Source organism: Rhinopithecus roxellana, chromosome 5 (genome assembly GCF_007565055.1).
Source record: "Rhinopithecus roxellana isolate Shanxi Qingling chromosome 5, ASM756505v1, whole genome shotgun sequence".
NCBI lineage: Eukaryota > Metazoa > Chordata > Mammalia > Primates > Cercopithecidae > Rhinopithecus > Rhinopithecus roxellana.
This window is the reverse complement of record NC_044553.1, coordinates 120824421-121112778: the sequence shown is the minus strand read 5'-3', so window position 1 is coordinate 121112778 and position 288358 is coordinate 120824421. Positions and strand designations below refer to the sequence as shown.

Here is a 288358-nt window from a genome sequence, read left to right as displayed (position 1 = left end):
AGGCACGCAGTAAACTTTTTTTTTTTTTTTCCGAGACGGAGCCTTGCTCTGTCGCCCAGGTTGGAGCGCAGTGGCGAGATCTCGGCTCACTGCAAGCTCCGCCTCCCAGGTTCACGCCATTTTCCTGCCTCAGCCTCCCGAGTGGCTGAGAGTACAGGCGCCCCCCACGATGCCCAGCTAATTTTTTTCTTTTTTTTTTTTTTCTTTCTTTTTTTTTTTTTTGAGACGGAGTCTCGCTCTGTCGCCCAGGCTGGAGTGCAGTGGCCGGATCTCAGCTCACTGCAAGCTCCGCCTCCCGGGTTCACGCCATTCTCCTGCCTCAGCCTCCCGAGTAGCTGGGACTACCGGTGCCCGCCACCTCGCCCGGCTAGTTTTTTGTATTTTTTTTAGTAGAGACAGGGTTTCACCGTGTTAGCCAGGATGGTCTCGATCTCCTGACCTCGTGATCCGCCCGTCTCGGCCTCCCAAAGTGCTGGGATTACAGGCCTGAGCCACCGCACCCGGCCTGCACTCAACAAACTTTTATCCAAGCACCTGGATAAACGATATCCTGAATTTTTTCTTTTCTTTCTAATTTCTTTTTTTTTTTTTTTTTTTGAGACGGAGTCTCACTCTTGTTGCCCAGGCTGGAGTGCAGTGGCACTACCTCGGCTCACTGTAACCTCCACCTCCTGGGTTCAAGCGATTCTCCTGCCTCAGCCTCCCAAGTAGCTGAGATTACAGGTGCCTGCCACCACACCCAGCTAATTTTTTATATTTTTAGTAGAGACCGGGGGTTTCACCATGTTGGCCAGGCTGGTCTCAATCTCCTGACCTCCTGATCCACCCACATCAGCCTCCCAAAGTTCTGGGATTACAGGCATGAGCCACTGTGCCCGGCCTCTTGAATTTTCACATTAAATCTGCAAAAGGAAAAGCAGATTTAACGTGAAGATGACAGGAATTTTCTTGGCACTTTCAAGGTCCTAAGGTTGATAACCCTAGTTTTTTCACTTCAGACCTTAGCTTTTACCTGAAGGAAAACACCGGAAACAGAGGATACTTTTAGGGATTGGAATGGGGTTAGAGGGTGTGAGTCTTCCTTTTTGCTTAATACTGTACTATATATTTAAAATGCTTTTTACAGTGATAATTTTATAATGAAGGAAAAGAAGGGATTAAGTAAAAGGAAAAACTGTATAAAATTTTTAGATCTAATCACAAATTCAGATTTTTTTTTTTTTTTTTTTTTTTGAGACGGAGTCTCACTCTTGTCGCCCAGGCTGGAGTGCAGTGGCCGGATCTCAGCTCACTGCAAGCTCCGCCTCCTGGGTTTACGCCATTCTCTCGCCTCAGCCTCCCCAGTAGCTGGGACTACAGGCGCCCGCCATCTCGCCCGGCTAATTTTTTGTATTTTTTTTAGTAGAGACAGGGTTTCACCATGTTAGCCAGGATGGTCTCGATCTCCCGACCTCGTGATCCGCCCGTCTCGGCCTCCCAAAGTGCTGGGATTACAGGCTTGAGCCACCGCGCCCGGCCACAAATTCAGATTTTTAAGTTACTACACAGATGTTCCTTGATTTATGAAGGGATTATATCCCAATAAACCCATTGAAAGTTGAAAATATTGTAAGTCAGAATGCATTTAATACACCTAACCTACTGAATATCATAGCCCAGCCCACCTTAATTGTGCTGAGAATACTGATGTTAGCTTACACTTGGGCAAAATTATATAGCACAAAGCCTATATTACAATAAAGTATTGAGTATCTTGGCTGGGCGCGATGGCTCACACCTGTAATCTCAGCACTTTGGGAGGCCAAGGCAGACGCATCACTTGATGCCAGGAGTTCGAGACTAGCCTGGCCAACATGGTGAAATCCCATCTGTACTAAAAATACAAAAAACATTAGCTGGGTATGGTGGCATGTGCTTGTAATCCCAGCTACTCTGGAAGCTGAGGCACAAGAATCACGAACTGGGAGGTGGAGGTTGCAGTGAGCTGAGATCACACCACTGTACTGCAGCCTGGGTGATAGAACCAGACATTGTCTCAAAAAAAAAAAGTGGATATAGGAAATTTTCCTTGAAAGAACAAAGATACTCCTACCTCAGCTTCTCAGGTACCTGGGACTATAGACCCACTCCACCTCACCTAATTAAAAAAATATTTTTTTTTGTAGAGATGGTGATTCTCTGTGTTGCCAGGCTGGTCTCCATTTCCTGGGGCTCAAGCCGTCCTTCTGCTAAAGTGCAGAAGGATACAGGCGTGAGCAGCCACACCCGGCCTGTATTGTCTTGATTTACTATTTTCAGTGGCCATCTAATGTTCATAATTTTTTTAGGTTTATTCCTGTTTAAAGTTTTATTGCTTTGATTGCTGAGAGGTTAAACATTTTCTTACATATTTGTTTATCAGTATTATTTTCTTATGCAAATTTTCTATTTTTGTTATGTGCTTGGCTTCTAGGATCATGATGTTAACTTTTGTGAGCTCTTTTATAACATGGACATTGACTTTCTCTCGTATTTGCTACAAACATTTTCCCTTGGCCGGGCGCGGTGGCTCAAGCCTGTAATCCCAGCACTTTGGGAGGCCGAGACGGGCGGATCACGAGGTCGGGAGATCGAGACCATCCTGGCTAACATGGTGAAACCCCGTCTCTACTAAAAAATACAAAAAAACTAGCTGGGCGAGGTGGCGGGCGCCTATAGTCCCAGCTACTGGGGAGGCTGAGGCAGGAGAATGGCGTGAACCCGGGAGGCGGAGCTTGCAGTGAGCTGAGATCCGGCCACTGCACTCCAGCCTGGGCGACAGAGCGAGACTCCGTCTCAAAAAAAAAAAAAAAAAAAAAAACATTTTCCCTTGATGTTTCATTGTATTTGTTTTCTTCATTGTAGTTTTAAATTTTTTTTGAGTTTAAATGTCAGTCTTTTGATTTGTGATTTATTCTATCAACTCAAAGTCTAGATAGTTTAATTTCTTTAAAACCTTACCAAAATTTTCAGTTTAATAATCTGTTGGCTTAATTTTTATGTATTTGTAGAGATGGGGTCTTGTTATGTTGATTGTAAGGGGAACTTATCTCGAACTTCTGGCCTTAAGTGATCCTCCTGCCTCAGCCTCCCAAAGTGGTGGAATTACAGGCCTCTAATAGCGTTTAAAAACCAGCTGTTTATTATTAGCAATTGATGTCTATTTTGTCAAATATTATATATATATTTCTAGTTCTGGACTTTTACATTCTATTATGGTGAACCATATTTCATTTTTTTGAGAAAAATATATATGACTTTGTTTACTTATACCTCTTATTGAGAAACAACATCTGAAGCTAGCTTAATTTTAACTCTATGACAAGTAACTTGATTTTTTTTTTTCCTTTTTTTGTGACTTGAAATTTGTAGAATTGTTGTTCCTTGAGGTATAAACATTTCCCCAGTTAGCATATTAGGGTTGATATTGGCTTAGCAATTTTGCCTGTAATGTGGAGACTCTTCTTGGTTTATAATGTCTCTTGTTTGTTTATTTTAGCTCTAGGAAATTGTCCATTATACCTGTATTGATTAGTTCTGATCATTAGTTAGATCTATGTAGTCTATTTTATGACTCTTCTTCATTTTGTTTATGTTAAATAAGCATTCTAGGTATGTGTCTCACATACATCTTTTGTTGCACTGACTTGATTTTCTACAGTCTTGATATTTTTTCCTTGGTTCTGTTAACGGTAGTTGCTTTGTCCTATTGTAGTTTTTATTTTTAATTAAGTCCTTTTCCATCTCCATTCTTGTTAATAACTTAAATGATCTCTTTTTAGTTCATGAAGAATAGTGTGACACAAAAGACTCTTTCAAGGTGAAAAAAAAGGAGCAGGTAGCCAAGAGAGTTGGGTTACATAGTTTACCACTTCCCCTTATAATCAATAGGTGTTGAAATAGATGTGACTATGAAAAACCAGTGTTAATTGGGCAGCTGAGTGAATGGATTGTCCACCAGTCAAGGCTGGGGAAAAAATCTGGCTGGGCTAAGTGTGGCCCATTAGTTTGACTTCATTTGGCATGTATTTCTTCTGGTCTTAAGGTCAGAGCAACTGTTTTTATATATTTTAATGTCCCTAATGACAAAATAGTAAAAATACATGTGAGGACCCAAGTTGGCATGTTCTGGGAATTTCATTTTCCAGCTTAGTGTGGTGACCTGCCTCTGATTGCTGTACAATTCCTTCTGCTTCACAGTGTCACATCTGGGAATATCAGTTGGTAGTGGAACCTGTTTTGAACATTTTTAAGCCTTGTGGTATCTGATGGACACTTGATTGTTTCTAGCTGGTGCTAAATAAACCCCTTGACAAGTATTTGTGTAAGAAAGCGCCGGTAGGCAAAGTGAGAACATCCGGAAGTGATTCATATTACTGTGGTTGTTTGCTTAATTCAGGACTTGGTTGCCTAGAGACCATATCTTTGAGCTAGCTGAGTGAAGCGCCAGTGGAACCTGGAGGGCCTGTGGCCTACCGGATCAAATCAGGGCTCTGCTCCTTCTTTTTTTTTCTAGAAGTCTCCTAGTAATCTGATTGATCTCCGTGGTTTGACAGTGTGTGAATTTAAAAAATCTTAAACATATAAATGTTTAAGAAAGATCTGGTTAATGGTTTATTTTGAAAAGTAAGAGTTTACTTGCTTAAGTTTGAATGTTGGGTTAAAATTTTTTTTAAAATAGTTGTGCCGGGCGCGGTGGCTCAAGCCTGTAATCCCAGCACTTTGGGAGGCCGAGACGGGCGGATCACGAGGTCAGGAGATCGAGACCATCCTGGCTAACACGGTGAAACCTTGTCTCTACTAAAAAAATACAAAAAACTAGCCGGGCGAGGTGGCGGCGCCTGTAGTCCCAGCTACTGGGGAGGCTGAGGCAGGAGAATGGCCTGAACCCAGGAGGCGGAGCTTGCAGTGAGCTGAGATCCGGCCACTGCACTCCAGCCTGGGCGACAGAGCGAGACTCCGTCTCAAGAAATAAATAAATAAAATAAAATAAAATAAAATAAAATAAAATAAAATGGTTGTATGTTGGGAAGAATTAATTATTTCAATAAGGCATTTTATTCTAGAAACCTCAGTACTTTACTTTTAAGGCAGCTAAAGCCAAAATAATCCCTCAAAACAAAAAACAAAAAACCTGCAGTTTGCGAGACAATCATAATCTAAAATACTTTTTGTCTGTCCCAAAGTCAGTGTATTCCCCTTGCCTCTCCCCCTTTTCCTCATTGTCATGATCAGTACCGTTTATTGCATACTTTCTGCGTGCAAGGCACTGTGCTAAGCACGTTACATGCTTTATCTAATTAGCTATTCTTGAAGCCCTGTGAGGTGCTTATTATCTGCATTTAACAGATAAGAAAGCAAAGCTCAGAGAGGTTAACCCATTCATCTAGTAAGTGGTTGATCCAGATTTTAGGTTTGGCAAGGACTCTGAAGTCCTTTCTCTTAGCTGCCATATTAGTCTGCCACTGCTGTACTTCTGCTTCTAAAAATAATGACAACAGTAGTAACTACTGTTAATTAAGCGGAATGATGATGGAGTTTACATATAACATTATTGTGAGATAGGCGTCATTTTTATTTTAAAGAGGGAAAAAAATAGAGTTGATAACACTTTTCCCAAGATCATATATTGGAATTCAAGCCCAGGTTTGTGACACCAAAGCTGGTGCTCTTAACTTCTGCAGGCGCTGAAGTAGCAACATTTAAGTCCACCCTCTTTAACTGGTGCCCAGAGGCATTAAGTAACTTGTGTAGTTTTCAAGTCAGTGAGGGAACTCCATCAGTTTCCTGCCACTTATTTTGGAGTCTCTTCCACCAGCCACCTGAGGGAAAGTCTCCAGTTGTCTTATGTATTTTTGTGTCTAACTAGCTTGTTGGACCCTTCCTAATTGCTTCTCTTCTTCATAACCTGGTATCTGCTTTGGATTTAGCTTAGAAAGGTGTTCCTTCCTGCCACTTTCTTTCTTTTTTTTTTTTTTTTTTTTGAGACGGAGTCTCGCTCTGTCGCCCAGGCTAGAGTGCAGTGGCCGGATCTTGGCTCACTGCAAGCTCTGCCTCCCGGGTTCACGCCATTCTCCTGCCTCAGCCTCCCCAGTAGCTGGGACTACAGGCACCCGCCACCTCGCCCGGCTAGTTTTTTTGTATTTCTTAGTAGAGACGGGGTTTCACCGGGTTAGCCAGGATGGTCTCGATCTCCTGACCTCGTGATCCGCCGGTCTCGGCCTCCCAAAGTGCTGGGATTACAGGCTTGAGCCACCGCGCCCGGCCCCTGCCACTTTCTTGTTTGTTAAAGAGTTACCTCATACAGACAGGAGTGGCAAATTGGATTGGAAATTGCCTTGGCTCATTTGGTAAGAACTGTATTTTTGGGGTTGTGGGAGGTGGAAAGTCCTGTCTAAAAGCCTCTATTTCTTCTTTACTCGGAATACCTTCCTGTTGACTCATTGGAAATCATAACAGAAAGCAGAAGGAACACTGGAGAGGCAGCTGCCAGCCCAGGGCTTGGCTTCTGTTGGGGCAGCTGTTTGGGGATTGAGACACACGGGGCTCTAAGAACTGTGAGGTTTCTGTAGCAGAAGGAAATTGTATTACTCTGATAGGTATTTATTCATAAAGTTAAAAAGTGTCAAGACTGTTGCTTGGGATCATTGATGAACAACATAAGAAATTAAAAATATTTTCTCGAATAGAATTAACTAGTGATCCTAAAAATGGAATGAACTGAGGAATACAACAGGGAATGGGGCAAAATTAGAAAAGGAAAAGTTGAAAAGAAGAGAAAAAAAAGTATGATCATTAAAAATAGGAAAATGATAACATTTAAATAGAAAAAGTCTCACAGATACGCAGTGCGCCTTAATCAGCAGGTCATTTTACTATAAATAACATACATCTCAGATGACCTTTAAAACAGCTAAAAGTAAACAAAGTTTATCTTTTACTTAAATGACTATTATAACAAAATGTTTTTTGGAGCTGGGCATTGTGGCTCACACCAGTAATCCCAACACTTATGGAGGCCAAGGAGGGAGGGTAGCATCAGGCCAGGAGTTCATGACCAGCCTAGGCAACATATTCAGACCCTGTGTCTACAAAATATAAGAAATAAAAAAAAGCCAGGTGTGGTGGCACACACCTGTAGTTCCAACTACTCGGGAGGCTGAGGTGGGAGGATCACTTGAGCCTAACAAAGAATTCCAGGCTGCAGTAAGCTATGATCACGCCGCTGCACAAAAATGTGTTTCTTCCCTGAAGACATACTATGTCATTAGTTTGGGCAATGCCTTTTCATAATTGATAGTTTGAAAAGGTAGTGTTTGACAGTGGCTTGACTTTTGGGGTTTTCCTTAATTTGAGAATCCCCATAGAAATGTTTTTTTAGATAGATTTGGTCTTGATTTAAAAGTTTTAAATTTAAAACATTTTTTTCTTAGTAACAGGTAATACACAGACATGATACATAATTCAGAGACTATGCAAGTATGTAACACTGAAAAAAAGTCTATATCCTTAGTCTTCTTTCTCTAGCTATTCAGTTATTTTCCCCACATGGAACTGCTATCATGATTGTGTCTCTTTCCAGAAATATTCTGTGCATATAAATACACATCACTTTGATTTGTTTAGAAGTGGTAGCACACTGTACATTTTGCGTTGCATCTTTTTGTTGTTGTTTTTTGAGATGGAGTCTTGCTCTGTTGCCCAGGCTGGAGTGCAGTGGTATAATCTCGGCTCACTATAACCTCCACCTCCCAGGTTCAAGCAGTTCTCCTGCCTCAGCCTCCCAAGTAGCTGGGACTACAGTCATCCGCCATCACGCCTGGCTAATTTTTGTATTTTTAGTAGAGACAGATTTCACCATGTTGGCCAGGCTGGTCTTGAACTCCTGACCTCAGGTTATCTGCCCACCTTGGCCTCCCTAAGTGTTGGGATTACAGGCATGAACCACTGTTTTGCTTTGCATCTGAAGATTCATTCCACATGAGTGAATGTGGAATGAAGTGCCTCTTTTTTTCCCTCACAGTTCCTTAGTTTTCAGTTTTGGAGTTAACCTGTTAATGGACATTTTCTCTCCAGCTTTTTCTGTTATAAAAAGTGCTGTGGTTAGTCACTTTGTAGGTATGCCATTGTGCATGTATGAGTATTCTTGCAGGACAAATTTCTAAAAGTGTAATTTCTGGGTCAAAGGGAATATGCATATTTAGTTCTCATAAATATTGTCAATTTGCTCTCCTAAGAGGTCGTACCAGTTTACACATCTGCCTGTCAATAATGTACACATAAGAAGGCTGTTTCCCCTTTAATTTTACCAATCCAGAGTATTACAGATTTTTTACATTTGCCAGTTTCATAGGTGAAAATGGTATTTCATTGTAGCTACATTTTTGGATTATCTAATTATGAGTGAAGATGAGCATCTTTACATGTGTTTGAAAGCCATTTGTATGTTCTTTTCTGTGAACTGTTTCGGCAGAATCCTTTGCTCATTTTTCTATTGGATTATTGTTCTTTTTCTTATTGGTAAGAGTTCTTTATATATTGAGGAAATTGTTATAAATATTCATTCCACCTTGTCCTTTAATTTTTTTTTTTTTTTTTTTTTTTTTTTGAGAAAGTCTCATTCTGTTGCCCAGGCTGGAGTGCAGTGGTGTGATCTCGGCCAGGTTCAAGCGATTCTTGTGCCTCATCCTCCCGAGGAACTGGGATTACAGGCGCTTACCACCACACTGGGCTAATTTTTGTGTTTTTTAGTAGAGACAGGGTTTTGCCATATTGGCCAGGCTGGTCTCGAACTCCGTATCTCGGGTGATCCGCCCGCCTTGACCTCCCAAAGTGCTGGGATTACAGGCATGAGCCACTTCACCCGGCCGTTGTCCTTTAAATTTTGACTTTGTATTTCAAATAAAGTTTTAAAATGTATTTGAACTTACTAATATTTTACTTTTAGCTTTTGAATTTTTTGCATGATTTTTAAAGAGTCCTTATCTATACTGAGATTATATAAAAATATTCTCCCTTGTTTTCCTCTAGTATGTTTAGGATGTAAAGTGTTTTAATATTTAACTCTTTTATCCATTTGGAATTTATTTTGGTGTGAAGAGTAGGAAAGAGATCCTGCTTTTTTGAGTTTTGGATTGTATCTTACATTTCGAGTCTTAGCAGTGTCTTAGGAAATGTGCTCTGGAGGGTGTCTTGTGCTCTAGTTTATGAACTGATACCTTAATTTTTTTCAGAACAAGGCAGCTTCAGCTGTTGAGCTTTTTGAAACATATGGCTTAACTATCCTTTTAGGGAATTTGGTTAGGATTTTCCAAAGTGCTTTCAAGCAAGTTATATTGTAATGCTAAACAGATTAATTGTGTGTAGTAAAGTTGGCATTGAGAAAACAGGTTTTGGATTAACAGCTTTGACATAAAGACTGTGAAGAGATGACTAGACTTGCCAAACTAACAATTTTCATTCTTTGTGTTAAAGAAGAGTGCAAATTTGGAGTTTGAAAAACTGTGTGGCTGACTTTCTAGATCAGTATTTTTTGAGGTATATTGTGCTGTGATATTAAAGAAATAAGTTTCAGAAATACTGAAATAAATATTACAAAAACTTATTGTGGTGAAATAAGTTTCAGAAATACTGAGTTAAAACCAAGCCAAATATTATTTAAGTGGCAAATTACTTGGAATCTTTATCATAGACTTGTAAATTCTGTCTCCAAGGCCGAGGATAGTGTATGCAATATTCTTCAAACCTACTTTATCAGTAGTGTTCCAGGTTTTTGTTTTTGTTTTTGTTTTTGTTTTTTTTTTGGTTTGCGAACACTTTTTCTATCAGAGTTATGGATTTAAGGGGCTATTTTTTCTTTCTTTTACTTTATTTTTTATTTTTGAACTCTAAGACTTTCTTAAACAGAGACTATTTCAAATAAGAATTTGGGAGATGTTCATGGTCAATTCTCAGCTATTTTGTGTTTTATGATAGTTCGTTTACATTCTCCATTGAGTTATCCAGTTCTTGGCTTATAGAGCTTAAATTAAAGCCATAATTGTACTAATTGGATAAGTATAATTGCTCAGTGATCTTTAAAGCATTGCAAAGACGGGAGTGTGGTTTTTAAAAATGAGGGTTGCAGATGTACTAATTATTAAAAAGGAAAAGATAAATATCACAAATTCTGGTCTAGTAAACTAGTTTCTGGCAAAACATTGGACCAGAAAAATTCCAGAGCACGTTGTCAGATGGGTAACTTATGAACACTTATCGAGAAAAATGATGCTTGGGAGCCAACATGAGCTCCCTAAGAAAAGCCCTGTCACATTAACATCATTTCCTTTTGGACAGGGTCACCAGATTGGTGAATCAGAGAAAAACACACACCTGGCAATTTTTTGTATTTTTAGTAGAGACGGGATTTCACCGTGTTAGCCAGGATAGTCTCGATCTCCTGACCTGGTGATCCCCCGCCCGCCTCAGCCTCCCAAAGTGTTGGGATTATAGACGTGAGCCACCGCACCCGGCCGGGGTTTGTTTTTGGGTGGTGAAAGTGTTCTGGAATTAGATAGTGATGATGGTTGCACAACATTGTGAATATTCTAAAAGCAACTGAATTGTATATTTAAAATGAGTTTACGTTACGAATCGTATCTCAGCAAAAAGCTGCAGATTTTTAGTTCAGAGAAAGCACTTTTAGGGCATGTTATTTGTAAACATTTTGATTGGGACTTACTAGGGCGTCAGTGAGGTGTCAATGAAATTTGGGTTTTACTTGTTTCTGGAGAGATAGTTAATATATTGTAAGACACATTTTGCTTTCAATATACCGTGAATCTAATAATGAAATTCATTAGTAATAAGTATGATGTCCTACATTGGAGTTCAAAAAGTGTACAGGATAAGGGAGAGAAGTAGCATTAGTGGGAATAGCATTAGTGGGAAACAAAAACAAAATGAAAGAAACCTGAGAAGTTCATTACCTCGTTAGTAGATATATGGTATATGCAGCCAAGGAAAAGATGATTCCACTGTCCTCTGGACTAATTAGAGGCTTCCTGAAATTGGTATTTAGTTCTGGAGGCCATACTTTAAGATGGATCTTGTAGTCTAGAGCAGGGATGTTAGATTTGTGGTAGGTTATTTCACACCCTCAGCAAGCACTGCTGATAGATCAGAATCCATTTCAACATAGAAGCTGAAGAACCACTCCCCATCAGTGGGTGCTGGGCGTCCATTAGTTGAGACTTGGTTATTGCTCTGGGACGAGAGGATGTTTGATGAGCATGACCAGGATGATAAAGGGTCTACTAATTATGATGTATGAAGAATAATTGAGAATACTGAGGCTATATAACATGGAAACAAGATTTAGAAGGAATATAAAATCAGAATCTCAGAAGCTCAACCATTCATCCAGTTTAGGAATTCAGTCAACTGTTATATTAACATTTTACTACTTTACTAAAAAATTCCTGAGAGATGGGAGATAGGTTCATTTTGTCATGTGTGGTGCCAGGGGAACAGAACTAGACAATGGAAATCTGCTTAATAGGAGGATAATTTCTTATATAACAATAAAGAAATTTCCAAACAGTGTCTGAGCTGCTTTGGGAAAACCCATGTTGCAGATTTTCAGGCTTAGACTGTGTAACAGTTTAATGGAAGCTTGTTGTGTTCTAACCTAAGTATTTTCTCAAGTTATTTAAAAACAGTTTTTATTTTCATTTCCTGTGTTATTAAAAACCATTTTTATTTTGAATGACTTGATTCTATTCCATTGCTCATTTTTTTCTAACATGGCTAAGAAGTTGGGAAAATTCCTCCAATAAAATAGTTACTTTAAAGCAAGTAAGACGCATTTTTAGCTCCTCCATTGTTGAGGACACTCTGGGAGCACTGAAGAAGATGCGAAAGTATAAAACAGTCCTGCCCTTAGGAGGTTAAGGATCAATTGAACAGACAGGGCATAAACATTTGAAAAGTTACCCAACATCAGAGAACGCGAAGTCTCAGTGTCAGAAGGCAATATGTAATTGCTGAAGAAATGATGCAAATAGTTAATGTGTGAGAGTTTAGATGAGGGAAAGATTATTTTATGGCTGGGTTTTGCAAGATAAGCTGGCATTGTATGGTCAGGCTTTTCCCTTTCAAGGGAAAACATAGCACTATGTGTATTTGTCTTTTTCTCTGTGCTCCTTTAGAGTTGAAGCTCTTTCCACTTCCTGGTACCCAATGGCACCTGTCACTGCAGTGCTTTTCACGAAGTAGGTGCTTGAGGATATTAAGTTGAAGGATTCCACCCTTATGTACATAAATAACTATTAGGCGATAAAGAGATATAAAGTGCCATAAGAAAATTTAGAAGAAGTTTGGAACGAGAAGAGATTATTTCTGATGGTAGGTCATGAAAGGTTCGTGGAGGAGAGGTGACTTTTGAAGGTAACATTTGAATTGGCAGAGATGGGTGGGGCTGATCACCTAAAAGTTACACTAAACCTTTTATTCTTTGTTGGCATCCCTGTCTCTACCTTCCTGCATCATGGCTTGATGACATCTGTTTTCTCTCAAAACTTCTTCACGTTTTGGCCCTAACAAATTTACCCCATCTCATTTAACATGGTCTCTTAAAAAAATCAATTAATTATTTTTTAGAGAAAGGATCTTGCTCTCTTGCCCAGTTTGGAATGCAGTGGCGCAATCATATCTCATGGCAGCCTGGAACTCTTGGGCTGCAGCCATCCTCAGACCTCAGCCTTGTGAGTAGCTGGGACTGCAGGTGCATGCCACCACATTGGCTTAATATGCCATCTTGACCTCTTTCCCTGTAGCAGTGGGAAAAACATATTTTTTCTCCTAACACTTAACCTTCTATCTGTGATCTAGATCTAGATCCTATCCTACCTTCTTGTCTTCTAGGGTTCTTATTCCAATATGATTTTCCCAACTATAACTTGCACTTTTTTTCCTGCTGGTTCTTTCTCTTTAGCACATGAACATCCTCACCCGTTCAAGATACACTTCCTTAATCCTAGACACTCTGATTGTTGTCCCCTCTTTGTTCTTTCAAGGAAAATTTCCTATATTCACTTTTTTTTTTTTTTTTTTTGAGATAAGGTCTGGCTCTGTCACTCAGGCTGGAGTGCAGTGAGTGGCACAATCTTGGCTCACTGTATTTTTTTTTTTTTTTTTTTTTTTTTTTTTTTTTTTTTTGAGGCGAAGTCTCGCTCTGTCGCCCGGACTGGAGTGCAGTGGCCGGATCTCAGCTCACTGCAAGCTCCGCCTCCCGGGTTTGCGCCATTCTCCCGCCTCAGCCTCCCGAGTAGCTGGGACTACAGGCGCCCGCCACCTCGCCCGGCTAGTTTTTTTTTTTTTGTATTTTTAGTAGAGACGGGGTTTCACTGTGTTAGTCAGGATGGTCTCGATCTCCTGACCTCGTGATCCGCCCGTCTCGGCCTCCCAAAGTGCTGGGATTACAGGCTTGAGCCACCGCGCCCGGCCGGCTCACTGTATTTTTAGTAGAGATGGGGGTCTTACCATGTTGGCCAGGTTGATCTCAAACTCCTGACCTCAAATGATCCACCCGCCTTGGCCTCCCAAAGTGCTGGGATTACAGACGTGAGCCACTGTGCCAGGCCTTAATGTTTACATTTTTTGTAGAAACGGGTTTCACCAGGTTGCCCAGCCTGGCCTCGACCTCATGAGCTCAAGTGATCACTCACCTTGGTTTACCAAAGTTCTGGGATTACAAGTGTGAGCCACCGTGCCCTGCCCCTATATTCACTTCCTTATCTTAACTCATTTGGATGTAATTCCTGTGCCTTCCTTTTCCGCACTGAAATTTCTCTTGCTCATAGCACCAATGGCCTAATTGCTGTGTCCCATGGCAATTTTTCTAGTACTCAGTCTCTGCAGCATATGTCACTCTTGCCTGTCCACGTCATGGAGTTTTCTTCCTTTTAATTGGGTATCTTTTTTATACTTTTTGAATTTTGAACTGTGTATTGAAGTATTGACCTGTGTAAAAAATATATTGCCTATCTAAGAAAATCAGTTAGCGTTCCTCTGGGAAACTCACTTGGCCATCCATCCTTACCCCAGGTCTAAGTTAGATGTTCCTCTCTCATGTATCTTTATTATAACTTTTCTCTTCCCTAATGCAGTATTAGCCTTAGAAGGCAAGTACCCCCTCCCCTTCCCTCCCCTCCCCTCCCCTTCCCTCCCCTCCCCTTCTTCTCACAGGTTTCACTCTGTTACCCAGGCTGGAATGCAGTGGTGTGATCTCGGCTCACTGCAGCCTGTTCTTAATGTGTATCATAGTTAACCCCCCATTTTTTTTTTCTTACTAAATAATGGGTGTGAAAATTAAATTTTTGACATAATATGGCTCTAGCAGAGGATTGCTTTTACAAAGAAATAGGTATCTGTCTTCTACTTTGTAGAGGACTCTTACCTGTTTTTTTCTTCTCAAGAGCTGCTCACGGGTTAGTAATGATTAGGCTGTAGCTTCTGAGACTTAGCTATCTTCTAGATTTAACTCAGTTTTGGAATTTCATTTCATTTAAGATTAAAAAGTCTTTCATGCTCCATGATAGGTGGTAAACTAGGGATGGATGGATAGATAGACAGCTGACCATGGTAATGTTTCACCAGACTCTGGATCTGAAGACTTGATCAAGGAGTAGGTAGTTAATCTGTTAGCCCAGACTTAAACAAACAAACAAAAAACTTTATTGGAGTTTAATACATATCCCACAAAATCCACCTGTTTTTAATGTACAATTCAATAATACTTAGTAAATTTACTGAGTTGTGCAACCCATCACTATGATCTAGTTTCCATTGCTCCAATAAGACTGGGGACCCTATTGAAATAAAACAATTAGACATGTAATTTTGACAAGTCGACTTGACCTACTCTGTCTGATTATGCTAAGAATGAAGTGATTTGCTCAGGGGTCTGTATTAGATATAAATACACACAGAAGTTAAATATGTAACTTGAAGCAAAAACATTTCCCTGTTTTTCACTTATTCCTGTAGCTTTTCAGATTGGCCTAATTTATACTCAAGTTTCCTTTAAAACAGATACTACCAAGATTTCTCATTTTCCTTTATGGTTTGAAAATAAGCCTTTTTTGTTTCTTGGCTGGATTACTGCAATACTTTCTTTAGTGTCTCCTCACTTCTCTCTAGCCCCTTCTCCTAATCTACAACTGCTCAGAATGGTCTTTTGAATTAAATCTTATTATTTAATTCCTGTGTAAATCCTTCCAAGGGTCTGCATATTCTCTGCCCTTGGCCTGATGTATTCTCCCTTATCAGCACACACCGCAAGTCTTTCAAGACCTATAAAATCAATACCATTTTCTCTGGGAAGTCATCCTGATTCCCTTCTCTCTGCGTATGGTGAAGAATGCTTTATGGAATACTCTGCATTCCTTTCTCTCAAGACTTAGATTTACCATTACCATATGGAAATTTCTAGGCTGTTTCCAGTGCCTAGGTGGTGCTCAGAAGTGTTAGTGGTTTAGTAGAATCCTAATTGTAGAGAAAGCCAAATTTGGGAGGTTTTTAGCATAGAGTAACCCTGGCATTTGGTGATGTTTGCTGTGCAAGATGGGTGTGGTACCAGAGGAGCTGTTCCTGGAGGAACTGAATCTCAATGGCTTGAAGTAGTCAGTTCCTGCATTGGTATGTTCCCCTTCTGTATTGCACAGAGCTGGGAAACCACTGAAGTCATGTGCTCTGCAGAACTTGTTCAACTGGTTTCCTCTCCACAGACCCCTAATTCAGATTTCCACCCGTATTCTTTTCTACATATGCTTTTAGTCTGGGCTTGTTTTAAGGTTTACCACAGTAGAGTTCTCAGTATAGTTATTTCTTTGTCTTGCTGAGTGTAGAGTGGGTAGGGCCAAGTATATACTCCGTTTGAAAAGTGTTATCAGTAAGACAAGTTAGGTATTACATAAATCATGAAGTGTCAGACTCCATTAGTAGGTTTATTTCTGTGGATCTAACCGTTTCACCCCCCACACTCATGTATACATACACATATACATAGTTATAGAGCCTACTACTAGTTGCTGGGTGAGGTATCAGAGCCCTGGCACTGGAAAGTAGTCAACTTGCAGGTTGATAGGAAGAATTTACTGATAACAGTATAGGTTTGAAAAGGAAAGTTTTATTAGAAAGAAGGAACTCTGCAGAAGAATGCCTCAGCAAGAGAGAACTGAGCTCAGGGTGGATTTTTCCTTAGGGTATTTATGGAACTTAAAGCAGGAGCTTAAGGGTAATTTGGACCATATTAGCCACATTAGGTCATGACAAATGATTACATTTTTAGACGTAATGTCAGCAAGGGTTGCACAGTGAGTTTCGGCATGGCATTCCAGAGATGTATAGAAATTCTAGTTACTTACACATTTTAAGTTGTAAGAGGGCTAGAACCAGGTGCTGATTTTAGATAATAGGGAAGTCTGATTACTTCTAAATTCCTCAGATAAGAAGTTTTGCCTCTGGATGGTCTCCTTAGTGGACTCCAGGTGATCTTTGCTCCCCTCACTAGTATTTGATATGTATCATTTCATTTAATCCTCACAACAACCTTATGAAGTTTGGTGTGTTGCTAGTCCTGCTTTATATATGGAAAATGGAAGCTCAGAGAAGTTGGCTGGATAACATGTCATTCTTGGTTGTTCTTATTTCCTTCCCTCTTTTCTCAGGGAAGAAGTGGGGTATATTCCTTTCTGTAGCTGGCTGCCACCTCTGCTCTTCAGAACCTTACTTTCTTTTGTTCTTATTCGTATATCTTTAGCCCCTCCTTCACGTGTTCTTTTCTTGCAGACTATAAATATATATGCTTTTTCCACGATCATTTTAAAAAAAAGACACTTTCCCAGGACATGTCACCATCTCAGACTAACTCCTTCTCCATTCCCCCTAGTTTTTCCTCTTCCCTTCTTATACTTCTAGAAAAAGAAGTTGGCTGGGTGCAGTGACTCATGCCTGTAATCCCAGTACTTTGGGAGGTGGAGAAGGGGGCGGGGAGGGAGTTGGGGGTTGGAAGGCAAGAATCTCTTGAGTTTAGGAGTTCCATACCAGCCTGGACAACATAGTGAAACTTTGTCTCCGCTATTAAAAACAAAAATTAAAAATTAGAAAAAGAAGCCTACATCTGCTATCTCTCCTTCCTACATTTAGTTACTTTTCTGGTTATTTTAATTGGTCTCCTGTGTCACCACTCCACTGAGACTTCCCTTACGGGAGCCAAAGATGACCTTCTTGCTTGTGTGCCGCATCCTTTTCTCTTTACCACTTGCCTCTTTGCAGCATTGAAAGCTGGTGACCTCTACTAGTTTGCTGATTTTTTCCTTCCTTGATTGCCATTGTGTGATTCTCTCCTGGTCCTGAACTTGATCACAGACACTGTCTTTGTCTCTTTCAATTCTTAAATGTTGGTGTTCTCTGAGACACAGTGCTTCAGCTTTTAAATTTTTCTCCACAACCTCTTTCTCTGTGAGCTTATCTACTCTTGTGGTGCCATTTTCCAGATTTAGGTCTTCAGCAACAGGTCTCCCTCCAGAGACCTGTGTTTCCAACTACCTGCAAGATGCCCCTCTCTGGATGTCCCATTGACATTTCAAGCCGAACATGTTTCAACTATGAATTGATCATCCTCTCTGGCTTTTGTGGGTGTCCCCAGTCTTGTTTAATGGCATCATCTTTTATGCAGTCATCCATGCCACAACTCACCAAATCATCTTTTAAAAATAAGAAAAAGCCTTGTCTTTTTTCCTTTTATAGAAGTGTTTGTCAGTTTGCTATGGATGGTATATGGTGCCAGATTTTCTCCTAGAATTGTGTGTCAGAATGTGGGGTTTCCCCACACACTGGACAACAATAAGTTATTTTTAAAAATCTTTGCCAGTCTGATAACTGAAGATGGTGATATTGTTACTTTAATTCGCATTTCTTGGGTTAGTAGTAAGATTGAGAAATTTTCGTATAAATTACTGGCTATATGTATATTTTATGAATTTTTTTATTTGTATTTCTAGCATATTTTTCTAGGGAAATGTTTGTCATTTTATTTCAAGTGTTTAAAATGTATATACGTATAAAGATTATAGAATATTATTAGCTCTTTGTTATATGTTGTGATTTTTTTCCTCCAGTAACCTTTCCTGTTAAAGTTTTTTTTTTTTTTTTTTTTGAGACGGAGTCTCGCTCTGTCGCCCAGGCTGGAGTGCAGTGGCCGGATCTCAGCTCACTGCAAGCTCCGCCTCCTGGGCTTACGCCATTCTCCTGCCTCAGCCTCCCCAGTAGCTGGGACTACAGGCGCCCGCCACCTCGCCTGGCTAAATTTTTTGTATTTTTAGTAGAGATGGGATTTCACTGTGTTAGCCAGGATGGTCTCGATCTCCTGACCTCGTGATCCGCCCACCTCGGCCTCCCAAAGGTTATATATTGTGGTGTGAGATACTTCAGGAAGCCCAATTTCAGAACTTGAGCATTTGTAAGGGAATGTTCAGTAGGTGGTAGCTGTTACTATTGTTGAAGGAGGAAGTATCCTGTAGCAATTAAGAGTATCAACTTCAATGCTGGGTTGGTGGATCACACCTGTAATCCCAGCACTTTGGGAAGGTAAGGCAGGCGGATGGCTTGAGCCCAGGAATTTGGACCACCCTGGGTAACATGGTAAAACCCTATCTCTACAAAAAAATTGCAAAAATTGGCCGGGTGTTGTGGCATGTGCTTGTGACCCCAGCTTCTTGAGAGGCTAGGTAGAAGGATCCAGAGGATTGCTTGAAATCTGAAGTCAAGGCTGCAGTGAGCCATGATCACACCACTGCACAGACCCTGTCTCAAAAAAGAACAAAAAAACCAGAGTATAGGCTTCAGAATCACACCAACTTGGGTTCAAGTGAGAACTTACTTGCCAGACAATCTTGGGATATACTTTTTGGAACCCACAGTTTATCTGTAAAATAATTACAGTAATACTTCAGAGTTTGTTGCAAAGGTTGAGATAATCTTGTAAAGTATTTGGCTTCATGTCTGCCACATGGTGTGAAGATTATTTTTTAAGTGTCATTTATATTGAAAATGAGTCTTTTTATGTTACTTCTTTCCTGTTTAGTAATTGTGTTTCAGATCTGACATCACCTTTTAAAAAATTTTGCATTTGAGTGAGATTTGCTAATGCAGTTCTGGGGTTAAACTTGAAGAGAAAATATTGAATATTTATATTTAATATCCCATGTGAGAGGAGAGATTAAGAACCCTGCTGTCTCCTTGTTACACCTCTTGTGAAAAATATAAAAAATATAAGAGTGTTGTTGCTGAACTCTACTTGTGGTTTTGGTCGAGTTCTGATCACATGTACACCTGCTGATGTCACACCACTTGGTATGATATTCTCCAAACTTTGTCTAAAAAGTTGCTTATTTGTTAAAGTATTTGTACTTGTTTGCTATTGAAGAAAATTTAAACAACCCCACATTGTTGCCAAAGTGATTTTCTGAAACAGATCTGATCAGGCCACCCTTAAGTGTCCCCCAAGGATGCAGTAAAGGTTTCTAAGTGTGACAAATAAGGCCTTGTATGATCCAGCCTGCTGACTTTGTCATCGTCTCCTCCAGTTGTCCCCTTGCTTTTACCTTCCAGTAGTGCTGGTGCTGAGCTACTCTGTGACACATGTTGTTTTCTTGTGCCTCCCTGCCTTTGTACATGGTGTTTCTACTATTTGGAGGCCTTCTCTGCCTTGGCTATTTGGTAAACTGTTCATTCTTTAAAGCCCATTAGTATTTGTGGATGATGTGATGTGAAGCTGGAAGAGAATATTTTGGGTGGTGGAATTAGGATCTAAAAGATTCTGACACTAGGGACAGTTGGCTTACTCTTATCATGAAGATATGTCATGGATATAAGTGCAAATAATGATTTAAATATGGAATTGTAGAGATAAAGTTTAGCAGCTCTGTATTTGGGGGAGAAACGAGTCTCTGTTGATTGAAAAAGCATAATAAAATAATTTAATCTGAGGCTTTGTGGTTATGGAGTGTCAGAATGAAGAAGATGGTAGTCCTGTTCCATTTCAGGCTGGTCATACCATACCTGGAACACAGAATTCAGTTGGAGAACGTTCAGAGATGCGCAAAAGACGTGAGGGGGCAGAGATGATGTCTAATACTGCTAATATAATACCTGGTAACGTTTTCAGTACTTACTCTGTGCCAGGCACTGTTCTTAGTATTTTATATGTACTATCATCTCTTTAATCCTCATAAACATTCTGTGGGTAGGTGCTATTATTATTCTGTTTTTATGATTAGTGCTTGAAGGAGCTGGAATCATTTTACTTATGGAATTGTCAGCATGTGACTCATCATGAGGGGATAGGAGGAAAGACACAAATATTTTTTTCAATACCCAGCCAAGCACTGTGCTAGCTCTATATTTCACTTGCAATCTTATTTAATCCTCAATGACAAACCTTGGAAGATACTGTTAGCCTTTTTTAACAAATGAAAGAACTGGTTAAGTGGCTTTCTTGGTAAGTGCCAGAGACAGGACATAGAACCAGATCTTTCCAAGTCCATGGCCAGTGCTACTCACATTATGCTTTTATTTTTACATTTTCTTGCTCCAGGGGGCAGCTTAGGGTGCCAGTAGAGAATTGATGCTGGCTTAACAAAAACTTTCTGACTACTGGAATCCAGAAATGAACCAGGTTACCTTGAATGTTCGATTCTCGATCAGTGTTCAGGTTCAGCCTGCTTCCTGATTTGGCTGAAATGTTTTGGGAACATTAAGGTATCAAATTGGGGATGGAGTAGAACATGTGAGGGGAGTGGAGGAATTGAGATGGCCTAAAAAATCTTTAATGAGGCTTCCAGCCTTGAGATTCTATGGTTATTGCCAGGACAGAGTTAAACATGAGAATTGGTAAAAAGTTGTGTTGGCCAGTAATTTTCTTTTGTGCATAGATTGATAGATTTTGAGACAAGAGTTTCACTCTGTCGCCCAGACTGGGAATGCAGTGGTATGATCACTGCTCACTGCATCCTCAAACTCAAAGGCTCAGGCAACCCTCTCACCTCAGCCATAGTTTTATTTTTAAATGTATTTATAGGCCAGGCGTGTCTCACGCCTATAATCCCAGCACTTGGGCGGATCACTTGAGGTCAGGAGCTCAAGGCCAGCCTGGCTAACATGGTGAAACCCCGTCTCTACTAAGAATACAAAAACTAGTTGGGCATGCTTGTGGGCGCTTGTAATCCCAGCTACCCTGGAGACAGGAGAATTGCTTGAACCCGGGAGGCGGAGGTTGCAGTGAGCTGAGATCATGCCATTGCACACTAGCCTGGGCAACAAAGTGAGACTCTGTCTCAAAAAATAAAAAAAAATTTTAAAAGTCTTCATAAAGCTAAATTTATAAAAGAGCTAGAGGCTGGGCGTGGTGGCTCATGCCTGTAATCCCAGCACTTTGGGAGGCCAAGGCGGGTGGATCACCTGAGGTCAGGAGTTCAGGACCAACCTGGCCAACATGGTGAAACCCCGTCTCTACTAAAAATATAAAAATTAGCCAAGTGTGGTGGCACAGGCCTGTATTCCCAGCCTTGGGAGGCTGAGGCAGGAGAATTGCTTGAACCTGGGAGACGGAGGTTGCAGTGAGCTGAGAACATGCCACTGCACTTCAGCCTGGGTGACAGAGCCAGACTCCATTTAAAAAAAAAAAAAAAAAAAGCTGGAGATGTGGTTTAGCAGCTCTATATTTGGGATAAAAAGGAGTTTCTGTTTATTGAAAAAGTGTAATAAAATAATTTAAGCAGAGGCTTTGTGGTTAGGAGTGTCATAATGAAGAAGGTGATAGTCCTGTTTCATTTCAGGCTGGTCAGACCATACTTGGAACATAGTATTCAGTAGGAGAATGAATTCAGCCAGGTTGGTTTGTTTGTTTTTTTAAGACAAGAGACTTGCTCTGCTGTTGCCCAGGCTGGAGTGCAGTAATGCGATCTCAGCTCATGCCTCAGCTTTCCAAGTAGTAGCTGGATTTACAGGCATACTCCACCATACCTGGTTTATTTTTGTATTTTTTGTAGAGATGGGGTTTCACCATGTTGGCCAGGTTGTTCTCCAACTCCTGACTTCAAGTGATCCACCCATGTTGGCCTCCCAAAGTGCTAGGATTACAGGTGAGAACCACTGCACCCTGCCAAACTTAACCAGTTCTAAATGTTTAAGTTTTTTTTTTTTTTTTTTTTTTTTTTGAGACAGAGTCTGGCTCTGTCACCCAGGCTGGAGTGCGGTGGCCGGATCTCAGCTCACTGCAAGCTCCGCCTCCCAGGTTCACGCCATTCTCCTGCCTCCGCCTCCCAAGTAGCTGGGACTACAGGTGCCCGCCTTGTCGCCCAGCTAGTTTTTTGTATTCTTTGGTAGAGACGGGGTTTCACCGTATTAGCCAGGATGGTCTCGATCTCCTGACCTTGTGATCCGCCCGTCTCGGCCTCCCAAAGTGCTGGGATTACAGGCTTGAGCCACCGCGCCCGGCCAATGTTTAAGTTTAATAAGAAAAGTTTTGTGTCTAAGTTGAGAATCGGTGGATTTAGTTAAACTAAAATACCTTTAATTATTAAGTAGGCAGAATGTGGAGATAAACCAGTCTTTTTCCTTCATGGTAGTTCTGAGGTTTTTCCCTATTTGGACAGCCTGTGAGCTCGGACCCTTTTGGTTTTTCAGGTGGTATAGTGAAAGCAACAGTGATATTGTGAGGAGGATTCTAAATTTAGCAGTTAGTCTTGTTATTCCGTCTTTGTCACTAGCTATTGGATGACCTTGGATCAGCCTCATTCTTATTTGTAAATGGGGGGAAGTGCAAATACATTGTTAGCCTCTGAGCAGGCTTATGGGCAGTTAGATTCTTTTTCAATGTTTGTATTTTTAATTTTGGAGTTGTACTTCTAAGGACCTTTCCTGAGTAATTAATTCTAAATAAAGAAGAACACTGTGCACAAAGATATTCCTTGCACTATTATTTAATGGTTAAAAACATTTAGAGGCCGGGCGCGGTGGCTGAAGCCTGTAATCCCAGCACTTTGGGAGGCCGAGACGGGCGGATCACGAGGTCAGGAGATCGAGACCATTCTGGCGAACACGGTGAAACCCCATCTCTACTAAAAAAATACAAAAAACTAGCCGGGCAAGGTGGCGGGCACCTGTAGTCCCAGCTACTCGGGAGGCTGAGGCAGGAGAATGGCATAAACCCGGGAGACGGAGTTTGCAGTGAGCGGAGATCGCGCCACTGCACTCCAGCCTGGGTGACAGAGCGAGACTCTGTCTCAAAAAAAAAAAAAAAATTTAGAAATGACATAAATGTCTAACAGGTGACTGATTAAGGACTTGGTTAAATTTTTATGTAAACTTAAAGTCTTCAGAAACTATATAATATGGAAAATATTCATAAAATTTTCAGAAATGTTTAATTGTCTCATATATATATATATATTATTTTTGAGACAGAGTTTTGTTCTGTTGCCCAGGTTGGAGTACGGTGGTACGATCATAACTCACTGCAGCCTTGACTTCCTGGGCTCAAACAGTCCTCCTGCCTCAGCCTCTCAAGTAGCTGGGACTACAGTACAGGCATTTGCCACCACGCCTGGCTAATTTTAAAATTTTTTGTAGAGACAGGGTCTGGCTGTGTTGCCAGGCTGGTCCTGAACTCTTGGGCTCAAGCAGTCCTCCTGCCTTGGCCTCCCAAAGTGCTGGGATTACAGGCGTGAGCTACTGTGCCTGGCCATTTTTAGATATATATTACATTGAAAACAAAGGGATTTTCCTTAGAAGTGCATTTACTTCCTGGCTTTCACATTTTCTGATTCTGTGATTTAGTGGAAGAAGGGGAAATCTCATGTGAGCTATAGAGAAAGACTGAAAGAAGTGTTTGTTGCGTCATCTTGGATTTGAGTAGAATCTAAACTTCTGCCAACATTAAAAATTATAGTAACATGGCACTTTACTGTTCAAAGTAGTTTGGTCCTAATTTGTTCATTTGTTTGTGACAGGATTTCACTTTGTCACCCCAGCTAGAGTGCAGTGCCACCATCTCAACTCACTGCAGCTTCTACCTCCCAGGTTAAAGTGATCCTCCTGTCTTAGCCTCCCAAGTATCTGAGACTATAGGTGCACACCACCACGCTGGCTAATTTTTGTGTTTTTAGTAGAGATGGGGTTTCGCCATGTTGTCCAGGTTGGTCTTGAACTCCTGACCTCAAGTGATCGGCCTGCCTTGGCCTCCCAAAGTGCTGGGATTACAGGTGTGAGCCACTGTGTCCTACCTAGTCCTGATTTATTTTGTAAACAAACCAGGTGATACTCCATTGTGAAATAGCTCAGATTGCCGGGCAAGCCACACGTGTGGTGACTTGGAGGGCAGCTTCAGGTTTGAGCAGTTGTTTAGAAACACTGTATTTTGCCTCCCTATTTATTCCAGCTCATTCTTTCTACTTAATTGCTTTCACCAAATCACAGTTGGCCTTTCTTCTGTGACCTGCCTCCTGTGTTATACAAAGAGTATTCTACCCAGCTATAGGAAACATCTAAGTCAGGACTGTTTTATAGCAGTTGGACTAGGGAAAGGAAATATAAAGAATGTTGGGAGATGTTACCATGGGCTCTCCTTTTATTTTTATTTTAGTCTAGAAATCTCAGAAAAGAGGAAAACCTAAATACCTCTGGTAACTGGCTCTGATTCAAGCCAAAAGTATCTACTGTGCTCTTTATCCATAGTTTCCCTGTGTGTTTATTTTAAAAATAAAAATAAGTAACTTTTTTTTTTTTTTTTTTGGTACTGTTACCTGCTTGAGGGCCATTTTTGGCTTAGGCTGAGGTTGTTAGGTTTTCCCTGTTAATGAGAACCCAAGTTAGATTGTCCCCTGAGAGCTGGAGTTGCCAGTAGTTGTTTGCCAGAATGATTTTATCAGCATCTTTTTTAGAGGTAAAAAGATGAGATGAGTCCTTGAACTACACTATTTCCATACCAACAACTGCCATTCTTTTCCACATTGCCCTTTGGGTCTTTAGGCTCAATAGAGGTATAGTTTAGATTTTTGTAGCCATTTCAAATTGGTATCTAATTTAATTATTATGACAACTCTTCTGGAAAACTCATTTGTTTCATTTTTCCCCTTTCTGACAATTTAAGTTCTACTATTTGAAAGAAAGAAAAGACAGCAGAGGCTGGGCGCGGTGGCTCACGCCTGTAATCCCAGCACTTTGGGAGGCCGAGGTGGGCGAATCACAAGGTCAGGAGATCGAGACCACGGTGAAACCCCGTCTCTATTAAAAATACAAAAAATTAGCTGGGCGAAGTGGCGGGCGCCTGTAGTCCCAGCTACTCAGGAGGCTGAGGCAGGAGAATGGCGTGAACCCGGGAGGCGGAGCTTGCAGTGAGCTGAGATTGCGTCACTGCACTCCAGCCTGGGCGACAGAGCGAGACTCCGCCTTAAAAAAAAAAAAAAAAAGACAGCAGAGAAGCTTATCAAGTATAGGAAACAACCAGAAAATTATCTGGCCCATTCATATACCCATCAGGTTTCATAAGTTAGAGAGTACGCTGGCTGATTTAAAGGTAGAGTAGATTTAAAAGCAAGACTGAGCTTGGAACTGTGGCTTACACCTGTAATCCCAGCACTTTAGGAGGCCGAGGCGGGTGGATCACCTGAGGTCAGGAGTTCAAGACCAGCCTGACCAATATGGTGAAACTCCATCTCTACTAAAAATACCAAAAAATTAGCCGGGTATGGTGGCACAGGCCTGTAATCCCAGCTACTCGGGAGTCTGAGGCAGGAGAATTGCTTGAACCCGGGAGGCAAAGGTTGCAGTGAGCTGAGATTGTGCCATTGCACTCCAGCCTGGGCAACAGAGCAAGACTCCATCTAAAAAAAAAAACAAACTGAGTGGAATAATTTTATTTTATTTTATTTTATTATTTTTTTGAGACGGAGTCTCACTCTGTCGCCCAGGCTGGAGTGCAGTGGCCGGATCTCAGCTCACTGCAAGTTCTGCCTCCTGGGTTTACGCCATTCTCCTGCCTCAGCCTCCCCAGTAGCTGGGACTACAGGCGCCCGCCACTTTGCCCGGCTAGTTTTTTGTATTTTTTTAGTAGAGACGGGGTTTCACCATGTTCGCCAGGATGGTCTCGATCTCCTGACCTCATGATCCACCCGTCTCGGCCTCCCAAAGTGCTGGGATTACAGGCTTGAGCCACCATGCCAGGCCGAGTGGAATAATTTTAAATTAGGAGTTTTAAATCTGGGGTTCCTAGAGTCAATGAAGTCTCTGAAATTATATGTAAAATTTAAGTATATGTATATTTTTCTGCAGGAAGGGTCTGTAGCTTTCCTTAGATATTCGCAGGATTCTGTGGCTCAGTGGTTGAAAACTGTTGCCATGGTCCGGGTCCAGTGGCTCACGCCTGTAATCCCAGCACTTTGGGAGGCTAAGATGGGCAGATCATTTGAAGTCAGGAGTCTGAGCGAATGTGATGAAACCCCGTCTCTACTAAAAATACAAAAATTAGCTGGGCATGGTGGTACACGCCTGGAGTCCCAGCTACCCAGGAGGCTGAGGCAGGAGAATTGCTTGAACCCGGGAGGTGGAGGTTGCAGTGAACTGAGATCACGCCACTGCACTCCAGCCTGGGCAATAGAGTGAGACTTTGTCTCAAAAGAAAAAAGAAGAAAGAAAACCATTGCCATAAATGATTTTTAGTTACCTATGTTTCTGTTGGTAGAAAATACATGTAACTAAACTTTGTTTTATCTTAGGCTTTCCTGAAATTTCCTGAGGTATTTGAAGGGGAAAATACAGTTTTCTTTTTTTCTTTGTTTTATTCTTTTTCTTTTTGGAAAATAGTTTTCTTTTCCTATCCTTTTTACAATCTCCTCCCTGACTCCAAAAATCTAAGAATTCATTATTTACTGCTTCTATAGGAGTTTCTTTTAATATTTTAGCTGAAATAATTGATTCTGTTTTGATAACCCCCAAACAACCTTAAAACTTGGATCTAGAAATTCACTGTGGATTCTGAGTTCTGAAACTGGAAGAGAATGTCAGCAACAAATGTAAGCTTCTGAACAGTTGAAATGGTGGCTTCAGTTACAAATGGCTTTTCTTAAGATTTGTTAAAGAGCAACCTAAGGACTGAGGGAAAGGGTCTGAAGTTTCATGGAGCAGTCAGGATCTGGGGAGCCCAGCTGGCTGTGTTGCTGCAGCAGAGGAAAGCAGGGTAGAGAAGAAAGTGGCATTCATGCTCAGGAATTTCCTAAGTTCTCTGCTTCTGAGATCTGACTGGGCCAAGCTGGGTAAGGATGTGTGTGGAACTGATTGTAGAAGAGTGCTATTATGTTCAGTTTAAGCTTCTCCAGGGAGTATGGAAATTAAGCTTAAAATCTCTAAGGAAAAGTTCTGACCTTCCCTTTCCTTTTTTGCATACTCTCTCCTTTTGTGCAGGTGGATGGAAGCATGCCTAGGGGAAGATCTGCCTCCCACCACAGAACTGGAGGAGGGGCTTAGGAATGGGGTCTACCTTGCCAAACTGGGGAACTTCTTCTCTCCCAGAGTAGTGTCCCTGAAAAAAATCTATGATCGAGAACAGACCAGATACAAGGTGAGTCCTTCGTTGTTTAGTGCTTAGATTTCTGTCAACTTGGGAAAGTTAGCATGTTTTATTTTGTGTAAGAGTTATTGAGAAGTATGTGTAAGGTGTGTTTGTTTCAACAAAATATAGCCTTTAAAATGCCTGGCAGAATGGAGAAATTTGTGCAAAGACAATATGTACTAGGAAAATAGTATTACATCTCTTTTAGAATTTATCTGGAAAACCTGCCTTCCCCCACCCCGTCCCCCCACAAAAAATATATGTACTAGGAAAATAACTTTAGCTGTCTGTGTTTCTGGTAGAATTCTTATGATGTTATATATCTAGAAATTTTCCTAGTTGTAGATGAATTTTTTAATTCTTTAGAAGGTAGAAGAAGTAGCTAGGGGAATTACTACGTTAAATCTAGTTTTGGGGCCGGGTGCGGTGGCTCACACCTGTAATCCCAGCACTTTGGGAGGCCGAGGTGGGCGGATCACAAGGTCAGGAGTTTCAGACCAGCCTGACCAACATGGTGAAACCCCGTCTCTACTAAAAATACAAAAATTAGCGAGGCGTGGTGGTGCATGCCTGTAATCCCAGCTACTCAGGAGGCTGAGGCAAGAGAATCGCTTGAACCCGGGAAGCGGAGGTTGCAGTGAGCCAAGATCATGCCACTGCACTCCAGCCTGGGCAACAAAGCGAGACTCCGTCTAAAAAAAAAAAAAAAACTAATTTTAGGCTGGGCACGCCGATTCTCACCTGTAATCCCAGTACTTGGAAGGCCAGGGTGGTAGGATCTCTGAAGACCAGGAATTTGAGACTACCCTGGGCAATATAATGAGACCCTGTCTTACAAAAAAATAAAATTAGCCAGACATGGTGGCACATGCTGTAGTCCTGTCTACTTGGGAGACTGAGGCAAGAGGATTGCTTGAGCCTAGGAGGTTGAGGCTGTAGGGAGTTAATATTGCGCCACTGTACTCCCACCTGTCTCCTTAAAAAAAAAAAAGATGAGTTTTAAGCACCGAGATGTGTTGGCAAATTGAATGCAAAAGTAACTTCTTGAAAAAACATCACCCTGTAATACTGGAGTTCAAAGTACAATGGGAAAGTGATTCAATTTCAGAAAATTGAGATAAGTGAGAGGGTTTGATTCCTGTGTCTCAAGGTGCTATAAAAAAGAAGACTGCTTAATTAACTTGGGATGTTGGGCCGGGCCCAGTGGTTCATGCCTGTAATCCCAGCACTTTGGAAGGCTGGGGCAGGCTGAACACTTGAGGTCAGGAGTTCAAGATAAACCCGGCCAACTTGGTGAAACCCCATCTCTACTAAAAATATAAAAATTAGCTGGGCTTGGTGGCGCACATCTGCAATCCCAGCCACTCAGGAGGCTGAGGCAGGAGAATCACTTGAACTCAGGAGGCAGAGGTTACGGTGAGCTGAGATCATGCCACTGCACTCCAGCCTGGGTGACAGAGCAAGACTCTGTCTCCCCTACTGCCCCCCCCAAAAAAATGGGGATGTTGACAAGGACCAAATTTTACTGTCTACGGAGCCTCTATAGGGAGCTTACCTGTGGACTCTTATTTGAAAAAGGATGACTATGAAAGATAGTGGAGAATTGCATTACCAAGACCAAATGTAAGGGTGGGCAGCTGTGATAATTGGGCCCAAACTCAGAATGAGTAAGGCTGCAATGTCAAAGAGATTTTTTTTTATTTTTTTATTTTTATTTTTATTTTTATTTATTTTTTTTTTTTGAGGTGGAGTCTCGCTCTGTCGCCCAGGCTGGAGTGCAGTGGCTGGATCTCAGCTCACTGCAAGCTCCGGCTCCCGGGTTTACGCTGTTCTCCTGCCTCAGCCTCCCGAGTAGCTGGGACTACAGGCGCCCGCCACCACGCCTGGCTAATTTTTTGTATTTTTTAGTAGAGACTGGGTTTCACCGTGTTAGCTAGGATGGTCTCGATCTCCTGACCTCGTGATCCACCCATCTCGGCCTCCCAAAGTGCTGGGTTTACAGGCTTGGGCCACCGCGCCCAGCCGTCCAAGAGATTTTTAATGCTTTATGTTTAAATTCAAGGGAAAACAAGGGAAAGTATAGGTACTCAGCCAAAATTAACATCATAAACAGAAACTTTCCTTAGTCAAAAAGACTTATATGTTCAGTGGGTTTTTCTGTTGTTGGTTGATTGGTTTTTGTTTTGAGACAGGGTCTTGCTGTGTCACCCAGGCTAGAGTGCAGTAATGCCGTCATGGCTCACTGCAGCCTTGACCTCCCTTGGGCTCAAGCAATCCTCCCACCTCAGCCTCCCTAGTAGTTGGGACTATGGGAGCATGCTACTACACCAGGCTAATTTACACAAATTTTAGTGTAGAGATGGGGGTCTCACTATGTTGCCCAGGCTGGTCTCCAACTCCTGGGCTTAAATTATCCTCCCACCTTGGCCTCTCAAAGTGCTAGGATTACAGGTATGAGCCACTGTGCCCAGCCCTATGCTCAGTTTTGAATACATAGTTATTCTGAAGACAACTCTGGAGCTATTCTATAGGCAGAATGGGAAGATAGTGTAAAAGGAGAGTGGAGACTTTGCATATAGTGTAAAAGGAGAGTGGAGACTTTGCAGCAACAATTTAAGAAAAAATGGCTGGGTGCAGCGGCTTGTGCCTGTAATCCCAGCACTTTGGGAGGCTGAGGTGGGAGCCCTCACTTGAGTCTAGCAGTTTGAGATCAGCCTGGGCAACAAAATGAGACCTTTGCTCTACAAAAAATAGAAAAAAAATTAGATAGGCATGGTGACATGCACCTATAGTCCCAGCTACTCAGGAGGCACAGGTGAGAAGATCACTTGAGCCCAGGAGGTAAGGCTGCAGTGAACCGATTGTGCCACCACACTGCAAACTGGGCAACAGAGTGGAGCCGTGTTTCAAAAAAAAGCAGACATTGAAGTTTAGAGAGGATATCTATGTATAGGGAGAGAATGAAAGCCCTGATTGATTTTTTTTGAGATGGAGTCTCATTCTGTTGCCGATGTTGGAGTGCAGTGGCGCCGTCTTGGCTCTCACTGCAACCTCTGCCTCCCAGGTTCAAGTGATTCTCCTGCCTCAGCCTCCCAAGTAGCTGGGATTACAGGCGTGCGCCACCACACCCAGCTAATTTTTGTATTTTTAGTAGAGATGGGGTTTCACCATGTTGGCCAGGCTGATCTCAAACTCCTGACCTGAGGTGATCCGTCCACCTTGGCCTCCCAAAGTGCTGGGATTACAGGAATGAGCCACTGTCCCAGCGTGGTATTTTTATACGGCATTTTGTGAATATCTTCTGTGTGTTCAGATACCATACTAATGTAATTGGTTTATGTGCATTGTCTCACTTAGTCTTTATACATACAAAGCAGCTGTTCTAGATGGTAAAACTCTGTCCCTAAAGGATGAAGTGGCTTGTCCAGTGTCACCAGTAGATTACTAAGCCAGTAATTGAATCCAAGATAATTTAACTCCAAAGACCACATGTTCTGTTGAGCACCCTATACACAGGAAGGCTCTCCAGGTGGTTCCTAAGTGAGAGGAACTGAGATGTGGATTTGGCTTTTGGTATTGGAATGTGAGCCTAATGACCTCAAAATTAAGGAGAATTTGTCAAATCTCATGAGGAAACTTTTGTGAAGAGAGGTTTTATTTAATATTTGCTTTAATACAGCCAAGATAACCTAATTTTTTTCTTCTTCTAGGCGACTGGCCTCCACTTTAGACACACTGATAATGTGATTCAGTGGTTGAATGCCATGGATGAGATTGGATTGCCTAAGGTAACTTACCTGAGATAATAGTTTAGGCTTTGTTCCAGCTGTTTTGGCCTAACCCCCAAACAACCTGTTCTCATTCTACCTGTAAAATTATTTGCAGAATCTTTAGTGTTTTTTTAAATACTGAAAGATGTCTTTCTTTTTGACTTAGGAAATAGTTTTTGTTCTTTTTCTTTTATAATCCTCATACCTGTTTCACCTTACCCTAGAGAAATTCCCTGTGATGACATCTGCTTTTACTACATCAAATTGTAGACATACATTTTACTATTTTTCCTTGGATAGAATTCACATGCTGTGAGATTCACCATTTTAAAGCATCAGTGGTTTTTATTTATTCACAAAGTTGTTAGCATTAAAATTTGACCTTTGGAAATATAAGGAAACGTTTTAGAAATCTGTAGGGAGTATGAAGGGTCGTTTTATATTTTAAATTGTAGAGGTGATAGAATGATGTTACTTCCTGTGTCTGTTTTTGGTCATGGCTGCAGTTTTGATTGGAGTGTACATCTTCTGGGTGTTTTGCTCAGGAGTTTATTTAGTGTTGCTTTCAGTGAAATTGTCATCCCACTCCTGCCTGAATCTATAATTGCCACACTGTATTGTCACTCTTAGAGACATGAATGGATTGATTGACTTCATTTTTTTTTTTTTTTTGAGATGGAGTCTGGCTCTGTCACCCAAGCTGGGGTGCAGTGGCCAGATCTCAGCTCACTGCAAGCTCCGCCTCCTGGGTTTACGCCATTCTCCTGCCTCAGCCTCTCGAGTAGCTGGAACTACAGGCGCCTGCCACCTCGCCCGGCTAGTTTTTTGTATTTTTTAGTAGAGACGGAGTTTCACCGTGTTAGCCAGGATGGTCTTGATCTCCTGACCTTGTGATCCGCCCGTCTTGGCCTCCCAAAGTGCTGGGATTACAGGCTTGAGCCACCATGCCCGGCCGATTGATTTCATTCTTTCTTTTGTTCTCTGTTTTTTTCTTTCTATTTATATCCTTTGACCTAAGAATTCTGCTTCTCGGAAGTTATCCCAAATAAATAATCAGAAAGCACCAAAAAAATGTATATATAAGGATTTTTTAGCATTGATTATGATAGAAAAAATTGATAGCAAAGTACATGTTTCTTCACAAGGGATATTAATTGTGTTACAGCCAAATGCTACTGCCATTAAAAAGGATATCAACCCAAATAAAGGGCCTTTGATGTATTAAGTAGGGAAAAACAGTTGAAGGTTATAAGAGTTTGTGTTCTAGCTAAGATCAGATCACTATTTTTGTGTGAAAATAAAGTGAGTGTTCTTGGGAAAAATTTGTAAGGAGATAAAACGGTTTTCATTTCTGTGTGATGGGATTAAGGGTGGTTTTTATTTTCCTTATACTTTCCTGTAGAGTTCAAATTTTTGTAACCAAAGGAAAATTTATTTTAAAAAAGTGAGGTGGCCAGGCGCGGTGGCTCAAGCCTGTAATCCCAGCACTTTGGGAGGCCGAGACGGGCGGATCACGAGGTCAGGAGATCGAGACCATCCTGGCTAACGTGGTGAAACCCCGTCTCTACTAAAAAATACAAAAAACTAGCTGGGCGAGGTGGCAGGCGCCTGTAGTCCCAGCTACTCGGGAGGCTGAGGCAGGAGAATGGCATAAACCCGGGAGGCAGAGCTTGCAGTGAGCTGAGATCCGGCCACTGCACTCCAGCCTGGGTGACAGAGCGAGACTCCGTCTCAAAAATAAATAAATAAATAAAAAATAAAAATAAAAAAGTGAGATGTGGAGTATCAGAAGGTGGCTAAAACCATTTTATATTTTGTATTTTGTGCAATATATAAATATTGTATACACATATGTATATTGTATAAATATACATTACATGTACAATATATAATATACAATTATATATTATATATAGTATATTTTAATAATGTATATTAATATATATTATTACAATATATAATTATATGTTGTGTATATATAGTATATGGCTATGTATATAATATACTACAGGTATGTATTATTGCATCCATACCTGTCGAATTGAGTTAAATCAGAGCCGAATCTTTGCAGAAGACTAGCTTTTTTCCAGTGAAAGTGCTGAAGTTCTCTTCCTTGCCACTGGTATGTTTGAGAATTAGGCCCCACAAGTGTTAGGAAATGCAATACGTCAAGTTCTTGTAGCTATGTGGCCTGTCTGTCTGTGCACCTGTAACTTCCTTTCCCTGTTTTTTTTTTATTTGTTTTTTTTGTTTTGTTTTGTTTTTTGTTTTTTGTTTTTTGTTTTTTTTTGAGATGGAGTCTTGCTCTGTCGCCGGGGCTGGAGTGCAGTGGCCGGATCTCAGCTCACTGCAAGCTCCGCTTCCCGGGTTCACGCCATTCTCCGGCCTCAGCCTCCTGAGTAGCTGGGACTACAGGCGCCCGCCACCTCGCCCAGCTAGTTTTTTGTATTTTTTAGTGGAGACGGGGTTTCACCGTGTTAGCCAGGATGGTCTTGATCTCCTGACCTCGTGATCCGCCTGTCTCGGCCTCCCAAAGTGCTGGGATTACAGGCTTGACCCCACCGCGCCCAGCCTTTTTTTTAAAAATATAGCATAAAGTACTGTACTATATATAGTGTAAAATATTAAACTGTGGACCTGTTTTTTATATAGTATATTGCCAGTGGGCAATGACAATTTAACCTCATTTGAATGGTACTAAGAGCTTTGTTAATATTTTCTATTGCTAGTAGTGTTGTTACTATGAGATGCTTTTTTAATGTTGTAATTTTATTACCTTTTTTGGTTTACTAACAGTAATATACTGTCCTGGACTACAATTGGAACAAACATAGAATGTATTAAAGGCTTTCAGGGACAACTTGATAATCATGGCTGTAAACCTTGAATTGTCCACCCTACATTTAGGCCCAGAAGACTTCTGAGTAATAAGAAATAATGATAACCTAAAAATGTATTGTTGTCCTTAATATAATGTGTAATACGTAATTGACAGTACATATATGGTGTTTATCGGGATGTCTTTTCTAATCTCTTTATGTGGTACATGCTGGCCTGTTATAGAAACTGAAGGCAGTAATTTTTTGGTTCTTATCCTTTTTGACTCTTTATTATAATTGGTACTGTTGGCTGCCTTTTCCCTGAGATATTTCTTAGTTTGATTTTTAAAATTGTTTTTAATCTGCTCAACTCGTCCTGTTTTCTTTAATTAGTCCACCTTCCGTGTCCTAGTGATGGACATTCTTTAAGATGCAATCCTTGTTAGATACATTTTCCCATTTTCATAGTTTCCTTTATTCTCAAGACTTGCTGACATAAGATAAACATAGTATCTTCAGTTAGCTGCTGGATAGTTCTCCTTGGATAGCTTCCTGTCACCTATAATTTTTCATATCTAAAACTAAATCTACCTTTCCCCCAACTGAACTTCCCTTCCTCTATAATAAATGGTACCATGTCATCATTTTCCCAGTCATCCAGTCTCAAAACCTTGGAGATACTTTGAACTTCTAAATGTGGTCATTCCCGCTTCTCCATTTATTTGAAATCTCTCTTTTATCCATCCACTGTTAACAACAGCCTCCCAGCCTACCTCCCCAGCCCCAGTCTCCAGTCAACATATGCTATGTCCTGTCTCCAGTCAGATCTCCCTAGGGCTCTGTTTTTATCCTTAGCTCCAAAGCTAGGCTGCCACTTTATGTCCTGCTTATCAAGTTCAGACTTGTCTGACTTTCAGGTTGCTCATAATCATCTGATTTTATCCTACCTATCCAACCTTATTTTTCTGTTATTTTCTAGAATGTATTCTGTAGATTTTAAAAAACAGTAGGGTATATTGCTTTACTGTCTCACAAACACATCATGATTATTTCTGCTTTATTTATTCTGGCTATTTCTCTTGTTTGGAAGGCCTTTTGCTGTCTATCATGATTCAATCATTTCTTTAGTTTATGATTTTAGTCTTAATATAGGCCTTTATTGCTTATCCAAATTCTTCTCACCCCATTATTCAGTCTTTTGCTTATCCAAACCACTGTCATCCCTTATTTCCCTAAATTACAGATTGAATTGTATGGTGCCACATGACTGTGACAATAAGTCTTGAAATTCAAGGCTATTCCCAGTCTAAATCTACTCTGTTCCTATCCTATGTCATTCACTAACTTTAGAGTTTCCCTGACCCTGGCTCTGGGCTTGATATCAAAGATATGGCAGTGAATACATAACATAGATCTAGCCCTGCCTTCATGTGGCTTATAATCTGTTGGAGTAGCCAAACAGATAAACACAAATGATTGATTTTGGTAAGTGCTACCACGGAAAAGTACTTGTCTTCCAAATTCCCTTATACATGCTGTATTCTAGCTACTTCATCTGTGTAGCTTCCCATTTCTCCCAAGCATTAAACACATTTTAATATTTTATAGTTTTTTCAGTGTCTAAATGTAGCAGGTTGCACAAACTAAAGCACTTAGTAAATGTTCATTGTTGAGTTGTTTCTCCATCTAGGCATGGTAGATAGTAACTAGGAATATTGTGGTTCTGAAAGCCTCACACTCAGATCAGTCCAGTGATTTAAACTGGACTAGAACTTGGTCTTCATATGCCTGTGTCTGGGTCTGAAATAAGTAAATCACCTTCTCACACCTAATGAAATTCAGTGGGTTGACCAAATAGAGATTTTCCAAGTAGTACTTTTTATTCTGTATTACAGCATTTCATTCCTTGCAGTTCTGATGATGAAATGTCTAGTCACCCTAATGAAATTTATTTACTGAATGCCACTGATGTTTTCTAACCGTCCATAGTTTGATTTGTATTATTGATGATTGGTAAATGTCAAATGAACACAGTGAATAGATACCTTACTCTATTTCTTTTATTTCTGCCTAGATTTTTTACCCAGAAACTACGGATATCTACGATCGAAAGAACATGCCAAGATGTATCTACTGTATCCATGCACTCAGGTAATCAAATTTTCTTGGCAAAATAAGGAAATTGTGAATAACATCTGAATTGAGTGTGTAGTTTTTTATCCTTGAGGTAAGAATGAAAAAGTTTTTTCATTAGTTTCAAAAGTTCCAAATAGGATAAAATACTGTTATCTGAACAAAATGGTGAGAAACAGCTGTGTTTTTCTAGGGAGTACCGAGCAGGGATTTATTTATTTAATAGCAGATAATTTTGTTCTAAAAACATGGTATCTTTCATAATTGATCTAGTGTTTCTGTGAACTATACCTTCACTTAGAATGCAGTCTCTTAGTTATCTAGGTCCTTGCCATCATTAAGCCATTTGTTAAATTTTTACAAGCCAGGTGCGGTGGCTCACGCCTGTAATCCCAACACTTTGGGAGTCCGAGGCGGGTGGATGGCCTGAGGTCAGGAGTTCGAGACCAGCCTGGCCAACATAGCAAAACCCCGTCTCTACTAAAAATACAAAAAATTAGCTGGGCATGGTGGCGAGTGCCTGTAATCCCGCTACTCGGGAGGCAGAGGCAGGAGAATTGCTTGAACCCGGGAGGCAGAGGTTGCAGTGAGCCAAGATTGCACCATTGCACTCCAGCCTGGGCAACAAGAGCGAAACTCCATCTCAAATAATAATAATAATAATAATAATACTTTTTATACCAACACAAACATGATAATAGGAAATGATACAATATATATTTTTTTCCCATAATGTCATCGTAAGTTTGGAATGTGGCTTAATTTTGAGGTCCCCAGAATCCTAAATTAAATTGGAAGGAAAAGATACAAGTCTGGAAGGATAGTGGGATGGCATATTAGTAGATGCTTATACAGGTTGAATACAGAACAGGTCCCTTATCTGAAATGCTTGGGACCAGAAGTGTTTTTGATTTGGAAGTATTTGCATTATACTTACCAGTTGAGCATGCCAAATCTGAAGTGCAGAATGCTCCAATTATAGCATTTCCTTTGAGGGTCATGTTGGTGCTCAAAAATTTTTAGGTTTTGGAGCATTTTGGATTTTGGATTTTCAGATTTGGTGTACTCAACCTATGGTACAGTAGTGTAGTATTTTAGCAGATTTACTTGGTGGCCACAGGACTAAAGGAGATGGTGGCAGAGCAAGTGGGACATGAGTGAGATTTTTGCTTGGGCTGCACTTACATAGCATCATCTATGTGTGCTTGCTAAGTGTTAATTACTTTGGAGTAGGTATATAATACTGATCTATAAGAAGACTATTGTCTCCAGTTTCTTGATCAAACATGTACTAAATCTGTGGTGTCATTGGTATCAGTGTGAAACATACAAAAGAATGAATATAGCTGAGAACTAGTGGATCTCGTGTTGAGAATGTAGCAATTTCAAATATGTGTCTGAGGCTGGGTAGGTACAGTGGCTCACACCTGTAATCCCAGTGCTTTGGGAGACCAAAGCGAGAGGTTTGTTTGAAGCCAGGGGTTAAAGACCATCCTGAGCAACGTAGCAAGACCCCATTTTCTACAAGAAATAAAAAATTAGCTGGGCATGGTGGCATGCGCCTGCAGTCCTAGCTACCCTGGAGGCTGAGGTGGGAGGATCACTTAAGCCCAGGAGTTTGAGGCTGCAGTGAGCTATGATTGTGCTACTGCACTCCAGGCTGGGCAACAGAGCAAGACTCTGTCTCTAAAAAACAAAACAAAACATTACCAAATATGTGTGTCTGAGTCCAGATCACATTAATTCTGAGTATTGTGTTTGACTTAGTGTTGCATGAGATTTGTCTATGTTGATAATCTTGTGAAGGCTGTACCTGCGATGGATATCTGAACATGGAAGCAGAATTCCTCCCTGCTAGTTGTGTAGCCACTACTCTTGCAGTGTAACCTGGGTTCCAGGCCCTCAAATTCTGTGTAGTAGAGGCTAAAGAATTAACTATGCCTTCCTACTGGTAGAGTCAGAAAGAGAAAGAAAGGAAGTCCGCTATTGTTTTCCATTTCTCTTGAATATGCAGTCTGTGCTTAGAAAGTATATATAGAGTGGTGTGTTTTGTGATTTATGATTTTTTTAATGGTGTTTTTCCTGAAGGGTGGATTGGCAACATTTGATAATATGTAGGAAGTGTTTATAATTGCTGAGAGTTTCTTCTTTTACCACAAAACACAACCTGTTCAAAGCAGATTCCTCACCTCACTGTATTGGATAAGGCTCCATCTTCTTTAGATCAACAGTGACAGAAAAGTACTAACTGTCTGTTTCCTCCCTGCTTGCCTTTTTTTTTTTCCCCCCTCTGAAGTCTTGATGGGCATTATTCCAGAGATAGTCACTGTGCTTTAATCATACTATATTACTTTTGTAGATAACATTGCACTCTCAGATAAGACCCCAGTTTTCCATTCTCAAAATATTTGTATACTTTCTTCCTGTTTCCCCTGTTTTGTTATTCTAATAACTGATTTTGGGGTTAAACAGGTCCATAATCTCTTATCCTAAATTAAAACCCTAAACTATCTGAAAATTGATTTTAAGTTTGGTGTAAGCTCATTTGTCTCCTTAGTATGATTATGTTTGTGTGTTTCTCTGCAGAAAGTAATGTATTGGATTGAGGATGCTGCCCCAGGGCTTGCTGGGGATACTTTATAATACCATATACACTGTAAATAGAAATACACTTTCTAATATCTGAGAAATTCAACATTCAAATATATCTAGCTCCAAGAATTTGGGTAAGGGACTGTGGGCCTATAGTAGATTCTGTTTCCTAATCACCTGCTGTGTTTCAGGGTCTTTATTAATAATCTTTGAGATTGACATAGTGACTTGTAGGTTACTCACCGTGATTCACAGAAAAGATAGTTAGAATCCAGATAGGTTAACACAGCTTCCTTCTCCCCATTGCTACAAAGTTCAGCTTAAGTAGGAAATAAGAAAAATAAATCTTAAGCACAGTTACAGTCTGACCCATTATAGGTGCCTAACAGTGTATTTGTGGAAGTAGGCATGGGAGAGCAGGAGCAAAGATGGGAGGGTTTATAAGTTTCAGTGTGAAGCTAAGTACTTTTGATTGTGGGTGAGAGGACTTACCTGGCCATTTTGAATCCATTCATAGCTCTAGTATCTCCATAAAATACTTGTAATAATTAAAGAGAGTTAAGTGGCCGGGCGCAGTGGCTCAAGCCTGTAATCCCAACACTTTGGGAGGCCGAGACGGGCGGATCACGAGGTCAGGAGATCGAGACCATCCTGGCTAACCTGGTGAAACCCCGTCTCTACTAAAAAATACAAAAAACTAGCCGGGCAAGGTGGTGGGCGCCTGTAGTCCCAGCTACTCGGGAGGCTGAGGCAGGAGAATGGCATAAACCCGGGAGGCAGAGCTTGCAGTGAGCTGAGATCCAGCCACTGCACTCCAGCCTGGGCGACAGAGCGAGACACCGTCTCAAAAAAAAAAAAAAAAAAAAAGAGTTAAAAGAAAGATGGTGCCCATGTCTACTTTTTATGTCAGCTGGTGATACGGTTGTGGCACCTTTAATTTACCATTGAAAGACATTAAAAGCTAATTCGGTGTTCTTGGTACTGTGAAAGCAACTGTATTAGTCCGTTCTTGTACTGCTATAAAGAAATACCCGAGACTGGGTAATTCATAAAGAAAAGGGTTTAATTGGCTTAAGGTTCCACAGCTTCTACAGGAAGCATGGCTGGAGAGACCTCAGGAAACTTACAATCATGGCAGAAAACAAAGAGGAAACAGTCACATCTCACATGGCATTAACAAGAGGAAGAGAGAGGTGGGGAGGTGCTTACATACTTTTAAACAACCAAATCTAGCGATAACTCACTCACTGTTAGGAGCAGCAGCAAGGGGGAAATCTGCCCCCATTGATCCAATCACCTCTCACCAGGCCCCCACCTGGGGATTACAATTTGACATGAGATTTGGACAGGGGCACAGACCCAAACCATATCTGCAACATTCTTGAACTTTCTTAAAATTTCTTGTTCCCTATTTCCAAATAGGAATAAATGAGAAAGAAATTCTTGGAGAAAAATATTCTCGCAATTAAGAATGCAGGTGTGATCCCAGCACTTTGGGAGGCCGAGACGGGCGGATCACGAGGTCAGGAGATCGAGACCATCCTAGCTAACACGGTGAAACCCCGTCTCTACTAAAAATACAAAAAAAACTAGCCAGGCGAGGTGGCGGGCGCCTGTAGTCCCAGCTACTCGGGAGGCTGAGGCAGGAGAATGGCGTAAACCCGGGAGGCGGAGCTTGCAGTGAGCTGAGATCTGGCCACTGCACTCCAGTCCGGGCGACAGAGCGAGACTCCGCCTCAAAAAAAAAAAAAAAAAAAAAAAAAAAAAAGAATGCAGGTGTGATCCCAGCACTTTGGGAGGCCGAGACGGGCGGATCACGAGGTCAGGAGATCGAGACCATCCTGGCTAACACGGTGAAACCCCGTCTCTACTAAAAAATACAAAAAACTAGCCGGGCAAGGTGGCGGGCGCCTGTAGTCCCAGCTACTCGGGAGGCTGAGACAGGAGAATGGCGTAAACCCGGGGGGGCGGAGCTTGCAGTGAGCTGAGATCTGGCCACTGCACTCCAGCCTGGGTGACAGAGCAAGACTCCGTCTCAAAAAAAAAAAAAAAGAATGCAGGTGTGATGTATTAGTGAGAAAAATATATAAGGGAACATATTACATGTATAGAAATTTATTAGTTATTTTGCTTTGGAATTTCTTTTTTAAAGAGGCAGGGTCTTACTCTTTTGCTTAGGCTGGAACACAGAGGTGTGATCTTGACTCATTGTAACAACCTCCGAGGCACAAGCTATCCTCCTGCCTTAGCCTCCCAAATAGCTAGGGCTACAGGCATGCACCACCATACCTGGCAAATTAAAAAAAAATTTTTTTGTAGAGACAGGGTCTTGCTATGTTACTCATGCTGTTTTGAATAACTGACCTCAAGCGATCCTCCTGCCTCTCCTCAAAGTACTGGAATTACAGGCGTGAGCCACTACACCCAGTCTGGAGAATTTTTTGAATACATTTAAAATCTTCTGAGAGAGGAGCTTTATATATCCATCTTGAGTGTTTTACCTGAAAGAAAAGCATTTAATCGTATACATATGTCTTATACTTGCACTTCTCTGAGAAAATGATTAGCTTCTGTGGATGCATAAAGTCTAGTGTGTTTTGAGAATACTTGATTTTTTTTTGTTTTTCTCTTATACATTTGGGTTTATTATATACAATTTAAATTTTGATCAGTTCTGTGATTGCAGTGTACATGATGCATGTTTGTATTTAGATGATACTGAGTTTATAGATTATTTACAAAAACTGTATACCGCTTTAAGTTTCTATGATTTATTTCTTATATATTTCTTATTTCCCTGCTTGCTTTAAACTGTCAATTTCTTGCTTTTGTCAGTATCTGTGAAGTACCCTTCTGATCTCTTCTAATTTATTGGTTCCAATCAGCTAGGGCTTTAGAATCCACTTAACACAGGCTTATGGACATTGATTTATCTGTCCATTCATCTGTCAAATATTGATTAACATTTATTAATATATGCTAGGCTCTGGGTAGACATTAGTGAATGAGCCCTGTATTGTCCCTGCTTGCATGAAGCTTAGAGTCTAAGTGATTTTTTTTTTTAAGTTTATTTTATTTTATTTTATTTTTTTTTTGAGACGGAGTCTCGCTCTGCCACCCAGGCTGGAGTGCAGTGGCCGGGTCTCAGCTCACTGCAAGCTCCGCCTCCTGGGTTTACGCCATTCTCCTGCCTCAGCCTCCCAAGCAGCTGGGACTACAGGCGCCCGCCACGTCGCCCGGCTAGTTTTTTGTATTTTTTAGTAGAGACGGGGTTTCATCATGTTAGCCAGGATGGTCTCGATCTCCTGACCTCGTGATCCGCCCGTCTCGGCCTCCCAAAGTTCTGGGATTACAGGCTTGAGCCACCGCGCCCGGCCGCTTTTTTTTAAGTTTAAAAAGTAAAAATAATTTTTACCAACCTGATACTTAGAAAGTAAAAATATATGAAATATTATTTATCTAAAGCTGTTAAATTACCTGGATTAAGCTTTTCCATCAGTAATATGAATTCAGTTTAAGTAAGATTTGCCATCTGAATCATTTTTATGAAGCTTTTCTAAGATGTCTTGTTATTTAAAACTTATTGATTACGGGAAAGCAAACAAATGAAGAAACACTTCACTATTAATTATATTAACATTAATGTTAACATATTTTTTTCTTTTTTGAGATGGAGTCTCGCACTGTTGCCCAGGCTGGAGTACAGTGGTGCGATCTCAGCTCACCGCAGCCTTTGCCTCCCAGGTTCAAGCGATTCTCCTGCCTCAGTCTCCTGAATAGCTGGGATTACAGGCACATGCCACCACGCCTGGCTAATTTTTGTATTTTTGGTAGAGACGGAGTTTTGCCATGTTGGCCAGGCTGGTCTCAAGCTCCTGACTTCAGGTGATCTGCCCACCTCAGCCTCCCAAAGTGCTGGGATTACAGGCATGAGCCATCGTGCCTGGCCATTAACATCTAATTATACATTGACTTTGTGCCAGAACCGGGACTTGAATTTGTGCCTACTGATCTCCCCAGTCCAGGGCTCTTTGCATTGTGTTATGTGACTTTTTAGGACAATGCTGTCATTTAAACTAAAAAAAAAAAACACTCTGAGGTAAATAGAGTGTTGTAACTACAAAGGAGACTGTTGTAGGTACTGGGAGTCTCAGTGTTCAGAATGCTTCTATTTTATTCTTCATGCTGATTTTCCCCTTTTAAGGGTGGCATCTAGGCACTGCTGGGAGGCCTAACCTTTTGCATATTGTATCTTCTAGTTTGTACCTGTTCAAGCTAGGCCTGGCCCCTCAGATTCAAGACCTATATGGAAAGGTTGACTTCACAGGTAAGGAGTTACAGACTTGGCAGGAAATGCTTGAATTATGTGGAAATAGCCTGGAGAGCCAGCAGTTCCAATTTTAAAGACCTAAGGCTTTAAAAATACTCTGGCAGTGGAGGTGAAAGAAATATTGATAACTTGCTTCTCTAATGTGGGGTAAAGAACACTAAACTTGGAATTTCAAGCTCTGTTCTCTCACTTATAATGTGAGCATGATTAGTGAGTCTCAGTTCTTATATATAAATTGGGGATAACATTAACATATATAAAAATATAATAATGTTAACACATAACATTAAATGTTCGGGTATGTTGAAAAAAGCTTTATAACTATCTTTCCCTTTCCATTCCAGCAAGCATCTGTTGTAGGCAAAGCAAGAAGGGAGAGTGGGAAGTGAGATGACACAGAGATGCCAATTTAGTAATTTTAAAGTTTAAGCTTATTTGGATGCGTGTTTCTATGTGTATTTGCTATAGCCAGATGCTTGAAGAGATGAGGGATTAGGGAGAAAAAGGACAGTGGTAATATTGTTTAAGGGTAAGATAGATTCAAGTCTTTCAAAGTGGTGATTATTTTGTTGGCTTGAAAGTTTAAAACTTGGTAAGAAATTTTTTGTCCATGATATTTTTTCCTTCCAGGGAAGTTATTCACCAGACCTGGGGAAAGGACCAGACCTTACATGTTTTATCATTTGGCTTTCTGCCTTAGAAATGAAATTGTTGAATAGCAGCTAATGTTTTGGATTGTAAAGACTGAGATAACTGACTTAGTTTGTGATTCACTTATTGTTGAGCTCACATTAAAGCTGTTCCATTTATAAGTTCGTTGTAGGAAATGCCACAAGTAGCAATTCTGAACAACTATTTCCTGTAGGACCTGCTGACTTTATAGTTATTTTTGATGCCTTTGATAATAATAATGTTTGACTGCATTTTATATGCCAGTTACTGTGTTAAGTGCTTTCCATACATTTTATCTTTATATCGTTATAACACCCTAAAAGGTAAATGCCATTTAATCCCATTGTATAGTTGAGGAATATGTTTCCTTCTCTTGGTTATGGAAAGGTGCCTAGCTTGATTGACTGAGTATTAATTCCCTCCTGTAGAAGAAGAAATCAACAACATGAAGACTGAGTTGGAGAAGTATGGCATCCAAATGCCTGCATTTAGCAAGATTGGGGGCATCCTGGCTAATGAACTGTCAGTGGATGAAGCCGCATGTAAGAAGAGAGAAATCTCATGGGTTCAACTGAGATTTTTGCCACCATTTCCAGTAATTAATTCTATAGTGATGATCTAGGACATTGTGAATCTTGCTAGCAAGTTTAAGTCCATAGATGTAGTTGTAAACACATAGCCTTCCATGCCGTTGTTATTTGGAAATACATGATTAATTCTGATTAAAGTGAAAGCATTTAGAAAGGAAGTCCTGACTGGACGTGGTGGCTCACGCCTTGTAATCCTAGCAGTTTGGAGGCCGAGGCGGGTGGATCACCTGAGGTCAGGAGTTCAAGACCAGCCTGGCCATGGTGAAACCCCATCTCTACTAAAAAAACAAAAATTTAGCCGGGCGTGGTGGCGCGGGCCTGTAATCCCAGCTACTCGGGAGGCTGAGGCAACAGAATCACTTGAACCCAAGAGGTGGAGGTGGCAGTGAGCCGAGATAGCGCCATTGCACTCCAGACTGGGCAACAAGAGTGAAACTCTGTCTCAAAAAAAAAAAAAAGAAAAAAGAAAAAAAGAAAGGAAGTCCTACATTTCCGTGGCTCATTGAGTTTCTTATTGTTTTATGGTGTTTACTCGGTAATTAAGGCAAATATCTCCAGAGCAAGTGCTCTTTGCAAGGCTCTCTTATGAGTATTTCTCTGAGATTCCAAATTCATCATCCCAAACATGGATCACAGATGGAGCTGTGGCTTTGTATACCATAAGGAAGAGGGTAGGCTCATAGGGCCCAGGGAGCCAGTCTTTGAACCCCAGTTGTTATTTCTCTGTGAAAAGGAGCCTCTGTCTCTAATGGGGGGTGCAGTGTTGCTTTCTATTGTGGTATACATCCTTTAATCTGTATAATCTCAGTGTTTTTGTTTTTGTTTTTTTAGTACATGCTGCTGTTATTGCTATTAATGAAGCTATTGACCATAGAATTCCAGCCGACACATTTGCAGCTTTGAAAAATCCCAATGCCATGCTTGTAAATCTTGAAGAGCCCTTGGCATCCACTTACCAGGATGTACTTTACCAGGCTAAGCAGGACAAAATGACAAATGCTAAAAACAGGGTAAAAATGCAACATCTGTTCTTTCTAATTAATTTATGTTATTCCAACATTTGATATGGCTCCAGTTTAAACATCAATTTTATTGAGATGCAATTTACACACAACAAAATTCACCGAATTTTAAATGTACAGTTTGAGTTTTGACAAATATATGTGATCATTTAACCATCATCCCAAAAAGTTACTTAGTGTACTTTTGCAGTCAGTTTTTACCTCACCCACACCCCTGAGCCCAGGCAACTACCAGTCTGTTTTCTATTGCTGCCATTTACCTTTTTTAGAAATGGAATGATGCAGTGTCTAATCTTTTGGTGTGAGACTCCATATTGACCTCTACTTCTTGAATTTTATATAAATAAAATTCTGGAGTGTAGCCATTAAAATTAATAGTGCCCTTTGGAAAGATTATCTCTAAATATTAACATAGTCTTTCCTCTTTCCCAGATTCTTTGGGGTAAAATGTTTGTGTACAATTGTTAGGGGTATGTGGAAGTTAGTTAAATGATTCTGACTTGAAAAAACTGAATCTAGGGATCCCATTCAAGACTTCACACAGGCTGGTCATGGTGGCTAATGCCTGTACTCCCAGCACTTTGGGACGCCAAGGCAGGCGGAACACCTGAGGTCAGGAGTTTGAGACCAGCCTGGCCAATATGGCGAAATCCCATCTGTACTGAAAGTCCAAAAATTGGCCCGGCGTTGTGGTGGGCTCCTGTAATCCCAGCTACTTGGGAGGCTGAGTCAGGAGAATTGCTTGAACCTGGGAGGTGGAGGCTGCAGTAAGCCAAGATCACATCAGCTGGGAAACAGAGCGAGAGTCTGTCTCAAAAAAAAAAAAAGCTTCACACAAATTTATCCACCTCTTGTTAAAATTAGTGGTTGATGACAAAATGAAAACAACCCTTCTCTCAGAACAGTCTTTGTATCTCTTATCGTAGAGCAGGGATTTCAGTTTCCCAGTTAGGTGCCAAACTAGCCTGCAGGCAAGTAGCTGCTGCCATGCCCCTGCCTATGTCACCAGTGAGACTCCAGGATTGTGGATCTGTATGTGCCCATTCTGCTCAGATCTGAGGCAAGGATGTGCTGCCTCTAATCCCAGCACTTTGGGAGGCCAAGGCGGGCCGATCACTTGAGGTTAGGAATTCGAGACCAGCCTGGCCAACATGGTGAAACCCCTTCTCTACTAAAAATACCAAAAAAATTAGCTGGGCCTGATGGTGTACGCCTGTAGTCTCAGCTACTTGGGAGGCTGAAGTAAGAGAATCACATGAACCCAGGAGGTGGAGTTTGTAGTGAGCCAAGATCATGCCATTGCACTGCAGACTAGGTGACAGAGCGAGACTCTGTCTCAGAAAAAAAAGTCTCGCTCTGTCGCCCAGACTGGAATGCAGTGGTGCAGTCATAACTCACTGCGGCCTTAAACTTCTGGGCAGAGCAATCTTCCTGTCACAGCCTCCTGAGTAGCTGGGACTACAGGTGTGTGCCACTACATTGGGCTAATTAAAAAAAAAAAATTTGTAGAGATGGGGTCTCGCTATATTGCCCAGGCTGATCTCAAACTCTTGGCCTCAAGCCATCTTCCCACCTTGGCCTTCCAAAGGACTGGGATTACAGGCATGAGTTACTGTGCCTGCTTTGTTCTTTATAAAGGATCTTAAGCTACACCCATATTCTTGGTAGTGTTATGGTGCAGGAGGAGCACAGGTGTATTTATGTGGTCTTCTTAGACACCTTAGGCTAACTTAATTACGCTTTTTACTCATCCTCAGACAGAAAACTCAGAGAGAGAAAGAGATGTTTATGAGGAGCTGCTCACGCAAGCTGAAATTCAAGGCAATGTAAACAAAGTCAATAGTAAGTATGTTCCTGAGTCAGGCATTTAAAGGGATATTATAATGTGAATGTTGATCTTTTCTGGGACTTACAACATGATTTAATTTACTTACTTTAGTGGATTTGTTTAGCAACAATTGCTTATTAACAATCTTTTGTGTTTCTATTCCTCCGTTTTAAATCTTCAGTCAGCCCCTTGTTCCTACACTGACAGTAGTGTCATAGTAGTCTTTTTGGCTATAGTTTCACTCTTTCACCCTATTACATGCTTTTAAAAATTATTTTCCTGGCCAGGTGCAGTGACTGATTAATCCCAGCACTTTGGGAGGCCAAGGTGGGTGGATCACCTGAGGTCAGGAGTTTGAGACCAGCCTAGCAATATGGTGAAACCCCATCTCTACTGAAAATACAAAAAGTAGCTGGGCATGGTGGCGTGCACCTGTAGTCCCAGCTACTCGGGAGGCTGAGGCAGGAGAATTGTTTGAACCTGGGAGGCACAGGTTGCAGGGAGCTGAGATGGTGTCACTGTACTCCAGACTGGACAACACTGAGACTCTGTCTCAAAAAAAAAAATTATTTTTCTATTTTTTTTAAGTAACATTAAAGTTTTGTTTTTCCTTTAAAGAATAATGCAAACTGTCTAGATATTAAACAATAAACCACAAAAATTAGACTCCATCACTTAGAAATAATCATTACTGGCATTTTTTTGTATGTTCTTCAAAATGTGTCTGCGTGTGTGTGTGTGTATGTATGTGTGTGTGTGTATGTATGTGTGTGTGTGTGTGTATATATATAATTTTCTTTTTTCTTTAAGAGACAGAGTTACACTCTGTTGCTTAGGCTGCAGTTGCGATTATGGTTTACTGCAGCCTCAGACTCCTGGGCCCAAGCCATCCTTCTGCTTCACATTCCCTAGTAACTAGGACTACAGTCATGCGCCACCACACCCAGCTGCTTTTTACAATTTTTTTGAAGAGACAGAGTCTCGCTCTTTTGCCCAGGTTGGTCTCAAACTCCTGATTCAAGTGATCCTGCTACCTTGGCCACCCAAAGTGCTGGGATTACAGGCGTGAGCTGCCTTGCCCAGCCTCCAAAACATATTTAAACAAAATTGAGATTATACTTTTAATGCTGACTTTTATATGTGTGTTACTTTGGGGAAGTTAATTTATTGAAATTATCATTTTGTTGCTACTCTGCTAAAGAACTCAGCATGACTTCTTCATACTTGCCTGACAAAATGCAGATCCCTAGCCTAGTGAAGTTCTTAATGCAATATTTCATGCGTACAGCTCTCAGTAGAAGCTCATTTGCCTAATTACCTCCCATACTCATTCTGTACATTTTATGACTTAAAAAGAATCAGGGCCGGGCAATTCCGGCATTTTGGAAGGCCAAGGCAGGTGGATTTCCTGAGCTTAGGAGTTTGAGACCATCCTGGGCAATGTGGCAAAACCCCGTCTCTAAAAAAAATACAAAAACTAACCAGACGTGGTGACATGCGCCTGTAGTCCCAGCTACTTGGGGGCTGAAGCAGGAGGATCGCTTGAGCCCAGGAGGTTGAGGCTGCAGTGAGCTGTGTTCACACCACTGCATTGTAGGCTGGGCAACAGAGTGAGACCCTGTCTCAAAAAATTAATTAATTAAAATTTTTTTTTAAAAAAATCTGGCTGTGAAGTGGTACTGACCTGATATTTGATCTCTTGTTCCTCTGTTAAAAGCTGTGTAACATTGGGCACCTGCAGTAGAGTTGTTATGCAGATAATATGAGATAGTGTATGTAAATGGCCAGCTATTTAGTAAATACTCAGTGAACATTAGTATTATCACTTTGTTAGTCATGTAATCTCTCTACTGTAATGCCCTCATGCCTCATCTCTTCCTAATCCAAATTGTACCCATCATTCAAGATCCAGTTCAATTTTCACTTCAGTGCCTATCACAGTTCAATATGCTTGGCTTTCAAATCTGTGTCATACACAGGCTCATCCCTATACATTTGTACTTAATTATGTATTGTCTTGTATTGCTTGTTCTTCTGACATCTTTGTAAACTCCTTAAAGTAGAGATTATATATTCTGCTTCTTTTGAAGTCCTCCTAATTCCTAGCATAGGTTTAGACTCACTAAAAAAACTAAAAAGTTTTATTTCAACCAGCTAGGCCAGGCCTAATCTTGTTTTGCTCAAGATACTCATAATAATAATAATAGTAATTGTTCATTTGGAGGACTAAATTTCTCATTTGAACTAATACTAATAAGTAGAGATTTAGAAGATTTTACCAATTCCATAGGATTGGAGTTCTAAGTCCTGACCAGCATTCTTGTTTTTTGGGTTATTTTTTATTTTTTATTTTTTGAAACAGAGTCCAGGCTGGAGTGCAGTGGCGCAATCTCGGCTCACTGCAATCTCTGCCTCCCGGGTTCAAGAGATTCTCCTGCCTCAGCCTCCCAAGTAGATGACCAGCATTGTTTGTATTCTGCTGCCTTCTGGTTCATTTAGGATAATGACCTTCCGAGCAGAGTAATCCATTCAAATGTGGATGGTATCTTGTGCTGAATCTGTATTAATTCTTAAGTCAGCAAATATAAACTGGAGTGTCCTTATGGTTGGTTCTCTGTGAGAAGAAAGTCCAGCATGTTTCCTGTTGCATAGAGTACATAAAATATTTTTTGTTTTACTAAGGGATTTTTCTCTACCTTACTATTTGGTATTTTATAACCTTTGTAATTTTACCTTGCTAATTATATAAGAATCAGTTGTGAGCACATGTAAGGAAATAACAATATGTATATGTTCTTAAAATGTCCTATTCATATTATTATTATGTAGTCAGAGGAGCAAAATAATAAAAATTCCCTCAAATACCTTTCAGTATAGTGGGGAGGATAGACATGCAAATGAGTACTTTTAGGGCAGCTTGATTAGAGCAAGGTGCCAAGAGTGCAGGTGGTATAGTCATAGAATAAAGAAGGGAATGATGATTTCTGTCTAGAAGTTTGAGTAGGTTTTCAGTGTACATGGATCTTCACAGGGATCCTTAGGATAGATAAGAGGATGAGGATAAGGCAGAATTCCCTGTGAAAGGACAGTCTTTTCCTAATTGTAGACAAAGTCTGAGGCAAAGGAAAGTTAGATGCCAGGAGGGTATAGGGACTTCAGGTTCCAGGAATTAATGTAATTATAGATAAGATTCTTTGCCTAGAGCATTCGAAGCAGCAATGAGGCCATTGACACTGCCCCGGGAAAAAGCTACAGGCCAAACAGTTAAAAATTAGAAAAAGTTTTTATTTTTTTGTTAAGTAGAATATGGAAAAATTAGAGTTATATAACTAAAGTTCAGTGAGAGGAAGTATTTAAGTAATGTTCCACACTTTATTATCTTTGCAATATAAATGTTTATAGATATTCATTTAATATTTACATGTTTAAGTAGTATGTATACACTTCTAGAAAAAGCAAAATTTACTAGATGCTTTTGTAGATAGATACTGTAAGATTCTATGCTGTATACCTAGAGAAAGTCGTTTGTTATCTACATTGATTATATTTTCTGTCCCTAGCTATTATGAAAGCTCCATTAGGATAAGGATATTTGGTTTTTTCCCTATTATGTTTGCAGCATGTAGCAGATCCTCAGTAAATATCATTGAAGGAATGGATGATTAGTTGGCTAACAGCCACATAGACCTACAGACATGACTTGAGAAGCCACCGCCTTGGTTTGGTGCTCAGTTCAATGGCGGGTATAAATACTAGGAAGAAATAAACAGTATCTTAGGAGCCTACAGTGAGACCTCACATCCATACCGATGTTTTAACCTTTTCTTCCCCCCCCCCCTTTTTTTTTAATAGTTCTAGTCTCCTCATTGCCCCTGCTTCCCATTTTCTAGTTTGAGACTTTATTTTCCCTTGGGCTGTTTTGCTTTTCTTTATAACAGCTTATTAATTTTACTTTGTTTTTTACTAATGAAAACATTTGCAATTGATAAGTACTACTATTCCCTAGATATTTTTATTTTTGGTATTTATTGATTTCTTTTTGCTACTTAGATAAAATCAGATGTTTATCTGTAAGTGGTGGTAGGGACAGGCATTTTCTCTTCAAAAAATAAGGAAATGGAAAGTAATAAAGTAATTATGATTCCTTAGTGGCTATCGTTTCTGAAATCAGAAAGTATCTTATTCTGTCTTTCAGGCTAAGAAGACCTTTTTTGTTTTGTTTTTTTACAGTATATGAAGTGCTTTTATGTATGTGATTTTACTTAATCTTAAATCTATTCCTATGAGGGAAGTCATCTTCATTATCATTTTCAGATGAAGGAACATCTGGGTTTTCATTGTCATGTATTGTATTATAGAGCTTGTGTTAACTCAGTTTCTATGCTTAGAAGAGAGAATGTAGAGAGGGAGAAGATGGCTTTCACGCTGCACAGGTTGGACCACCCTTGATATCTGGGCACTGACTTGTGGGTGGAGTGTGTGCAGGAAGTATCAGGGTAATGAGAGGATTCAAAATGATGGTATGTAAGACATAAAGGAAATAAGGCTGCTCGTAAGGCATTTGCTGTCATAGGGAGGGGCAGTGGAATGTATTCAGTGTGAACTTTAGGGCTGGAGCTTTAAAAATATTTTTGAAACAAAATTGTTCAAAGGTGTAGTAAATGGCCATGGGAGATACTTTCTCCTGTTTGGTAGTCTATAAGTATAATCTGGACAACTACTTGGCATTTTAAGGGAATTTAAGCGTCATGTTGGTCTGGATTGTTGGCTCCATGTTGGTGCTGAGCTGTCTACATTTGGAAGTTTTTAAGTGGGCTGGGAGTGTGGCCCAGGAATCTGTATGAAATCCGATGAACAACTTGTTGGGAACCCCTGGACTTGATGACTCTAAGGTTCTTTTCCAATCCCGAGATCTTATGCTTCTGAGAACCACAGAGTAAAGGCTCTCTGAGTTATATTTCCGTATCTGGAACTGAGATTGGTTTTGGGGAAGGAAAACTATTCTAGGCTGTTCTGTTCACATAGTCCTTTCATAAGCTTTTGCCTTTTTTCCTCAGCATTTTCTGCATTAGCAAACATCGACCTGGCTTTAGAACAAGGAGATGCACTGGCCTTGTTCAAGGCTCTACAGTCACCAGCCCTGGGTCTTCGAGGACTGCAGCAACAGAATAGTGACTGGTACTTGAAGCAGCTCCTGAGTGATAAGCAGCAGAAGAGACAGGTAAACAGTCTGGATTGAAGCTGTAAGAGTTTGTATATATCCATTTGAATCCCATGCTGTCATTTAAAGATATATATGCTGCCTTTTTTTTCCCGCAATACAACTTTTTCCTCTGTGTATAAATTAGTTTGAAAAAATCCTCAGGTAAAATACACATTGTCTTCAACTCACTTTTGCTTGTAGAGCTATGAATCCTCTTTTAAAATAAACAGACAACACCCACCCATCCCCAGTCTAACCACTCCTTCACTTCAGCTGTCTCTCTCTTTAACTAAAAGACATTGGGGAAAACCTGAATATTTTTGCATTCTTACATCAGAATTTGCACTTAAAAAAAAACTGCACCTCATTAGTTTGCTCTGGTCAACACTGGAAAAGTACTTACTGTGCAATCAGGGTAGATGGTGTGGTATTGTATTTTGTGGGGGTTTTTTTTTTAGAACAAACATGAGGGACTTTCTTTTTTGTCTAAATAAGGGCAAGTATACATTTTACCAATACCCAGCGTACATTGGTCAAAGTAAGTAGCATTAACGTGCTTAAGATTCTACAAACGCTTTCCCCTTAGAATATTTTGAGGCTTTTCATGTAATATGTTTAAGAATGTACTGGTATCTGTAAAGTCACTCTACCCCAGCTTTGGCAAAGGCATTTGGCTCTAGCTGGGGCTGCCACCTTGGCTGCATGTAGCCTGAGCTGTCACTTATGACTATGGCTCTCTGTCCCTAGTGACTGCTTTTGAGAGATGAGAACCTTAAGGCCTGCAATCATAGGAATGAGTAATCTTTACATAATTTTCTTTGCTTTTATCAGAGTGGTCAGACTGACCCCCTGCAGAAGGAGGAGCTGCAGTCTGGAGTGGATGCTGCAAACAGTGCTGCCCAGCAATATCAGAGAAGTAAGAGTCCATTGAAACAGTATGGGAGGAAAGTTGTGGCTTTGTGTTACTGAAGGGTCTGAGGTTAGCTTCTGTCACTCTCATCCCCCACCTGAGCCTACCAGCTGTAACCAACTGCCAGGTACTTTTGGTGGCAGGAGGGTTCCTCCAGTTTGTTGTTGTTGTTGTGGTTTTAATTGCTGTGTAATAGTTGTACATATTTTGAGGGTACATGTGTTTTGTTTTGTTTTTCAAACCAACCAAGAAGCACTGACATAATGATGTTTTGATACATGCATACAATGTGTAATGATCAAATCAGGGTAATTGGAATATCTGTCACCTAACACATTTATCTTTTGTTGATGTTGGGAACATTCCAATTCTTCTGTCTATTTTGAACTATACATTATTGTTAACTGTCGTCATCCTACTGTGGTATCTAACACTAGACCTATTCCTTGTATCTAATGGTAATTTTGTACCCATTAGCCAACCTCTCTATCTCCTCCTCCCCACTACCCTTCCCAGCTTCTGGGAACCACCAGTCAACTCTACCTCCATGAGATCCACTTTTTTAGCTCCCATATATGAGTGAGATCAGGAGGTATTTGCCTTTCTGTGTCTGGTTTATTTCACTTAACATAATGATCTTCAGTTTTTATGACTGAATAATATTCCATCATGTGTATATACTACTTTTTTTTTTTTTAACCATTTATTCATTGATGGACACTTAGGTTGGTTTCATATTTTGGCTATTGTGAATACAGCTGCAATAAACATGGGAGTGCTGATTTCCTTTCTTTTGGCCATATACCTAGCAGTGGGATTGCTGAATTATATGTAGTTTTATTTTAATTCTTTGAGGACTCTCCATACTGTTTTCCATAGTGGCTATAGTAATTTACATTCCCTTCAACAGTGTATGAGCCCTTTCTCTGCGGCCTTGCCAGCATTTGTTATTTTTTTGTCTTTGATAAAAGCCATTTTAATTGGAGTGAGAAGGTGTCTCATTGTGGGTTTGATGTGTATTTCCCTGATGATTATGATGTTGAGCATTTTTTCATATATCTTTTGGCCATTTGTGTGTCTTCTTTGAATAAAAGTCTATTCAGCTTATTTGCCCATGTAAAAATTGGATTATTTGTGGGTTTTGTTTTTGTTTTTGTTTTTGCTGCTGTTGGAATTCCTTATGTGCTCTGGTTATTGTTGTCTTTTCAGATGGATCATTTGCAAATATTTTCCCCCATTCTGTATGTTGTCTCTTCCCTTTGTTGTTGGTTTCCTTTGCTTTGCAGAAGCTTTTTAGCTTGACGTAGTCCCATTTGTCTATTTTTGCTTTCATGCTTATGCTCTTAAGGTCTTAGCTAAAAGACTTTGCTCAGATCAGTGTCCTGAAGCATTGCCCCAATGTTTTCTTCCAGTTGTTTCATAGTTTCAGGTCTTAGATTTAAGTCTTTAATCTATTTTGATTTATTTTTGTATATGATGAGAGATAGGGATCTAGCTTTATTCTTCTGCATATGGTTATCCAGTTTTCTCAACACCATTTATTGAAGAGACTGTCTGTCTCAGCTCATTTTATGTTGCTATAAAGGAATACTTGAGGCAGGGTAATTTGTTAGCTCACAGCTCTGCAGGCTGTACAAGAAGCAAGGCACCAGGATCTGCTCGGTTTCTGGTGAGGGCTTTTGTGTTGCATCAAAACATGAAGGAGAAGATCAAAGGGCAAGTGGACTCATGTGAAGAGGGACCGATCAGCCCGGGTAGTGAGTAGGGGTCCTGGCTTTATAACAACCCATTCTCATGAGAACTAATCCATTCTCCCCAAGAACCAATCCAGTCTTGCAAGAGCTTACTACCACGAGAATGGCACGAAGCCATTGATGAGACATTTGCTCCCATGACCCACACAGCTCCCACTAGGCACTGCCTCCCAACACCACCACACTAGGGATCAAATTTCTTCTTCTTCTTTTTTTTTTTTTTCTATTTTATACCCTCAGGGTGATGTCAGGGATCAAATTTCAACATGAGATTTGGTAGGGACAAACAAACCAAATCCAAACCATAACACTGTCTTTTCCCTAATGTGTGTTCTTGGTGCCTTTGTCAAAAAATGTTCTCCTCATGACTGTAAATGTGTGACTTTATTTCTGAGTTCTCTATAGTGTTCCATTGGTCTGTGTGCCTTTTTTATTTTGTTATTGTTGTTGTTGAGACAGAGTCTCACTCTGTTGCCAGGCTGGAGTGCAGTGGCGCGATTTCAGCTCACTGCAACCTCCGACTCCCTGGTTCAAGCGATTCTCCTGCCTCAGCCTCCCGAGGAGCTGGGATTACAGTCACGTGCCACCATACCCACCTAATTTTTGTATTTTTAGTAGAGATGGGGTTTCACCATGTTGACTAGGATGGTCTCGATCTCCTGACCTCGTGATCCACCTGCCTTGGCCTCCCAAAGTGCCGGGATTACAAGCGTGAGCCACCACTCCTGGCCAAGTTACTCCAGTTTTAGAAGTAGAACTGGAGTCAATATAGGCTCACTTTGGCTCTCACACACTTCATGGTTTGTTAGGGAAATATCTGGAGAAGGTGAGACTTAAGGGGTTGCTGAGATTTGGATGGTGAAAGAGGAGAGAAAACGTTCCTAGTTCAGGACAATGAGGGAAAAAGGAGGCGGGAGCCAAAGTACAGTTGTTGAAAGATGTCTTTAAGGAATGGTGGTTAGAATACAAATTTTGTAAATGTTTTGGGCTGAGTTGTGTAAGATCAAAGGGTGGAAAGATCGTAGAAAGCTTTGAACGGTAGCTTAAGAAGCCAGGCAGTAAGTAGGAGAAGGAAGAGATGGTTTAGGTGGGAAGTAGTGGTAGCATATAGGATGAATTGAATAGGAAGAAAATAGGGATGAGGAGAACAGGTAGGAGACTGCTTTTTGAAGAAAACATCTTTATTGAGATATGGTTCACATAACGTACAGTTCACCCTTCTTCCTACAAAGGAGGCTGCTTTTTTAAAGATGAAAGTTCCACTTCAAACTTCATGGCTGATAGCCATAGAATGTAATTTTTTTCCGTGAAGATTGGCACCTTCTTCCCCTGAGGGCTCTCTAAGCCCACTGCATTTCTGACTCCTGTTTTCTACACAGGATTGGCAGCGGTAGCAGTGATTAATGCTGCAATCCAGAAGGGTGTTGCTGAGAAGACTGTTTTGGAACTGATGAATCCCGAAGCCCAGCTGCCTCAGGTGTATCCATTCGCTGCCGATCTCTATCAGAAGGAGCTGGCTACCCTGCAGCGACAGAGTCCTGAAGTGAGTTCACTAAACCTGTCCTGTTTGTGAGCAAAGTTGGGTGGAAGTGAATGTAATACCCACTTCTTCCTGTGGTTAGGTAGAACTTTTTTGCATGAACTTGGTTTTCTTATGGTTTTGTTAAACTTACAACTCCCTGGGTCTTGGAGAATGTCTTTCCTCACTGTTTTCCCTTCTGTCCCTTTCTGTACAGCATAATCTCACCCACCCAGAGCTCTCTGTTGCAGTGGAGATGTTGTCATCGGTGGCCCTGATCAACAGGGCATTGGAATCAGGAGATGTGAATACAGTGTGGAAGCAGTTGAGCAGTTCAGTTACTGGCCTTACCAATATTGAGGAAGAAAACTGTCAGAGGTGGGTGTCCAGAGTGAAGGGAGTGAATCCATTACGTAGCTGTTAACTCTGTCTTTTGTATGTCAGTGCTCCGATTTTCTTTGCAGGCATTATTACTTTATCATGGCCATACTTTTGTTTGGTTCTACTTTGATTCATTTAATTCTTTGCTATGCTGAAAAATATGACATTCCGTTCCTAAATATGTAAGTAGGCTTATTGAAGTATGATACATAGTCAAAATAACACTATCTCAGACAAAGTTAAATAATACTTTTTTTTTTTTTTTTTGGAGACGATTGGGGTGCAGTGGCCGGATCTCAGCTCACTGCAAGCTCCGCCTCCCCGGGTTCACAACATTCTCCTGCCTCAGCCTCCTGAGTAGCTGGGACTACAGGCGCCCGCCACCTCGCCCGGCTAGTTTTTTGTGTTTTTTAGTAGAGACGGGGTTTCACCGGGTTAGCCAGGATGATCTTGATCTCCTGACCTTGTGATCCACCCGTCTCGGCCTCCCAAAGTGCTGGGATTACAGGCTTGAGCCACCGCACCTGGCCAATACTTTTTAAATATCATCTAACCCTAGCTAGTTCATTTTCATTCTTCAGTTGTTCTCAAACTGTCCTTTATAACTGTTTTGTTGAAAACAGGATCCAGCCTAGGAACATGTATTATATCTGGCTGTTGTGTCCCTTGGGTATCTTTTAATCTAGAATTGTCCCTTTCTTCATGACACTGACTTGTTAAAAGGATGGGACCAATTGCCATGTAAGATGTCCTATTTTATGGATAGTTCTAGTTGCTTTCCCATATTTGCCTTATTCCTGTAAATTGGAAATTAAATCTATATGTTTGTCATGATTCAGTTCAACATTTTTGGTAATGTGTATTTCATATTGCCTCATATCAATAGGCATATAAAACCCACGTTTTCCACCATTAGAGATACTAAGATTGATCCCTGGATTAGGGAGACCACTTACATTTCCGTTGCATATTTATGTTTTTCCCTCATCACTAGAACATCATCTCTTTTGCACCATCAAAATACCCAGTTTTCCCTTAAGCATTCCCGTGATATTTTTTTAACCCAATTGATAATCTTTCCTAAATCAGTACCTTCAGTAAAAGTTGCTGAATGATGATTTGTTGCTCTGTCATTCCTTCTGCATTTATTAGCTCATGTGTAGCCTTTTTTTTCTTGTCTATGGAGGAATTGCTTGAACTGCTGCCTTTGATTCTAGAGTTAGTCTTTTTTTTTTTTTTTTTTGAGACGGAGTCTTGCTCTGTCGCCCAGGCTGGAGTGCAGTGGCCGGATCTCAGCTCACTGCAAGCTCCGCCTCCCGGGTTCACGCTATTCTCCTGCCTCAGCCTCCGGCGTAGCTGGGACTACAGGCGCCCGCCACCTCACCCGGCTAGTTTTTTTGTCTTTTTTAGTAGAGACGGGGTTTCACCGTGTTAGCCAGGATGGTCTCGATCTCCTGACCTCGTGATCCACCCGTCTCGGCCTCCCAAAGTGCTGGGATTACAGGCTTGAGCCACCGCACCCGGCCCTAGAGTTAGTCTTAATGTGGAATTTAGAATATGTGACAGGATATTGAGAATAAGTGATTTCTATTGCATTTTTGCACTTTGTTTAAAGCAACTACACAGTTCTAAAACTGGCCTTGAGAATATATCAAATGGTTGGGATACCCTAGCAATCTTTGTTCCTTGAATATTTAAAAATGCTGTGCTTAATGCTCTTTTTACTTGGGGGTCTGGGGCAGGTATCTCGATGAGTTGATGAAACTGAAGGCTCAGGCACATGCAGAGAATAATGAATTCATTACATGGAATGATATCCAAGCTTGCGTGGACCATGTGAACCTGGTGGTGCAAGAGGAACATGAGAGTGAGTTATCTTCCTGTCCTCCCCAAATAATGTCACCAGTAATGATGATGTGATTCCATGAAGTGGTTCAAAATACTATTCCTAGAAGGATTTTTGGGTGAGAGATTAAAAATATCTATATAACACAAAAAGCTAGAGTTGGATACTGTTTTGAGAACACCAGGCAATTGCTATAATTAGGTATATGTCCAATAAGAACTAAATTTTGGGGGAGGTGAATTGAACATGATCTGTTATTTTTAAATGCTGTTATAACAAGTAGTTCTGACACTACATGGAATTGGGTCAAATTGCACAGGTTGTAGGCATGTTCCTCCACAAGACTCCTCTCACTTCAGACACCAGCTGAAAGCTGCAGAGTTCCCAGGCCACTGTACTTCGGGAACAACTGGCTGCAAATTTGGAGGAGCCGTCTATCCCCTTAGTTTAATAATTTGCTAGAATGACACAGAACTCAAGAAAATGCTAGACTTATGATTACAATTTTATTAGAAAATATATAAATCAGGATCAGCTGAAAGAAGAGAATTATCAGGCACTATCTGTGAGAGTCCTCAATCTGAAGCTTCTGTGTTCTCAGGATGTGTCACTCTCCTGGCACATTGATATGTATCACCAACTAGGGAAACTCACCTGAACTTTGGGCGTCCAGAGTTTTTATTTGGGCTTCATTACATGTGCGTGATTGATAGTATTGGCTTCGTGATTAAACTCAATTTTCATTTGGCCCCTGCTCCCTGGAGATTGGGAGGCCAGGCTGGTATCACATGACTCTAAACCACAAAGTCAATGGCTAGTCTCCATCCTTAAACTCTCAAGAGGCCAACCAGGAGTCATTGGTTGGCATAAATTCAGGTGTGGGCAGAGGGGCCCACTATGAATAACAGAAACATACCTATCACTCACGATATCCCAAGGGTCTTAGAGGCTCCTCCAGAGACAAAGACCAGCCAGACTTTTTATTATACAGCAGAGTCCTTACAAAAGCAGTAAGGCTGCCTAAGATACCTGGGGAGTGAACATTTCTAATTTTAATTTGTATTTTCTGTGAGAAACATTTAACTGACTTAGTGGGAAGAGCCTTGCCTTGCATTAGGGAGCCCTGGGCTTGGATCTTTCTTCTGCCATTTGTTTGCTGTGTAATGTTGGAGAAGAGATTGCTAAGCCTTGTTATTTCTTCTATAAAAGTGTTGCCGGGCGCGGTGGCTCAAGCCTGTAATCCCAGCACTTTGGGAGGCTGAGACGGGTGGATCACGAGGTCAGGAGATCGAGACCATCCTGGCTAACACGGTGAAACCCCGTCTCTACTAAAAATACAAAAAAACTAGCCGGGCGAGGTGGCGGGCGCCTGTAGTCCCAGCTACTCGGGAGGCTGAGGCAGGAGAATGGCGTAAACCCGGGAGGCGGAGCTTGCAGTGAGCTGAGATCCGGCCACTGCACTCTAGCCCGGGCAACAGAGCAAGACTCCGTCTCAAAAAAATAAATACATAAATAAAAGTGTTAAATTAGGTGACTTTTTAAGGACACTTGAACCTTTTTAAGACTCTGTGTGACTTTAAGACTCTGTGTGATTTTAAGAATCCTTTGTGACTCAAGAATGTTTTTGATTACACATTCCAGTGTACCTGAAAGCTATACAGTAAGGCCAGTTTCATAAAAATCCTCATCACTTTTAAGTTAGAGCAGTTAAAAATGAAACAAAATGACTTGAGCATTCAATAGGAATATGAATACAAGCAAGTTTAGATGAAACAAACACTAATATTTAAAAAATTAAAACAGGGCCGGGCGCGGTGGCTCAAGCCTGTAATCCCAGCACTTTGGGAGGCCGAGACGGGCGGATCACAAGGTCAGGAGATCGAGACCATCCTGGCTCACACGGTGAAACCCCGTTTCTACTAAAAATACAAAAAACTAGCCGGGCGAGGTGGCGGGCGCCTGTAGTCCCAGCTACTCGGGAGGCTGAGGCAGGAGAATGGCGTGAACCCGGGAGGCGGAGCTTGCAGTGAGCTGAGATCCGGCCACTGCACTCCAGTCTGGGCGACAGAGCGAGACTCCGCCTCAAAAAAAAAAAAAAAAAAAAAAAAATTAAAACAGTGCTGCTTAATGGATGGTAAGTTGCAATTTGAATCATGGTTACTCTTAGGTGGATTTATGATTAGTTAGTATGTTTCATGATTGATTTGTTTATGTACTTCCTTAATTTGAAAAAAAAACTTTCTGTCTCTTTATATTTAGGGATTTTAGCCATTGGTTTAATTAATGAAGCCCTGGATGAAGGTGATGCCCAAAAGACTCTGCAGGCCCTACAGATTCCTGCAGCTAAACTTGAGGGAGTCCTTGCAGAAGTGGCCCAGCATTACCAAGACACACTGATTAGAGCGAAGAGAGAGAAAGCCCAGGTGAGTGGCATCGGAATTGTTCTTTCTGTTCAGAGCACCTCAGCCCTCCTAGAACATAGAGGTAGGAATATCTTCCTTGATTCATTCCGTGAATGCTTTCTGGGCACCCTTAGAATGAAAGCACTGGAGGGACACAAAAATGTGAGAGACATACCTTCCAGGAGCTCATGCTGTTTTACACATTTGGGTTTTTGTTCTTTTGTTTGTTGTTGACAGTCTTTTTTGTGTCTCTTCAGTAAATTCTTTATTGAAATTTAAGATCCAGGGCTGGGCAAGGTGTCTCACGCCTTGTAATCCCACAGCACTATGAGAGGCCAAGGCGGGCAGATCACTTGAGGCCAGGAGTTCAACAGCCTGGCCAACATGGTGAAACCTCATCTCTACTAAAAAAAAAAAATTGCAAAAAATTAGCTGGGCATGGTGGTGCATGCCTGTAATTCCAGTTGCTTGGTAGGCTGAGGCACAGGAATTACTTGAGCCTGAGAGGTAGAGGTTGCAGTGAGCCAAGATTTTGCCACTGCACTCCAGTCTGGGGGACAGAGTAAGACTCTGTCTCAAAAAAAAAAAAAAAATATATATATATATATATATATATATGTATATGATCCAGAAAAATGAACAAGGTAGATGGGTATGCAATTGCATAAATTTTCAAAAGGAGACACACCTGTGTAATTGGCATTCAGATTGTAGAACCCATTACCAGCTCCACAGAGACCTTTCTCATATCTCCTTCCACCGTTAACCACCCTCCATTTGGTGGTAACCACTATTCTGATTTCTATTAATAACACCACAGTTCATTTCTATCCACTTTTGAGCTGTTTTAAGTGGGATCATATCTTATGTGCTCTTTTGTGTCTGGTTTCTGTTACCCTACATAATGTTCGTGATATGCATCCATGTGGTTGCATGGAGCCATCCTTTGTTCATTCTCATTATTGTGTACTATTTCATTATGTGATTATAAATTATTGGTGAAGTTTCTTGTTGTTGTTTTGTTTGTGTTTTTCAGACTGTTGTAAATAGGGCTTCTTTTTCTTTTTTTTTTTTGGAGATAGAGTCTTGCTGTGTCACCCAGGCTAGAGTACAGTGGCGCAATCTCAGCTCACTGCACCTTCTGCCTCCCAGGTTCACATGATTCTCCTGCCTCAGCCTCCCAGTACCTAGGATTACAGGCAAGAGCCACCACGCCCGCCTAAATTTGTGTGTGTGTTTGTGTATTTTTAGTAGAGATGGGGTTTCACGATGTTGGCCAGTTTGGTCTCGAACTCCTGACCTCAAGTGATCTGCTTGCCTCAGTCTCCCAAAATGGGAATTACAGGCATGAGCCACCGCCCATGGCCTGTAAATACTGCTTCTATGAATATTTTAATTTTGGTTAATATATATATGTATACACACACACACACACACACATGCATTTCTGTTAGGTATACATTTCGGAGAGGAGTTATGGCCATAGGGAATACATATATGAAGCTTTAATAGATAATGTCATGAAGTTTTTTTATGACGACTTAATTGAAACATAATTCACGTATCATACAATTCAGTGTGAGTGGACTTTAGTATGTTGATAGAATTGTGCAGTCATCACCACAGTCAATTTTTGAACATTTTATCACCCCAAGAGAAACTCTGTACCCATTAGTAGTCACTCATTTTCCCTTAATCTCCCCCAGCCCTGGGCAACCATCAGACTCCTGCTTTGTCTGTGGGTTTGTCTATTCTGAACATTTCATATAAATGGTATTATGCAATGTATAGTCCTTTGTGATTGGCTTCTTTTAGCTTAGTTTATCCAAGTTGTAGCAGCAGCACTTCATTTCTTTTTGTTGCTGAATAATATTCCATTGTATGGCTATAGCACATTCTATTTACTCATGAATTGATGACATATGCATTATTTCCACTTTACCACATTTATCCATTCATGAGTTGATGACATATGGATTATTTCCACTTTACCACATTTATCCATTCATGAGTTGATGACATATGGATTATTTCCACTTTACCACATTTATCCATTCATGAGTTGATGACACACGAATTATTTGTGCTTTATTCATGATTTGATAGACAGCATGCGTGACAGCTATACAAAGTATATCTTCAATCTACTTCCCTTTTTAGACATGGAAGCCGACCTAGCTTATTCTCCAAAACCCCACTCCTCTGACAGTCAGATATAAGGCTCCTTTTGGAATTTCCTAGCAGCAAAAACAAACATTACTACCACTGGCATACATAGAATCATTGCAGCCTGACACATTAGAGATTCTGAATCAGTAGAATTAGACTTTAAGCTTAGGAATCTGTATTTTAAAAATGACCTTTTCATTGTTCTGATGACCAGCCAAGTTTGGGAGACACTAATCCAATAAAATGATCAAAGACAGAGACTTCCATTTCTAGCTTCCCTAGAGCCAACTGCTTCTTACCCGTGTAAGTAAAATCAGTTGATCTCAATTTTCTGGCTATGAAATAGCAGTTGTGATTCAACCCTCTCCACAGCATCAAGTGACATTCTGCATAATAATGTCTCTTAAATGAAACCTGGTGGTATCTATCAGATACTACATTTACATGATTAGGACATGGTAATGTCAACTACTGCCAGAGCAATGTAATCAAAGGAGATCGGTCAACATCATAATATTACCAACATATAAAATTACCCACTCTTCTACCCTTCACCCAAACTTACAGAGCCCACACGAGTGTCGTGTGCAAAAAGCTCCAGTACACTAAAACCTTGGTCTGTTTTTATACCTCTGGCTACTCAGAATTAAAAATTTCTTTTAGCCCTTCCACTTGCTGCCTCACTTCAAGAATCTTCTGAAGGCTATGGTTCTATCCAGTTGTTGTTACTTAGTAAGCACTGAAAAGGAGATCAATCACAGTTAGAAAACAGATGTTAATTATGCTCTAATCAACAATTATTTGAGGGCCTACTACATACAAGGCAACTTCCTAGACAGCAACAGCATAAAAAGAGCCATAAACCTTGTCATTGTGTTCAGCAAACTAGGTAGCAGGTAAGACAAACATTTTAAAAGATGAGTTTGTATTACAATTACTTTGAACAACTTTATCTTCATAGTAGCATTATTCCTGATAGCCACAGTGGAAAAAAACCGTATGTTTATCAAGTCACAAATAGATAAAGTGTAAATAATTGAAAAGGCTGTGAATGCGTTTTGTTTGGGTCATTGGAGATAAACTTTTCGAGGATGTGATTATAGAGTTTGAAGCATTTCCTTTGCTGTGGAGTAACTTTTCAGACAGAGGAAGTCAGGCAGAGGAAGTCAGGGGAGTTAAAGGAAAAATTGCTTAACATTGCCAGGCCCATCTGGATGAACTACACATTGGGTGGAATTGTTTTTTGTTTGTTTGTTTGTTTTTGGTTTGGGGTTGTTTTTTTTTTGTTTTTGTTTTTGTTTTTTTTTAATTTGTTTTTTGTTTTTGGCATCACCTGAGCATCTTGAGTCTCCATCAGCCATTTGGGAGTGCTTTTAAAAATACTTATCACTGAGTTACAAATTTAACAAGCAAAAGATTTTAATTTAAATTTGGTCTGTAGTTTTCTTTTCTTTTCTTTTTTTTTTTTTTTTGAGATGGAGTCTTGCTCTGTCACCCAGGCTGGAGTGCAGTGGCATGATCTCGGCTCACTGCAAACTCCGCCTCCCGGGTTTACGCCATTCTCCTGCCTCAGCCTCCTGAGTTGCTGGGACTACAGGCGCCCGCCACCTCGCCCAGCTAGTTTTTTTGTATTTTTAGTAGAGACGGGGTTTCACCGTGTTAGCCAGGATGGTCTCGATCTTCTGACCTCGTGATTCGCCCGTCTCGGCCTCCCAAAGTGCTGGGATTACAGGCTTGAGCCACCGCGCCCGGCCTATAGTTTTATTTTCTTCTGGTATCTTTGTGTTTGGTTTTGGTATCAGGGTAATACTGGCCTCGTGACTTGAAGTTTTCCTTTTATATTTTGAAAGAGTTTGTAAAGGATTAACTAGTTCTTTAAACATTTGGTACAAGTCACCAGTGAAGCCACATGGTCGGGAATTTTCTGTGTGGGGGTATTTTTTGTTTTGTTTTGAGCTGCAATACTATACGGGAAAGGGGTCCTGATCCAGACCCCAAGAGATGGTTCTTGGATCTCACACAAGAAAGAATTCAGGGAGAGTCCATAGAGTAAAGTGGAAGCAAGTTTATTAAGAAAGTGAAGGAATAAAAGAATGGCTACTCCATAGAGCAACCCTGAGGGCCGCTGGTTGTGCATTTTATATTAATTGACGATATGCTAAATAAGAGCTTTATCAGATCTTTTCTGAGCATGTGCACAGCCCACACATGCACTGTGGCCTCCTAGATCCCATCCAGGAATATGTCAAGTTGTCAGAGTTCTCCACAAACATCTCATTCTCCAGCTCTTCCTTATAAGGTTTTCAGTTAGTCTCTTGTTTGCCTAAACTGTTATCCTTAAAGTTTTGACAATTGCTTCTGGAGAAAGGCTGTTTGCACTGGATGAGCTCTTGGTCAGGTCAAATAAAGACAGCCTTGCGAGTGTGACATCTGAACAGGTCAGCTAATGACAGTTCTGTGGGAATGAGGCTTTGAGGGGGTGGTAGGAGGGGCAGATTGGAATAGGGGAGTTTAAAGCACCACAGAACTCACTGTTCTGAGTTTCAGCTGTTTTTCTTGAATACACTCTCCAGTTTTTGCAAGCCTTTGGTTAATTTCTGTCGTATTGAAAAAACTGCCGGGTGCAATGCTTATGCTTGTAATCTCAGCACGTTGGGATGCCAAGGCAGGTGGATAGCTTGAACCCAGGAATTTGAGACCAGGCTGGGCAAGATGGTAAAACCCTGTCTTTACAAAAAATAAAAATATTTGCTGGACGTGGTGGTGTGCGCCTGTGGTCCCAGGCACTTGGGAGGATGAGATGGAAGGATCACTTGGGCCTGGGGGGCTGAGGTTGCAGTGAGCCAAGATTGCACCACTGCGACAAAGCAAGACCCTGTGTTTAAAAAAAGGCTGGGTGCAGTGCCTTATGCCTGTAATCCCAGCACCTTGGGAGTCCCAGGCTGGCAGATCACCTGAGGTCAGGAGTTCGAGACCAGCCTGGCCAACATGGTGAAACCCCATCTGCACTAAAAATACAAAAAATTAGTCGGGTATGGTGGCGGGCACCTGTAATCCCAGCTACTCAGGAGGCTGAGGCAGGAGAATCACTTGAACCCAGGAGGCGGAGGTTGCAGTGAGCGCCACTGCACTCCAGCCCGGGTGACAAGAGCAAAACTCCATCTCAAAAAAAAAAAAAAGAAAAAAACTGATTCTGGTGATTGTTTGCCAGTGTGCCAATGTTTTTTGTTTGTTTGTTTTTCATGGTGGAGAGGATTTTCAGAAGTCTTTACCATTTTCACTGATGTCATGTCTCTCTTCATTTAAATTTAGCTTTTGTGGGACTCTTGATAAAAGTGGATTACTAATCATGAGTAGTAAAGTCTGAATGCAAGACATGAATATCAGGGCTCCTCAGGATCTCATTTTATAATTAAGAATATGAATGACTTGGGCCATATGTGGTGGCTTACACCTATAATCCCAGCACTTTGGGAGGCCAAGGCAGGTGGATCACTTGAGGTCAGGAGTTTGAGACCAGCCTGGCTGACATGGCGAAACCCCGTCTCTACTAAAAATACAAAAATTTTCCAGGTGTGGTAGTACACCCCTGTAGTCCCAGCTACTCAGGAGGCTGAGGCAGGAGGATTTTTTGAACCTGGGAATAGGAGGTTGCAGTAAACTGAGATCTCACCACTACACTCCAGCCTGGGTGACAGCAAGGCTCCACCTCAAAAAAAATAAAATAAATAAAATAAAAGAAGAAAGAATAAGAATGACTTAAATCGTCCGGGCACGGTGGCTTATGCCTGTAATCTTTGTACCTTGGGAGGCTGAGGTGGGTGGATCATGAGGTCAGGAGATCGAGACCATCCTGGCTAACAGGGTGAAACCCCGTCTCTACTAAAAATACAGAAAAAAAAAAAAATTAGCCCGGCATGGTGGCGGGCGCCTGTAGTCCCAGTTACTGGGGGGCTGAGGCAAGAGAATGGCGTGAACCCAGGAGGCGGAGCTTGCAGTGAACCGAGATCGGGTGACTGCACTCCAGCCTGGGCGACAGAGCGAGACTCTGTCTCAAAAAAAGGAATGAGGCTGGGCGCGGTGGCTCAAGCCTGTAATCCCAGCACTTTGGGAGGCTGAGACAGGTGGATCACGAGGTCAGGAGATCGAGACCATCCTGGCTAACACGGTGAAACCCCGTCTCTACTAAAAAATACAAAAAAGTAGCCGGGCGAGGTGGCGGGCGCCTGTAGTCCCAGCTACTCGAGAGGCTGAGGCAGGAGAATGGCGTGAACCCGGGAGGCGGAGCTTGCAGTGAGCTGAGATCCAGCCACTGCACTCCAGCCTGGGCGACAAAGTGAGACTCCGTCTCAAAAAAAAAAAAAAGAATGACTTAAATCTCTCTCTGACCTCCTTGTGTGTATATGCACTTGTGCACACATGCTTATATGCATGTAGCTAGTAATCAGCTAGTTCACACCAGCACAACTGTACCAGTTTTTAGAACATTGAAATACTTCTATTTTGTTTGGTACATTGTTACTGTCCCAACCCTCCCATATGTGTGCCATCACTCCCCAACTCTAATTGAAATCCCACTATATGGCAACTAAACCAGCAATGGCCATAAGGACTCTGCTCCATCCTGATTGGTCAGTGCTTATGTTGTATAGTTGATAAATGTGTTGTACAGATTTGTGTATGTGTGTTTGTGTATGTGGTATATATGTGGTTATGTATTTATATATGTAATATTGTGTCTATCATCAAACATGCAAACCATGCCACATAGTAAAGGCTTTTTAAAAAGTTTTGAGTGGTGAGAAGTGCCCTTTAGAGGGATGTGTGAGTGTGTGCTTTCCATATACACATGTACATGACATAGTCATTCTTTTGTCTCTTCTCCCTTGCCCTGTGTTTTGTGTCGTCTTCACTTCTTCTACCTCCAATCATTGCCCTCTCTTTTTAAATTCTGACTTCTGGTCCTTATCTCTTTACCTCTTCTGAAATGTAATGAGTGTTTCTAAGTGTCAGAGTTGTTAGGGAGCTGTACTTTAACATATCTTATATAGCATTTTTACAGCAAATCTGTTTTCTCTCCGTAATATCTAACCTGGGTTTTAACACTCTGCTCAGTGATTTGAGTTAATCTTAGGTGATCTCTTTAAAATAAATTTTACCAGAAGGATTTAGGTTTTGTCATTTTATTAAGTCTAATCGGAGCAGAAAGAACCTGGGATGAGGTAGTATATGCTGTCTCTCTTTCCTTTTTCATTCTGGTGAGGGGCTTTTCTCTATTATGTTTCCCTGAAACACCTGAGACACCCATCCATTCACTTTTTCTTGCCTTTCGTACTATTGCTCTACTGCTTATTTCTTAAGGAGTATGTATGAAAGGTTTTACTTTAATCTGCATGGGGCAAGGAAGAAAGAATTCTGAATGCTCAGAAAGGCTCTGCCTTTCTCTCTGAATGCAAGGGAGGTTGTGGTAAGTCTCACAACTTTGCTTACAGCAGATTCTGCTCAGATATCTGTTGTATGATTATCCCAGAAGTGAACCAAAAATGGCTTGATTCTGTGGAAATGCTTCTGTTTTTATGATGCAAGGATTTTTATACTGCTTCTCTTGGAGACTGGACCATCAGCCCTCTTGCTTATGACTTGTCAATTTAAGTTGTTACAAGCCTGCAGCTGACTCATTGTATTGTCTCACGTTGGAAATATTGCCTAGTATTTCCAGTAGTTATTCTTAGGACTCTAGGGGATTGTGTGTGGTCAGTTTCTATTTTCAGTAATAGAAAGCGGCTAGTGGTAGGAAGGTACTAGGTTCTGCAGCTTTTAAGCGATTTATTTGTTCTTGCATTCTATTTATCTGTTTACTCTCTTCCTATCCCAACACTGTGAGCTTCTTAAAATTGGGACAGTGCCTCTTAGAATTGTAAGGCCAGAACCTACCACAATTAGGTTAAATGATCTTTCTAAAAGACTCCATTTAAGAGAAATCACTGCTTTCAATTTCAGATGCTTTCCCTTGGCCTTATTCTGTCACCTGCACTCTTTATAAATTGCAGGAATTGGCCGGGCGCGGTGGCTCAAGCCTGTAATCCCAGCACTTTGGGAGGCCGAGACGGGCGGATCACGAGGTCAGGAGATCGAGACCATCCTGGCTAACACGGTGAAACCCCGTCTCTACTAAAAAATACAAAAAACTAGCCGGGCGAGGTGGTGGGCGCCTGTAGTCCCAGCTACCCGGGAGGCTGAGGCAGGAGAATGGCGTGAACCCGGGAGGCGGAGCTTGCAGTGAGCTGAGATCCGGCCACTGCACTCCAGCCCCGGCGACAGAGCGAGACTCCGTCTCAAAAAAATAAATAAATAAATAAATAAATAAATTGCAGGAATTGTGGCTGCCTCACCATATGGAATGAAATGTTGTGTCTTTCTCTGATAAAACAGGAGGAAAGCCAAGCCTTCCCTAAGGTTTTGTGACTTCAACTGTTGGGCAGTCAAACGTTTCACTTTGCCTCACAGCTCAGACCCTCATTTGGACACATAGTTATGGTGATTTATTGAGTTCTTTATTCTGCCTCATTCGTGCCTTGGCAAATTATATTCACATCAGGCAATCTAAATGAATTTTTGAGCTGCTGTTTATACCAATTGCTGTTAGCTCAAGCCTCATGAGTATGTTAATTTTGTTGGGTCTGCCCAGATCACCACAAACATGACTCCCACAACCTGGCCACTTTAAAACCTGAAGTGTCTTGTCTTTTCTAGAGAAGAGTGCCCCAGTAATCTGCTGAATTGATGCTTTCTGTAAAGACCTTACAGGCATCTTAACAAAGGACCCCCACTCTTTGAGATCGTTGAAGCTTGCATAACCTCAGTGTGACCACGGAAATCTAACAGGGTTATCAGCAGTGGTTTCTGATTCTGACTCTCACACTGCGAGTAGGTAGAAGTAGAATCCTGTTGTGTTAACTCTCAGTAACAGTAGTGACTCCCTGGGGCTAATCCTTAAGCTACTTCCCCAAATTGGAATATGGCAGCCACATTCTTGAAAATTGGAAGATATGGCTGGGCGTGGTGCTTCACGCCTGTAATCCCAGCACTCTGGGAGGCCGAGACGGGCGGATCACAAGGTCAGGAGATTGAGACCATCCTGGCGGCTAACACAGTGAAACCCTGTCTCTACTAAAAAAAAAAAATACAAAAAATTAGCCGGGTGTGGTGGCGGGTGCATGTAGTCCCAGCTACTCGGGAGTCTGAGGCAGGAGAAGGGCATGAACCCGGGAAGCTGAGCTTGAATGAACAGAAATTGCGCCACCACACTCCGGCCTGGGCCACAGAGCGAGACTCCATCTCAAAAAAAAAAAAATGGAAAATACTAGAGGAAGATATTTCTACTAATCTATTTCTGTTTAAAATGCCGTTCAGAGCAAATGGTCACCAACAAGCTCTTTTAAAAAAGAAAATTGTCTTAACGAATTTAGAAAGAGGAACGTAAGTCACCTCCACTACATCATACATCTTCTCTGTCCGCAATAGTCAACTCAGACTATGTTGTGAGGTTTGTTAGCTGTACTAAGGAAAGTAATCACAACATTCGTTATGTTTCTCTGTGAAAATTTGCTTTTAAGTTCCCAGCAACTGATTTAACATTCAAGTTTTAGGATATCAGCTGGTAAGAAATGTAGACTGCCTGTAGTGACTCCTGGCTTTAAATATGATACTTCAAAGGTTCTGCTTAAAGTAAGACTTGGCAGTCTTAAAAACATTAGTAGTCATAGAGAACATTAACTTCCTCTGAATATTGTTGGCAAAGGAGGCTTTCAAATAAGTACTGCATATTCATATATATATACCCTGGCCCTTGTCACCCTGTTAAAGTCTTTGGACCCCTTCCCAGTCTATCTGGGCCTCTTGCCCCTTCTAGCTGAACTACTCCTCCTGCATCACTTAAATTCATCTTTATATAATCTTCACCTACATGTGAGCCATTTCCCTTATCTTATGACCTTTACCAGTTTGTTCGTTTTTGGAGACAGGGTCTTACTCTGTTGCCCAGGCTGGAGTGCAGTGGTAAGAACACGGCTCACTGCAGCCTAACCTCCTGGGCTCAAGCAATCCTTCTGCCTCAGCCTCCCTAGTAGCTAGGACTATAGGCATGCACCACCATGCCTGGCTAATTTTTTTAGAGAGAGATGGGGTCTCGCTATGTTGCCCAGGCTGGTCTGGAACTCCTGGGCTCAAGCATTCCTCCTGCCTCAGCCCCCCAAAGTGTTGGATTACAAGTGTGAGTCACTGCACCCAATCTTTTACCAGTTTTTTGATGCCTACTTCTTCCATTTGACTAACCCACGTGTCTCATATTTTTTAAGCCTGTTCTTCCATATTGAATTGTGTCTGGGAAGCCCCCCTCATCACATGTATGTTACAGGTACCCCAATTTCATGACTTTAATAATTTGGTTTCAATGACATGTAGGAAATCCAGGATGAGTCAGCTGTGTTATGGTTGGATGAAATTCAAGGTGGAATCTGGCAGTCCAACAAAGACACCCAAGAAGCACGGAAGTGTATGTATCACCTGTTTTATTTCTGTTTTGGTGGAGGCTGGGGGTGACAAGGTGCTCCATACAGCTTGACCAAGATAGGTATGGGGGAACAATTTGCCAGTAGATATAGTTAGGTGAACCAGTATGTGAGTTTAGATACTCTCTAAACTATTCTAGTAACAATTCTTTCCTGGAATAGTTGCTTTAGGAATCTTTGCCATTAATGAGGCGGTAGAAAGTGGTGATGTTGGCAAAACACTGAGTGCCCTTCGTTCCCCTGATGTTGGCTTATATGGAGTCATCCCTGAATGTGGTGAAACTTACCAGAGTGACCTTGCTGAAGCCAAGAAGAAAAAACTGGCAGTAGGTGAGTTCTGGGGTAATACATATGTGCCCTGAAGCTAATCCTTGAGTATACGAGGGGACAGATGTAGAGGAAAGGGATAAGCTATAGGGAAAGATCTTTTAGCGTAGATGTACGGTACTTAGGCTCATTTTAAAGGAGATAAAAATCTCTGTTTTTGAAAATAGCCTCCCCCCCCCCCCCCGCTTTGTGGACAGCTGTGTTAACAAGACCAATTTTCTGAGAATGTGGGAAAGATTAAAATATTTAACTGCTTATCTTTCACAGAGTAGCAGTAGTTCTGATTAAGCCTATAGGCAATTAAAAGTAGTTTGAGTGTAAAAACCAGGAAAAACTTAAGATTTCTTATCACATTTTATGGACTTTTAAAAATCGAAAAACTGGGCCGGGTGCGGTGGCTCACGCCTGTAATCCCAGCAGTTTGGGAGGCCAAGGCGAGTGAATTGCCTGAGATCAGGAGTTCAAGACCAGCTTGGCCAACATGGTAAAACCCTGTCTCTACTAAAAATACAAAAATTAGCTGGGCGTGGTGGCGTGCGCCTGTACTCCCAGCTACCCAGGAGGCTGAGGCAGGAAAATTGCCTAAACCCAGGAGGCAGAGGCTGCAGTGAGCCAAGATCGTGCCACTGCACTCTAGCCTGGGCGACAAAGCAAGACTGTCTCAAAAAATAAATAAATAAATAAATTGAAAAACTGGAGAGGCTGAATGGTTGCAAATTTTTTAAGACAGGCCTTAAACATAGGCTTTGGAATAAACAAAGTTAATCATGGTTAATTCCATAATTGGACATCATAGGTATTTTCTTCTTACAGACATAAATGAGCTAAGTTAGTCATTACAAAGCCATAATTTAATGGGGGCTTAGGATCCCCCCTTTACTCTCACAGATCCAAGGAACAGCTTTTGGAGTGGTCTTCATTTAGACTGTGAGAACTGACTGTAATAATCCTGCAGTTCTGGACGTGTACAGCTGGGGAGTGTGGCTCTGGGTGTCTTCTATCTTTCCTTTATTTTCTGCCAGGAGATAATAACAGCAAGTGGGTGAAGCACTGGGTAAAAGGTGGATATTATTATTACCACAATCTGGAGACTCAGGAAGGAGGATGGGACGAACCCCCAAATTTTGTGCAAAATTCTATGCAGCTTTCACGGGAGGAGATCCAGGTAAGTCACCTTTCTTCACATATGAAGAAGCTGAGAGAAAGTGTTTTCAAGCTGTGATATTAACTAAGAGGAAAAGGGCATGTGGTCAGAAACCCTAGACTAAAACTGAGGTTATGTAATGAGCTGTTTTGGGCTAATATTTTGTAGTAGTTGGGGTAGTGACTAAGGCCTGAATTTGTAAAACATCTGAATTATAGAATTAAGTGATATAAACCATGTGCTAAGAAAAGTTAGATGATCTATAAAAGAAAAATGGAAGGTTGCTGACTCCATTAAATGCAACTTCTTTAATCTTTCCCAGTTTGTATTTTCAGTCTCTTTTCTGACTGTTCACGAATTATATTAGCTACAACCTGCACTTTCAAATAAAGGTAGCATTTTCATAGAGCTTTTAAAGTACTTTTTCATCTTCTATGTCTTTGTGTCTTTGCTTATGCTGTCCAACAGTTTTTTTTTTTTTGTTTTTTTGTTTTGTTTTGTTTTGTTTTTTTGAGACAGAGTCTTACTGTGTCACCTAGGCTAGAGTACAGTGGTGCAGTCTTGGCTCATCGCAACCTCCACCTCCCTAGGTTCAAGCGATTCTCCTGCCTCAGCCTCCCGAGTAGCTGGGATTACAGGCGTGTACCATACCTGGCTAATTTTGTAATTTTAGTAGAGACGAAGTTTTGCCCTGTTGGCCAGGCTGGTCCCGAACTCCTGGCCTCAAGTGATCCACCTGCCTCAGCCTCCCAAAGTACTGGGATTACAGGTGTGAGTGAGTCAGCGCACCCAGCCCATTCAACAGTTATTTGTCAGATACCTCAAATGTAGCAGGTACTCTTCTAAGGAATGGGGATATAGTCATGAACCAAAGTCTCTGCTGTCATGAGATATCTCTCCCCTGCCATCCATATCTGTCAAAATTCTATCCTTCCCTTTGTACTGATTCTTGATACAAAAAAAGAAAAAAATTCAGGCTGGGCGTGGTGGCTCACACCTGTCATCCCAGCACTTTGAGAGGCCAAGGCAAAAAGACTGCTTGAGCCCAGGAGTTCAAGACCAGCCTGGGCAACATGGTGAAACCTCATCTCTACAAAAAATACAAAAATTAGCTGGGCGTAATGGTGTGTGTCTGGGATTCTAACTACTTGGGAGGATGAGGTGGAAGGATCAGTTGAGCCCAGGAGGTCAAGGCTATAATGAGCCATGATCCCGGCACTGTATTCCAGCCTGGGCAACAGAGCAAGACCCTGTCTCAAAAAAATAAAATTTAATTTAAAAATTCAGTCCTCCTTAAAAATTCAGTCCTCCAAACACACGCATCTCTAGTCACCTCCTCTAAGAATCTTTTTAAAATTTCCTTTCCTTACCCCCTTCATCTTCCTTTGAAGCTCTCAAAGAACTTTGTATTCATTTGGAATTTAATGTACTTGGATTCGAATTTTAGTCACATTTGTGCTTGTCTATGCCCCCTAGTAGTTTTTAAGGTGAGCTGCTAAGTTTGCAGTACTTTCTCTAAGTGGGAGTTACATTGTCATTGATGGACTGTTGAGGACTTTTAAGGCTTAACTTGGTGCTGCACTCCTGTCAGTTAAACCAGAGTTGTTTAATGAATGTTAAAGGGGAAGAATATATACTGAGGGAAGATGTTCAGTAAGCTCCTGTAGGTCATGATTAGACACATTACTAATAGACATTCAAGATTCCTAGAGAAAAAGGACAATAAAATATTTTCAAAAGGTCACTGACTTCCCTTTGTCAATATTTCCCAAATCCTGTGTGGAACAAGTCAAAAATACACCTGTGGAAAAAGTGAAATAGTTCCTTTATTCAGGAGTTACCATCAGATGGATGATTTCTACCTTGTGGTTAAAGTTCTCTTTATATGGTGGGTTACAGTGTCTTACCTTTCCAGTGTTTCATTTTCATTGCTAATGATTTCACAGGTGATAAAATTTGAATTCACTGAACTCTGTTCTGGGCATTGAGAAGATAGAAATAGGTATCAGAGAGTCTCTACCTCCCAGTATTTCACAGTGTTGTGAGAACAGCAGACACAAAACCGAGTACTGTAATGTAAGGCAGAGAGAAGTTGTGCTCTAATAATAGCACAATAAGGGAAGTCTTAAGGGAAATTTTAATTTTGTCCTGGAGTAACATAGCATAGATAATATTTTAGCAGCTGAGAAAAAAGAAAAGGCTGTTCTAGACAGAAAGGGAAAGTTAAGGATGAGCTTGCTGAAATTATAAAAAGAAAGTAGGAAAGAAAATAGAAAAGGAAAAAGCACAGAATACTGAAAGGATATGGACCCCTGAGGGAGAGATGAATGGTGTATTACCTGGCACGTGGTAGATGTGGCAGGACAAGAGGCCCAGATTGAAGCTTGAGGGCCTAATGTGCTGTGCTAAGGAATTCAGGGTACAACTTCTAGCAGAGTGATTTTTAACTCTTGTTAGGTCAGGGACACCTTTGAGAATCTTATTAACCTCCACAGAAACACTCATGTTTGAATAGTGTTTTGCATATATGGACCTAAGAATTTAAACGGGAAGGGATGCTACCTCATTTTCAGCATGTGACCTGACCTTTTACCTCCCCTGCCAACAATAGTGGCCATCACATATAGATCCTCCTACTCTGTACTCCCCACTCTCTGTACTTTCAGCTTATTTGGATTTTCACTGATTCCTTCTTCGTTTTCTCTCCAGAGGAAACAGCTATCCTTTCTAAAGCTCATTATTTATCTTACTGCTTGATTTCATCCTCTCCCAGTTCCTTGCAGACCTTATACTTTTCGTGCTCTTCCTCCAGTGTTTGTCAGGATTTAATGTCTGTCTGAATCACCTGGGATCTTGTTAAAATGAAGGCTCTGATTCTAGTGTGAGTTCTGAGAAAATCTACATTTCTGACAAGCTTCCAGGTGATGTTGATGCTGCTGGCCCAAGGACTGTATTTTAAGTAGCAACCTACATACGTAGGCATCTTTATTTCCCACATCTTTGAACAAATAATAATACAAACATTTTTTAAAGCCCATGGAATTTCCCCGATCTGGACTCACCTACATTCATACTCTTGCTAAGGGCCTTGATCTGGCCTCACCTGCATTCATACTCTTGCTAAGGGCCTTGAAAGTTAGTCTACTTGTCACTAATTCACTGTCTGTTACCATCCACTTCTTAGCTCACAGCAGTGTGGTTTCCTGTCCAGCTTTTACTTAGTAAAACTCTTATTTTAGAATTCATCAATAACCTTTTAATTGCCAAATTCAGTTCTGAGCACTCATCGTATTTGACTTGTCAAAAGTCTCTTCCTCAAACCCTTAATTCCTTTAGCTTCTCCCATACAATTCTCTTCTGATTTTCCTACTTCTGAATGTTCCTTCTTAATCTCTCTTGCTACCTTCCTTTCTCTACCTCTGCTTGAATTATATGAAGATTCCATTGGCCCTCTTCTCTTCGTCTACGCATTCTTTGAGTGATCTCTTTCAAGCCTGTGGCTCCAGCCCTTACCCCGTGCTTGTGACTCCTAAATCTGTGCTTCCAGACATTAGCCCTTTTCCCCACCACCAGGTTTTTGCCCTTCCTTTTGCAGTCCAGAAGTCCAGCAGACACCTCAAACACAGTTTAATAGGAAAAAACCAGAGGCTGCAATAGTGTATAAGGTTGTATTTTTATCTCACATGAAATGATTCTGCAGTTCAGCAGTCCAGGGAAAATGTGGCTCCATGGTATCATCTGTCCCAGGATCCTCCGTCTTTGTGCTCTGTCATTCTTAGCATGTGGCTTCCATTCTCGAGGTCACCTTGTTACCTATAGTGACAGCTTGGAGCTTTGACCATCAAGTTAGCAGTCCAAGCAGGAAGTAGGAAGAAGGGGAAGGAAAGCAAAAAAGGTGTGCTGCCAGCTGTCTCTCTCAAGGAGCTTTCTCAAAGGTCTTGCCGTACTACTGCTGCTCACAGCGCATGACCTCTCTCTATCTCATGGAGTTTTTTGTTTTTTGTTTTTTGTTTTGAGACGGAGTTTCGCTCTTGTTGCCCAGGCTGGAGTGCAATGGCGTGATCTCGGCTCACCACAACCTCTGCCTCCCAGGTTCAAGCAATTCTTCTGCGTCACCCTCCCGAGTAGCTGTGATTACAGGCATGCACCACCATGCCCGGCTAATTTTTGTATTTTTAGTAGAGACGGGGTTTCTCCATGTTGACCAGGCTGGTCTCCAACTCCTGACCTCAGGTGATCCACCCACCTCAGCCTCCCAAAGTACTGGGATTACAGGCGTGACCCACCAGGCCTGACCACTCGTGGAGTCTTTTAAGTGCATATAGTGTTGCCCAGAAAAAAAGAAGAAAAAAAAAATCAAGGCTCTGTTACCAAGGAGAAAGGAGAAGGTGGATATTGGAGGATAGGTAACCAGATGTTCCTAACCATTCTTACTCCTGCTGCCCTTGTTCAAGCCCAGGCCATCTCTCACTTGGATCACAATAGCAGCATTGTAATTCACCCCTTGGTTGAAGTCTCACCTCACTCTAATCTGTCAGCTACTTTCCTAACAGTAGTTTTTCTAAAAATAATCTCCACCCTGGACAATATAATGAGGACTCATCTCTTCAAAAAATATTTTTTAAAAAATTAAAATTAGCCAGGTGTGCTGGTACGCTTGTAGCCCCAGCTACTCAGGAGGTGAGCTGGGAGGATTGCTTGAGCCCAGGAATTTGAGGCTGCAGCAAGCTGAGATTGCACCACTGCACTCCAGCCTAGGTGACAGAACAAAACCTTGTCTCTAAAATAAATAATAAACATCTGATTGTTTTATTCCTTTGCTTGACAAAGTTTTCTGGCTCTCCAGTATCTTTAGTAACAGTCCAAACCCTCTAGGCTACTTTTCAAGACCATTTGCAATCTGCCTGGGGAAGCAATTTTCAGTCCTCACCTCTGGTCTCTCCCCCTGAGATGTCCTGCATTGTAACATTCTAGGGGTCCCTTGATATTTGGCACACAGCCCTGTTCGGTACCTGTCACTCTATTCTTGTCTGCAGTGACCCCAGATCAGCCAGCACAGTGCCCAGCCTAGTCAGTGTTGGGTAGATGGATAAGTGAGATGACATATGAAGCAAAAGAAGATTAAGTTTTTGTTTATGATATGTTTTCTAGGTATGAGGAGGTGTGTGAGAACAACTTGGTCCTGAAAAACAGACTTGAGGGATTTATTCATATCACGTAGCTAATGATACAGTATAGATTTAGGAAGCAGGAGTGTTAGCTTGTGTGCTGTGGATGATACTTTGAGAAAACCTGCATCCGTTCTTGCCTGTAACTGTCTTTGAATGTAACCACTGCTTTTTCAGAGTTCTATCTCTGGGGTGACTGCTGCATATAACCGAGAACAGCTGTGGCTGGCTAACGAAGGCCTGATCACCAGGCTGCAGGCTCGCTGCCGTGGATACTTAGTTCGACAGGAATTCCGATCCAGGATGAATTTCCTGAAGAAACAAATCCCTGCCATCACCTGCATTCAGGTATTTCAGAACCTATCACACAGACAGCAAGCGGGCATCTAGAGCAGGGGTAATAAACGGTCAGCTGTCATGACCATTGACTGTCTGAGTGTGATTTTTGAGTTCTGGACTCTTAGTCTTCTCTTTTCTTTGACAGGTACCTCCTCTTTACTACCATATAACCGTAGTGTGCCTACAGGTGTTTAATGGTGGCACAGTGGCAGTTCTTGGGTACCTGTTCCTCTCTTCTGCTAAGACTATACCTTTCTGTAAGATTTGAACCTTGAGGAAAACAACTGTGGTTTTGCTTCAATGATAAGGCAGAACAATGTCCTAGAAAGAATTCTGAGTTAGGAATGATGGTTGCACTGCTACCAGACAGTGGTGAATCTCCAAGTTTGTGTCCCCATCTGTAAAAGGGGAATACCCCGTTGTATCTTATCTTCCTCACCTGATTTGTTGGAAGAAGCCAGTAAATGAATCTGTATGGCTGCACTATAAAAGGTGTGCAGGGCTGTGCTGACGTTGGGGAAGTAGAATGTAGCCATCGTGTTCTTCCAGTGGAGGGATGGCCCATGCCCTTGTTCCCCTGTCACTGTTGGAAGTGGTCCTTCCTAAAACTTCATCATGAAATTGTACTTGGATCATATATCAAGATGAAAGATATTTTTTTTTTTAACTTCCATTGATGCTTGGGAAGTAATATGTCCTCTGTAACATTTGATTGTTTCAGTCGCAGTGGAGAGGATACAAGCAGAAGAAGGCATATCAAGATCGGTTAGCTTACTTGCGTTCCCACAAAGACGAAGTTGTAAAGGTATGGTAGCCTGAGCAGGGTTTCTCCATGAGGGGTGCAGGTATAACATGTGTTGAGATGAAGGACTCTTCTAATTTTCAGGATCCCTTTTCCATAGATTCAGTCCCTGGCAAGGATGCACCAGGCTAGAAAGCGCTATCGAGATCGCCTGCAGTACTTCCGGGACCATGTAAGCACCCTTGGATCATACAGGCCATTAGGAGCTGCTTTGCCATATTTTTGGTAGACAGATGAACAGAGGAATTTCTTCTTCTTCTTTTTTGTTCTTTAGATAAATGACATTATCAAAATCCAGGCTTTTATTCGGGCAAACAAAGCTCGGGATGACTACAAGACTCTCAGTGAGTAACTGGCTCCACGTGAAGAGTTGAGGCAGTGGCTGGGAGCCACCAAGTTCAGGGTGTTCTCCACAGACCTCTTTTACTGTCCTGAAGGCAAGGCTTGGGGGAGAGGGTGTGACCTGTGACATAAGCCCCTTTGCTAACATGTGGCTAGGTATCTTGTTGGCTTGTTGCATTAACCTTTATCATAACATAGCAATAGCCTGACACAGAAGACTGCACCTGATAATTGTCTTAGCACATCTCAAAATTAAATGTGTGTGAATAGAACTACTTTTTCAAGACAGTGCTATTTCCTGAGACATAGTACTTTTTCTGGTAACTCCATTCTTTGTCTGATGCATACTTTCTGTCAGTCAATGCTGAGGATCCTCCTATGATTGTGGTCCGAAAATTTGTCCACCTGCTGGACCAAAGTGACCAGGATTTTCAGGAGGAGCTTGACCTTATGAAGATGCGGGAAGAGGTTATCACCCTCATTCGTTCTAACCAGCAGTTGGAGAATGACCTCAATCTCATGGATATCAAAATTGGACTGCTAGTGAAAAATAAGATTACATTGCAGGTATGGCCCAGTGCCAGTGGGGTCTTGGAACACTTCATCCTGCTTTGTAACCCTAGCGTTCACCTTTCTGACTGGTGGGGAGGGTGGAGGCTGACCTTCTTCTCAGCTACTGCCATGAGCCCTTTTTTTTTTTTTTTTTTTTTTTTTTTTTTGACCAAGTCTCACTCTGTTGCCCAGGTTGTACTGCGATGTGGTCTCAGCTCACTGCAACCTCTGCCTCCCAGGTTCAAGCAATTCTCCTCCCTCAGCCTCCTAAGTAGGTGGGATTACAGGCATGTGACACTACACCTGGCTAATGTTTTTTGTTTTTTGCTTTTTGGCTTTTTTTTTTTTTTTTTTGAGACTGAGTTTCCCTCTTGTCGCTCAGGCTGGAGTGCAGTGGTGTGATCTCGGCTCACTGCAACCTCTGCCTCACAGGTTCAGCGATTCTCCTACCTCAGCCTCCCAAGTAACTGGGATTACAGGTGCATGCCACTACACCCTGCTAATTTTTGTATTTTTAGTGGAGGCAGTGTTTTGCCATGTTGGCCAGGCTGGTCTTGAAGTCCTGACCTCGGGTGATCCACCTGCCTCAGCTTCCCAAAGTGCTGGAATTACAGGTGTGAGCCACGGCACCCAGCTTTTTTGCATTTTTAGTAGAGACGAGGGTTTCACCATGTTGGCCAGGCTGGTCTCGAACTCCTGGCCTCAAGTGACTGATCCACCCACCTTGGCGTCCCAAAGTGCTGTGATTACAGGCGTGAGCCGCTGTGCCTGGCCATCATAAGCTTTTTAAAAAGTTGTATAAGACAGGTCAGGCATGATGGCTCACACCTATAATCCCAGCAGTTTGGGAGGCCGAGGAGGGCGGATCACTTGAAGCCAGGAGTTTGAGACCAGCCAGGCCAACATGGTGAAACCCTGTCTCTACTAACAATACAAAAAATTAGCTGGACATGGTAGTAACATGCTTGTAATTTCAGCTACTCAGGAGGCTGAGGTGGAAGAATCACTTGAACCTGGGAGGCAGAGGTTGCAGTGAGCCAAGATTGCACCACTGCACTCCAGACTGGGTGACAGAGTGAAACTCTGTCTCAAAAAAAAAAAAAAAAATTATTTGAGACATGAAACAATTTAATAGACAAAATTTAGATAGAGAAAAGAAGATAAATGTCTTCCCCTAAGTTCACCTACCCCAGTCATTTTGTATCTTCCGTTCTTACTTCGTATTAAAGGATAAGACTATTTCGCTATGATAAGTAGTCATAATTTTATTTTATTTTATTTTTTGAAACAAAGTTTCCCTCTGTACCCCAGGCTGGAGTGCAGTGGCATGATCATGACTCACTGCAACCTCGACCTCCTAGGCTCAAGTGATTCTCCCACTTGAGCCTCTCAAGTAGCTAGGACAACAGGTGCACGCCACCACGCCTGGCAAATTATATTTTTATAAGAGATAGGGTCTCTCTGTGTTGTCCAGGCTGGTCTCAAAACTCCTGGGCTCAAGTGATCCCCCTGCCTCAGCCTCCCAAAGGGCTGGGATTACAGGTGTGAGCCACTGCACCCAGCCATAAGTATTATTTTTAACAGTAGCATAATAGATTTTTAGAAGGTAATACTATAATTTACCTCTTTTTCCCCTAGTATTTGGCATGTAGGTTGTTTTCCAAGCATTTATTGTAAATAACATTGCAATTATTGTTTCAGTATATATGTAGTTATTATTTTTATAATAGATTGCTAGAAGTTGGTTTCCCAATTCAGTGGACATTCTTATGGCTCAGGTTCTTTGTTGGAACATGGGAATGGATTTGATTGGTTTACTGAAAACAGGATAAAGTGTAGTGATTTTAAAATACTCGGTGGGAATCTGCCAGTGCAGTAGACCTTCATGTGAGTTTGCATGTGCTACAAAACCTTTCCTCAATGCCCAGAGGTTCATCTTTGAAGGCTTTCTGATCTATGTATTGATTTTTGTTTATAGGATGTGGTTTCCCACAGTAAAAAACTTACCAAAAAAAATAAGGAACAGTTGTCTGATATGATGATGATAAATAAACAGAAGGGAGGTCTCAAGGCTTTGAGCAAGGAGAAGAGAGAGAAGTTGGAAGCTTACCAGCACCTGTTTTATTTATTGCAAGTAAGTGGCTCCTGGAGTCAGTGTTATAAAAATTTAGTGAATTTGTTTTTCCACAAGAAAGCCTTACCCATTGATCTCTCTGGAAATACTTTTGAATTTCACTGAGGGGTGAGTGACGGGCACTGTAATACGTTAATTTGTTAATTTTTTTCTCATATATATTCTAGTCCTTCAATTTTAAATAATTGAATATACCTTGTCAGCCTTTATATTACCTACAAATGACTTATCCCTTGGTTCTATTTCAGACCAATCCCACCTATCTGGCCAAGCTAATTTTTCAGATGCCCCAGAACAAGTCCACCAAGTTCATGGACTCTGTAATCTTCACACTCTACAACTACGCATCCAACCAGCGAGAGGAGTACCTGCTCCTGCGGCTTTTTAAGACAGCACTTCAAGAGGAAATCAAGTATGAACAGATTTCTTAAGGGCATAGGCCCCTTCCCACTAACACAGGGGCTCCCAGTTTGAGATTCATGCCTTCCTGATCTTTTCTTGATCTCAATTAATTTATGAAAAATGCTTACTCTAAAGAAGCATCTAATTTTTAAATAACTGATATAAAATCTTGCTGCTTCTAGGGAAGGGATAAGTTAATTTTAGGAACATTCTGTATTAAGGTATAATTTCAAAAAGTGATCTGAACAGGAAGATTTCACATTTTTATCTAGTAGCGGACCTAATCATGACCATGATTGAGTGTGCAGCTGCAAGAACGTTCTGTGGGTGCCGGGGAGTGTTTCAAGAGAAACTGTTTCAGGGAGATAGGATCTTTAAGCAGGAAGGATCTTTTAAGTTGATGGATTCTGTGACAAGTTTAAATTTTTATCTGATGTTTTATAGGTCGAAGGTAGATCAGATTCAAGAGATTGTCACAGGAAATCCTACAGTTATTAAAATGGTTGTAAGTTTCAACCGTGGAGCCCGTGGCCAGAATGCCCTGAGACAGATCTTGGCCCCAGTCGTGAAGGAAATTATGGATGACAAATCTCTCAACATCAAAACTGACCCTGTGGATATTTACAAATCTTGGGTTAATCAGATGGAGTCTCAGACAGGAGAGGCAAGGTATGTAAACCATAGTAACACTTTTCTTTCATGTTGTTATTTTCTTTACTTATTTTTTCCCCTCTCTTTATTTATAAACTAATATTAGTTCAAATAATTTTTCTTTTCTTTCTTTTTTTTTTTTTTTTTGAGACAGAGTTTCCCTCTTGTCACCCAGGCTGGAGTGCAGTGGCACAATCTCGGCTCACTGCAGCCTCCACCTCCGGTGTCTAAGCAATTCTCATGCCCCAGCCTCCCAAGTAACTGGGATTACAGTCGCGCGCTACCACCCCTGTCTCCTTTTTGTATTTTTAGTAGAGAAAGGGTTTCGCTATGTTGGCCAGACTGGTCTCGAACTTCTGATCTCAAGCAGTCTATCTGCCTCGGCCTCCCAAAGTGCTGGGATTACAGCCGTGAGCCACCACACCCAGCCTGAAATAGTTTTTCTTTAGAAAACTGTGCTTTATAAGTTGTTGACCTGGTAATAAACTCACTTATTTAGCAAATATTTATTGAGTACTTACTGTGTGCCAGGCATTGTGTTAGAGATGTGTACAGTAATACAATAATGAGTGAAATAGACATGCTCCCTGCCCTCTCTTCATAGTTCAATGGGTGGAAGAGACACCAACCAGGTACATAAAAATAAAAGCATAATTAAACATTGAAGAAAATTTTGTGAAGTTGTATGTAGGGTTCTGTAATGGAGACTTTATAAGAGGGAGCTAACATAAGGTGGTTAGGGAAAGCCTATCCCAGAAAATAAAATTTCATTTAGCTGAGGTCCAAAGGCTAAGATGAACCCAGCCTTACTAAGAGCTAGGTGCAGAGTGTTCATGTCTGAACACTCTAAGGTGGAGGGTGTAGGACTTAAAAGGACCTGGCATAACTAGGGATGCAGTTGAATGAGAAGGTTCATATAGATTGGGTGAGATCACTGTGTTTCAATAAAGGAAAAAGAAAATGGTGTGGGGTGAGCTGCCCTGAAATATCGAGAGTTGGGCTAATTAACATATTACAGGAGATAACTGAGCTAGAGCCATAGCATAACCACCAACATTAATTGATCTAAAGCAAAAGTGTGCCAATCAAATATGGGTAATGCTGGGGAAAGGGAGTTCAGAATGCCAAAATGTTTCTGGTTTTATTCATCTTGGGTGAGGACCCAAATGGGTGGGAAATGGAGGTGTGAGCAGCGTGGTCTGTTGTGGTTTCTTCTTGTTGTTGTGGAGTAAGGTTAGATCCTGCATGAAGCTCTCTGGGCATAGGTGGGGTAGCAGCTCTCCACACCATTGCTATTCAAAGTATGGTTTGCACATCAGTAATGGAAAATCATCTGTGCACACTTTTTAGTTCAACTGATACTTTTTTTTCATAGCAAGATTTTCTTAATGAAGGAAGCAACGTATTGATTTATATTCTGACTCATTCTCTTTATCTTGTCTTTGATCAGTTTGTAGACTGGCACTGGTCCACACTTTGAATAACACTATTCTACATCATTCTACTTTCCATTTACCTGGATGCCAGGCAAACAGGGAGGTATACCCTGGGTGGAGAACAGAACATTCTGCTGACTCCTTGAAAGGGCTTATCTTGCCAGGCGTGGTGGCTCACGCCTGTAATCCCAACACTTTGGGAGGCTGAGGCAGGAGGATTGCTTGAGCTCAGGAGTTTGAGACCAGCCTGGGCAACATAGGAATACCTTGTCCCTACTTTAAAAAAAAAAAAAATTAGCTGGGCATGGTTGTGCACACCTGTAGTTCGAGCTATTCCAAAGGCTGAGGCAGGAGGATCAGTTGAGCATGGGAGGTTGAGGCTGCAGTGTGCCTTGATGGCACCACTGCACTCCATCCTAGGTTGACAAAAAAAAAAAGAAAAAGAAAGGGCTTATCCTTATTAGGAATCATTTGGCATCTGATTGGTTCTCAGTACCATGTAGGTCTGTTATCAGGACTCAGATCATTGCAAAAGTCTTTTTAACTTTTTTGCCTGCATACCTGAGGCCTGCACATCCAGGAATGTGGTCAGCCAAGTGCAATACTTGTCTGGGAAGTTTTGCCTGCAACCCAGGGCATTCCTTGCTGATAGCCCCATATACACTGGCTCAGGGCTTCTCAGTTATTTCCTCTGAAGGTCCATGAGTCAGTCATTTTTAGATCCAAAGCCTGCTGGACATTTCAGGATTGGTTTTCTTGTGGGTACCTATGAGAAACTGGTCTCATTTTGCCTTTCATAAAATGGAAATTGAGCCAGGCATAGTGGCATGCACCGGTAGTCCCAGTTGCTCAGGAGGCCAAGACAGGAAGATTGCTTGAGCCCAGGAGTTTGAGTGCTGCCTGGGCGACATAGACCCCATATCTTAAAAAAAAGGAAATTGATTTGAACTCTTTTTAAGATACCAGTGACTATGAGGTGTGGTGATGTGGTGGGGATCTGTCCTGCAGGTAAGCGTCACAGGTCCCTTAGCTTTCTTCTTTTACTTCAGCCACAATACACGTAGCAAACTGGAATCTTGTCACCTCTTGGGAATGTTCTTTCCTAAAATCTCAGAAAGTTAATATTCTGTTCTATGACCAATGTTTTTTAGCATATTGATTCCCTTGCTGGTTACTACTTTTGAAAATCATATAAATAATAAAATATATAATATTATTTATTGTAAGTTCCATGTATTTATTTATTTCTCATAGAATGTTTCTGTTGATTTTTGCAGAATTCTTGTATTCATAGCCTACCTATTTTAATTTAGCCATGCTGTGACAAATGAAGAAGGGTATTCCTATCTACTTGTATTTTTCTTTTGTTGTTGTTGAGAGACGGAGTCTCGCTTTGTTGCTCAGGCTGGAGTGCAATGGTGTGATCTTGGCTCACCGCAACCTCTGCCTCCCGGGTTCAAGTGATTCTCCTGCCTCAGCCTCCCGAGTAGCTGGGATTACAGGCATGCGCCTCTATGCCCGGTTAATTTTTATATTTATAGTAGAGATGGGGTTTCTCCATGTTGGTCAGGTCAAACTCCTGACCTCAGGTGATCCACCCACCTCCACCTCCCAAAGTGTTGGGATCACAGGCGTGAGCCACCACACCTGGCCTCTACTTGTATTTTCTAAGGCTGCCATAACACATCACCACCTCAAATTTGGTGGCTTTAAACGACCAAAATTCATTGTCTCACAAAATCTGAAACTATTATCATGAAGTCGAGGTGCTGGAAGAGCCACACTCCCTGCAGAGGCTCTAGTGGAAACTCTGTTTCTTGACTTACAGCTTGTGGTGACTGTTGACATCCCTCAACTTGTGGCTCTGTGGTTCCAGCCTCTGCCTTTGTGGTCGCATTGCCTTCTCTTCCCCTTCTGTGTGTACCAAAGCTCTCTCTGCTTCTTCTTTTTTTTTTTTTTTTTGAGACAAGTTCTTGCTCAACCAATCCTCCCACCTCAACCTTCCTAGTAGCTGGGAATGCTAGCGTGTGCTGCTGTTTCTGGCGTAGCGCTCCTATCTTTGAAGACCTCCCTCTGGTTTCTAGCAAAGCCCAGATTTCGTATACAGAGTCTCGTATACAGAGTCTGCCATGGCCTGCTCCCTGTCTATTTTTCCGTTCTCATTTCTCCTGTCTCCCCTTCCTTCCTAGAAGACTTTTCCTCTCCCGTTTTCTTGAGTTCAAGCATCCCTTCCTTTTGGAAGCCTTCCTTACTTTTTCCATTCTGAGTTGAAGCCCTTTCCCTATGGTCCTGTAGCACTTTTGGTGAACTGATTTACAGCAGAATGGGTTTATAATCATTTGTTTGTGTGTCACTCCCACCAGACTATAAAAGACTCAAGAGAAGGTATCATGTCGTGTATAACTTTTATTCCCAAGTGCCTATTATTGTACCTGGCACACAATTCAGGCACCTGATTCACAGTTAAAAACCTGAGTTCAGATTCTAGCCTTATCACTTACCAGCCCTGTGAGCATGAGCTTAAGCTATCTAGTATTTCTGGGTCTTTCAGTTTATGAAAGATAAGACACTTGCTTCAGGCTGTTCCTGGCTGTTAGTCTAACATAGTTGGGTATAATTTCTGTCTTCCCAGCAAACTGCCCTATGATGTGACCCCTGAGCAGGCGCTAGCTCATGAAGAAGTGAAGACACGGCTAGACAGCTCCATCAGGAACATGCGGGCTGTGACAGACAAGTTTCTCTCGGCCATTGTCAGCTCTGTGGACAAAATCCCGTGAGTGCCATCAGTTGTCATGACCCCCAGTAGAGCCCAGCAGTAAGTGCCTTTCTGCTCCTTGGCCCTTCTCACTAAGTTTTGTCCATCCTGCAGTTACGGGATGCGCTTCATTGCCAAAGTGCTAAAGGACTCGTTGCATGAGAAGTTCCCTGATGCTGGTGAGGATGAGCTGCTGAAGGTAAGAATCTCATAGCCGGCAGACTCCTGCCCTTTGAGGACAAAGCTATAAAAGCAGGACTGACCGTAGATCGTTACTAACTGCCTAAGTGTAGGTTCTGGCAGTAGCTTACCATTGATTGTGAGCTTTTGAAAACAATTGTAATTGGTAAATGATACCTCTGTTAGGATGAAACACTTCCTATAGTTTGGCGCACAAACATCAAACAAGTAGAAAGATGGATTTTTCCTGTTTTCAGATGAGTTTCTTTGAGTCCTATCTTTTCGCTGTAGTATTGTTCCCTCTGCTGGTGACCTGGCAAATAGTAGCAAGCACAATTATTTCTGCTAAGGCTGTTGCTGATAACTCTTTCTTACTCAGCTGTGCTCTTCTCTTCTCTTTTTTTTTAATCTGAATGCTTTTTTCTTCTCTCTCCTAGTTCTGTGCTTTCCTACAGTGAGGCCTCGATTCTAGACTTTCTGTTCAGGTGAATTAATTTTATTTCTTCTGAATGAAACTCTAGGGGGAATGCTGTGACTGTCCCTGAATTCTTCTGTGGAAGTGTTAAGTGAATTTAATTTCAGAGGCATGGACTTGCCCTTTGGAGTCTGCAGCATGAGAATGTTGGGAAGTGGGGTTACTCTATGCTGATTGGGTCATGTTAAGGAATTTAGCTATGTTTGTTAGCTTTTTATAAGGAAAACCCATCTACATGAAAGTACAAAGTGCATGTGGGTGACACCAGCCTTATTTGCTACCATGATATGTGAACAAAAGATGTCCTGAAATAATAACAGACTTTAAGTGTGTCATTTTTACCTTCTGAATCTGCTCTTTCATTAACTACTGGCAGTAGTTTTCAGTTCTGTTCTCATTGTTTTCCTGTATTGAACAAAGGGATATTTCATTTAGTTCCAGGCCATGAGAAAGAGTGTGTATATATATGTGCATGCGTGCATGTGTGTATGTATTTTTTATTTATTTTTTACTCATAGGACTGCATTTTCTGCTTTTCTTTGCTAGCAAAGTCATTTGTGGCTTACTTGGTGGTATGTCTTTTAATACTCATCTTTCTGTTTCATCTGTTCCAGATTATTGGTAACTTGCTTTATTATCGATACATGAATCCAGCCATTGTTGCTCCTGATGCCTTTGACATCATTGACCTCTCGGCAGGAGGCCAGCTTACCACAGACCAACGCCGAAATCTGGGCTCCATTGCAAAAATGCTTCAGCATGCTGCTTCTAATAAGATGTTTCTGGGAGATAATGCCCACTTAAGCATCATTAATGAATATCTTTCCCAGTCCTACCAGAAATTCAGGTAAGGGGAAAGGCACAAGTGCTTAAGAGAGTCTGTGGATGTATTTTTATCATTGAGGGGAAAGATAAGATTAAAAACCACCCCTCGCTTTCCCTGACTGCCATATTGTAGAAGACATGTTTGATGTGCCCGGGACTCCAGAAGATGATCCATTTACTTTGAAGAGAATTTTCATATGAAATACATAATAGTTAACACTTATGAAATAGATAGTAGTTAACATAAAAATAATGATGATTATGCATTTAGTACGTTACCTTGTAATCAGAGAATTGGAGAATGCTTTTAATTTTTGTAAATTAACATCTAGTTTTGAATGCTTCAGAGCACGGTCTTAGAGATAGAATTGGTTTTCCTAATGGTGCCTGAGAACTGTTTTAAATCGTGGTGCACTGGTTCTTAAGGGTAAAACTAAAACTACAAACCAGGTGGAGAAAGAAGTTATTAGAGCCAGTATCCCAAGGTTGTCAAGCACAGCAAATACACAGCACTTTCTCTTGAAGTAACTGTATTGACTGGCTTCTGTTTGCACTCATTGTGTGAGAGGTTTGTGAAATGTCCTCTTGCCAACTTCTCATGTGTATGTCCCTTTTTGGGGGGCTGCCTCCTGTGCTTATTTCAGACGGTTTTTCCAAACTGCTTGTGATGTCCCAGAGCTTCAGGATAAATTTAATGTGGATGAGTACTCTGATTTAGTAACCCTCACCAAACCAGTAATCTACATTTCCATTGGTGAAATCATCAACACCCACACTGTAAGTATTTTTCTTTAATTACTTAATTTCATTGTCCTTAATTATTATCCCTGGCTGCTGGTTATCGTCTCTGGTAGCCAGGTGTCTCACCTTCCTGTGATCTAACTGACAGTGCATCTCCTTGATGTCTCTTTTTTTGCTTGTTATTCTTTTTTATTTATTTATTTAGAGATGGAGTCTCTCTCTGTCGCCCAGGCTGGAGTGCAGTGGTGCGATCTCGGCTCACTGCAAGCTCCACCTCCTGGGTTCTCGCCATTCTCCTGCCTCAGCCTCCTGAGTAGCTGGGACTACAGGCGCCCACCACCATGCCTGGCTAATTTTTTGTATTTTTAGTAGAGACGGGCTTTCACTGTGTTAGCCAGCATGGTGTCGATATCCTGACCTCATGATCCACCCACCTCGGCCTCCCAAAGTGCTGGGATTACAGGCTTGAGCCACCACACCCGGCCTTTTGCTTCTTATTCTTAACAATATCTACTGCTAGGTTTCTAAAAGGTCTTCCCAGGCTATCTGCATCAGAATCCTATGGGCTGGTAGTTAAAAATGAAGTTTCCTGGACACCCCCCAGGCCTACTGAATCAGAATCCCACTAAATTGATCTAGTACCTTGATAAAATAGTGCTTTTACTCTTCTTTCTTTTTACCCTAGCCCTCTGTGTTATTTTTCTAACATGATCTAGAATACTAGCTTCTTTCTCTGTGTAGCCTTGGAGTGGATTTTTCCCTTGGAAGCTGGAGTTCCATGTTTCTTCAGATTTTTCAAATCATTTTTTCCCCTCTGGGGACATGGACATGTAAAACAGGAACAAGGACATATGTGAAAATGTAAATGAAATTTCAGGTTACTGTCATTTCTGAGGGCATCACTGGGGATAATGGCACCTTGAAGGCTTTATTGAGTGCTCCTACAATAATTATAACATTGATTTGGTATACTTTTCTCTGAATTACATCATGTCATGCACTGGAAACATTAAGTAAAAGTCTGCATGTGACTTACTTGAACTGGTAGTAGGTACATTGATGACTTTGGGTATTGAACTTTGAGTTTCGGTGTTTTGTGTTTTTTGTTTGTTTTGTTTTGTTTTTTTGAGATGGAGTCTTGCTCTGTCATTCAGGCTGGAGTGCAGTGGCGCAATCTCGGCTCACTGCAACCTCCACCTACCAAGTTCAAGCCATTCGCCTGCCTCAGCCTCCCTAGTAGCTGGGATTACAGGTGCGCACCACCATGCCCGGCTAATTTTTGTATTTTTAGTAGAGACAGGGTGTCATCATGTTGTCCAGGCTGGTCTTGAACTCCTGACCTCGGGTGATCCACCCACCTTGGCTTCCCAAAATGCTGAAATTACAGACATGAGCCACCATGCCCAGCCACAGTGTTCTTTCTTACACAGGGCACATTTGAATCCTGTATGGCCATGAGATTAAGAGAGTACCAGTATTTCCTCTTCTTACATCATAACAAGTCATTCAACAGAGCCCAGTGCGGTGCTTTATATATCATGTTGTTTATTTGGGTTAGTTTGCTGAGGATTTGCTTGTTGTTTCTTTGAATATAGGAACTTTGTTGGAACCTCTTTGTGCAGATTATTGTTAGGCGTTCTAGGGAGGGATGGGCTGGAGAGTTGAATGTATAAATGGAGTTGATCATTGGTGTTTGCAGCTCCTGTTGGATCACCAGGATGCCATTGCTCCGGAGCACAATGATCCAATCCACGAGCTGCTGGACGACCTCGGCGAGGTGCCCACCATCGAGTCCCTGATAGGTAAAGTTCTAACTTTTGCCTGGAAGGTCAAAGGGGAACGTGACAGAAAAGTGTAATTGTCACTTCCTCTGTTTTTTGCACTATACCAAACTCTGGATATACATTGAGAAATAAAATAGATGTGATCCTGATAGTTTCATAAGAGACAAAACAAAAACAACAACAACAACAAAAAAGTCCAGATGTGATCACTATCTATAAGGAACTGGAGACAGAGGAAGAGATCATTTTAAATGCAGATACATACTGCCAGCGTGTGTTTAAAAAAAAAAAAAATTGCAGATACACAAATAATTACATAACTATAAATTAAAAGTTCTCTAAAGGAAATAATTTTTTTCTTTGTTATGAGACAGGGTCTCCCTTTTGCCCAGGCTGCAGTACAGTGGTGCAGTCATAGCTCACTGCAGCCTTAAATTCCTAGGCTCGAGTGATCCTCCTGAGTTTTTGTTTTTTTGTTTTTTGTTTTAATAGAGATGGGGTCTCACTATGTTGCCCAGGCTGGTCTCGAACTCCTGGCCTCAAGCCATCCTCCTCCTTTAGCCTTTCAAAGTGCTGGGATTGCAGGCCTGAGCCACTGCACCCAGCCAGAAAGAATGCTTTGAGAGAGAATTGTGAAATTGTAATGTTGAAATAATTTCTTAAACATTTATGAAGTTATTATGGATCCTTTGCCTTTATAATTTGGCATAACATTTTATTTCTCAGTAAAAGTTGTTCTCGTCACATTGTACATGTTAGGTGATTCAAGTATTATCTTAGACTTGCATCATCTTTTATTTGTATTATTTCCCCCCAATATCTCCTCTCTTTATTACGCTAACTCTTTCCACCCTCCCAAAACTTCAGGGGAAAGCTCTGGCAATTTAAATGACCCAAATAAGGAGGCACTGGCTAAGACAGAAGTGTCTCTCACCCTGACCAACAAGTTTGATGTGCCTGGAGATGAGAATGCAGAAATGGATGCTCGAACCATCTTACTGAAGTGAGTATCAAAAGTAGGAAGAATGAAATGAATGTAATCCAAAGATTTCTTGACCTTTGGAGAGGAACCTACTGGGTCATACCTGAAATGACCATCCTGACCTCTCATACTTTTCATAATCCCAGTCACCAATCACCTCGCATATTGTACTTGGCACAGGATTTTTCTGCCTTATTTTGCTAATATGCTACAATGAAATGTAAATCTTGGAAATCCTAACCCTTGTACCTACTTATGGTATGGTTGGGTAAATAAGCCTAGTGCCTTGAGTACTGTGTGCTGGCAGCTGCTGCTTGGGACTTCTGTGAGGTACGGTTTGTGCTGCTGCTGCTGCTTCGGTCCATTTGAGAGGAACTAGAACACTGGTAATATTTAAATGCTTCCCCCATCTTGTTTCAGTACAAAACGTTTAATTGTGGATGTCATACGGTTCCAGCCAGGAGAGACCTTGACTGAAATCCTAGAAACACCAGCCACCAGTGAACAGGTAAAATTTAGGGTCTAATATACTCCTTTGTTTGGTAGATAAGCTCTCCTGATAGGTGCATGTCAGATAAAGGAGGGGAGATGCAAATAAGAGTTGGTAACCTAGGGGTGAGAGTGAATGTAACTGGGGGGCAGTGATAGTTACAGCTCATCTGAGAAAGTTTTTGGTTCCATTGTGTCCATCCAGTATATCCGTTCCTTGGTATCCACAGGGGTTACTTTCCAGCACCCATTCCTCCCACCCCCAGCCAATACCAAAATCCATAGATGTTCAAGTCCCTTGTATAAAATGGTGCAGTATTTGGCTGGGCGCGGTGGCTCACACCTGTAATCCCAGCACTTTGGGAGGCCGCAGCGGGCAAATCACAAGGTCAGGAGATCGAGACCATCCTGGCTAACACGTGAAACCCCATCTCTACTAAAAATACAAAAAATTAGCCGGGCGTGGTGGCAGATGCCTGTAGTCCCCCCTACTCAGGAGGCTGAGGCAGGAGAATGGCATGAACCTGGGAGGTGGGGCTTGCAGTGAGCCGAGATCATGCCACTGCACTGCAGCCTGGGCAACAGAGTGAGACTCCGTCTCAAAAATACTAATACTAATACTAATAATTAATTAATTAATTAATTAAATGGTATAGTATTTGCATATACTTACACACATTCTCCCATATACTTTAAATCCTCTCTAGACTACTTATAATACCTACTACAATATAAATGCTATGTAAATAGTTGTTACTGTATTTTTAAAATTTGTACTTTTTTTATTGTTGTATTTTTTTTTTCAAATAGTTTCAGGGTTGGTTGAAACCATTAATGTGTAGGGTTCACTGCAATTTATTGAATATTATATATTTGGAATTCTGTTACATGCCGTGGTAGATAGAAGAAAAGTACAGAATATGGCTCCTAAACTCAGTGAACTCATGATCTTGTTGGGGAAATGTGACATGTATTCCTGAAACAGCGATGAAACCATTCAAAATTAACTATGATACTGACTAAAAAATAATAGAAGTTTCAGGAAAGAGGCCGGTGAAGCAATGCATTAGGAAGGCTTCCTAAAACAAGTGGAACTGGAGCCAGACGTATAAAGGTGGATAGGATTTGGGTGTGCATGTAAGACAAGAGAGGGCATTCGATGCAGGAGAGCGATGTGAACAAAGGTACAAAGGAGGGAAGAGCATGATGCGACCAGACTTCATGTCTAGAATGGAGCTGTGGGTGGAGGTGACTAGTAAGAAATAAAACATGAGACCAAATTATTTAGAACTCACAAACTAGACTGGGAATTTGGCACTGCAGAGATAAGGAATAAAGAGCCTCTATAAGGTTCAAGACCATTTAATGTTAATTAATTCAGCAGTGCTATGAGAGCAGATGGTGGTTAAGTCATCTAGGTGTGTGATAAGGTCCAGTGGGGCGGGCAGATGGGGGTTGGGACCTGGCATTATGTAGGGTTGGATGAGTCATGTCGTATCTAAGACCTTTGTTCCTTTTTTTTTTCTTTTAAATTTAAGACAGAGTCTCACTCTCACCTAGGCTGGCCTGCAGTGGCATGATCTTGGCTCACTGCAACCTCCGCCTCCTGAGTTCAAGTGATTCTCCTGCCTCAGCCTCCCGCATAGCCGGACTACAGGTGTGCACCACCACGCCTGGCTGATTTTTGTATTTTTGGTAAAGACAGGGTTTCACCATGTTGGCCAGGCTGATCTCAGAAACTCTTGACCTCAAGTGACCCACCCCCCTTGGCCTCTCAAAGTGCTGGGATTACAGGTATGAACCACTGTGCCTGTGTTTCTCATTTGTCAAATAAGGAGGCACAGTGGTTCATACCTGTAATCCCAGCACTTTGAGAGGTCTGTTTCTTATTTGTCAAATAAGGAAAGTAGGTCAGGCCATTCATTTCCAAATTTTAAGCATGGTAATCTGTTTCATTAAGTGGCAACTTACCTAGAAGCCCAGTATATAAAGCAGGTACTCTGCTACTCTGCTAGCCAGGAATAGGGCATCTGAAATCCAGCCCTATAGGACTCTGTGGTGCCTCTGGCAAACTCTTAAGGCTGCAGAGAGAACTATTGGGAAACCATTGTTTTAAATGAAGTCTCAGCTGTCAGCTGCTATGACTGATTACTGATTAGATATGTGTGAAAGGCAAGTAAGGATGTATAAAACAATACTTGAAACATGTTGAACCTGGAAAGAAATTTGAAATAAGGAAGGAGGAGCCCATCGTTATTGAGAACCTAGTTTGTGTTTGGTGCTCTCACCTCTGTTCTTTCATTTAATCCTTGCAACATTCCCATGAGTCGAGTCTTTTCATCTTTATTTTACAGATGAGGAAACTAAGACCCTTACAGGTTAACTGGCCAAGATCATCAACTTGTAGTGACAGAACCAGATGCAGATCCAGTTCTGTCTGCTTCTAGAGCTTATGCTCTTTACATTATGTGATGCAGAGTAGTCTTGACTTTAGAAGATAGGGGACTATTGGGAAAGGGAATTGCTCCAGTTAGGGGGAATTACAAGCTTGAAGTATAAGCCATCCCGAATGTAAACATCCCAGTACAGACAGTTGAGAATATGGCACCAGAGCCATGGTCACAAAGATTTGGGATCTGTCAACACAGAGGCAGTCATTGAAGTACTGAGAAGAAACAGAGAAATGGAATTACAAAACTATGCATAGAGCAAGAACACAGTGCAGAGAAGATGAGCAAGGTGACAGAAAAGACATTGGATTTTGGACAGGGTATGGTAATTGGTGATGAGAGCAGTAAAGAAGAAAGTGCTGAAAGAATGAAACAGCAAGTATAGATCATATGTTAGACAGGGACAGACAATGGATGGTGACTGAAGCATGGCAGTATCAAGGGAAGGTGTTTCCCTGTTACTAATGGGGTGTCTGCAGCATGTTTGAAAGCAGAGGCAATGCTCGAGCATGATTCCACCAAATGGAAAGTGACAAAGTGACAAAAAGAATTAGCAAGAATTTACTAAGCGCTGCTCTTGTTGTGTTAGTATAACATTTATACAGCTATGTTTTTAATAAAACTAAATGGCTTCCATGTCTCAAAATGTGGTAGAGAAAAATGACTTTGTAGCCGGTACAGTCCCGTCTCGGTGATTGTACCTGGAGTCCACCAAAGAAGCCCTAAGCAGTTGTGTGCCTTTTTTGTTTTGTTTTGTTTTGTTTTTGAGACAGAGTCTCGCTCTGTTGCCCAGACTGGAGTGCAGTGGCACGATCTCGGCTCACTGCAAGCTCCACCTCCAGGGTTCACGCCATTCTTCCACCTCAGCCACCCCAGTAGCTGGGACTACAGTCGCCCGCCAAAACGCCTGGCTAATTTTGGTTTTGTATTTTTAGTAGAGACGGGGTTTCACCATGTTAGTCAGGATGGTCTTGAACTCCTGACCTCGTGATCCGCCCACTTCGGCCTCCCAAAGTGCTGGGATTACAGGCATGAGCCATCGCACCTGGCCCAGTTGTATGATTTTTGTAGATATCATCTCTTCTAGGTGGAAAGAAGTGCCTCTGCTTCATGCAGTTTCTCATCTGTCACTTGGCAGGAGTCAGTTTGTTTCCTTCTGTTTCGAGGTTGGAGTTTAAGATCTGTATAAGTTCAGGTGCGGATGTGCTATATAAATTCAAGTTTAGGATTAGTGTGGTGAACTTGCTGAGAACTTCTTTTTCCCATCTGTAGGAAGCAGAGCATCAGAGAGCCATGCAGAGACGTGCTATCCGTGATGCCAAAACCCCTGACAAGATGAAAAAGTCAAAATCTGTAAAGGAAGACAGCAACCTCACTCTTCAAGAGAAGAAAGAGAAGATCCAGACAGGTTTAAAGAAGCTAACAGAGCTTGGAACCGTGGACCCAAAGAACAAATACCAGGAACTGATCAACGACATTGCCAGGGTACTGCATTTGGGGGATAGAGGGGAACTGGCCTTGTTCAAAGCTGAGAGGCTCGAGAGACAGTAACTGTCCAGATAACAGCATAGCTTCAGTTCATGGGCAAATTAGTGCCCTCCTCTCTGAGAAATCATATCTGACTCTCCAGCACGAGGGCCTTGCCTGACCTAAGGTGGCTTATTCCATGGCCTAAATTACTAGGGAGAGGACCTTAACTAGAGCCTCCTGTGACCTTAAAGAATTTGTCTTCAGCCTTAAAGAATTCTTCCAGATCTTTTTCATGATTACTGTGAAATATAAATTCACATCAAGCTGATGAAATCCTTGATTTGTATGAATCATCTCAAGCGAGGGGCTTTGGTGAGGACTGAGAGCTTAGGTGTTCTCTACTGTTGCACTAAGATAATATTATGCACACCTGGGAACTGGTAGTTGATGTATTATAATTCTCTTTTTCTCCCTTTCCCAACAAAATAAGAGGTCCAAACCAGCTTTGCAAGTAAATTCTAAAAATGTGTAAGTCTAAATGTGACGCATTTCCCTGCTAGAAGATACAAATGGAGGAAGAAAATTTGAGATCTGAATTTCTCTGTTAATTTGTGAAAACAAATCTCAGCACTTTCGGATACCAAGGCAGGAGGATCACTTGAGACCCCATCTCTACAAAAGAAAGTTTTTTAATTAGCCAGATATGATGGCATGTGCCTATAAGTCCCGGCTACTCTGGAGGCTGAAGTGGGAGGATCACTTGAGCCTGGGAGGCTGAGGCTACAGTAAGCCATGATCTCAACCACTGCACACTCCAGCCTGGGCAACAGAGCAAAACTCTGTCTCAAAAAAATAAAAAAGTATGGAATCATATTTAAGGCAGAGTTAAGCATTGCTGGGTTCTAGTGTGAAATGATAATCACTCAAGAAGTGCCTGATACCTGTTGTTATTTTTCTAACTCTAATAATTATGTCTCAGGATATTCGGAATCAGCGGAGGTACCGACAGAGGAGAAAGGCTGAACTAGTGAAACTTCAACAGACATACGCTGCTCTGAATTCTAAGGCCACCTTTTATGGGGAGCAGGTGGATTACTATAAAAGCTATATTAAAACCTGCTTGGATAACTTAGCCAGCAAGGGCAAGTGAGTATTTTTTCTTTTAAGAATTGATGTCAGGGAAAAGAATTAGAGTGAGGAAAAAGCAGAGGCAACTGAAATGACGCTGGAAATTTTTACTTAAAATACACTGGATCTATTTATTGCATTAGTCTTTTATTTTACCTCTAATCATTTGTATAATTGCCTGTTCCATTTGTTAGTGTATGATATAAATAGTGGGTGGGGGATTTCATGGATGCGTATTGCTAAGTATTCCTTTTGCAAAATATCTTCTTGGGGCCTGTCAAGGTGGCTCAGACCTATAATCCCAGCACTTTGGGAGGCTGAAGTGGGCGTGTCACTTGAGGACAGGAGTTCAAGACCAGCCTGGTCAACATGGTGAAACCCCATCTCTACTAAAAATACACAAATTAGGTGGGCGTGGTGGCATACGCCTGTAGTCCCAGCTACTTGGGAAGCTGAGGCAGGAGAATTACCTGAACCTGGGAGACAGGTTGCAGTGAGCCAAGATCGCGCCACTACACTCCAGCCTGGGCGACAGAGCCAGACTCCATCTCAAAAAAAAAAAAATCTTCTTGGTTCTAGAAATTAAAATCATGAAAGGAGATCATCTAGTGGTCCCAAAATCACTTAACGAATATTATGCAAATTTGGATCCCCTTGCTCCTCTCTATTCTTCCTGGGGACAAGATCACAGGCTCTGATTTTTTTCCTGGGTACTGAGGAAAGTCGAATCCAGCCTTCTTGGCATTGACCGCAAGCTATCAGCATTCCCATTTTACAGGGAGGGAACTGAAAACCCAGAGAGGTGGGTGATAAGAGCAGGTTTTACTTGTAGGGTAGTTTATGTATTCCTAACTTTTTATTTTAAGAGTTTTCAAATCTCAGAAAGATGGAATGAATAGAACAATAAGCACCCATATGCCCTTCACCTAGATTCACCCATTTCTAACATTTTGCCATATCTGCTTCCCGTTTCTCTGGCTTGTGCATGTACTCTGTCTTTCTCTTTCTGCCTGGAAGACTCCCTGGGATCAGGCAGGGCTGATGGGAAGGGATGAAAAATAGGCCCACCTAACCCGGCTTACAGAGCTGACTCCTATGAGCTTTTGACGTGTTTCCATTGTTCTTTGTGTACTTCCTGACACAAGATGTTTCATGTTCAACCTGTAGTTTCCCCTCCCCAGAACCAGAATGAACTTTTTCCAAGAATCCCTGGTTTCTTTGAATGAAGAATGGTATTTAGAAACCAAGATCTAGAACTGGGTGTGTTCACTGCCAGATTTGTCATGGCCTCCAGGCCTTCTAAGCAAGCAGACCTAGATTCTCATTTTTTTTAATGCTGTGTATTATTCCATTATACAGATAGATATAACAATTTATTTAAGCAGTTCTCCATTGATGAACATTTGTTTCCAGTTGTTTGTTATTATTTTTTAAATGCTGCAGCAAATAATCTCTTGTACATATGTCATTTTGCAGATGTGGGCATGTTTCTGAAGTTACCACTTTTTGCCTTGATTATCCTAATAGCCTCCTAACCTGTTTCTTTTTCCTTATTCTCATTCATCTGTAATTGCTGTGCTGGCTTAAATGCTTTTAAAAAGTATTTATTTGATGATATTTTTATTTTTTCCCTACACAGCTGAGGGGCTTAGAGTAACTCCTTTGCTGCTGGGATTCAGTACCATTCCCTCAGGCTGGCATATGAAGCTCTCATAGTTACTTGTTAGGTACTGAAGTTCCCAGAAGGACATGGGAGGATTAAGACACTGTTAAATTCATGGGAGTGTTCTCAAATATAATTTAAACTAAAAATAGAAGCAATTTAGTAATCTTTCCCCTGTTTTGCAGAGATATTGCTTAGGCTAATTCTAACATTTGTTTGCCATTTTAGAGTTGGTATGTTACTTATGCTTATGTCTGGAAGTTTGGTTTCTGACCTTGTTTCCTTCAGTTACCAATGATGAAGATTCAGAATAGATGGTTACTTGTAGAAAGTGACATGATGTGATTTTTACAGAGTCTCCAAAAAGCCTAGGGAAATGAAAGGAAAGAAAAGCAAAAAGATTTCTCTGAAATATACAGCAGCAAGACTGCATGAAAAAGGAGTTCTTCTGGAAATTGAGGACCTGCAAGTGAATCAGTGAGTCTTTGCTTTTTGTTTTATAAGTTGATTTTTATTTCTACATTTATCACATCTTTGCCTTTTTGTCTTTATTTCTCTTTTCTGGATGGTTACTTTTAATACTTTTTATGTATTTATATATTTTTATGTGTAGAATTAGGCCTCATACTTCAGAGTTAATTTATCATAAAAGAGTTTTTCTTTTCCTTGTTTGTAGAACCTTTGTCTCAGGTCATGTTCACTTCTTTGGGTCTGATCTTAATTTTTCCTCATTAAAGCAGGAAGCCATTCCTTGGATTTCTTCTGTTTCTAAACCAAGAATAAATTAAGAGTAACAATAAGAGGAGTTTGCTTTATTCCACTTACAGCTAAAAACCAGGCACTTAACCTTCATTTTCTTTTCTGGGAAGTATCAACTTGCTTTGCACGTGGTTCGTGGACCTGACCTGTCATCCTCCCATAGGTCCTGGGCCCAGCCTCATTAACAAGCATTTATTAAGCGTCTGCTCAGTCAGCCCTGTGACCTCAGGCTACTGATCTTTCTCTTCTTGTGTCTGGGGGAAAAAAAAACTTTCAAAAAAAGAACTTTTACATTTTTCTGATTCTAAAATAATATGTATCCATTATTAAACTTTGAAGATACAGTAAAGCATAAAAAAGAAAACACCTGTAATTTCACAAGCCAGAGATAACCAGGGAAATCATTTTAATGTATTTTTTTTCTATTCACATAAAGATTATCCACAACTCACCCACTTATTTATCTAACTACTTTATATTTTTTCTTCTTCTTCTTATTGACGGAGTCTCTCTGTCACTCAAGCTGGAGTACAGTGGCGTGATCTCAGCTCACTGCAACCTTGGCCTCCCAGGTTCAAGCAATTCTCCCACCTCAGCCTCCCGATTAGGTGGGACTACAGGCATGCACCACCACACCCAGCTAAGTTTTTGTATTTTCAGTAGAGATGGGGTTTCACCGTGTTAGCCAGGATGGTCTTGATCTCCTGACCTCGTGATCCTCCCATTTCGGCCTCCCAAAGTGCTGAATTACAGGCCTTTTTTTGGAGGGGGAACAGTCTCTCTGTGTCGCCTAGGCTGGAGTGCAGTGGCATAATCTCAGCTCACTGCAACCTCCAGCTCACTGTAACCTCCACCTCCCAGGTTCAAGTGATTCTCCTGCCTCAGTCTCCCAAGTAGCTTGGATTACAGTTGCCTGCCACCATATCCAAATAATTTTTGTATTTTTAGTAGAGACAGGGTTTCACCATGTTGGCCAGGCTGGTCTCAAACTCCTCATCTCAAGTGATCTGCCCTCCTCGGCTTCCCAAAATGCTGGGAGGATTATAGGGATGAGCCATTGCACCCAGCCTAAAATAACTACTTAGTTTTTTTTTTTTTTTTTTTTTTTTGAGACGGAGTCTCGCTCTGTCGCCTGGGCTGGAGTGCAGTAGCCTGATCTCAGCTCACTGCAAGCTCCGCCTCCCGGGCTTACGCCATTCTCCTGCCTCAGCCTCCGGAGTAACTGGGACCACAGGCGCCCGCCACCTCGCCCGGCTAGTTTTTGGTATTTTTTAGTAGAGACGGGGTTTCACCATGTTAGCCAGGATGGTCTCAATCTCCTGACCTCGTGATCCGCCCGTCTCGGCCTCCCAAAGTGCTGGGATTACAGGCTTGAGTCACCGAGCCCAGCTACTTAATATTTTTTTAACACAAATGGAGACAATACTGTTTATGGTCATGTATCCAACTTTTTTCTTATTATGCTGTGAGCATTTTTTATATTCATTGAAAGCATCCTTTTTAATGGGTACATAATTTTTAAATTTTTTTCTAGAGACAGAGTCTTGCTGTGTCACCTAGGCAGGAGTGCACTGGCATGATCACAGCTCACTGCAGCCTTAACCTCCTGGGCTTAAGAGATCCTCCCACCTTAGCCTCCCATGTAGCTGGGACCATAGGCGTGTGCCACCATACCCAACTAATTATATTTTGTAGAGACAGGGTTTCACTTTGTTGCCCAGGCTGGTCTTGAATTCCTGGGCTCAAGCAATCCTACTGCGTTGGCCTCCCAAAGTGCTGAGATTACAGGCATGAGTCAATATTGCCCTTTTTGTCATTATTTACCACTACTGTTCAAGTGCCTTCCTCTATTTGCCTTTCTTTCTTCTTTTTAATTTACTTATATGGGCTTAGAAACTAAATAGCCAACTAAATCTGGTAAAATTATTTATCACTTAAGATAAATATCTTTAAGGAATAACCCGTGAGGCATTCCAGTTGAATAAAATGCATGTATGTTTCAGTGCATGGGTTTTTGTGACTTCTCCTTTAACTCTCAGTGACCTTTTTGCATCTTTCATGGTTCTCAGCCCTGTTCGTAATAGGTAAGGTAGCTCCATAGTTGAGTTCTGGAAATCTGGGGTGCTATACTTTGATCACCCAGAGAATGCCTTAATCCCTTTTTTTCTTTTTTCTTTTGGAGATGGAGTCTTGCTCTGTCACCAGGCTAGACTGCAGTGGCACTGTCTCAGCTCACTGCAACCTCTGGCTCCTGGGTTCAATCAATTCTCCTGCCTCATCCTCCCGAGTAGCTGGGACTACAGGTGCACGCCCAGCTAATTTTTGTATTTTTAGTAGAGACGGGATTTTACCATGTTGGCCAGGATGGTCTCGATCTCTTGACCTTGTGATCCGCCTGCCTCGGTCTCCCAAAGTGCTGGGATTACAGATGTGAGCCATCGTGCCCGGCTGCATAACCCCTTTTCCTTTTGGCTCCCTGAAATTTCCTGGCAGGTAACGTGTTGTGAATGAGTGTAACTTAAATATTTTTAATAATAACAATTTATCTTTGGTAATAATACTGAGTGTGCTTATGTACACAGCACCTACTCTTTCTAGAAAAACCTCCTCCGTTGGCGCTTTTTATACTGACCCCCTTTTGTTTATTTACTTCTCCCAGTCCTCAAACATGCATGTATTCACACACACAGACCCTCTCCTGCCACCCCAGTTTCCTGTTTTCTCCTTTTATCATTAGGTTTCATTTTTGGCCATGTGGAAGTGAAGAGAATTACTATGATGTCATCCCTTCACAGGCCACTTGTGGCACTCCTCAGTGGTTCCTCTTATAGAATGCAAGTGCTGCAGGCAGGGAGAGGTTGCCATTCCTCTCTCCAAGTCCCAGAGCAGATGGTAGTTAGGCGTGGCAATCCATGCTGCTTCAGGTGCAGAAGTACTTTTGACCTACATTTTCTACCCCTTTTCACCCTTGAAGACTTGGTTCATCTCCTTTCCCCATTTCACAGAGTATTTTTATATGAGAACATCAAAACCACACCCTTAAGATGTTATCTTTCAACAGGTTTAAAAATGTTATCTTTGAAATCAGTCCAACAGAAGAAGTTGGAGACTTTGAAGTGAAAGCCAAATTCATGGGAGTTCAAATGGAGACTTTTATGTTACATTATCAGGTGGGTATGCACCAGCAGGAACCAAAAGCTTTCTGGATGAGATTCTTGTCCAAGTAGGAGAACTAGATAAAGAGGAGACTCGTCTCAGGAAAGCTGTCTACATTCAGCAGTGAGCTAGGCTCCACACTGTGGGGAAAGAAGCTGAGTGTTGCAGCATGTCTGGTTTGGTGTGTACACTCTGGAGAGCTTTTGCAGATGTAAATCTTCAGAAAACATTTATCTGAAGCTTCCACTTAGTGCTGCCAGTAAATTGAGCTGATACCTTGGACTTGAACAAAATGCATAAGTACACATGCTGACATTGCAAATTTGTGAGTCTACTCAGTAGCTTGAAATTTTTTTCTCATTTTGATTTGATGTAGGTATTTAAAGGTTAGATGCACTTCTGACAAGTTGTATGTAAGTTTATGTTTGTAAACCACATCCTATCTTAAATCCAAAAAGAACTCGGGAGTAATTCATTTTTGCAGCATAAAGATCCCTAAGTTTTATTTTGAAATATCTTATTTTTACACGTTAAAAAATAGCAGGGCATTGAGAGGATTCCTAGGTGATGTCCAGACTCCTTTAGCTTTGTGTATGTGGCACCGGTTAGTCTGCTCCTGTCTCCTTTCTTGCACTGCTTCACACAGCCATGCCCTGCCAGCCTGGGCAGGTGCCTTCCTGTGAATGTGCATTTGGGCTTCTGCTCATGCTGCCCTCCCTCCCCTCCCCTGCCTTCCAACCCCGCCCCTTTTGTTCCTCCATCATTTGTCAAGTACTTCGATGTGTGCACCTCCCCCAGCCAAACCATAATAGGTGGTTTCCCCTTCGCTTCTGTAGCCCTTGCAGACATCCTCTGTTTACAGTAGGTGTTGACTTACTTCCCCTCTCCCCGCTAAAGCCATAAACTCCTTAAGGACAGGTAGCATTTCTTAGTCATCTTCGTTTCCTTCTCAGTGACCAGTAGACCATTAAAACATGTTAGCTAAACAAATGTGAAGTGATTTTGTGATGCACACAGCTAACTAAAATACTTCCAACAAAAAAAAAAAAGGAACCTCTTATTCCCTCAGTTTCACCAAATTATTATTTTTTTAATTTTAAAGTTTTTTTATTTTATTTACATGGAGTTATCAGAACATGTTTTTATTTTTACATTTTTTAATCAAATTGTGTTAGGCCAACCAGTCTGCCTATGGTAATTTATTAATTTATGTACAAATTCATTAAATGTGGGGTGACTGCCAGGTGTGGGGTATTATGTTAGGCACAGGTGCCAGCAGCCTTCATGGAGCTGCTAGGATTTTTACAGCAGATGATTGAACTTGTGGGGTCCTTTTTTTTTTTTTTTTTTTTTTTTGCGGTTGGGTGGGGGAGCGGCAGAGTCTCACCCTGTCGCCCAGACTGGAGTGTAGTGGTGTGATCTCAACTGATTGTCCTGCCTCAGCCTCCTGAGTGGCTGGGATTACAGGTGCGCACCATCACGCCCGGCTAATTTTTTTTTTTTTTTTTTTTTTGAGACAGAGTTTCGCTCTTATTGCCCAAGCTGGAGTGCAATGGCACAATCTCGACTCACTGCAGCCTCCACCTCCCAGGTTCAAGTGACTCTCCTGTCTCAGCCTACTGAATAGCTGGGAATACAGGCGCACACCGCCACGCCAGATGCCCAGCTAATTTTTGTATTTTTAGTCGAAACAGGGTTTCACCATGTTGGCCAGGCTGGTCTCTACCTCCCGACTTCGTGATCCACCTGCCTCAGCCTCCCAGAGTGCTGGGATTACAGGCGTGAGCCACCGCACCCGGCCTTGTGGCGTCCTTTCAAGCCTTTTGACCCTTGCTTTCTCATCACCATTCTTCTAAAGTTTAGAAGTGAGAATGCTCAGATTTCTTATACTTGTTCAGGACAATGGTGAAAGTAACAGGAAAAGCAGGAGCATTGCAATCAGATCTGGATTTACCACGTCCATCTTTGTCCTGTTGTGCAAGTCATTTAACATCTCTGAGCCTCGATAGTTCATCTTTAAAGTTAGGATAATCGCACCTCATAAAAATTTTTGTGAGGACTTTTAAAAGATGCTATCTAATGTGCTTACACAATGCCAAGCACATGGCAGACACCTAATAAAACATCAAGTTCTCTCTTTTCCCCTTGCCTTCAGGATAGAAAGTTTTCTCATGTTGCCGGGCGCAGTGGCTCACGCCTGTAATCCCAGCACTTTGGGAGGCCAAGGCGGGCGGATCATGAGGTCAGGAGATCGAGACCATCCTGGCTAACATGGTGAAACCCCGTCTCTACTAAAAATACGAAAAATTATCCAGGCATGTGGCGGGCGCCTGTAATCCCAGCTGCTTGGGAGGCTGAGGCGGGAGAATGGCATGGACCCAGGAGGCAGAGCTTGCAGTGAGCTGAGATCGCCCCACTGCACTCCAGGCTGGGCGACAGAGCAAGACTCCATCTCAAAAAAAAAAAAGAAAGAAAGTGTTCTCATGTGGAATAGAAATTAAGAATCTAGGCCGGGCGCGGTGGCTCAAGCCTGTGGTCCCAGCACTTTGGGAGGCCGAGACGGGCGGATCACGAGGTCAGGAGATCGAGACCATCCTGGCTAACACGGTGAAACCCCGTCTCTACTAACAACTACAAAAAACTAGCCGGGCGACGTGGCGGCGCCTGTAGTCCCAGCTACCCGGGAGGCTGAGACAGGAGAATGGCGTGAACCCGGGAGGCGGAGCTTGCAGTGAGCTGAGATCCGGCCACAGCACTCCAGCCTGGGTGACAGAGCGAGACTCCGTCTCAAAAAAAAAAAAAAAAGAATCTAGCAGATAGTATTGAGGTGACATTACTAGCCTTGTCTCATTTCCCATGCTTAGTATATTTTATCCTAGGTTTAATCTTCACCTTTTCCAGATTTATGAAAACTAGTGACCCATAACATGGATGAAATGGGAAAATGTCATTTTGACTTCTGAAATAAAAAGCTTAGGTGTGTGTGGCAACTGAACATGTTTTTTTTTCTTTCCATGTATGATGAATTTTGATATGAACAACATGATTTCCTAACTCCAAATCAACCAGAAGAGTCCCTTGGCCAGTGCACCCTATTGCTCCAGCTCTCAGGCTGGTTGTGCAGTGGGTAGTTTCCTAGCTAGGAACTTTTCTTTGACCCCAGTTCACATCTGGCACACAAGGCAGGCCTCAGTCCATCTGGATCCCTCCCTGCATTGTGTCCTTTTTCCTTGTTCCACAGACTTGATTAACTGTCAAAATGTTTTGTTTTGTTTTGTTAATAGGACCTGCTGCAGCTACAATATGAAGGAGTTGCAGTCATGAAATTATTTGATAGAGCTAAAGTAAATGTCAACCTCCTGATCTTCCTTCTCAACAAAAAGTTCTACGGGAAGTAATTGATCATTTGCTGCCAGCCCAGAAAGATAAAGGAAAGAAGCACCTCAGAGCTCCTTTCTATGTCCTTCTTCACTCATTGGAAGCAAAGACCTAGCCCACAACAGCGCCTCAGTCTGATATACTCCTGATGCCACGTTTTTAACTCCTCTTGCTCTGATGGGACATTTGTTACCCTTTTTTCATAGTGAAATTGTGTTTCAGGCTTAGTCTGACCTTTCTGGATTCTTCATTTTCTTCCATTACTTAGGAAAGAGTGGAAACTCCACTAAAATTTCTCTGTTGCTACAGTCTTAGAGGTTGCATTACTATATTGTAAGCTTTGGTGTTTGTTTTAATTACCAATAGGGATGGTAGGATTCAAATTTTTGTCATTTAGAAGTGGAAGCCATTAGCACCAATGACATACATACAGGATACACAACTAAAATGTCATGTTATTAACAGTTATTAGGTTGTCATTTAAAAGTAAAGTTCCTTTATATTTCTGTCCCATCAGGAAGATTGAAGGATATGGGGAATCATTGGTTATCTTCCATTGTGTTTTTCTTTATGGACAGGAGCTAATGGAAGTGATGGTTATATGTTCAAAGGAAGCATTTCTAGAAAAAAGGAGATAGTGTTTTTAAATTTCATCATCAAACTTGGGCAGTTCTGTTTGTGTAACTCCCCGACTAGGGGATGGGAGAGTCCCATTGATAAAATTCAGCTACTTAGATAAATTTGGAATGGGTCGAGACACCTGCCTGTTTCTGTTGGTGCACAGAGATTGACTTGATTCAAAGAGACAATTCACTCCATCTCTATGGCAGAGGAATGGGTTTAGCCCTAGTGTAGAATGTCATTGTTTTTAAAACTGTTTTATATCTTAAGAGTGCCTTATTAAAGTATAGATGTATGTCTTAAAATGTGGGTGATAGGAATTTTTTTTTTTTTTTTTTTTTTTTTTTTTTTTTTTGAGACGGAGTCTTGCTCCATCGCCCAGGCTGGAGTGCAGTGGCCAGATCTCAGCTCCTTGCAAGCTCTGCCTCCCGGGTTTATGCCATTCTCCTGCCTCAGCTTCCCGAGCAGCTGGGACTACAGGCGCCCGCCACCTCGCCCAGCTAGTTTTTTGTGTTTTTTAGTAGAGACGAGGTTTCACTGTGTTAGCCAGGATGGTCTCGATCTCCTGACCTTGTGATCCGCCCGTCTCGGCCTCCCAAAGTGCTGGGATTACAGGCTTGAGCCACCGCGCCCGGCCGGTGATAGGAATTTTAAAGATTTATATAATGCATCAAAAGCCTCAGAATGAGAAAAGGTTTTTTAAAATTGGTTTATCTGTATATCTGAACTCTTGAAACTGTTACAGCTAAAACACTAGGATTTATCTGCAGTGTTGCAGAGAGATATTTCTGCCTTAAATTGTCTAAAACAAAAACAAAACCAGCCAACCTATGTTACACGTGAGATTAAAACCAATTTTTCTCCCATTTTTTCTCCTTTTTTCTTTTGGTGCCCACATTGTGCCTTTATTTTATGAGCCCCAGTTTTCTGGGCTTAGTTTAAAAAAAAAAAAATCAAGTCTAAACATTGAATTTAGGAAGCTTTTGTTCTTAGATAAAAAGTCATATACTTTAAAAAAAAAAAAAAAAAAAAAAACTTTTTCCAGGAAAATATATTGAAATCATGCTGCTGAGCCTCTATTTTCTTTGATGTTTTGGTTCGGTATTCTTTTATAAATTTTTAGCATTTGAAATTCAGTGATGTACATTAAACCAATAAACTGCTTTAATGAATAACAAACTATGTGGTATGTCCCTATTACAAATGCATTTGGAGAAGTATTTTTATGAGACTCTTTACTCAGGTCCGTGGTTACAGCCCACAGGGAGGCGTGGAGTGCCATGGAAGGATTCCCCACTACCCAGACCTTGTTTTTTGTTGTATTTTGGAAGACAGGTTTTTTAAATAAACATTTTCCTCAGATTAAAAGATAATGCTGTTACAACTAGCATTGCCTCAAAAACTGGGACCAGCCAAAGTGTGTCAGCCTTATTTCCTTAAAAGAGGCTATCAATCCCAAAGGCCACATCCAAGACAGGCAATCATGAGCAGAGTTTAGAGCTCCTTTAATAAAATGCGTCAGTTATTTGTAAGGATTATAGTTCCCTCAACATGACTGCTAATGCAGAATAGTGTAAAATGCACTTCAAGAATGTTGATGATGATGATACAGAATTGTGGCTTTAGTAGCATAGAAGATGCCCCAACAAACTCATGGCGTTGAAACCACGCACTTCTCATTACTGTTATTTATTAGCTCTAGCATGCTCTGTCTCCTCTCTCTCCTCCTTTGACCTTCTCCTCAACCAGCCATCATGACATTTGCCATGAATTTACTTCCTCCCAAGAGTTTGGACTGCCCATCAGATTGTTGCTGCACACAGTTGCCTTTGTATCTCTGTATGAAATAAAAGGTCATTTGTTCATGTTTGTGTTTTTCTCGGTTTCATTGTTAACAGTTTGCTAAACACCTTGACTAGAGTGAGATCTAATAGTTAAAACCACAACAGCAAACAACCCCTTTTAAAGGAGAGAACAAGTTCACCATCAAATCACTGAATGTCTCAAAGTGATTTTTAATATGTGAATTTGTGACTTTAGCCTTTTTTTTTTTTTTTGAGACGGAGTCTCACTCTGTCGCCGGGGCTGGAGTGCAGTGGCCGGATCTCAGCTCACTGCAAGCTCCGCCTCCCGGGTTTACGCCATTCTCCTGCCTCAGCCTCCCGAGTAGCTGGGACTACAGGCGCCCGCCACCTCGCCCGGCTAGTTTTTTGTATTTTTTAGTAGAGACGGGGTTTCACCGTGTTAGCCAGGATGGTCTCGATCTCCTGGCCTTGTGATCCGTCCGTCTCGGCCTCCCAAAGTGCTGGGATTACAGGCTTGAGCCACCGCGCCCGGCCATGACTTTAGCCTTTTTAATGAATATGCTTGTTATCTTCACCATAAAAAGAAGGGGGTTGTGGGAAGCAAACATTACATGTCACTTAATTCTGATAGACAAACGGTAGAAAGTTTAAAATTGCAACAGCATTTAACCTTTGTTGACCTGAGCACATAGAGTGTGCCCCTTAGGGGATTTCTGTGTTACATGCAAGTCACCAGAAAAGAGTAGGGGATGTTGAGTGTGGAAAAAGTAAACCACAGCAGTCAGAAAAGGGGCCAGCGTAGTGGCTCACCCCTGTCATCCCTGCACTTTGGGAGGCCGAGGCAGGCAGATCACCTGAGGTCAGGAGTTTTAGGACCAGCCTGGCCAACGTGACGAAACCCCTACTAAAAATACAAAAATTAGCTGGGTGGAGTGGCGTGTGCCTGTAATCTCAGCTACTCGGGAGGCTGAGGTAGGAGAATCGCTTGAAGCTGGAGGTGGAGGTTGTAGTGAGCCAAGATCACAGCACTGCTCTCCAGCCTGGGAGACGGAGCAAGACTCCATCTCAAAAAAAAAAAAAAAAAGGCTTCCTTGTCAGAGGGCAGCCTATTTAAACATACACACATGCACATAAGCATCCTATTGTGTTGGTAAACTGTGGCCAGATTATATTGGAAAATTAATGACAGGTTGAAATAAGGGGAGAAACGGAATAATTCTAAAATAGGGAAAATGGAAAATTGGAGGTAATGATTTGTGCTAGTGGCTGGAGATGACCCCATGCACCTCTGAGGAAGAGTGAGGGGAAGAGCATGGCTCTCCTGGTGGGACTCTGAGGAAGGTACCCTTCTGAGCCCCACGTTTCTCATTCTGAAATGAAAAGGATGCTGTCTAGTAGCTTTGTTGTTGAAACCTGAAATATTTTCATAACATGCTCTATATTGTACTGCAAAGAAATCAAGGGAGTTAGAAAAGTGCTTATCAGGACCGGGTGTGGTGGCTCATGCCTGTAATCCCAGCACTTTGGGAGGCCAAGGCGGGTGGATCAGAGGGTCAGGAGATCGATCGAGACCATCCTGGCCAACACGGTGAAAACCCGTCTCTACTAAAAATACAAAAAAAAATTAGCTGGGCGTGGTGGCGCATGCCTGTAGTCCCAGCTACTCAGGAGACTGAGGCAGAATTGTTTGAACCTGGGAGGCGGAGGCTGCAGTGAGCCGAGATCGAGCCATTGCACTCCAGCTTGGGCGACAGAACGATACTCTGTCTCAAAAAAAAAAAAAAAAGTGCTTATCGGCCGGGCGCAGTGGCTTACGCCTGTAATCCCAGCACTTTGGGAGGCCGAGGCGGGCGGATCACGAGGTCAGGAGATCGAGACCATCCTGGCCAACATGGTGAAACCCCATCTCTACTAAAAATACAAAAAATGAGCTGGGCGTAGTGGCGGGTGCCTGTAGTCCCAGCTACTCGGGAGGCTGAGGCAGAAGAATGGCGTGAACCTGGGAGGTGGAGCTTGCAGTGAACCGAGATCGCGCCTGTAATCCCAGCACTTTGGGAGGCCAAGGCGGATGGATCGCTCGAGATCAGAAGTTGGAGACAAGCCTGGCCAACATGTTGAAACCCTGTTTCTACTAAAGATACAAAAATTAACCCGGCGTGGTAGCACGCACCTGAAGTCCCAACTACTTAGGAGACTGAGGCAGAAGGATTGCTTGAGCCTGGGAGGTTGAGACTGCGGTAAGCCATGATTGCACCACTGCACTCCATCCTGCTTAACAGCAACACCCTGTCAAAAAAAAAAAGAAAGAGAAATGAAGAAGAAAGAAGAAGAAAGAAAGAAAGAAAGAAAGAAGAAAGAAAGAAGAAAGAAAAAAGAAGAAAGAAAGAAAGAAAGAAAGAAGAAAGAAATAAAGAAAGAAAGAAGAAAGAAAGAAGAAAGAAAGAACAAGAAAGAAACTAAAAGAGAAAGAAAGAACGAAAGAAAGACCCCCCCCACCTCCCCAACTCCCCGAAGAAGAAGGAATTCCTTCCTCCTTCCTTCCTCCACCTTCCCGAAGACAGAACCCTCCCCCTCCGCCAACGGAACACTCCCTTCCCCCTTCCCGCCCGCACGCTGCTCTCCCTCTCCCCCCTTTCCTCCTTCCTTCCTTTTCCCTCCTTCCTTCTTCTGTCTTTCTTTCTTTCCGTTCCCTCCTTCCTTCCTTCTTTCCCTCCTTCCTTCCTTCTTTCTTCCCTCCTTCGCTTCGTTCCTTCCTTCTTCCTTCCTGTTCCGTCCTTGTCCCTTCCTTCCTTCCCTTCACTCCTTCCTTCCCTTCCCTCCCTTCCTTCCCTTCCCTCCTTCCTTCCTTCCTTGCCTTCCTTCCTTCCTTCTATCCTTCCTTCCTTCCTTCCTTCATTCCGTCACTTCCTTCCTTTGGCCGTTCCTTCATTTCCTTCCTTCCTTCTTCCTTCCTTCCTTCCCTTCCCCCCTTCATTCTTTCTTTCCTGCCTTCCTTCCTTCCGTCCTTCCTTCCTTCATTCCTTCCTTCCCTTCCTTCTTTCTTGTCGTTCTTCCTTCCTTCCTTCCATTCCATTCCTTCCTTCCATTCCTCATAGTAGGAAAGTAAAGATGGAAACGTGGGAGGCAATGCCATGGCGTCCCACTGCACCAACAGGGAGAGAGCCGGGGTCGTCACAGCCCAGCCCTGCTGCTCATTCTTTCGGGGTCGTCACAGCCCTGCTGCTCATTCTTTTGCCTGTGTATCCCTGAAAATAATTTGGGAAAACGTATACATCCCTTCACACATTTGAAGTTTGACAAATACATTTTTAATGTTTAAATCATAGAGTACCTGCTAGCATGTGAATTTCAAGATAAAAATTACCTCATAAAAATATCGAATGGAACCCACCTTCATTTATTTTTAAAGGTACATGAACAAAGCTCTTAGTTGGAAATTTATTTTTTATTTTATTTTATTTATTTTTTTGAGACAGAAGTCTTGCTCTGTCGCCCAGGCTGCAGGGCAGTGGCGTGATCTCGGCTTACTACAACCTCCGCCTCCCGGGTTCAAATGATTCTCCTGCCTCAGTCTCCTGAGTAGCTGGGACTACAGGCGGCTGCCACCACACCCGGCTAATTTTTTATGTTTTTAGTAGAGACGGAATTTCACCGTGTTAGCCAGGCTGGTCTCGAATTCCTGACCTCAAGTGATCTGCCCACCTCAGCCTCCCAAAGTGCTGGGATTACAGGTGTGAGCCACTATGCCTGGCCCTGGAAATTTAAAATCTTGACAAATTTAACGGTTTTTGTTTTTTTTTTTTTTTTCTACTCTGCTTCCTTCAGAATTTCATCCTAGTGAAATATTTTAGAGGATATCTTATCTTTGTTATCTGTAACAAAAATAAAAATTTGTTTTCTGTGACCATAAACCTATTAACCCAATCCAGAAAAACATTTTGCATAGTTACAGTTATTAGTACATATTTGATTGCAGTAATTTTTTTTTTTTTTGAGTTGGAGTCTTGCTGTGTTGCCCAGGCTGGAGTACAATGGCACAATCTCGGCTCACCACAACCTCCGCCTCCCAGGTTCAAGCAATTGTCCTGCCTCAGCCACCCGAGTATCTGGGATTACAGGAGCCCTTCACCATGCCCGGCTAATTTTTGTATTTTTAGTAGAGACGAGGTTTCACCATATTGGCCAGGCTGGTCTCTTGGGCAGGCTAGTCTCAAACTCCTGACCTCGTGATCCACCCACCTCGGCCTCTCAAAGTGCTGGGATTACAGGTGTGAGCCACTGCACCCGGCCCAGTAATGTAATATTTCATCTTCACAATTCTAAAAGATATTCGAAATGCATTTCTTTTTTTTGTTATTTTGTCATAAGTGTCTAATGAAATGCATTTATTGATAAGGCAAATGAAGGTCTTTTAAAATGAAGGTTTAAAAACATTGTAGATAAATATTCTTGCTAGAATGAGATGGGGCTCATGACAAATTCTATTTCTATTTTTCATTTTTATAACTGTAAGCTCCAAGAAACATTGAGGTGTTTTGTTACAGCAATGTCACCCATTTCTTAGGACTCCTTAGTTACTAATCCAAAAAAAATTCAATGATTTATAATAAGTTATAACCTGAATAGGTTCTTCAACTTTGTTGAAAGCAAAAATTTAAAAAAAGATAATTACCTAATTTGGAGAATGTATTATGCATGCAAACATAGGTTATTCACTTTCTCAGGACTTGGGAAGTAGACCAGGGGCTTTACCAAGACTTTTAAAGAAACTCAATTATAACTCTTTTTTTTTTTTTTTTATTTTTTGAGATGGAGTCTCGCTCTGTCGCCAGGCTGGAGTGCAGTGGTGCAATCTCGGCTCACTGCAATCTCTGCCTCCTGGGTTCAAGCAATTCTCCTGCCTCAGCCTCCAGAGTTGCTGGGATTACAGACGCATGCCACCACACCCAGCTAATTTTTGTATTTTTAATAGAGATGGTGTTTCACCATGTTGGCCAGGATAGTCTCGATCTCCTGACTTCGTGATCGGCCTGCCTCGGCCTCCCAAAGTGCTGGGATTACAGGCGTGAGCCACGGCGCCCGGCCTATACTTATAACTCTTTAACTTAAAGACAGTTTATTTAATCCAAAATGTTAATATACTTGGGAAAACAGAAATATTTTAATACTCCTTTGGTACTATAATTTTTTAACTTTTATTGCAGGGAACTTTCAACATATACGTGGGGAATAATGTAATGAGCACCCATGTGTCCACCATCCAGCCCAACAATTATCAACACACAGTTAAGCTTATTTCACCTCTACCTCTGCCCAAACCCTCTTGTGTTATTTTGACAAAACCCAGGTATAGTATCATTTCAACCATAAGTACTTCAGTATGTGTCTCTAACACAGTTTTTTTTTTTTTTTTTTTTTTAATCACAGAAGATATTTGGCTGTTTGGAAATGTTTTTAATTGGCCTGACAAAAGAGGTGCTACTGGCATCTAGTGGGTAGAGGCAAGGGATGCCACCTGACATCTTTCAGTGCAACAGGACAGCCCACCACAACCAAGAATGATCCAGCCTCAAATATTAATAATGCCTGGGGTGAGACGCTGCTCTTACAGATAAGGACTTAAAAAAAAAATCCTCATCCCATCATCATACCTAACAAATTATTTTAAAATATCAAACAGTCATTGTTTAAATTTCCCTATTCATCTTATCATTGTTCAGTTTATATCTTCGAATCAGGTGCCAGACAAGATCCACACATTACATTTAGTTGATAGGTCTCTTAAATACTTTTTGTTTTCTTTTCTGTCTTTTCAGACGGAATCTCACTCACTCTGTTGCCCAGGCTGGAAGGCAGTGGCTGGATCTCCCAGGTTCAAGTGATTCTCCTGCCTCAGCCACCCAAGTAGCTGGGATTACAGGTGACTGCCACCACACCTGGCTAATTGGCCAAGCTGGTCTCAAATTCCTGACCTCAAATGATCCACCTGCCTCGGCCTCCCAAAATGCTGTTTTTTTACAGGTGTGAGCAACCATGCCTGGCCATATATAATTTTTTGAATGCTCAAATTGTCCCCTCTTTGACCAGTAAAAATTCCTTCACAGTGACTGTTGAGTACTTTTGATGTGACCCTAGTAATCTTTGCTAGTTTCCTTGATTTCTAGCATAAGACATTCCAGACTCATCTTGTGACAGTTCTCAACCCCAGACCTGGAATCCACCATTTCTCTGTGGAGCCCTGGTTACTGTTAGCTGGTAGTGGTATTTCAAGGATGACGTCTGGGTGGATGCTAGGGGTGTCCCTCACCATTAGGTTGGTCATTGTGTCTTTTTGTTTTGTTTTGTTTTCTTGAGACAGGGTGTCGTTCTGTCACCCAGGCTGGAGTTCAGTGGCGTGATCTTGGCTCACTGCTACTTCCACCTCCTGGCTTCCAGCAATTCTTCTGCTTCAGACTCCTTAGTAGCCGGGATACAGGCATGTGCCACCATGCCCAGCTAATTTTTGTATTTTTTAGTAGAGATGGGGTTTCACTAAGTTGGCCAGGCTGATCTCAAATTCCTGACCTCAAGTGATCTGCCTGCCTCAGCCTCCCAAAGTTTTGGGATTATGGGCGTGAGCCACCGCACCCCGCCTTTTTTTTTTTTTTTTTTTTTTTTTTTTCCTTGCAATGTATTTGATGCTAATCCTGTAGAGTCACATTCTGGGTTTCTCATGTCATCCTGTGGATCAGACTCAGTTTCAATCTTGTGGCAACAATACTTCAGTTTTCTCATCACATCATGTCAGGGGCTTATGTTTTTATGATGTAAAGGCTGATCATTGGATTCAGATGCTGCCTTCTTGTCCCGTTCATTATAGTTTCCCATCAGCTTTCACCACACATCACATGGATTCAGCAGCCACTGCCAATGGCTACCTACATTTATTTATTTATTTATTTTACTTTTTTTGGGGGGGGGGACAAAGTCTTGCTCTGTCACCAGGCTGGAGTGCAGTGGCGTGAGCTCAGCTAAGAGGTGGGTTCAAGTGATCCTCCTGCCTCAGCCTCCTAAGTAGCTGGGACTTACAGCGCGTGCCACCAGGCCCAGATAATTTTTGTATTTTTATTAGAAATGGGGTTTCACCACGTTGGCCAGGATGGTCTCAATCTCTCGAACTCGTGATCCGCTCGCCTTGGCCTCCCGAAGTGCCAGGATTACAAGTGTGAGCCACCGCACCGGGCCTATTTTTTTACTATTTTTTTACTTTTTTAGAGATGAAGTCTCACTATGTTGCCCAGGCTGGTCTCAGACTCCTGTGCTCAAGTGATTCTCCTGCCTTGGCCTCCCAAAGTCTTAGGATTACAGGCGTGAGCCACCATGCCCAGCCTATTATTTCATTAGGGGTTGCAAAATGGTAATATTCTATTAATATCATTCCTTCTTTATTTAACAGAATTCTCCTTAAAAAAAAAAACTTCCTCTCATCAACGATTTTGTTGCCTTGTGGGACACTCATTCAGGAACAGATGATGAGTGCTTGATTCTCTCCCTTTGTCTACCAGTTTTCAGAATAAGCTGCTTCCCTAGTGGGCTCTAAATGACCAGGGAGCCTTTGTTTTTCAAAAATCATTATGAACCCCTGGCTTTTAAATATATTCCATGTCTTTCAATCCGCTGTATGTATATAGATATACATATATGTGTGTGTGTGTGTGTGTATATAATATACTTTTTTTTTTTTTTTCTCAAGATGGAGTCTCACTCTGTCTCCCAGGCTGGAGTGCAATGGCACGATCTCAGCTCACTGCAACCTCCACCTCCCAAGTTCAGGTGATTCTCCTGCCTCAGCCACCCGAGTAGCTGGGACTACAGGCATGTGCCACCACACCCAGCTAATTTTGTATTTTTAGTAGAGATGGGGTTTCACCATGTTGGCCAGGCTGGTCTCAAACTCCTGACCTCAGATGATCCACCCACCTCGGCCTCCCAAATTGCTGGGATTATAGGCGTGAGGCACTGTACCTGGCCTCTAGCTTTTTCCTTTTTTAAAAATTTTTATGTATTTATTTTGAGACGGTGTTTCACTCTTGTTGCCCAGAGCTGGAGTGCAATGGCATGATCTCAGCTCACAGCAACCTCCACCTCCCGGGTTCAAGCGATTCTCCTGCCTCAGTCTCCTGAGTAGCTGGGATTACAGGCATGCACCACCATGCCCGGCTAATTTTTTTTTTTTTTTTTTTTTTTTTTTTTAGTAGAGATGGGGGTTTCTCCATGTTGGCCAGGCTGGTCTCAAACTCCCGACCTCAGGTGATCCGCCCACCTCGGCCTCCCAAAGTGCTGGGATTACAGGCGTGAGCCACCGCGTCCAGCCTAAGCTTTTTCAATGGAAAAAATTTTTAAAGAGGAAAACACTTCGTGAGTTTATGACAAAACAATTTTTAATATAAAATACTTTTACCTAGTATATGTGAGCTCAGTGAAAGGAAAAAGTGCCTTGAGTAGTAGCATTTGCCAATTCTCTGGTATAAATATTTCCCCAAAGCTGACTTCAAGCTGCCAACTTGCTGTTGTTGGTCACAGAAAGTAGAGTTAAGAAGAGACGCTTGCAATCGGCTCCCAGGAGCTAGTATCAATTTTTTTTTTTTTTTTTTGAGATGGAGTTTTGCTGTTGTCACCCAGGCTGGAGCACAGTGGCACGATCTCGGTTCACTGCAACCTCTGCCTCCTGGGTTCAAGGGATTCCCCTGCCTCAGACTCCCGAGTAGCTGGAATTACAGGTCACCGCCACCACACCAAGCTAATTATTGTATTTCTAGTAGAGACTGGTTTTCACCATGTTGGCCAGGCTGGTCTCGAACTCCTGACCTCAGGTGATCCACCAGCCTCAGCCTCTCAAAGTGCTGAGATTACAGACATGAACCACTGCGCCTGGCCGAGTACCAAATTTTATTCCAAGGATGAGGGGCAGGGGGGCAATCGATGGATTTCAAGAAGAGCGAGAAGAGGTCAGAGATGTGCAGGATGGATGAGGGCAGGGAGGCTAGATGCGAGGTTGTGCTGGATATCTCCTTTTTGTCCCTCAAGATCCATTCTCCACCCCTCACCCTCCCCTGTGCCCTGGGAAGCTGGCCACATGGACTGCATCACTGTCTCTCTCCAACTTCTGGGTGGGTTTGGCCAACAGGAAGCACTACCAGGAGACCGAAGATCTGGAAGAAAGCAATTCTGCCAGGTCACTAGGAATCGGCTGCCTCTCTCTACAAAGGCCAGAGCTCCCGTCAGGCAGCTCCCTTCAAACAATCACCTCTCCCCACTGCAGTAAGCAATCCCCCGCCCAACTCCCTTCAGGCCTAGAAAGCTAATGATTCCTGCTGTAACTAGCCTCAGGGGGTCCTGCCATATCCCTAAACTCCACCCTTTCTCTTTATTAACTTCTCTTCAAATTACTTAATTGGATTATGCCACCTGTTTTCTGCTTGGTCCCTGACTGATACACAAGTGGACCAATTAAAGCCTCAATTAGTGAGGGATTTGGTGGCCTGAATTAGACAGTGGTTATTAGGATGGAAGAGGTGGTGGGAGAATTCTAGAGGTATTTAGGAAGTAAAATGGATTCACTGAACATTGGGGGAAGGAACAGTATGGCATGGGGCTGGCAAGTACTCCTGAAGAAGTACTCTGTGATCAAGGAAGTTTGGGAAATGCTGTATTCTGTCATATTTGGAAGTCACAACACATATGTAAGAGCTCTTAGGGCTAGGTATGGTGGCTCACGCCTGTAATTCCAGCACATTGGGAGGCTGAGGGAGGTGGATCACCTGAGGTCTGGAATTTGAGACCAGCTTGACCAACATGGTGAGACCTTGTCTCTACTAAAAATACAAAAAATTAGCTGGGCATTGTAGCACGCGCCTGTAATCTAAGCTACTCGGGAGGCTGAGGTAGGAGAATCTCTTGAACTCGGGAGGCAGATGTTGCAGTGAGCCACGATCAGGCCATTGCACTCCAGCCTGGGCGACAGAGTGAGACTCCGTCAAAATAAAGAAAGCTCTCAGAAGTTATACAGTCAAGAAACTTGTTTAGCTTTGTGTAGCGTAGCTTTCCCCAAATGTATCTGACCACACAATCCCCTCCCTCTTATCCTTTAGGAAGCTCCTATTAGCCATCAATGAAACTCATGTTCCATGGAACACGTTATTCGAAATCCTGGAGAAAAGAGGAAGCTAGAACAGAACCCGACTTTAAGCTTTCAACAAATGGTAAATATTACCTAGGAAACAGAAAAGTAAAAAGGTGCATTTGTATGTCACATTTGTCAAAGAATTTTGGACTCCATTCTACATTTCTATTTTGGTAAGTTTGTTTAAAACTTTTGTTCTTGGCCGGGCACGGTGGCTCAAGCCTGTAATCCCAGCACTTTGGGAGGCTGAGACGGGTGGATCACGAGGTCAGGAGATCGAGACCATCCTGGCTAACACGGTGAAACCCCATCTCTACTAAAAAATACAAAAAACTAGCCGGGCGAGGTGGCGGGCGCCTGTGGTCCCAGCTACTCGGGAGGCTGAGGCAGGAGAATGGCATAAACCCGGGAGGCGGAGCTTGCAGTGAGCTGAGATCCGGCCACTGCACTCCAGCCTGGGCGACTGAGCGAGACTCCGTCTCAAAAAAAAAAAAAAAAAACTTTTGTTCTTAAATTGCAGATATTTGTTCTGTGTAAATTTTGCCCCCACTAGTCTAGAAAATAATTTTGATGTGATATATAAGAATGTGCTGCACTTGATAAACTTATGATAGTTTTTCATAGTCACTGGCCTTTGTTTCTGGAGAAAAATATTCCCAATTCCTATAGGGATGGAGGTACAAAGACCTGTATGGTGGGAGCTGAAAAGGCACATGACAGAAAAAATAATGTGACGAGAATTAAAGTCGACCTCCTCCTGTTTAACGCTAACTCCGAGGCCAGGCATGGTGGCTCACACCTGTAATCCCAGCACTTTGGGATGTCAAGGCAGGCGGATCACCTGAGGTCAGGAGTTCGAGACCAGCCTGGCCAACGTAGTGAAACCCCGTCTGTACTAAAAATACAAAAAATTAGCTGGGTGTGGCAGTGCATGCCTGTAGTTCCAGCTACTCTGGAGGCTGAGGCAGGAGAATCACTTCAACCTGGGAGGGAGAGGTTGCAGTGAGCCGAGACCACGCCACTGCACTCCAGCCTCGGTGATAGCTAGACTCTGTCTCAAAAAAAAAAAAAAAAAAAAAGCTAACTCAGAGCTAGCTCCCAGAAAAAAGGAGAACCAGTGCCCAAACACCCTTCTCCACTAAAAAGAACCAGGGCTCTGTGGAGAAATGGCTGATTCTGGGGCCAAGCAGACAAAGTACAAGATGAGCCTAAAATATTGGGTGCCTAGAAAGGAAGAAATACTTAAAAAAAAAAAAAAAAAAAAAAAAAAAAAGAATGGAAACATGGTAAAAGGACACAGATGGCAAATCTGGGATTTTTTTTTTTTTTTTTTTTTTTGAGACAGAGTCTCGCTGTGTTGCCCAGGCTGGAGTGCAGTGGCAAGATCTCCGCTCACTGCAAGCTCCGCCGCCTCCCAGGTTCACGCCATTCTCCTGCCTCAGCCTCCCGAGAAGCTGGGACTACAGGCGCCCACCACCACACCTGGCTGATTTTTTTTTTTTTTTTTTTTTTTTTTTGTATTTTTAGTAGAGACGGGGTTTCGCTGTGTTTGCCAGGATGGTCTCGATCTCCTGACCTCATGATCCACCCGCCTCGGCCTCCCAAAGTGCTGGGATTCCAGGTGTGAGCCACCGCGCCTGGCCAAATCTGGGATAATTTTAAGTACTAAAATAATAACAGAAATTGCAGGGGTCTGTCCCGCAGACCCAACAACAGATAAATAAAGTGCACTGACACAGATATTCTGCTTTGCCAGTCCAGCTGAGAATCCAGGCCACTTACAGTCTCCAAGAAGAGTGCTAAAAGAGTAGCAGCTGTGGCCTTGACCAGCCAGTGAGACTCACATTTGTTCAGTAAAGATTAATTGACAAAGGCTTGAGTCAACACGACTAGAGGGTAATCGACATTGCCGACCTCCTGAGTAGAAAACAATTAAGCACCCACAGTAGATCAAAGATTAGTCTTAGGACCACACGAGTAAACAAGCTAGTTAGATAAACTCCCCCACATTCCTTTGTATCTACTTTTATCTATTTAAAGGTAAAGGGACTAGGCTGCCTTCAGCCAGATCTATTACTGAAATTATGCAAACTCTCAGGCTTTCCAAGAGGGTTTGTGGCTATTATAACTAAAATTTTTCCCACCAGCCTGACTGAACCCCAACAAGTAATGAATTATAACCCATTAAAATTAGAATTCATGAGTCCATTCTGATATAAACAAGTAAATGGGAAAGGGGCAATAATTATCAATGGATACTAAAACTAGTGGGTACAAGCTTGTGGAATAACAAGATTTTTATTTTATTTTATTTTATTTATTTATTTACTTTTGAGACAGGATCTAGCTCTGTCACCCAGGCTGGAGTACAGTGGTATGATCTCACCTCACTATAACCTCCACCTCCCAGGCTCAAGCAATCCTCCCACCTCAGCCTCTTGAGTAGTTGGGACCATAGGTACACGCCACCATGTCTGGCTAATTTTTGTATTTTTTGTAGAGACAGGGTTTTCCATCTTGCCCAGCCTGGTGTTGAACTGCTGAGCTCAAACAATCCTCCTCTTTCAGCCCGAATAACAGGATGTTTATATCATCTCAGATTATCCCCCTTCAAGACACTTCTTGATTACAAAAAGAAATAATAGAAATTTTACAGTGGTCTTGTGCGGTGGCTCACAACTGTAATCCTAGCACTTTGAGAGGCCGAGGCAAGTGGATCACAAGGTCAGGAGTTCAAGACCAGCCTAGCCAAGATGGTGAAACTCTGTCTCTACTAAAAATGCAAAAAGATTAGCCAGGCATGGTGGCACGCGCCTGTACTCCCAGCTACTCAAGAGGCTGAGGTAGGAGAATTGCTTGAACCTGGGAGGCAGAGGTTGCAGTGAGCCGAAATCACGCTACTGTACTCTAGCCTGGGCAACAGACCAATACTCTGCCCCCCCCCCCCCAAAAAAGGAATTCTATATTGGAGAAACCTGGCAGACATCACCTTAACCAGATGATCCAAGTTTAATATCAGTAATGGGACACCTTGACATCATGTCCCTCCCGATATGGCTAAACTGAGAAGAACATAGCGTTTCTCCTGTGTGATTCCTGCCAAAAGTGCATAATCTGAAAATAATCATGAACAAACCTAAGACAACCCCTAATTAAGGAATATTCTACAAAATAACTGATCTGTCACTTCAGAAATTTTCGGTCATGAAAGACAAATAGACTGAACAACTGTTCCAGATTAAAGTATCCTAAAGAGACATGATACCTGAATATAAAGAGTTGTCCTAGAGTGTCGTTTGCCATAAAGAATATTATTGGGGTTGGGCACAGTGGCTCACACCTGTAATTCCAGCACTTTGGGAGGCCAAGGCCAGCGGATCACTTGAGGTTAGGAGTTCGAGACCAGCCTGGCCAACATGGTAAAACCCTGTCTCTACTAAAAATACAAAAATTAGTTGGGCATGGTGGCGGGCACCTGTAATCCCAGCTATTCGGGAGGCTGAGACAGGAGAATTGTTTGAACCCGGGAGGCTGAGGCAGGAGAATTGTTTGAACCCAGGAGGCAAAGGTTGCAGTAAGCTGAGATCGTGCCACTGGACTTCAGCCTAGATAACAGAGGGAGACTCCGTCTCAAGAAAAAAAAAAAAAAAAGAATATTATTGGGAATTGGGACAGTGAGTCATAATTTTAATAATATCCGTAAATTAGATAATAGTATTATACAATGTTAATAATTTCCTGACTTTGATAATTATGCTGTGATTATGTAAGAGAATATTCTTGTTTTTATGAAATAAAGTATTTAGGAGTAAAGGAGCATCATATCAACTCACTCTTAAATGGTTTAGAAAAAAATGATAAAACTAGTACAGTAAAATGTTAACATTTGGAGGACCTGGGTAAAGAGTATATAGGAATTCTTTGTGTTATTGCAACTTTTCTGTAAGTCTGAAATTACATAAAAATAAAAAGTTTTGTTTTTGTTTTTGTTTTTTTTTTTGAGATGGAGTCTCGCTCTGTCATCCAGGCTGGAGTGCAGTGGCATAATCTCGGCTCACTGCAACCCCTGCCTGCTGGGTTCAAGCGATTCTCCTGCCTCAGCCTTCCGAGTAGCTGGGATTACAGGCACACACCACCAAGCCCAGCTAATTTTTGTATTTTTAGTAGAGACGGAGTTTCATCATGTTGGCCAGGCTAGTGTCGAACTCCTGACCTCAAGTGATCTGCCTGCCTCGGCCTCCCAAAGAGCTGGGATTATGAGCATGAGCCACTGCGCCCAAACGAAAAGTTTTTAAAAAGAAATGAAGATCTTTACCTAACCATATCTGGAATAGTTTTGGCTGCAAGAAATGCAAAAACCAGTGGGGCATGGTCGTGCACACCAGTTACTTGGGAGGCTGAGGCAGGACAATTGCTTGAGCACAGGAGTTCGAGGCTGTGGTGCACTATGATGATCGTGCCTGTGAATAGCCACTGCTCTCCAGCCTTGATCGTGCCTGTGAATAGCCACTGCTCTCCAGCCTGGGCTACATAGGGAGATCTATCAGAAAGAAAGAAAAAGGGAGAAAGGGAGGGGGGTGGGAGAGAGAGAGAGAAAGAGAAGGAAGGAAGGAAAGAAGAAAAGGAAAACTCAGCAGTTTAAACAAACAGGGTTATCTTTATTTTACATAATAAGTTTACAGGAAAACAGTTACAAGTTGATTTAGCTACTTAAAATGAGAACACTGATTGAGCTTGTTTTCTATCATTCTGAATACTGAATGTTTTTATGCTCTCTCTTTTCATGGTTGCAAGGTGGCTCCATTGCTCCAGGCATCATATTTGCATTCAAGATACAAAGGAGAAAGGGGCTAGTGGCAGCTGGATATGTTCCTCTTATCTGAAAACCAAAAGTTTCCTAGAAGCTTTCCAATGGGCTTTCCCCTAAGTCTCAATAACTATGCTGGTCACACCGCCTACTCTGTCTGTGAGGTGAGGCTGAGAAGTGGCGTCTGCCTTTATGGTCTGCAACAGATTATAGGGAGTATTTGCCATATCAAGAAGTTGATTATTTTCAATTTCAAAAGTATAGGCCATATTAGTTATTTAACCCAGTCTGTGATTCCATTCTTTCCTTTTTTTTTTTTTTTTTTGAGACAGAGTGTCACTCTGTTGCCCAGGCTGGAATGCAGCGGCGCGATCAACTTCTGCATCCAGGGTTCAAACAATTCTCGTGCCTCAGCCTCCCAAGTAGCTCAGATTATAGGCACCTACCACCGCGCCTGGCTGATTTTTGTATTTTTAGTACAGATGGGGTTTCACCATGTTGGCCAGGCTGGTCTCAAACTCCTGACCTCAGTTGATCCACCCCTCTCAGCTTGGATTACAGGTGTGAGCCACTGCACCCATCCTTTATGATTATTTTTATTTATTTATTTATTTTTTTTTTGAGATGGAGTCTCGCTCTTGTTGCCCAGGTTGGAGTGCAATGGCATCATCTGGGCTCACCACAACCCCTGCCTCCCAGGTTCAAGCGATTCTCCTTCCTCAGCCTCTGGAGTAGCTAGGATTACAGGCATGTACCACGATAGCAGCTAATTTGTTTTATTTATTTTTAGTAGAGACGGGGTTTCTCCATGTTGGTCAGGCTGGTCTCAAACTCCCAACCTCAGTTGATCCACCCCCCTCGGCCTCCCAAAGTGTTGAGATCATAGGCATGAGCCTTCAAGCCCGAATGAGTCCATTCTTTTTTTTTTTTTTTTTTTGAGAGGGAGTCTCGCTCAGTCACCCAGGTTGGAGTGCAGTGGCACGATCCTGGCTCACTGCAAGCTCCGCCTCCCGGGTTCACGCCATTCTCCTGCCTCAGCCTCCCAAGTAGCTGGGACTACAAGCGCTCGCCGCCACGCCCGGCTAATTTTTTTGCATTTTTAGTAGAGACGGGGTTTCACCGTGTTAGCCAGGATGGTCTCGATCTCCTGACCTTGTGATCCGCCCGTCTCGGCCTCCCAAAGTGCTGGGATTACAGGCTTGAGCCACCGCGCCCGGCGAGTCCATTCTTAATAGAAGTATTTCCTAATGTTTGACGCAGAGACCACCTATATCAGAATCATTTGTTATAAAGGCACAATCCTATGCCCTAGATCAGTAAATCATGGTCTTTGGGTTTGGTAACTAGGAATACAAAATTTAAACAAACACCTGTATTCCAACAAGGTCATCGACAAAGGTAAATGGAAACACCTAGAAATGCGGATCGAACATAATGCTGGTTCCAACACAATAAAAATGCACAGTTGAGGCTGGGCGCGATGGCTCATGCCTGTAATCCCAGCACTTTGGGAGACCGAGGCGGGTGGATCACCCGAGGTCAGGAGTTCGAGACCAGCCTGGCCAACATGGTGAAACCCTGTTTCTACTAAAATACAAAACCTAGCTGGGCGTGGTGGTGGGCACCTGTAATCCCAGCTACTTGGGAGACTGAGGCAGGAGAATCACTTGAACCTGGGAAGCACAGGTTGCATTGAGCTGAGATCATGCCACTGCACTCCAGCCCGGGTGACAAAAGTGAAACTCTGTCTCAAAAGAAAAAAAAAACTGCATAGTTGAGTTCACAAGGAAACCCTCAAGTGACTGAAAATCAAATGGTAAATATATGGTTATCTATATAACAATCCGGGAACTTTAGGTTTTTGCTTATTTCCTCGTTTTAAATGGACTAAAATCCATACATTGCCCAGATTTCCCTAGTTTTTACCTTTTTCCCTTCTAGGATCCCACTCAGGATACATTTAGTCATCATGTCATCTTAGGCCCCTCTTTGCTGTGACAGTTGGAGTTCAGTTTTTGACACCCCTTGGTAAAAGGAGACGATGGACTTGCATGAGTCAGGGAGTTAGACCTAGAACCCAAGCCAGGACCCTCAAAAGGTTATACTCTCAAGGAAAATGTGTGTTTGGGGAGGCAATCCTCTATAGGCCTTGAGAATTCCTGGGCATTCTTGCTAGTTATCCACAAATGCAAAGCTCTGATCATGCTTTACTGGGCCATTTATCAGAGTTGTGTTTGCAGTGAGCAACTTTGGGTAATGAGGTAATATCTTCTTCTGGGACAAAAAGTAGGTTGTTCCTCTCCCATAACAGAACAGAACCCATTGTATGTATAGGCATCCATCTGTATCATTTCTGTGGGACTTAGTGGGCAAGGGGAACTGACACAAAAATGATCCTCATGCTACTTTGTAGTGAGTAATAAAGTCTTTGTCTCTGACCCAGGAATATCATGCCTCCTGCAATCATCCATGAAAATAGGAACAGGCTGTAGGCTAAGTGTGGTGGCTCACACCTATAATCCCAGCACTTTGGGAGGCTGAGGGGGGCTGATTGCTTGAGCCCAGGAGTTCAAGACCAGCCTGGGTGACATGTGAAACCCCATCTCTACAAAAAATACAAAAATTAGCCGGGAATGGTGGTATGAGCCTCTAGTCCCAGCTACTTGGGAGGCTGAGGTGGGAGGATCAATCGTGCCTGGGAGGTTGAGGCTGCAATGAGCTATCATTGTGCCACTGCACTCCAGCCTGGGCAATACAGCAAGAGACACAGCTATCTCAAAAAAAAAAAAAAAAAAAAAAAGTAACAGGTAATGTATTAGTTTGTAAGTAGAGTAAAATTCCAGATCCAAAAAGGTAAAATCTATCCACTGGCAAAGTTAACAAGGGAGCTTGACTGTCTCTGGCTGGGCTGTGGGAGGGAAAAAAATAAAAAAACCCTTGAGAAACCAAAAACCTGCTGCGTCTGGTGGCTTACACCCATAATCTCAACACTTTGGGAAGCTGAGGTGGGAGGATTGCTTGAGCCCAGGAGTTCAAGACCAGCCTGGGCAGCATGGCAAGATCCTGTCTCTACAAAAGTAAAAACAAATGAGTTGGGAGTGGTGGTATATGTCTGTGCTCCCAGCTACTTGGGAGGCTGAGGCGGGAGGATTGCTTGATCCCAGGAGGTTGAGGCTGCAGTGAGCCACATTCACACCACTGCAGTCCAGCCTGGGTGACAGAGAGACTCCACCTTTAAAAAAACGGGTTTTTAGGTATGAATTTATAGGATCCATGTAATAAAATTCCTTTGTCTAGTAATTGATATCCTGTGACTCATGAAACAGAAACAAAACTATACTTGAGTCATATTCCTACTACCCAGGATTTTCACAAGAAAAAAAAAATTAAGCCCCCTTAAAGATAGAAGCATAGTTAAAAACATTAGAAAACAATCCACCAGAAGCAAGAGTCAGCAGATACAAAAATAGGTTTAGAGCTCCCAAATCCTGAGATAATAGAACTAGATGCTGAGAAAATTTTAAAAATTAGTATAACTAAAGTCATAAAAGAAAGAATTAAAAATAAGAACAGAGAAGCATTCTAAATAAAAAGGAGGCCGATTTGAAAAGGAATTAAATAGAATTTTCAGATGGGAAAATAATCTGTGAAGAAGAAAAAATGGTTAAATGTGAACCTGAACATGGTACACTGCAACCTTGAACTCCTGGGCTCAATAATCCTCCATCCTCAGCCTCCAAGTAGCTGGCACTATAGACATGCACCACCACACTCAGCTAATTATTTTCATTTTTTATTTTGTAGAAATGGGGTCTTGCTAGGTCCAGGCTGGTTTCAAACTCCTGGCCTCAAGTGATCCTCCTGCCTCAGCCTCCCAAAGTGCTGAGATTATAGGCTTGAGCCACTGCACCAGTCCTGCCTTGACTTTTAACTTCTGTCCAGGTAGGGGCTTTCCAGGGGCAGCCCTAGCCATGGCCCACCACACAAGGATCAATGGTAATCAACAAAGTAGAACATAGCAAGCTGACACCAAAGTGCCTGAGAGCCAAAGTGAAGGGAAAAAGCCAATAAGAAGCAAGCTGAACTTCAGGAGGACCAGAGGCACCAAAAGAGGGGAGCGACAGGGCTGAAAGCACAAAGATTGATGGAAACTGTGCAAGGAGCAGTTAAATGCCCAGATCCACTCCCCAACTGCTCAAAGCTAGATGACTACTTCTCCTCTCCCTAACTGTACACAAGATGTGAACTCTGGGGCAATTTAGCCAGAAAGATTCTGCACAGGGCAAAAGCTGGGATGGAGGTACCATCTGAAAACAGGGGAATTAAGAGAAAGTCTACACATCAAACACTGAGATCTGCAGCTTCTCTTTTCTCTCTTCCCATTTAGCTCCCGGAACACAAGTAGCCAGGCTTACATACCTGGACAGAAGAATGGACAATTCTTCGGGCAGAAGAAAATTGACCTGTCCAAGAGAAAAATAAACAGAAAAACCCACATATAAACAAAAGAAAACCCAGACCAAACCCTAGAGATACCGATATTTTGGGGACATACAAATAGGGCCGGGTGCGGTGGCTCACGCCTGTAATCCCAGCACTTTGTGAGGCCGAGGCAGGTGGATCACGAGGTCAGGAGTTCAAGACCAGCCTGGCCAACATGGTGAAAACCCGTCTCTACTAAAAATACAAAAATTAGTCGGGTATGGTGGCATACGCCAGTGGTTCCAGCTGCTCGAGAGGCTGAGGCAGGAGAATTGCTTGAACCTGGGAGGCGGAGGTTGTGGTAAGCCAAGATCACACCACTGTACTCCATCCTGGTTGTAACGGAGCGAGACTCCGCCTCAAAAAAAAAAAAAAAAAAAAAAGCAAATAATTTAGAAATGTATAAAATGGAAGATAAAAGTTGCCTGGGAGTCCCTGCATTCCCAAAGGCAACTATTGTTAGCCACATCTTGATATGTTTATAACAATTTTTCTATTTAAGTATAATAGGTCCTAGTTAAGTTCCTATAACAAAGGCTAAAATAACTGGGCTTTAAACAAAATTGATGTTTATCTCTCAGTCATGTAACAGTCCAGAGGCAGCCCAGAGCTAATATTGTTGTTCCCCAGTGCTGGGGACCCAGACTCTTTTGCTACCATTGTGCTGGCATTCTCTCTCTTTTTTTTTTTTTTTTTTTTTTTTTTGAGACGGAGTCTCGCTCTGTCGCCCAGGCTGGAGTGCAGTGGCCGGATCTCAGCTCACTGCAAGCTCCGCCTCCCGGGTTCACGCCATTCTCCTGGCTCAGCCTTCCGAGTAGCTGGGACTACAGGCACCCACCAGGTCGCCTGGCTAGTTTTTTGTATTTTTAGTAGAGACGGGGTTTCACCGTGTTCGCCAGGATGGTCTCGATCTCCTGACCTTGTGATCCGCCCGTCTCGGCCTCCCAAAGTGCTGGGATTACAGGCTTGAGCCACCGCGCCCGGCCTTGTGCTGGCATTCTCAACACATAGTTTTCATCTCATGGTCTAAGATGGCTGCTCTGTCTCTCAGTCTTTAGAGATGGGGTCTTGCTCTGTCACCCAGGCTAGAATACAGTGGCACAATCATAGCTCACTGCAGCCTCAAACTCCTAGGCTCAAACCATCGTCTTTGCACAAACAGCAAAGCAATGCATTCAAAGATCTAAATGAAAAGCATTTCCAGGGAAATTCTCTTCTTAGCCAAACTAACAATCAAATAGGAAGGTAAAATAAAACCGTCTTCACCAAAACCAGCCTCCTGGGTAGCTGGGACTACAGGTGTGTGCCACCATCCCTGGCTAATTTTTATTTGTAGAGATGGGGGTCTCTCTTTGTTGCCCAGGCTTGTCCCGAACTCTGGGCTCAAGTGATCCTCCTGCCTCAGTCTCCCAAAGTGCTGGGATTACAGGCATGAGCCACTGTGCCCAGCTGCTGCTCCCAATCCTGTCACAATATCCACATGGCAGTCAGTGAGAAGACAGAAGAGAAAAAAGAAGACCATTTTTCTTTCGTATGAGGACAGAATCCCAGAGTTGTCCATATTACTTCTGCTCACACCCCATTGGGCAGAACATAGTCGCACGACCATAGCTATTTGCAAGGGAGGATGGGAAATGTAGTCTTCAGTTGGCTTTAGCTGGGCCTAGATGTGCTCAGCTAAAGCTCAGGATTTCTTTTAAAAAAGGAAGAAGGGGACCAGGTGCGGCGGCTCACGCCTGTTATCCCAGCACTTTGGGAGGCCGGGCGGGTGGATCACGAGGTCAGGAGATGGAGACCATCCTGGCTGACACGGTGAAACCCCGTCTCTACTAAAAAAATACAAAAAATGAGCCTGGCGTGGTGGTGGGCGCCTATAGTCCCAGCTACTCGGAGAGACTGAGGCAGGAGAATGGCGTGAACCCGGGAGGTGGAGCTTTCAGTGAGCCGAGATAGCGCCACTGCACTCCAGCCTGGGCGACAGAGCGAGGCTCCAGCTCAGAAAAAAGAAAAAAGGAAGAAGGGGCAGGCTGCGGTGGCTCACACCTGTAATCCCAGCACTTTGGGAGGCCGAAGCCAGTGGATCACCTGAGGTCAGGAGTTCGAGACCAGCCTGGCCAACATGGTGAAACCTCGTCTTTACTAAAAATACAAAAAATTAGCTGGGTGTGGTGGTGCACACCTGTAATCCCAGCTACCAGGGAGGTTGAGGAAGAAGAATTGCTTGAATTGAGGAGACAGAGGTTGCAGAGAGCCAAGATCATGCCACTGCACTCCAGCCTGGGTGACAGGGCAAGAATCCGCATCAAAAAAAAAAAGGGGGCGGGAGAATGAATATTTGGAGACAATCAGTGATCTTTGCTACAAAACATACACACACACACACACACAAACACACACACATATTTGAGATGGAGTCCCGCTCTGTCACCCAGGCTGGAGTGCAGTGGAACAATCTGGAACAATCATGACTCACTGCAACCTCCTCCTCCAGGATTCAAGTGATTCTCCTGCCTCAGCTTCCCGAGTAGCTGGGACTACAGCCGCGTGCCACCAGGCCCAGCTAGTTTTTGTATTTTTAATAGAGATAGGGTTTCATCACCTTGGCCAGGCTGGCCTTGAACTCCTAACCTCAAGTGATCCACCCATCTTGGCCTCCCAAAGTGCTGGGATTACAGGCGTGAGCCACTGCACCTCGCCAGATACACATATATATTTTAAAATCTTTTATTTCCAGAAACAAGGAATCTATACATATTTAGTGTCTCTGACTAGTGGAGAGTCAAAGATCACCAGAGGTTTGAGGAAAGCCTGCAGAGGAAGATCAAAATGAACAAACAAAAATGAATTCAGACAAAACAGAAGCTGACAACGTAAAAAGTAGAACAAAATGTAAAAACAGAAGTAAACTAAAATTAATATCACATCTGTGAAATGAGTACAGAATGCTATTCAAAAAAGAAATTTTAGGGAACCACAGAGAGTTCTTATTAATCCTTTTTATGGTTTGTTTTTTTTTTTTTTTTTTTGAGACGGAGTCTCGCTCTGTCGCTCAGGCTGGAGTGCAGTGGCCGGATCTCAGCTCACTGCAAGCTCCGCCTCCCGGGTTTACGCCATTCTCCTGCCTCAGCCTCCCCAGTAGCTGGGACTACAGGCACCCGCCACCTCGCCCGGCTAGTTTTTTGTATTTTTTTAGTAGAGACGGGGTTTCACCGTGTTCGCCAGGATGGTCTCGATCTCCTGACCTTGTGATCCGCCCGTCTCGGCCTCCCAAAGTGCTGGGATTACAGGCTTGAGCCACCGCGCCCAGCCTGGTTTGTTTTTTTTTTGAGACAGGGTCTTGCTCTGTCATCCAGGCTAGAGTGCAGTGACAGAATTATGGCTTACTGCAGCTTCAACCTCCCAGACTCAAGGGATCCTCCCACCTCAGACTCCTAAGTAGCTGTGACTACAGGCACATACCACCATGCCAGACTAACTTATTTTTTTTCTGTAGAGACGAAGTCTTGCTATGTTGCTCAGCCTTAATCTTTTCTATTAAAAGATAATGGGAGAGGCTGGGCACGGTGGCTTGCTCCTGTAATCCTAGCACTTTGGGAGGCCGAGGTGGGAGGATCACTTGAGGTCACGAGTTTGAGATCAGCCTGGCCAGCATGGTGAAACTCTGTCTCTACTAAAAATACAAAAAAATTAGCTGGATGTGGTGACAGGCACCTGTAATCCCAGCTACTCTGGAGGCTGAGGCAGGAGAATTGCTTGAACCTGGGAGGCAGAGGGTGCAGTGAGCTGAGATGGCACCATTGCACTACAGCCTGGGCGACAAGAGTGAAACTCCATCTCAAAAAAAAAAAAAAAATAAAAGATAATGGTAGAAATAAAAGTTCAACAGAAGGATTGGAAAATGAAGCTGAGAAAATGTATCAGGAAATAGGAAAATAACAAAAGACAAAGAAAGAGAAAATAGGAGACAAAAGGTAAGAAAATTAGAAGAGCAGTCTAGGAGGCCTATTAACTAACAAAAGTTCCAGAAAGAGGCCAGGGTGCTGTGGCTCATGCCTGTAATCTCAGCACTTTCAGAGGCTGAGGAGGTGAATTGCTTGAGCACAGGAGTTCGAGACCAGCCAGGGCAACGTGGTAAAACCCCGCCTCTACTAAAAATACAAAAAAAAGTTAGCCAGGCATGGTGGTGCGTGCTTGTAATCCCAGGTACCTCAGGAGGCTGAGGCAGGAGAACCTCTTGAACCCGGGAGGCAGAGGTTGCAGTGAGCTGAGATTGCGCCACTGCACTCCAGCCTGGGTGACAGAGCAAGACTTCATCTCAAAAACAAAACAACAACAACAACAACAGCAGCAGCAATAACAAACAGGTCACCTACAAAGGAAAAGGAAACCGAATGTGAGTGGCCTTCTCGGTAACAACACTGAAAGTGAGGAAACAGTGAACCAATGCATTCAAAGATCTAAATGAAAAGCATTTCCAGAGAAGCCCTACTCTGAGACAAGCTAATAATCAAATAGGAAGGTAAAATAAAACCATCTTCACACACAATCTCAGATATTTTATGTTTCATGTACCCTTTTTCTCTCCAGGAAACTACTGGAAAATGTACTCCACCAAAATGAAGGTGTACACATGTCAAGACGACTACCTGGGATTCGGGAAGCAGAGGTGAGAACACAGGAGGCAGAGGGAAGCTTGGGGTGATGGTGAGGGGCGCTGCACCACAGCGGTGCTGTAGGCTGGGGAACAGCCCAGGATGCAGCCAGAAGGCACAGTGCTCCAAAAAGAAGCTTCCCCCAAAACCAATCACTCATAGATTCAGTCGTATGTTTCACAGCTCTGTCGGAGTTTGGGAAAGGATGTATAATGGCTTGAGAGAAATCTAAGCAAATCAACAACAGAGGCAATTTTTAACTCCAAGAAGAAATTTGTACCAAAATAGAACTATGCTACACTATGTGAACACTTAATATTGCCAAGCACAGTGTAATCCCAGCACTTTGGGAGGCCGAGGTGGGAGCATCCCTTGAGCCCAGGGTTTCGAGACCAGCCTGGGCAACATAGTAAGACTTCATCACTACAAAAAAATGAACAAACTTAGCCAGGTGGGGTGGCGCACGCCTGTAGTCCTAGCTACTTAGGAGGCTGAGGTGGGAGGATTGCTTGAGCCCAGAAGGTCGAGACTGCAGTGAGCCAAGATCATGCCACTGCACTACAGCTGGGTGACAGAGTGAGACCCTGTCTCAAAGTAATAACAATAATAATTTAGAAACCACTTAATATTGATTTACCAAGAGTAATCACATAACTACATTGAAAGAATAAGGGCAGGGAAAATTATATTTTTGGGGGGGCATAAAATGGCCAAATCATCATTTTCTGTGATAGAAAATGAACAGTTACTATCTAAAATTTTAAAACAGCAGGATTAACTTCATTTAAAGTAGGACTTGAGGGCCACGTGTGGTGGCTCATTGCCTGTAATCCCAGCACTTTGGGAGGCTGAGGCGGGGGGATAACTTGAGCCCAGGAATTCAAGACTAGCCTGAGCAACATAGGAAGACCTCATCTCTACTAAAATTAAAAAAAAAACCAGCTAGGGATGGTGCCACGTACCTGTAGTCAGCTACTGAGGGGGCGCTGAGGTGAGAATCTCTGAGGCTGCAGTGAGCCCTCATATCTTTCCACTGCACTCCAGCCTGGCTAACAGAGCAAGAGACCCTGTCTCAAAAAAAAAAGGACTTGAGAAATATTTTTAAAATTGTAAGCCTATAAATTTCACTTTTAAAATAATTCACTTTTTTTTTTATTATACTTTAAGTTCTAGGGTACATGTGCATAATGTGCAGGTTTGTTACATATGTATACTTGTGCCATGTTGGTGTGCTGCACCCATCAACTCATCAGCACCCCTCAGTTCATCATTTATATCAGGTATAACTCCCAATGCAATCCCTCCCCCCTCCCCCCTCCCCATGATAGGCCCCGGTGTGTGATGTTCCCCTTCCCGAGTCCAAGTGATCTCATTGTTCAGTTCCCACCTATGAGTGAGAACATGCGGTGTTTGGTTTTCTCTTCTTGTGATAGTTTGCTAAGAATGATGGTTTCCAGCTGCATCCATGTCCCTACAAAGGACGCAAACTCATCCTTTTTTATGGCTGCGTAATATTCCATGGTGTATATGTGCCACAATTCACATTTTTTATTACAAAATTATCCCAACTTCTCAAGAAACTGAGGCAGGAGGATGGCTTGAGCCCACAAGTTCAGGTCCAGCCTGGGCAACACAGTGAGACCCTGTCTCTAAAAAAAAAAAAAAAAATTTAATATGATTAAGTTAATCAAATAAGAACAGAAGTAGAATGAATTGAATATACTCCAAATCAGAATGCAGAAACATTGAACCAGAGTGCAGCTATGAAGGGTGCCTGTGCTGGTGAATTGGTGGACAGATAATGGTAGATTTAGGTTAATACTCATCTCATCTCAATATTTTTCTTTCTTTCTTTTGTGAGATGGAGTCTCCCTCTGTCACCTAGGCTGGAGTGCAGTGGCGCTCTCTCGGTTCACTGCAAGCTCCGCCTCCCGGGTTCAAGCCATTCTCCTGCCTCAGCCTCCCAAGTACCTGGGACTACAGGCGCCCACCACCACGCCTAGCTTATTTTTTAATTTTTTAATTTTTTGTATTTTTAGTAGAGATGGGGTTTCACTGTGTTAGCCAGGATGGTCTTGATCGCCTGACCTCATGATCCACCCGCCTCAGCCTCCTAAAGTGCTGGGATTACAGGCGTTAGCCACCGTGCCCGGCCCATTTCATTATCTTTCTACAGTCCTCCCTATATTGCAGAAGCTGAAAGGTCGAACCTACATTTCCTAGATGACCTTGTGGCAGGGATCTTGGACACAGTTTTGGTTTTTCCAATCATTTCCTCTCGTGAGATCTATAAGGTGGAGGTGAAGTGAAGTCTGCATGTGCTATTTATGCTGGGGAGTGCTGTGGTGGAGGTGTCTGATTTCTTTTTTTTTTTTTTTGAGACGGAGTCTTGCTTTGTCGCCCAGGCTGGAGTGCAGTGGGGTGATCTTGGCTGGCTGCAATCTCAGCCTCCCGGGTTCAAGCAATTCTCCTGTCTCAGCCTCCCAAGTAGCTGGCACTATAGGTGCCTGTCACCATGCCTGGCTAATTTTTGAATTTTTAGTAGAGATGGGGTTTCACCTTGTTGGTCAGACTGGTCTCAAACTCCCAACCTCAGGTGATCCACCTGCCTAGGCCTCCCAAAGTGTTGGGATTACAGGTGTGAGACACCAAGCCCAGTTTTTTTTTTGAGACAGAATCCCCTCTGTGGCCCACGCTGGAGTGCAGTGGTGTGATCTTGGCTGACTGCAACCTCTCCCTCCCGGGTTTAAGCAATTCTCCTGCCTCAGCCTCCTGAGTAGCTGGGATTACAGGCATCCGCCACCACACCTGGCTAATTTTTGTATTTTTAGTAGAGACAGTGTTTCACCATATTGGTCAGGGTGGTCTCGAACTCCTGACCTCAGGCTATCTGCCCGCCTTGGCCTCCCAAAATGCTGGGATTACAGGTGTGAGCCACCGCACCTGGCTGATGCTTGATATTTCTGCAGTGGCTTCTGATCATGATGATACTCGTATGGTTCAAGAGCTGGTAAGTGTAGAGACGGCTTTCCAATTTAGTAGATGGCTTCCTGATTTCAAAAGAGGCAGTGTCTCCTTTGGTGGCTCATTTTGCAGCATAGCTCTCGAAGTCATTCCTCAAAGTTCAACCTGGAGTTGGTTGCTTCAGCCCTCCAAACAAGTCTGGAAGTCATTTTATACCCTGTAATATATTCTTTTGTACTTAAACCATATAGAAGTTTCTGTTCTCTGAAACTGGACCCAAATAATGTAACAGAAAAGCAGAAATAGAATGTAAAGAAAAAAGCTGGGCGCGGTGGCTCACGCCTGTAATCCCAGCACTTTGGGAGGCCAAGACAGGTGGATCACCTGAGATCAACAGTTTGAGACCAGCCTGACCAACATGGTGAAACCCCATCTCTACTAAAAATACAAACAATTAGCCTGCCTGGTGGCGTGTGCCTGTAATCCCAGCTACTCAGGAGGCTGAGGCAGGAGAATCGCTTGAACCCCGGAGGCAGAGGTTGCAGTGAGCTGAGATCGTACCACTGCACTGAAGCCTGGGCAACAGAGCTAGACTTTGTCAAAAAAAAAAAAAAAAAAAAAAAATTAGCTGGGCATGGTGGTGCGAGCCTGTAATCCTAGTTACCCAGGAGGCTGAGGCACAAGAATCACTTGAACCCAAGAGGCAGAGGTTGCAGTGAGCTGAGATTGTGCCACTGCACTCCAGCCTGGGTAACAGAACAAGACTCCGTCTCAAAAACAAACGAACAAACAAAAAAAGCATGGTAAATAACACAAAATACAACAGAAAAATCCAATTATAATAAAAATCACTAAATTCTAGCTAACAGAGATGTATTTTCAGAATACATTTTCTAAAAAGTCCAACTATATGCTATGTCTGAGAGACAGGTGAAAAACATAATGGAATATTATCATATAAATGAATTGACACAAATATATCTCGAAAACATAATGGTGAATGCAAAAAGATGCAAAATGATTATTCAGTATGATGTCATTTTTCTAAAGTTTAAAAACAAAATTAGGTATTCCATATAGCATTGCTGGATCCCTACATCATATGTAATAAAAGTATAAAAACACAAACTGGAATGATATGTACCAACTGGAGCACGGTGACTATCTGTGGGGCGGAAGAGGAAATGAGGGTGGGGTCGTCGTTATGTCTACTTTTGTATGTCTTTAATAAATCCCAAGTACATGCAGCAAAATGTATTGATGACTGTTTAATCTTGATAGTGGGGGGCATGGGCGGTATTAATATTATTTTCCGTTCTCTTCTGTAGGCCTCTAATATTTCCCACTTTACAAAACACTGACACACGCTCAGGGCTCTCTGGGACGTCTTTGTGCACATCAGCATTCATGCTGAGAGTAGCTTCTGGACTCTAAAGCGGAAACTCTCCGAGCACCGTGGCCCACGCCTGTTATCCCAGCACTTTGGGAGGCCGAGGTGGTCAGATCGCTTGAGCCCAGGAGTTCGAGACAGCCTGGGCAAAAGAGCGAGACCCCATCGCTACAGAAACATTTAAAAACTAGCCGGGCGTCCTTACGCCCGCCTGTGGTCCCAGCTATTCGGGAGGCTGAGGTGGGAGGATCGCTTGAGCCCGGGAGGTCAAGGCCTCGGTGAGCCACTGCACTCCAGCCGGGGCGACAGAGAAAGACATCCCTCCACTCCCCCAAAAGAAGGGGAAACTCGCTGAGGCTGAGCGCTGATTTTCCAAGGTGGGGCTGGCACCTGCTGAAGCTGCCACAGGAGTGGAGAGACCATAGGGAGACTTGGAAAGAACCTGGAAAGGTGGCCGGGGTTATGGAGCCAAGCCTGTAGCAGGGCTGGATGGTGTCTGTAGTTTGTGCAGAACAGGAGGCAGTTTTTAAAGCCGAGATACAGCTTTAGTTGACTGGAGTGGGGAGGGGTGGGTGTGAGAGGTCAGGAAACCAGCGGCTGGAGGCCGGGGGCCTGGAGCCGCAGGGCTGGCGGGCAGATGTTAGGCCCCAGGCAAAATGGGCGCGAACCCCTGCGGGGGCCCGAGGTGACCTGCTTGAGGTCCGGTCGCCCAGGTTCCACCTGGAGAAGAAAATCTTCGTAATTTGGCGGGGGGAGGGGGGATGCGGGCACAGGCTGTGTTCTCCACGTCGCGTAGACGCAGAGGCCATCCCTGGGTCGGAGAGTCTCCGTGGAGTGGCACCCCAGCGTCCCCCATACGCCGGGGCCGCTTTGTCGGGCTGACCCGGGTCCCTCCGGGTGGCCGCCGGCGGCAAGTCCCGAGCCAGGCCGGGAAGCGGGGAGCAGCCCTCAGCCCGCGAGCGCTGGGCCGGGGCGGGCGGGAGGCCGGGCGGGCCCCGCGGAGGGTGGGGCGGGGCCGGGCGCACGGGGGCGGACCTCTGCGCGCTCCCGGCCGCTCGCTGGCTCCGGGGCCGCGGCGGCTCCTCTGCCGGGTCGCGCCGGACGACGGGCTTCGGGCGGCGGCCCCGGCGGCCTGCGGACGGACGGGTGGGCGGAGGAGCAGGCCCCGCGGCCTCCGTCTCCCGCTTCTGACCGCGCAGGGCCCGCGCCATGGCCGCCTCGCCGGGCTCGGGCAGCGCCAACCCGCGGAAGTTCAGTGAGAAGATCGCGCTGCACACGCAGCGACAGGCCGAGGAGACGCGGGCCTTCGAGCAGCTCATGACCGACCTGACTCTGTCGCGGGTGAGGGCCCAGGCCGGCGCGGGCGGGGGCGGCCACGGCCGCGGGCGGGACCCGCGCGGCGGTGAGAGGTCGCGGGGCCGAGGCGATGGCGGGGCCGGGCGGGGGCCGCGCCCGGGAACCGGCGGCTGGGAGGGGGACCGGAGCGTCCGCGGCCTCGGCGCTTCCTCGCCTGGCGACACCCGTTAACTGTTCGCGATTCCCGGCGGAGGTGGGAGGGTCGCCGGGTCCCGTGTACGGGGAGATGGGCAGGGGTGAAGCCCGTGGAGGCGGGCGGCCGTGCGAGGGCGGCCTGAGCGGGAGGAGGACGGAGAGCCCCGAGAGGAAATCGCAAACAGCTCGGAGGCCGGCCGGGTGGCGCGGCGCGGCTTCTGGTCGCTCCGAACATCCCCCACCATCGAGCCCTGCTGTTCTGCCGGCGTGGAAGGCCGCGGGCACCCCAGGGTCCCACGCGCTCGTGGAGGGAGCTCTGTGCACAAGTCCATCCAGGGCCCGGCCCTGGGGTGGCTCGGGGTGTGGGTACCACTACGGAATTCCATGTCGAGTGTGAGTCTCTGCTCCTTTTACTCCTTGGAGGTGCTTTATTGGGTCCAGTTTACTTTGTTCGGCCCCGGATATTTAGTGAGAACTGACAAGCGTCGCTGGTGACTGAGGAGGGACCTGAAGGAATCAGTAAGGCGCGAGCCGGGACAAACACCTGGCAAGGTTAGGTAACCGCTGAGTGAGGCAGTGGAGGATGGAGAGCCAACCGGAGTGTCCTTGCAGGATTGCAGAGAAGGAGGGTCAGCAGGAGTGGGGCTGGCCTTGAGGATCCTGAATGCTGACCTTGGAGGACCATCGGGAGGATGGGGGAGGATCTGCAGATACTGGGGGACCGAGGTGGGGGAGACAGCTTGAAAGAGAGCTGAGCGCAGAGTTGCAAACCAGCTGAGTTGCAGACACATTATTTTTTGGCCAGCGCAGTGTTTTGGAAAAATTGAATCTGTTGCCAGAATTTTTAACTTGGAAGACTTCCACACAAAATCCAAATTTCCTTATTATTTATTTATTATTATTTATATATATTAAAAATTGGGAGACCTGTTAACACTAGTCCTGAGTTCCTGCATGACAGCTACGGACAGGCTGGAGCTGGGTGATGATGAAAGGGAGCTCAGCTCCCTTTCAAATGGAGCAAGAAATCTAGTTCGCCACCATCCACACCACTGTCTGTCACAGTCCCTCAAGGGGAAGCTAGGTGACAGTTGCCATTTATACTCATGATGGTGTTTTCTTTAAGTGAAGTTAAGGAAAAAGTGAAATATTTCCTGTACTTACATTTCTGTTCACATTGAGAAAAAATATATATATAGAGAGAAAGAAGCTGAAGGTTTCAAGAAAATGTTTTCTTATACCCTGTCAGCTTCACTCATTTATTACCTGCCTGGCATCCACTGGCATTTACTTCTGTGACCTTGGTTAGATTCAGAGATGAACTCGATAAGCTCAGAGCACATTAAAAAGAATGGGTGGGCCGGGCGCGGTGGCTCAAGCCTGTAATCCCAGCACTTCGGGAGGCCGAGACGGGCGGATCACGAGGTCAGGAGATCGAGACCATCCTGGCTAACACGGTGAAACCTCGTCTCTACTAAAAGAATACAAAAAACTAGCCGGGCGAGGTGGCGGGCGCCTGTAGTCCCAGCTACTGGGGAGGCTGAGGCAGGAGAATGGCGTAAACCCGGGAGGCGGAGCTTGCAGTGAGCTGAGATCTGGCCACTGCACTCCAGCCTGGGCGACAGACCGAGACTCCGTCTCAAAAAAAAAAAAAAAAGAATGGGTGGGTGAAAACTGAGGATTAGTGTTGGGGCCTGTGTTGTTTAGATACATACTGTACATTGTTTATGTACAAATACATGCACTGTATATGTCTGTATACCTATGGTGGATCCAATCTTTCACCCAATTCATGAATCTCCTTTAAAATATCCCTGAGAGGTGAGGTCATGAGTAATGTACAGACTCTCTTTTAAAGGCAAAAATTTTTCACAGATCCTCACTGTTTACATTACTTTCAAATAAAAAAAAAAAGTGTTTACTTACTTTCAAGAGACCTTGCTATAGCTCAGGGTCTCTTGAATTTAGCAAGCCTAATCAACTGTGGCCCATATGATAATTCAGTCACCACTTTATTCTAATTACTACAAAATTAGGGTGTCATTTTGCCCTTCACCTGGTACAGGGAATCATTTACATATTAATTCTGCCCGTGTTTTCTTCTTGGCCAGTTACAAGTAAAGTAACACTGCTTGACTCCACTGTGCTCATAAACATATCTGTAAATGATAACACTGAATTTGGCTACTAATGTTTGCTTATTTAAAAATCTTAAGGGTTATTTTCATAAAGAATCACAAAATTAGAACACTTCTCATGGAGAACTCTTAGATTCCCAGCATGTCTATGAAGGATGTGTCTCTAAGCATCCAAAGATCCCAGTTGGAGGAGTATCCACCTAGTCCATAATTGGTAACTGGATGGCAGATATACTGACTTTCTAGCCCATTACTAGCCCATGATAGACATACTAATTGATAGGGCAGACATTACTGATCCATCTAGATGCTCTTTCCCCTCTGAGCCTGTGTTGGGATTCAAGTCCTTCTCTACATAATCAAAGCAATCCTTCAGAGTTGGCATTAAATCCTATTCACCTAGTGGGTAGGATAGACTAGATTGTGGAGGATTTTCTCTAGCTTTAGAAGTCCAGCATTATCAGGAAGCAGTGGGAAAATTTTGAGAAGGGAGTACTAGGAGGAGGAGTTGACTGGTGGTAGCTGGAATGGTAAAGAGAGGGAAGAAAGTGGGGTCGGGCATGGTGGTTCACTCCTGTAATCCCAGCACTTTGGGAGGCTGAGAGGGGCGGATCACAAGGTCAAGAGATTGAGACCATCCTGGCCAACATGGTGAAACCCCATCTCTACTAAAAGTACAAAAATTAGCCTGGCATGGTGGCACGTGCCTGTAGTTCCAGCTACTTGGGAGGCTGAGGCAGGAGAATTGCTCGAACCCAGGAGGTGGAGGTTGCGGTGAGCCGGGATCATGCCACTGTACTCCAGCCTGGGCGACAGAGTGAGACTTCATCTCAAAAAAAAAAAAAAAAAAAGAGAGAGAGAGGGGAGGGAAGAAAGTGGTTGCAGGTATGCCTGGGAAGAGGCTGTTCTGTTGTACATTTATTAATGTATTCATTTGTCAGTATTTGAGTGCCTACTTTGTTGTTAATGGGGTGTGTGTTTGTGAGGGAGAAGGGTGAAAACATGGGGCTGTCCTTTAAGGATCTTACTAATTTGTCCCACAAATTTACTTACTGAGTGAGTCCTTAGTGTGTGCCAGGGGTTAGGATGGACACTGGGTATATAGTAATGAGCAAGCAAAACACAGTGTCCTAATGGATTTTAGGATTTAATGAGGAAGACATTGATTTAGTAAGTGAGGACACATTTTGGTGAATATCACCAAAGCAGAAGTAGCTGGAGCTCTGGACATGTATGGTAGGGAGTTCTCACCTCTTCCAGTGGCCTAAAGGCTCAGTGGGAGTAGGGAAGGCATTTGAGGGTTTGTGTGTTGAGGGAGGGAATATGTTGCAGGTACAGAGAACGGAGATTCAGTAAAAGGGGATGAGGAGGATGATGTGAGATGAGGCTGGAGGCATTCACAGGGATCAGGTTGTAGAGACAGGATTTGGAACTTGATCTTAAGGACAATGGAAAGTCACTGAAGGGGTTGAACCATGGGAGATTTGCATTTTTAAAAGATTCCTCTAGCTCCAGCATGGTGGGTAGAAGAGAGGAGGAGGAGGATTTTAGCAGGAGATGTGATAGTGGTATTTATTAAGATGGTGGCAGTCGGGAGGCAGAGCGGTGAGCAGATTGATACTTAGGAGGTGGAAAGGACTGGATTCCATGAATGGGTGAGGAAGGTGAGAAAGAGGGAGGGCTCGAACCATTTCAGGGTGTTCTTCATTAAGCAGACACCGGCAGGAGCAAGTTTGTGCGGAAATGCTGAGTTTGAGGTGCCTGTGAGGCACATAAGTAGAGATAGTCCAGCAGGCAGCTGTTTAGATGGTTTTGCAGCTTGAGAAGAAAGGCTGGGCTACTGAGAAAAATGGAGGAATTGTTGGTATGTAGCCACAGAAGTAGATTTGGCTGCCTAGGAAGAATTGATGGAACAGATATTATAAACTGGTGGCTTAAGTTCTGTATTTGGCCTTCTAACATGTTTTTGGTTTTGACCCAAAATGTGGTTAGTTGGTTGGTTGGTTGGTTTTAATTAGGGCTAACAATGAATATTGGGATTTTATAGTAAAATCTGGACTTTGGTTTTTTTTGAAAAATGAGATAATCTAACAATACTCACCCGAGATTTCTGGATGGCACCAGTTGCCTGGAGCTGAATGTTGGCTGCCCCATTAGAAAGGCCATGGATGTGGTCTTCAGTTTGCCACAGTCTGCACCACTCTCTAAGGTATTCTTTGTAGTGATCCCAGACTGCTTCACTTAGATTCCCTGCTTGGCAGCTATAGGCATTTGAGTTTGTGACCCTTGTCAGAAAGTGAACTATGAGGCTGGGCGCGGTGGCTCACGCCTGTAATCCCAGCACTTTGGGAGGCCGAGGCGGGTGGATCACCTGAGGTGTCGGGAGTTTGAGACCAGACTGACCAACATGGAGGAACCTAAACTAAACATACAAAAAATTAGCCGGGCATGGTGGTGGGTGCCTGTAATCCCAGCTACTCACGAGGCTGAGGCAGGAGAATTGCTTGAGCCTGGGAGGCAGAGGTTGCAGTGAGCTGAAATCGTGCCATGGCACTCCAACCTGGGCAACAAGAGTGAAACTCCATCTCAAAAAAAAAAAAGAAAGAAAAAAAAAGAAAGTGAACCATGAAGAGGGCCTAGGAGAAGCCCAAGGAACTAAGGAACTATACACCATTTGAAAGGGAGGTGGAGGAGCTGGCAAAGAAGGCTTGAAGAGCAACCAGAGGGGCAGGAGAAAGCCAGGAGTACTCTTGTGAAGGGGAGGGAATGCCGACCAGCTGAGCCTAGTGCTGCTGACTTGGTCGACACAAAAGGTGTGTCCTTTGGTCTAGTCATGTGGAGGTCATCGGAGGAGGTCATCAGTAACCTTGGTGAGAGTTGCTGCATTCTCAGGGTGCTGGGTGAAAGGCTAACTGTGAGATGTTGAGGATGGGGGTGAGGAATGGAGATAGTGTTGGAAACTTATTCCAGAAGTTTGGCTGTGAAGAGCAACTTGTGTTGAGGAACCACAGGACTAACTCAGCATATCAACCTGGAGTGTTGATTTGACTTGTATATTTGTGAAGACTCATTATTTTCATGTGAAAATAAACCAATGATAAGACAATAGATATGTCATAGATTAGCGAGGTCTCAGAATGGAGGAGAGAGAGAAGATGGAAATATTAGATTTCGGCTAAATATTGAGGACTTTCCTTCTGCTAGGCACTGTAATCCCTTTCACATGTTGTTATCTCACATAGTCCTCAAAATGAGCCTATGGTGTGTCTATCTGGAATTTTCCTCATTTTGTGGATGAGTAAACTGAGGCTTAGAGAGGTATGGTTGCTGAGCTGGTAAGTGGTAGAGCCGGGGTTTGAATCTGGCTATCACAGTGAATGTCTATATACTCAGCTACTTTAATTTCCCCCATAAGGATCTTCAACTGCTTTTACTCCCTGCTATAAGGTATCAGCATCATTTATTGAAAAGACTTTTCTTTGCCCATTGAATTACTGTGGCTGTGGCAATTTTGTTGCAATCAGTTGGCCATATAAGTGTTGGTTTATTTTTAGACTCTCTTCTGTTCCAGCAATTTGTATATCTCTCTTTTTGACAATAGCACACTGTATATTATAGCTTTATAGTAAGGCTTAAAACCTAGTGATTTAAGTCCTCTAACTTACCTCTTTTTGAAAATTGCTCTGGCTAGGCGCTGTGGCTTATGCCTGTAATCCCAGCATTTTGGGAGGCTGAGGCGGGCAGATCGCTTGAGCCCAGGAGTTCTAGACCAGCCTCGGTAACATGGTGAAATCCGTCTCTAAAAAAAAAAAAAAATACAAAAATTAGCTGGGCATGGTGGCGCGCACCTGTGTTTGGGAGGTGAAGGCTGCAGTGAGCTGTAATTGTGACACTGCACTCCAGTCTGGGCAACAGAGACCCTATCTCAAAAAAAAAAAAAATTGCTCTGACTATTCTAGGTCATTTGCACATCCATAAATTTTAGAATTATCTTGTCAATCTCTCTAAAAGGACCTGCTGGGATTTTGGATTGTAATTGTGTTGGCTATTGTGAGACTTTTCTCAAAAAGCAATTAATGAGGCCTGGATCTCATTTCCTGTAGGCATTAAAGAAAATTCCACTAAGATGTGTGACTGTAGGCCAAAGGTCACTAACTCAGTCAGTGAGGCAGGTAAGGAAAATGAATGGAGGGGCCAGGAATGAGATGATCATGGCAGCTGATCCTGGGCCATCGTGGAGGAATAACAGGGTACAGTGAGGACTTGGCAAATGCGCTCTAAGGGGGTGGCCTCTTCTCAGCTTCATTCAGCAATGCCTTGCAAGAACATAGGTTCATGTTGTCTGACCTTTCAATCACGAGAAGTTGGAAATCCAGATTTTTAAGCAGTGTCCTGATTTTTTCAATTGAAATTTAATACACTGAATGGGTCAACATCTGGTGGGTAAACAGAACACCCTCTAGGCGAAATGTGGCCCATGGACTGCCAGTCTGTGACCTCGGCCTTAGGCTAATCATTCTTTGGTTCACATGTTCATCATCTGTAAACATGAAGGTGTTGAAGACAGTCTCAAAGTTCTTTTCCTAGCTCAATGAGTCTAAATTTCAAAAAAGGAAAATGTCAGAATAACTCAGAGTTTGAAGAGGTAACTGAGATCAGCAATAATGATAATATCTTAAGAAGTTGCCCAGAGCTTTACATTTGACATACTACTGTTGTGTCTGTGTCATTTAATCCTCAGTTTATCTTGTGCAGGAGGCATCAGAGTTGTTTGCCCAACCACACGGGAATTCCAGGTTACAATGTCACATCATCCGATAACAGGTCCAGTGCTTTTTGTTTTTTTACAGAGTCTCGCTCTGTCGCCCAGGCTGGAGTGCAGTAGCAAGATCTCAGCTCACTGCAAGCTCCGCCTTCCCAGTTCACGCCGTTCTCCTGCCTCAGCCTCCCAAGTAGTTGGGACTACAGGCGCCCACCACCACGCCCGGCTAATTTTTTTGTACTTTTAGTAGAGGCGGTGTTTCACCGTGTTAGCCAGGATGGTCTCGATCTCGATCTCCTGACCTCATGATCCGCCCGCCTTGGCCTCCCAAAGTGCTAGGATTACAGGCATGAGCCACTGTGCCTGGTCTTTTTTTTTTTTTTTTTGAGACAGAGTCTCACTGTGTCACCCAGGCTGTAGTACAGTGGCATGATCTTGGCTCACTGCAACCTCTGCTTCCTGGGTTCAAGCAGTTCTCTTGCCTCATCCTCCCAAGTAGCTAGGATTGCAGGCATGCACCACCACACCCAGCTAATTTTTAGTAGAGACGGGGTTTCACCGTGTTGGCCAGGCTGGCAGTGCTCTTTTTTAACAGTCTTTGAAGGCTCTGGAAATAGGTGCTTTGGGAGGGAGAGCAGTTATGGGGGACTGTGAGATGGCCTTCAGCTCAGTTGAAGACAGGTCCCTGTCTGGATTTATAACTTCGGTTGGTTGAAGTGTCAAGGCTTTTGGGTAAGAGTTGGAGCCTTTGTGAGAACTCTCTGAAGGCAGGAACTTTTGCATACATTCATCTTAGTAAGCCAGTACCTGACATACTACCTGACACACAGTTAAGTTTTTGTATCAGTAAATCAATGGATAAATTGATCCTTCAAAAAAGAAATCAAAGGCTTTAAATCAAGGTGGCTGATAATTTTGTCCAGAGAATTTCAAGAATAGTCAGATGCTTTTGGTAAGTACTTTTAGAATGTTAAGATTGAAAGCTGAGAGACTTTATTCCTATAACTCCACTCCTAGATGGAAAAAACTCACCATGTCGTCCTCCTCCTGTTTGACCCTGAGATTTGGGTTTTGATTAATAGGTTATAACTGTCTCCCTGTTTAGTACGTTTGAGAAATCAAATACAGCAGGTATAAGGGAAGTTAAAGCCACTAAAGGATTTCATATGCCTTTAAAATTTCCAAATGGGTATAAGTCTTTATCTTTTAAGGATACATACTGAAATATGGAGTGATACGATGTCTGAGATTTCTTTCAGTGAGGCACTGTGGGTAGTGGAGAGGGTAAAGATAAAAGATGATTGGATATAAGTTGGTAATTTTTAAGCTAGAAGATGGATAGATGGGGTTTCATTATACCTGTCTTTATTTCACATATGCTATTTGAAATCTTTCATAATAAATGTAAAAAGGAAACAATCGCAGAGCTTTATAGGTTCAACAATACTTTTGGTCAACCAAACTTCACCTTTTTTTTTTTTTGAGTTCGTAATTAGTATCATCGAGGGAAAGATGGGACAAAGGAAAGAGCATGGTGAAAATGGGCATATGGGCTTTGAGGCTGACAGCCGTGGCTCAGCCTCCTGCTAGCCACGTGGCAAGTCACTGAACTGAATCTGGGTCTCCAGGTCTGTAACAGCAGGAGAGTACAGTCTCATTTGCATGGTTGTGGGGAGGATTAGGGATGAAGTGGGCCAAGTGTCCGAGAACAGCACCTGGCCCATCCTAGGGGCTTAGATCTGGTAGTGTTTTATTATTGTTAGAGACAGAGAGTAATGAAGGGTAAAAATCTGCCCCAGGGCTCTCGTCTATAACCCTTTTCTTCTGTATATGAATTATAGTGCCAACGGTTATGTAACCATGGAGCTAATTTATTATTTTAGAAACAGAACTCTTAAAGACCAGATCAGACCACTTTGAGATTTACAAGAACTGTAACCAGTTTATTGCTTTTTGAAAAATGAAGTAAGGAAGAACTTCCAGAAGAAAGGCATATTAAAATGGTGGGATGCCATTTTATAGCTATTGAACTGACCTCCTTCCTTACCCCAATTAATGATAATATCCAACGTCAATGAGTTTTTTTTTTTTTTTTTTTGGTGAAACTTTTCTCATATGTATATTAGTAAACTGTTTGGGAAAGCATTTTGGCAGTATATGTTGAGAGCCACCAAAAGGCCCATATCCAGAGATTTAGTAATCACCCTTTGGAAGGTGTTCTAAGGAAATAATTAAGAAGAACTGTTATATACCCATTAAAAATTATTCTGTAATAGCATGGAAAAGGCTTATGATGAGCATGCTAGGTTGTATCTATCTTATGATCACAGCTATGCAGTTCTTACCAGAAATGTAAATGGAGGCTGGAAAAGAGCATGAAGAAGGGAAAACAGTTAATGTGTTAGGGTTGTGGTTAGTAGCTTAGTTTTTCTTTCAGAAATTCTTTTATTGTTGTTAAAGATTATGCCAGTGTGTCCAAGCATACACACTCAAAGACCTTGCAAGAGGACGTTACTATCATGGTATATGGGACCTTTGGGACATGGGTAAGGTCTTTCTGAAAACAGAGTAATAAAAACCCAGAAAGCCCCGGAAACCTTGAGGGTGTGATCACTTAAGTAGAGAAGAAATTGAAACCAAGACTTTCATTCTTGAACCGTTCCCCTACAAAATACTATACTTTGATGCTTCTTTAGATCTTTGCTGTTACCTCTCAACGTTCTTGAAATCACTTTGTTTCCAGGTTCAATTTCAGAAGCTTCAGCAACTGCGCCTTACACAGTACCATGGAGGATCCTTACCAAATGTGAGCCAGCTGCGGAGCAGTGCGTCCGAGTTTCAGGTACTTCCAGATATGTGCTTTCTTGAAGCTGAATGGAGTGTAAAAAATAGACAAAGATGACATCTTGAAGGATAAGTTGGGCCTAGGTACAGTTCAGTCTTTTTGGAAAGTCCATTAATACTCTCTCTCATAGTTTCTACAGCATACGATAGTGTTATTTCACAAATGGCTGAAGGCGGCACTGGCCAGTAGAATTATAACACAAGCATATGTCATTTAAAATGTTCTAGTAGCTACATTAAAGAAGAAACGTGGGATTAATTTTAATATCTCTATTTTTCAAAATGCAGCTTCCTCATATATAATTTTAATATTACTTAAATAAATGTTTGGCTGGGCATGGTGGCTCACACCTGTAATCCTAGCACTTTGGAGGCCAAGGCCGGTGGATCACCTGAGGTCAGGAGTTCAAGACCAGCCTGGTCATCATGGTGAAACCCCATCTCTACTAAAAATACAAAAATTAGCTAGGTGTGGTGGTGCACAGCTGCAGTCCCAGCTACTTGGGAAGCTGAGGCATGAGAATCACTTGAATCCAGGAGGCGGAGGGTGCAGTGAGCAGAGATCACACTACTGTACTCCAGCCTGGGCGACAGAGCGAGACTCTGTCTCAAAGAAAAAATAAAAAATAAAAAAAAATTTAATCCAGTGTACCCAAAACATGATCATTTTAACATGCAATCAGCTTAAAAAAATTGAGAAATCTCACATACCTTTGTGTGTACTAAGTCAAAATCTGTTGCATATTTTATACTTAAAGCATACTTTAATTTGTACCAGCTGCATTTCGCTAGTTTCATGTGGCTAGTGGCTACCACATGGGTCAGTGCAGGTGTAAGGCACAGATAAGTAGTCTGTATTGAGTTTAGATTACTGCAGTGTCCTAGTGTGCTTTCATCATTCATATAAGTGGAAAGCCTTGTTCAAAACAATGTGGAATTGGTGTTTCAGACAATGGTATATGGCACTGTTGTTAAGACATGAATTAGACCTGCTTAGATATCCTAGTCTCTGAAACATTAGGAGCCTGTCATTCTAATTATGCAATTTAAGATTTGGTGTTAAAGTTGACATATAAACTTTAAGATGAAGCATTACTTGATTATTTGGATGCCTGACCGTTTTAAAAGCACTGTCTTATTTCTTTGTGATAGAAACTGGGTTCACTTTTTTGATGATGTCAAATGAAGCCAAATGTATTATTTAAGTTGGGGACTTCAATTTGAAAGTGCTAATAGGAACTCCAAGTATAGTTGTGATTAGAAAAAGTATAACATGAACATATTTGTACCCTGTTACACTGGAATCTTGTCTTCAGTATGATGACAATGGACTCTTTACCATATTACTGCCTGTATTAGAGATCTACCTTCATATATCAAACTACCTTATATATTAACCCACTGTGTTATTTAGTATCCAAGTAACATAGGTCTCTGCCTTATGCTGGATTTCATACTTCAGGAAATACAACATTGTGCAAGTTTGCTGTGTCTGAGATCCCAATTTTGTGCTACTTTATTGTCAACTTTAGAGGAATATAGAATTTACTATGATGTTCCCCTTCCGTTGCATTGGGGAATGGGATAAAGTGGCTCAAGCCTGTAATCCCAGCACTTTGGGAGGCCGAGACGGGCGGATCACGAGGTCAGGAGATCGAGACCATCCTGGCTAACACGGTGAAACCCCGTCTCTACTAAAAAAAAAAATACAAAAAAAAAAACTAGCCGGGCGAGGTGGCGGGCGCCTGTAGTCCCAGCTACTCGGGAGGCTGAGGCAGGAGAATGGCGTAAACCCGGGAGGCGGAGCTTGCAGTGAGCTGAGATCCGGCCACTGCACTCCAGCCCGGGCGACAGAGCGAGACTCCGTCTCAAAAAAAAAAAAAAAAAAAAAAAAAAAAAAAAAAATCCTTTTTTTTTTGTGAGATGGAGTCTCACTCTCTTGCCCAGGCAGGAGTGCAGTGGTGTGATCTCAGCTCACTGTAACCTCCATTACCCGGGTTCAAGCAATTCTTCTGCCTCAGTCTCCTGAGTAGCTAGGATTACAGGTGTGCACCACCATGCCTAGCTAATTTTTGTATTTTTAGTAGAGATGCGGTTTCACCATGTTGATCAATTTGGTCTTGAACTCCTGACTTCAAGTAATCCACCCACCTTGGCCTTCCAAAGTGCTGGGATTACAGGCATGAGCCACTGCGCCCAGCCCCCAGGATTCTTTTCATACTGTTTTTGTTTTGTTTGTTTTTTTTTTTTTTCTTTGCAACAATCACAAACTTACAGAATACTTGGAAGTATAGTCCACTTAACTTTTTTCTTTTTTTTTTTTTTTTTTGAGTCTTGTTCTTTCACCTAGGCTGGAATGCCATAGTGCGATGTCAGCTCACTGCAACCTCTAGCCCCTGAGTTCAAGCGATTCTCCTGCCTCAGCCTCCCAAGTAGCTGGGATCATAGGTGCACATCACCACGCCTGGCTAATTTTTGTATTTTTAGTAGAGACAATGTCTCACCATGTTGGCCAGGCTGGTCTCGAACTCCTGACCTCAGGTGATCCGCCCACCTCATCCTCCCAAAGTGCTGAGATTACAGGCATGAACTACTGTGCCCTGCTGACATAACTTTTTTTTCACTTGGGAATAAGTTCCTCACCTGATGCCCCATCACCCCCTAATATTTCACTGTGTTTTTCCTACAAGGAAAGACATTGTTCTATATAACCAAAATACAGCCATCAAGATAAGAAAATTAACAGTGATCCGTTATTACAATCTGATCTTTAGACCTCATTCACCCAATGTCCCACTGCTGTCCTCTATAGCAAAGGGATTCAGTTCAGAATCATATGCCCGTTATTGTCTGCAGTCTCCTTCAGTCTGGAACAGCTTTTCAGCCCTTTATTCTTGACATTAATTCAAGTACTCTTAACTTTTGTGATCCTGTCACATTTGAAGATTACAGGCCGGTTTTTTTGTAGATATAACCCCTCAGTTGGGGTCTGCCTAACGTATCTTTGTGATTTGATTCAGACTATGCATCTTTGGCAGGAATAACACAGAAGTGATGCTGTTATGGTATCACATTAGGCACATGATTTTGATGTGTTCTATTAATGATGATGTTCTCTTTTATTAATTAAGGTGGTGTCCACCAGGCATGGTGACTCACGCTTGTAATCCCAGCATTTTGGGAGACTGAAGCAGGCAGATCGCTTGAGCCCAGAAGTTTGAGACCAGCCTGGGCAACATGGCGAGACCCTGTCCCTACCAAAAAAAAAAAAAAAAAAAAAAAGGCCAGATGTGGTAGTGCACGCCTCTGGTCCCAGCTACTTGGTAAGCTGAAGTGGGAGGATTGATTGCTTGAGCCTGCAGAGCAGAGATTTCAGTGAGCTCAGATGGTGCCATAGCACTCCACCTTGGGTGACAGAGTCAGACCCTGTCTCAAAAAAAAAAAAGGTGGCTTGTCTGTCAGACTTCCCCATTCTAAAGTTACTCTTTTCCCCTTTGTAAAGAATAAATATTTTGTGAGGAGATACTTTATCCAGATCTTCATTAAACTTTGAATCTATACATTAATTTTTTATCTCTCGGTATATGGTTTTATGATTTTCTGTGTTATTCAGTCTATTATAATCTATTATTTTTATTTATTCATTTTTTGAAGCAATGAAAGCACAGATTTATTGAACAAAAGTACACTATACATAGTTGGAGTGGGCTTGAGGAAGCTAATCTGTTATTTTTATTTTGATCTTCACATTCTGCCCGATTAGGCTGATGGGAGCCCTCTTCCAAACTGAGAAAAATTCTTGAAAAACTGAGGAGAGTCCCAGAGCACAGATTTTTTTTTAAGTAAATTTTTTGAGGTATGATTTACATACAATATAATTTATACCTTTTTTAGGTATACATTTCTATGCCATATTACCACCACAATGAAGATGTAGAATAGTTCCATTACCCCAAAGTTTCCCTTGTGTCTCTTTGTAAGTATTCTCCATCCCCCACCTTAGCCTCTGGAAACTACCATCTGTAGTTTTGACTCTTCCAGTGTCCTATTAGTGGAATCAAATGTCCATAGTCTTTTGAGTTTTTCTTTCACTTAGCATATTGCATTTGAGATTCATCTGAGTTGTTGTGTGTGTTAGTTTCCTAGGGCTGCTGTAACAAAGTACCATGAACTTGGTGCCTTAAAACAACAGAAATTTATTTTTTTGTGTTCTGAGTCCAGAAGTTGGAAATCATGGTGTCAGCAACACCATGAACGCTCTGGGGAAGAATCCCTCCTTGTCTCTTCCTAGCTTCCGTGAACTGCGGCAGTTCTTAGCTTGTAGCTGCATCACTTGCTCGTACTCTCTGCCTCTGTCATCACACGACTTCCTTCATTGTTTGTCTGTGTCTCTGTGTCTAAATCTTCCTCTCCTTTCTCTTATAAAGAACTAGTCATTGGATTTAGGGCCTACCCTAATCCAATGTGATCTCACCTTTGCTTGATTACATCCGCAAAGATTCTGTTTGCAAATAAAATCATATTCACAGGTTCTGGGGGATAGGACTTGAACATATCTTTTTTGGTGGCCATGATTTAACCCACTACATTGCATTGATCAGTAGTTCATTTCTTTTTATTGCTGAGTAGAATTCCCTTCTATGGATGTAGATAATTTATCCATTCATCAGTTAGTTGATGGACATTTGGGTTGTTTCCACTTTTGGCAATTATGAATAAATATTCTATAAACATTCACATACAGTTTTTGTGTAAGTACCTAGTAGTGGAATTGCTAGATTATATAGTAAGTGTATATTAACTTTAGCTTTATAAGAAATCACCAAGCTGTTCTCCAAAGTGGCTCTACTGTTTCACATTCTTACCAGCAGGGGATGAGAGTTCCAGCGACCCTGTATCTGCTCTAGCACTTGGTATTTCAGAGTTTCAAAAAAATGGTGGTTAAAAAACATAATATAAAATTTACCATCTTAACCATTTTTTAAAAGTAGTTTCTTGGTATCTTCTAAAACCATTTTTAAATGTATAGTTCAGTGGTATTATGTACATTCATATTGTGCAGCCAATCTCCAGAATTTTTTCATCTGACAAAACTGAAATCCTATGCCCATTCAACAGGAATTCTCCATGTTCCCTTCCCACCAGCCTCTGGCAACCACTCTTTCTGTCTGTATGAGTTTGACTATTCTAAGTGCCTCATATGAGGGAGATCCTATACTATTTGTCTTTTTTGTGACTGGCTTATGCTTAGTATAATATCTTCAGGGTTCACCCATGTTATAGTGTGTGACATGATTTCCTTCCTTTTAAAGGCTGAGTAACATTTCATTGTATGTGGATGCCACATTTTGTTCCATTCATCCAGTAATGGACACTTGGATTGCCTCCACCTCTTGGCTATTGTGAATAATGCTGCTATGAACATGGGTGTGCAAATAATCTCTTCAAGGCTCTGCTTTCAGTTCTTTTGAGTATGTACACAGAAGTAGGATTGCTGGATCATATGATAATTCTGGTTTTAATTTTTTTTTTTTTTTGAGACTGAATCTCGCTCTGTTGTCCAGGCTGGAGTGCAGTGGTGTGATCTCAGCTCACTGCAACCTCTGCCTCCTGGGTTCAAGCAATTCTACTGCCTGAGCCTCCTGAGTAGCTAGGATTACAGGCGTGCCCCACCACACCTGGCTAATTTTGTTTTTTTTTTTTTTTTGAGATGGAGTCTCGCTCTGTCGCCCAGGCTGGAGTGCAGTGGCACAATCTCGGCTTACTGCAACTTCCGCCTCCCTGGGTTCAAGCATTTCTCCTGCCTCAGCCTCCCAAGTAGCTAGGATTACAGATGCCTGCCACCATACTTGGCTACTTTTTTGTATTTTTAGTAAAAATGGGGTTTCACCATCTTGGCCAGGCTGGTCTTGAACTCCTGACCTCATGATACACCAGCCTTGGCCTCCCAAAGTGGTGGGATTATAGGCGTGAGCCACCATGCGTGGCCTAATTTTTATCTTTTTAGTAGAAATGGGGTTTCACCATGTTGGCCAGACTGGTCTTGAACTCCTGACCTCGTGATCTGCCTGCCTTGGCCTCCCAAAGTGCTGGGATTAGAGGCATGAGCCACCGCACCTGGCCCTGGTTTTAATTTTTTTTTTTTTTTTTTTTTTTTTTTTTTTGAGACGGAGTCTCGCTCTGTTGCCCAGGCTGGAGTGCAGTGGCCGGATCTCAGCTCACTGCAAGCTCCGCCTCCCGGGTTTACGCCATTCTCCTGCCTCAGCCTCCCGAGTAGCTGGGACTACAGGCGCCCGCCAGGTCGCCCGGCTAGTTTTTTTTTTGTATTTTTAGTAGAGACGGGGGTTTCACCATGTTAGCCAGGATGGTCTTGATCTCCTGACCTCGTGATCCGCCTGTCTCGGCCTCCCAAAGTGCTGGGATTACAGGCTTGAGCCACCGCGCCCGGCCAGTTTTAATTTTTTTAAGGAATGGCCATGCTATTTTTCTATAGCAGCAGTACCATTTCCATTTTCCATTCTCACCAACAGTACAGAAGGGTTTCATTTTTTCCACATCCTCACCAATACTTACTTTCTGTTTTTGTTTGTTTTTTTGATAGTAGCCATCCTAGTGTGTGTGAAGTGGTAGTATTTCTTTTTTTTTTTTTTTTTTTTTTTTTTTGAGGCGGAGTCTCGCTCTGTCGCCCGGACTGGAGTGCAGTGGCCGGATCTCAGCTCACTGCAAGCTCCGCCTCCCGGGTTTACGCCATTCTCCTGCCTCAGCCTCCCGAGTAGCTGGGACTACAGGCGCCCGCCACTTCGCCCGGCTAGTTTTTGTATTTTTAGTAGAGATGGGGTTTCACCGTGTTAGCCAGGATGGTCTCGATGTCCTGACCTCGTGATCCGCCCGTCTCGGCCTCCCAAAGTGCTGGGATTACAGGCTTGAGCCACTGCGCCCAGCCAGTATTTCAAAGTGAAAAATTTTAGGCTGCTCTGCCTGTGGAGTAGAGTAGCCATTGTTTTATTTCTTTACTTTCCTAATAAACGTGCTCTCACTTTGCCCTAAAAATTTGTTTAAAAAAAAATTTAGTAATTCTAGTACCTGTGTAGTGGTATCTCATTGTGGTGTTTTTGTTTGTTTGTTTGTTTGTTTTTGAGACAGAGTCTCGCTCTGTCACCCAGGCTAGAGTGCAGGGGCATAATCTCGGCTAACTGCAACCTCCGCCTCGGTTCAAGCGATTCTCCTGCCTCAAATAGCTGGGATCACAGGCATGCACCACCACACCCGGCTAATTTTTTGTATTTTTAGTAAAGATGGAGTTTCACCATGTTGGCCAGGCTGGTCTCGAACTTCTGATCTCAGGTAATCTACCTGCCTCGGCCTCCCAAAGTGCTGGGATTGTAGGCATGAGCCACCCAGCCAGGTCTCATTGTAGTTTTAATTGCATTTTCCTAATGATTACTAATGATGTTGAAAATTTTGTGTATGCTTATTTGCGATCCTTATACCTTCTTTGATGAAGTGTTCAAATCTTGTGTCTAGTTTTTATTTTTATTTTTTATTTTTTTTTGAGGTGGAGTCTTGCTCTGTTGTCCTAGGCTGGAGTGCAGTGGCATGATCTTGGCTCACTGCAAGCTCCGCCTCTTGGGTTCATGCCATTCTCCTGCCTCAGCCTCCTGAGTAGCTGGGACTACAGGCACCCGCCACCATGCCCAGCTAATTTTTTTTGTATTTTTAGTAGAGATGGGGTTCCACTGTGTTAGCCAGGATGGTCTCAATCTCCTGACCTTGTGATCTGCCCGCCTCGGCCTCCCAAAGTGCTGGGATTACAAGCATGAGCCACCACGCCTGGCCTTGTCTAGTTTTTACATTGAGTTGTTAATTTTCTTAATCAGTTGTGAGAGTTGTTTATATATTCTGGATACCAGTTCTTTATCAGGTATGTATTTTGCAAATATTTTCCCCCAGTCTGTGGCTTGTTTTTTCATTTTCTCAATAGTCTCAAAGACTAGAAGTTTTAAATTTTGAAGTCTAGTTTATCAATTGTGTTATTTCATGATTTGTGCTTTTGTTTTATCTATTAATAAGAGTTCTTCGCCTAACTCAAGTTCCCAAAGGTTTTTTTCCTGTGTATTTCTCTATTAGTTTTATAGCTCTGTGTTTTACACTTAAGTAAATTACGAGTTAATTTTTTTGTGTGGTATAGGGTGTGGGTTTGAGGCTAACTCATTTTGCTTGGGGATATTAAATTGTTCTAGCACCATTTGATGAAGACTTTCTTTTTTCTATTGAAATGCCTTGGTGCCTTTGTTGAAAATCAATTGACCATATACATGTGGGTCTATTTCTGGACTCTTATCTTCTGTGTCATTGGTTTCATTGTCTATCATTTTGCTAATATCACACTGTCTTGATTACTGTACCTTTATGGTGAGGCTCAGAATTAGGTAATGAGAGTCCTCTTTGTTCTTTTTTGAAGCTGTTTTGCTTATTTTAGTTCCTTTGCTTATTCATAATGTTTTAGAATCAGCTTGTTAATATCTACAAAAAACCTGCTAGGATTTTTTTTGAGACAGGGTCTCGCTCTGTTGCCCAGGCTGGAGTGCAGTGGCATGATCTCCACTCACTGCAAGCTCTGCCCCCCGGGTTCATGCCATTCTCCTGCCTCAGCCTCCCAAGTAGCTGGGACTACAGACGCCTGCCACCACGTCCGGCTAATTTTTTTGTATTTTTGGTAGAGATGGGGTTTCACAGTATTAGCCAGGATGGTCTTGATCTCCTGACCCTGTAATCCACCCGCCTCGGCTTCCCAAAGTGCTGGGATTACAGGTGTGAGCCACTGCGCCTGGCCAACACCTGCTAGGATTTTAAATAGGTTTGCATTGAGTCTATAGGTAGGTTGGGGATAACTGACCTCTTGATAATATGGAGTCTTCCATGAATGTGGTACAGAAACACAGATTTTTATTGAAGTTCAGTTGCTTATAATCACTTTTTTATATACAATCCTCATTTTTATTGTATTTATGTATTTTTGATTGACAAAATTGTATATATGTATGGTATACAATATGATGTTTTGATAAATGTATACATTGTGGAATGGCTAATCAGACAAACATATGCATCCTCTCACATCATTATCATTTCTTTTGTGGTGAGAATCTACTCTTTTAGCAATTTGAAAATATATGACACATTGTTATTAACTTTAGCAATCATGATGTACTATAGATATGTTGAACTTGTTCTTCCTGTCTACTCCTTTTATGTTTGTAAATCACCTTGGAGTTTACAAAATGCTTTCATATTTGTTATTTTACTTCATCCTCTTACTACAACATTGGTTGGTAAGTGTAGTACTATTTTAATATGGTAAAGACCAATTTTCTATCCTAATGGAGGATCTCAAAGTGCATTCTTTTTTTCTAACCCAATGAGCCCTTATGCTAAGAAATAGACTTATCAGATGAGTAAACAAAAGCCAGCTTTTCAGCCTGCCTTCTGATAATCTTTAGCAAGGGGCAGATCATCAGTCAAGAGATGGCCAGGGTTACAGCCCTCATGTCTCTAGGCAGGGCCTGGCACACATACACTGAGGGCAGAGAGGAGGAAGTGGGCGTTACCTTCTCTGAGAGCGAGGGCTAGAGCTGTCTTTTCTGCTCAGTGGAGGGATAGCATGTTCTAGCCTGTGTAACAGCTAGGGCACATGTTGACTGAGTGGCTTGTCAGGCAGCTGTAGAGAGAGGGACAAAGGGCTTCTCTCTGTGTAGGGGTTTGTAGGTATAGTTGTAGCTTTTCATATCCCTTTTTTTTTTTATATTTGAGACAAGGTCTCAAAACAGTCGCCCAGCTGGAGAGCAGTGATGTGATCTTGGCTCACTGCAACCTCCACCTCCTGGGCTCAAGGGGTCTTCCTGTCTCAGCCCCCCAGGTAGCTGAGAGTACAGGCGCAAGCCACCACACCCGGCCAGTTTTTGTATTTTTGTAGAGATAGAGTTTCACTATGTTGCCCAAGCTGGTCTCGAACTCCTGAGCTCAAACGATCCACCCACTGTGGCCTCCCATAGTGCTAGGATTACAGGTGTGAGCCACCACTCCCAGCCTCATATCCTTTATATAACCTACCCTAATCCTTTCAAATCATATCACTAAAAACTAATTGCACTTTTTACATCTCTATTAACTACACTTTAACAAAATTGTATCATGTCGTTTATAACTGAGGGCTTTTAAGTTCTAATTTAGGGAACAATCTGATGGTCAAGGGAAGAAGCCCTTGTAGCAAAGCAGTTTGCAAAGGCCTGGAAGGCCAGGTCCAGCAAGGTGGGTTTCCTGGGGCCCACTATCAATATGAGTAGTATAATGAGGCCCAGAGTTTGCATAGCAAGTAAGTAAGAGAACCAGGACTTAAAAATCAAGGCTTTGACTTCCAGTTCCATTTCCATGGTTTTCCTTTACTGCATTTCCTTTCAAATTTTCATAAGGTTCTTTAAAGAAAAAAAAAAGATTGGCAAAAAGATACATCAGTTAAACAAAAGAAAACCTAGGTAGCAGTATTAATCTCAAAATACCTCTGCTAACCACAACTGACATTTATTGAGTATGTGCTATGTACCAGACACTGTGTTAAGCTCTCTATGTAGATGGTAATTGTCATAGCATTATATGACTTTCACATGATGAAACAACATAGCAACAAATTGCAAAAAGGAAAAACTCCAATAAATGAGGAAAATTCGACAATAGCACAATTGTAGATTTTTAACTCACTATGACTGAGCCAATATTCAAAATGAAGATAATAAAGAGTGATACCATTAACAAATCCGAATTGCTGTATACCAAAATTTATGCTCTAGAGTTGATTCGCTAAAAAGGTAAGATATCTTTCTAGATATTTCTAGACTCATTTTAAAAGCAATACTTCTTTTTCTAATTATAAATGTAACACTTGCTTATTACAGAATGCTGGTTACATCTTTGTTCACCATTTGGCCTTTTCTTTCAAAGTTTTGCAGTGACTATAAATATTTTTTAACAAAATCAGCCTCATATGCATGTATAGTTTTGTATTTTCCTTCTTTCTGTTCGGGAATATTTTCCCATATGTGTTCAATGGTTTTCAGAAACATTATTTCTAGTGACTACATGCTCTTTTGTCACATGGATATGCCACAGTTTAACTGCTCCCTTGTTATTTGGGTTGTTTTCACTCTTTGTTCGTGGTGTGTGTGTGTGTATGTGTGTGTGTATAGTGTAAATTGATCATATATTAGGCCAAATAAATTCTCAGTAAATTAAAAAAGGAGAAATCGAATCTGAACATAATTAATAAAATTGTAATTAATACTTAAATTTAAAAATCCAGGTATTTGAAAAAAATTTTAAAGCCTTTTTAATAACTGTTAGATATACTATCAGGCAGGCTGGGTACCATGGCTCACGCCTGTAATCCTAGCACTTTGGGAGGCTGAGGCAGGCAGATTGCTTGAGTCCAGGAGTTGGAGAAAGATAATGAAGGGCTAGAAGAATGCCTTCACTTTGAAAATCTGAGGAATGCCTTGGATCCCTTCTGAGGAAAATATGTAAATGTGTATACATGATCTTATTCACTTATTTTATTTATTTATTTATTTATTTATTTTGAGACAGGTCTTGCTCTGTCACCCAGGCTGGAGTGCAGAAGTGTGATCTCAGCTCACTGCAACCTCCGCCTTCCAGATTCAAGCGATTCTGCTGCCTCAGCCTCCTGAGTAGCTGAGACTACAGGCGCCTGCCACCATGCCTGGCTCATTTTTTGTATTTTTAATAGAGACGGGGTTTCACCATGTTGGTCATGCCAGTCTTGAACTCCTGACCTCAGGTGATTTGCCCGCTGTGGCCTCCCAAAGTGCTGGGATTACAGGTGTGAGCCACAACACAAGGCCTTGTTCACTTCTTTTTTTTTTTTTTTTGAGGCGGAGTCTCGCTCTGTCGCCCGGACTGGAATGCAGTGGCTGGATCTCAGCTCACTGCAAGCTCCGCCTCCCGGGTTTATGCCATTCTCCTGCCTCAGCCTCCCGAGTAGCTGGGACTACAGGCGCCCGCCACCTCGCCCGGCTAGTTTTTTTTGTATTTTTAGTAGAGACGGGGTTTCACCGTGTTAGCCAGGATGGTCTCGATCTCCTGACCTCGTGATCCGCCCGTCTCGGCCTCCCAAAGTGCTGGGATTACAGGCTTGAGCCACCACGCCCGGCCTGTTCACTTCTTTTAAAAAAGTTTTTTTTAGGGAAAATTTCAAACAGTTTACACTCATTTTTGCTTAAATTTTGATCTTGTCAAGAACTCTTGGCCTAGGGTGACTTACATTTGTAAGTTTGTATTAAATATTTAAAAATCAGCTGGGTGCAGTGGCTCACACCTGTAATCCCAGCACTTTGGGAGGCCGAGGCGGGCAGATCACCTGAGGTTGGGAGTTCGAGACCAGCCTGACCAACATGGAGAAACCCTGTCTCTACTAAAAATACAAAATTAGCCGGGCATGGTGGTGCATGCCTGTAATCCCACCTACTTGGGAGGCTGAGGCAGGAGAATCGCTTGAACCCAGGAGGTGGAGGTTTGCAGTGTGCCAAGATCGCGCCATCGCACTCCAGCCTGGGCAACAAGAATGAAACTCCATCTCAAAAAAAAAAAAAAAAAAAAAAAAAATTACATTTCCCTGATTTTCCTTTACCTGTTTTTTTTTTTAAATTTGTTTTGTTTTGTTTTTGAGTCTATAAAATGTATCTAATGGAAAATTGTGGAAAATGTTTTAGTAACTTAGCACAAGGTTAAACAGGCAAATGGCACTGTCATGGAGTTATTTGAAGTATCTTTGCTGTTGCTATTGTCCCCTTTAATCCTCAAGCAGCCTTTTAGCAGCCTTTGAAATCTCATTTGTCCTCATGTACATAATCCAGTTCTGTGTGCATATATGCATGTCAGATCTCAAGACCTGCTTTTTTTGTTGTTGTTGTTATTTCAAGGTAATATAAAGTAGCATATTGGTGCCACCATGCATAATCCAGAACCCCTTTGCTTTCCATAGAAGCCAACCTCTCAGGGCTCCTGCTCCCCTTACTGAGGGTGCAAGCCTGGGAAAGGGGAGCAGAAACAGGTTTGGAGGGAAGGATCAGCTCTGCCTGTCCTGTTGCCCAGGGAGCACTCCTAATAATGCTAAGGAGCTCAATTCCAAGCAGGTGAGAAGCTTAACGGAATGAAACAAGAGAGGCTGATTCTCATTAAATATTTTCAGATTGTGTAGGGCAGAACGATGAGATAAACAAAGCATCCATCCGCCCTCTACTTCTTTTTTCTGAAAGGAAGAGGTGAGGTTTCTTCATGCCATTTGGACAGTGTTGGGGTTACGTGATTAGACTCCCCGCAACTGAGTTTCGTTAGGTAAATCACAGAATTCTCTGAATCTCATCTATAAGTGATGATAATGACAGTTACTTGATAGAGTTGTTCATAAGGATCTAATGAATGCAGAATAAATGCATATCTCTGGAAACTAAAGTACTAAGCAAAGGTCAGTAGTATAGTAATACAAATAGTGCTTAGGAACAATTGTGAAGTAGGAAGTTTGTCTTTATCACTTCCTACCTCTTTTTTTCTGTGCTCTTCTTACTGTCTCCCCCTCACCTCTGCTGTCCAATATGTTAGTCACTAGTCATTTGTGGCTATTTCCATTTAAATTAATTAAGATTAAATGCAATTAAAAATTCAGTTTCTTGGTTGATTAAGCCACATTTCAAGTGCTCAGGAGCCACATGTGGTGGGTGGCCACCGAACTGGAGAGCACTGCCCCCTATTTTGAGAAGTGGGAGAGTTCTTGGAGGAGGTAGGCATTCTCATGCTGCATTCTAGGTCCCAGTTTCAGCACGGAATTAAGTCCTCACCTTCCCCTAAGAGTCCAGGGCTCTATAGTAATCTTCACTTCCCTGCTTGTCTTTATCAACCAATCAGATTTCTGTGCCTTGGCTGAAGTGTTTATTTGAGTGGTAAACAAAGCACCCTGATTAAGTTCATATCAAAAACTTTGAACCTCCACTTAACCGCTCTGAGTTCATGCATTTCAAAAAAGGATGCCCACAATATCAGATCTCCGTTTGGTAGAATTTCTCACTGTAAAATGTGGCAGTTCCTCCGAAAGGCTGTGTGGTAGGCGCACCCTTACATTACATTACATTACATTACACACACACACACACACACACACACACACAAACACAAACACACACACGTCTTCTAAAGGAACAGACTGCCCTGTGAGGGTGTCGGGTGTCGTGTTCTCCTGCTCCCTCCCTACTCCAAGAGTGGTGTTAACTACTTTTCTTTTTCACTCTTCATTAATTGATTAATAAATAATTGATTTGGCAAATGTTTCCCAAGCACCTGCTGTGGCAGCAGGTCTGTATTAGGCTCAGGACACATAGAAGCAAAGAAATTGGCCCTTCCACAGAAGTCAGCAGCCCAGTTAGTCCTCGTTTAACACCATCAATTCTGTGTCCAGCACTGTGGCCTGAGCAGCCTGCATCTGGCCACTGCCCCTCAGTGAAGAAGGCTGCTCTGCTTTAAGCCACAAATGACCTTGGAATCTCAGAGACTGTTCCAAAATGGTTCTGTCTTGAGTCACAGATCAGAGAGTCTCCACAGAGATCTCAGAGTAGCTTCTTGTGTCATCTAATGGTCTTCAGAAATTCTGTCTCTGTTTCTGTGGTCAGCTCCCAGCTGCTCATTGTTCCTAATCACCTCTCATCTAGTTCTTTTGTCTCCTGGAGTATGGGCAGTGACTTGTGGAAACTCTGCTTCCTTTCGTACTCCCCAGGATGAGCTGTGGTGTGATAAAGATGAGCTCGGGCAGCAGGCAAACCTGGGTGTGAGTCCTGGTTCTGCCACTCTTGATCTATGATTTGGGCATTTCCTCAACCATCTCAGCCTAGTTTTTGTATGTGAATGAGGATTATAATAATTATCCATAGGATAAACTGAGCTAAGAGGAGGCATGAGGCTTTGACCAAGGGGTTTTGGAGCTGGAGTGTGTTAAGGGAACTGGGGTGTAAAGAAATCTGATTCCTTCCCAAGCATCTAACTAAATTCTGATCATGTATAGTCATTCTTCATAGTTTGTGGCATAGTTATTTGCTCAGAACTTTAAAGTGAGAGGGAATTTTGTTCCCAAGGTTATAATGTTATATTTTCTTCCCTTAGCCAGCCCTACTCTTGGTACAGCATGCTCTCTGCCAGCCATGAGACAGTCTGCTTTTATCCAAATACTATTAGATATAATGAGGCAGGGCAATGACCTTGGGCTTCTGCATGAGATTAAGAAGACCACATTTATAAATTATTTTAGCATGAATTATTTCTGGGAAAGATTTTAACTGATTACTAATATCATCTATTTTATGTTGTTTCTCACTTTCTTTTTCAGAGATTGACATTTTTCTGACCTTGTCTGAATTCTTTTTAAGAGTTTGTACCTCCTAAACTACATGCACTTTGCAACTCTGATTTTTATACTGTGTCTATGTGTGATGTGCTCACTGGTTTGCCTTTGATTTTGACTTCCAGCAGCATATCCTTCTATTCTGCCTAAGGAGAAGCACAGAGAGTTAGGGGGTTACTTAATAGTTTTGGAATGTGCATCTGTCCCGAAATAGGAGCTGTGACCAAGAATATGGTTGTTGTATTTTTAATCCATATTTGAATCATTTTTCCCTTCCTTTTTATCTAGCCATACATGTTGAATAGAAGTCTTATAGAATGAGAGAGAAAAGTATAGACAACTCATGAATCTCTAATCATCTGGGATAAAGCCTTTGTTTGAAATTATAGAAGGGGTGGGGAAACATTGGTCCCACACACTGAATTAGGAACATCTGTACCCATGAGAACTTGAGCAAGAGAACTGGAATATTGCCATTTTCATTCTGCCTCCCACGTGCTCTCAATCGTTCATGCAGTGGAGGGGCAGAGACAGCATGGATACTTGGGATCTTTAAAATACCCTTCCAGGTAGTGTTTTAAAAGACTGAATCAGATTCCATTAATTGAAAATTTTCATGCCAGAGAAGTTGGAAGAGATGGGAATGTTTCCTGAGAAGTCTATCCATGGGATGAAGCCAGTGATCTACTTGAAAAGAAATACCACAAGTACTAAAGTGACAACATATACTTTGCCTTAAAATATGGCAAAAGCTTTAGGGCAGTACAGAGGCTGCATAGTGTGATGGGCAAAAGGGTCACACTCTGAATCCAAATGTGGCCTCTACCACTTTCTCGCTGTGTGACCTTGGGCAAATCACTTAGCATCTCTTTGCCTCATTTTTCTCACCTGTAAAATGGGCATAGTTATAATGCCAATATCAGAGTTTTGTTGAGAAGAATAAATGAGTTGTTACATATAATGCCCTTAGAACAGCGGTTGGCACAAGGCATTAGAGGTGTTTCCTCTTTTTTTTTTTTTTTTTTTTTTTTTTTTTTTTGAGACAGAGTCTCGCTTTGTCAGCCAGGCTGGAGTGCAGTGACATGATCTTGGCTCATTGCAACCTCTGTCTCCCGGGCTCAAGCAATTCTCTTGCCTCAGCCTCCTGAGTAGCTGGGATTATAGGCATGTGCCACCATGCCCAGCTAATTTTTGTATTTTTAGTAGAGATGGGGTTTCACGACGTTGGCCAGGCTGATCTCGAACTCCTGACCTCAGGTAATCCGCCCACATCAGCCTCCCAAAGTGCTGGGATTACAGGCGTGAGCCACCACGCCCAGCCAAGGTGTTTCCTCTTATTTTAATTGTTCCTACTGCTCCTGCTTCCACTGCTGTAATTCCCTCTGCCATCGCTGACACCTCTGCTGCCACAACTACAGCACAGGCTTGGGCATTAGCCTGGGTTTGAGTTCTAGCACTGCTACTTACCTATATAAGTCCAAGTCCCGTTTCTATATTTGTAAACTAGGAGTGTTAACAGTACCTACTTCACAGGACCTGGTGAGGATGAAATCGGATAATATGTGTGAAGCGCCTAGTACAATAAATGCTTTGTTGTTACTGCAGCAGCTCTCAACCAGGGATCCTCCCACACCAGAGTGTTGTACTCCACTGTGAGTCAGGTTACAAGTTATGTTTCTTACTAATAAAGTACCAATGGTTAGGAATTATTTTTAAAAATAATTAGGGTTAAATCAAGGGTATCCCCACCCTGACAGTATTGCTCTTCACTTCTATTGTGAGAAGTGGGAGAGTGCCTGGAGGAGACAGCCCTGCCCTTCTAGGATTGACCATACTCTGGCTGTATCTACAGCTGTTGGGATATGGGGGTGGGGGATGCACATGTGAAAGGTGAGTGCTTTGTGTGGGGGCAGAAAACAAACTTGAGTGTTGCTGGCCTTGGGGTGCTGTTATTTCTGCTGCAGAAGGTGCCACTCGTGCTCTTCAATGTGGCAGCCCCCCTTTTTAGTTGATTGCCCAGACCAAAGTGTCATTATCCCCCAAAGCCCAACTGTTCTTATCTTGCCTAAACATATATAGATGCCAGGAAACACTTGTTGTGACTATTAAAATCACTTTTTATTATATTAAGCAGCTACTGTAACTTGCCCGAATTTATTCATTAATAAGTATTTATCGAGTGCCTTTATGAGTAAGATATTATTGGGTTTGTGAAGAGAATTCAGACAGTATCAGTTTAAGAAGCTTATAATCGAGTGTGATAGACGAGGTGGATATACAATAATTATAGCACAAAGATGTTAACTCTAGTGTTCTTTTTCTTTTTCTTTTTTTATTTTCGAAACAGAGTCTCACTCTGTCACCCAGGCTAGAGTGCAGTGGCATGATCGTGGCTAACTGCAACCTCCACCTCCCAGGTTCAAGTGATTCTCCTGCCTCAGCCTCCTGAGTAGCTAGGATTATAGGCACATACCACCACGCCCAGTCAATTTTTGTATTTTTAGTAGAGACGGGGTGTCACCGTGTTGATCAGCCTGGTCCCAAACTCCTGACCTCAAGTGATCAGCCTGCCTCGGCCTCCCAAAGTGCTGGGATTTCAGGTGTGAGCCACCATGCCTGGCCTCTTTTTCTTTTTTAGCTTCCATTTTTAAACCTTTACATTCAGGAAAATACATTGCATTTGTTTATAGCTTGGTCCTTAATTCTTTGTTTTTCATTATAAAAATAATATGTGCTCACTGTGTAAAATTTGGAAAATATGCAAACATTAAAAAGGAACAGAAAAAAATGAGCCATATTTCATCAACTAGAGATTACCATTTTAATGTTAAGTTTATTTTTCATGTATCTTTATACAGGTGATATCACTCTTCATGTTTATATTATTTTTTCTTTTTGAACCATTATGCAATAATTATTTCCCTATGTCATTAAAATACTTTATAAGTATAATTTTAATAGCTAAATAATATTTCATCATATATGACTTACAATTTACGAGCATTTCCCCAATGTTGGGCATTTTAGTTGATTCTGATTTTTCTTTATGAATAATATGATGATAAACACTTTTATGTATGAGTCATCCATATTTGTGATCATAGATTTCTACAAGTAGAATTCTGAAATCAAAGGGTAGAAATATCGCCAAGGTTGTTAATACATGTGGTTTCATTACTTTTTGGCAATTATATTTACCTTAGCAAAACTTCTGACACTGATGGATTTGGATATTTATTACCTTAGGACAGGAAATCCTTAGCTTTTTCAGATCTGACTTTGCAAGTGTGTGTTGACTATTCAAGAATGACTCCAAAGTTCATGACATAAAGTAGTTTGCATATTTACTGAAGCACAAAATTTAATCACACCGGCCTAGAGGCTGGTGAGTGACCAAGGCTGCCTAGCAAATGTTTCCTTGGGGCTTCATGGATCTCTGTGTAATACCTCTCATATATTGACTTAAAAACCTAATTTGCTTGAAAATGGACAACTTTTGTGAAAATCAAAAGGGCCATTAATTTATGGTATACAATTATGCACAGAAAATCTACAGCCATCAGAGAAATATGACTCAAGAAAATACCGAGAGTTGATATAGATACTTTCATATTAAAATAGAAGGTTTACAGCGGTCTACTACTTTACTTTTCAATGACTACTTTCTTTTTTTTTTTTTTTTTGAGACGGAGTCTCGCTCTGCTGCCCAGGCTGGAGTGCAATGGCCAGATCTCAGCTCACTGCAAGCCCCGCGTCCTGAGTTTACGCCATTCTCCTGCCTCAGCCTCCCAAGTAGCTGGGACTACAGGCGCCCGCTACGTCGCCCGGCTAGTTTTTTGTATTTTTTAGTAGAGACGGGGTTTCACCGTGTTAGCCAGGATGGTCTCGATCTCCTGACCTCGTGATCCGCCCGTCTCGGCCTCCCAAAGTGCTGGGATTACAGGCTTGAGCCACCGCGCCCGGCCTCAATGACTACTTTCTAATTGCTTAATAGTATGTGTTGACCTGTCATTTCTAGAAAATAAATCTAATTTCATTTTTAGTGCCAACCACTGGAATTATTCTGTTTATAATAAATCACTGCATGGTTTTATATATATATACATATATATATCTTTATAATAAAATATGAAAAATAAATATATTAATCAAATTATCAGACCGAGCTTCTACAGATGTTTGCCCCTTACTTGCTTTAATTTTAAAAGTTCTCTTTGGCAGGAATGTCTTATAACTCAAGCTAGGGAAGAAAATGTGTAGAAAACAATTTAATCAGTGTCTGGGAGTCTGTGAACAAACTTAGCAAATTTAGCTTAGAACAATCACAAGTTTAGCTTAGCATCTTTCCTTAACCTTGTACTTCTTTTTTTTTTTTTTTTTTGAGACGGAGTCTCGCTCTGTCGCCCAGGCTGGAGTGCAGTGGCGCAATCTTGGCTCACTGCAAGCTCCGCCTCCTGGGTTCACGCCATTCTCCTGCCTCAGCCTCCCGTGTAGCTGGGACTACAGGCGCCAGCCACGGCACCCGGCTGGTTTTTTGTATTTTTAGTAGAGATGGGGTTTCACCATGTTAGCCAGGATGGTCTCGATCTCCTGACCTTGTGATCCTCCTGTCTCGGCCTCCCAAAGTGCTGGGATTATAGGCGTGAGCCACTGCGCCCGGCCTAACCTTGTACTTCTAAGTAGGACTGCCTACCCAGCCAGCACCCCCTCACAGTCTAGGAGCAGCTTCTCTCTCCCCCACGTTTTGAGCTATTCCCCTTGAGGTTGCTTTCTCTCCCTTTGCTAACAGGGAGGTGGTGGTAGTTGCATTTGTCTCCCATCTGGTCCCCAGAATGTTTCTTGCTTTTGTTTAACAGTCTTTTTTTTTTCTTTTTTCTTTTTTTTTTTTTCTTTTTCTTTTTTTTTTTTTTTTATTATACTTTAAGTTCTAGGGTACATGTGCATAACGTGCAGGTTTGTTACATATGTATACTTATGCCATGTTGGTGTGCTGCACCCATCAACTCGTCAGCACCCATCAATTCATCATTTATATCATGTATAACTCCCCAGTGCAATCCCTCCCTTCTCCCCCCTCCCCATGATAGGCCCCAGTGTGTGATGTTCCCCTTCCCGAGTCCAAGTGATCTCATTGTTCAGTTCCCACCTATGAGTGAGAACATGCGGTGTTTGGTTTTCTCTTCTTGTGATAGTTTGCTAAGAATGATGGTTTCCAGCTGCATCCATGTCCCTACAAAGGACGCAAACTCATCCTTTTTTATGGCTGCATAGTATTCCATGGTGTATATGTGCCACATTTTCTTAATCCAGTCTGTCACAGATGGACATTTGGGTTGATTCCAAGTCTTTGCTATTGTGAATAGTGCCGCAATAAACATACGTGTGCATGTGTCTTTGTAGTAGAATAATTTATAATCCTTTGGGTATATACCCAGTAGTGGGATGGCTGGGTCACATGGTACATCTAGTTCTAGATCCTTGAGGAATTGCCATACTGTTTTCCATAATGGTTGAACTAGTTTACAATCCCACCAACAGTGTAAAAGTGTTCCTATTTCTCCACATCCTCTCCAACAACTGTTGTTTCCTGACTTCTTAATGATTGCCATTCTAACTGGTGTGAGATGGTATCTCATTGTGGTTTTGATTTGCATTTCTCTGATGGCGAGTGATGATGAGCATTTTTTCATGTGTCTGTTGGCTATATGAATGTCTTCTTTTGAGAAATGTCTGTTCATATCCTTTGCCCACTTTTTGATGGGGTTGTTTGTTTTTTTCTTGTATATTGTTTAACAGTCTTATGACAAACTAGCACGCCCCCTTCCTATCTCAGGGCCTGGTTCCCCCATCCCCCAACCAAGGTCTCAGACACGTACAAATGGTGCCCCATTTTTGAGGGGCTCATACATCTGCACATCTGGACCTTTCACATAGTGATTTGTTAAAGGCATAGAATCAGCCAGTAATATGCCAAGATTACCCTGGTAGTATGGTGGAGTGCAGATGGAGCTGGGTCTGTCTGGTTTCTGGCCCCTGTAACCTTTTTCCCTGGGTCTCCTGGGGCCTCTTGAACCTGACTAGTCAGCCTCTCACCCGTCTCTAGGACCCAGCCTGAACTGAGGCAGAAGGACTGAGGCTGCCTCACACTCTGTAATTTGGCCTCAAGTCACCATTGCTGGCCTTGTGCCTCAGCTCTGATAACTGGACTCTTGTCTGGCTCCTGCATGCCAGAATCCCATGGTAACCTGCCTCGTTTCCCTGTGCCTTGTTTTTATCAGCCTGCCTCCCAGGGATTGAAATCCTGCCCTGAAACACAGTGACCAATGCACTTTCCTGATGTCAACCACCCCACTTGCCTTTCTGATTGGCTAGAGTACCTTAAATTTCTCGTTTTTCTGCAGTGCCTGTAGTCAGGAAACCTCTGTTCTGGACACTTTTCTCTGTAAAGAACTGCAACTTAGTTCTTCCAGTTACTTGGGCCAAAACCTTGGAGTCACCCATAACTCCTTGCATTGTCTTACACCCCACAGCTAAGCCTTCAGCAAATTCTTGGTTCTGTTTTAAAAATATATATAGAATCTGACTACCCTGGTCCAACCCACTATCATTTTGTCCCTGGATTCTTGCAAGACCTTCTGACTGGGCTTCTGGCAGAGGAGTCCTGTCTTCTTTCAGTATATTCTCAACACTACCACCTGAGTGATCCTTTTAAAATATGAGCCAGATTATCTCACTCCCCACAGTCCTCCAGTGGCTTCCCTTTTCTCTCAGGGTAAAGGCAAAGTGCAAAGTGCAGACAGTCCCCGTAGGGCCCCCATCGTCTCTGCTGTTAGCTGCTTACCACACATCTCTCCAAACCCTCCTCACTCACACTGGCCTTTTTCTCTGTTCCTTAAACCTTCCTTAGGATTTCTCTGCCAGGAATGCTTTTTTTTTCCAGATATGTGAATGACTTACTTCCTCACTTCTCTCAGCTCCTCATTCAAATATCACCTCACCTCTCTAAAATCTCAACTCCCTCCACTGTCTTTCCTGCTTGATTTTTCTCCTCAGCATTTATCACGATCCAATATACTATGTATATATACATATACACATTTATTTATTTATTTTTTTGAGACTGAGTCTTGCTCTATCGCCCAGGCTGGAGTGCAGTGGCATGATCTTGGCTCATTGCAACCTCTACCTCCTGGGTTCAAGCAATTATCCTGCCTCAGCCTCCCAAGTAGCTGGGACTACAGATATGCACTGCCATGCCTGGCTAATTTTTGTATTTTTAGTAGAGACAGGATTTCACCATGTTGGCTAGGATGGTGTCGATCTCCTGATCCGCCCGCCTTGGCCTCCCAAAGTGCTGGGATTGCAGACGTGAGCCACCGTGCCTGTCCTACTATTTTTTGTTTATTTATCTCTTTTATATTCTGTCTCCTCCAACCCCCCTGAGGGCAAGGGTGCTTTGGTTCACTGCTGTATTTCCAAAGTCTAGAGCAGTACCTGACCAGGGTATGAGTTCCATAAATATTTCTTGAATGAATGAATCAGATAGTTGAGTATTAGCACTATTCTGAGAATTTTGTATGTATTATCTCATTGAATTCTCACAGTAACCTTATGTGATGGTACTTTTATGACTCCCATTTTACAGATGAGAAAACTGAGTTTTAAGAGTTAAGCGACTTGCCCAAAAGGACCTGAGTCACTACACAGATATTCGACTAGAGCAGCAAGTTAGAATAAACATAGACTTCATTATTATCCAGATTTATGTTCAAGTGGCAGCTCTGTCAATTACTGGTTGAATTAAAACTTCTCTAAACTTTAATATTCTTAGTTATAAAATAATTATTCTACCTCCCAGGTTATTGGAAGAATTACACAAGATCATGGGTGCATTATTTTCGTATGTGTTTTCCTGATTGCTGGAAAAGTTGAAAGTTTTTCTTTTTTTGCTGTTGTTGTTTGTTTGTTTGTTGAGGCAAGGTCTCACTCTGTCACTCAGACTGGCGTGCAATAGTGTGATCTTGGGCTCACTGCAATCTCTGCTTCCCGGGCTCAAGTGATCCTCCCACCTCAGCCCCCCAAGTAGCTGGCACCACTGGCACATGCCACCACACTTGGCTAATTTTTGTTACCTGGCTCATTTTTGTGCTTTTGGTAGAGATGGGGTTTTGCCTTGATGGCCAGGTTGGTCTCGCACTCCTGGGCCCAAGTGATCTGCCCGCCTTGGTCTCCCAAAGTGTTGGGATAGCAGGTACCATGCCAGGCCTTTTTCATGTATTTACTAGCCATTCTGGTTTCCTCTTCTGTGAATTTCCTGTTCATAACCTTTTCTCAGTTTTTTTAAATTATTAAATTGTAGGAGTTCTTTGAATGTTAGAGATATATGTTGTCTTATATGTTATAAATAGCTTTCCTCATACTATCATTTGTTGTTTGATGATGTTTTTGGAACCTTCTTTTATTCATCTAGTTAGCAGTCCAGGGTTGGTGGCTGATCAAATACTTGAGAATAGGGATTTATTCATTCAACTAGTATTTGTTGAAGGCTGGAACTTTGTGGGATGTCCATTCAGTCAGGACAGCTCTAAATCCTGACTTCCAGTTTACGTCACTGGTGATGGCTCTCATCCTTGGTTCTACCAGATTCTTGAAAGAGAATGTGTTTTCTCAGAGCCAAGTAGACCCAAACATTTCCCAGACTTTGGCCACATAATCAGAAATTTCAAAAGAGTTCTGGAATTTGTGGGCTTAACTCCAAGTTATCAGGCATATGTTGTCTTCCCTGTGGGCAGAGTTTGCTTTTAGCTTACTCCACCCTCCTCAGCTACGCAGCATGATCGGGGCAGATGATGACTACTTCAGCTATCCCCTGTGGGGTCAACTCCAGAGGCAGCCTCAGAAACTAGACAGATAATTCATATGGTCAAAACCTGGCAGGCTCCTCTGAAATCGTGTGACTTCCTATCAGGCCACCAGCTCTGCGGATCCTCAAAGGTCTGGCTGTCAGAACAATAGGGAATGAGTGCAGTGCCCAGATACTGCCTGCTGGAGCTGCAGGTCCTGTTTGAATCTGAACAATAAAAGTCCCGAAATGAATTACCAGGGCTCCTGATTGCACCCTGCAGGTTCAAGTTTAATTTGTGGAGATGTCTCACACAAGAACTGTCTTGTAAGCCACTTGGGGGGGTTCAGAAAAATTGGTCAGCAAAATTTAATACCATACAAGCCCTTTTCTTGATAAAGCAATTTAATAAGTCTCTAGCATAAGTCTCTATGACCTGCCATCCAATATGTCAAAATAAACTAAATTTTCATGTTGATGGTCACAAGATGCAGTCCCTAGAGTGGGGATCTGGTGACCAGTTCCACCACTAACTAGCACTGGATCATAGACAAGATCCTTAGTCTCTCTGTGTCTCAGCTCACTCATCTGCAAGATGTGGGTACTAATAGTACCTAAGATAAAGCTATTGGGAGGATTAAGTTAGGTAACGCATGTAAATCCTTAGAATAATGCCCAGCACAGTTGTCGTTCAATACGTATTGCAAAGTTCCTGGTATAAACTCCCCGTTGAAGCCTTCTAATCTGACTTCAATAGATTGTTGATACCATTTCCCTCTTTCTTTGCAGGTATCCTACCTAGGCCTAGAGAACTAAGCTTTTGCTGTTTATTATATGAAGCTTCTTAAATGCCATACAGGCTAGTTGCAATCTACTAATTCTTCATAGACTAGATAAAAATACTTTTGCTGAAGTCTTAATCGGCCTGTCCTGAAGTCAACCAGGCTGTGTGTTAGTGCTTTGACTCAGTGCAGCTTTCAAGAGAGGCAGAAAGAATACCCACAGAGAAGGTACACGTGGGCGGTGGCAGTGTAGGACCAGGAAAGAAGCTAGGTCTCTATATTCCCTCACATTTTGAATCTGTGTTAAATTCAATCATATTAGTATGAAGCAATTCTCTTACCTCTCTCCTTAATCCAGCCTCTGACTGCCAGCTCATAAAAGAGAGGGAGAAGAGGCACTACATTTAAAGTAGTGATTATCTGTAACTAGAATTTTAAGTCCCTACATGTTTTGGCTATAGAACCAGCCAAAGTTTTGTTCCAATTCCCTACAAAATTTCACAATAGTCAGGAGTTAGAATTGGACCCTATGTTATGAAACAGCTAGTTTTTATACTTTAAACTTAAAATGAAGCTTTAGTTGTTTATTATTACTGTGGATATTTTCCAAGAGAAAGAATAACATCTGTGGAAGATTCTACACAGGCCTTGATGCCAGACATTGTAATTATTTCCCTGCTCAAAGGCAATAGTCTGTGCCTCAAGGAACTCCCTGGCTATAAGCAGTTGGCTGCGTCGACAACAGATAGCTAATAGTCTTAGCTTTTTTCTGTCTCTACCGCCAGCCTCTTGGGGATGTGACTTGAGAAAGCTCTCCCCTCCCCATTTTCTCCTGTAACCTCTTTGGAGGAAGTCACCAGAGTAACCACTTTCTTTTATGCTGGTTTTCTTTTTTTTTTTTTTTTTTTTTGAGATGGAGTCTCGCTCTGTCGCCTGGGCTGGAGTGCAGTGGCCGGATCTCAGCTCACTGCAAGCTCCACCTCCCGGGTTTACGCCATTCTCCTGCCTCAGCCTCCCGAGTAGCTGGGACTACAGGCGTCCGCCATCTCGCCCGGCTAGTTTTTTGTATTTTTTTAGTAGAGACGGGGTTTCACCGGGTTAGCCAGGATGGTCTCGATCTCCTGACCTCGTGATCCACCCGTCTCGGCCTCCCAAAGTGCTGGGATTACAGGCTTGAGCCACCGCGCCCGGCCTTATGTTAGTTTTCTTGAGTGCAAGGGAAAACACTTCCCCACAGACATACGACAGTAGTTTAAGAGTGGTGAGGAGAAGAACACAAACAGTTACTGAGTACCTGAGCTATGCTTTGTGTGGTGTCATTGAGTTCCCACATCAACCTTCTGAGATAGGCATTATCATCCCCATTTTACTGATGCTTAAACAGTAACATGCCCAAGGTCACACAAATGGCAAGTGACAGTCGGGACTCAAACCCAGGTTTATCTTTCTCAGGCCTTTGCTCTTATTTTGCAAATTAAGCAAGTATAGACACACAAAACCAATTTGTTTTTACCTAGGAAACGTGTTTTATGCTTTCTTTTTCTCAGTCTGGATAGATACCTTTTTCTAGTCCCCTGGAACCATCATATGCCCAGTTTAGTACCACTTTTGTTTGATTTCTCATCTTATAATACATTCTGCTTATTTACTTCCCCGGCCACCTGAGAAATCTTTTTACTAGTTTGATACTGCTTTTAGTCCACACCAAACTTTCCTTCCCTTGTCTAACTAGGAAGTCTCTCCTTGGGTGAGTCTTAACTCCCTTGAACTGACAGTCTCACCCTGGAACTTGGTTAAGAAAGGCCAGAGCTGAGAGGCAACAACCTGGATGGAAGAGGGGGCTCAGTTACCATTGGAGGGGGCAAGCCAGACCATCCGTAAGCAGGAGCCAAAAGGTCAGAAAGCCAGTGAGAATGGGGTGGGCCAACAGGAGCAGACCAGGCCATACAGGCCGTGACTCCCCCTCGCAGTGGCTGCTGGGCACTGGCCAGGCCTGTGCTTGTCTCTCTCAGTATCTCTCACTCTGCCATCTTATCATTCATGAAATTGCTCAAGAGACGCTTTCTACCAGTCTGTGCCTGCTCAGTCTCTTAAGAGGTTTTGGGGGTTCATTTAGAATTAATTAATTTAGAACTAGCATTTAAAAGTTAAACGGACTGGGCATGATGGCTCACTCTTGTAATCCGAGCACTTTGGGAGACCGAGGCGGGTGGATCACTTGAGGCCAGGAGTTTGAGATCAGCCTGGCAAACACGGAGAAACCCCGTCTCTACTAAAAATACAAAAATTAGCCAGATGTGGTGGCGCATGCCTGTAATCCCAGCTACTCGGAGGCTGAAGCAGGAGAGTCCCTGGAACCGAGGAGGCAGAGGTTGCAGTGAGACTCTGTTGATAGATAAATACATACATACATACATACATACATACATACATTTTAAAACATTTTATAAGTTAAAATATAACTCAAATGAAGCAGAGAGAAGAATATTAAAGAGGAAATATTTCATGAGGAGCAAAGCATAGCCTTGACCTAGCTTCTGTTAAGAATGGATGACTCTCACTTGGCACAGACATCTTTCCATATTGCACTACTTGCCCTGGCAGATGAATCAGAACTGTTAGAACCACAATGGACTCTACAGCACTTTTCATGCAACACTCCTCCCCCTTTAAGGTTAGACAACTGAAAGCAAGAAAAAATAGGTAATAAGCTCAACATTACTCAGCTAATAAGTGGCTGGTACTGGAATCAAGTTCTGCTTACTTAGTCTGAAGGTTTTCATCCACTTCATACCATTTGATCAACATATTTGCTCTTTGTTTCTGAATAAAACAGAAAAAAAATTTCCTTCTTTCCTTCTTTCTTCCCTCCTTCCTTCCTTTTTTTCAAACAAAATTACCACCACTTATATTAATGTTACTACCTCTTCTATCATGACCACTGCCGGCGAAAATGTACTGAACTTGTGCTGTGCTTCAGGCATTATGGCTAAGGCTTTGCATACATCATTTACTCTTTCTAGTAACCCCAGAGTAGGTACTATTACTGTTTCTATTTACAGGGAAGACAGTGGAGGCCAGGAAGGATTAAACAATTTCCCCGCATCACACAGCCAAAAATGGTGAAGCCAGATTTTGAAGTCCAGGCTCTTTGATTCTGGAGTTCATGCTAGTAACTACCAGCTCTCCATCTGGCAGTGTTTTGTTCTTTTGTTGAATTACTAAAACAGAACTGTTTTCTCTGAATGCAGAAGTTGAAACCTGTTGAGGAAATTCAACCAGAGTATTTCTTGAAGAAAAAAGAAACTGTTTCCTGATTTCTTTATTTGTTAACCCTTTGACATCATTAGGGTTGGTAGTAGCTGCTCCTTTGCCTTCACACACAAGAATAAAGTGTGTAAATTGTTCCTTAGGAACTACTGAAGTTGTTTGGAGGACCAGAAGCCGGACCCTCCTCTGTTATTTTCTCTACTCTACATCCGGCTCTTTTAGCTTGTGGAACTCATCATCTCCGTCATCCAGTAAAGCCTGCAAAGGCCCCAAGACTAGACCCTGCTGTTACTAGTGATGTTCTTTTCTTGCTTCTTATCTGCTTTTACTACCAACTCTGTCTTGCCCATGGTCAAACCACTATCTCTAAAACTCCAACTTCCAAGCTACCTCTGATCCTTCAGATTTGCCATGGGTAGAAAAAATCAGGAAAATAGGAAACCAAACCAGCAAAGAAACATCTGGGAATGTATTTGTTGTTGCTATAAGCAATAGCACATAGATTAAAACAATAATAAGATACCATAGTCTGGAATGGATAGAGTATGGACTCAAGAGTAAGGCAGCTTGGGTTCAAAGCCTGTGTCTACCCGTTACAAGCTTTGCATTCAACAATTTAAACTTTCTTTTTCTTCTTTTTTTTGGGGGGGGGGGGGATGGAGTTTCGCTCTTTTTGCCCCAGCTGGAGTGCAGTGGTGCGATCTCGGCTCACCGCAACCTCTGCCTCCCAGGTTCAAGCAATTCTTCTGCCACAGCCTCCCGAGTAGCTGTGATTATAGGCATGCACCACCACCCCGGCTAATTTTGTATTTTTAGTAGAGACGGGGTTTCTCCATGTTGGTCAGGGTTCAACTCCCGACCTCAGGTGATCCACCCGCCTCGGCCTCCCAAAGTGCTGGGATTACAGGTGTGAGCCACCGCATCCGGCCAATTTAAGCTTTCTAAGCCTTGGTTTCTTAATCTGTAAGGTGGGAATAATAATAGTAGCACTTCACAGTGTTGTGAGGATTAAATGAGATGATGTATATGAAGCATCTAACACTGTACCTAGAACAGTATAAATGTCAGTAAAGGCTAATTATCAAAGTCATAACTTAGCCTTTTTACCCATTAAATTAGGAAAAATTTTTGAGTGATATTCAGTGTTGGTGAGCGGGTAGTGCAGTTTGTTGTTGTATACAGGCACACCTTGTTTTATGGTGGTTTGCTTTTTCTGCTTTACAGATACTGTGTTTTTTACAGGTTGAAGGTTTGTGGTAAACCTCCGTGGAGCAAGTCTGTTGGTGCCATTTTTCCAATGGCACATGCTCACTTCATGTCTCTATGTTGCACTTCAGTAAATCTTGCAATGTTTCAGACTTTTTCATTATTATATCTGTTATGGTGATCTGTGATCAGTGATCTTTGGTGTTACTAATTGTTTCGGGGTCCCCTGAACATCACCCACATAAGATGGTGAACTTAAGAGAAATGTTGTGTGTCTTCTGACTGCTCCATTGATCAGCCATTCCCGTTTCTCTCCCCCTCTTTGGGCCTCCCTCTTCCCTGAGATAACAATATCGAAATTAGGCCTCTAAGTGTTCAAGTGAAAGGAAGAGTCACATGTCTTTCACTTTAAATAAAAAGCTACAAATGATTGAGCTTAGTGAGGAAAGCATGTAGAAAGCCAAGGTAGGACAAATTCTTGAAGGAAATTAAGTGCTATTCTGATGAACTCAAAAATGATAAGAAAGTGAAACAGCCTTATTGTTCATAAGGAGAAAGTTTAAGTGGTCTGGATAGATCAAACCAACCACTACATTCCCTTAAGCCAAAGCCTAATCCAGAGCAAAGCCTAACTCTCTTTGGTTCTATGAAGACTGAGAGAGCTGAGGAAACTACAAAAGAAAAGTTTGAGGCTAGCAGAGGTTGGTTCATGAGGTTTAAGGAAAGAAGCCATCTCAGCCAGGCGCAGTGGCTCACGCCTGTAATCCCAGCATTTTGGGAGGCTGAAGTGGGCTGATCACTTGAGGTCAGGAGTTTGAGACCATCCTGGCCAATATTGTGAAACCCCATCTCTACTAAAAATACAAAAATTAGCTGGGTGTGGTGGTATGTGCCTGTAGTCCTAGCTACTTGGAAAGCTGAGGCAGGAGAATCACTTGAACCTGGGAGGCAGAGGTTGCAGTAAGCCGAGATCACACCAATGCACTCCAGCCTGGGTGATAGACCAAGACTCTGTCCATTGAAAAAAGAAAAAAAGAGGAAGAAGGAGCCATCTCCATAACATAAAAGTACAAGATGAAGCAACAATTGCTGCGTTAGAAGCTGTAGCAAGTTATCCAGAAGATCTAGCTGAGGTCATTGCTGAATGTGGCTGCACTCAACCACAGATTTTCTTTCCTTCTTTTTTTTTTTTTTTTTTTTATTGAGACGGAGTCTTGCTCTGTTGCCCAGGCTGGAGTGCAATGGCACAATCTCGGCTCACTGCAACCTCCATCTCCCAGGTTCAAGCAGTTCTCCTACTTCAGCCTCCCCAGTAGCTGGGATTACAGGCTCCCGCCACCATACCTGGCTAATTTTTGTATTTTTAGTAGGGATGGGGTTTCACTGTGTTGGTCAGGCTGGTCTCGAACTCCTGACCTCAGATGACGCACGCTTCTTGGCCTCCTGAAGTGCTGGGATTGCAGGTGTGAGCCATTGTGCCCAGCCCGCATTTTCAACATAGATGAAACCGTCTTCTTTTGGAAACAGATGCCATCTAGGACTTTAATGCCTGGCTTCAAAGCTTCAAAGGACACATGGATTCTGTTGTTAGAGACTAATGCAGCTGGTGACTTTAAGTGGTTTCAAAATCAATGCTTATTACCATTCCTAAAATCCTAGGGCCCTTAAGAATTATGTTAAATATAGTCTGCCTGTGCAGTATGAGTGGAATAACAAAGCTAGGATGACAGTACATCTGTTTGCTGCATGGTTTACTGTACATTTTAAGCCCACTGTTGAGACCTACTGCTCAGAAGAAAAAAATTCCTTTCAAAATATTGCTCCTCAATTCAGTGCTTTTTCTTGGTTGATAAAAAACAATCAACTGAAATTATTACTCCTGGCTGGGTATGGTGGCTCATGTCTATAATCCCAGCACTTTGGGAAGCTAAGGCAGGTGGATCACTTGAGGTCAGGAGTTCAAGTATAGCCTGGCCAACATGGTGAAACACTGTCTCTACTAAAAATACAAAACATTAGCAGGGCATGGTGGTATATGCCTGTAGTCCAGCTACTCAGGAAGCTGAGGCAGGAGAATCTGGGAGGCGGAGGTTGCAGTGAGCCAAAATCGTGCCATTGCACTCCAGCCTGAGTGACAAGAGTGAAACTCCATCTCAATAAGTAAATAAATACATAGATACATACATAAAAATAAAATATTACTCCTCATTGACGGTGCACCTAATCATCCAAGAGCTCTGATGGAAAAGTATGATATTAATGTTTTTATGCCTTCTAACACAACATCCATTCTGCATGGATCAAGAAGTAATTTCGGGGCCGGGCGCGGTGGCTCAAGCCTGTAATCCCAGCACTTTGGGAGGCCGAGACGGGCGGATCGCGAGGTCAGGAGATCGAGACCATCCTGGCTAACACCGTGAAACCCCGTCTCTACTAAAAACTACAAAAAACTAGCCAGGCGAGGTGGCGGCGCCTGTAGTCCCAGCTACCTCCCTGGGAGGCTGAGGCAGGAGAATGGCGTGAACCCGGGAGGCGGAGCTTGCAGTGAGCTGAGATCCGGCCACAGCACTCCAGCCTGGGTGACAGAGCGAGACTCCGTCTCAAAAAAAAAAGTAATTTCTCCGGGCGCGGTGGCTCAAGCCTGTAATCCCAGCACTTTGGGAGGCCGAGACTGGCGGATCACGAGGTCAGGAGATTGAGACCACCCTGGCTAACACGGTGAAATTCCATCTCTACTAAAAAATACAAAAAACTAGCCGGGCGAGGTGGCGGGCGCCTGTAGTCCCAGCTACTCGGGAGGCTGAGGCAGGAGACTGGCATAAACCCGGGAGGCGGAGCTTGCAGTGAGCCGAGATCCGGCCACTGCACTCCAGCCTGGGCGACAGAGCTGAGACTCCGTCTCAAAAAAAAAAAAAAAAAAAAGAAGTAATTTCAGCTTTCAAGTCTTATTATTTAAGAAATACATTTCATAAGGCTATATATAGCTGTCGTAGTGATTCCACTGATGGATCATGGCACAAAGTATATTGAAAACCTTCTGGAAAAGATTCACTCTTTTAGATGCCATTAAGAACATTTATGGTTCATAGGAAGAGGTCACAAGCTTATCAACATTAACAACAGTTTAAATGAAGTTGATTGCAACCCTGTTGGATGACTTCAAGGGGTTCAAGACTTCAGTAGAAGAAGTAACTGCAGATGTGATTGAAATAGCCAGAGATGTGGAATTAGAAGTGGAGCCTGAAGATGTGACTGAATTGCTGCAATCTCATAAAACTTGAATGGATGAGGAATTGCTTCTTGTGGATGAGCAAAGAAAGGTGGTTTCTAGAGATGGAGTCTACTCCTGGTGAAGATGTTGTGACCATTGTTAAAATGACAAAGGATTTTAAAATACCACATAAATTTATTAAATTAGAAGTAGAGTTCAAGAGGATTGACTCCTTTTTTTTTTTTTTTTTGGAGACAGTCTCACTCTGTCACCCAGACTGGAATGCCGTGGTACAATTTCAGCCTACTGCAACCTCTGCCTCATGGGTTCAAGCAATTCTCCTGCCTCAGCCTCCCAAGTGGCTGGGATTACAGGCACATGCTACCATGCCTGGCTAGTTTTTGTGTTTTTAGTAGAGATGGGGTTTCATCATATTGGCCAGGCTGGTCTTGAACTCCTGGCCTCAAGTGTTCCACCTGCCTTGGCCTCTTAAAGTGCTGGGATTACAGACCTATTGACTCCAATTTTGAAACAAGTTCTACTGTGGGTGAAATATTATCCAGCAGCATCACATGATACAGAGAAATCTTTTGTGAAAGGAAGAGTCAGTTGATGGCAGCCAACTTCATTGTTGTCATATTTTAAGAAATTTCCACAGCCACCCCAACCTTCAGCAACCACCACGCTGATCAATCAGCGGCCTTCAGCATCAAGGCAAGACCCTCTACTAGGGAAAAGATTACAACTCACTGAAGGATCAAATGATCCTTAGCATTTTTTAGCAGTAAAGTATTTTTAAATTAAAGTGTGTATGTTTTTCATACATGATGCTATTGCATGCTTAATAGACTACAGTATGGTGTAAACAAGTGTAATGAAACTTTTTTTTTTTTTGAAGAGACAGAATCTCACCCAGTCACCCAAGCGAGAGTGCAGTAGTGCAATCATAGCTCACTGTAGCCTTGAACTCCTGGGCTCAAGCAGTCTTCCCATTCCAGCCTCCTGAGCTCCTGTATAGCTGGAACTACAGGCACATGCCACCATGCCCAGCTAATTATTTTCATTAAAAAATTTTTTTTGTAGAGATGGAGTTTTTCTTTTTTGCCAAGGCTGGTCTCAAACTCCTGACTTTAAGCCATCTTCCTGCCTTGGCCTCCTAAAGTGCTAGGGTTGTAGGCATGAGCCACCATACATGGCCTGTAAACAAAACCTTTTTTTTCCTCAAGACGGAATTTTGCTCTTGTTGCCCTGGCTGAAGTGCAATGGCGCGATCTTGACTCACTGCAGCCTCCACTTCCCTTGTTCAAACAATTCTTCAGCCACAGCCTCCCAAGCAGCTGAGATCACAGGCATGTGCCACCACACCCGGCTAATTTTGTATTTTTAGTAGAGACAGGATTTCACCATGTTGGCCAGGCTGGTCTCAAACTCCTGACCTCAGGTGATCCACCTGCCTTAGCCTACCAAAGTGCTGGGATTACAGGTGTGAGCCACCGCAGCTGGCCAAACATAACTTTTATATGCACTGGGAAACCAAAAAATTAATGTGACTTACTTTATTGTGATATTCACTTTATTGCAGTGGTCTGGAACTGAACCTGCAAAATCACCAAAGTATACCTGTATGTTGTTACAGACATTGTAAATTGGTGTACATCTTTTTTGCTTTTTGTTTTAGAAACAGGATCTTGCTCTGTCACCCAGGCTGGAGTGCATAGGTATGATCATAGCTCACTGCAACCTCAAATTTCAGGATTCAAGCAATCCTCCCACCGTAGCCTCTGGAGTAGCTGGGACTGTAGGTTCACCCCACCATGCCTGGCTAATTTTTTAGTTTTTGTAGAGGCAGAGTCTCACTATATCGCCCAGGCTGACATCTTTTTGAAAACAGTTTTGGAATATATAAAAAGGATGTTAAGATAGTAATATTATTTGATGGATTCTACTTTGGGGACACTATCCTAAGAAAGTAATTTAATATCTGAAGAGAAAACCTGAAGCCTGATAATGTTGTAATATTATTTATTGTAGTGAGTAATTGATTTCAGTAAAATATGATCTATCGGCTCAGGGCAGTTTGAAATTATGAATGTAAAGACTTCAGCTACATGGAAAAATACTTATATTACTATGTTGAACAAAATACTTAAAAAGGAATACAGTTATATGGACTGATGGTTATAGGAGTATATGAAGTTTTCACACAGTTGCTAGGACATAACTTGTTTGTCTTTAATATCTTTTTGACATTGTCAAAAACCTCTGACACTACTTTTTTTAAAATGTGGCTTAAAAAATTGTCAAGTAATGAGCAAAACAGAGAATCTACTTCTGTGCTTTAATCTCATTGCCACTTTCCAGCCTCTGATTTCAGGTGGGTGTGAGGGATGGAGGGACAATGAGGGATGAGGCAGGGCTTGGAGATGGTCTAAGGAGTCGCTTGTATCTCATGTGGGTTTCTTCTCTCAAATTCTTGAGCTTCTCTTTATAGGCCCTCAGTAGAAAAGTGGGGAGGGTTATGTGGGTGTCAGTATGAGCCCTTACTCTTGACTCCACCACTGTTAGGGACATCCTCAGTGAAATCCCTGACAATTTCTTCAGTAATACATATGTTATATAACATTCCTTTATAATGGTTATTTTGAGGAAAGAATAGTAATTCTTTAGATGCTAACCCAGCAGGCTATAAACAAATCATGGTTCTTTAAAAAGTATAATAGTAATGCTCCTCATAAGAGTTCAAGCCAGTAATTAATGAAATACAAAGCCAGAGTCCCCAGAATTGAGAGATGGTTTGTGATGATGAGAGAGGATCTGGGGTGTCTGTGGTCTGTTACACACATTACTTGATGATAAGAACAGTGATCTTTACTTTGGCTTACAAAAGCCTCATGCTTCAACAGAGTGCAGGAAAATGTTCCCTGACCAAAACAACTGTGTCTGAAGGGCCCAGCTTGGGAATACAGCTGTGAAAAAACATACACAAGGAACAAAAACATTGGATGAAAATAGTGGTTGTATTTGGAAGGTAGAATTATAATCCTCCCCTTTTCTATGTTCCTAAGTTGTCCATAATGTGGTTATATTTTTTTAATAATAAAAGTCCAATTTAACAAGTATTTATTGGAGACTGTGTGTGTCAGACACTATGTTTGATGCTGGAGATACAATGACCCAGACAGGCACAGTCACTGCTTGGCGGAACTTCAGTCCAGTGGGAGAGGCAGATGATTTTACAAGTCATTGTGACACTATGTGACAAACCCACAATAGAGGAGTTCAGAGAGTGACTGGATTGCGTCTGAGTGGTGCCTAACCCAAACGGGTTGGGAGGAGGTCCCAGGAAAGGCTTCCTGGAGGAAGAGGTGACTAAGCTGGGACCTGAGGGCTATATAACTGAAGATTGGAGTGAGGAGTGTTCTAAGCAAAAGAAGCTGCATTTGGCAAAGCTTGGAGGAACTGAAAGTTTGGTGACACTGGAGCATAGATTGAGTATGAGAAGGGAGTGGTGAGAAATGAGGCTGGAACATGAAGTAGGAACCAGATCACCAAGGACTTTGCTTTCTTATTAAGGAATTTGGATTTTGTCCTAAGGTGGTGTAAAGCTATTGGAAGGATATTCATTTATTTGCTTGCTTGCTTGCTTACTTATTCTTCCAAAATTGTTGTAGAAACTCAAATAATACGGAAGCATGAAATATGAAAAGTAAAAGTCTCCCCTTCTCTACTTCATACCCTCCCCCAGTTCTAATCCCCATGGTACCTATTGCTAAGTGTTTCCTTTACACCCTTCCTGCAGTTTTCTGGGAAGGATATGCAAGCATGTGTGTATATACATATTTTCTTTCAACACAAATGGAATCATGCTATACCGAATAACTCCCATCTTAAAAGCAAAACTTGGCCGGGTGCAGTGTCTCACACCTGTAATCCCAGCACTTTGGGAGGCCGAGGCAGGTGGATTACCTGAGGTCAGGAGTTCAAGACCAGCCTGACCAACATGGTGAAACCCTGTCTCTACTAAAAATACAAAAATTAGCTGGGCATGGTGGTGTGTACCTGTAATCCCAGCTGCTTGGGAGGCTGAGGCAGGAGAATTGCTTGAGTCCGGGAGGCGGAGGTTGCAGTGAGCTGAGATTGCGCCATTGTACTCCAGCCTGGGTGACAGAGCGAGACTCCTTCTCAAAAAAAAAAAATAAATAAATAAAAAAACTTGATACATCTTAGATATCTTTCTATGCCAGTACATAAAGATAGATATTCTTTCTAATGACAACAGCACAACAGCATAGCCATTTATGTAGCTATCCTATCATTTATATAACCAGTCTCTTATTGAGAAACAATTAGATTATGTCTAGTTTTTCACTATTACAGAGGAAAACTGCAGGGAACATTCTTGTTATGATATTGTATTGGATATTTACATAAGGGTATTTGTGATATATGTTCCTAGAAGTAAAATAGCTGGGTAAGAAGGGTTGTACATTTAAAATTAAGGTAGATATTACCATATTATTCCCTATTAAGGTAATACCAATTTCTACTCCCACCAACATGTGAGTGTATGTTCTTTCATATACTCTTCCCTGTTGGATATATCCTTTTTTTAATTTCTATTTTTTGAGATGGAGTCTCACTCTGTCACCCAGGCTGAAGTGCAGTCGTACAATCTTGGCTTATTGCAGCTTCCATCTCCCGGGTTCAAGCAGTTCTCCTGCCTCAGCCTCCTGAGTAGCTGAGATTACAGGTGTGTGCCACCATGCCCAGCTAATTTGTGTATTTTTAGTAGAGACGGGTTTTCATCATGTTGGCCAAGCTGATCTTGAACTCCTGACCTCAGGTGATCTGCCCACCTCAGCCTGCCAAAGTGCTGGGATTACAGGCGTGAGCCACCACGCCTGGCCGATATATCCATTAAAAAAAAAAAAAAAAACTGTGGTTAAAAAACACATAACTTAAAAATTACCATCTTGATTTATTTTTAAGTTTACAGTTTATTAGTGTTAAGTATATTCACATTGTTGTGTAAAACAGGTCTCGGCCGGGTGCAGTGGCTCACACCTGTAATCCCAGCACTTTGGGAGGCCGAGGCGTGTGGATCACGAGGTCAGGAGAGCAGACCACAGTGAAACCCCGTCCCTACTAAAAATACAAAAAATTAGCGGGGCGCGGTAGCGGGCGCCTGTAGTCCCAGCTGCTTGGGAGGCTGAGGCAGGAGAATGGCGTGAACCCGGGAGGCAGAGCTTGCAGTGAGCCGAGATCGCGCCACTGCGCTGCAGCCTGGGCGACAGAGCTAGATTCTGTCTCAAAAAAAAAAAAACAACAACAACAACAAACAGATCTCCAGAACTTTTTCATCTTGCAAAGCGGAAGCTCGGTACCTATTAAACAACTCCGCCTGCCCCCTCCCAGGAGCTCCTGAATCACCATTCTACTTTCTGTTTCTATGAATTTACCTATTCTGGGTGTCTCATATAAGTTACATTACACACTGTTTGCCTTTTTGTGACCAGCTTATTTCACTTAGCATAATGGTTAGAAACAAGTCACAGGTCTTGCCTATACTCAAGGGCAGGGATTCCAGAAAGGCGTGAACACCAGGAGGTGGACATCATTGTGGGATACCTTGGAGTCTGTCTACCACAGTCTTCCTTGTATATGCCAAATATTTTCTCCATCTAATAGCTTTTGGGAGTTTTATGCTTTAATTTTTATGAGTTAAATGTGTTGGCCTTTCTGTGGCTGCTGTGTTACAATTTCTAGTATGTTTAGAGTGGCCTTACGCCAAGATTTCTTAAACATTCACCCGCTTTTCATCCATATTTTATTCTAGTTCTATTATTGCTTTGGAATTTATTTTGATGTGAGATTTGAGAGAGGGGTCCCATTTTTTTTTTCCTCTGTAGCTAACCTATTGTCTCAATTCTTGAATAATTTCTTTTTTACATAGCTCGTTCTGTTTTTTACTTTTTTTTTTTCCATTGATATGGCTGCCTATTCCTCTGTCCATTTCCACATCAGTATATTATTGTAACTTTATAATACGTTCTTTGATTTTACTTTTAGTTATATGTTTTTAGGCAGATACATATGAACATACATTCATGTGGTCTAAGATTAAAGATAAGCAAAAGAGTGCAGTGAACAGTATCCTCTCCATCTCTGTCCTAGCCACCCCGTTCACTCCCCACAGGTGCAATCACTGTTGTCACGTTTGTTTATTCCTTCCGGAATATTTTGTGTAAGTATCAGCAAATGTGAATATATAGTCCACCTCATGCCGCACTTTTCTCTGAAGGTAGTTAACCATACACATGTCTGTACCTTGCTTGAATGAATTTAAGTGAGTAAAGTTAAGTGAATAACTTAATACATCTTGGAGATCTTCCCATGTCAGTTCACAAAGTACACCTTTATATTTTTTAAAAATTAGTACACAGTATTCTTTTATATTAATTTGTCATAATTTATTCAACTAGTTCCCTATTGATGAACATTTAAGTAATTCACAGATTTTTTTCAAAATATAAACTATCGGCCGGGCATGGTGGCTCACACCTGTAATCCTAGCACTTTGGGAGGCCAAGGTTGGTGGATCACGAGGTCAAGAGATCGAGACCATCCTGGTCAACATGGTGAAACCCTGTCTCTACTAAAAATACAAAAAATCAGCTGCACGTGGTGGCACGTGCCTGTAGTCCCAGCTACTTAAGAGGCTGAGGCAGGAGGATCGCTTGAACCTGAGAGGCGGAGGTTGCAGTGAGCCGAGATTGCTCCACTGCACTCCAGCCTGATGACCGAGCGAGACTCCATCTCAAAAAAAAAAATAAATAAACAACAACAAAAAACTATGCTGCAATGAACAACATTATGCACATACAGTTTCATACATATACAGGTATAGCTGCAAGAAAAATGACTAGAAGTGAAATTGCTGGGGCACAAGCATATGCAAGTGTAGTCTTAGTAGATGTTGTCAGTTCACCCTCCCTAGAAGTTGTACATCCCTCCCTGCTGTATATGAAAGTGCCTGTTTGCCCACATCCTCCCCAACTCAGTGTTTTGTCAAACTTTTTTATCTTTGTTAGTCTTATAGATGAAAAATTATGTTTCTGTTTAGTTTTAGTTTGTGCATTTTTCTGATGAGGAAAGTGTGTTTTTTCCTGTTTATGAACCATTTGTATTATCTTTACCGTGAACAATCTGCTCATATCTTTTGCCTTTAATTCTTTTGTGTGGTTGATCTTTTTCTTACTGATTTTTAGGAGGGTTTATATATTAGAAAAACTAGCCATTTTTCTGTGATATGAGATATAAATATTTTCTAAGTTTGCCACTTGTCATTTGATTTTCTTTATAATGAGACTTTTTTTTCTAACAGACATGGCAATTTTTTGATGTGTCAAAAGTTAATGCTGGCCGGTCGCAGTGGCTCAAACGCCTATAATCCCAGCACTTTTGGAGGCTGAGGTGGGTGGATGACCTGAGGTCAGCAGTTCAAGACCAGCCTGGCTAACTGAGTGAAACCCCATCTCTACTAAAAATACGAAAATTAGCCAGACGTTGTGGCAGGTGCCTGCAATTCCAGCTTTTCAAGAGGCTGAGGCAGGAAAATCGCTTGAACCCAGGAGGCGGAGGTTGCAGTAAGCCAAGATTGCGCCATTGCATTTCAGTCTGGGCTACAAGGATGAAACTCCATCTCAAAAAAAAAAAAAAAAGTTAATGCCTTTTTGGTTGCGCCCAGGTTTTTTGTTATAGTTAGAAAGTTATCTTCTTTTGTTTTTGCTAACACTTTATACCTTTATTTTTAAATACAAAATCTTTGATCCATCATGAGCTTATGCCAGTGTGAGGTATGCAGTATGAATCTGGCTTAATTTTTTTCCACTTTGCTAGCTAGTTGTCTCAACACTGTTTATTGAATAATCATCTTTTCTCTAATGGTTTAAATGCTACCTCCTTCATAAACTAAATTCTCATATGCTTGATTGTATTTTGAGGCTTCCTATTCTCTTTTATTAATCTATGTGTCTATTCATACACCAGAATCACACTATTTTAATTAATGATTATAGCTTCATCTTATATTTTAGAAACCTGCTAAGATTAATTCACTTTCATGCTGTTTTTCAGTGATTTTTCTAGGCTATTCTTGCATGTTTATTTTTCCAGATGAACTGTATTTATTTATTTATTTATTCATTTATTCATTTTACACCAGTGTTACTTGCCAACCAAATGAACTTTAAAATTGGCTTGTTAGGGTCTTTTTAAAAAATCCTTTTATTAATGGGTTTTATGCAGATGAGTGATATGCTCAGATTTGTGTTTTAGGAAGATTATTCTGACTGCAGTGTAGAACTAGGTTGGAGGAAACAAGATTAGAGACAAAAAGACCAATGACAAGATTGTTGCAGTAATCCGGGGGAGAATGGATAGATGAAGAGTTGAGGATAGTATTGGGTTCGAGAGGTGTTTAGAAAGTCAAAATGGCCAGGTGCAGTGGCCTGCATCTGTAGTCCCAGCTACTCAGGAGTCTGAGGTGGGAGGATCCGCTTGACCCCAGGAAACTGAGGCCAGCCTAGGCAATACAGTGAGACTTCATCTCTAAAATATAAATAAATAATACAATACAGTACAATACATAAAAATAAATAGATGGTCAAAATGACCAGACTTGGTGATGACTGAGACGTGCAGGAATGAGGAGGAAGCACTCAAGGATGACCCCAAACTTTCTGGGTTAGGCCGTTGAGTGGCGCCATTCCCAGCGGTTTGAAACACATGAGATAGGGGCTGGTTTAAGAGGAAGATGGCAAATTCACTTCTAAATATATTGAGTTTGAAGTGTCTGCAGGTAGTCCTAGGAGAGTGTGGTCCAGTGGGCTGCTGAATCTACAAGTTTGAAGCTCTGGAGAGAGATCGGGGCTAGAGAGATGGAGTTATATGACAGAGCCCTGAGGAACTCCAGCACTAAAGGATGGTCAGGAAGTTCAGGAGTGTGCAAAGAAGACTGGAAAGAAACACTCAGAGAGGAAGGAGAAAATGGGACAGCATGGAGCCCCAGGAACCAGGAGAAGAATGTTTTCAATAGAGCAAACTGTCAGTAATTTCCAGTGCTTCCAAGAGGTCAGGAGCTGAAAATGCCCATTTGGATTTAGTAGCAAGCAAAGTCTGTGGTTATCTTGGGAAATTTGGGTGGAACAGAGGGGTGGGGGCTGAGGTCTGTGGGAGTTGAGGAAGTGGAACTGAGGCAACTCCTTCATCACAAAGCTTGACTGTGAAGAGAAGAGACACAGGGGCAGGGAGGAGGAATAGGATGATGCATCAAGTTAGCAACTTATGTGTCTCCTCCCTCCCCAGCTTTACCTGGGAGAGGCTGGGCCATGTGTTTCGTTTTGTTTTGTTTTGTTTTGGTTTGTTTTGTTTTGTTTTGTTTTGTTTTGTTTTGAGATAGAATGTTGCCCTCTTGCTCAGGCTGCAGTGCAGTGGCTCACACTGGCTCTCCTCTTCCCAGCTGTGGCACTTCCCAGTGAAAGTTAATCTTGCCACTTTCAGTCTCCCCATTATCATTATAAGTGCTGGGATTACAGGTGGGAGCCACCAGGCCCAACCTTTGGCCCATGTTTAAATGCAGGTGGAAAGAGCTGATAGAGGAGAGGAGGAAGCAGTTTGTGATTCTGTTCTTTGAGGACCAAGTAATACTGAGAAGGATATAAGGGGTTGGAGAAATTGGCCAAATCGGTCTGGAAAAGAGTAAGTCAATTATAGTGTTGGTAGATGTTCCTTGACAGTTTTGACTTTTAATTTTGTTGAGTTGTCTAATATTTTTGCTTGGCTATTTTGAGAAGGAGGCTCTAAGAAGCTGGAATCAGGTTTAGAAATTTAGTTGAAGATTAAGTTTAAAAAGTAAGGTACAGATAGTGTATTAGTATGTTACCATTTGTGTAAAAAGAGAGGAGATATCTGCACTCCCGTTTATTGCAGCGCTGTTTACAATATGGAATCAACCTAACTGTCCATCAGCAGATGAATGGATAAAGAAAACAGGTATGTATACACAGTGGAATATCATCCAGCCATAAAAAAGAATGAAATCCTATCATTTACAGCAACACGGATGGAACTGGAGGCCATTTATGTTAAGTGAAATAAGAGAAAGACAAATATTGCATATTCTCACTCATATGTTGGAGCTGAAGAAGTAGATCTCACAATGACACACAGTTAGATTGGTGGCTACCAGAGGGCAGGAAAGGGAGAGGCAGATGAAGGAGAAAAAGGGATATAAATATATTTATTTATTTATTTATTTTTAAATTTTTGAGATGGAGTCTCGCTCTGCTGCCCAGGCTGGAGTGCAGTGGCACTGTCTGAGCTCACTGCAACCACCATCTCCCAGATTCAAGCAGTTCTCCTGTCTCAGCCTCCCGAGTAGTTAGTAGCTGGGATTACAGGCATGCGCCACCACTCCCAGCTAATTTTTTATATTTTTAATAGAGATAAGGTTTCACTATGTTGGTCAAGCTGGTCTGGAACTCCTGACCTCAGGTGATCCACCTGCCTTGGCCTCCCAAAGTGCTGGAATTACAGGCGTGAGCCACCGCGCCCTGCCACATGTATTTATTACCACTGAACTATACACTTAAAAATGGTAAAGATGGGCTGGGCACAGGTGGCTTACCCCTGTAATCCCAGCGCTAGAGGTGGACAGATCATCTGAGGTTAGGAGTTCAAGACCAGCCTGGCCAACATGGCAAAACCCCGTCTCTACTAAAAATACAAAACTTAGCAAGGCGTGGTGGTGTACGCCTGTAATCCCAGCTACTAACTACTCAGGAGACTGAGACAGGAGAATTGCTTGAACCCGGGAGACGGAAGGTATAGTAAGCTGAGATCGTGCCATTGCACTCTAGCCTGGGCGACAGAGCGAGACTCCATCTCAAAAAGAAAAAAAAAAGGTAAAGATGGTAAATTATAAATGCATATATATAGTTATATTATACATATATGTATAATAAAGAGCAGAAGTAATGTGTATTGTTATTTGCTGTACATGCATAATCACTATTTCGAAAGACAAGAAGCAAAAAATCTGCTTATCCATTGCAAGGCGGAAACTGGGTCGAAGGGGAACAAGAATTGAGGATGCCTTGTCACTCTCCAGTTATATTGTGTATTTGTTGAGAATGCCAATATATTACTTATTTAAATAATGTGATGTAAGCTGGTTAGTTATCTTTAAAAGTGATGATTACAACAGGGCCTGAATTTTCTTATTTACTAATGATTCTAAGTGTCTGTAATCTGTTCTCTAAGAAGCTAAATCTTGCTGTGTGCCTGTGAGGTGTGGATCTTTGCCTGTACAGTTGGCCCTCTGTTATCTGAGGGTTTTGCATATGTGGATTCAACCCATTACAGATCAAAAATATTAGAAAAGAAATTGCATCCTTACTAAACATGTTTTTTCTTTGTCATTATCCCCTAAACAATACAGTATGACAACTATTTACATTGCATTTGCTTTGTATTAGGTATTATAAATAATTTAGAGGTGATTTATAGTATATGGAAGGATATTTGTAGGTTACATACAGATACTATGCCCTTTTATATCAGGGATTTGAGTATGCATAGATTTTGGTGTCTGCAGGGGTCTCTGAAACCAATAACCCTGCTGTACTGAGGGACAGCTGTGCTCCACTCTTCCCCACTGGGGACCGACAGCCTTGGGGAAGTGGACAGTCCTGGTTCTTGGGTCAAGGAAGAGGACCATGGCCTGGAACATCCTGGCCCTGTCCACTATAGCTTGACCGAGTAGGCTCTAAGGCTGGCTTATAAGGAAGGAAAGAGGAAATGAGGTAGTAATTATTGTGTCATAGGCAAAAGCCTCGCACTGGCTCTCCCCTTCCCCTGGGAAAAAATTCTTTAGCATTTCTCTGTACGTTTCATTGTGATTTTAGAGCAAATGTCTGAATGATTACAAGGATTAAATGTATTTTCCTTTTTTTTTTTTTTGAGACAGAGCCTTGTTCTGTCGCCCAGGCTGGAGTACAATGGCACAGTCTTGGCTCACTGCAACCTCCGCCTCCTGGGTTTAAGCAACTCTCCTGCCTCAGCCTCCCCAGTAGCTAGGACTACAGGCGTGTGCCACCACACCCAGCTAATTTTTGTATTTTCAGTAGTGACAGAGTTTCACCATGTTTGCCAGGCTGATCTCAAACTACTGACCTCAGGTGATCCGCCCGCCTCGGCCTCCCAAAGTGCTGTGATTACAGACATGAGCCACCTGCCTGGCCACGTATTTTTCTTTTAATCTCTAGTTTTATATTACATGCTGATTGCACACCCTAACTGAGGAACATCAGAGGAAATACAGAAAGTCACTTCAAAACTTTGAAATCCCACAAAAATAATCACATTCACTAATAAGTATTTCTCTTTATTTTTTAGAGTACCAGGTGAAGAGACTCTCCAGTTTAGTTAGGACTATGCCTAATCTGAGTTCTCATAAATCCTCAAATGAACTACATATGTTATTCTTCTGGAAACTGAGGAAACTGGTTAATCACTGTTCCCTTGTCTGGGTTCTCAAAGGTTCAGCACTGAAGCCAGGAGAGGACCGCATTCTGAGCTTTACTCCTCAGTAACTCCTAAGGCTCACAGCGTGGTTAGTTCTCCCTCCCCTGTCTGTAAGTAAAAGTGGGTACTTGCAGATAGGAAGAACAGGCTTCCTTAGTGTCAGTCCCGCTAGTTTTTCTTTCTTTTTTTTTTTCCCTGAGAAGAGTCTCGCTCGCTCTGTCATCCAGACTGGGGTGCAGTGGTGTGATCTCGGCTCACTGCACCTCCGCCTCCCAGGTTCAAGTGATTCTCCTGCCTTAGCCTCCAGAGCAGCTAGGATTACAGGCATGTGCACGATCACACCCAGCTAATTTGTATAGTTTTAGTAGAGATGGGGTTTTGCCATTTGGCCAGGCTGCTCTCAAACTCCTGACCTCAGGTGATCCACCCGCCTCAGCCTCTTTCCAAAGTGCTGTGATGACAGGCGTGAGCCACTGCACCGGGCCCGCTTGGTTTTTCTGTTTGTTTGACAAAAGGAATGCCAGACCAACTCAATCTCCAAACAAGCACCCAGATCCAGTTATGGCTTTAACTCAAATTAAATGGAGAATCTGGTTTCAGGGACCAGTTCTTCCATTTTTGGTAGCTTGGTTTGTCATGGAAACTAAAGTTCTTACCATGATGATTTTTTTTTTTTTTAATTTTATTTTTGTGTTTTTCTGCTGTTTAAACCATGATGAATTTTTAGCAACCTCTCATCTGGACAGATTCTCCCAAGAGATAGTGATTGCTTAGGAACACTTTACAGCTCAGCCTAAGGGAGAACATACCACAAGCATGGCTGGATGAGAAAGGAGTGGCCTGCCTGGGAAAGTACTCCGTTCCCATCTTCAGAGGGGTCTGGTGGCGGTAGATGGCCTTTGGTGAGGATGCTGTCTGGTTGCTTTGGCTGGCCCGGAAGGTCATTCCAAATTCTGTGGCTTATGAGTCCAGACAGAACAGGACAAGGACACTGTGTGTGTCTTTTCATGAGCCAGTGGCCAGATGACGAAAAGTACCTTATGCTCTTTTAAATCAAAAACAGGATGTAAGTTTTTTTAAAAACTTAGTATGCTTTATTTAGAATTACCATGTGCTATATCTAACTAAATATTCCAGAGCATTTTATTCTTTCCAGACATGTTTTCTCTTATACTCTCCTAGCTCCTTTGTGACATTGTACACTTACTTTGTCCTTTAAAGTTATCAATAGTGTGAAAAACAGTTGTTTTGTTTTGTTTGCTGGTTAGATGGTAGAAAACATGGCCTTCATCTCTTTTTTGGGCATGTATGTAGAAGTTATTGAGTTAAAACTGAAAAGACACCTTTAATTTATGACAGTATCATAATTGTAATTTAAAAATTAAACTTGTTGTTTGGAAATGTAAAATCTACCCCAAAGTAGAATAAAGAACCCCCATAGACTCATCAGCAGATTCAATATTTTTCAACATTTTGCCACTCTTGTTTCATCTGTCCCCTCCCCTTTGTTTTTCTCTTTTAATTCCAAATTACAGATCTCTTCTAAACTCAGTGAAGTGTCCTACCAAGTTGAATCACAGTGGTGGATCTGGTGTGAGTCAGAATGCAGTGGGGGTGAAAGGAGGGAGCAGGCAGGGTGGCAGGTGTCTGTCTTTTACATATGTTTCCTACGGCAGGAAGAGGTTGGTGGTGGGATGAACAGGCACTTTGACTTCTTTCCTACTTGCCCTGAAGTGCCTACCTGACCCTTCTGGCCTCCAAGGGTGCCTTTGGCCAGTTTCCTCACCAGCCACTAGGCTGGACTCCTGTCACTGCTCAAGTCTTAGCTGGTCAAGAGCCAGTTCTTCCCTTCTGCAGTTCCTTTCTATCACCATAAGAAGCAAGTCAGTTTCCTCTGGAGGAGATAAATGGGCAAACCTGATTTACCCAGAACATATTTCTCTAGTCATTGTCCTATTAGCATTAAAGTTAAAAGGAGAACTACACTCAACAGAAGGCCTCCCTCACCACCAAAGATATCACACCAGGTAGGGATGCAGGGATGGGAACAGGCAGTTTAAAACTTCTACTTCTGTGGAGGCTTGGGTGGCGCTCCCTGGAAAGACAGTAAAATGCCTTTAGAGGCTTGGGTTTGCTTTCACCCTGCCATGCCATCCCTGAGAACTTGAAGCTGAAATTCTTCATTTTATCGTGGAAATTTGTAACTGTGCAGAAAAGTAGAAGGAGAAGAATAAGAAGCTCCCCTATAGCCCTCACCAGTTTTTAATAATTATTAACGTTTTGCATTTAAACTTTTTGATTATGCAGCCTAGTAGTGAAAAGAGTTTTATATCCCCAATTTGGGTATGTTCTTTGTTTTTTAAATTATGTACATATAACACTGTATTGTTAATATTAAGTACACAAAAAAATAGAAAACTAAGTGGAAACAGAACTTCTAATGTTTTCCCCATACCCTGTGCTCATCCTGTAAATTCCCTGGGGGTACACATTCCTCTTTGGAGCCAAATCATTTAGAAACATTATGTAATTCAGCAAACATGTGTTGGAGCCCACTGTGTGGCTGCCACTGTGCAAATGCTGGAGGGAAGATGCTAGGGGAGGAATCCGAGGTCTCACTGCTTACAGCCTGCTCCATCACGGTCAGGGAACGAATGTCACCCACCTTCTCTAGGTGAGAAGCCCTGCCTGAGACATAGACCTTATTCTCCACCTTTTCTTGAGCAGGATCCCCCAGCATGAACTCTGGGAGTGTTTTATGCGTTGTTGTTATTTCTTCTTCTTTTTTTTTTTAGAGATGGGGTCTCTCTATGTTGCCCAGGCTGGTCTTGTACTCTTGAGCTCAAGTGATCCTCCTACCTCGGCCTCCCAAAGTGCTGGGATTACAGGTGTGAGCCACCACCATGCCCAGCCGTTATTTCTTATTTTGAGATACTGTTTTGCCTGACCCTCTGTGATCATTTTGATTGGTCTGATATTGACTTTACCTGATAAAAACAAAACAGAACAACCGCAAAACTGTTTTATCTCTATCATTTTCTGGAGTCACCTTTTAACTTAGTCTATCTGTTAACTTTACTTCCCTTTTATCTTTCATTTAAACATACAGACTGGGAAGGGGCAACACAAGGGCCACAGACGTGGTGATAGGCCAGGGCCTAAATCAGAAGGTTGGGTGCTGGCGCCTTCACTGGTCTGCTCTGCTCTTCATCTCTTCTTTTCATTCCTCACAGCAAGACTTATTTAGTCCTTTGGAGAAGATTGGATCCCCAAATCAGGTGGTCAAAAAAGGCATAGCCTCCAGGTTAAAAACAAACAAAAAGCCATCTAGGTGGTTCAAGGGCTCTGAGGGTCTAATCACTTATGTGAGACTGGACTAGACTGGCCCCAGAGATAGTGTAATGCTTGGCAGGCTGCTGGGGGAAAAGCCTTCCAAAACCCAGAACAGCTAGGAACCTCACAGGAGTTTTGTGACCCGAAGCCCCTGCCTGCTGGCATACTGAGGCCCTGCACAGGGCAAAGGAACAGTGTCAGAGACTGCTGCCAGAGAGGCTGGCTGGGTGCCGGTAGGTCTGATGCTGGAGATTTGTAATACACTTTGAACTTCTCTTTAAGTTTCTCTTTTCTTTTCTTTTTTTTGAATGATGTTATAATAGGGTATTTAACCAAGTATGACATCCTTTTTTCTTCGGCTTAGTTTATAAGGTAGACTTAAATCAGCCATTTAACCCCAAGGCAGTGTGAATTAATAGCAGCCCCTTTGTTGTAGGCAGGCCTTCACGACTCCCCCACTTGTCATGATAATCAAAGGAGGTGCTGGCAGTGCCTAGAATGATCTCCAGCTGGGTTCCCAAGAGAGGCACAGTTGTTCCTTTGTTATTTAGACTTGTCCTTTTTTAAATAGGGAGGCTATAACATCTTCCATTAGCTTTAGCCTGCATATAAATAAAGAGCCCTGCAAGCTTCAGGAACCTGCCTTACTTCCTAAACTTGTTAAACCTCCACTCTTCCCCAACGGATTTTTTTTTTTTTTTTAAGTTGGAGTTTCGTTCCTGTTGCCCAGACTGGAGTGCAATGGTGCGATCTCAGCTCACTGCAACCTCCGTCTCCTGGATTCAAACAATTCTCCTGCTTCAGCCTCCCCAGTAGCTGGGATTACAGGCATGTACCATCATGCTTGGCTAATTTTGTATTTTTAGTAGACACGGGGTTTCATCATATTGGTCAGGCTGGTCTTCAACTCCTGACCTTAGGTGATCCGCCCACCTCAGCCTCCCAAAGTGCTGGGATTACAGGCATGAGCCACCGTGCCCGGCCCCCAGCGGAATTTTTTAAAAAGAGTTGTGGTCTCATTATGTTGCCCAGGCTGGACACCAACAGAAATTTATTTAGTACTGGTGGCCAATCTCTCGCGGATTTGTCAAGAGCTGAAGTGAACTAAAGAAGAACCAAGCAGCATCACGGGCAAGCTGGCGGCCTGGTAGAGCTAAATGATGAGTTTAAGGATGCCATTAGAACCAGGCATTAACTACCCTATGTGGTGTCTCTACTACCAGCTACATTTCCAACCAGTCTCCTCTCCTACCCAAGCTCTGTTGGAAACAGATACAAACCCAAGTATACAGAGGAATTAAGAAGGGTTGGGGTAGCATTTTAATTCTATCAGAGGAAGCATTGTCGTCAATGAATAGCTTTGTGACTTTTAGCTAACCATTTACATAATATTAAGTTAGTTACTTACTCCAAATGAGACTACTGGAGCCAATGTCAATTTGTAGGTGTGCCGTTTATATTGCATCGTAGTCAGGTATCTTAGCAAGACTATTATCCTATAATTGAATCTTAAATCTTCAGTGGATTTTGGAGAACGTAGTACAATTTATCTGGATAATTTCTTTTTCATTTTTCTTTTTTTAAGCAACAAGGTCTCGCTGTGTCCCCCAGGCTAGAGTGCAGTGGTATGATCATAGCTCACTGCAGCCTCCACCTCCTGTGCTCAAGGTATCTTCCCGCCTCAGCCTCCCAAGTAGCTGGGACTACAGGTGTGTGCCACTGTGCCTAGCTAGTTTTTAAATTCTTAGCAGAGACAAGGTCTGGCTATGCTGCCCAGGCTGGTCTCGAACTCCTGGGCTCGAGCAGTCCTCCCACCATGACCTCTCAAAGTACTGGGATTACAGGCAGGAGCCATGGCACCCAGTCTGGAAAATTTCTTAATAGTTTTTTTTTTTTTTTAACTTCTGTATGTATCAGTACAAATCTGTCTAAAATCTCAAAAAGAATTGATTTTATGTAGGCTATATAGCAAAGGAGGCAAAGCGGTGAGGTGAAGAGAATACTGAGTGAGGCTCGGGATCCTGAGTTTAAGTTTTTAGGGTGCTACAAACTAGCTCTGTGATCTTGAGAAAAATCACTTCAGCTCTCTGGATGTTGGTTTCCCATCTGTAGACAGAAAGAACAGAATTCCACTCCCTCTTGCTTTTACTTGTGTAGCTCTCTCTGCTAAGCCAGCAACTCCGGTTCCCTTCCTTTGCCTATCCCCACCTTATTTTCACCTGCTGCAAGCTGGAAAACGAGGTGCCTCAGTTTGTTAGACCTGGGTGGAGTATAATGGAGAACTGGTGGGGTTCCTTTCTAACTGCTGTCCTCTGGGGTTCTTATCCATTTTTGTTATTTAGAGGCTTTCTTTGCTTTCTGGCTCGCCGCTGAGATGGTTGAAGTTGCCACATAAATGACCCCTGGCTCAAGCATAAAATAATTGTGACCTCACATTCCAGTGCAGTCCTCTGTAATATTGAAGCTTCATACCAGTACACATTCCCAGTGTTGACAGTGATATTCCAGGAAAATACGTGTTGCTCTTGCAGGAGTTTTATCACTTTTTTTCTTAATCACGAGTCATCATGAGGCCTGTCATTGAAGCTACCAAGAGTTGTCCTATGTAGAATTGCTTCTGTTTGAGAATATCGATAAGGCACCCCTTTGTAAAGATGCTGAGGTTGTGGTATTCTGGATCAATACTTTTTCAAAGTATTAACCATTTATATGCTTAATCCTGCTTTTCTGCATGTTTTTAATATATTTTTTAAAACTTGGTAGAACTTTTTGTATTTTTCTGAGATGGAGTCTCGCTTTGTCACCCAGGCTGGAATGCAGTGGGGCAATCTCAGCTCACTGCAACCTCTGCCTCCTGGGGTCAAGCAATTCTCCTGCTTTAGCCTCCCCAGTAGCTGGGACTATGGATGCCCACTACCATGCCCAGCTAGTTTTTGTGTTTTTAGTAGAGATAGGGTTTCACCATGTTGGCCAGACTGGTCTCAAACTCCTGACTTCATGATCCACCCACCTTGGCCTCCCAAAGTGCTGGGATTATAGGCGTGAGCCACTGTGCCTGGCCCTATAGAACTTCTTACATGGAAGGATGTATTTGGTCATACCATTAGCATTTAGAAACCCATGTTTCACTTCAAGGTATTTGGAAATTACATTTCTCCTGTTTTTAATAACTTTGTATAAAAATACAACTATATGCTAGAATTTATTTTTCTACTTAGCTGCGGAAGAAAAAAGTATGTCTCGATTGTTCACACATAAAGAATATACTGTACCATATGTAGTTTTACTAATGATAATCTTCCTAGTTGATAATAAACAACAACTCTCTAATTCTTGGACTTCAGCTCATTTCCTAACACAGCATGGGCTTATGTAGGAATCTGCTTATGGTTTACCAGTCAAGTAGGATCTGGGGTTTCTAATTAACCACAAACATAATGATATGCCAACAGTATGGTATATCTACCCAAATAGTTAATGCAAACAAATGTAGATCACATTGATAGATCAATAGTGTCTAAATTAGAGGAAGTAATTTCCCCCCAGGTGACAAAATCTAGTTGCAATTTTTCAGTCATTCATCCCAGGCTGCAGCTTTCAGATGCTATGGGATAGGTAGGTGTGCACCTACATGTAACTGAGATCTCATCTAACTGAGCTCTAGGTCCCTTGGGGAAGTACTCCAGGAGTATGGTACTGTCTGCCATTAGCTCTAAACTTCTACCTGGAAATCCACAACTCTGCTTCTTTTGGAAGATTCACGTGTCATGTTTCATTACAGAAAGAGTTCTGCCATTAGCATTAGCCATGTCACTCCCCTCCCCGGTCTATCTAGCACTGGATTCCAGATACTGATGTGGAAAAGCATTTCTATATGGAGGCACAGAAGCCCTCTCTTCCTCATTTGATGTCTAGGTCCCATGTTCTGAAACAGGAGAGTGCTTTTCAGAGCCTGAGCCTAAGACCCTCCTTAAAATATGTTGATTCCCATTTACAGGTTCGTTTTTTTCTTGCTTGCTTTCTGTATTTATTTATTTAGAGACAGGATCTCCCCTCTGCCACCCAGTCTGGAGTGCAGTGGCAGGATCTCAGTTCACTGCATCCTCTGCCTCCTGGGCTCAAGTGATCCTCCTGCCTCAGCCTCCCAAGTAGCTGGGACTACAAGCATGAACAACCACACCTGACAAATTTTTGTATTTTTTGTGAAGACGGGGTTTTGCCATGTTGCCCAGACTGGTCTCGAACTTGTGAGCTCAAGTGATCCACCCACATCAACCTCCCAAAGTGCTGCGATTACAGGCCTGAGCCACTGTGCCTGGCTGTCATTCGCAGGTTCTTTTGACTTACACCTCCCTTGTTCTTCAAGAAAATGAGGTCAGGCGCAGTGACTCACTCACGCCTGTAATCCCAGCACTTTGGGAAGCCAAGGTGGGTGGATCACTTGAGGCCAGGAGATCAAGACCAGCCTGGGCAACATGGCAAAACCATCTCTACTAAAAATTAAAAAAATTAAAAAAATTAGCCAGGTGTGATGGCACATGCCTGTACTCCCAGCTACTCAAGAGGCTGAGGCAGGAGAGTTGCTCGAACTTGGGAGGCAGAGTTTACAGTGAGCTGAGATCACGCTACTGCACTATAGCCTGGGGACAGAGTGTGACTCTGTCTCAAAAAAAAAGGTAAGAAAAATGGAACTTTCTATTTCATTCAGTCTCTCTCTGCCATCACTACCGTATTAGCCAGCTTTGCTTTTGTAACAATCTGAAAACTCAGACTCTCAACAAACATTTATTTTTCACTCATGTTACTTGCCAGTGGTGCCAGAATACCTTCTATGGCTCTCCTCTGTGTATCTTCTCTGTCTGCAACTGAGGCTGAGGGAGCATCCCCTACTTAAGATGTGATAGTCTCATGGCAGAAGGAAGAGTATGAGTTTCTGTTCGAACAATATGAACATCACATTTGCTCATAAACCATTGGCCAAAGCAAGTCACGTGGGCCAGTCAACTTTTTTTAGCCATTCATCCCAGGCTGCAGCTGGGTGACGTCTGAGGTGATTTGGAATGGCAACAGATGGAGCCTGAGCTGTAGGACCCTTGGGGAGCACTGTGGGAGGCTCAGAATGCTGGGGCAGTCCCTAATGGTGATGCTGCTACTCCTGACCATGAAAGGACTCTGCAGGTCAGCCCCACCTTTGACAAGATGCTTCCCAGTGTTCCACCATGCAGACACTCATCCTCCTTTCCAATGTCCAGGTATCCCTGGGACAAGCAACTCTTACGTATGTAACATCATTTTGTCTTCTCAACCAGCCCGTGGAAGTTATTATCATTTCCACTTTTTTGATAAGGAAGATGAAGTAACTTGTTAATAAGTGGAACATCCTGAACTTGAACTGTTTCTTTGACTCTGAAACATATGTGTTTTTGGGATGTTGTTATTTTTATTTTTATTTTTATTTTCTGAGACAGAGTCTCACTCTGTCACTGGGCTGGAGTGTAGTGGCGTGATGTCAGCTCACTGCAACCTCTGCCTCCTGGGTTCAAGTGATTCTCCTGCCTCAGCCTCCTGTGTGGCTAGGATTACAGGCATGCCCCACCATGCCCAGCTAATTTTTGTATTTTTAGTAGAGATGGGGTTTCACCATGTTGACCAGGCTGATCTTGAACTCCTGACCTCGTGATCCACCCACCTCAGCCTCCCAAAGTGCTGGGATTACAGGCGTGAGCCACGGCGCCCAGCCTGTTGTTATTTTTAAGAGACAGAGTCTTGTTCTGCCACCCAGGCTGGAGTACAGTGGCGCAATCATAGCTCACTGTAGCCTGAAATTCCTGGGGTCAAGGGATCCTGAGCCTCAGCCTCAGCCTCCTGAGTAGCTAGCACTACAGGTGCATGTCACCACACCAGCTAATTTAACAAAAATTTTTGTAGAGACAGGGTCTCACTGTGTTGTCCAGGCTGGACTCAAACTCCTGGCCTCAAGCGACCCTCCCCCTCGGCCTCCTGCAGTTCTAGGATTATAGACATGAGCCACTACAACCAGCCCAAATGATATATTCTTTGACTGGCAACGTGAAATGTTTAAAATACCGGCCAGGTGCAGTTGCTCACGCCTGTAATCCCAGTACTTTGGGAGGCCGAGGTGGGCGGATCACTTGAGGTCAGGAGTTCAAGACCAGTGTGGCCAACATGGTGAAACCCCGTCTCTATTAAAAATACAAAAATTGGCCGGGCGTGGTGGCAGGCACCTGTAATCCCAGCTACTCAGGAAGCTAAGGCAGGAGAATCGCTTGAACCCAGGAGGTGGAGGCTGCAGCGAGCCAAGATTGCACCACCACACTCCATCCTGGGCAATGGAGAGAGACTCTCTCTCAAAAAATTAAAAAATGGCCGGGCACAGTGGCTCACGCCTGTAATCCCAGCAGTTTGGGAGGCCAAGGTGTGCGGATCACGAGGTCAGGAGATCGAGACCATCCTGGCTAACATGGTGAAACCACATCTCTACTAAAAATACAAAAAAACATTAGCCGGGCTTGGTGGCGGGCACCTGTAGTCTCAGCTACTTGGGAGGCTGAGGCAGGAGAATGATGTGAACCCGGGAGGCGGAGCTTGCAGTGAGCCAAGATCGCGCCACTGCCCTCCAGCCTGGGCGACAGAGCGAGACTCCATCTCGAGAAAAAAAAATAAAAATAAAAATAAAAATAAAATAAATAGACTGGGTGCAATGGCTCACGCCTGTAATCCCAGTACATTGGGAGGCCGAGGCGGGCGGATTGGCTTAGGTCAGGAGTTCGAGACCAGCCTGGCCAACATGGTGAATCCCCATCTCTACTAAAAATACAAAGAAATTAGCCAGGAGTGGTTGCATGTGCCTGTAATCCCAGCTACTGGGGAGGCTGAGGCAGGGGAATTGCTTGAACCAGGGAGGTGAGGCTGCAATGAGCTGAGATCACACCACTGCAGTCCAGCCTGGGCGACACAGCAAGATTCTGTCTCAAAAAATAATAATAAAATAACAAAAGAAAATACTGTATGTACTCTGCAGATATAACCATGTAAGAACTTACCTGGATAAAACTTGAAAAGGAGTAGAAAAAGTGAAGCACTTGGCCTTTTGAGTGGCACATAGTATTTCTTTGTCACCCAAGCTGGAGTGCAGTGGCATGATCTTGGCTCACTGCAATCTCTGCCTCCTGGGTTCAAGTGATTCTAATGCCACCATATCTGGCTAATTTTCGTATTTTTAGTAGAGGTGGGGTTTTGCCATGTTGCCCAGGCTGGTCTCAAACTCCGGACCTCAGAATGATCCACTTCCCTTGGCCTCCCAAAGTGCTGGGATTACAGGTCTGAGCCACTGCACCCAGCCCAGACTTCATCCTTAAACCTCCTTCAGTTTCCAGCTTCCCTGACTGAACAGCTACTCTAATTCATTTGATGAGAAAGGCAGGTCTTTGAGAAGTAATTGAGAAGGTTAAGCCAAATATAGTTTGGAGTTAAATCAAATACTGCAGGGGCAGAGAGTTGAGATTGGGCCACAGTGAGGAAGAGAAGAAAATATCAAATATAAGCAGAGATTAATACCCCACAACTGAATACCAGCGGTAATACAGGATTTGGGCTAGCAGCGGGGTTAATGCAAAAGAGGCAGCTGGTAAATCGAACATATAAGCTTTTGTTTTTTGTTTTTTTGTTTGTTTGTTTGTTTTAGAGACAAGGTCTTGCTCTGTTGCCCAGGCTGGAGTGCAGTGGTGTGATCATAGTTCACTGCAGCCTTGAACACCTGGGTTCAAGTGATCCTCCCACCTTAGCCTCCCCGGTAGCAAGGACTACAGGTGGCCACTACCAAGCCCCACTAATTTTTTTATGTTTTTTTTTGTTTTTGTTTTTGTTTTTGTTTTTGTAAAATTGAGGGCTTGCATTGTTATCCAGGCTGGTCTTGAACTCCTGGCCTCAAGTGGTCCTCCCACCTCATGCTCCCAAAGTGCTAGGTTGGACTGCAGGCATGCACCACCATGCCCAGCTAATTTGTTTGTTTGTAGAGCTAATTTTTGTATTTTTTGTAGAGACAGGGTCTCACTATGTTTCCCAGGCTGGTCTCAAACTCCTGGCCTCAAGCAGTTCTCCCACCTCCGCCTCCCAAAGTGTTGGGACTCTAGACAGGAGCCACCTCACCCAGCCAGAAAATATAAACTTAATAGGAAGTCGAAAAGACATTTCAGGAACTCTGATTTTGGGAACGCCTTCTAAAGACCCTTCTCCCCACCCTGTGGACTGGCCTCCAGAAGCCCAGTTTGGCAGTAATTGTGCAGTGGCTCAGGCCTGTAACCCCAACACTTTGGGAGGCCAAGGAGGGTAGATAACTTGAGGTCAGGAGTTCGAGACCAGTCTGACCAACATGGCGAGACCTTGTCTCTACAAAAAAATAAAAAATTTAGCCAGGCATGTTGGCATGTGCCATAGTCCCAGCTACTCAGGAGGCTGAGCCTGGGAAGTGGAGGTTGCAGTGAGCCAAGATTGTGCCACCGCACTCCAGCCTGAGCAACAGAGTGAGACCCTGTCTCAAAAAAAAGAGATCCTGTGTCCTCATTGCATCTTGCCAAGAAGCACCTGATATCAGTTTGTCCCTTTATTTTTCAGGTATTTCAATATATTATTCTCTAGAATAGAGTATTCCATTGTCTGAGATCAAATCTAGCTTCCCTATATCATAGTGGCTATTTTTCTTCCAGCCCAGAAGTTGTTCCTTGGTAAAATAACTTTATTTTGTGAGTTTATAGATTTGGATTATAAAAATAGATCGAAACTGTTAGACTAAATTGGCCCACACATTTTATGAGTCTACTTGGGAGAAATAGGAGTAATTCTCAAATCCAAAATGAGAAAATCCATGTTTAACAAAGAAAAATTAGTTTTTAGCTGAAGGAAGTCCCCTATAAAAACATATTGTGTCACAGGATTCTTTTCACAGTGAGCTACCAATTTTATATGTGACTCAATTGATCTAAAAGAAAACTCTGTTTTGCATGATTAGTACGTGAGGTGATGGATATGTTAATTAACTTGATTTCATCATTTTGCTATGTATACATATATCAAAACATCATGTTGTACAGTGTAAATATATACAATTTTTCTGTCAGTAACACCTTAATGCTGGAGGGGATGGGAGAAGAAAATCTGTGTTCTTTATTTCACAAGCACATCTATTGCGTGATGTATGCACATTGCCCCATTATGTGAGATTTATTGGCCTAGCCTAGGATTTGGCTTTTGACAACCAAAAAGGTTGCCCTTTGTGATGCCAGTCTCAAAAATGTTAAGAACGTACCCCAAGCATCTCTTTAAAAAGGGTTTTGGATTTATTGACCATGAATTTATCTTGAATCTATTTCTTTCATTTGTACCATTTAGGGACTGATGATTTGTATTTTTTCCACTTGTATTTACATCGCATTCTTTTTTCCCTCTTTAACTCAGGGGTTACACACTCTGAATGTCTAAAATGATGAGTCAGTGAAATGGTTTGTGTATAAGGATTCACAATGAGAGAGTGGGTGTCCCATCTACAGGGAGCAGCCACGCTCAACTTCGGCCTGAGATGAGTGTGGTTCAGTGTGGCCACGATATTTTGATTAATGGCTGGGCATGGTGGCTCACGCCTGTAATCCCAGCACTTTGGGAGGCTGAGGTGGGCTGATCACCTGAGGTCAGGGGTTCAAGAGCAGCCTAACCAACATGGTGAAACCCTGTCTCTACTAAAAATACAAAAATTGGCATGGTGGCACACATCTGTAATCCCAGCTACTTGGGAGGCTGAGGCAGGAGAATCGCTTGAACCTGGGAGGCGGAGTTTGCAGTGAGCCAAGATTGCACCATTGTACTCCAGCCTAGGCAACAGAGCAAGACTCCATCTCAAAAAAGAAAAAAAAAAAAAAAAAAAATTCTGATTTTTCCCTAGAATCCTCAAGTCTGAATTTTCAAACATTGTGAATTCAATCAAGAATTTTAAAAGACACCATGCAGAACAAATAGGTGCCTCATGGCTTGCCAGTTTCTTTAATATACCTCTTTTACATTTCAGAGTGTCCTTTCTAGTTTTCTGGGATTTAGTATATGAATTCACCATCTTCTGATTCTCCTCCCCCAATTGCATGACAGCTTTTATTCTTCTTTCAACTTTCCTCTTAACACACTACAGACTATTTTTCATTATTTTTAGGTTATTATAAAGAAATGGTTCCATATACTACTTTATTTACCTTGACCCAAGGCCCACTAATGTATAATAAGTAAAACTGTAAAATCGGTCCTTTCATCTGCTGTTGTTATCAGTTGTTCTTGAGGGTGAGTGACAATTTTATGGTTGGAGGCCAACTCTTCTTCCCTTCTCTCTGCAGCCGTCATTTCACCAAGCTGATAATGTTCGGGGAACCCGCCATCACGGGCTGGTGGAGAGGCCATCCAGGAACCGCTTCCACCCCCTGCACCGAAGGTCTGGGGACAAGCCAGGGCGACAAATATCCTTTTTTACTCTTCAAAGGGAGTGTGCATTCTGAAATGTTTGAAAAGTGTTCAGGATTTATCTTCCCTGCAATTCTCCTTTGGCCTCAAAACCTTCATTTATCTGATGAAAGGAGGCAATACAAATAAATGAGTTGGAAACGAGAAACATCTCTGCAGTCAGCATTTGGAAACATCATTGTAGGTGTTTATGATAGCATCAATAAAGTTCAGTTTAACGAAACAACAACAAAAACAACCTGTAATTCAGTCCCATTGCAGGGTGTTCTGAGCATTTTCTCCAGAAACTGGCCAAGTTAGAGTTAAACCTGACTTTGAATCAGGTTGGAGAGACTTAGTTTATCTAGCAAAAATGGACATACAGATATGTGATTTATTTGTATTTCTTTTGATCTGCTGACCCGCTTTTGGAACTTACAGATGAAATTTCATATGATTTTCTATTTGTGATGTTTCAAACTCAGTAAGTGATAACTAAAATAAACCCAGAATATAGGAAAATCTCATGCAGTGATGTAAGTCACACCAAACTCTATGCTGTTAAGTAGAAATAAAGGAAAGGAAATGGTGAATTCACCGTACAGTTTCATTTAATCTGTGCTGTTTATGGGGCGGCAGTGGTGGGTGCTGCTGTGTGACCAGCATTGTGCCGAAGGCTTTGGGAAACAGAACTGAGCTGGATTTTTTGGGAGAGGACACAGAAGTGTGCCAGGAGGGACCGTGCTCTCACTTCATTCTTCTCAGTACTCGGTCGCAGGGGTGGAGGAAGGAGAAGAAAGGCGGGGTGGGTCTCGCTGCGGAGAGCTGAATTCCTGGCAGTGATGGTAGAGTTGGCTTCACAAGCCTAGAAACCAGGAAGTGGGGGCAGGGCACTCATGTTTACTGAGCACCTACCCATGCCAGGCACTGTGATGGGCAATTTATATGTCATTTAGTCCTCAAAAACTCACTGAGTCGTTTATTTTTTTAACCCTCATTTTCTGATGAGGAAACTTGAGTGTGTGGTGAAGTAACTTGCTCAGGATTCAGACCAGGCCCAGGTGATGGCCCAGCCTGTGCTCTACCCTCCCCATGCCACCTGCGTCCACTCGCAGTGAGGAGGACCTTGTACAAGGGAGCCAGGAGTTGTGGGGGCACCCTAGGGAAACCCCAACTTTTCTTGCCTTCAAGCTTCTTGCAGTTTTTAATCTATTTGGAGGCAAGGATAATGACCCCAGGGAATGTTTGTCTCTCCCCTTTTTCCCACCCCCAGGGACACACCACATTTGGTCCACAGAAGGACCGACTTCTGATTTTGTATATTATGTGGCTGTTATCAAGGAAAGTAAAGATGATAAATGATCTTGAGAATCTATTCTGGAATGTGTGATAACTTTGACATTGAATGAAAAAGGCAAAAGGAAATGGAGGCAATTCATCAGCAAATTTGCACATGTCAGGATGGAGTAGTACATCAAACCATTGTCCAAATTGCCAAGAATGTTCAGGCAAAAGACTTTGAGTGTTTCTTTGCTTGATTTAACAATGTATATTTTTTTGGCCGGTCACGGTGGCTCACGCCTGTAATCCCAACACTTTGGGAGGCCGAGGCAGGCAGATCATGAAGTCAGGAGATTGAGACCATCCTGGCTAACGTGGTGAAACCCCATCTCTACTAAACTTACAAAAAAATTAGCCAGGCGTGGTGGCGGGCGCCTATAGTCCCAGGCTGAGGCAGGAGAATGGCATGAACCTGGGAGGTGGAGTTTGCAGTGAGCCGAGATCGCGCCACTGCACTCCAGCCTGGGCAACAGAGCGAGACTGTGTCTCAAAAAAATAAAACAAAACAGTGCATATTTTTTCAGTTCTCAGTTCCCTCTTTCTCTTGTCAGTGCTCTCATTTCTATATATTAGTTTAAACATTATGCTATATATGTATGTGTGTATGTATATGTGGCTATCTCAAGATACTTCTGAAGTACAGTCTAAATGTATAAGCATACATATAGCTTTACTAACCAAAATAGAGGAGGGTATTGAGGAAAAAAGAGTAGAATGTTTATTCTCTTACAAAAATTATTTGTTAAGTATGTGCTAGTGGTCAGACACCGTTTTAGACATTTTAGTTCACTGTAACATTAAACAGCATGGCCCCTGACCTCAAGTTGCCCAGAGTTCAGTGGGAGAGGCTACTCAGCAAACAAGCAGCCACGGCAGGTATGGCGTCTGCAGGGAGGCAGCTCAGGGGCTGTGGGAGCACGTCAGAGGTGCAGCTTGAACCAGTCTGGGGAAACAAAGAAGGCATCCTGGGGGAAAATCGGAGGCTTGAAGGTTAAGAAGTAAGAGGATAAAGTGTTCATTCAGCAGATATTTACCGAGCCCCTTCTCTGTGCCAGGCACTGTTCTAAGCATGAGGACCCAGTGATGAATAAGGAAGACATAGTTCCTGCTTTCTTGAGTTTACAGTCCTGTGGGAGATGACAGCAAACAGGCAGTAATAAAGGAAAATGGCTTTAGATGGTAATGATTGAGATTTAAGAGAGTAAAGCAGTTGGGAGGTATGTTCCAGGCAGAGGGAAGAGAATGTGGTGCAAAGTCCCAGAAAGGGAGATGACTTCTTGTGTTCAGGGGACCCTATCTCTTATGATAGGGTATAATCTGGCACTGTATGGATCAACTTGAGAGCATAAGCAAAGCTAGTCAACTCCTAAAGGAAGGGGAAGCAAAAACCAAGTTAATATGCAGAGAAATTAAAGTTGTTAGACAGTGTGAGTCAGTGTGAGTGTGATCACGAACCATGTCTTTGTGGTCTCCTAAGCCCTTATATTGGGGTCCTGGGACTGGACATCTCTTGATGCAAAGAAAGTTCTTTTGCCCAGTCTCTTGAGGAATCAAGGGTCCGTGAAATGGGATGATTTTATTTTGGTGTTAATCTATTCCAGAGAACTTAGAGGAGGAGGGCTGTGATTCCATCTTTGCTTTCACAGCCTTCATTCTGTTAGTTGTGAAATAATTAGCCTAAAATTGTGGCCTTGCACATTTGTCTATGACTTTTTAAATGAAGTTTCATCATTTGAAAGTATAAAACACTGGCTTGAACCTTTGTTAGAACAAAAGGAAAAAATCAGAATTCTCTTATTATAGCTGTTTCTCGGCTTAGGTGTTATTTAAGACACACTGGCTTAGACATGTGTTCTAAGGGTTCACTCCTATGATAGGGTGATCTCAAATAAAATGAACATGTTTAACAAATATTCTGGCTTCCTCTCAGAGTGGGCAGCCACAGCACACAGAGCTCTGGCACAGGAGATGCCTTCTGGAGTGGGCTTTGCCCTTGGCATGGGCGGCCACACAAGACCAAGACACAGCTGCAGCTGGGCCCTGGCCTAGGCCCACACAGGCAGAGGAGAGGCACTGCCAGGGCTTGCTTCTGGCTGGGGGCCTGGGCTTGGGCACTTGGAATAGAAGCTCTTCTGCCCTTCTGCAGCTGCGCAGTCTGTAGCAGCCCTTCTTACTCCCACTCCTCAAGGTTGGCGGATGTGCTGTGTCCCAAACACCATCGCTGAACTTCTGAACTATTAACATAAATTTATAGCAAATAAAATATTTTCTCAGACTTGTGGTTAACACACTGAGAAAGAAGGAGACATGCTGAAGAAACATAGAAAATGTCTTCCTCTAAAGGAAGTCAAGAGTTCACTAGCATGAAGGGTCATGAAGAGATGCTTAAGACCTACCAGAGTTAGGAATGATTCTCCTCTCTGGGCTGGGCCTTGCTTTGATTCTTTTCATCATAATGAGAGGAAAATGTTAGGACATTGGTTTGTAGGACACTGTTTCTTTGAAATGCATGGCCTATTACATTTGAGAAACACCATGCTCTCTATCTCCTCTTGGAGCCTGACCATATATATTAGGGCTCTGAAAAGTCCTGCAGTTAAGAAACTTCTCATCTTTAACCCAGGATTTCCAAAACTTAAGTGATCACAAAATCCAGCTTTTACCTAACACCCGTCTTATCTTGAAGGACAAGGAAACATTAGTTTTTAGAATTTTAAGGGGTAAATATTCTGACTTCACAATACCACATGCAATCTATTTGCCTCTCATGTGCTGAGGGAAACAGGATGTTCTTATAAATGCAAGGACTAAAAAAGATGCCACTCATATCCTCCCTTACAGTTTCACTTTAAGATGCCTTCCAGTGGGACACAGTTGGAGGTAAAGGGACAAAAGGAAGTAGAATGACAAGAAACACATGGCTGAGAAATCAGGAAGGAGCCAAATTATGGCCAGTTTTCTGTATTCAATCTGAGCCTGAAACTTGTCGTGGTGGGTGGGTTCTATTAACCAGACTCTGAGTCCACTTACCCCACTAGCTGCATGGAAGGCCGCAGGCCTGCCCCACAAACCGTGTCCCTGGCAGAACACAGAGTTCCAGAGCAGGAGAGAAATGATTGGCTTCCAGGCTGCCCCGAGCCCTGCCCAGGTACCCTGACCGCAAAGGGATGGGAAGCCAAGAGAAGGGAAGCCTGCGCCTGCTCACCCAGCCGCAGGTCAAGCAGCACAAAGAAAGGGACAGGGGCGCGTCTTGTTTTCAGCTTCTGTGACTCAGTAACCCCACCCACTGGTAAACGGGCCAACTGATGTCCTCTCTTATCAGCAGACGAAGAGCTGCTCCCCTTCCTTTGGGGAAGAGTAAGAACTGTTACTTCTAACACTCCGCAGGTTGAGAGGAACAGCAGTCCCTGTGTTGATGGATTGAAGCAGTAATTCAAGGAGCAAGATTTTCCTGCACAGAACTGCAGAGGCTTGGGGAGAGAGAGAGCAGACTGGGATGACTCTGAGATCCTAACCTGAGTGTCTTGGTAGAAGGTGGCCTTACTAAATAAGACGGACTATAAGAAGAGGAACAGATTAAGGGGACAGTGATTGGTTGGATTTTTGGTAGAATTTGAGCTGTGTTTTGGCAGAGAAGTTGAGTAGGCAGTTGGAAATATGCAGTTGGAGTTCACAAATTTAACTATTGGGAGCTGGAGGTATGGATTTATGAGTTACTGGACTGTGGGTGACAGTGGGGCTGAGGGAAGGATGGGATTGGCCAAAGCGAGCATGGAGGATGGGGGCTGTCCACCAGGAAGACGGGCACTGGCCCTGAAGCTCTTTTTTTTTTTTTTTTTTTCATTTGCAACACATTCATTTTATTATCTTCACCAGGGGCCACCCTGCTGGTGAGATCTCTGCGGTCTGGCGACTGGGCCTGAACTTAGTCGCTGCTCAGGGAGCTGGTGGAGTTGGTGGCCGCCCCCTCGCTCAGTGGCTCCTCCAGCTGGGTCTCCTGGCTCAGGGTGTCGTGCTGGCTCCCCTCGCTCACGGGCTCCTCCACCGGCAGCTGGTGCTGAGGGAGCTCCTGGCTAGGCTGGTCATTGGGGCCGGGGGCCGCTGGCCCGCTCCCCGCCTCAGGGGCCGCCGCCGCCATCTTGCTCGCGGTCCGTTTCTTCCCGCCTCTCGGTCCACGAGCTGCTTTTCCCTTCTTGGCCGCCCTGGTAGCCTTCTTCTTCGGGCTGCTGGAGCCCTGCTGAGGAGAGGACTTCCTCTTTTGGGTCTCCTTGGTCTTGGCCGGGGATCCCGAGTCTCTCGGCTTCGGACTCATCTTCCACTGCTCAATGTCTCCCAACGGTCCCTGAAGCTCTTAGGAAGCGCCTCCTAAAGCCCCTGTGCCCGGAGGCTCCCGCCACCCCCTCTGCTCCCACTCTAGCTGGTGCCCAGTGATCCTGAGAGCATCCTGTGCCTCTCAGAGCAATGCAAGCAGTTGTGGCCTGAGCCTCTGAGGCCACAAGACCCCAGGGAACATCAGGACGGAAGGCAAAGGGGCAGAGAGGAGTGCACAGGATAAGAAAAGATCCATGTGAGTGTGGGGATTTTTTTTTTAAACTTTAATTTTTGTTTCCATCCATTGCAGCCACCTCTTCTTTGTTTATCTTTTTCATTATCCCTCCTCCCTGCCTTCCTTTTTTAAGTGGAAATCTTCTTGAGCCAAAGGCTTCACTAAGCTTAACTAAGGAAGCAACGGAGGAGGTGCTGATGTGATTGTTAAAAGCCCTGTGGCCTGTGCTGCCCTTCCACTGGCACGCTGGCACCTGGCGGGGATGCCAGAAATGCTTCTTGAGTAAATGGCAAATTCAAGTTTGTAAATAAGAGTGTTTCCTCTGTCTCAAGGTTGTGACTTAGGGCATGTCAGTGTTGTGGAGTAATTTAAAGCCACCTGAATGAAGTTTTCTGAAATTTTCCAAAGAACAAATAAACTTTTCCTAGATTTTCCTTGCATTAACTGTAAGTGTATAACATGAGTGGTTCTCTTGGGTTTTCAAATATTCACTAAATTAGATGAGACAGTAAAAATTAAGAGAGCTCAGAGGTCACATATTTTAACTTTTGATGCCTCAACCTAATTATATTAAAAATTTCCAGGAATTTACTATATTTTCACATTGTTAATATCAGGAAGGTTACAATGCTAGCTCATACCTCAACATTTAAATCACCAACATTTGATCATTACGTGACTATTACACCACTGCATTCTAATTTGTATTATCAGTACTGTGAAATCAGAGGTATTGAGTTTAAAGATGGCAGTGTACTGAGAAAAATGGTAAACTTCTACTTCCTGAAATTAAGTGTTTCTGAACACAGATTCATCCAATCTGCAGAAAAGAGAAAGGCAGATAACCATAGGTTCTGAGGCTCAGTGTTTCCTCCCTAATGGCGTGGCCAGCAGAAATACTGACAGGTTTTGTCTCTCATGGGCCTTCCTGTTTATCACCTTTTCCTCTCCTGCCTCCTACTGTGGTCTCACCTCATCTGAACTTCATGTACGTTAAGCCTAATAGTGAATGTTGAAGAAATGTCTCTCTTTGGAAATTATCTGTTTTATTTTATCGATTTAAGGTCAAATTAAGACATAAGATAATGAGACTTGTCAAAGAAAACTAATACGTAGAAGATAAAACTTGCAATCCTAATGCTTCTCCTGGCAAAGAAGACATTTCCCACCAAATCACTAAGAACTCATGAGAGCCTCCATTTTCCTAATTCCAGATTCTGTATTTATTTGAGCTGCCCAGCCCAGGCCTGCAGGATAGGGCCCCACTCCTTCAAGGCTCCGGTTTCCTCCTGAGCCCGAGCCAATGATACCTTCTCTTATAGCCTCCATCCTTCTTCCCAGAACACTCCAGGTACTATTTTCTATTTTCTGGGGGCATTTGGCATAGTTCACTGTTTCCTGAGAGGCAGCATAGCTTAGCGGAGAGCTCTCAGGCTTTGATGTCAGTGAGTTGTGGGTTTGACCCCTGATCCACCAGGCCTGCTATCTGATCTTGGATTTCTCAGCTCTTCTAGAACTGAGCCTCAGTTTCTTCAGCTGTAAAATGGGGGAAATAGCTGCCTCTCAGGATTAAGATTAAATAAAGTGTGAACTCAGCACAGGCCTGGCACACAGCAGGTGCTTAGATATCTGTTTTCACATTTCTGTCTTAATGTGTAGCTGTATCTTCTTTATTATTTCCACCTTAAGAAATAAAGGTTTGGGATGAAAAGTATTATTGGTAACTGCCGAATGTATATTTCATCCAATCAGTGATCCAGGAGACAAAAGGAATGGGCTTGGTTTGGGTGAGTGATAAGGAGGCAACGTTCCACATAGGAGGAGAGATAGGGGAAATGGCATTAGCAAAGGCAGAGGGACAGGAAAATACAGGCTGTGTTTGTGGAACTCAGACAGCTGAAGGGAAGACAAGAGCAGAAGAGGCCATTGTCCCCAAATTGTGGAGCACCACAATTACTAAGCCAGTAAGTTTTGATTTTGCCTTTTAGGCTGAACAAAATCATTGAAGATTTCTTACCAAAATAATATGATTAACAGTGTCTTCAGAAGGCTATTGTGTGTGAACAGTTAACTAAACGAATGAAAACAACGCCTCTCTGCTCGGTGTGTAGTGCAGCATCCCATTTGTGTCTCCATGCGTCCGGAATATGCTCCAAGCCATGCTAGACCCAGTGAACAATACAACATTGATAAGACAGTGCCCCCAATAACACTGGAAAGTTTACGTTTCTTCATACATCTAATGCGCCTCTTTTTTGGTTATAAATACCAGGAACCCACCTTAACTGAAAAACAGAAAATGTATTGGCATATGTCACTGGAAGCCCAATATAATTAAATTATTATTGACTGTAGTTCCCCTGTTGTGCTATAAAATACTGTCATATTCATTCTTTTTTTTTTTTTTGCACACATTAACCCTCCCAGCCTCCCTCCCACCCTCCCCTACTGCCCTTCCCAGCCTCTGGTAACCATCCTTCTACTCTCCATCTCCATGAGTTCAACTGTTTTGATTTTTAGATCCCACAAATAAGTGAGAACATGTGATGTTTGTCTTTCTGTACCTGGCTTATTTCATTTAATAGTTCATTGTCTTTTAATGGTAGAATTGTGGGTGTTTTTATTTTCTTTGTTGTTACCAGGAACCCACCTTAACTTAAAAACAGAAAATGTATTGGCATATGTCACTGGAAACCCAAGGGCTAGATCCAAGGAGTCATATAATATCATTGAGACCTACCTCCGAGGTACCACTTCTGAGATGACTTCAGGCATGACAGATAGGCTTTCTCCAAAGGGAGACCCCCAGGTTCAGAAGGCCCTCGGGCTCACCACCCCTCTTGGGGCACTCCTTTTTTTCCACTCAAAAGCACTCTCCATGGTTCTGTTTGTGTCATAACCTATCCCTGAGCCAAACACTGTTTCCAGGGGGTAAAGTACCTAGACTAGAATCCTGGGCCTGGGCTCCTCATGTGTGGCACAGAGGGAATGGCAACGTTACCAGGTTTGGAGCAAGAGTGGAGACAGTTCCTGAAAACAAAAGGTGCCAGGTGGGTAAAACATAATAAACACCCCACAAAAAATCATGCAAAGAAAACACTGGTTAGAAGACAGCAGAATAGGCTGTCCTTGAGGAGGGGTGATAAGAGAAAGCATGAAGGAAGAGCTGTCAGGTACAGGGATAAAGAGCCAAAAACTCAGTTGTTTTAACTATCTGTGAGTCCACCTTGCTAATTCTGCTTCAACTTTCCATTAATTTGTATTTTTCCTTTATTAAAAATTCTACTTTGATGGTAGTGCTTTTGGAGTCAATTATTCCTCACAGCCTCTGGATGAGAGTTGGCCAAGGTAAGCAAGCCATACTTTAAAAGATATGATGGGTATGTGTTATTTTTAGATCATTTCACTTAACTTTATCCACTTTGAATGTTGTTTGGAAATTGCTAATATAAAGCATAGAATCCTGTTTTCTCTTAGAACATTTAATTTCAGTGGGAGGATCACTTGAGACCAGGAGTTTTGAGGCTGTAGTGTGCGATGATGGGGCTTGTGAATAGCTACTGCACTCCAGCCTGGACAGCATAGCAAGATGCCATCTCTTAAAAACAAAAACAAAAATAAAAAACACCTTATTGACTGGGCACGGTGGCTCACGCCTGTAATCCCCGTACTTTGGGACGCTGAGGTGGGCGGATCATGAGGTCAGGAGATTGAGACCATCCTGGCCAACATGATGAAACCCCGTCTCTACTAAAAAATACAAAAATTAGCTGGGCGTGAGGACGTGTGCCTGTAATCCCAGCTACTTGGGAGGCTGAAGCAGGAGAATTGCTTGAACCAGAGGGTCGGAGGTTGCAGTGAGCCGAGATCATGCCACAGCACTCCAGCCTGGTAACAGAGTGAGACTCCATCTCAAAAAACAAAAACAGAAACAAACACTTAAGCATTTCCAACGGTAGGCTTATATGAAAGTCTAAAATGAGCCGGGCGCGGTGGCTCAAGCCTGTAATCCCAGCACTTTGGGAGGCCGAGACGGGCGGATCACGAGGTCAGGAGATCGAGACCATCCTGGCTAACACGGTGAAACCCCGTCTCTACTAAAAACTACAAAAAACTATCCGGGCGACGTGGCGGCGCCTGTAGTCCCAGCTACCCGGGAGGCTGAGACAGGAGAATGGCGTGAACCCGGGAGGCGGAGCTTGCAGTGAGCTGAGATCCGGCCACAGCACTCCAGCCTGGGCGACAGAGCGAGACTCCGTCTCAAAAAAAAAAAAAAAAAAAAAGAAAGTCTAAAATGAAAAGTTGTTTAAAGAAATCTAGATCTTCATATTTAAAACCAAATAGAAACACATTTGGAATATGTTTACCAGCAGAATACTCAGATATGGCATTCTTATGTTTGAGACTTAGAAAAATAAGCATTTTTTCTCAGAATGTCTTAGTAAGCTGCTGAAAAGGACAAAAGACTCTTAAAATGGTAATTTGCACAGTGTGTTTGATTTAAGGTCTCTTTGAGTATTTTTGTACCCAATACAGAGGGTAACAGAAAATAGAATTAACTGAGAAAAAGCCCCTGCAGCATCTGTTGTGTGCCTAGTATCGTTTTCAGATCACCAAGTCAGACTTAGGAGGCATTTAAAATGTGTGTATCAAAAATATTTAGCTCTCCGGATTGAAGTCTACTCTCCATCCATTCTCTGGGCAAATACTGACTGAGCACTAACTGTGTATAATGTAGTCTGGGTCTGGGGGAGGAAATAAAGATGGGTAAAAGTGCGTCCCCACCTCAGGTAGGTTTTCCGCCACCCTCAAGAATCTTGGGATCCAGGGTTGTGGAATAAATACAATATTTTATTACATCAGTAAAAGGCATCTCCAAACTGATATTTTTCTTTTATGTATCCAAGAAATGTCTTCTGCTTTTCAGAGCACCAGGATTGGCTAGACTTAATATTTTCATACCCTGGGCAACTGTAACAATTCTGTTCCTCTTCATGGCCATTGGTAAGGGAATAAAAAATTTTTGCATCCAAGATTGCCAAGGCTCCCCCTACATGTATACTGAACTCCTCATCTGCCCAGCTAGCTAATCCTGTTCCTTATGGGTTTGTAGTAGTTTTTATACTGGAAATCAAAGATCACAGGACTGGACGGATCATTGAGTCTTACCTCATTTTAACAATGATGAGCAAAATGAGCGAGGTGTGCGGTATTTTTAAGTGACTTGCAGAGCAAGGTGAGTAGAAGAGCCAGTTCTCAAATGCAAGTGCTGAGGCCCTCCTTTGCTGTTGTGGATTGACTTCTTTTTCTTTTATGTTGTTCTGGTTTTTAAAGGCAACAGCCCCCTTGGAAAGACGAAAAGCATCCTGGGTTTAGGCTGACATCTGCACTTAACAGGTACATGGGTTGTTTCCTGGTAGGAGTAGATTTAAAGCAATTTAACTGTCCTGATATTTTTTACATAGCAGCCAGTTGCCAGAGTGTGTTCATGTAAGCTGTGTTGATACATGTTCAAAACAAAACCCACCATTTTTTGAGTGTCTACAGGGGGCAGTATAGAGCACACGAGGTCTGGGATGAGACTACTAGGGTTTGTGTCTTACTGTATGACCTTGAGCAGATTTTTAAACTTCTGATTGCCTCAGTTTACTCATTTGAAAAATGGAGATAATGGTACCTAGATCATGGGTTGGTTGTGAGGGTTGAACAAGATAAGACCTGGGAAGCATACGTGCTGAATAAACATCAGCTATTATCATGATCACTTTGGGCCAGACTCTAGGAGTAAGAGTTCCACTTCAGTCATTTTTTTCAATCCTGACAACACCCTACAAGAATGAGTATTATTTTCCATTCTAAAAGGTTAAGTGACTTGTTTAAGGGCTTTAGCTAATAGATGAAGGACTAGGATTGAGAAAAGAAAAAAAAAGAAAGCAACTGAGCACAGTGGCTCGCACCTGTAGTCCCAACACTTTGGGAGGCTGAGGCCAGAGGATCATGTGAGCCCAGCAGTTTGAGGCCAGCCTGGGCAAGATGGTGAGACCCTGTCTCTATGAAAAAAAAAAAAAGGGGGGGTCGTGGTGGCACGTGCCTGTGGTTCCAGCTACTTAGGAGGCTGAGGTGGGGAGAATCACCTGATCCCAAGGAGGCTGAGGCTGCAGTGACCCCTGTTTACGCCATTGCACTCCAGCCTGGACAACAGAGACGCTGTCTCAAAATAAAAAAGAAACCTGATGAATGGTGCAAAATTTTAAATATTTTTTAATTTTATATTATTATTATTTTTTTGAGACAGTCTTGCTGTCTCAAAACAGAAGTGTTATAAAAGGCCTTGGCCGGGCACGGTGGCTCAAGCCTGTAATCCCAGCACTTTGGGAGGCCGAGATGGGCGGATCACTGAGGTCAGGAGATCGAGACCATCCTGGCTAATACGGTGAAACCCTGTCTCTATTAAAAAATACAAAAAACTAGCCGGGTGAGGTGGCGGGCGCCTGTAGTCCCAGCTACTTGGGAGGCTGTGGCAGGAGAATGGCGTAAACCCGGGAGGCGGAGCTTGCAGTGAGCTGAGATCTGGCCACTGCACTCCACCCTGGGTGACAGAGCGAGACTCCGTCTCAAAAAAAAAAAAAAAAAAAAAAAAAAAGGCCTTGGTGCCCATCCTCAGCTTCACTCATTATCAGCATTCTGCCAGTCTCTCCAAACCTACCTCCCACCCCAGTCACATGATTGGCTAGATATAGTATCGTACCTGGAAATATCTCCAGCAGTGTAAGGCCAACGAGAACCTTTTTTAAAAAATATAACCACAATGCTGCTATTACACTTAACAAAATTAAAAATAACTCCTTAATATAATTTAATGCCCGGTCTGTATTTAGATTTTCCCACTTGGCTCTGCATTTGTTTGATATTCTCTCAAGTCTCTGAATCTAGGCTGGAATCTGAACCCAGGTCTCTCTGATCTCAGCGGCCACGCTCCTCCTGTTGCACTATGGGTTCTGCCCTTGTCTGCCTCTTCCCTCCTCTGAAGCCACGTGGCTTCATAGCCACCTGAGGCTGTCACTGGAATGAACCACAAAGAAGCACTGTAGGCTAATGAAGTTGCTTACCAGTTCTTTTTATGGCCAACAGTTTGACCTTATGATGAGATAAATAAATAATCATCTCTTGCAACCAAAGCTATGTAGACATTGAAGCTATCTGGGAGAATTTCAGAAATTTGTTATACATTAGTGGCTCCAACATTTTCTCTTAGGACCACTTTACAGTCTTAAAAAACAACGGAGGCCTGGGGCAGTGGCTCATGCCTGTAATTCCAGCACTTTGGGAGGCCAAGGCGGATGAATCACCTGAGGTCAGGAGTTCAAGACCAGCCTGGTCAACATGGTGAAACCCCGGTTCTACTAAAAATACAGAAATTAGCCAGGCGTGGTAGCGGGTGCCTGTAATCCCAGCAATTTGAGAGGCTGAGGCAGGAGAATCGCCTGAACCCGGGAGGCAGAGGTTGCAGTGAGCACCACTGCACTGCAGCCTGGGCGACCAGAGCGAAATTTCATCTCAAAAAGTCATACTAATAAAATAAAATAGGCTGGGCGCAGTGGCTCATGCCTGTAATCCCAGCACTTTGATAGGCTGAGGCAGGTGGATCACCTGAGGTTGGGAGTTCGAGACCAGCCTGGCCAACATGGTGAAACCCTGTCTCTACTAAAAATAGAAAAGTTAGCTGGGCATGGTGACGCATGTCTATAATCCCAGCTACTCGGGAGGCTGAGGGAGAAGAATTTCTTGGACACGGGAGGCGGAGGTTGCAGTGAGCTGAGATCGCACCACTGCACTCCAACCTGGGCAACAGAGCGAGACTGTCTCAAAAAAATAACAATAAAATAAAATAAAATCGAGACCCTCAAAGAGTATTTGTTTACGTGAGAATATCTATTGATATTGAGAGATTTTTTTAAAGATGCTAGTGAATTAAAAAATAAATTAATAGCCCATTATACATTAACGTAAATTGTATCTTTTTGAAAAGAAACACACAAAAAATTTTGAAAATAGTGGCAATGTTCACCTTTTACAGATCCCTCCAAGGCAGCTGGGTTGTCTGCTCCCGTGCTTAGCGGTGGGGGCATCACACCTCACATGGCTGCTGGGGAAGCCCGCCGTGCTTGGGAGAGGCAAGAGTGAAAAACAGAGGACACTTTACTGTCATTTTGAAAGCAGGCTTGACCTCACCTGCTTCCTGGAAGGGTTTTGCGAACCACTGCTCTGAGTGACCCTTTACTTAGGAACAGCTGCTCTCAGGTGGAGAAAACCTAGTACAGTCACAGGCTAAACTGGCCACAGCAGGCTTCTGAGCTGGGAAGAATAGGGGCTCTTAGACGGAAGCCATGCATCCGAGGCCCGCCTTTGTCGAACTCGATCGCCATGCTGTCAGCTTCAGCATATGAGGCGGTATGAGTCTAAATTAAAATATTCTGGAGTGTGGGTGATCCTCAGAGGCTGTTATTGAGATAAAGAACTTCAGGTAGGTCCTAAGCCCTTATTTGATGGATGATTACAAATCAGTTATTCTTGCCTTCTTTCCTGTTGGTAATATTCAACAAAGACTATTGCATTTTCACTAAGGAAAATGGATTTTCAGCCAGACTCTCTCCTCCCCCTCCTTAGGACCAATTCTGATTCTGCTCTTCACACGAGTGCTCTGAGCACCAAGCCCCAGGACCCCTATGGAGGAGGGGGCCAGTCGGCCTGGCCTGCCCCATACATGGGTAAGACACACAGGCCACTGCTGACAGCAGCTGTGCTTGCTCATTCTGTCCTAGGGCCTAAGGGAAAGAGAAGCTGAAGTGGTGTTTGCACTTCCCGGATCAGTGGTCTTAGAGAGGCGGCTCGTGGCAGGGAAGCGTGTGTGTCCATGATGCAGTAAGGATGGATGGAGCTCCCGGCATCCCCTGCCTCTGCCCTGCTCCCTCCACAGCACGCTCTCCCTGTTGGCGTCTCTTGGCCCTCTTCTGGGCACCCGTCATCTTCCAATAACTTTCTAACTGGTCTCCTGATTTCTAGTCTCACATCCCTTCAATCCAGTTTTATGTTAGGTTCCCCAAGAGGTTCCCTCTTTCCCCACCCAGGATCTGAACAAACTGAGAAATAAAACCAGAAGTGACAGACAGAGCTAGGTATCACCTTTATTACTAATAAGACCAGGTTGGAGGAAGTGACTGTCTCTGTAGGTCGGTGGGCCTGTTGAGACTGAACCCCAGCGTGAGGCTGACTCCCCCTGAGTGGCCGGCAGCACTGGCCAGCGTGGTCCCCTGGGAGGAGGGCTCAGGCAAGCCTGGGGGAGGGAAGGGTGGAGCAGAGGCCTGCTGCCTGAGGGAAGGCATGCCCTTGAGAAGGGGAAGAGGCGACCAGACTGGAACTGTGCATCACCTGCTCAGTTGCCCCCCTGGCCAGTGTGAGTAAGGGGGTGGAAAGAGGCCAGGAGTAACCCAGAGTGGGGAAGAGGCCCACTCATGCCATCTCACAGCTCTGCTTCCAGAGTGAACCCAAACCTGATCATCTTGCTCTCCCGCTTAAAATCCTCAATGCCACCCCTCACCTTCAGGAGAAAGAGCCCAGATCTTCTTTGGAATGACATGAGCCCCAAGGCCTGGCCCCTGTCTGCCTCTCTCCCTTTTCTCTCTGCTCCCCCGCCTCACACCCAAGGTAGCCATGCGAACCACTTTGGGTTCTACTAGTGTGTCTTCCTGTTCCTGTCTCTTCCTCTTTCACTCACTCCTGGCCTTCCTGGCCAACCTTAGCTCGTGTGTATACTCATGTCTGTGGAGCCGTCATTGACCTTCCTCCCTCTCAGCTCAGAGTTACCGTGTCCTTCTGACATCCCAGACTGCTCTCTTAGCACCTGTAATACTTGGCTGCTTTTTTATGTGAACATGCATCTCTTTCTCTGCTCAGTGTAGATTTCTTGAAGGCAGCATCTTAATGGTCTTGTTCTCTCCAGCCGCTAGCACAGTGCCCAGCACAGAGGAGCCCGTACTGATGGAGAAGTGTGAAGAATCACACACTGGCTCGCATGTGCACAGCATTTGCCAAAATACCCTCGGTGCTGGCACCTGACCTGTACGTGAAGTGAGGCTGGTCATTCAGACACATTTCAAGTCTCCCTTTCTGGGGTTTATAATCTAGAAAGAACAATTGTCTTGAATTATCCATTCCATATGCAGACTGACTCTTGCCCAGAAACTTTCAGGGCTGTGTATTTGTTCTTGAAACAGGAATAAATACATCTTTAGCCAAGAAACCAGCTTTTCTGGTTTTCTTTGCTTTTTGGAGAGTTTAAAGCCTAAATGGCCTGTGTTCCTTCTAGGAGAACATTCATGATCTTATTTCTTTGTATATAGCAGGGACAGGATTGAATAATAATTGTTGCTATATTTGTTCTATTGGTGCAATTTGGAGAAGACTACATTTGCTTAAATGATTGTTTGCTTGTAAACTATGAGAGCTTTCAGAATTGGTTAGGGACATCTACCCATGCTTCCATACATGGGAATATGAAAGTTGGCAGTGATGCTGAAATTGATGTTGGAATTGGATATGGGTCCACTGCTCACTGCTTAGAGGAGCAGGGTGTGTGGGAAGAGGGATTAGTTTAGTTTCAGGATAGGTAGAGATGGGAGTATGTAAACAAAGCCTTAAAAAAGCAGAAGCTGTAATCAGTGGGGGCGCCTGTGAGCACAGCAGGATCCTAATCTCCATGGACTCAGAGCCAGCTAGACAGACAGATTTTTACCCTGGAGCCCCTGCATTTCTGCCTCTGCCATTCCTTTCATTTACACTGCCCTCTGCAAAGTTTACGCTTCTCTAGAAAGGGCTAGAGGCCTAGAGAACCAAGGGAATCACAGGTAATTCAAGTGAGGATTTTTTGATGCTTGCATGCCAAGAAAAAGAAAGTAACTAAAGAAAGCAATTACCTGAGTTGAAGTATTCATGCTGAGCGATGTAGCCTCTGAGAGAAGAGATGAGAAGTGTCAGAAAGGGTAAGTGAGGATGGAATAAGAAAAGCAAAGGAATGTAAACATTGGTCCAGGTAGACAGAGCAATGAGAAAAACAGGAAGAAAGAAATAAATCCTGGGCCGGGCGCGGTGGCTCAAGCCTGTAATCCCAGCACTTTGGGAGGCCGAGACGGGCGGATCACGAGGTCAGGAGATCGAGACCATCCTGGCTAACACGGTGAAACCCCGTCTCTACTATTAAAAAAAAAAAAAAAAATACAGAAAACTATCTGGGCGAGGTGGCGGGCGCCTGTAGTCCCAGCTACTCGGGAGGCTGAGGCAGGAGAATGGCGTGAACCCGGGAGGCGGAGCTTGCAGTGAGCTGAGATCCGGCCACTGCACTCCAGCCCGGGCGACAGAGCGAGACTCCATCTCAAAAAAAAAAAAAAAAAAAAAAGAAATCCTGGAGCAGGGTTCCTGCTTGAGAATCGTGATGATGGTCTCTCCTTTTCAAATCAGCAGTTAGAAATTGTTGGGCTACAATATTTGAAAACCATGGAGGGTGGGCTGGCCTCCAGCTCAGATGTCTGAACTGTGTGCCTGCTCCTGCAGTTGCCTTGCAAGTATAGCAGAACTCAGAAACACATCCTAATATGGATGTGTTTACATGGGAAAGCCAGTGTTTAAAATATTATTCAAGTCTCCAAGGATGGAAATTATTTCTGGAGAATTATATTTGTTGGTGGGAGCTATTTTAAATAGTTTCATGTATTTTCCTCCTGTATTTCATTAAAGTTTTTCATTTTCTTTCCTTTTGGATTTTAAAAATATCAACTAGCTTTGCAAAAAGGTATTTCTTATAGGACCAACCAAATAAAGATTTAAAAAGTGATGGGAAAATATAATTGAAACCCAGAACTGGGTTCTATGTTAGAAGCAATAATAGCTGTTCTTTCCCTGGGAATCTCTCCTGAGCAGAATGATGTAGCCACACTTTTTTGTTATTGTTGTTGTTGTTGCTGTTGCTGTGAGCCGATGATGAGAGCATCTGCTCATAGCTTAACTACATGAGCAGTAAGCTATGATACATTCATGAGTGGAGATTTGTGTCCCAAGAAAACAAAGCCTGATACATGTTGAGTAATTTTCATAATGGCTATTGAGTTGCATGACAATTAGGCATAAATGATAAGCAGTTGGTATAAATGACAGAAATAAATTTTTATGGAGCCAAACAAGATTTTTATAATTTATCTCTTTTTGTTTAATTATTCAGAATCTATAAAGAGGGCATGTTGGCCATTTCCCTGGCAGCATGTACAGCTTAATGACCATTGCACACATACATGCAGATAGGGAAGCACAGGATTCTCTGGGACACATGCCCTGTCCCATAGCCTAGGACTGTCCCCTAACACCCCTCCTGTCATCGGGCTTGTGGAGGAGGGGCTGGGGTGGTCCTCTTCCTTTTAGGGAGCAGTCTAGAGCTAAGGGGAGAAGAGTGTGTAATAGTTGTCTTCTCTGCATCCGGGGCTGTAGATGCTGAATATTGCCATCTTTGGGGACCACAGTACCCAACTCCTTAGGGTGGAGGGGGCTTGGCATGCCTCGGACCCAGTGACCTTTCACCTGCCAATAAACTTTGACCTGCAGAGTTAAGGAGAAGGTTTACAATGCAAATAACCTTGAAAGATGTAAGCCTGTTAATTGCATGGATTGGACAGGGGTACAGTGGCAGGTACAAGCATCCCAGATCTGAAGAGGGGCAAAAAGAATTTCACCCGGGGACAAGAGGGCCCAGAATGGGGTGGCTGAAACACCAGAGGCCTCCTTTAGGACACTGGTTAAAGGGTCTTCTTCCCCTTGCCTTCCCTTCTACTTAGCAAATCAGGGCTGTGTGAGGAATTATTTTAGCTTTGCCAGGCATGGGAGCACACAGAAGGAACATGGTCTCGGTTCCCTTAGTTAGAAGAGACCAGCCCTTGGTGACTCTGAGGCTGTGAGGTTTCCTGGAACACAGATGCAGCCTTGGTCATCGCTGTCCTATCCCTGTGGGACTGATAAAATGAGTGTTCTGTTTCCAGATAGCCAGTCACAACTCATTCCTTTTTCTTTTTAACCCTTTATTTGTAGTGCCATCTTGTGGGTTTTTAATTTAGTAGTAAAAATCCAGGCTTGGATATTTTGATGATATGTTATCTTGGTGCCAGTGTATCAGTCATTGCCACCAACACCCTTCTGGTCACCGCAGCCCAAACCCTGAGAGTTGCATCGAATTACTCCCATTCCCATGCCCCCACGCCCATTCAGTAGCCGAGTCCTGTTCATTTTATCCCCACAGCATGTCTCAAATCTGCCTCTGGTTTTCTGTCTTCACTGCCAGTATCCTACTTGGTTCCTGTTTGCCTTGGACTATTGCATTGGTTCTCTCCTCAGCCTCCCTGCCTTAATAAGGCTTTCTCCTTTCAATCCACCTCCTACTCTGCTGCAAGAGCAGTCTCTGAAGCTTAGCTCTGATCATGTCACTTCTCTAACTGAAACCTTCCATCCCCCACATCCTGCCAAATGACCAGCAGCCTCCTCCAGTCCAGCCCATCTCCCAGTCCTCCCACCATGTGCTGCAGCCACATTCTTCCATCTTCCTTCTCCTTCTTTTCCTTCCCCAACCACCCCCCACTCCTTCTCCTCTGCTGCTGCCACCGCCGCTGCCTCCTCCTCCTTCTCCTCGCACTGGGCATCCCCTTTCAGCTTTGCTTCCAGTTGTCTAAATCTTCCAGGTACTACAGCAAATTGGTTAGGGACATGAACGTTCTGAAGACACACAGGCCAGAGTTCTACTCCCAGAACTTACTAGCAGTGTGATCTTGGGAATGATAATAGCGCCTGCCTCACAGAGTTGCTGTGGGGATCACATGAGATCACCTGTGTAAAGTGCCTGGCACATAGTAAGTGAGCCGTCAGGTTGGTTGTTGGTTATCCTCTTCTTCATCATTATCCTTCAGTGAATGATGCCTCAGATACCACCTCCTCCATGAAGCCTTCCTTCTGTTCCAGTCTGAGAAGAGCATGCACTAATGGGGCTGTCACATGGGGTGTCTGTCAGCCACTCAGGCAGTTTCACATAGTAACCCTCAGTTGAGTCCTCCTGTTTCAGGGACTGGTCAGCCGTAGTAATTAAACCTTGAGTGATTGGTGTCTTGATGATGAAGAGATGCTTCAACACGCCATACCAGATTGCTATGTAAAAACTAGTTTTAAATTTTTAACAGGATAGTTACTTTTTAGTGATCAGAATGAAGTTCCCTGCCCTTTCTTAATATGAGGGTCTCAGGAAAGCCAGAATAGTAATCCAAAGCTCCTGTCCTTTTGATGGTGCTGGTTGTAGAGCCACAGCTTTTCTCTCTCCACACCTCAGTGTTCACCTGTTCCCACTGCCTGTCTTTATATGGGTTAAATGGCTGATTAAATAAGAATGGGCCAAAGGGCTGGGCGCGGTGGCTCACGCCTGTAATCCTAGGACTTTGGGAGGCCAAGGCGGGTGGATCAAGAGGACAGGAGATCGAGACCATCCTGACCAACACTGTGAAACCCCATCTCTACTAAAAAAAAAAAATACAAAAAATTAGATGGGCGAGGTGGCGGGAGCCTATAGTCCCAGCTACTCGGGAGGCTGAGGCAGGAGAATGGCGTGAACCCGGGAGGCGGAGCTTGCAGTGAGCCGAGATCGTGCCACTGCACTCCAGCCTGGGCCAAAGAGCTAGACTCTGTCTCAGAAAAAAAAAAAAAAAAAAAAGAATGGGCCAAGGACCTTCTGCAATAGTCTCCTGAGACGATGATTAAAAATGTAGGCCAGGCGCGGTAGCTTACACCTGTAATCCCAGCACTTTGGGAGGCTGAGGCTGGCAGATTACCTGAGGTCAGGAGGTTGAGACCAGCCTGGCTATCATGGTGAAACCCCATCTCTACCAAAAAATACAAAAATTAGCTGGGCCTGCTGGTATGTGCCTGTAATCCCAGCTACTGGGGAGGCTGAGGCAGGAGAATTGCTTGAACCCTGGAGGTGGAGGTTCCAGTGAGCCAAGATCACGCCACTGCACTCCAGCCTGGGTGACAAAGTGAGACTCTGTCTCAGGAAAAATAAAAAAATTTTAAAAATGTAGATTCCTTGGCCAATTCTCACACCTTCTGAATCAAAATCTTTGAGGGTTGGTCCAATCTGCATTTTAGCAGGCTTACCCAAGGGCTCTTTATGTGCTCTAGAATAAAGCTTTCAATCACTTACTTACATTCTGGTTCTGTGGGCCTGAAAGAAATTCTGTGTTTGTGTGTCTGCTTAATTCATCGGCCTTTTTGTACTCCTGGGGACTCTTCGTGTTGCCCCTGCCCCTGGGCTCTGTTAAAATTTTGTATCTTCTACCTGTGTTACAGAATGTGCTACTGTGTTACCATGATCTGTCTTCTCACCTACACTGTATCACCCAGCCCCACCTAGCACTTAATGTAGAAACTTATTAAATATGGGTTGAGTGAATGGTTATTAGACATTTCATTTAAATTGTATAGACTAATCAGGTTAACTTGTAGGTTAACCTTAGCCAAAAACTTATCTAAAATGTAAGTAAGCTATACTTAAATGCTTAGAACTTAATAATATATCCTGATTCTATACTGAAAAATATTTGATTGCTCTTAGGGGAATGCTAAGATATTACATTCTTGGCATGGTTCTTTAGTTTTAGCTTATAGGAATAGGAAATACTATACTTTGTCATCTGCAGTATAATTTATGGATTAAAAATACTTCATTCAGCCAGAGCTTATTCCAAGTCAAAGTTTTAAAACTTTGTGAATAGCTATCTTATGTACCCTTTAAATTAACTTAGACTCCAGATAAATTTTATTCTTAAAATAACTTCACTGCATGAGAAATATATATAATAGCGTACAGCATGGAACTTCGGATTTGTTCCTGTAGACACCCATGGTAAGTATCAAACAGTGATGCAGGCTTTTTGAGTTACCTGCTCTTACCCCCATGATAAAGCATTTGGAAGAGAATTTCCATCTATACTTCTTTACTTTGTGGTTTGAAAGAGATTCTCAGGTTTTGTAAAAATTGTTCTTTCAGGACAGAGACAGTAAGAAAATTTAAGACACAATTTTAAAGGAAAAAAAAGGAAACAAATTTAGTTTCAAATTAGCTCTGCCTATTTTTAGTATAAATGATAAAGCACCTTAAATGAAAATCAGTGTATCAAAAGTGCATTAGAATTTTCAAAATTCTATTTCAAATTATAAAGAGTTACTAGTTCATAAATTCATGAAAATGAAAGTGCCACATAAAAGCGTTTTCTTTTTTTCTTTTTCCTTTCCCAGTAGGTTTCTGTGATGGTGAGAATAATGGACATGGGGAAGGTATGAACTTATTTTAACTACCTATATCGGAGTGGGATGCTGAGTAGTGGATATAACCTTTCAATAGCTTTACTAATAAATATTCATGTTTTCAGGACTCCCCAGATGCTAACAACTGCTGATTGGCTTACTTTTCAGAGAGCCTTTAGAAAATTAAGGCTAGCCATGTTCAAGGCCAGGAGAAAGGAAATGTGTGGTTGCATTACAAAGGTTCCTTTTTGTCTAGGTCCCCACAGTCATAAGGTTGAGCAAGGAAGCAAAAGTTGTAATCACATGAAAATATGAATGAATTGGCCTGGCACGGTGGCTCATGCCTGTAATCTCAGCAGTTTGGGAGGCTGAGGCAGGTGGATCACTTGAGGTCAGGAGTTTGAGACCAGCCTGGCCAACATGGTGAAACCCTGTGTCTACTAAAAATACAAAAATTAGCCGGGTGTGGTGGCACGTGCCTGTGGTCCCAGATACCCGTGAGGCTGAGGCAGGAGAATCGCTTGAACCTGGGAGGTGGAGCTTGCAGTGAGTCGAGATCGCGCCATTGCACTCCAGCCTGGAGACCAAGTGAGACTCCGTCTCAAAAAAAAAAAAAAAAAAAGAATGAACTGATCACTTAAACAATTAATTATTCCAGTAGTCTCTGCCCATTTAGAAAGTCTTCGTTGACAGATATAAATAAACAATGCCAGGAAAATGCATATTGGTTGTGAAATGAAAATGCAAACCTTTTACAAGATGCTGAGTTTCGTAAAGCCAAATAAAACAGTGTTGGAGATCTATGGAAATGACACTCAAAGCCATTGACAAATGAGGGTCTGACACAGTTCATTTATTCAGTTAGTACCAGGCATTGTTTTCTTTTCTCTAAATCTTTATAATCTGGAATTTAATTTTTACAATCTAAAAATAAACAACTAAATTAGGTTTATATGTCACAGAGGTGAGACTCGTGGGGGGCCTGATAAATGAGGAGCATCTTGCAAGAGGCACAGCTCTCTGTCATCATCCTGCATGCTCCTTTTCTGGGCAAGCCCTTTTAGGCCATGAATAAAATCACAAACAGTTAAAACATCAATAAACATCTAATCCATTAGAACAGAAATTAGTAAATGGCTTCAAGGTTGATTGCATTCCTTCAATGCTTTGAAGAATTCCTGACAAATCTTGGATATGAAAAGGGACTAAAAGCAATGAACTCTAAGAAAACAGTCTCCATTAAGGCCCTAACCGTGTTCTTACAACCAACCTCTTTGGAGAAGTAGCCTTGAGCTGTGTGATGCCACCTCACTCAGTCCTTCAAACTTTTCCCAGCATCTGACAGTACCTTTCAGGGCAATTTTTTTTTTTTTTTTTTTTTTGGAGACGGAGTCTCGCTCTGTCACCAGGCTGGAGTGCAGTGGCGTTACCTCGGCTCACTGCAACCTCTGCCTCCTGGGTTCAAGCGATTCTCCTGCCTCAGCCTCCCGAGTAGCTGGGACTACAGATGCCCGCCACCACGCCCGGCTAATTTTGTGTGTGTGTTTTTAGTAGAGAAGGAGTTTCGCCACAGTGGCCAGGCTGGTCTCGAACTCCTGACCTCAGACGATCTGCGCACTTCCGCTTCCCAAAGTGCTGAGATTGCAGGCATGAGCTACCACACCCAGCCTTTCTGGGCAAATTTTATTCTTGACCTCTCATTGTATTGGTTTATGAAGGCCCTCAAAGCCCATTTTCCTTGTTTCCTAGTTTGCTGAGAGCCACCTGTAGCATCAGCATTTACCAGACACTGTTTTAAGCACCCACCAGTAGAGAAGAAAACAAAGGCTCTGCCCTCATGGAACTTACATTTCTGAAGCAGTTTATATTAATGATTAAGTCAGATAACATTTGAAGAAAATCAACAAGGATGTTGACAAAATATGCTCTTCAAAAGAGAGTGATGAGAATATCGGGATTAAGAGAGACATCTGGGGACATTGACCAAGCCTGGCCTGGTTTAGCAGAAATGACTGCTGTCCTGGTGGTATTGGGCAGGTTGCCTGAAGAGCATTGTATCCTCCCCTTACCATGCTGTCGAATAAGTTAGACCCCTACCCATACTTAAGTCATTTTAGAAGTCACAATTGCATTTATATCCTCAGTTTTATTAAATACAAGATAAACTTATTTTAGAGTTTTTGTTTCAAACTCTTTTCTCAATATTTACTAGGAAAGTTTGGGCCTTGTTTCGTGTGACTTCTTTCTGGGGTCCATTATTCTTGGGTACTCGGCCATCTTTTGTGGGGCTAAGACAGGATAGTCGTGACAGTCACACTGGAGCTTCTGTGGCCACTGGAACTCAACAGCATTCCTGGTTCTGAGTAGTCACCAGTGTCCCTAACTTGGAATCCCCTTCCTGACATCAGATCACTTAACTCCTGAAGGCTGGTCCTTGTTTTCTGGTCTCTTTCTGAGAATAAAAAGTATTTACTTGTTCTGTGACCCAGCATTCTTGTTTTACCTGGCACGACTGAGAGAGTTAAAGCGGAAAGCCCTGGAAGGGTCCCTTTATACAGGTTGTTTCATAGCATTAAAGAGCCAACAGCGGTCCAGCAGCTGCCCAGCCTCAGATCCTCTGGGTTGTCGGTTCCTCTTTGTCCCCGACTTCCATCCCACAACCAAGGAGCTTCACTGCCACCATGTCTTCCAGCTAATACTCCTCTTCTCCATACTTTCCCCATTTCATCTTTGTTGCAGGCTCTCTCCTCATCCCTCTTCTTCCGTTCTCTCCTTTGCCAAGCCTGCGGAGCCCTCCCTGCCCTGGCTTCAGTCGTCTCCTTTTACTTCCTACCATCCCCTTGACTCAGCCTACACTCCAGTTGAAAAGAGTTGCTCTACTCTTACCTTCCCCTCTCTTGGAATTCCCTTCTCCTGTGTCTCTAAAGGGCTCCCCCCAGTGCCCATCTCCAAAACCCTCCTGGCCTCTTCCCCTTCTGCAGTTCACCTCTCAGGAGCATCATACCCTCAGCTCTCTCGGGCTTCCACTCGTTTCTTCCTTCAGTGATGGTTATTTATGAGTTGCCCTTATCCACTGACTAGATTACAAATTCGTGAAAGGTTGAATCCATGTCTTACTTATTTCTGCAGTTCCCACGGTAGTGCCCAAAGTGCCTTCCCTAGTAGACAGTCCATGAAGAAGTCATTTTTGTGTGTTAAATAAGTCAAACATTTTATTTGTTAAATCAGTTTTTACAAAGATAATTTGTTCAGCCAAAGGTAGGTAGGATGGATGCTTTCTTTTTTTGTTGTTGTTTTTGTTTTTTTGAGACAGGGTCTTGTTCTGTTGCCCAGCCTGGAGTGCAGTGGCACAGTCATGGCTTAGTGCAGCCTCAGCCTCTCAGGCTCAAGCAGACCTCCCACCTCAGCCTCCTGAGTAGCTGGGACTACAGGTGTGAGCCGCCACACCCAGCTAATTTTTAAATTTTTTGTAGAGACAGGTCTCACTATGTTCCCCAGGCTTGTCTCAAATTCCTGGGCTCAAGCGATCCTCCTGCCTTGGCACCATAAAGTGCTAGGATTATAGGCGTGAGCTACCATGCCCGGCCCAGATTCCTGCCTTCTCATGCAATGACTATGCTGCCTTTTTTTTTTTCTCCTTTAGTAGCATCTTTCCCTGGTCCATTGAAAGAAGAGAATCTGTTAAATGTTCCGAAGCCACTGCCAAAACAACTGTGGGAGACCAAGGAGGTGGGTGAGCAGTACTCAGCTATGTTTGTTGTCACTGAATGTTTGTACTTTGAAGTCATCGAAAAATCTTGCAGAGGTGAAAACAAGAGGAACTAGGAGAAAAGGAGAAGATTTGTCTGAGGACAGAGATAAGAATATACAAGGGAATGACATTTCAAGTAAAAATTATCACACTTGTGTCAATGAATTAGTACATTGATCTCTTGGCTTCCTAATTTTCATATGAATTGACTTACTTAAAAAAAAAAAAAAAAAAACAAAAAAAAAACCTGCTAAGTCCCCCGTATCTTACTTGTTTTGCGAAAAGGTCTGAAACCTCGTTGTAAGTCATAGGCAGATTTTTCTGTTTTTTAGCCAGCACTTTATACCAGTCTCCAGCTTCTGTCCAGAATTACTGGTATACCAGATAGCCCTTTTTAAATCAAGGGCATTTGACCTGAGTCCTCCAAGTCAGTTGACAAGTCATCTGTTTTACTATGATTTCCATGCGCCTTTGAGCATTTGTATCTAAAGTTGTGCTAGCTGACCTCCACCTCGGCTCTCTGTACAGCTCACCCACTGTGGAAGAAAGGGAGGTCCCACGGTTCTTGCCTTGGCCTTTCTTCCCAGAGGGAAGCTGTGTTGACTTTGAAAGAAAACAGTTAATCTGTTCCAGCCCTTAAGGATGCTCTATTGCAATTGCTTGTATTGCCTGTGTACTTAACTATCCCCACCTATTTAGGATCCCTTTGGCCCAGTTCCATTTTCTTCCGCCAAGTCTACCAGAGTCACCATTAGCATTACAGTTGTCTTAAAAGGTTTTTTGTAAAAGCAAGATGTATTTGATGTTTAACCATTTGGGAAGTAAAAAAGAGATGTGATTTAAAATTCACATATTTAAACACAGGAGAAGCAACCACACTATGTCTTTTGGCTGTGAGAGGCACATGTGGTTGTGGAGGTTTTTATCAGGGACAACTACATCTTCTCCACCAAAGAGGGCAGTGGTATGCCCTCCTCCCTGAGTACCAGGGACTGGTCTCTGGAAAGAGATGTTCATCTCCCTTGGTTCTTGTGGATTTGTAGTACTCATTCCTGTCCAGCTGGAGCTTATATTCTAGTTGAAATATCTTATTTTCTTCTGACATTCATTTCTTTTTTCACCCTGTTTTTTTCTTTTATGTATTTCATTTCCTCTCAAGCCAATTGGAAAAGAAATGTTTATTTAAGAGCTCTACGTCGGCCAGACGCAGTGGCTCACACCTGTAATCCCAGCACTTTGGGAGGCCGAGGCAGGTGGATCACCTGAGGTTGGGAGTTTGAGACCAGCCTGTCCAACATGGTGAAACCCCGTCTCTACTAAAAATACAAAAATTAGCCGAGTGTGGTGGTGTGTGCCTGTAATCCCAGCTACTCAGGAGGCTGAGGCAGGAGAATCGCTTGAACCCAGGAAGCAGAGGTTGCAGTTAGCCAAGATAACACCACTGCACTCCAGCCTAGACAACAACGAAAACTCCATAAAGAGCTCTATGTGTAAAACATTGGCCTTTTAATATTAATCCAGAAGGTAAATTGATAAGGCATCAAATTAAGAAAATATATTAATATTATGCCTCCCTTAGGCCTGGAAGTTAGTTTAAAAAAGTCTTGCCAAAACCTAAAAGTCTGCTCTGTGAGGACGCTGCTGACACGCGAACTCTCACTTGCGCCCAATAGAGCCTCAAGATCCTTACGAAGACACTTTTCAAAAACTTGAATTTGGCTTTACAGTAAGTAAGACCAGCTTTCGTTGTCTCTTCTCAGATTCAATCCCTGTCAGGACGCCCTCGATCCTGTGATGTTGGAGGTGGCAAGTAAGTAATATTCTTTCTGTTCATGTTTCAGGGACTATCTTGAAGGTTTTTCCCAAAAGGCAAGTCTCACTGCTTTGTTACAGAACTCTCAGAAACGTAACTTGCTATGTATAAATTGAAAGTCAACTGCATTTTCATAAAAACAGCCACTCTCTTTTGATACTCATATTTCATCTGTTTAAGGTAATTAAATTACATAACTATAATAACAAATAAAACTGACATAAGTATGTTTGAGAATCACACAACTGACTCTTGGTAAATACACAACTCTCCGAGTAGAAGCAGCGTCAGAAGCACAAATGTGCGGGAATCAAGAGGAGCCTACCAGCCCTGAGCTGTGGCAGGCTGTGGGCATCAGTGGCATCTTGGCCAGAGGAAAAGGGAAGCAGCAGTTCACCTGGCAGCTTGGTGGCACAGAAGTTAATTAAAAGAGTTTCTGTGAGTGTACTTAATGTCACTGAACTGTACACATAGAAATGGTTAAAATGGTAAATTTTATGGTATATTTATTTTACCACAATTTAAAAACATAAATGGAAGATGAATATATTTTCCATATGCAGTACAAAAAAAAAGTTTCTATGAAGCAATTTGTTAGTGGATTTAATAGTATGCAACTTCACTCCCTAAAAGGTTTGAGACAACTTACAAAAATATATATAGTACAAGCAAATGAAAAAGGAAGTTCATGAGGAAGTTGAGTCTAAAAGAGAACGAGGAGATGAAAGAGAGAATGAGGCCCTTGCCTTAACAGAAACTGCCTTGGGAGGGCCGGCTGGTGTGCCACGTGGGATGGTACAGACAGCTGCTGGGGAGTTTCACAGAGAGGACCCCTTGGAACTCGATGGGCTGTGTCCTGAGATAGCCCAGAGAAGGCTTCCTGGGGATGTTTATCGTAGCGTCCGTGAGAGCAGTCCCACCACTTGGAACCGAAGCCAATTCAGAACCAGCAAGGCTGCAGGGCCAAAATAATGTGGTTTGGAAATGGGATTCTTGCATGATTTGACTTAGTACATACAATCACCAGTGGGTCAGTGGGTGAACTAAATCCACTTCAAGCAATCATTGAATATGATTTCCCCCAACAGAGCTTCCTGTGAGTATATCACAGCAGCGCATTCAACGCACTCCCTACTGAGTACCTGGAGCTCAGACATTCTTTTTGGCAGGTTAAACATAAACTCAGGTAATCTGCTGAGCTGCGCCACGGGTTGATGTTCGCTTCAGAAAGTGGGAAAGCCTGCCAGGACACATGCCCAACAAAAGACGGGCTGCCGAGGGGTGCAGGACATTCCTATGGAAGGGGCAAGATTTTCCTCAAGGGAGTCTCCCTCAACCTAGTCCGGTTCAGGGGCTTCCTGGTAAAATGGAAATTTGAAAAAAATATATATATATATTTTCCTCAAGAATCAATTTTGGCTTAACCATCAGATAACCTTCAGGCTCTGAAAGCCTACATTACAGAATTGGGCTGTAGTACTTTAGCCCTCAAGAGGTTGGTTTTTTGTTTTTTTATTTTTTTTGTTTGTATTTATTTATTTATTTGAGATGGAGTATGGCTCTATCACTCAGGCTGGAGTGCAGTGGCATGCTCTTGGCTCACTGCAACCTCCGCCTCCCAGGTTTAAGTGATTCTCCTACCTCAGCCTCCTAAGTAGCTGGAATTACAGACGTGCACCACCATACCCAGCTAATTTTTTTATATATAGTAGAGACAGGGTTTCATCATATTGGCCAGGCTGGTCTTGAACTCATGACCTCAGGTGATCCACCCACCTCGGCCTCCCAAAGTGCTAGGATTACAGGCGTGAGCCACCACGCCCAGCCTGTTTTGTTTTTACAGATAGGGTCTTGCTATGTTGGCCAGGTCAGTCTTGAACTCCTGGCCTCAAGTGATGCTCTCAAAGGACCACTTGCCTTGGCCTCCCAAAGCACTGGGATTACAGGTGAGCCACCATGCCTGGCCAACCCGGAGAGTTTTAAAGCAGGTGTTTTTTAGGTGGAGAAAGTTGCTTTCTTGCTCTTATGTTACAGATAGAATTCCATTCAGTGACTCCTAGTCATGCACATATTTATTGACCCCCTAATTCTTGGCACTGGGTAAAACAATGAACAAAACAGATCAAGTTCCTGCTTTTGAGGAGTTAATAATCTAGTAGAGCAAGATGGGCAGAAACAAGCAAAGCACGGCGAAAGTCAGGTGTGGGTAAATGCACTGAAGGAGACACAACTGTAGCAGGTGGACAGGCAGCCACCGGCGGTCGTTGAGGAAACCTTTCTGATAGTGTGAGGCGACGCGGAGGGGGCTGCAGGCAGCAGGAACAGCAAATGCAAAGACCCCAAGGCAGGAGTGGGCCTGGAGCTCAAGGAGGCTTGTATTGCTTGGATCTGCACAGAGAAGATGGGAGTCGTTAGAGGGTCTTGAACCCGGGGGCGCATTACTTTCCTTAGATCAGTGGTGACTCTTTTAGGTAGTAACTATATTTGGAAAGGAACCCACCTGTATTTCTCCCAGCTGCAGAGGAACTGTGTGAACATTATTAATGACCTGGTTCACAGTGGTCACATTTTTTCCATCCTTGCTCTGTGCCGTTGGACGCTTCTCCCTGCCGCGCCGCTGCTCTCTCTGCCTTCACTCCCACCTGATCACCCATGGATCTTCTCAGTCAGAAAGCCCATCTGCTCTCATGTTGAGGACTCTGAGGTCTCAATTTTATTTTTCTAGTCCTTGACCTTTAACCCTATAAACAGTTCCATACTTCCAGCCATCTAAAAGACAAAATTCAGGCCGGGCGCAGTGGCTCATGCCTGTAATCCCAGCACTTTGGGAGACTGAGGCAGGCCGATCACTTGAGGTCAGGAGTTTGAGACCAGCCTGGCCAACATGGCAAAACCCTGTCTCTACTAAAAATACAAAAATTTGCTGGGTATGGTAGTGCACACCTGTAATCCCAGCTACTCTGGAGGCTGAGGCAGGAGAATTGTTTGAACCTGGGAGGCAGAGGTTGCAGTGAGCCAAGATCGCACCACTGCACTCTAGCCTAGGCGACACAGCAAGACTGTGTCTCAAAAAAACACAAAATAAAATAAAAAGACAAAATTTATATTCAGTTTTTCTACAACCAAAATGATCCTTCTTCCTCACCATCCGGTTGGACACCTCTCCTGCTGCCTCATTTCTTTCCAAGACTCCACAGTTCGCCCAGTCATACTTTTACCAAGAAAAGTGAGGCGAGGCTGGCAGGAGTGCGTGCTCATCTCTCTTCTGCCACTGATTCCCCCAACACCACCCTCCTCTAGTCTAGGGACACAGGGGTCCCTCCTAATCAGGCTGGCCACTTTACCACTCCCTAGTCCTCCTCCTACTGGATTTGCGGAGGCCTTTCTCTGCTAATTAACTTTCCCTCATTTCCAGAATTCTCAGTCATGCTTTTTGAAAGCATATTTACTCTCGAGTGTTCCTTACTGCTTACCCATCCTCGACCCACCATGCCCTGGCTTCCACATCTGCTGTTCAATGGAACCTTGAGAATGTCAGTTGCCTCCTGTACATAAATGAGAAATATCCCTGCTGCATCCCTGCATGTCTTCCTAGTCAGCAAAAACTCAAAGCCAAAACAGAATTCATGATCTCATCCATACCCCTGCCCTCATTCCTGGTCTGCTCACATCTTCAGTGTCCCCTGTCTCAGTGGGGGGCTCCACCAGTCCCCAGGCCAAAGGCCCCAGAGTTGTTCTTGAGTTCTACTTCCCTGTCTCTAGAGTCCACCCTGCCTCTCTGTCCCTGTGCTTATGGCCTCCTGCTGGATCGTTCAGCAGCATCACAGTGTGCCTCTCCACCTCCAGGTCTGCTCCTTGCACCCCAGGACCCCTTCCCCAAGTCTGTTAGCTGTGCTGTCCTAAGAAAAGCTGATACCTCTCTCCCCAACACTGCCCACCCCGCTTCCAGCCTTCCACTGGCGTTGTGTCGTCCTCTCATCAGTGCCAGCCTCGGGTGCTCTCTGCCTGCTTTTCCAGTTCCATCTCCACCACTAACCAGCCCTCCTAAACCCCACCCTCCCATGGTCTGAATCCTCACAGTTCTGAGGGCACACCGTGTGATCTCATACCTCCCTGCTTTTGCCCATGCTGTGAACTTGCCTGAAATCTTTTTCCTGACTAGATCACCTGAATTCTTTAGCCTTTAAACTCAGCTCAGATGTCCTCCAAAGAAGCCTCCTCAGGTCAGCTGGGCTTCCCTCCATATGGCCTCCCTCCAGGCTGTATCACTGCACTACTGAATTGTATTATGTTGCCAGTTATGTTCCTTATGGCTCAGTCTCTTGAAGCCCAGATGCCAGTGACTGGCCCCTGGGAGGTGCTCTGCTGATGCGTGCAGGAGGGAATGAAGTGTCCTCAGTGGAATTCATAACTTCCCTCTGCTCCTGGCTCGTGGCACCTTCTCCTGCATTCTCCTCTGCTTCACCCTCACTGCTCTTTTCCTAGGTCACCCCTGGACCACTGCAGGTGGTCCTTCTAATTGGTTCTCCCTGCCTTTCTTTCTGCTCCCTGAGGCCATCCTCCACACTGGAACCACAGTGACATTTCTGAAATGCCATTCTCCAACTTAACCTGGCCTCTCTCTTTCCACAGTCCCTGATCCAGACTCCTGAGAACAGCACATCTTCTCCCTCCTGCCTCTCCCTCCCCATCTGCTGCCCTCCCTCCCCACACTCTGCCCTGACACTTGACACCTGGCCATGCCCAGCTACTCGCAGTTCCATGCACACACTGTGTCACGTCCATGGCAAACCCGTCCCCTCTACAGCCCATCCTGACATGGACAACTCCTGCTTTTGTGCTCCCGGTGTCACTTGTACCCACTGGTTACACACACCCCTTCTCAAACCCAGCACAGCGCGATTCCTGCCACGTTGCAGTTACTTGCTTTCCCAGGCTGTCTCTCTTGCCCATCTGTGAACTCCAAGAACAAGGTCCTTTCAGACCTGGCTAGCAGGCCCCTCCCTGGGCCCCGCACTTGCGAGGGCTTCATTCCCAAAGGGAACATACCACCATTGTACACCCGCTAGGCCTGGGGGTGGCTAGAAAGTCAGCGAGGTGTGGACAGAGCTTGGCCGCATAGGCTGGGATAGCCATGTGCGTGCACTGCAGTGCGGAACAGGACTAGGCGGAAGAGAAGGGGACGTGGACTGAGGGCCAGGCTGCCTCTCCCTGTGTATTCTGGCACAGAACTCCAAGAAGTCTGAGAATTCTACATGTAAATCTGGCCTTGCAGGCTATTATGAGGTATAATTTGTCAGGATAGACACAGAACAAAGTTCATGTAAGGGTTTGTTCATTTGATTTATAAGTTTTAAAAATCGAAACAGATGGTATGCGGGCCTCCTTTTATACGCTTGCTCCAGGCCTGTACATTTCAGGAGCAGGCCTGACCCCAGACATACTCATCTGCTTGTTCATCATGGTGCCACCAGCACGCGGCCCGCTGCCTGGCACACGGTGCCCAGCCCACAGATTGTGATGAATGAGTGGCAACATCTCTTTGTCACTTTAAAGTTTATGAAGACTGTAATTTAAAAAATATATCTTGGAAGGTATATTGGAAGGTAGCTGGTTACTCAGAGATACTTTTTCTGGTAGCAAAGATAACTTAGAAATGTAGCAAAAAGAACTACATAAATAGAGAGCAGTGCCTCATATTTTGTAGAGGGGTTTATAATTTTCAGAATACTTCTGCATCATAATCTAATCTGGTCTTGATTATTCTAGACCCTAATCTAGTATTCCTGTAATGTGGGCACTGGTAGTCGGTGAGGAAGTGTGTTTCGGAGAGGTTAAGCTGAGCACCCGTGTTCTCAGAATGAGAGAGGCCACACCAGGACCTCCGTCTTTTGTAGCCGATGCTCTTATTTGACAAGGAAAAGGTTTCGGCCATGTTTGGTTTCCCAACAGCCAAATACATTGTAGAAAGTCATTCTTAATCTTTCTTTTTTCAGTGCTTTTCCACATAATGGTCAAAACCTAGGCCTCTCACCCTTTTTGGGGACCCTGAACACTGGAGGGTCATTGCCAGATCTAACCAACCTCCACTACTCCACGCCCCTGCCAGCCTCCCTGGAAACCACCGACCACCTCTTTGGGAGTATGAGTGTGGGGAATAGTGTGAACAACATCCCAGCTGCTGTGACCCACCTGGGTATAAGAAGCTCCTCTGGTGAGTATCTCCTGCTTAGCAGTGACCTGGTGGCTTCATCATATGTGGTCCCCACCCATGTGGCGTGTTCAGTGAATCACTGAATGAGAATGACTGCATCTCAATTAGAGACGATAATGTACCTTGTTGTATCTCCTGACCCTGTAGACATTTTTCTTGGACGTTTCTGTTTCTCCTGGGTTGATGAGTTTGAGGCAGCTCTGCTGAACCTCATTCCCTGTCATCCTCACTCACTCCTGTATCTGGGGACTTGGGGAATAAGACATGGGAGCCAAGAAATAAGCATCCACTCTGTGTTGGCTGAACAGTGTTAGTGGCTCTCATCAACATATGACAGTTTATAATTTAGGCCATCTCTCTGGATTCCTCCCATTTTCCATTAGATTTCTAAAGGGAATAATTTGCATTTTAGAAAATTTACAGCAGATATGATGAAAATATTTCTACTTAATATCTGTGTATTAAGTGGAAATCACTCACAGTTCCAGTTAAAGATGCAGCGTTAGCTATACAAAGATGCTACCCAGAACGGGACTTGGGTATTACTCTATGGGTTTGCTTGTCCATATTGAAATTATGACTACATTTGTTTGAAGCCTGACACTCTTTTTTTTTTTTTTTGAGACGGGGTCTCACTCTGTCACCCAGGCTAGAGTGCAATGACACAATCTCAGCTCACTGCAACCTCCACTTCCCAGGTTCAAGCAATTCTCCTGCCTCAGCCTCCCGAGTAGCTAGGATTACAGGCATGTGCCACAATGCCCAGCTAATTGTTTTTGTATTTTTAGTAGAGACAGGGTTTCACCATGTTGACCAGGCTCACCTCCACCCACCTCGGCCTCCCAAAGTGCTGGGATTACAGGCGTGACAGTTTCTGTATTTTCTATGAACTCCTTAAAATGCTTGGTACACACAGATTTCAAAAATGTTTAAGAGATGCTTGAGCTTTCTTTCTGCATGAATTTTTAAAAGCTAAGTTCACAGCTGTAGCTCTAATTATTATCTGAGCCAGCTGGATCACTGACCTCTTTGTGGACTGGTGAGTGGTGGATTTATGTAGGGCTTTATCATAGACATGTTCCTACCTTTAAAAATATAGCAAGTGAAGTCATCTACATGAATTCTAAAAATACGATAATTTTTTCTTTCTTTTTTTTTTTTTTTTTTTTGAGACGTAGTCTCGCTCTGTCTCCCAGGCTAGAGTGCAGTGCCATGATCTTGGCTCACTGCAACCTCCGCCTCCCAGATTCAAGCAATTCTCCTGCCTCAGCCTCCCTAGTAGCTGGGACTACAGGTGCATGCCGCCACGCCCAGTTAATTTTTTGTATTTTTAGTAGAGACGGGGTCTCGAACTCCTGACCTCAAGTGATCCACCTGCCTTGGCCTACAGGCGTGAGCCACCACCGGCATACTCTTGTCAATGTCTAGGGCAGGTGATAATCCTCTTACTCCTAGTGGTGCAGTACAGCCCCTTGCTGTAACACTCCTACCTAGAATTGTGTTGTGGAGCATTTCGTTTGGAAGGGATGCTCAGTGTTATTATCTCCAGGTGAAAGGAGTGTTTGCTGCCCTTCACTCTGAGATTCATCCATGCAAATCAGAACTCACCACCCAAATGAGAGTGGTCCCCTTCAGGTGGGTCACCTGGAAGTTTCTCTAATGATTGCAGTGATGCTGCCCTGGTGCAACACAATCTTAGGTTTGAAGAATTGATTTCAGAGAACACCTTTATTTTTGTTTTTTGGGTTTTTTGGGTCATTTTAGTATCCTTAATAGTATCAAGTTTTTCATCGACTGAGTCTCGGTTTTGATATATACACATTTGCTTCATAGGAGAAACTCTCAAAACCTTTATGCCCAGATTCAGAGTGTGGGCAATTCACCTTCTGGGTGAATCCTCGATGTATGAAGATATCTAGGGTCCCAGAAGTGAAGCAGCATCAGCACATAGCTCCGCTGGGCCTCAGGGAAGCTGGCGTTTTCTAATGCAGCCTTTGACACTTTGCTTCTAGCTGAAGATCTTATGTTTAGTCACTGGTTGTCTTCTCAAAAAAGCATTATTTCCAGAACATGTCAGAACCAATGTCAGGTTTCTGTATTTTTTTATTATTATTATTTTTTCTTTTTGAGATGGAGTCTTGCTCCGTCACCCAGGCTGGAGTGCAGTGGCGCGATCTCGGCTCATGGCAAGCTCCGCCTCCCAGGTTCACACCATTCTCCTGCCTCAGCTTCCCCAGTAGCTGGGACTACAGGCGCCCAACACCACGCCCAGCTAATTTTTTTTGTATTTTTGTTTTTAGTAGAGACAGGGTTTCACTGTGTTAGCCAGGATGGTCTCTATCTCCTGACCTCGTGATCCGCCCACCTCGGCCTCCCAAAGTGCTGGGATTACAGGCGTGACAGTTTCTATATTTTCTATTGAACTCCTTAAAATGCTTGGTACACACAGATTTCAAAGATATTTAAGAGATGCTTGAGCTTTCTTTCTGAATGAATTTTTGAAAGCTAAGCTCACAGCTGTAGCTCTAATTATTATCTGAGCCAGCTGGACCACTGACCTCTTTGTGGACTGATGAGTGGTGGATTTATGTAGGGCTTTGTCATAGATATATTCCTACCTTTAAAAATATAGCAAGTGAAGTCATCTACGTGAATTCTAAAAATACGATAATTTTTTTTTTTTTTTTTTTTGAGACAGAGTCTTGCTCTGTCTCCCAGGCTAGAGTGCAGTGGCGTGATCTTGGCTCACTGCAACCTCCGCCTCCCAGATTCAAGTGATTCTCCTGCCTCAGCCTCCCTAGTAGCTGGGTCTATAGGCGCATGCTGCCACGCCCGGTTAATTTTTTTGTATATGTTAGTAGAGACAGGGTTTCACCGTGTTAGCCAGGATGGTCTTGATCTCCTGACCTCGTGATCCACCCGCCTCGGCCTCCCAAAATGCTGGGATTACAGGTGTGAGCCACTGCGCCCGGCCTAGCCAGGCCTAGCCTGTAATCCCAGCATTTTGGGAGGCCGAGGCGGGTGGATCACGAGGTCAGCAGATCAAGACCATCCTGGCTAACACGGTGAAACCCTGTCTCTACTAAAAAATACAAAAAAATTAGCCAGGCGTGGTGGCGGGCGCCTGTAGTCCCAGCTACTCGGGAGGCTAAGGCAGGAGAATGGCGTGAACCCAGGAGACAGAGCTTGCAGTGAGCCAAGATCGCACCACTGCACTCCAGCCTGGGTGACAGAGTGAGACTCCATCTCAAAAAATAATAATAATTATAATAATGATAATAATAATTTTGCCAGCTCAAAATGCTGGGTTTTTGTCATTTCTTCCTTTCCATAACTTTTATCAAACACTTAAATTTTTTGTCAACACAAAACAACACATAGTTCTGCTCACCCCAACTGCTGGTACAAGATGGGCTGAAGGTTAAAACATAGGTATTGCCAGTTGAGATACACACAGCAGCAGCCGAATAATTGATTCGCTGAACAAAGCTGCTCCATGCCAGGCCCTGTGCCAGGTGCTGAGGAACCAGCAGGACATAGGACAGGAACTCCAGCTTCATGGAGCTCATGCCCTAGCAGCCTACGCTGCAAAAATCTCTCTCCCAAACTTCCTTACTCATGATAAAATTCGCCCCGTCCCCCAAATAAAGCATCAGCAAAAACTTCCTTTTCGAGTTGGAATAGACTGTGATGAACAATTTCCTGGGAAACAGAAAATCAAAGAGGGACCCTGGGGTGGGAGATACAGGGAAGTGTCCCCTCCTATGACTCCCTAGTGTGTTGAGGGTACTTGAAGACCACCGAGACAGCTCCTCAAGGACCATGACTCGCCGTGAAAGGATGCTCTCCAAAGGTAGCAGGGGGCGCAGGCAGTGTGCTTGGGACAGAGACCCTCAGGGGCTCTAAACAGAATTTGTTGTACAGACCTAGGGTCCTTTCCCTGGGTCTGGGCCAAGCACCTGGAACATTTGCCTCTGCTACCCCCCAGTTTACCTAGTTTTGTGCACCTAGGAGTTGTTGAGACGATCTCCCCCATCATGGGAAAACATCATTCTCATCTTGATGGCTCCGTCTCTGTTAGTGCAGGGGCATCTTTTCCTTGTCATTGGTGCGTCGGATGCTGTCCCTGTAGGAGAGCTGTCCAGGAGCTCCTTTACCTACAGAATCATTGTCGCATGTGACAGTAGACAGTTTTCTTTCATTTTTGGAAAACAAAAGATTTGGTCTGAAATTATAAGTAACTTGTGAATTTGTTGTCTTCCAGGTCTCCAGAGTTCTCGGAGTAACCCCTCCATCCAAGCCACACTCAATAAGACTGTGCTTTCCTCTTCCCTAAATAACCACCCACAGACATCTGTTCCCAGCGCATCTGCTCTTCACCCTTCGCTCCGTCTATTTTCCCTTAGCAACCCATCTCTTTCCACCACAAACCTCAGTGGCCCGTCTCGGCGTCGGCAGCCTCCCGTCAGCCCTCTGACACTTTCTCCTGGCCCCGAAGCACATCAAGGTTTCAGCAGACAGCTGTCTTCAACCAGCCCACTGGCCCCATATCCTACCTCCCAGGTAAACACACACAGACAGACCAACCACTACAGTGAAACAGACTGCAAGATATAGGAAGTGCATTCCTCCTCTTTACTATTTTGGATTACACCCATTATTACAGCAAGCACCCACGAGGCCTCAAGTGCAATCTGTTCACTCTTATATGTGAAATCAGAGCAGAGCAGAAGTGTCAATAATGCAGAATGAATTCATGATTTTCTTTTCTTTTTTTGAGAAAGGGTCTCACTCTGTCGCCCAGGCTGGAGTGCAGTGGCACAATCACGGCTCACTGCAGCCTCACCTTCCGAGCTCAAGCGATCTTCTCACCTTAGTCTTCAGAGTAGCTGGGACCACAGGCATGCATCACTATACCTGACTAATTCTTTTATTTTTTTTTATAGAGACAAGATCTCGATATGTTGCCCAAGCTGGTCTCAAATGCCTGGGCTCAAGCTGTCCTCCCAGCGTGGCCTTCCAAAGTGCTGGGATTACAGGCATGAGCCATGGCCAGCCTAATTAATGATTTTCTATTAGAATAATAGCAGATTTGCTGTGCTCATTACTCTTTAAGCAAATGTTGACCAATCTACAGTCACTAACTCACAAACTTGGGGTTGAGAGGAACAGTAGGTTAAAGAGAATGCCATCCAGAGAAATCTAAGATAACTAAGGGAAACCAGGTTAGGATTTCAAAGTTGTCATGGAAAAATCAGTCATTAACTCTGTAAGTACATTAAGCCATAGGGGAAAGCCAAAGAAAACATTTAATACCCTCCTGAAGCTTTGAGAGCGAATTAGACCTCCTCCCTAATTGTCTACAGATTTGAGAAACAAAAAGTAGTACTTTTATTGTTCATTAAATACTAAGTATATTGAGGATTATATCTCTTTGTAAGGATGAAAAGAAGTCTGTTGAGAAAGAGGCACATTTAAAAGTCACACACCCATACAAAAAAATGGAAAAATTAGCTGGGTGAGGTGGCATGCGCCTGTAGTCCCAGCTGCTCCAGAGTGGAGGTGGGAGGATTGCTTGAGCCCAGGAGGTCGAGGCTGCATTGAGCCAAGATAGCCTCACTGCACTGTAGCCTGGCAACAGAGTGAGACCCTGTCTCAGAAGAAAAGCAAAGCAAAGCCCATTATAGAAACACAGGGGTTGAAACGTCCTATAAATTCTAAACTCAGAGGTGGTTCTCCTTACCGTAATCATCGAGGAATGTATTTTTAACCTTTGGTCATATCCTCTATCTGTTACAGCATCATTCCTCACCATAAATTAATAATGATTTAGAAGGAAGAGTTGACAGAACACAACAGAGAGTTAGAGGATCTTGTTATTAGTCCCTTTTTACCAATTACTAGCTGTGGCATCTTGATTGTATGAGTAATCTCTTTTGGGCAAGGGTGAGAGGACATTTCATAATTTTTGTTTTTAAGTTTCACTGTGTCGCCCAAGCTGGAGCACAGTTGCACCATTGTGGCTCCCTGCAGCCTTGAATTCCTGGGCCCAAGCAATCCTCCTGCCTCAGCTGGGATTCTTCAAGTAACTGTGACTACAGGCCCATGTCACCACACCCAGCTAATTTAAAAAATTTTTTTGTAGAAACAGGGTCTCCCTGGACTGGGTGTGTGCCTCACACCTGTAATCCTAGCACTGTGGGAGTCCAAGGCAGGCAGATCACTTGAGGGCAGGAGTTTGAGACCAGCCTAGTCAACATGACGAAACCCCATCTCTACTAAAAATACAAAAATTACCGGGCGTGGTGGCTCACGCCTGTAATCCCACCTACTCAGGATGCTGAGATATGAGAATTGCTTGCACCCTGGAGACGGAAGTTTGCAGTGAGCCAGGATTGCACCACTGCACTCCAGCCTGGGTGACAGAGTTACTCTGTCTCAGTTAAAATTAGAAAAGAAAGAAACAGAGTCTCCCTATGTTTCCAGGCTGGTCTTAAACTCCTGGGCTCAAGTGATCCTCCTGCCTCAGCCTCCCAAAGGGCTGGAATTAGCCAGTGTGCCTTGTGTCAGGCATGAGCCACTGTGCCCTGCCATAATTTTTATTTTTATTTTTTTTAGAGACAGCATTTCACTCTCAGCCAGGCTCGAGTGCAGTGGCACGATCACAGCTCACTGTAGCCTTGAACTCCCTGAGCTCAGGTGATCCTCCCACCTTAACCTCCCAGGTACCTAGGACTACGGGTGTACGCCATCACACCCAACTAATTTTTGTATTTTTTTTTTTTTTGTAGAGATGGAGTTTCACCGTATTGCCCAGGCTAGTCCATAATTATTGTTTTCATGGTTCTTATGTTATTGAATTGCCTTTCATTTTATTTTGCAAGATTCTTTTATAAGATCTAAAAGTATTCTTGCTTTTTAGCTACGTTTTAAGGAGACTGTCTGGCCAGAGTGTCCCCTTTCAGATGTGTTTTTAATTTGTTTAATATTTAGAATTTTTTTAAAATGAATGTTGCTGGACACAGTGGTTCTGACTATAATTCCAGCTACTCAGGAGGCAGAGACTGGAGGATTGCTTGAGGCCTAGAGTTCAAGACCAGCCTTGGCAACATAGTGACACCCTATCTCTTAAAAAAAGGAAATTTTGAAAAGTGAATGTTACTCATGCATGTAGTTTAAAATGTCAAATAGTTCTAAAGGACTTGTTACAGAAAAACAGTGGTCTTTCCCCCTGTCCTTAGGCATATTTCTCACTGCCTAGAGATGGCTACCGTCAACCATTTTAGTTAATCTCTTTGATATAACCATGTTGTTACTCTTATTATTATTATTATTTTTTTTTTTTTTTTGGAGACAGAGTCTTGCTCTGTCGCCCAGACTGGGGCGCAGTGGTGCAATCTCAGCTCACTGAAACCTCCACCTCCCAGGTTCAAGCGATTCTCCTGCCTCAGTTTCCCAAGTAGCTGGGACTACAGGTGTGTGCCACCACGCCTGGCTAATTTTTGTATTTTTAGTAAAGATGAGGTTTCACCATGTTAGCCAGACTGGTTTTGCACTCCTGACCTCAGGCAGTCTGCCCGCCTCGGCCTCCCAAAATGCTGGGATTACAGGCATGAGCCACCTTACCCGGCCTAACCATGTTGTTTTATGCATTTTTTGTTCTACATTTTTTGGTGTTAGGCATTATCTAATGACATCCTACCAATGAAGGTTAGAATTTAGTTCTCTTTCCACTCTCCCACAAACCCCACCACACACATATGTGTGCACATGAGCGCGCACACACACACACACACACACACAATTTCCTACCCACCATCCTCATTTATTATAATTTTGGTTAGAGCAATACTCAATATTTAGTGTTTTTATAGTTACAATATAGTTAGAGTTGACATATAGTATACCATGAAATAAGAAAATGAGAATTTTTTCCTCCTGGGAGTTAATGTCTGACTTTTTTTGTTAGCCTGGTTATCTGTATGTATTTATGTGTATTACTAATTCAGTCCCCAACTCTTGGAGTTGGGCAGATCTCAATACATTCAAAAATAAATTCTCTAGTAGCTCTACAGGAAAGAGTGCCTGTGACTTTGTATGACTTAAAATGTCTTTATTTGATCTACCATTTAATTATTATTTGGCTGAATATAGAATTCTAGATTTGAAATAATTTTCCCTTGGAATCGATTGCCTTTTCATTTCTAAGTTGCTATTGAGAAATCCAGTGCCATTCTGACTCTTAACACTTTGCATGGAATCCCCACTCCGCCCCAGGCTTGTAAGATCTTTTTGTCCCCAATGTTCTGAAACTTCAAGATAATGTGGCTTGGCGTGAGTCCGCATATTTGGTGGGTTCCTTCAATCTGGAAACTCACAGCCTTCATTTCTGGGAAATGTTAAAGAACATTGAAATAAAGTTTCTTCAGTGATTTCTTCCCTTCAGTTTTCTCTGTTCTGTCTCTGGAACTCTACGAATGTTGACTATCCTGGACTTTTCCTCTAATATCCTTATTTCCTCTCTCTCCTCTTTTCCTTCTCTGTGGTTGCTTCCTTGTTTGTTTTGCTTTGCTTTCTGAAAGAGTGTCTCAGCTTTATCTTCCAACCCTTCTGTTGAGTTTTTCATTTCTGCTCTCATTTTAAAATTGCTATGAGTTCTTTTTTGTTCTCTCAGTGTTCCTTTTTAATAGCATCATACATATTCCACAGATGCAATATCATATTTTTCTCTCTAAGGTTTTTAGTGGTCATTTTTTTCTAATTTATTTTTATAATAAAATTTTTTAATTGCATGAAAAATAGAGAACATAATACAGTAAGTCCTCCTATACCCATCATCTAGCCTCAACAATTAACTTTTTTTTTTTTTTTTTTTGAGACGGAGTCTTGCTCTGTTGCCCAGGCTAGAGTACAGTGGTGTGATCTCAGCTCACTGTAACCTCTGCCATCCAGGTTCAAACCATTCTCCTGGCCTCAGCCTCCCAGATAACTAGGACTACAGGTCCACGCCACCACACCTGGCTAATTTTTGTAGAGACGGGGTTTCACCACGTTGGCCAGGCTGGTCTCAAACTCCTGACCTCAGGTTATCCACCCGCCTCAGCCTCCCAAAGTCTGAGATTACAGGTGTGAGCCACCATGCCAGCTTTATTATCTTGTTTCATCCATACCCTGCTTTTAAAAATTGCAAATATTTCATTATGTATCTCTAATAGATAAGGATTTTCTTAGTAGCCTAAATATTGTCATGCTGATTTTGTTTTTTCACAACTACTTCTTCCTGCACACATCTTTTCAAGATTGTGTGTGTCTGCTTTGGCTTCTGACTTTCATGGCAGATGGTTTCCTCGGGGCCTGGTGATCTTCCGTGCTCTGCTCACGTTTAAGAACGGGACACTGAGGGGCTCTCTCCTTGCAGTGCTACGCTAGAGCAGAGTACGAGTCTGAGGCGAAGGGAGTCATGGCGGGACAAGCATTTAGAAAGTTTCTTCCACTCTTTGACCGAGTATTGGTTGGAAGGAGTGCTGCTGAAACTGTAACCAAAGGAGGCATTATGCTTCCAGAAAAATCGCGAGGAAAAGTACTGCAAGCAACAATAGTCGCTGTTGGATCGGGTTATCTAAAGGAAAGGGTGGAGAGATTCAGCCAGTTCGCATGAAAGTTGGAGATAAAGTTCTTCTCTTAGAATATGGAGGCACCAAAATAGTTCTAGATGACAAGGATTATTTCCTATTCAGAGACGGTGACATTCTTGGAAAGTACATAGACTGAAATAAGTCACTATTGAAATGGCATCAATGTGAAGATGCCCATTCCACTGAAGTTCTGAAATCTTTCATCATGTAAATAATTTCCATATTTCACTTTTATAATAAACTAGTGATAACTAATGACATCCAGTGTCTCCAAAATTGTTTCCTTGTACTAATATAAACATTTCCAAATAAAAATATGTAAATGAGAAAAAAAAAGAAAGAAAACAGGACACTGAGAAGCTGGCTGGCAGCTCTGTGTATGTGGGCAGCACTGCTGAGTGTGGTCTTCATTGTAGAATGATCTAGCTTGGTCATTTCCTTGGGAAATTTCTGGTGTCATAAGTTTTATGATCTTCTCTGGCCAGGCGCTGTGGCTCACACCAGTAATCTCAGCACTTTGGGAGGCCAAGACGGGAGGATCACCTGAGGTTAGGAGTTCTAGACCAGCCTGGCCAACATGGTGAAACCCCGTCTCTACTAAAAATACAAAAATTAGCCAGGCGTGTTAGCATGCTCCTGTAATTTCAGCTACTCAGGAGACTGAGGCAGGAGAATTGCTTGAACCCAGGAGGTGGAAGTTGCAGTGAGCCAAGATCGTGCCACTGCACTCCAGCTTGGGTGACTGAGCAAGACTCTGTCTCCAAAAAAAAAAAAAACAAAAAAAGATTTTCTCTCTCAGGCCTTGTCAGGTTCCCTAAAGGACACTCTTCCAACGTCCCACCTCGGCATATCTGGATTCCAGCATCCTGAGAGCCGGGTTGGGAAAGAAAGGTGGAGATCTTAAGATTTGATCATGAAATTGCTTCTAAACCCTGTGTTTTCAGTAAAGTACCTCACCTTCTAATATCCAGAGTCCCTTAGTTTTATTCTCTCAGAAGTGGAACCTTCCAGTCTCCTGGCAGGCGGCGGGGTGGTGGGGGCCAGTGTGTAGAAGCACAGTCAAGGCAAGGGCTCTGCAGGTCCGACTGCCCCTTACACAAACTTTGACCAGAACCTCCTGGTTTTAGCTTCAGCCCCTGCTCCCTGCTGTCCCCAATCCCAGAGCCCTGTGGGGATTTAGTGCTGTAAATGAGATTGCCTCCTGGTTTTTCCTCACTGCCAGCTTAGCATTGGGTTTTCTCAGTTCTGCTAAGCCAGTTACCATTTGGCCATCTGCTTCTCATTTTCCAGCTTTTGTTGCCATTTTCTTCTCTGCCGTTATCTTTGTCCTCGTGTTGTTTGTTATCATTTAGTGTTCTGTGTTATTGTTTAGTGTTATTTATTAATGCTTATTGCTGGTTAATGTTGTAGTGTCTTAACAGGGTTTGGGGAGATGGCAGAGCTAAGGGCCTTTTTCAATCTTCTACTTTTAACCAGAAGACATGGCTGTAAAAAAAAAAACAAAACAAAACATGATTTTCAAGTAGAAAACTGAAAGGAAATTGGTTAAATTGACTGTTTTCTTGTTTAGTTCTTTTAAGACAATAGAACTTGTCATTGAATGGAACATGCTTTGTGGGGAAGTAAAATTTGAGATATACTTTAAAGGAAGAGAAACGGGCTTCTCACAGCATTGCACAGGACACCGCGGTGAGGAAAATCTCAGGCTTCCTCTCACTCTGACATTTCCTAACCCTAAAGGACTTAACACTAGAAACGCAGAAGCTCATTAGTGGCTTTGTGTGTTTGTTTTGCAGATGGTGTCCTCAGACCGAAGCCACCTTTCCTTCCTGCCCACAGAAGCTCAAGCCCAGGTGTCCCCACCACCCCCTTACCCTGCGCCCCAGGAGCTCACCCAGCCCCTCCTGCAGCAGCCCCGCACCCCTGAGGCCCCTGCCCAGCAGCCCCAGGCAGCCTCGTCACTGCCACAGTCAGACTTTCAGCTTCTCCCAGCCCAGGTGAGTCCTAGCAGCAGTGTTGGTGCAGAGGGAATGCTTGTTTTGCTCTGAGTTCCAAGCTAAATGGTCACCTCCTTACTCTCTGAAGGGCTCATCTTTGACCAACTTCTTCCCAGATGTGGGTTTTGACCAGCAGTCCATGAGGCCAGGCCCTGCCTTTCCTCAACAGGTGGGTGGATCGCCCCTGCCTTCCCCTCCCTTGGTGCATAAACTATACCATTTAGGTTGTTCATTGTGTAGAACTCAGAACCAAGCAGACCAGACATGCCACTTCCCTGGTTCTGGATGTGTTCTGTGGCTAGAAGAGCCTTTCATCTTCTTTGGCCCTAAAACGCTGGCTCTGGCTGTGTTATTTAGTATCAGGCTTCCGCAGAGGAACTATTGGAATAATTGGCAGGAGACTTGATGACACTCTCGTTGTAGAAGTGTAAAATCATGAACGCTGGAAGGGACACAGCACCCACCTCCTCAGTGCCCTCATGTTGAAACTGAGGCATAGGGAGGATGGCACCTGCTCCCACCGCAGGGTCAGAAGGTGGCGCTGCATTTTGCCTGAACCCAGACTGGTGCACCTAGCACAGCGTGTGGCCTCCTGGGGACAGTTCAGTCCTGGGGAGTGAGGGGAGCTCCTTCTGTAAGGTATTTTCAACTCGGCCACTTGCTTTTACAGTTTAGTTTCTCCCTCACTTGACTATTTTTAATATTCCTAGATTTTATGGTATTCAATAGTATTCAGTAAGTATGGACTGGGCCCTCCGATGGATTAAGGAGTGGAAGAAGGGTTGAACAGTTTCCAGAACTTTTTTTTTTTTTTTTTTTATCTGTCGCCCAGGCTGGAGTGCAGTGGCATGATCTCGGCTCACTGCAACCTCCACCTCCTGGGTTCAAGCGATTCTCATGTCTCAGACTCCTGAGTAATTGGGGTTACAGGTGTGCACCCCTACGCCCAGCTAATTTTTGTATTTTTAGTAGAGACGGGGTTTCACTATGTTGACCAGGCTGGTCTTGAACTCCTGACCTCAAGTGATCCACCCGCCTTGGCTTCCCAAAGTGCTGGGATTACAGGTGTGAGCCACTGTGCCCGGCCAAGAACTTAATAATAATAAAATAAATTAAGATAACTGTTTCCTAAGTAGGCCACAGATGAAGCTTTGTGGCAAGAACCAATCCTCCTTGCCTCCATGTTTTCTAAAGAGCCATTTTAGTCTAGATGGGAATCAGTGTCTCCCTGAAAAATGATGGAAACTTCTTCTTTTGAGACATTTTTTTAAATGGCTTAGAAAATTAAATTTCAGGAAAGGAACCTAAAATTGGCCACAGTTATAACCAGTCCTCATAGAGGCTTTCTCATAGGGAGAGGCTTGCCTGAGTTTCCTCCTTCTGAGTGTGAAAAGGAAAGGCTTCCACTTTCTCAGTTTTCTAGAAACCAGGGAATAGGTCAGGCGCAGTGGCTCACGCCCATAATCCCAGCACTTTGGGAGGCCGAGGCAGGTGGCTTGCTTAAACTCAGGAGTTTGAGACCAGCCTGGGTAAAATACAGCAAGACCCCGTCTCTACAAAAAATACAAAAATTAGCCAGGCATGGTGGCATGTGGTCCCAGCTATTTGGGAGGCTGAGGTGGATGGATTGCTTGAGCCTGGGAGGTGGAGGTTTCAGTGAGCCGAGATGGCGCCACTGCACTCCAGCCTGGGCAACAGAGACCCTGTCTTTAAAGAAAAAAGAGGAAGAAAGAAACCAAGGAAGAAAAGAATCCATACTTTCTTGGTTATAGACAGAGCCTTTGAAGGGTTCCCACAGAAGGCAGTTTACAAAGGCCTTGGTGAGGCTGAGGAGACATGTCTGAGGGGCCACAGAAACCATGACCACTGGTATCTCTTGGGACGGTGTAGTGGGCTGGGGAAAAGTCACCGCGCTGTGGGCCTCAGGGGCCCCTCCTCCACCCCAGCATCTGCCTCCCTGACAAGAATATCGTACATACATCACCACAAGAGCAAAGCACTCTGGGATCCTGGAAAGAAGGGAATATGTATTAGTTTGCAAGTCAGGTTTTGCTCTGGGAGCACATTGCAATACTCCCTTCCTCCTTAGAAGCAGAGGTGTGGCCTTCCTCACGTGACCTTTGATGCTTCCAGGTGCCACTGGTGCAACAAGGTTCCCGAGAACTGCAGGACTCTTTTCATTTGAGACCAAGCCCATATTCCAACTGCGGGAGTTTCCCAAACACCATCCTGACAGGTGAGTGAGCCACCCCTCAGCTTCTTTACTGCTTTTATTTTGTTATGTGTTTAGGTACCTTCATAAGATAGTTTAAACAACATAATATTATATAAAGCAAAAAGCGAACGTTGCATGGGTCGACTTGACTCTTTGAGATGCAGGTGTCCAGCCTCAGAGACCGTGACGCAGGGCGGTGGGCCTGGCAGTCAAAGCCTTTTCTGAAAGATTTCATCTGGCCGAGCATGGTGGCTCACACCTGTAATCCCAGCACTTTGGGAGGCCGAGGCGGGCGGATCATGAGGTCAGGAGATCAACACCATCCTGTCTAACACAGTGAAACCCCGTCTCTACTAAAAAATACAAAAAAAAAATTAGACGGGTGTGGTGGCGGGCACCTGTAGTCCCAGCTACTCGGGAGGCTGAGGCAGGAGAATGGTGTGAGCCCGGGAGGTGGAGCTTGCAGTGAGCCGAGATAGTGCCACTCTACTCCAGCCTGGGTGACAGAGTGAGACTCTGTTTCAAAAAAAAAGAAAGATTTCATCTTAGGTGACTGATGACTGTTCAAAAGGAAAAAAACTTGCAAAAATTGGGAGTTGTGCAACTGACTGACAAGAATGTAGACTCCAGGGCAAGAACTGTGGGCCTAGGGGTGGTAAGGACGTGTGGGATAGCAGTTTAGGGGACCGTCATCAGCTGGGTTTGCTTCGTAGCCTGGAGCCTTCATGCCTCCTAAGCGTACTGTTTTCCTCTCTGGCCACCCCTTTCAGAAGACTCCAGCACCAACCTGTTCAAAGACCTCAACAGTGCGCTGGCAGGCCTGCCCGAGGTCAGCCTGAACGTGGACACTCCATTTCCACTGGAAGAGGAGCTGCAGATTGAACCCCTGAGCCTGGATGGACTCAACATGTTAAGTGACTCCAGCATGGGCCTGCTGGACCCCTCTGTTGAAGAGACGTTTCGAGCTGACAGACTGTGAACAGAAGGCAGTGGAACAGAAGAATGTTTTTTCTGCAACAGCCAAAATAGAATGGAATAGAATGGAGCCAGCTGACTGCCGGCTTTCGTTATCTTGACATAGAAGGAACCAATGCCACAGCTCCAGGCTTTCAGATGAGGTCCCATCTCAGACACTGTGGCTTCCTCCAGATCACACGGCTATGTACTGCCTCTCCAGCCTGTGGCCAAAGTCATGTTGCAGCAGGCAGGCTGCTTGGAGCTTCCCATGAACTGGAAAGTTCATCTCCATTGCATCTTTTTCTTGGCCTTCCAGTCCATCGATGTGTAAGAGTAGGAAATATCATGTCACTGGAGGCCTCCGTGGCATTGTGTAGTGCTCAGAACCACTGATCTCCAGCTGCACCGAAGGCGAGTCCGGAGTGGGAGGCTCAGCCTGGAGTGGTGGCCCGGAGAGGGCACCTCGATGCCTGCTCTGACCTGACCCGGAGGCCGAGGCCCTCCAGCAGGGGACATTCCCAGGCTGAGCGGACCCCATGGCTCTCTCCCATGCCTGATTTATGACATGAAGAAGTTTTTGCCACAAGTCCGAAAGCAGGCTTGAGTTAGGCAAACTGAAGGCTAATTTTCATTTTCTCCCAGTTGGTTTCTGCTGCTTCAGAAAAGTACACCTTTTCCTTATGGACCAGAGGAAGAGGAAGACCATTTTATCAGTCACTGAAAAGAGTCCCCTGGCACTGATGAGCCTGAAGAGAACTATGCTCCTTCTTGGGGAGTGGGGAAGGAAGACAGGGACTGCAGCTATCTCACACTCAGTGGCCTCCAGACAAACTCCGGACAAGCACAGACCTCCCCACTAAGAGCAGCTGGAGGAGCGGTGGCTCTGTGGGCTGGGAGTTTAATGTCAGCCCCCCAGACCATAAGCTCCTTGAGGGCAGGGACAGTGCCTTATTCATTGTTGAACCCATAGCACCTAACACATGCGTGGCAGCACACTCGTGTGCTGGAGTGAGTGCTGCAGAACAGCGTGTGCAGTGCATGATGAATGACTGCGTCCGCCATGCTGTAAGGCAGGCTCATCTCTAGCTATCCCCCTTCCCTGCCAAATCTTCTCAGAGCTTTAGCTTTTCTAGCACTCGTGCCTATGGTGAAGCATGCACTTTAATATGCTTTTAACACTAGGTGACCAAATCACAGTGAAGCCGGGCACTGCATTCTCCTTGGGCTGTGCTCCATGCGGGTGGGTGGGAGCTGTCTTCTGAGTACATCCGAAAGGGCTGAGCAGGTGAGGTCCCTAAGGGACCCTGTCTGGGCCCCACCCAGGAAGATCTTCCCTCTCAGATCCATGTTTGGCTCTAAATTGCTTCAAGTAGAGATTCATTCTTTAAGGTTGAAAAAATAGTTTATAGTAAAACGAAGGCCTAATTCACGGAACCATCATTAGTCATTAATACCCTCTCATAAAATAGATGGACCAGATTTCAACCACCGCCTGCCTCCTCTAACTTAGGTGAAGCCAGTAGGTTTGAAGGGGGCAGAGCACTGCAGGGGAGGGATCTAGGCTGTGAGAGGACAGGGTAGAGAGGAGGAGAACCCTGAAGGAGAGACGAAAGATGCCAGGATTTTTGCTTGGACAGCCATTGCCCTTCCAGGAGACCCTGGAGTGTATTGAGGGTCGCTGGACTGCTCCACCCAGAGGAGCAAGGCTGTACAATGAGGGTCTGAATCTGGCACACCTGTCCCTTATGTAAAAGGAGCCATCGTCACAATACCCTGGGCTGGTTAGCCTCTCCAGACCTCATTCCATTTCTATCTTCTGACCTTGCCTGTAATCTTTAAAATAACCCTCATGGGGTGCCCCTCCACCTTCCTCTGGAATCTGTTTCACATTTGCCCCAAATCTTTGCTGTGGAATTGGGAAATCAAACCAGAGTTCTCCTCGCCTCATTTCCAGCTCAGGAAGGGCCTGCTGGCCTGCCCTTGCCAGCCCTGTTCCCAGTTACACTTTCAGATCCCTTTGTGCTCGAGACCTCAGAGGGGAGACTTTTTGTTAAAGAGCCTTTAGTGGCAATGCTACCCAGCTCCCCAGTGTGCCAAAAAAAGCCAGCTCCTGTGTCAAAGGGCTCCCAAAGCTGATCTCACTCCCAACAGGGGATGGTGCTGATATTATAAGAGTTGTGTTTTTATAAAACAGTTCTCAGCATAGTCCACTTTTCACATAGTGCCTTACCCGTGGGTATCATCATGTCAGGGTCCCAGTTCAGTTTGTCTGCACAGCAGCCACCCTGCCTGGCAACAGGAGACCCCAAGACCTACACAGTGAACCCCACTGCCCCACAGGGGTTCTCCAGGTGACTTGTGAGAACAGGCCTCCAAGGGAAGGGATTTATTTGGGGGCGTATAGTAGGGGCAATATGGTTTAGCACTGAATTCAATTTGTCCTTAGGTCTGTGAGTGCAGTCTTCTCTTGTGAAAGGTTTTGGGCATTGTACAACCCACTCTGCCGAGAAGGTGTGGAGGACTCACCATGGGCAGGGTCGCCCTGGCCCGCAGCACATGAGCCTGCACTCACTGTGGCCTTTGTAACAAAACCAGTTGTGGTCCTCAGCATTTGAAGCAGCTGCATACTTCAGAGTAAACTATTTTTCAATATTTAGTTTTGTCACAAGAAATCGATCATTGTACTACTCTCACTTATAGCAGTTAAACAGCATAGAACTAAAAACCTGTCTGCATTTCCATTTTTTCTTTCTGTATGGTTGTGGGTTTTAGGACATAGAGCGTTAGAAGGGTTTCTTGATCATGTCATGAATTCTCCTTTGTCCTGTTTCTCCTGTTTCATTTCTTCTATATATTACCTGAGCTGTATATTACCTGAGCTGGTGTTGTATCTTCAAGTCCATATGCGTATTTGCAGACCTTTCCCATTCCCACTCTTGTTGGCTCTTCTGATTTATGCACAGATGGTTCCCAGCATGTGTCCAGTGTTTCATGGATGGGACCATCCCAGCAACTAATCAGACTTCCTGCCAGTGTCCTGACCCCCAGGGCACCCTGTTCAACCATATTTAAAGATTGGAATTTGTATAAAGTTGCTTCCAAGTTTTATAATGCATCATTTTACATCTTTCGTAATTAAAAGCAGCACAATGAGGTTGTCTCTGCATTTGGTGGTGTTTTTCTTCACTTGGGTGAGGGGTTGATGGGGAGCCTTGCTCTCACCGCCTCCTGCACAGCTCAGCCTGCAGCTGGAATTTGGGGCCTTGGCAAGGCAGGCCCTGCACCAGCTGTGGGTCAGGCCTTCTTGTTATACATGGAGGGGCACTCAGTTCCCTTAGCTGGAGGCAGCTCAGTCTCCTGCCCCCGCAGCCAGCACCCCTCCACATGTCTGCCCACCGCCCTTCCTCCACCCGATGCTCCGTCCTGGGTTGGCCTCTAGCCCCTGTCCCTTCCCCAGACCCCCAACCCAGCAGGGTTCAACGCGAACAGCCACATCCAGCGCTTGTCATAAAGGTGACTGTCTCCTGAAATCTTACTTGGAAATCCTGTCTCTGATTGTAACTTCCTGAGACCCCATTTCCACTCTGGTCCGCACACACCCTGGTCTTTGACCCCACTGAGAATTCTTCCCTGTCCCCTCTTCTCAGCCTGCCCGTCCTCTCCTAGCTTTCCTTGCTTCTGCCCGGGCCCACCTGGCTCGTGGCCTACGTGACACCCACAGGCCCCTTCTCCTGCCACCACACCACTCTTCCTCCTCAAGACCTGCCACCACATCACTCAGGCTGAGCTTTCTGTTGCTGGGAGCCCTGTGGGAAGAAACAGCACTTCCAGGCTGTGCTGACCCAGCCCTCTCCTGCCGCATGGGGCACCCACGCCATTCTTTCCTCAAGACTCATCAGACCACATGAGGGCTTCTTGCCTCCTATCCAGGCCACCTGGGTCAGCTCCCTCCATGTCCCACCTGCTCCCCATTCCGTCCCATAACCCGTCACGCCTTCCCCAGCGTCCCTCTGCCTTACAAGTTCCCATTTCCATATCAATCTGACCTTCCCCAGGGACTTGCTGATGTTCTGGGGCCTTCTACTTAGCCTTCTCTGATGGTGCCTCCCCATCAGCCTGTGAAGATGTCCAGTCTCCTTCCTCAGAACAGAAAATACCCCTTTCCCCACCAGCTACGCCTCATGCCACAGCCCTGTGTCCTGCCTCTCCTGGAGGAGCGCTCCTGCTCAGCTCCCTTCCGCCTGCAGCCCCAGGGAGCCCTCCAGGATTCCCTACTCTCCTGCCTCTGTCTAAGGCCCTCTGATGTCAGCTGCATCCCTGAAGCCCTTTGGCCACTCCCTCCCTCCAAAATCCTCTCTGGCTCCAGTAAGGCTTTTCTCCATATTCTACCACCCAGGCTATGCCTGTCTCCTATCATCCTCCCCCTCTACCATCCTCTGCTTTCCATCAACCGTCCCAAACCACCTTCTCCAGCCCTCCAAGCCTCCTCCACACACCTTCTCCTCCACACCCCTCCTCCTCAACCCTTCTCCTCCTCCAAAGCCCTCCTCCTCCACACCCCTTCTCCTCACCCCTTCTCCTCCACACCCCTCCTCCTCAACCCTTCTCCTCCTCCAAAGCCCTCCTCCTCCACACCCCTTCTCCTCACCCCTTCTCCTCCACACCCCTCCTCCTCAACCCTTCTCCTCCTCCAAAGCCCTCCTCCTCCACACCCCTTCTCCTCACTCCTTCTCTTCCACACCCCTCCTCTTCCTCCACACCCTTCCTCCCCCACACCACACCTCCTCCTCCACACCCTCCTCCTCTTCCTCACCCCTCCTCCTCCTCCACACTTTCCCTCCTACACACCCCTCCTCCTCACCCCTCCTCTTTCTCCACACCCCTCCTACTCTACAACCCTCCTCCTCCACACCCCTCCTGCTCCACACCTCTCCTCCTCCACGCCCCTCCTCCTCACCCCTCCTCCTCCTCACCCCTCCTCTTCCTCCACACCCCTCCTACTCTACAACCCTCCTCCTCCACACCCCTCCTGCTCCACACCTCTCCTCCTCCACGCCCCTCCTCCTCACCCCTCCTCCTCACCCCTTGTCTTCCTCCAAACCCTTCCTCCTCCTCCTGTCTCCTTCTCCACACCCCCTCCTGTTCCACATCCCTCCCCTTCCACACCCCTCCCCCTCCTCCAAACCCCTCCTCCTCCTCCACACCCCTCCTCCACCTCCTCCAGCTCCTCCTCCTCTGCCATCTTTCCAAACACAGGATAGTGGAATCTTGAAAAGTACTGAATTTGTGTACTTGTTTCAAAATACTAAATCTTAGATCTGGGAGGAATGATTTTAGATCTTATTTTGGGCCAGGCACAGTGGCTCACGACAGTAATCCCAGCACTTTGGGAGGCTGAAGCTGGACGATCACTTGAGGTCAGGAGTTCGAGACCAGCTTGGAAAACATGGTGAAACCCCGTCTCTACCAAAAATACAAACATTAGCCGGGCGGGCGTCTGTAATCCCAGCTACTAGGGAGGCTGAGGCAGGAGAATTCCTTGAACCCAGGAGACAGAGGTTGCAGTGAGCAGAGATCACACCACTGTACTCCAACCTGGGTGACAGAGTGAGACTGTCTCAAAAAAATTAAAAATTAAAAAAAGATCTTTGGTCCATTTTGCCTAATAAGTGCTGTATGGCAGGCAGGTATGGAAATTGGGGTTTACAATAGACCAGCTGTATGCTGCTATGGCCTGATGTGGACACTAGGTGGAGCTGCCACTGTAAGAGTGGCTCTTAGGACCCAGAACAGGCCAGAGAGAGCCCTGGACCCCCTCAACTTTAGCCTTTGAGCTGGGCTGGCAGTCGTGTTGGCTAGAATTGAATTCTATGATATGGAGTAATAAGTATCCTTAGTGACCACCCGGACTACCAGACACTGCACCGTCAGAAGCGTTCAAACCAGAGTGACTCCATCTTGAACAGGGGCTGTGGGTAAAATGAGGCTGAGACCTGCTGGGCTGCATTCCCAGGAGGTTAGGCATTCAAAGTCACAGGACGAGACAGGCGGTCAGCACGAGATAAAGATCACAAAGATCATGCTGATAAAACAGGATGCAATAAAGAAACTGCCAGAACCCGCCAAAACCAAGATGATGACCCAAGTGACCTCTGGTTGTCCTCACTGCTCATTATTCGCTAATTATAATACATTTGCTGCTAAAAGACACTCCCACCAGCGCATGACAGTTCACAAGTGCCATGGCAACGTCCGGAAGTTACCCTATATGGTCTAAAAGGAAGAGGAACCCTCAGTTCCAGGAAATTCCCACCCCATTCCCGGAAAACTCATAAATAATCCACTCCTTATTTACCGTATGATCAAGAACTAACCATAAGTCTACTGAGTCGAGCAGCCCATGCTGCTGGGGTAGCCCCTTTTTTATTCATTTGCTTTCTTAATAAACTTGCTATCACTTTATCAGCTTGCTTTTGAATTCCTTCCTGCATGAAGCCAGGAATCTATGTGGCCTCCCAGGCTGAACCCTGTGACAGCACCACGCACATCCCTTACATCAGTCTGAAAATGAGGCAGGGCACAGGTGACTCCTTTTTTTTTTTCCTGAGACAGAGTCTCGCTGTGTCACCCAGGCTGGAGTACAGTGGGGTGATCTTGGCTCACTGCAACCTCCGCCTCCCGGGTTCAAGCGATTCTCCTGCTTCAGCCTCCTGAGTAGCTGGGATTACAGGCATGTGCCACCACACCTGGCTGATTTTTGTATTTTTCGTAGAGATGGGATTTCACCATGTTGGCCAGGCTGGTCTCAAACTCTTGACAGGTGATCCACCTGTCTAGGCCTCCCAAAGTGCTGGGATTACAGGTGTGAACCACTGCCCCCAGCCAAGGATGACTTCTTGAGTTTACGGATGAGGAAACAGGCCCATAGAGGCTCTGTCACCCAACTAAATAGTGGAGGCACAAAGCCCGGACCCAACAGGCCTGACATCAAGGCCTTCTGACCCCACTGGCCCAGAACCCAGGGCTCCAAAGTGCATCCTTCAGGGTCTGCTCACAAATTTCCCTCCCCGTGCACCCCTGGCCCCCGACCACGCCGATCACCAGAGTGAGGGGTGCGGAAATGAACCGCACCCCTCACCCTGCAGTGGTGGGCTCTCAGAAGCCCCTGGGAATGGTCCCCATGGATCCCAGTGAGACTGAAGCAAAGGAACACATGTTTTTTTTCTCTCTCTTTTCCAGAATGTATTTTAATTTTTTAAAAAAGCTTTGCTTTGATAAAAATAGTGCATGCTCATTATAAGAAATTCAAGTAACACCGAAGAGTACAAAAAACAAAAATTTTAAGTGGTCCGGAAATCCAGCACCCCCAGAAATAATCATGGCTGACACCCAGAGAACATGGATGGAGACATCTCTCTACGCACATATTCAGAGAAAAGGATTTTTTTTTTTTTAACCAAAATGGGCTCATACAATACATACTCTTTTTAGAAAAAGTGCCATACTTAAATTTAACAGAACAAAAGGCAACTTAAATGTAACTAAAGAAACTACCAAGCTGCAAATAATGATGCTGCTGCTTCTGGTTCTAAATTATTTCTCTAAAGGAAAGAAAAATATTAAGCAGCTGAATTCATTCTTTCAACATGTTTCAACTATAGATGGCATCTCTTGACAACCTACGATTTAGGATAAGGAAATGAGCTCACCACCACTTCCTAGCTCCTTACCCCTCCCAAATTTTGTGAGTTCACATTTTTACAATGTCAAGGTTTATACTACTTACATCCTGTCCTGTAACCATCGTTCCCACCATTGTTTGGCCTGTTCCGTGTGTATGGATTCCCTGTTTCACCACCTGTCCTTCTAGAATGGGTTTTTCCATTCTTGGGTTATTTTCCTTCACCTTGTGGCTACCTTGACTGTGTCATCAAGGAGTCTTTTCAAGGTCTGAGTTGGTCACATTCACAGGGATGTCACTGCTGGACTGCAAGGTTGGAGACCTGAACTCTGAAATGGGAGTGAGTGGGCTATACAATTGACTGACTCAGGCCCAATGGAATTTACAGGAAGGAGACAAAGCACTGTACCCTCCACTATGATGACTCGCTAAAAACCACTGTCTTGAACTTGTATCTGATGGCACAGAGTTGAAGTTTTAGAATTTGGAAATAAAATGACTGGGGTGGGGTCCCAGGTACGGTGTTCAAAGAAAGGGCATGCCAGGCTTTGGACCTCAATGCCCCTCCCCATCAACCCTTTGACAGCTGTGTCCTATCCCACCTTGGAGGCCAAAGCAACTCCCTCCTGGATGCTAATGCGCCATGTTAACTTCCAATTATCCCCACTTCCAGGACTACCTCTAAGATTTGTACTTTTACCTACTGTTAAGAGCACACACTTACTGTAAATATGTTATCAAAAACACTGTAAATCTGTATCATAAACATTGTAAATATGTTATCATAAACCTATGGTACTATTTATAGTACACTATAAATATGTTATAACCCTATGGTATATACTCCCTGGGTCTTGGGGGGTGGGAGGCAACAGTACAGGGATCCACTGTCTCCTCACTGCCCGAGACATGGCTTTTGTTTCTAAGTCCCTACTAAATGTTCCTAAGCAACTGGATTTGTAAGCCTCTGTGTTCAGCCTCTCAACTCCCTCGGCCTTTGGGAGTAGGTTTGCATACACCTGCTCACTGTGCAACACCCATCTTCACTATGAAAAATCTAACTTCTCCTTACAGGCCTAGGTCAAGTGACCCCTCCTCTGTGAAGCCTTCTGTGAGGTTTGGATTCTCATTTGCAAATATTTACCTCCCTCCCCTCCCACTGCAGGACCTCTAGGCTCTACCCCACCCATTTTTTAAAAGATTTCCCGTCCCATCTAGGTGTCCCCATCTACTTGACCCCCAAACCCAGACAACAGGCACCCACAGACCTAATGGCAGGCCTTGACAGCTGCCCCCAAGCCCTTTGCCTTTGGGCTCTGCTATATGATTTACTTGGCCAATGAGCTGTTGGAATGTGACCAAACAGTAAAGCCTTGACATGGGGTCAGGAGGCCTTGGAGTCAGGCCCACTGGGTTTCAGGCCTTTGCACCTTGACATGGGCTTGGTGACTCGGCTCACCCTCTTGTGATTCTGCCATTGCCACTGGCCCAGCTACTCCCTGGGTAGCCTATTGGTCCCAGAAGAATGAGAGACAGAACAGACCTTAACCAAACCCATGCCCGGGAGCCATCTAGCCAGGTCCTGCTGAAATCGGCAGGGCTGCCCCAGAAATCTACAGACACATGAGCCGAAAATAAATGCTTAGAGTAGTAAGCCATTGAATTATGGCCATTTGTTACACAGCATCTATGTGACAACAGTTGAGTGATATACCTTCTCTGTTCATTTCCCTTTATGCTTGAGTTGCACTTTATTTCCACAGCTTTACTTTTTTAACTGCAGAGCTGATTTTGTGGTCGAGTGTTTGCCTCCCCACTGGTCTATAAGAAACTTGACATAAGGACTGCTTCTGATTCGATTCTGACTCCCCAGCATCCAATTAAATGGCAGCCAATGTCATTCTTTTTTTTTTTTTTTTTTTTGAGACAGGGTCTTGCTCTGCTGCTGCCCAGGACTAGAATGCAGTGGCATGATCTTGGCTCACTGCATCCTCCACTTCCCAAGTAACTGGAATCACCAGCACGTACACCTACACCCAGCTAATTTTTGTATTTTTAGTAGAGTCAGGGTTTCGCCCTGTTGGTCAGGCTGGTCTTGACTTCCTGGCCTCAAGCAATCTGCCCGCCTTGGCCTCCCAAAGTGATTACAGGTGTGAGCCACCACACCCACCCAATGTCATTCTTTTCATCCTTTCCATCTGCACCTTTCCAGGACAGCCCAATCTGGGTGGAGAGGCAAAAGTCTCTGCTTCCAGGACTCACCTGCAAGTTTGGACAAGAAGGTTCAAAAGCCCTGAGCTCTGGATGCCCATGACTGTCCATATGGCTCATTTGCAGTGACTCCTGGACTCCTGTTTCTCCCCCATTCAAGCTTCAGATTCCTAGGAGAGAACACTGACCCAGCCAGCATGACATGGGGACCGGGTTACACTGGCCTGGCTTTTGGGAGGAGAGGGGCCCGGGCAGCCTCAGTTTGCATGACTTCGTTTGCAGCCGGTAAGATGGTCCCTGGGAGGTTGCAGAGCTTGTTAGAGGGAAGCAGGGCCTATGTAGAAGACAGCTGAAGAGGATCCCGTACTTTAAACAAGCCAGGCTTTGAGCAGGTGAGAGGAATCATATCAGGTTAGTCCTGGGGCTCCTGGGCTGCAAAGCTGGCATCCTGAGAAGATTGAGGATGGGTGCTGGTGCCCTGGCCAGACCCATCAGAGAGGAGGGGCGGAGGCCTGGGCAGGAACCCTCTGTGTTCAGAAAACTGTTCAATGCCCCTTTCAAAGTATGGGCTTTGTCCTTCTCAACAAACCTTCTTGTTTTATTTATCATGTCGAGCAATAAAGGACCCATTTTATAGAAAGAATAGTGAAGAAAATGATAGTTAACATTTAGGAACTGTATCCAAGGGGCAAGGGCGCCCCATGAGATGGGTACCACCATTCCCATTTTATAGATAAGGAAACTGAGGCACAGAGAGGCCACTGCCTTGCCCCATCTTAACAGCTAGGAAGGGTGGAGATCACATTTGAACCCAGGTCTCTGTAACTCCAGGGCCCATGCACTTGACTCCTAAGCAGCACTGCCTCTAGGCCTCATTCCTATGCACACGTCCCTGTGTCCCTGCTGATTGCCTGTTGTCCTGGCACGATTATTAATGGTGCTTCCTTTCATCCTCAGAAGGGTCCTGGTTTGAGGTGGGGGTTTTTTTTGTTTGTTTTTTGTTTTTGTTTTCTCGAGACAGGGTCTTGCTCTGCACCCTGGTCACTGCACCCAGGCTGGAGCGCAGTGGAGCGATCTTAGCTCCCTGCAATCTCTGCCGCCTGGGCTCAAGTGGTCTTCAAAAGGGTCTTGGTTTGGCTGACAAATTTTAAGGCCAGGTAGAGCCTACATTATCATAGCAAGATGTTGGTGGACAGAGTTTTGGGAAACCCAGCTGACAGCTGCCCCTCACTGTCCCCGAATTCTGGCATCCAGGCTCACTCTCCTGGGGCAGTTCCGTGTTGTGTTATTGAGGTGGCCCTTGTTGCCCCTGGGTACCTGGGTACTTCACAAAGCAGCCTTCCAAGATTTCCATTACTCCAGGGCTATTTGTTTATGTTTGGACAAGAGTTCGTTTTACTCCCTGACACCAAGCCCTACCTGTACTTGCGAGGCTCTTCTCCCTGTTGTCATGTATTAGCTTGGCCAGGAAAGTGGCCACTGTGCTCCCTGGTGCTCCCAGGGGAAAGCTCTTGGGCTCACATCCGGGCTCCTGGCCTCCCATCTGGGATCCTGGCCTTCCATCCAGGTTCCTGGCCTCAAATCCGAGCTCCTGGCCTCACATCTGGGCTCCTGGCCTCCCATCAGGGCTCCTGGCCTTGGATCTGGGCTCCTGGACTCCCATCTGGGATCCTGGCCTGAAATCCAGGCTCCTGGCCTCCCATCCAGGCTCCTGGTGCTGGCTCTGCCTTCTCTTTTGGAGTGGGTGGTAGCAGTGGGGGCTGGTGAAATGTATCACTTCCTGCTCCTGGTTCTTCCTGCAGATAAATGTCTCTGGCCTAGCTCTGAGGAACTTCCTATGTGACACCTTCATGCATCTGTAGTCACTGCAGACAATACTCTCTCATCACTTCCCACCCAGGCTCCTGAAAGCCAGCATGCCCCACAGCAAGGCGTTAACTCTGCAGAACGCTGAGAAGGGGTGCACACCTCAGCATTCAGACCAGCCTGGGGCACTGGCTACTGGAGAAACAGTGAAGACATGTCTGCACTGAAGGACTTCTTCAAATCTTTGAAATGCCAGCCCATTTCCAAGAGGTCAGCACAGTAGTCAGCACTTCTCAAACTGTCCCCTGAATCTTTTCTGTCTGGAACATCTCGTGGGGCTGATGTTCTGTGGGGCACACCGGAAAGGCATGGAGACAGGCAGGGGAGGATGAAGCCAGGATGTGGGAGCGATTTAAAGGCTTTGAAAGGATCCATGGACAGCCGCAGTGGCTCACTCCTGTAATCCCAATACTTTGGGAGGCCAAGGCGGGCAGATCTCTTCAGGTCAGGAGTTCAAGACCAGCCTGGCCAACATGGTGAAACCCCATCTCTACTTAAAATACAAAAAGTAACTGACGCGGTAGCAGGCGCCTGTAGTCCCAGCTACTCAGGAGGCTGAGGAAGGAGAATCACTTGAACCTGGTAGGTGGAAGTTGCAGTGAGCCGAGATCATACCACTGCACTCCAGCCTGGGCAGCGAAGCAAGAGTCTGCCTCCAAAAAAAAAAAAAAAAAAGCAAGGAGGGGAAATGAGGAAAGGAAGGGACCAAAGCCGAGAGAAAGCCCCAGAACAGGATAAAAGGGCATCACAGAGCTTCCAGCACCGAGGATGACCAAGTGGGTCCAGGCTCAGGGAAGTCTGAGAGATGCCTTTGACCAATCCATGAATGATGTTATTATAGCCACTGACTATTCACATTACTATAAATAAGTGAGTGGCCAAGAAATCACACCTGAGGAGATGCAAATGCTACCCAGACAGGGCTGTTACCTGTAACGAGCGTCCCTTGGCGTTCGCTCACTTCCTTGCAGTAGCTGCTACGGGGTATCCAGTCCACTGCGTGCTGCTGACCAGCAGACTCTGGGCAGGAAGTGGATTCTTTTTTCAATTCAAAAAGATCCGCCTAGTCTTGTTTGCATGAATGAGAGTGTGGCTCACAAACGTGAGCTTGTTAAAAAGTCAGATGCCTGGTACAATGATCATTATTTGCAGATGACATGATTCTAGACCTGAAAGTTTGGAGAAAATCAAATTTTAAACCACAAGAAACAAGAAGAGAAATTAGTATATGACTTAGAATTTAACACTGGGAGGCCAAGCATAATCCCAGCACTTTGGGAGGCTGAGGTGGACGGATTGCTTGAGTCCAGGAGCTGGAAACCTGTACAATATAGCAAGGCCCTATGTCTACAAAAAATTAAAACACCAGCCAGGCGTAGTGGCATATGCCTGTGGTCCCAGCTACTCTGGAGGCTGAGGCAGGGGGATCACTTGAGCCTGGGAGGTCGAGGCTGCAGTGAGCCAAGACAGTGCCACTGCACTCCAGCCTGGGCGACAGAACCAGACCCTGTCTCAAAAAGAAAAAAAAAAAAAAGATTTTAACACTGGAGATATGGCAGCCAGAGCACTTGTTCCAGCTTCCCTGTCCCAACTCAAGTTTCTAAACATGACCGAAACAACATGTATTTTAAAATCTGCAATAGGAATAGAAACTACAAAGGGATGTCCTCATTATCAGAAGTTGTGAGGACCGAATTGAACGTGAAAACTCTAGCCATAAGATATGTTCAGAAGAGAACACCTGAAGGCCGGGCGTGGTGGCTCATGCCTGTAATCCCAGCACTCTGGGAGGCCGAGGCGGGCAGATCACCTGAGGTCGGGAGTTCGAGACCAGCCTGACCACCACTGAGAAACCCCGTCTCTACTAAAAATACAAAAAATTATCCAGGCGTGGTGGCGCATGCCTGTAATCCCAGCTACTCAGGAGGCTGAGACAGGAGAATCGCTTGAACCCAGGAGGGTGTCACTGCACTCCAGCCTGGGCAACAAGAGTGAGACTCCGTCTCGGGGAAAAAAAAAACACCTGTGAAGGGAAGGAAGAAGGAAAGGAAGGGAAGGGCCCACTTAGGGACTTCGGGATGTGCTGAGTCCAGGGGAGGAGGCAGCTATAGGTGACTGGTGGGAGTAGCAAGGATTTGCTCCGCCCCTACTGCCAGGAGGCAGCAGAGGGACCTACTGGGGAAATTATTTACCCTCCAGATTAGGACACGGGGCTCATTTCCTTCATAAACAGCCCTTTATCAATAAGATAAAGCCCAACAGCGCAACAGAGAAAACAGGGGCAAGGAGAGGAGCCTGTGGTTCACAGAGAAATTCAAGTAACTAATATCATGAAAAGATTTTGGATCTCACTCATAATTAATGCTAATTAAAACAACAACAACGCTGAATAATACACATTCACCACTGGCAAAAGTTTTTAAAGATTACTAATTCTCAGGGCTGGTGAGGGTGTTGGGGAAATAGGGTTCTTCCAGCTGATGGGATGTAAATTGGAACAACCTTTCTAGAGGACAATTTGGCATCAGCTGTCAAACAGAATTACTGTTATTTTAAGACAAGGTCTTGCTTTGTCACCCAGGCTGGAGTCCAGTGGCTCTATCTCTGCTCACTGCAACCTCTGCCTCCTGTGCTCAAGCGATTCTCCCACCTCAGCCTCCTGCGTAGCTGGAACCACAGGCGCGCACCACCACACCTGGCTAATTTTTGCAGTTTTTGTAGAGAGAGGGTTTCACCATGTTGCCCAGGCTGGTCTCAAACTCTTGAGCTCAAGTGATCCACTTGCCTCAGCCTCCCAAAGTGCTGGGATTATAGGTGTGAGCCACTGCACCCAGCCTCAAACAGAATTACTAAGATCCTAGAAGAAAATATAATAAAATATTTCTATATTCTTGGAGAAGGGAAAAACCTAAGCAAGACACAAAACCCAGAAGCCCTAAAGGAAAAAAATGAACAGATTTGACCTCATAAAAATGTAAAACTTCTGTAAGGCTACAGACTATAACAAAGATAAAAGACAAATAATAGACAATATGTGCAACATGCAAAATAGCACTAAAATGCAAACAGCCCCTTCGTATCAAAGGATAAAACTTCATATTCCAATATATAAATGGTCAATGGATAAGAGCAGGCAACTTGCAAGAGAAGAAATTCAGATAGCCTGGAGTTGAGAAACGACCTTGATGCTCCCTGGGGATTGGATAAATGCAATTTTTAAAACAGACAATATCTAGAGTTGGCAAAAGGAAAGTAGTCTCCCGTCAGCTGTGAGCACTAGATGCTGTACGATCTTTCGAAGGGCCATTTGGAAGAACCCATCAACACTGCAAATGTGCAGATAAACTTCTAGGAATCTATCCTTTGGAAATACCAGCTTGGCCGGGCGCGGTGGCTCAAGCCTGTAATCCCAGCACTTTGGGAGGCCGAGACGGGCGGATCATGAGGTCAGAAGATCGAGACCATCCTGGCTAACATGGTGAAACCCCGTCTCTATTAAAAAATACAAAAAAGTAGCCGGGTGAGGTGGCGGGCGCCTGTAGTCCCAGCTACTCGGGAGGCTGAGGCAGGAGAATGGCGTAAACCCGGAAGGTGGAGCTTGCAGTGAGCTGAGATCCGGCCACTGCGCTCTAGCCCGGGCGACAGAGCGAGACTCTGTCTCGGAAAAAAAAAAAAAAAAAAAAAGAAAAAGGAAATACCAGCTCAACCCTACATGGATATGAACAAGTACAATAGGCCCCCCGCTTATCCTCAGGGGATACATTGCAAGACCTCCAGGGGATGCCTGAAACAGCTAATAGTACTGAGCGCTATATAGACTATGTTTGTTCCTATACATGCATACCTATGATAAAGTTGAATTTATAAATTAGGCACAGTAAGAGATTAACAATAATAACTAATAATAAAATAGAACAATTATAACAGTATACTGTGGTAAAACTTATGTGAATGCGGTCTCTCTCTCTCTCTCTCAAAATGCCTTATTGTACTGCACTCACCTATTTTTAGATGGTGGTTGACCGCAGGTAACTGAAACCGCAGAAAGCAAAACTGCGATGTGGAGGGACTGCTTGCATGCTCCTTTCAGACCTGTTTGTGAGAGAGTTTTAACTGGAGGGCATCTAAATAATCAGAGAGTGGGAAGAGAAAGGGGTACTCACTTTTTATAGTTTTGTATTGTTTGTGAATGTTTTCTATTTCATATGTTTTGTAATTCAGGCCAAAGGAGATAACTGACAAACAGGAAAAAATGCTATGTGTCTGACTTTCAGGAGTTTATTAGAGGGAGTGGAAATTCTACCACCTCCTATTGCTAAATCTTATTAAAATGCCCTTGAAATCAACCCAAACCAACTCTCAGGCACAGCCAGAACAACAGAGGCAGAGCAGAGCTCAGGATCCTGATTCTACACTGCCTAGTCGCTCCGGGTGGGAAGAGAAGAAGCGGACTCGCTTCCCACCATCCCCATCCCACCTTGCTGAAGAGGCTGATGTGGGGTGAGGTTTCACCATCAGTCCACAGAGGGGACTTCATGTACACAATTCATTAACATTTATTGAGCACCTATGATGTGCTAGGCACTGTTCTAGGTCCTGAGGATATGGTGATGAACAAGATCCCTGCTCTCATAGCTTACCCAGTGGGTGCCCTAAGCAGGCAATAAACAAACACATGAGCAAGATGACAAGACAACAGCAGAAAGCACTAAAGTTTTGGAGCAAAGCCATGAACTCTGTTTTGTTTTTTTGTTTGTTTGGTTTTTTTTTTTTTTTTTTGAGACAGAGTCTTGCTCTGTCATCCAGGCTGGAGTGCAGTGGTGCGATCTCAGCTCACCACAACCTCTGCCTCCCGGATTCAAGCAATTCTCCTGCCTCAGCCTCCTGAGTGGCTGGGATTATAGGCACATGCCACCATGCCCAGCTAATTTTTCTATTTTTAGTAGAGATGGGATTTCCCCATATTGGTCAGGCTGGTCTCGAACTCCTGACCTTGTGATCCGCCAGCCTCAGCCTGCCAAAGTGCTGGAATTAACGGCGGAAGCCTGGCTGATGACATTAAGCAGCTAAAGGCATGGACTGTTGAGGCCAAATAGCATCAGCTCTCTTTGGCCTCCCCAGCCTGTGGAACAGTCTTCCTATTTTGAGAATTTCCTACCTTATGAACTCACACCTGCTTATGATGGAAGCCAAAAACTTTCCCCATCTCTCTTGAAGATTGGGCACAGCATACCACTTAAGACACCACCCGTCGGCTGCTCCTGCATGAGGCTAAGTGACACTGAGAAGCAGGTGCCCGTAGTCCTTTCTGTCAGGATGACAGCAGATCCCAGAGGCAGCAGCAGAGAGAACCAGTCCAGGTAAATGACCTTCGAGCCTGGTTCTCTGATTTCCCTAAGATTTTATGAGGCACTTCCTATCCTTTAATAGGTTCCTCTGTAGCTTAAAACCAGCTAAAGAGCAGTCTGTGGCTTGTAATTAAGGACTCCTACTCATACACAAAGGGAGAAAGGCAATAATCAAATAAATTACTTTCAGATAGAGATCAGTGCTAGGAGGATGTCAGCACAAGGTGATGTAAGAGAGAGTGACAGGTGCGGTGAGGGCTACACTTGATAAGGGGGTCAGTGAAGCCTCTCTGAGGAGGTGACATTGAGCTGAGACCCAAACAATGAGAAGGAACTAGCCATAGAAAGATCTGGGCCGGGCGCAGTGGCTCAAACCTGTAATCCCAGCACTTTGGGAGGGCGAGACGGGCGGATCACGAGGTCAGGAAATCGAGACCATCCTGGCTAACACGGTGAAACCCTGTCTCCACTAAAAAATACAAAAAACTAGCCGGGCGAGGTGGCGGGCGCCTGTAGTCCCAGCTACTCGGGAGGCTGAGGCAGGAGAATGGCGGGAACCCGGGAGGCGGAGCTTGCAGTGAGCTGAGATCCGGCCACTGCACTCCAGCCTGGGCAACAGAGCGAGACTCCGTCTCAAAAAAAAAGAGAAAGATCTGGGCAAGGAGACTTCTAGACGGGGGAGCAGAAAATGTAAAGGATGAGCTTCAGATGTTGATGGATGTAGGGAGGGTTGATGTGTTTGGAGTTTAGTGCAGGTGAATAAACAGGAACATAATGAGATTGGAAAGTAGGTAGGTGTCAGTTCATGCCAGGCCTTGCAGATCATGGTAAGACACTTGGATTTTATTCTGAGGTTAGTGGGAAGCCATTGGAGAGTTTTAAATGGGACATAATATAGTACGTGGGGTAGCTAGCCTTCAAAACATCCTCCAGTGATCCTTGCGTCCTGGTATTTACACCCTTGTGTGGCCCCTCTCACATTGACTAGGGCTGACCCGATAGGATGCTGCAAATGTGATGGTATGTAACTTTCAAGGAAGATCATAAAAGACATTGTGACTCTGCCTTGGTCTCCCGAATGTCTGCCTCTGGGGAAGCCAGCCACCATGTTGTGAAGATACTCAAGCAGCCCTATGGTGAGGCACTGAGGCTTTCTGCCAACAGCCTTGTGAATGAGACATCTTGAAAGAGGATCCTCCAGCCCCAGCCAAACTTTCAAATGGTTTCAACTCTGACATCCTGACAACTTCATGAGAGGCCCTGAGCCAGAGCCACCCAAACTCCTGACCCATAAATGTGTAATGTAACAAATGTTTGTTGTTTTATGCCACTAAGTTTTGGGGCAGTTTGCTACCTCTAGCCATTGTTCCCAGCTGGTGTGTAGTCTGACTGGCAGGTACCCATACTTTATTAGTGGTTTGATATTTTGACTATCGGCCCTGAGTAGGAGGAATGACATAGAGAGGAGATAGAGTTGTGAATGAGAGGAGGCCAAATGGTGGAGTCAGAGCGAAAAGCAGCACCCTGGGGAGGGCTGAGTCACTTGTGCTGTCTGGAGGGAGGCGGAGCAAAGATCTGCAGCCCAGCTGACTGTGGTCTCAAGCTTTTCCAGCCTCCAGGCTTTCTCCTGGGTTCCTAAGTCTATATGTCCTCACTGGAAATGCCCCATGACTTGGGGTGACATGGGTGAGTTTTATTCGTCCTTCCTCCCAGAGCCATGCCAGACCTGATGCTGGAGGGCTGGGCTCTTGTCTTAGTTCCCCATCCTGGGCTGGGCCCAGGGCACCGGCCAGTGGAGGAAACTGCCTTCTCCACCTCCTACGTGCACTGATGGTCACACCTCGCCCCACATCAGACTCTCCAGCCAGGTAGGGTGGGAACAACGGGAAGCGAGCCCCCTTCTTCTCTTCCTACCCAGAGTGACTAGGGGGTGTGGATTCAGGATCCTGAGCTCTGCTCTGCCTCTGTTGTTCTGGCTGTGCCTGAGAGTTGGTTTGGGTTGATTTCAAGGGCATTTTAATAAGATTTAGCAATAGGAGGTGGTAGAATTTCCACTCCCTCTAATAAACTCCTGAAAGTCAGACACATAGCATTTTTTTTTTCCTTTTTGTCATTATCCTTTTTGGCTTTAATTACAAAACATATGAAATAGAAAACATTCACAAACAATACAAAACTATAAAAAGTGAGTACCCCTTTCTCTTCCCACTCTCTGATTATTTAGATGCCTTCCAGTTAAAACTCTCTCACAAACAGGTCTGAAAGGAGCGTGCAAGCAGTCCCTCCACATCGCAGTTTTGCTTTCTGTGGTTTCAGTTACCTGCGGTCAACCACCATCTAAAAATAGGTGAGTGCAGTACAATAAGGCATTTTGAGACAGAGAGAGACAGAGAGAAACCACATTCACATAAGTTTTATCACTGTATACTGTTATAATTGTTCTATTTTGTTATTAGTTATTATTATTATTTTTGAGATGGAGTCTCACTCTGTCACCCAGGCTGAAGTGCAATGGTGCAGTCTCGGCTCACTGCAACCTCTGTCTCCTGGGTTCAAGCAATTCTCCTGCCTCAGTCTCCCAAGTAGCTGGGATCACAGGTGCCCACCACTGTGCTCGGCTAATTTTTATATTCTTAGTAGAGACAGGATTTCACCATGTTGGCCAGGCTGGTCTCAAACTCCTGACCTCAGGTGATCTGCCTGTCTCAGCCTCCCAAAGTGCTGGAGTTACAGGCGTGAGTCACTGCACCCAGCCTTAGTTATTGTTGTTGTTCTCCTACTACACTAACTACATGGCCTGAACAGTCCACCCCTTTGGCTGCTTGACATCGTCATCCGCCGTCTTCCAACCTTGCACTCACAAACAACAGAGCCCAACAGCAAGTGGAGAGATGTTTTTCAAAAAGGAAATAGTTGTGAAAAGATTTCATGGCTTTGCTCCAAAACTTTAGGGCTTTCTGGCATTCTCTTTTCATCTTGCTCATATATTTATTCATTGCCTGCCTAGGGCACCTGCTGGGTAAGCTATGAGAGTGAGGATCTTGTTCATCACCATCTCCTCAGGACCTAGAACAGTGCCTGGCACATCATAGGTGCTCAACAAATGTTAAATTAAAGAGTTGTGCCATGAAGTTCCTTTCTATGTTTAATAGAGCTGACCTGTGTAGCCAATAGGGTATTGCAAAAATGACAGTGCATTTCATGAAGCCTCAGTTTCCATGGCTAAGTGCCTCATCCTTTGGTTATTCCCAATTTCAGATTCCAGAGAAGGGGAATATGATTGGCTCATCTCATCTGTCTGTACCAAGTCATGCCATAGATTGCCAGGTGGCCTATAAACTGGAAGCTTCAGGGAGATGTGCCTACCTACCTTAGTCAGTTAGAAGTCCCATGGCCTCTCAGACACTGTGGTTGACAAGTTTAGTATGATAGGATCACATCTTATCGGAGGAGTGATTCTAAAATCTCTATGTAAGTCTTTATCCCATACAGTCAGAGTTACTCATGAAAATTCCTCAAATTACCCATACATTTATTTATTTACTTATTATTTTTTTTTATTTTTATTCATTTTGAGATGGAGTCTCACCCTGTTGCCCAGGCTAGAGTGATCTCGCAATTACTGCAACCTCTGTCTCCTGAGTAGTTGGGATTACAGGCATGCACCACCATACCTGGCTTATTTATTTATTTATTGTATTTTTAGTAGAGATGGGGATTCTCCATGTTGGCCAGGCTGGTCTTGAACTCCTGACATCAGATGATCCACCCACCTCGGCCTCCCAAAGTGCTGGGATTACAGGTGTGAGCCACCACGCCTGGCCAAAAAACACACATCTTTAGACATGAGAGTCACAGTCCGCATAATGAGATGCTCACAGTATAAGAAGCACTTGGGAGACCCACTGAGAGAATAACAGGCTCCCATCACATCTATCTCTGCTCATTGTGGGCACACACTCTGACTAGAACGACAGGTAGACTCGCTGGCACTATTTAAATTGTCCTCTCCCCTCCCCTCCCCTCCTTTCCTCCTTCCTTCCTTTCTTCTCTTTTATTTACACATACATGCTACAAGGGTTTAAACATCCACTTGCTCTTGTTGGATTTACACATGAATTGCATGGAGGTCTGAATATAAGAGGAAGAAAACTAATCTGATCCCAGTGAGAAAGCCCTGAGTACAGATGTAAAAGAAGAAAGCAGCAAAATTGTATTTATAATCCTATTTCCTGAAATAGATCTCTCATATGAAATGTAAGGAGATTTTAGAAAACAGCTATTACCTATTCTGAGGGAAATTAGACAAGGACAGTGCAAGGGGAACTGGGTGCTTCATCATATTAGATTGTCCCTGGAAGCTGAAATGAATAGGCTTAGAGAAAACTGGATTATTAAGCAGAAGATAAACAAGAGAAACCTATGTGGCAAGTGAGGGATATTAATGGAGAGATGAAAAGTAAACAAGGGAAAATGGCAGGCATTTAGGATAAAGTGTGAAGATATAGTATGAGGGAAAAACACTTTAAGTTTCTGGATAAAATAAATCATTTTATTTATGGTGGAAGGAAATCAATAATCAAAAACTTGTTCTCTCTCACACACCACACACACACACATACACACACACACACACACACACACACCCCATTATAAAATCCTTAAGGACAAAGAGCGTGTCTATTTTCTTCACTGCTGTCTCCTCAGAACTTAAAACAGTGCCTACCTAGCATATAGTAAGCACTCAATAAATATTTGTCAAATAAATGAATGCAAGTCTTTAAAATGAACTGAGATGGGTCATCTTGTACCAATTAAAACGAGACTACCAACCCTAAGCTATCTCTTGGGGAAACTCTTAAACTTGGTACCAAAATAAAGACTTATGGCCTGGCGTGGTAGCTCATGCCTGTTAAACCCAGCACTTTGGGAGGCTGAGGCAGGTGGATCACCCGAGGTCAGGAGTTCGAGACCAGTCTAGCCAACATGGTGAAACCCCGTCTCTACTAAAAATACAAAAATTAGCTGGACGTGGTGGTGCATGCCTGTAATCCCAGCTACTCAGGAGGCTGAGGCATGAGAATTGCTTGAACCCGGGAGTGGGAGGTTGCAGGGAGCCAAGATGGCATCACTGCACTCCAGCCTGGGCAACAAGAGCGAAACTCCGTCTCAAAAAATAAATAAAGACTTCTCCCAAATTTCGTGCAGAAAAAATTCAAACTTAGATGATTTCCGAAGATCTTAATAATCAGGACAACCTTGAACTTCACATGCAACACTCAATGCCTGAGACAATGGAGTGAAAGCCACCAGATCATTAAGGGAAGTGTTCCCCAGGACTCTTGAAGCCAGCCCTGATGTTGGCCACTGGAAAAGACAATCAAGGAAAATTTCTGACCTTTGGTGAAACACAAAGACTAAAGGACCCCTGTGCTGCCTGTGATGTGATTTTGAGGAAGAAGAAAAAAAAAAAAAAAAAAAAAGGCCAGGTGTGGTGGCTCACGCCTGTATTCCCAGCACTTTGGGAGGCCCAGACAGGAGGATCCCTTGAGCTCACGAGTTCAAGACCATCCTGGGCAATATGGCAAAACCCCCTCTCTACAAAAAAAAAAGAGAGAGAGAGAGAGAAACAGCCGGGTGTGGCGGCATGTGTCTGTGGTCCCAGCTACCCTGGAGGCCGAGGCGAGGGGATCGCTTGAGCCTGGGAGGTGGAGGCTTCAGCGAACCAAGATCACGCCACAGCACTCCAGCTTGGGCCACAGCACTCCAGTTTGGGCCACAGAGCAAGATTGTCTTAACAAAACAAAACACAACAAAACAAAACAAAAAAAACTAAAGGAACCCCCCTGGCCCGGTGCCTCTGGCCCTTAGGTCCTGATGGGGGAGTCCGTCAGTCAATGCATGGGTGAGCAAATGAGTGAAGAAGCAACGCCAGCACAGCGCTGGCCCGGATCTAAATTGGCGGGAAGGTGGGGCCGCTGGGGAGGTGGCAGCGCAGCCCCGAGCTGGACTTGGCAGACCCCTCGGCCTGGCCGGCGCCTGAGGACCCTAGGATCACAGCGTGCGGCTGGGGTGGGACAGGGCCGGGCAGCTCCCCCTGCAGAGCTGGGTCAGGGCCTTGTTGTGGCCGGGGGAGCGGGCGCGAGGGCGAGCAGAAAGAGCAAGACCCCCGGAGCCCGGCACAGCGCCCCTCACCACCGGGAAAGGCGGCTGGGCCAGACCGGGCTCCTGCATCCCCCAACCACGGAGCGTGCAGCCGGCCCAAACTCCCAGCGGCCTCCGGCTTCCAGGTGAGCAGCACCGGAAGGGATCGGCGTCGCGTCCTCCCCGCCGCTGGGGACTCCCCGCCGCTGGGGCCTCCTCAGCCCCGTCCCCGCCGCTTCACGCCCTCCGCGTGGAAGGACGGGGGTCCGGGGACCTCTGCAAACGGCTGATACCCCGAAGCCCGGCTCCTCCGCCACGCTCTCCCTCCCCGGCGCTTCGGCGGCGCGGCCGCTTCCGGCACTGAGGACGCCCCGGGCTCCAGCGTTCAGCCTGCGTTTGTGGACACCCGCGATGCGCAGGAGGTTGGACAGGACCGCCCCAAACCTGCGTCGTGGGGCTTCGCCCTCCTGAGATCACCCAGGCAGCCTGTGCGCGGCCCCACTACATCGCCTGAGGCGACACCGCCTGAGCGCGTTCAGAAAATAGGCAGTACTTTTATTTTTATTTTTATTTTGAGACAGGGTCTCCCTTTGTCGCCCAGGCTGAAGTGCAGTGGCGCGACCTTGGCTCACCACAGCCTGGAACTTCCAGACTCAAGCCATCCTTCCGAGTAGGTGGGACTACAGGCTCACGCCACCACGCCCGGCTAATTTCTGAAGTTTCTGTAAAGATGAGGTCTCACTACGTCGCTCAGGCTGGTGTTGAGCTCCTGAGCTCAAGCGATCCTCCCGCCTTGGCCTCCCAAAGTGATGAGATTACAGGCGTTAGCCACTGTGTGCGGCTGGTAGTACTTTTTGTACCTTGGGGACAAAAATAAAAACCCAGTCGCTTAAGTGGCACTCCTACAGCAGCAATGACTTAATAACTGGAGATAGAAAAAGAAAAAAAGAAAAAAATACTGGTGTCTGAACAAAGAGACATACTTAGAAAATTGTATTATACTGACTGACATGCCTAATTCCCATCCCTTGTGGGGCGTGGGGCGAGGAACACTGACTTCCCACCTCCGAAACCCCCCAAAATGATATAAATGAGCAGAACAGACCCAAAACAGCAGCCCTAGCTCCCATCATTCCCAAGCAGTTTGCTGACTGACTCACCCAGCATTTCCTAGATGCAAAGAAGAGCCCCTTCCATCAGGTGAAGAAGAAAAGGGGGTCTGGGCACTGTGACTCACGCCTGTCATCCCAGTGCTTTGGGAGGCCGAGGTGGACGGATCACTTGAGGTCAGGAGTTCAAGACCAGACTGGCCAACATGGTGAAACCCCATCTTTACTAAAAACACAAAAAAATTAGCCGGGCATGGTGGCGCCTGAGGCAGAAGAATTGCTTGAACCTGGGAGGCGGAGGTTGCAGTGAGCCGAGATTGTGCCACTGCACTCCAGCCTGGGCGACACAGTGAGACCCTGTTCAAAAAAAAAAAGAGAGAAGAGGAAGAAGAAGAAAGGGGGGGTGTTTAGGGGGGTTTATCTGAGGGTGGCCAGGCAGCTTCTGGAATCTGCACTGAGGAGCAGCCAGGCCTGCGGGCAGGGACGCCCAGGGGCAGCCAAAGCAGCCCCAGCCTTGCCTTCCTGTCTGTCTGCGCCGCTGTGCTCGGTGGCATCTTTTTTCGACTCACTGTGTCCCTGTTTCTGTTTTTCCGTCTTGCCGTCACTTGAATCCCCTGTTTGTCTCCAACTGTCCTTGCCTCAGGACAAAAATCTCTTCTCCCTGTTTCCCCAGCTTGCCTACTTTTCCCCTCTCCCCACTGTGCAGAGCTGCTCCCTCACCTCTGCTGAAACACGTGGGTCTTTCCATGATCCGAACAAGGCTGGTGATTACACTAACTTACCCTGTCTCTGGATGTCCCCATCCAGATCCCCAGGGCAGACTGAACCCATCTGGGGCACTTCCACACAGGGGCAGCTGCCCCCTCTGTCCTGTGGTTGTGAGAGCACGTGGGGTTGGAATGGGGACACAGTCCACTCTTGGGAGTGGCAATGGGTGTGAGAATTCTGAGATAAAGGGCAAAACCTGGGGACATACCTCAAAAAAAGGCTTCTAGTTAGGGCAGTGAAACTACTCTGTATGATACATCCATACTCTGTATGGATGCAAGTCATTGTACATTTGTCCAAACCCACAGGATGTGCAACAGCAGAGTGAACAATGTATGCTGTCGACTCTGGACAATGATGATGTGTAGGTTCATGGATTGTAACAAATGGACTGCTCTGAGGGGATGTTAATCATGGGGGAGGCTGGCAGGGAGTACACCGGAACTCTCTGTACCTTCCTTTTTGCTGTGAACATAAACCTGGTCTAAAAAAAAAATAAGTCTTAAAAAAAAACTTTAGCTGGGTGCAGTGACTCATGCCTGTAATCCCAGCACTTTGGGAGATTGAAGTGGGTGGGTCGCTTGAGCCCAGGAGTTCAAGATCAGCCTGGGTAAACAAAGTGAGACCCCCATCTAATTAAAAAATTAGCCAGGCATGGTGGCACATACCATAGTCCCAGCTACTTGAGAGGCTGAGGTGGGAGGACCACCTGAGTCCAGAAGGTCAAGGCTGCAGTGGACTATGATCACACCACTGGCACTCCAGCCTGGGCGACAGGGAAGACCTTGTCTCAGAAAAAAAAAAAAAAAAAAAAAAAAAAAATTTCAAGGACCGGGAGCGGTGGCTTACACCTGTAATCCCAGCACTTTGGAAGGCCGAGGTGGATGGATTGCCTGAGTTCAGGAGTTTGAGACCAACCTGACCAACACAGTGAAACCCCGTCTCTACTAAAAATATAAAAATTAGCCGAGCATGGTGGCACGTGCCCTGTAATCCCAGCTACTTGGGTGGCTGAGGCTGGAAAATCACTTAAACCCAGGAGGTGGAAGTTGAAGTGAGCCAAGATCACGCCATTGCACTCCAGCCCTGGGCAACAAGAGCGAAACTCCATCTCAAAACAAAACAAAAAATTAAGTTTTCCTTAAAACTAACAAGAAAATAAAAGGCTTCTATGTTAAGGAAACCTCACAAAAAGAGGTGATCCTGGAAATCCTGCAGAAAAACCTGAATGTAACTCTCCTAATGCCTTGTGCTCCCTTTTGCAGATTTTACAAATATATAAAAATATATGTACATTCCTAAGGCTTAAAGATAAATTTCACATGTGACTGTGAAATGAGATCGTAAAAAGATGTTTCTGTTCTATATGATTCAGTGTGAAAGGCTTTCTAAATGCAGTATGTTGCATTAGTATCTTCATACAGTCTCTTCCCGACATCAAGATTCTATGCTTATATATCATGCATTAACATTACTGAAAATCTACGTAAAAACTTGGCCCAGGAAGAACCTAATTCAAATATGCAGTTTCCTTGATTTAATATGGCCAAGATTTTGCCAAAAAAATTCTACATGTTTTCAGAGACAGCTCTGGGAACCGAGCCTTTTCTGTCGCTCTTTCTCAAGACACTCCCTTTGAACTCAGTGAAGGACCAGGAAGGTACATCACCAGCCAAGAGAGACCATCTCTGGAAGACACAGCTGCTTAGATGTGGGGCCAGTGATAATCGATAGATTTCTTCTTCTAGATGCTTTCTCTTTTTTTGAGACATGTTCTGGCTCTCTCTCCCAGGCTAGAATGCAGTGGCATGATCTTGGCTCATTGCAACCTCTGCCTCCTGGGCTCAACTGATCCTTTCACCTCAGCCTCCCAAGTAGCTGGGACTACAGGTGCACACCACCAAACTGGGCTAATTTTTTTGTTGTTGTTAACTTCTTTGTAGAGACGTGGTTTCACCATATTGCCCAGTCTTTCTGAATGTTGAATAAACCTCAAAAGAGAAATGGCAGCATTTGCTTCTATGTAGAAACTAAATGTGGCAAAATTCTCCCATCCTGAATCACAAATTAATTGTTCAAATGGCTATTTCTCATACAAGGTGTTAGGCAGTTCTCTCATTTCCAGGGATTTTCATGAAACCATGGTTTGCCTAGTTTCTGTTTTGTTTTTGTTTTTGTTGTTGTTTGTTTGTTTTCTAAGAGACACGGTCCTGCTCTGTCGTGCGGACTGGAGTACAGGGCACAATCATGGCTTACTGCAGCCTTGAACTCGTGGGTTCAAGCGATCCTCCTGCCTCAGCCTCTTGAGTAGATGGGACTATAGGCACGTGCCACTGTGCCTGGCTAACTTTTTAACTTTTTTGTAGAGATGGCGTCTCACTATGTTGCCCAGGCTGGTCTTGAACTCCTGGCCTCAAGAGATCCACTGGGCTTGGCCTCCCAAAGTGCTGGGATTACAGGCATGAGCCACCAGACCTGGCCTGCGTCTAGTTTCAAATTGTGCTCTGAGAGTCCCAGGGATGGGCTGGAGCTGCCCTCCTACCCCACACATAACAGCTCTGATTTGATCTATTTTAGTTATTTTCCTAATGTAGTTGTTGTTTGATTAGTTATACATTAAACATCAGTTATATAGCAACAGCCCCCTAATCCAGCCCTGTAGTTGTCAAACTCTTGGGTTTTTAAAAATATTTGCATCTGTAATTCTAAACAATAAAGCTTATATGTGTATTGATTTTTTCAATTTGAACCACCATCTACTGACTTCAAACTTCCTACTCTGAAAAATGGAGACTAAGCTCTCTGATCACACCTCACTACACCTATACACAAACACACCATTTCCCCCTGCTGATCTTCCCCAGAGAGTTACATCACAATGTTAAAAGAAATCAAAAGTGTTTGTTTGTTCGTTTGTTTGTGTATTGAGACCCAGTCTTGCTCTGTCACCCAGGATCGAGTGCCATGGTGCGATCTCAGCTCACTGCAACCTCCGACTCCAACCTCCGCCTCCCAGATTCAAGCGATTCTTTTGCCTCACCCTCCTGAGTAGCTGGGATTACAGGCGTTGGTCACCGCGCCCAGCTAATTTTTTGTATTTTCAGTAGAGACGGGGTTTCACCATCTTGGCCAGGATGGTCTGGAACTCCTGACTTCGTCATCCACCCGCCTCAGCCTCCCAAAGTGCTGGGATTACAGGCGTGAGTCACCGTGCCCAGCCCTCAAAAGTGTTTATATCATGATGACTGTAGAAGGTACTATTCACCCTGCCCATGATAGGAAGAATGCCTAACTCCAAGTGTGGGATCAGGCGCAGATTTCCAGAAGTTAACAGATAAAGTGAGACTTGAAGAACACGTCTAGGGTAGCAAGGAGACAGGGGAGCTTGGGTGGAAGGGCATTTGGGGAAGTGGAGGCATGAGGGAAACTGAGAGGCGCTCAGTGGGAGGGGCTGGAGGGGTGGGGAGCAGGGGAAGACGCCGAGGAGTTCAGTGCAGAGCAGTCGTCAGATCAAATTTGCATTGGGGAACATGCCTGTGTGGTGCCTGATGAACACGGACACAGGGGTGACTGGGGATACAGCTGGGCCTACCGCAGCTGAGCCCCGTGTGTGAGCTGTCAGCAAGTTCAGGGTAGTCCTCTGGCAAGAAGTGTCACTTGCCAGAAGTCAGAGGCCACCGGACCTGGTTGGATGGGGATGCCAACCATGAGAGTAAAGGAGAACAGCCCAGGCTGGGCGCAGTGGCTCACATCTGTAATCCCAGCACTTTGGGAGGCTGAAGCGGGCGGATCACCTGAGGTTGGGAGTTCGAGACCAGTCTGACCAAAATGAAGTATTTAGTCTCTACTAAAAATACAAAATTAGCCCAGCGTGGTGGCGCATGCCTGTAATCCCAGCTACTCGGGAGGCTGAGACAGGAGAATCACTTGAACCTGGGAGGTGGAGGTTGCGGTGAGCTGAGATCATCCCATCACACTCCAGCTCTGGGCAACAAGAGCGAAACTCTGTCTAAAAGAAAAAGAAAAAAAAATAGGACAGCCCAGTGCCCAGTTTAGAAGGGAGAAAGATGAGTTCTCATCTGGGCATGTTGAGTTTCAGATGCCTGTGGGAGCTGTGGAGCTGAAGCTGGGGAGAAAAAGGCAGGGAACAAGGTGGAGAAATATATTTTTTTAAATTAGTAGTTGGCTGTAAAATTTCTGTTAAAAAATTGGCTTTGTGTGGGAAAAAAATCATGCTGAGAGCTTGCTTTGGAAGGTGAAATGCCCACTTCTGGAGGGCCAGGTCATCAACAGAGCTCAAGATTCAGAGGAGGGAAGATGCTTCAGACAATAGGGAGGACTTCGGAGCTGCGGCAGCAAAATGAAAGGTAAAGTGGGAGAGGAGCTGAGGTGGAGGCAAGAAGCAAGATGGCAGAGGCTGCGCCAGTCCTGATAAGGCCCCTGCCTAGACAACCGAGGCTGCGCCAGTCCTGGTAAGGCCCCTGCCTAGACAACCGAGGCTGCGCCAGTCCTGGTAAGGCCCCTGCCTAGACAACCGAGGCTGCGCCAGTCCTGGTAAGGCCCCTGCCTAGACAACCGAGGCTGCGCCAGTCCTGGTAAGGCCCCTGCCTAGACAACCCCCAAGACCTCTGACGAAGTCTGATGACTGGCAGTGGGGTGTGATTAAATATTGTGGGGAACCAAAGACAAAGTTGAGTTTTCCTTCAGAACCTGCAGTAGACAGAGAGGCAGCACACAAGGAAGCCAGATCCCAAGAGGAGACGAGGCCAGAGTCCCTGGGAATCACAGCAAAACCCCAGGGAGGCCTTGGAGTTCTGAGATCCATGGCTCACCTGGATTTCCAGTGGCTTGGGAGCCCCTAATTAAAATGTCCAAGATGACGGGGTGAATGAAGTCCCAGATTGGGGTGGAGGGAGAAGGGAAGAGGGCCTACCCCCGCTAAGGCCTGGGTGTGAGCTGCCTGGGGAGTGTGGATCACAGATGTCAGGTAAAGGGAGATGTCAAGGAAGAAGAGGCCCCAGACGCCAGGTGGTGCTGGGAAGCCAAGAATGATGGGGACTGAGGGGAGTCCACTGGGTCGAGTGACAAGGAAGATGGCAGATGTCAGACTGCAGATAGGGGAAGAGTGAACAGGTGCCGTGGACTGAATATGTGTGTCCCCTCCCTGAATTCATCTGTTGAAATCCTGGCCGGGCGCGGTGGCTCAAGCCTGTAATCCCAGCACTTTGGGAGGCCGAGACGGGCGGATCACGAGGTCAGGAGATCAAGACCATCCTGGCTAACACGGTGAAACCCCGTCTCTACTAAAAATACAAAAAACTAGCCGGGCGAGGTGGCGGGCGCCTGTAGTCCCAGCTACTCGGGAGGCTGAGGCA

General features: G+C 43.7%; 2 protein-coding genes, 1 long non-coding RNA gene and 2 pseudogenes across 10 annotated transcripts in view; 4 read left to right on the top strand and 1 right to left on the bottom strand.

The window, feature by feature from the left end:
• Positions 1 to 108685, top strand: part of IQGAP1 (IQ motif containing GTPase activating protein 1) — a 117631-nt gene extending 8946 nt beyond the window's left edge. The window contains exons 3-38 of the mRNA XM_010384797.2: positions 27520 to 27676; positions 31378 to 31455; positions 36331 to 36407; positions 43241 to 43308; positions 44412 to 44525; positions 45405 to 45583; positions 47353 to 47437; positions 52481 to 52644; positions 53458 to 53542; positions 56670 to 56833; positions 57027 to 57187; positions 58933 to 59057; positions 61296 to 61459; positions 72071 to 72161; positions 72340 to 72507; positions 73527 to 73669; positions 78994 to 79164; positions 79877 to 79960; positions 80058 to 80129; positions 80232 to 80301; positions 80658 to 80866; positions 82830 to 82985; positions 83234 to 83397; positions 83832 to 84056; positions 88107 to 88247; positions 88344 to 88428; positions 89499 to 89731; positions 90354 to 90486; positions 92150 to 92252; positions 93102 to 93237; positions 93637 to 93724; positions 97428 to 97640; positions 98605 to 98771; positions 100771 to 100893; positions 104237 to 104345; positions 107616 to 108685. Coding sequence (XP_010383099.2) covers positions 27520 to 27676; positions 31378 to 31455; positions 36331 to 36407; positions 43241 to 43308; positions 44412 to 44525; positions 45405 to 45583; positions 47353 to 47437; positions 52481 to 52644; positions 53458 to 53542; positions 56670 to 56833; positions 57027 to 57187; positions 58933 to 59057; positions 61296 to 61459; positions 72071 to 72161; positions 72340 to 72507; positions 73527 to 73669; positions 78994 to 79164; positions 79877 to 79960; positions 80058 to 80129; positions 80232 to 80301; positions 80658 to 80866; positions 82830 to 82985; positions 83234 to 83397; positions 83832 to 84056; positions 88107 to 88247; positions 88344 to 88428; positions 89499 to 89731; positions 90354 to 90486; positions 92150 to 92252; positions 93102 to 93237; positions 93637 to 93724; positions 97428 to 97640; positions 98605 to 98771; positions 100771 to 100893; positions 104237 to 104345; positions 107616 to 107729 — 4819 coding nt within the window. The 3' untranslated portion in view covers positions 107730 to 108685. The remainder of the gene's footprint in view (positions 1 to 27519; positions 27677 to 31377; positions 31456 to 36330; positions 36408 to 43240; positions 43309 to 44411; positions 44526 to 45404; positions 45584 to 47352; positions 47438 to 52480; positions 52645 to 53457; positions 53543 to 56669; positions 56834 to 57026; positions 57188 to 58932; positions 59058 to 61295; positions 61460 to 72070; positions 72162 to 72339; positions 72508 to 73526; positions 73670 to 78993; positions 79165 to 79876; positions 79961 to 80057; positions 80130 to 80231; positions 80302 to 80657; positions 80867 to 82829; positions 82986 to 83233; positions 83398 to 83831; positions 84057 to 88106; positions 88248 to 88343; positions 88429 to 89498; positions 89732 to 90353; positions 90487 to 92149; positions 92253 to 93101; positions 93238 to 93636; positions 93725 to 97427; positions 97641 to 98604; positions 98772 to 100770; positions 100894 to 104236; positions 104346 to 107615) is intronic.
• Positions 108686 to 139620: 30935 nt separating this feature from the next.
• Positions 139621 to 261022, top strand: CRTC3 (CREB regulated transcription coactivator 3). 7 transcript variants are annotated; one of them, XM_030929972.1, is made up of 15 exons: positions 139621 to 139933; positions 149727 to 149825; positions 208905 to 209024; positions 218181 to 218242; positions 220229 to 220291; positions 223562 to 223662; positions 231269 to 231304; positions 234921 to 235003; positions 236786 to 236835; positions 242835 to 243052; positions 247317 to 247615; positions 254484 to 254684; positions 254773 to 254853; positions 256818 to 256920; positions 257670 to 261022. In XM_030929972.1, exons 1-15 carry the CDS (start codon positions 139802 to 139804, stop codon positions 257876 to 257878), a joined length of 1857 nt encoding a protein of 618 aa, XP_030785832.1. In that variant the 5' UTR covers positions 139621 to 139801; the 3' UTR covers positions 257879 to 261022. The 7 variants fall into 7 exon arrangements, with proteins under 7 accessions (XP_030785832.1, XP_030785833.1, XP_030785829.1 ...); XM_030929973.1 differs by having other exon boundaries at positions 234918 to 235003; positions 257673 to 261022; XM_030929969.1 differs by having other exon boundaries at positions 234918 to 235003.
• On the bottom strand, positions 214192 to 214683 carry LOC104679274 (annotated as a pseudogene). Its single transcript, XR_004057219.1, has one exon. The product of XR_004057219.1 is annotated as a testis-specific basic protein Y 1 pseudogene (transcript).
• LOC104679275 lies at positions 252161 to 252823 on the top strand (annotated as a pseudogene).
• A 15051-nt stretch (positions 261023 to 276073) lies between the features above and the next one.
• On the top strand, positions 276074 to 280780 carry LOC104679273. Its single transcript, XR_750304.2, has 3 exons — positions 276074 to 276648; positions 277219 to 277309; positions 280171 to 280780. It is a non-coding gene; the product is annotated as an uncharacterized LOC104679273 (long non-coding RNA).
• The last annotated feature ends 7578 nt before the right edge of the window (positions 280781 to 288358 follow it).

Bases quoted from the DNA above. Each gene is read 5' to 3' on its own strand.
- CRTC3 (XM_030929968.1), top strand. From the start codon at position 139,802: ATGGCCGCCTCGCCGGGCTCGGGCAGCGCCAACCCGCGGAAGTTCAGT. The intron at 209,025-218,180 runs ATATCCTTTTTT...TAAAAATTCTAC, and splicing joins GGGACAAGCCAGGGCGACAA to TTTGATGGTAGTGCTTTTGG. The intron at 254,854-256,817 runs GTGGGTGGATCG...TGATGCTTCCAG, and splicing joins GCCCTGCCTTTCCTCAACAG to GTGCCACTGGTGCAACAAGG.